Source organism: Panulirus ornatus, chromosome 56, assembly GCF_036320965.1.
Source record: "Panulirus ornatus isolate Po-2019 chromosome 56, ASM3632096v1, whole genome shotgun sequence".
Classification (NCBI taxonomy): domain Eukaryota; kingdom Metazoa; phylum Arthropoda; class Malacostraca; order Decapoda; family Palinuridae; genus Panulirus; species Panulirus ornatus.
This window is the reverse complement of record NC_092279.1, coordinates 16,368,840-16,657,197: the sequence shown is the minus strand read 5'-3', so window position 1 is coordinate 16,657,197 and position 288,358 is coordinate 16,368,840. Positions and strand designations below refer to the sequence as shown.

Here is a 288,358-nt window from a genome sequence, read left to right as displayed (position 1 = left end):
ACATTATAACACAAGAACGGGTTAATATTTTGAGTGACTTGGGGACAGCATGCAGGAGGGTGAAAAGCGTGCACGGGATAGAATGAATTGAGCGATGTGGTGTACGCTGGCGAAGTGCAGTCACTGAACTGAACCGAGGCATGTGAAGAGAAGTGGCCGGGGAAAACCACAGGGAGGTCTTTGGGGCCTGGTTGTGGCTGGGAAGCTGTGGTTTTCAGTGTATTGCACATAACTGCTTGAGAATGGGTGTGAGCGAATGAGTCCTCTCTTTGTCTGTTCTGACAAGTGTTGCAGGCTGCGGCAGCGCGATTAACAGAAGTAGGCGTTACTTCCTGTGCTGACCCGACCTCTAGATACACCTGCACTTCCTGTCACCCCCGCTCCTCTTTCGTTCTGTTTATATTATTACTCTCTCTCTCTCTCTCTCTCTCTCTCTCTCTCCTAAATCTCACTTCCAGTTGAGTTTGCTGGTCCGCGAGTCACCCAGCTGTGAGTGTGTTGTGTCGGCCCGGGCGCGAGCGAGCCACCGCCCAGCTGACGATCCGAGGGTAGTGAGGCTCCCTTGACGCCCCAGGGGTGGTGGGCAGGTATACCATCGGGGCACGCCCTCCGTGGCAAGCACTAGGTCCTGTGGGAGGCGTCAGCAGACTGGTGTAACCTGGTCTATCCTGGCGAGACTGGCCTAACCTGACGAGACTGGTCTTCTTAGCCTTACGAGACGAGTGTAGCCTCACACACGACGGATCACCTCAGCAACAGTAACACTAGGAGGAGGAGGGTGTCGGGTGGAGGAGGAGGGGAAGAGGAGGGGGTGAGTGAACCATGGTACCTCCCCCCCCCCCACCCCCCACCCCCTTTCCGTTGGGTCGTTCCCCCTCTCCGGCGCGGCGGGACCCGCCCTGGCCCGCGAGGTGTGAGGTGATGTACGCCTCGATAACACCGATAAGATAATTTCTTTGATATCGGATTAATCGGCACTTCCTCCCTCGTACTGATATAATGAGTGTTTACATGTATACCTTTGCTTTTCCCGCAGTGCAAAGTTACTAGTCGAATGAAACAAATATTTTTGGAATACAAAATAGAAAAAAGAAATGAGAGAATTAACTCCCGCTTTAACGAGTTAGCGTCAGGAACAGAGGAACAATGACTTCATTTGCGCACATCCACTCTCAAGCCGTCAAGTACAAATGCCACAATATCAGGGTTTTAGGGAAGCCAAGTCATGCAGAGAATTATTGACCGTGGGGCTTAACGGGTACACTCCCTTCGTGGTGTAGTAGTTAGCATGACTGATCTCAATTCAAGCACGGGTCCTCCCGGGTTATGGGGTTCCAACACTGGGTGCCGGTCGGCCCACACCCAACCCAGGTTCTCTTCATGTCCTCGGGGCTGGTCGATAGATAGGTTCGTTTCGGGTGGCTTATGTAAGTGTATTGACACAAAGGAGTAGTATATATATATATATATATATATATATATATATATATATATATATATATATATATATATATATATATTATTTTTATATATATATATATTTTTTTTTTTTATTATACTTTGTCGCTGTCTCCCGCTTTTGCGAGGTAGCGCAAGGAAACAGACGAAAGAAATGGCCCCAACCCCCCCCCCCCATACACATGTATATACATACGTCCACACACGCAAATATACATACCTACACAGCTTTCCATGGTTTACCCCAGACGCTTCACATGCCTTGCTTCAATCCACTGACAGCACGTCAACCCCGGTATACCACATCGCTCCAATTCACTCTATTCCTTGCCCTCCTTTCACCCTCCTGCATGTTCAGGCCCCGATCACACAAAATCTTTTTCACTCCATCTTTCCACCTCCAATTATTTATATATATATATATATATATATATATATATATATATATATATATATATATATATATATATATATATATATATATATATTTCTTTTTTCTTTCAAACTATTCGCCATTTCCCGCGTTAGCAAGGTAGCGTTAAGAACAGAGGACTGGGCCTCTGAGGGAATATCCTCACCTGGCCTCGTTCTCTGTTTCTTCTTTTGGAAAATTAAAAAAAAAAAAACGAGAGGGGAGGATTTCCAGCCCCCCGCTCCCTCCCCTTTTAGTCGCCTTCTACGACACGCAGGGAATACGTGGGAAGTATTCTTTCTCCCCTATCCCCAGGGATAATATATATATATATATATATATATATATATATATATATATATATATATATATATATATATATATATATATATATATATATATATTAAACAAAACTTCACCAGACTCGATGTTTTAAGTTTTATTAATTGAATATTTTCCGGACAATTTGGCTTCCCTGGAAATCGAGCAAGTGATTATTGTTCACTGGTCATAAAAGATCACCGACCTAACAAAATATTGGTAACTGCTGACAAAAGACTCCGTGTGTGTATTATTCTCCACACATCACAACATGGAACAAAACATCAACACCACACTCGATTTTTCGACAATTTAAATTATTCAGATTTTTTTTTTTCAGACGTGTGTTGGAACCCCGGAAAATTAAATCTTTTGTCCTATTTATTTATTTTTTTTAGATTGTCGTTTTATACGTATATTTATATATGTATGTTTTTATGTGTGAGTATGAATGAGGGCGTTGATATAGGGCGTCCTATTGTTGGTATTGTGAGAGAGGATGGGGAATGTGGTTATTAGTGCGGTACGAAAGCACTTATGCCACTGTGGCAGACCGGCAAATAAAGCTGTTGTCTGCCACGCCAAGTTCTCGACTCTCCTGTCGCTGTCATTGTCGTTGTAGCTGGCGTGGAGTTGGGGTTTGTCTGTCGTCGTGTAAAGTGGTGTGTCGCGCCTGTCTCTTTGTCTGTTTTGCCTCGTGGTCGTGGTTCCCGCAGCGCCTGACCACTGTCCCCAGGAGACCTTCCCTACACTGGCTGGCTTCCTGCACGACTGGTCTACTCCCCCACCCTAAACCCACCTCCGCCGGGGCAGAACCCCACATACCCCACCTCCACCCACGCCAGGAGGCGCCACTGTCCTCTTAAGATATTTCCCTAATTTGCTTTTTAAGTGTTTCATCTTTCCCGTGGGGGGGTCTTGTACACCACACGTTTTTATATATTCTTATGGTGATATGTGATAGTTTATTTACTGAAAGTATCTTGAATTATTCATCAAAAAATCAGGAAATAACATTCATTATCAAAAAAAGATTTTCATGGATTTAAGAAAATCATTCTTTTATGTATATCTGGATCTGCTTGTGGATAGGGAGCTCTGGTTTTCAATGCATTGCACATGACAGGGAGAGAATGGATGTGGGCGGATGTAGGCGTTTCATCGTCTATTCCTGGCTCTAACTCGCTAACGTGGGAAACGGCGATCAAGTATGGAGAAAGGGGAATATATATATATATATATATATATATATATATATATATATATATATATATATATATATATATATATATATATATATATATATTATACTATACTATACTCCGCTATTTATTTATTCATACAACTGGGATATATGAACCCAAGGGCCACCAGTAAAGATAATAATGAGGAGAGTATATATAAAAAAAGATAGCGGCAGAGTTAGGTCAAGATGAAATGATGAATTCAACTGAAGTGAAAACTCTTTCTGTCCTTGAGTCAGACAGATGCGTCACGATAAAGATTTCCAGTTGGGTTACATTGTTTACCCAGGCTGGTCCTGTCTCTCTTATCGCCACCCCAAATTTTCTTTTTCAGTTTCTATTTTTAAAGCTTTTTTCTTCTAATATTTACACCTGCGCTCCGGTTTTTTTTTTCTTTCTTTTTTTAGTCCTGGCTCGACCGACCAGGATAGATGGGACGAGGGGATGGTGTTGCCTGGATGATGACGTCACCAGGATAGGTGGGGCGAGGGGTTGTTGTTGCCGGGGTGATGATGTCACGAAAAATTAGGCGAGGGTTGAAGGGGTAATGGCGTCACCAGTATAGGTGGTGACCAGGTTGTTGGCGTGCGCTGGTGGGGTAGTGTTGGCGCTTGCTGGTGGGGTAGTGTTGGCGCTTGCTGGTAGGGTAGTGTTGGCGCTTGCTGGTAGGGTAGTTTTGGCGCGCGCTGGTAAGGTAGTGTTGGGGCGTGCATGTAGGGTAGTGTTGGCGCGCGCTGGTAGGGTAGTGTTGGCGCATGCTGGTGGGGTAGTGTTGGGGCGCTCTAGTAGGGTAGTGTTGGCGCGCGCTGGTGGGGTAGTGTTGGGGCGCTCTAGTAGGGTAGTGTTGGCGCGCGCTGGTGGGGTAGTGTTGGGGCGCTCTAGTAGGGTAGTGTTGGCGCGCGCTGGTGGGGTAGTGTTGGGGCGCTCTAGTAGGGTAGTGTTGGCGCGCGCTGGTAGGGTAGTGTTGGCGCGCGCTGGTAGGGTAGTGTTGGCGCGTGCTTGTAGGGTAGTGTTGGGGATTTTTTTTATATCATGGTTGGTGTCATGATGACGTGGTGGTGGTGGCGGGGTCAAGGTGACCTTCCCGGCCTTCCTCATGTCTGTTGTCTTTGTTCTCACACAGTCTTACTTGCCTCACTCACTTGGCTTGCCTCATTCACGGTCTGACTCGCCTCATTCACTTGGCTAGCTTCACTCACTGTCCTTGCCTCACTCACTGTCCCTGCTTCACTCAGTGTTCATAGGATGTTGAGGACAGACTCGACCCTTGCTGATCAAGTCTCGCGACTTGACACATTTACTTAAACCCTAGGCTGGTTCTGGCGACCACAGTATCACATTTAGTACAACTCTTGTACTTCCCATTCCGATGTAGCTTGAACCTAAAATGATCATAGTACATAATACTACAGCGACCTGGTCTTTCATTCCTGTAGGATGTGAGGACTGAGCTGAGCAGTGCTTTGTATGTGGTCTGTAGAGGTCTGATGTGTCTTGATAGTATTCGATCCCTTGATGGCCATGTCTTGATTTCTCCCTCGTTACTGATATTGGTCGGAAGGTCTGTTCCTTGTTATAGGGTTTGGTTCGGTGGTCTGAAGGCCTAGTGCTTATTAAGGTGGGGGGAGGGGTTGTTGTTTTCATGGCCAGAAGACAGTGCTGCTGGGTTATGATTTGAAGACTGTGGCTATAAAACATGACTGTATTTTGTATTGAGGATGTACAGGTTTACAGTGATTATCTTCCACGGTATACAGTTAACTGTGCCACGTCATACAGTTCATTGGTACAGGGAACAGTCATGCGAGGTGCGCGCGTACAGACTGTAGGCTTGTATTATCAGTGTTGAAATTTGTTTTCCATTGTATTCTTTCTTCATACAGCGAGGGAGGCCGGTCGTGTCAGTGGAGAATTTATCTGTAGTAGATGAAAAGTGTGTGTGTGTGTGTGTGTGTGTGTGTGTGTGTGTACCACTAATCAGGTGACCAACTGATTAGCAGATCACTAATCCTATTCGTTGTCAGAGCGGTCAGCCTACCAGTGTAATAACGACTGAGTGCAGCAGTTCAGGTCTGTCGCCCCAACAAACCAGTTTGGATCGCCGGTCATCAGACCACACGCTGGCCCAGTCATCCTCCCAGACTACCGACCAGATCCACCGACTTACCCCACCACCAGAGCGACTTTCCCTCTGCCAGAGCGACTTTCCCCACTACCAGAGCAACTTACCCACCACCAGAGCGACTTACCCCACTACCGGAGCGACTTACCCCACTACCAGAGCGACTTTCCCTCTGCCAGAGCGACTTACTCCACTACCAGAACGACTCACCCTTTACCAGAGCGACTTTCCCACCAGCCAGAGCGACTTACTACTAGAGCGACTTACCCACTACAAAAAAGACTTACCTACTACCAGAATGACTTACCTACTATCAGAGCGACTTACCAACCAACCGGCTGACCGCCTGCTCTTAGGTCGGGCGGGGAACAATGTATTTTTTGTGTCCTTGGCCCACATCCAGGCTGATATTGGGTTCACTGGGCCCTGAGGCCAGGCCACCCTTACCAATTTCCCCTCACACATCATTTTTCCCCTTTTTTTCCTCTATCATTGGTAAGGTACACACAGCTCGGGGCCGGGGTGTGTGTGTGTGTGTGTGTGTGTGTGTGTGTTATTAGGTTTTGCTGTTATGTTTGGTACTAGTGTTACTGATATTTTTGTGTTGATACTGATATCTTACTGTTGTGTTGAGGACGTGTGTTACTGTTGTGTTGAGGACGTGTTACTGTTGTGTTAACGTGGGTTACTGTTGTGTTGACGTGCATTACTTGTGTCGACGTGTGTTTCTGTTGTGTTGACGTGGATTTCTGTTGTGTTGCCGTGTGTTTCTGTTGTATTGCCGTGTGTTTCTGTTGTGTCGACGTGTGTTTCTGTTGTGTTGACGTGTGTTTCTGTTGTGTCGACGTGTGTTTCTGTTGTGTCGACGTGTGTTTCTGTTGTGTTGACGTGTGTTTCTGTTGTGTCGACGTGTGTTTCTGTTGTGTTGAGGACTTGGGTTACTGTTGTGTTGAGACGTGTGTTACTGTTGTGTTGACGTGGATTCCTGTTGTGTTGACGTGGGTTACTGTTGTGTTGAGGACGTGTGTTACTATTGTGTTGACGTGGGTTACTGTTGTGTTGAGGACGTGTGTTTCTCTTGTGTTGACGTGTGTTTCTGTTGTGTTGACGTGGGGTTCTGTTGTGCTGACGTGTGTTACTGTTCTGTCGACGTGTGTTTCTGTTATGTTGACGTGCATTACTGTTGTGTCGACGTGTGTTTCTGTTGTGTTGACGTGGATTACTGTTGTGTCGGCGTGTGTTTCTGTTGTGTTGAAGTGGATTTCTGTTGTGTCGACGTGGATTACTGTTGTGTTGACGTGGATTTCTGTTGTGTCGACGTGGATTTCTGTTGTGTTGACGTGGATTTCTGTTGTGTTGACGTGGATTTCTGTTGTGCTGCCGTTGTTATTGTTAAGTTCGAGGTGTTTTGTTCTGGTTCGGGACACGAGTGGCGGAGGTGAGTGCATTGTTCTGTGCTTTTGTTCTAGTGTTGTGTTTGTCATGATTCCCCGCACGTGATGAAAGCAGTTGTTTGATCCGCGGCAGGTGTTGAGCACCCCAGGGAGGAGGAGCGCCCCCACCTGGCCCGACGCCCCTCCTCACACACACACACACACACACACACACACACACACACACACACACACACACACAAACACACACACACACACACACACAAACACACGCACACACAAACACAGAGCCATTCTACCCGTGTCGTCATTACACATTAATTAGTTCATTATAAAGGTTGTCACGTTGACACAACTTGCTTGATTGTGTTATGTCTGGTAATGATTGTTCATCGAAACCTCTGACCCCATCCCCTCTCCCTCTCATATTTGTATAATATATATATATATATATATATATATATATATATATATATATATATATATATATATATATATATATATATATATATATGTGTGTGTGTGTGTGTGTGTGTGTGTATGATCGCGGACGGCAAGGATCAGGGAAGGCGGACGTCAGATGGTCTTGCCCACCAAGTAAAACATCAGATGTGGACGTTCCGTTGTTGGGGGCCGCCGTCAGGAGCACTTTTGGGAGGAGGGTGAGGATAGGCGTTGGGGGAGAGAGAGAGAGAGAGAGAGAGAGAGAGAGAGAGAGAGAGAGAGAGAGAGAGAGAGAGAGAGAGATGCGGACCGCCTCATCGGCCGGTGCCAGACACTCCTGTCGGCCACGCCTGCCTTATCTACCTTATCGCTCGGATGGATTATGTGTTAACACACTCCTCTCTCTCTCTCTCTCTCTCTCTCTCTCTCTCTCTCTCTCTCTCTCTCTCTCTCTCTCTTAGTGTATCTCAGCTGGGGGCCACAGACCATCAGTCACAAGACACGTCTCTCTCTCTCTCTCTCTCTCTCTCTCTCTCTCTCTCTCTCTTAGTGTATCTCAGCTGGGGGCCACAGACCATCAGTCACAAGACACGTCTCTCTCTCTCTCTCTCTCTCTCTCTCTCTCTCTCTCTCTCTCTCTCTCTCTCTCTCTCTCTCACCAGAAGCCTGACATGACCCATGTGTGTGTGTGTGTGAAGGGCCTGACCACCGCCCGCCCCGTCACCATGGTACAGCTTGGCCGTGAACCTTGTCACACTACGAGTTCTTTGACACCCCCAACTGAGTACGACGGATGAACCCACTGAGTATGACGGATGAATCCTCTAAGTATAAGGGTACAAACCCTTCAGTATAACAGCGGCAGAAGCCTGTGAGGAAAGCCGTGCTACTTCTGCAGGAGGACAGAGCAAAAGGCGTGAGCACTAAGTGTATACAGGAGGAGGAGGAGGAGGAGGTGTCGTGGTCAGGTAGAGCACGTCAGTATTAGCGTGGGTCGTCAGGGTCCGACACCATCACAACAAGTTAGCCCCAGCAACCAGGCCTAACTCGCCTGACGACTGCAATAATCAGACGTCAACTTTAGCGTCGTCGCCAACTGCTGACGATGGTCTTTCCTGACGATCAGGGACATACACGCTCTTGTGTCATTGCCTTACGTTAATACAAACGGGGAAACTTTTCTTTCGTTAAATTTGTATTTGTAATGAGGTAATGATGATGATTGGGTTTGTTTATTGTCATATTCTGTTGGCTTAATGATATAGAGCTTATGTATCGTCCTTCCTCACCAGAGGTCATTGCTTGGGGGTCACGAACCATAATCTTTACACAGATAAGGGAAAAGCTCCCATTGATTCAGGCTGTATCAGTAAACACAGAGGTGTACTTTAGCCGGCGTATTTGTGCTTATCTGTTGTGTAGTGGGAGGAGGGAGTTCCACACTCGTGGTGACCCAGTTCTCGAGATTTCCTAAGTATCTTACAACTTTTTTTTTATATTTGTGAAGGACTTCATGCTATCAGGATAAACAATTTAATCATTTAGGTTTTTTTTTTCAGTCATCCAGGACTTTATTATTACAAGTTGTATTTGTTTATATGAGTTTTCGCGTAACTATCTCTTATGACCGGAGACAAATTTGGTTTTAGAATAATAAAAAAAGGTCTTTGTTTTTTAAATCTTTTCTTACCAGAAAGAACTGTTCACTGTCCATATTGCTAACTTGGTTTAGAGACTTGAAGGTTTTGATCAAGTCTCCCCTTACTCTTCTTTTTACCCAAGGTGAGCAACTTTCTATCCATTAACCTCAACCTGTAGATCAGCTTTCTTATTACAGATACCGTCTCTGTTGCCCTCCTCTTGGACCGTCTCTGTTGCCCTCCTCTGGACCGTCTCTGTTGTCCTTTTCTGAACCGTCTCTGTTGCCCTTCTCTGGACCGTCTCTGTTGCCCTCCTCTTGTACCGTCTCTGTTGCCCTCCTCTGGACCGTCTCTGTTGCCCTTTTCTGGACCGTCTCTGTTGCCCTTCTCTGGACCGTCTCTGTTGCCCTCCTCTGGACCGTCTCTGTTGCCCTCCTCTGGACCGTCTCTGTTGCCCTCCTCTGGACCGTCTCTGTTGCCCTCCTCTGGACCGTCTCTGTTGCCCTCCTCTGGACCGTCTCTGTTGAGCCGTGTGTTTGTTTTAGTGAAGGCGACCGGAACATAGCAGCATGTTCTGGTCTGATATAAGCTGTGAAGACTTCATAAACACCCTTAAATCCACCAACTTTTGATACATGCCAACAGGCAGTTTGTTTCGATAACATTTCTCATGAGATCGTGTTATAGCGAGTGGTTGAGCACACTGTCGCTCCACGCACACACATGTCCCTCGCACATAAATATTGATGTAACTTTTTCCCAGCCATATTATTGTACTCATTATGAGGCCCCCCCCCCCCTTTTTTTTTTTTTTTTTTACACTGTGCCATCTACATTGCATGTACTCGGGTAGAACTTGACGAGCCAAGTATAAGGCCAACACCGGAGGTTGTCTAGGTCCCTTTGTAATCGGATGCAGTTCTTGACGTTCCTGGCTCCTCTCACCATCCACCGACATGTACAGGCTGTGTTGAGAGCCTCGGAATCAGTGAACTGTCGCCACTTCTGTACAAAATAATGAGGTCACGCTGGAGGTCAGTAACCAGGATATGTTATCTCTGCTTGTGGTGGGACTACCACGCTTGTGTGCGATTCCAACGATAAGATAAGCCAGTCGGGAGAGAGATAAACGGCTCCCATCGCGTGGCGGCAGTGCTGGGTTCCGTGGCAGCCTCCACCGAGGTGTCTCGCCCGTTACACTCATCACTTTTTGTCTCTCGTGTACGCCACCCATGGCTCTTCCACCTTCCCTTGAGCGAATGTTTTTTTTTAATACAGTGATTGAGTGACGTATGCCCTTACGAAGCAATGGTCTGTACAGCAGTGTTAGAGGAGGGGCGACGGTAGCGGTGTGAGGAGAGTGATGACTCCAGTAGTGCGAAGGAAGGGATGACTGCAGTAGTGTCAGGGAAGGGTGGCGGTAGCAATGTGAGGGGGTTGAGATGACAGTAGCGGTGTGAGGGGAGGGTAGCAGTGTGAGGGAAGGGATGACGGTAGTGTGAGGGGAGGGATGACAGTTGCAGTGTGAGGGAATGGGTGATGGTAGCAGTGTGAGGGGTTTCAAGTCTCACGGTACCTGTCCCAGGTAGGTGTGGGTGTACACCAGTGGCCAAGGCTGCTGCTGTCCTCGCACTGGTGTTCCCCTGACCCCTCACCACAGTAATCCTATTCAAGGAATTTTTCTCCGTTATCCCCTGGGTAAGCTCTTATGCGCGACAGGTGGAGACTCTGTAATATGAGTGATGGGGCTTCAGGTAGCCATGAAGTGATGGTGTTGATTTCGGTGTGATGTTATGTCAGGAATTCAATATGATGATACCTGTCGTCAGACCCATCCTAACCATGATGGTCTCGTAAATATGAAGGAAGATCAGATATGTGAGATATGGACTGAGGTGATGTTTTGTATGTGTATATTCTCGTCCAGTCTCGTGTCTTTAAGGGGATAGAAATGTGTGTAAAACTCTTGCCTCTGCCTCCATCCTGGGGGATTTAGGGGAAGGGAGGGAGTATCATGGGGAAAACAAGAGAAATATTCTGAAAACAAAATGTTGACTGATGTTCATGGTGGGTGAACCTTGTTGTGGACACTGGTCAGGTGTTGTGGGTATAACATATGTGTGTGGGTCACATGTGTTGCTGGTGTTGTGGCTATAACATTGTGGGTCACATGTGTTGCTGGTGTTATGGGTATAACATTGTGGGTCACATGTATCACATGTGTTGCTGGTGTTGTGGTTATAACATATGTGTGGGTCACATGTGTTGCTGGTGTTGTAAGCCACGACACTGGTCCTCTTGTGTTACTGACGAGTCCATTACCATTAATACTGATGTCTTGTGCCGTCGGAAACTCCGAGTTGGTCATTATGCCTCACGTAGGGGCAGGTACTCCTGCCTGCTGTATACACAGGACTGTGTGGTGTACCAGTACTACACCCACGTGTAGGACAACTCTGCCTCCTTCTCTTACTTACTCCACTGATTCGAATCTAAACCATTCCGACCTGCGTACTCTGGCGGGCTGACCAGCACGCAGTCTGCGATAATGATGGGTCAGTGTTCCCCACCAGAGAGTCTTAAGAACCAAAAAGGATGGCGATGGTTGGGTAAATTAGGACAGTGTTTATACAACGCCATGACGAGGTTGGTGTGGTCATGCCATGTACTACATCCTGTTCTATATATGTACTGGAGGGATCTCCTTTCGATGATACTGATGGTGGAGGTAATATGAGCGGAGGAAAAAGGTGGTGGTGGCCAGCGTCCGGCAGGGGGACATATCACGCTAGGTGGCGGCGACCACGGTCAGCGCACATGTCGCCTGACACCCAGAGTGTCCAGCTCCTCTCCTCCTGACGCCGTCATTATGGCAACGCAGTAAATATAGACATATTGACCGGTTTGTTATCTGTCTTATTGTCTAGCCCCGTGGGTGGGTGGCCGTCCTGGTGTATGGCTGACGCTGGAGAGGTTGGGGGGAACCGGTCTGGTGTGGTGGGGCTTTTGGCATCTCCCCATCCCCCCAACACACACACACACACACACACACACACGCGAACAGACCTGAGGATATTACTGTGGTTGGATTAATACTAGGGGTACAGAAGTGGTTGTGACTCTGTTGTGATGACCATAAACTGTGTACTAAGTGTTGTACGAAAGAGGAGGGCACACTTGACTAATAATGGCCTTGATGGTAACATACTGTTTTGCTTCAGAATGAGAGATGACGTGGCGAATAATGTTATTATATCAATAGAACGAATTAATGAGGTTGAGAGACTTTGGTAATGATGTCAACATACAGTTGTAATAATGTCAACATACAGTTGTCACCCTATACATACGTGAGTGTGGCCAGTTACAACTGGTGATGTTGTAAGGCAGGAGCCTCACACTGTTATGGACGAGGTCCTTCTCCCATGAGAATAATATTTGAGAAGTGAACGTAAGTGGTTGAGCCGGTCATATAAACTCCCTGGGGCCGGTTATACTCCCGGGACGGTCATATTTACCCCCTGGGGCCGGTTATACTCCCGGGGCTGGTCATGTAAACCTTTGGGACCGGTCAAGTAAATCCCCCGGGGCCGGTTATACTCCCGGGACGGTCATATTAACCCCCTGGGGCTGGTCAAGTAAACCTCCTGGGGCCGGTTATACTCCCGGGGCTGGTCATATTAACCCCCTGGGGCCGTTTATACACCCGGGGCTGGTCATATTAACCCCCAGGGGCCGGTTATACTCCCGGGGCTGGTCATATTAACCCCCTGGGGCCGTTTATACTCCCGGGGCTGGTCATATTAACCCCCAGGGGCCGGTTATACTCCCGGGGCTGGTCATATTAACCCCCAGGGGCCGGTTATACTCCCGGGGCTGGTCATATTAACCCCCAGGGGCCGGTTATACTCCCGGGGCTGGTCATATTAACCCCCTGGGGCCGTTTATACTCCCGAGGCTGGTCATAATAACCCCCTGGGGCCGGTTATACTCCCGGGGCTGGTCATATTAACCCCCAGGGGCCGGTTATACTCCCGGGGCTGGTCATATTAACCCCCTGGGGCCGTTTATACTCCCGGGGCTGGTCATATTAACCCCCTGGGCCGGTCATACTCCCGGGGCTGGTCATATTAACCCCCTGGGCCGGTTATACTCCCGGGGCTGGTCATATTAACCCTCTGGGGCCGGTTATACTCCCGGGGCTGGTCATATTAACCCCCAGGGGCCGGTTATACTCCCGGGGCTGGTCATATTAACCCCCTGGGGCCGTTTATACTCCCGGGGCTGGTCATATTAACCCCCTGGGGCCGTTTATACTCCCGGGGCTGGTCATATTAACCCCCTGGGGCCGTTTATACTCCCGGGGCTGGTCATATTAACCCCCTGGGGCCGTTTATACTCCCGGGGCTGGTCATATTAACCCTCTGGGGCCGGTTATACTCCCGGGGCTGGTCATATTAACCCCCAGGGGCCGGTTATACTCCCGGGGCTGGTCATATTAATCCCCTGGGGCCGTTTATACTCCCGGGGCTGGTCATATTAACCCCCTGGGGCCGTTTATACTCCCGGGGCTGGTCATATTAACCCCCTGGGGCCGTTTATACTCCCGGGGCTGGTCATATTAACCCCCTGGGGCCGTTTATACTCCCGGGGCTGGTCTCCTCATCTGGTGAATTCCCGGATGATAACATTTTAATAATCTGGGAGGACCCCACGGTAATCTGGCCACTACATAACATCCTCCCTTGTCTCGAGTTGGTCAACTGTATTATATATATATATATATATATATATATATATATATATATATATATATATATATATATATATATATATATATATATATATATATACCTGTTGCCTTAACACCCGTGGCTCAGGTTATGACAGATGTTTACTTTTCAAAGTAGAATAATGTTTCCTAAATAATGTCTTAAGTAAGCATTTACACCAACATTTTCAATATGATATCGACTGCGTCTGTATTTATCATTAGTAGTAGTAGTAATAGTATCATTATCTTAATTATTATTATTATTATTATTATTATTATTATTATTATTATTATTATTATTATTGTTATTATTATTATTATCAGTTTTGAAACCCCAGACGTAACGGAAGGGAAGATATATGAGGCCCAGTCCTCACACACACACACACACACACACACACATGAGCCTCCTGCTTTCCAGTGCGGCAGGTGTGCCCACACACACGCCTGCTGCCCAACACCACAGGTGTTCCTACCACCAGTTAACACATGTGTGTGATATTCTCCAGTAACAGATCGTAGTATCTTCCCTTTTTTTTCTCGACTGTTGGGTAGAGAGGTACAGGTGTGGAACAGGAGTTGGTTACACGTTGTCGGTGTACTGAGCTGTTTCCAGGGTTGGCTAGGAACGGATTTCTTGGTGCTTTGTTTGTGTACTACGTCCGGCAGACTCTGTGTGTGTGTGTGTGTGTGTGTTGGTGTCAAGGAGAACTACGCACCAGCACAACACCTACACCCACCTCTTGGCTACACACGCGTGGTGAGCGGTTTCTCTCCATACTTTAGCATCTTCCAGCTGTATGCGTGAGGCCGCTGGATCTGGAAAGCATCAGAGGTATCAACAGTACAGCGGCATATGGATTCCAACCCTGGTCATGGTAGCGCGTAACATCAGTACTTTACAATCCAACACTGCAGCCGTTGTTGATTGTTTGATTCGATCTAACAATACCGTTCAAAGTTATCGTATTAGAATGATATTTTTGGCTCTCGAAGTTTGTCATCACCTGCTAAAGATGTTGCCAGCCAGACAGGTTATTGATGTTTGGTAGAATCTGGTTGACTGGTCCAGTGACGTTGGTAGACATTCCTCTGATGTGAAAACAAAGTTAAACAGTAATTAAGAGATATGTTTATAAACCGTAGGAAAAATTATAATCAAAATCAGATTATTTTTTTTCTTGTGAGTCATGAAACTTCCCTGGCAACCCCCAGCCTGGCGCCCCCCAAGCCTGGCTCCCCCCAAGCCTGGCTCCCCAAGCCTGGCTCCCCCCAAGCCTGGCTCCCCAAGCCTGGCTCCCCCCAAGCCTGGCTCCCCCCAGGCCTGGCTCCCCCCAAGCCTGGCTCCCCCCAAGCCTGGCTGGCGAGCCTTGCCCCAGCGGACAGTGATCTTCAGTTCACGATACGTGACTTGTGTATGTAGTGATTCATTATACACGTTATGTTTAATGAAGAACCTGACGTTAGCGAGCCACCCTACACTAGCCACCCACCAGGCCACCCTACACTAGCCACCCACCAGGCCACCCTACCCTAGCCACCCACCAGGCCACCCTACCCTAGCCACCCACCAGGCCACCCTACCCTAGCCACCCACCAGGCCACCCTACCCTAGCCTCTCGTGTGCTACCCCTTGGGCCACTTATCCTTCACCAGGCAGCAAATTACCGTCTGCTGTATATATCTTGCACAAGCAGCGGCGCCGCTGGTATGTACGCTTGACCTGTGCCTACACCAGCTCGCACCACCCCAGGCCTCCCTCTCCTCACCGTGAGCTTTGGTGCAAACCCGTCAAACACGTTGGTCAAGGAGGGCATGAGTAAGGCTGTGTGTGAGAGCGCCACGACTGGTGGCATATATGGCAGGTCTCGAGTGGCACAGACACACCGCCAATGGTGGCATAGATGGCAGGCCTTGGGTGGCACAGACGCATCGCCAGTGGTGGCATAGATGGCAGGCCTCGGTTGGCACAGACACACCGCCAATGGTAGCATAGACGGCAGTCCCCGGGTGGCACAGACACACCGCCAATGGTGGCATAGATGGCAGGCCCTGGGTGGCACAGACACACCGCCAATGGTGGCATAGATGGCAGGCCTTGGGTGGCACAGACGCATCGCCAGTGGTGGCATAGATGGCATTCCTCGGGTGGAGCAGACGCATCGCCAATGGTGGCATAGATGGCAGGCCTCGGGTGGCACAGACACACCGCCAATGGTGGCATAGATGGCAGGCCTCGGTTGGCACAGACACACCGCCAATGGTGGCATAGACGGCAGGCCCCGGATGGCACAGACACACCGCCAATGGTGGCACAGATGGCAGGCCTCGGATGGCACAGACGCCGCCACCAGTGGTGGCATCGATGGAAGGCCTCGGGAGGCACAGACACACACCGACTGTGATGACATAGATGGCAGGCGTCATGGAGTGGGAGGAGGCGGAGCCACACCACACCCCACTCTGCCTCACGACCCACATGAGCAGCCTGACCCTGGCCGCCTCCTGCCGGAGAGACCGAGAGCCACCCGCAGTAACCGACCGTATCGCATCACGGATCATAAAACACAGTTTGCGTCACTGTGCGGCTCGCATCACCCTCTCACTCGTCGGAGACTTTGCGACAACGTGTATGACGGTTGGCGCTAGGGAACCCGCGGTATTTTCATGGTGAGGTCAGCCACAGTCTTGGGTTACAGAACAAACGCAACCACTCATAATGACGGGTCAGAGGAGACGAGAGCGGCGCGGGTGGGTCAGGGGGCCGCTACGCTACAGACGTAAACAGAAAACTAGATAAAAGGAAATGCCCCACTGGCTTGCGGTGCGGCACACAAACCTCTCCTGACGGATTCCCCCCGTCGGGGAACGTTACCCAGTGAACCACACCGTGACTACAGGCCGTAGTAACAGTGGCGATAGTGACGCTGGTAACATCGCCCACAGTGAAGTCAGTAAAGCGATAACGCTGACAACGCCAGCAGCAGTAATGCCAGAAGCAGCACTGATGTTACCAACAGTATCGACCCAAAAAGCATCAAAAACAGTAGCAAGAGCAACGGCAGTTGTGACAGCAACAGGAACAACAGTAAAGACCGCTCTAGATGGAAGATTTACGATAAAAACAGTAATGAGAGAGGAAGAATAGTATAAGGCCAGCAGCAACATCAGCATGGCTAGCAGGGTAGCGGGAGCCAGACACGATGATGCAGAAGAAACTGTAACGAGGACATTTAAAGGACAGAAAAAAAGTGATTTATTAGGTGGACGAGGAGACGGCTGGTGGCCAGACGGTACTGGGGAGACCACTGGTGGCCAGACGGTACTGGAGAAGACCACTGGTGGCCAGACGGTACTGGAGAAGACCACTGGTGGCCAGACGGTACTGGAGAAGACCACTGGTGGCCAGACGGTACTGGAGAAGACCACTGGTGGCCAGACGGTACTGGAGAAGACCACTGGTGGCCAGACGGTACTGGAGAAGACCACTGGTGGCCAGACGGTACTGGAGAAGACCACTGGTGGCCAGACGGTACTGGAGAAGACCACTGGTGGCCAGACGGTACTGGAGAAGACCACTGGTGGCCAGACGGTACTGGAGAAGACCACTGGTGGCCAGACGGTACTGGAGAAGACCACTGGTGGCCAGACGGTACTGGAGAAGACCACTGGTGGCCAGACGGTACTGGAGAAGACCACTGGTGGCCAGACGGTACTGGAGAAGACCACTGGTGGCCAGACGGTACTGGAGAAGACCACTGGTGGCCAGACGGTACTGGAGAAGACCACTGGTGGCCAGACGGTACTGGAGAAGACCACTAGTGGCCAGACGGTACTGGAGAAGGCCGCTGGTGGCCAGACGGTACTGGAGAAGACCACTGGTGGCCAGACGGTACTGGAGGAGACCACTGGTGGCCAGACGGTACTGGAGAAGACCACTGGTGGCCAGACGGTACTGGAGAAGACCACTAGTGGCCAGACGGTACTGGAGAAGGCCGCTGGTGGCCAGACGGTACTGGAGAAGACCACTGGTGGCCCGACGGTACTGGAGAAGACCTCTGGTGGCCAGACGGCACTGGAGAAGACCACTGGTGGCCAGACGGTACTGGAGAAGACCACTGGTGGCCAGACGGTACTGGAGAAGACCACTGGTGGCCAGACGGTACTGGAGAAGACCACTGGTGGCCAGACGGTACTGGAGAAGACCACTGGTGGCCAGACGGTACTGGAGAAGGCCGCTGGTGGCCAGACGGTACTGGAGAAGACCACTGGTGGCCAGACGGTACTGGAGAAGACCACTGGTGGCCAGACGGTACTGGAGAAGACCACTGATGGCCAAACGGTACTGGAGAAGACCGCTGGTGGCCAGACGGTACTGGAGAAGACCACTGGTGGCCAGACGGTACTGGAGAAGGCCGCTGGTGGCCAGACGGTACTGGAGAAGACCACTGGTGGCCAGACGGTACTGGAGAAGGCCGCTGGTGGCCAGACGGTACTGGAGAAGGCCGCTGGTGGCCAGACGGTACTGGAGAAGACCACTGGTGGCCAGACGGTACTGGAGAAGACCGCTGGTGGCCAGACGGTACTGGAGAAGACCACTGGTGGCCAGACGGTACTGGAGAAGACCGCTGGTGGCCAGACGGTACTGGAGAAGATCACTGGTGGCCAGACGGTACTGGAGAAGGCCGCTGGTGGCCAGACGGTACTGGAGAAGACCACTGGTGGCCAGACGGTACTGGAGAAGACCACTGGTGGCCAGACGGTACTGGAGAAGACCACTGATGGCCAAACGGTACTGGAGAAGACCGCTGGTGGCCAGACGGTACTGGAGAAGACCACTGGTGGCCAGACGGTACTGGAGAAGGCCGCTGGTGGCCAGACGGTACTGGAGAAGACCACTGGTGGCCAGACGGTACTGGAGAAGGCCGCTGGTGGCCAGACGGTACTGGAGAAGACCACTGGTGGCCAGACGGTACTGGAGAAGACCACTGGTGGCCAGACGGTACTGGAGAAGACCGCTGGTGGCCAGACGGTACTGGAGAAGACCACTGGTGGCCAGACGGTACTGGAGAAGACCGCTGGTGGCCAGACGGTACTGGAGAAGACCACTGGTGGCCAGACGGAGCCGTATCATGATAACAGTGATATAAGAATATACTCTGAGGGTGCTGTAGCTTCGTCTGTTTCCCCAGCTGCTTCAAGACATACTTAGCCAGACGCTTTCTCATCCCAACACAACTCATTCGAAAAAACGCACAACCAACTTCTTTGTCTTTTATGATCACACAGAGTCCACTGGGCTCCTCGTCTTGACTCATGAGTCCACTGGGCTCCTCGTCTTGACTCATGAGTCCACTGGGCTCCTCGTCTTGACTCATGAGTCCACTGGGCTCCTCGTCTTGACTCGTGAGTCCGCTGGGCTCCTCGTCTTGACTCATGAGTCCACTTGGCCCCTCGTTTTGACTCATGAGTCCACTGGGCTCCTCGTCTTGACTCGTGAGTCCACTGGGCTCCTCATCTTGACTCATGAGTCCACTGGCCTTCTCGGTTGGACGGGGATTCCATTGGCCTCCTGGTATGAACACGGAGTCATCATAACACCCAACTTCTCTGTCTTCCATCATCTCCTCCCTACCAGCCCTCTCAATTCCTCTGGTGGTGGAGACAGGTCTTGGGGATGGCTCGTGGCTTTGTGTAATAATGACTTGGAAACACTAGGCGGGGTCCTGGCTCACCATGAGTACCTCATTAGTTCCATGTAATGTGACACGTCTGGATATAAAGCCATGGATATAAATATTCAGGTTCGAGAGGGATCATTTACAAATTCCCCGTTTCTCATAAACATGTAAGTATTGTCGTAAATGTAAACACAGACGTTATGAGTACTGTGCCAGCCCGCCGGATGTTAGGGGCTGAGTCACAAGCGTCTGTCCCTTTGGCCTTAGTCAGGGCCACCTGACGTCTGTCCCTGACGTGGAGTATGGTGGTGAGTGGGACAATGGTTGTTGTGAAGGGTAATGCGTGGAACAATGGTCGTTGTGAAGGGTAATGCGTGGGACAGTGGTCGTTGTGAAGGGTAATGCGTGGGACAGTGGTCATTGTGAAGGTAATGAGTGGGACAGTGGTCGTTGTGAAGGGTAATGAGTGGGACAGTGGTCATTGTGAAGGGTAATGATCGGGACAGTGGTCGTTGTGAAGGGTAATGAGTGGGACAATGGTCGTTGTGAAGGTAATGAGTGGGACAATGGTCGTTGTGAAGGGTAATGAGTGGGACAGTGGTCGTTGTGAAGGGTAATGATTGGGACAGTGGTCGTTGTGAAGGGTAATGAGTGGGACAGTGGTCGTTGTGAAGGGTAATGATTGGGACAGTGGTCGTTGTGAAGGGTAATGAGTGGGACAATGGTCGTTGTGAAGGGTAATGATTGGGACAGTGATCGTTGTGAAGGTAATGAGTGGGACAATGGTCGTTGTGAAGGGTAATGATTGGGACAGTGGTCGTTGTGAAGGGTAATGAGTGGGACAATGGTCGTTGTGAAGGGTAATGAGTGGGACAGTGGTCGTTGTGAAGGTAATGAGTGGGACAATGGTCGTTGTGAAGGGTAATGATTGGGACAGTGGTCGTTGCGAAGGGTAATGATTGGGACAGTGGTCGTTGTGAAGGGTAATGATTGGGACAGTGGTCGTTGTGAAGGTAATGAGTGGGACAGTGGTCGTTGTGAAGGTAATGAGTGGGACAGTGGTCGTTGTGAAGGGTAATGATTGGGACAGTGGTCGTTGTGAAGGGTAATGAGTGGGACAGTGGTCGTTGTGAAGGTAATGATTGGGACAGTGGTCGTTGTGAAGGTAATGAGTGGGACAGTGGTCGTTGTGAAGGTAATGAGTGGGACAATGGTCGTTGTGAAGGTAATGAGTGGGACAATGGTCGTTGTGAAGGTAATGAGTGGGACAATGGTCGTTGTGAAGGTAATGAGTGGGACAGTGGTCGTTGTGAAGGTAATGAGTGGGACAGTGGTCGTTGTGAAGGGTAATGAGTGGGACAGTGGTCGTTGTGAAGGTAATGAGTGGGACAATGGTCGTTGTGAAGGGTAATGATTGGGACAGTGGTCGTTGTGAAGGGTAATGAGTGGGACAGTGGTCGTTGTGAAGGGTAATGATTGGGACAGTGGTCGTTGTGAAGGTAATGAGTGGGACAATGGTCGTTGTGAAGGGTAATGATTGGGACAGTGTCGTTGTGAAGGTAATGAGTGGGACAGCGTCGTTGTGAAGGTATGAGTGGGACTGTGGTCGTTGTGAAGGTTATGTGTGGGGACAATGGTCGTTGTGAAGGGTTAATGAGTGGGACAGTGATCGTTTGAAGGAATGAGTGGACAATGGTCGTTTGTGAAGGTAATGATGGGACAATGGTCGTTGTGAAGGGTAAATGATTGGGACAAGTTGATCGTGTGAAGGTAATGATGGACAATGGTCGTTTGAAGGTAATGAGTTTGGACGATTGTTCGTTGTTGAAGGGATTGAATGGGACAGTGATCGTTTGAAGGTAAGAAGTGGGACAGTGGTCGTTGTGAAGGTAATGAGTGGGACAAGGTCATTGTAAAGGGTAAAGAGTGGGATGAATGGTTATGGTGTAAGGTGGTGAATGAGACATTGACCACGGGATAGGTTGGTGTGTGGGATTATAGCAGGTAGAGAGACATTATGGTACTGTTGTGTGTAGCCACTGTTGCGGGTAGAGAGACATTATGGTACTGTTGTGTGTAGCCACTGTTGCAGGTAGAGAGACATTATGGTACTGTTGTGTGTAGCCAGTGTTGCAGGGAGAGAGGCATTATGGTACTGTTGACCTTCGGCCGTCACTGTGGTGTGTTGTGTATGTTTTATAGTCGTTCACTAACTGCTGGTGTTTATGTTTCAGGGGTTTGGTGTTCCTGTGTCATGGATTCGGAGAACACCTTCAGTGGTACGAGGACCTGGCGCTCTGTCTCACAGCCTCCGGACTCCTTGCCTTCGGGCATGACCATGGTAAGTCCTTTACATTAGGCTTATCAATTTCTGTTTTCCCCAAAGCTGCCTGCCGCTCGCCCGTCTACACCAGTGATGACTCCATTGCCGGCGACACCTTCCACTCTGTGGGTGAAAAAACAGACAGACTCTTTACCCATCTCCATTCTCATTGCCTTTTCTATTCATTGAAAAAAAAAAAAAGATATGTGGAAATGTGTAACAGATACACGTTCACCTACCCCCATGACCTTCCTCGTGTTATCATGTCATTGATTTTTTTTTTTTCATTTTTTGGCTGCAAGAGCGGCTATTTTACTGAGCGATCCCACCCATCCTGTGGGCAGTGTGGCAGAGGAGGGCACTTCGTCCACAGAAGGTCCATGAACTGAGCCTCAGTGATTGAGATTCATAGTTGACGTAGCGAGGCAAATGTTCACTAGAATCGGCCATCATGGAATAATTTATTCACCAGTTTACATGGTTAGTGGTTACAACACTGAGCAACCATGACTGGAATACGTATCAAGATATATATATATATATATATATATATATATATATATATATATATATATATATATATATATATATATATATATATGTGTGTGTGTGTGTGTGTGTGTGTGTGTGTGTGTGTGTGTGTGTGTGTGTGTATGTATATAATAAACGAACTGGTTACAGTAAGCAAAATTGTGTTATTTTTTGAAGTCTCCGAGGTTGGGCATTGTTATGGATGAAAAGCTTATATACATTTTGTAATGTTCGGTAAGAATCATCTCTGAACTCATTAATTTTACAAAAATCAAGTATATAATGTTGCACAAGTACACACACACACACACACACACACACACACACACACGGGCGCGCGCTCATATTCGCTCTAATGATATTGATAAGCATATTACCAACGTCTGTCACTGTTGTCTATATTTGTTCCACTCGAAGCTTCTAAAGTTGTGTGGTTGATGTGTAACCGTGAGGGAGGAGGAGATGAGTGGTGTGAGGGGAGGCGGGTGGGTACACGGTTTCGCTTGTGAGGTGACCAGGAGGCTCTCCAGCCGCTGTGTACTGCACATTGTGGTGTCTGGCATTATTAGGTCGATGTATGTGGCTGGATAGGTCTGGTGGGTTAGTGCGTGTGTCTGTCTGGCCCTCACGGACACAGCTTTAGAGGGAAGGGTGTTAGCAGCCATTAGACAACTCTCATACTCTTGGAAGTGCTTGTGTCAGCAGGTCAGGAGGTCATAGGTCAAGATCACGGGGGTCGCTCCTTAAGAATGTATATGCGTCTTTGAGCGCTTGGATCCTCTGTAATGTGATCCTGTTTGTCTGCTGAGACGGGAATCAGAGTACTTGTGTGATCGGGGTCTTCACCCGGGGGAGTCAGTATAAGGTTCTCCTCCCTGCCCACACCTGCCCGACGTGTGAACAACTAACCTTTACCTTCGTCACAAGATGGGTTTTGCGTCACTTCAAATGATCCTTGAGGGAGGAGCCGAGCGTGACGGTCCCCGCCACACCGCCTGAAACCATGCTGACGGTGGTCTTAGCTCAGTCCTGATGGTTTACTGTGAGGGAGGAGCCGAGCAGGACGGTCCCCGCCACGCCGCCTGAAACCATGCTGACGATGGTCTTAGCTCAGTCCTGATGGTTTACTGTGCCACCCACTGTGTGATTGCTGGGTCTGTTGCCTCACCCCACCTGCTGAGTCCTCACTGACGATCGTGTTTACGTGCTCTTGCCACTTTAGTTACTCATCACTACAGTCACATGTTTCTTTTTTTTATATAAGAATGATTATGGAGGGGTGTATGTATAACGTGTTAGCACACCTCTGGTGTTGAACAGGTCCGTCATTATTTAGTTACATGAATCATAGTTGTCAGTTATGGAGTATAAACACGTGTCCAGACACACACATGTTATCCTGACGTATGTGGAGTTGTGGATTATAGTCTATCCCGGAGATGGTGGTGAGGGGGCCAGACGTGCAGGGCGCTGGTGCTCACGGGCCAGGGTTTCTGAAGGCTCGGGGGGGGGGAATAAAATCCTGATAAGATGACGGAGTATACACAGGACAGATGAATGGTGTATGTCAGCAACAAGGTCATCAAGTCTAGCTGGGTAGCGTAGTTTTAGTGAGACGGTGGTGAGGTCTGCCATCCTAACAGGGAGGGTGTAGGGTCGTTCCGGGAGCTGCTGCTTCAGCGCTTAAGCTTAAGTGAGGAGAGGTCGTACTGTCCTGGGCAGCTGCTGTCTCCAGCTGACTGGCTCAAGAGTATAACCTCAGAACTCCGTATGTCAGGACTGTATCATCTACTGTTGAGGTTTCATTCACGGATATTTGCCAAGTTTGTCATACTTATTCACGACGCTCTGTGGATGTAGTTGCAAGGACTTACCAAATGAAATATACTTTCTTTAAGGAAGATCGCCTTACAAATCATTTTAATATGCATGAAATATGTATATTCTTTTTCAGTATTCTTCTGAAAAGTGTAAGATTTGGCAACACAGAAGCGACGAAGAATGAAGAGATTATTCGGTAAGGTTTTATATATTATATATATTTATAAGTCACTTAATTTCGCAGATCAGATATTTCGCTCGACACCGGACGTTGTTTTAACATACCGAGGTACGGCAGCACGCACTTCCCTCGGCTCTTACTGTCTATATCCCATGGTCGACACCGTCATGTGTTCCGGTGCTCTTCTTTTCCTTTCTATTTTTTCTTTTACTTTCATGCCTTTCTGTTGTGTACGTGACTGCCGATATAGATACGAAAATAGATGTATATATATTTCTAATAGTGAAATCCCTCGCGAAACATCAGGTGTTAAGGTCAAATGCTCAGTGAGCAGGTGGCGGCAGTGTGACACTCTGCACAGCTCGGGCGAGGTCTGTGTCCTGCCTGGTGAGGCACAGTGTCACTCGAGGATGCACTACAAGCCGGTGTAATGAGGGGGGAGGGGGGGAGCTCCACCCCAGCCACCACCGCCCCCCGGGGGGGGGGGGGGGGTAATACCCCTCTTACCCTTTATGTTCAACAAAGGAATTCGCGAGGTGAAGGAGGCACACTCGAGGCTCTTACCCTGTGCCTGACGCCGTCTGTCTGCTCCTCCACCCCACCTGTCTCTCACCCTGCCTGTCCTGACCCCACCTGTCTCTCTCCCTGTCTATCCTCACCCTGCCTGTCCTGACCCCACCTGTCTCTCACCCTGTATATCTTGACCCTGCCTGTCTCTTTTCCTGCCTTTCCTGACCCCCACCTGTCTCTCACCCTGCCTGTCCTGACCCCACCTGTCTCTCACCCTGCCTGTCCTGACCCCACCTGTCTCTCTCCCTGTCTATCCTGACCCCACCTGTCTCTCACCCTGCCTGTTCTGACCCCACCTTTCTCTCACCTGCCTGTCCGTCCTGACTCCACATGCCTCACCCTGTCCATCTGGTCCCCGTCTGTCCTGACCTATGTTGCCGCCTTGACATGTGGTGTTCAGAGCAGATGTCGTAATCTCCCTGTAAATGGATGAAGCATAGTTGGAGGAAACAGGTGATAACAGCCAGCCAGTCTCCACCACAGTCACACACACACACACACACACACACACACACACACACACACTGACGCTACGGCAGTCTCTGACCCCCTAACCTCTTGATCCGGGTGTGCGACACATCCTTCGGTAGTTATGTGTTTCGGAACGCAAACCTATGATGAGAGACAATATCTTCCAGACTTAGCCAATAATTCACAACAGCTTCCTCTGCACTTAGCCAATAATTCACAACAGCTCCCTCTGCACTTAGCCAATAATTCACAACAGCTTCCTCTGCCCTGACAACATGTTGATGCCACATCGACCACATCCTTCGCCCTAAACGATATAGATTATGTGACGTCTTGCCGTACACCCCAAACAGCCCACACCCGCCGCCCTGTCATCTAACTCATTCATCAGTCCATGATACCCACTCCAAACTCCTCTTCCTTGTTTGCTACGTTACCCCTCACTGATGCTACCGTTTGTTTTCTGGTTCTCCTCCCACTGCACACCTTCCAAAACATTTTATTACTTTCCCCTCAAGTTAGCCCATATTCTTTCTCATTCAGAAATACCTGAACGAGTCAATGGTTAGAGACTGGCAGAGTTTTAAGCAGGTGATGGTGGTTTGTGATACCCCAGTGCAGGTGCCTCCGGAAGGTGGGTGGAGTGTTAACGAGACCTGGGTTGGTATCCCCCTAGACTAGGTGCTCTGTCTGCCACAGCTGCGGCGCCCGCCCGTCCCCGGTTGTTGTGACAATGTTTTGATCAGATAAGTGGCGAGGGTGGGGCTGGAGGCGGGGGAGGGGTGGGGTGAGGTTGAGGAACGTGTGCACGCCAAGGGGAGGTGAGGGAACGTCGTGGCTAGGATCCATGGAGTGTGGAGATAAAGATTTAATTGAGGGTGTGTATAGTGAGGGAAGGGGAGGAATGATATGGTGTGATATGGGTCTTACGGCGGCGTGGGATGCAAGACGATATGGGCCGCAGGGCGGTGTGGGCCGTAAGGGGGCGTGGGCCGCAGGAAGGCGTGGGTTGCAGGCGGGGTGTGGGCCGCGGTGCGAGTCTGACCATCAGCGCGTCAGTTAACGATGTTGTCAGCAGAACTGTTAAATATTCTTAATTGAAATGACTTTTCGATGATTAGAATTGCGTTAGTTTCATGGCATCGTAGAAATGGAGAGCGAAGGGCAGAGTAAGCGTCAGGTGAGGTAGTGATGACAATGAACGAACGGAAAATGAAAAAAAAGAATGAGAGAATAAGAATTTCAGGAATGGAAAAACTGTTTTGGCTATTATATGATAAAATGTGGCGTGACCACCTGATATCATCATGGCATCAAGAGATATCTTTGGCGGTAGTCGCTACTGCCTTGGCTGAACTAGTCCGCTGCAGGTTTGAAGGAACATCGTATGTATCCGGTGGTAACGGGGAGGGAAGTGTGAGTGACCCGGAGAGAGATGGCAGTGTTACGTAACATTGTCGTTGTTATGATTAGGTGTTGGCTGATCGGCTACACCCTACAGACCCTCACCTCACGCTCAGGAAGGTCGTCAACTTGAAGACAGAACTGAGTGTGGCAAGAACATGAGCACCTCCAAATGTTTAAGTCGAGTACATATTTCATTACTGTATACACGGCCATTGGTAAAGTTCTCAAGATAAGAAGGGAAGGGAAGTGTAACACAGGTGACCCCCCTGCTGAGGGTGACCATGATTGTTACAAAAATAAAAACGGAAGGAAAGATCTTGGATGCCGAGCGACCCGAGCGAGAGGGAGGAGTACCAGACAGACAAGACTCCAGGAAGTAAACAGTGATGTTGCCGTGCAGGGCGCGCGGCGACCCCCCTCATCGGCTGGCTGCTGCTACTCACCCCCCCCTCCCTACCACTGTCCCTGCCTGAGCCCTCCCACCCTTTCCCGAGCAGGAAGTAAGACAGAAAGCTCTTGCAAGAGGCTGAACAAGGGAAGCTGTACCCTGGAGCTGTTTCTTTTATCGTCAAATTAGGGTCAGTGGTTGAATGCCAGGACCAAGAGAAGTACAGAAGTGGCCCGTGATACGAGTGGTTGGGGATGTAAGACCTGGATTATGTAAACTAGGTCAAGTGTCGTAATGATGACCTTGACCCGGTTGCACCATCCTGACCCTCAACATCCATCTATCACTCGCCACGTATCAATTGATACATGTTTTGTCCCTGTGAATCATCCCCTGACATGCTCAAACTGCACGGAAACCGCACGGGTGTTGTAATGCCTCACCGGGAAATGTTATGATGACCCATGAATATATATTATGTATGTTTACATATATTGCATGTGTCCCGGTCATTGTCCGGTACACAATGTGGAGGCTGTTACAGGAAATTGATGTTAGTGAAACAGGTTTCCTCACGACGTGCCTTAGATTACACAGCGAGAGAGAGTCGCCTTAGGCAATACTGTATCATCGTCAGTTGACGAAACAGAGAATTGTTTCCTCATACATCCTTTTTTTTTTTGCTTCAAACGAGTCCATTCTTTCCTTGCTGTTGAATGTAGCGCACTCATGGATAGGGGGTGATGTGGTTGCATGATACTGATATATTTTATATACATTTATTTATAATATATATATCATACATTTTAATGTATTATAATGCTATGTATATACGTTATACATAGTATTGTAATATTATTGTTTCCACTGGACTCACCGCCCAAAAAGTAAATTGATGGAAAATTTTTTTAATGACAGCACCAGTGGATTTCGTTTCTTGCGTCATTTTGATTCGTTATATTTGATTAACTATATAAGGCGTGGATGGGTGAGGGGTTGGGGGTAGGGGACTCAGACCACAGACCATTCTCCTCTCTCAAAGGGGGGTTCGGGTCCGCGTTTGACAACTCATAGCGCGGACCATTGAAAGGCAATATTGAATCTGAGCGTTAGTGGCGAGATGTGGGAAGTTGCCATGTATGGATATTCAGCAGTATGGTTTATGAATACAAAATACAGGATGTATTTTCGTTGGATGTACAAGATCATAGATCGAGCCATCAGCTCAAGATCCACTCAAACTGAAGGAAAATAATCAAAGTGACTAGATTGGTTATGTGAATATTTAGTAATGCCTCTGGGAGTTAGTTTCCTATTACGTAGATGTTTTAGTTTTGTTTTGGAAAATGGACACAAAAGTTTTCGAAGTTTCAACACACTATCGTCTATCACACGTGCCGTTTGATCCCGGCAGTCGGAACACCCCAGCTGTATTCTGGATTATTAGTGGAATGTTGTTTGGCGGACGAATTCAAATTTATGGTAATTCCATACACGTGTGGCGCCGCGGGTTGTCAAGGTGAGGCTGACGGTCCCTGAGTAAATGGTGTGTGGACATGGCGGCTTCATCTGCAGGTGGAGTGTTTACCTTTTGACTCCATCCTCGGGTTGTGCTAGTACTTTAGGTCGACTGACTCCCTTGCGTTCTTGGAGAACTGATGGGGATATGTATATTCAATAATAGTGGTGAAATGGGGAAAAGGCTAGTTACAGAGGTTGGAGTGGTACAAAAATAGTGTAATGCGGAAAAGCCTAGCAGTAGAATGGAGTGATACAGAAATGGTGCTGTAATGCGGAAAAGCCTAGTATTAGAATGCAGAAATGGTGTTGTAATGCGGAAAAGCCTAGTATTAGAATGGATGATGCAGAAATGGTGTTGTAATGCAGAAAAGCCTAGTATTAGAATGCAGAAATGGTGTTGTAATGCGGAAAAGCCTAGTATTAGAATGGATGATGCAGAAATGGTGTTGTAATGCAGAAAAGCCTAGTATTAGAATGCAGAAATGGTGCTGTAATGCGGAAAAGCCTAGTATTTAGAGTAGGACGGCGTGGTTTTGCGGTGTGTTTTGCGCAAGGCCTCTAACTGGAACTGACCAATGGCTGTGTAGTGTGCCCGTAGGACATCACTCTGAAACAAAGGCCTACTGGAGTAACCAGTTAATACTTATACATGCTGAGGACATTCTTACATTACACTGTGGCTGTTCCCGCACCTGCTCCAAATTTGCTTTTTCTTGTTTGTGTGGGTTGTACACTTACCACAAACGTTCTTGTTTTGCGTGTTCTCATAACACTTCTCACCCAGTATGTCACGTCGGCTATAATAATTACGTCTGGAATATGCATCATAATGTTCCTGGCTACGTTGGTCGACATCCATAGACACCCTTACAAACATTGCCTCTGGACATACTCGCCTACATTATCTTTCTGAGACTGACTTGATCACCCTGGATAGTCACAGGCATGATCACCCTGCATAGCCACAGACATCACCCAGGATGGAGTCTTGGATATCGACATTGATGTAATCTCCCTAGATCCCCCTTACAGACGTAATCACCCTGGACAGAGTCACCAAGCCAAACTCGCCAACATGGTCTTTTTGAATAGGCTCATCTTAAATTTTCAGGGCATAGTTGTGTGCATGATCTCCCTAGGGACAAATTGACAGGCTTAATACACCCTGGATACACTTGCCGTCATATTCTCCCTGGCTACGGGCCGACATGACCTCCGAAGAGGCACTGGCCGACATAATCTCCCTGGGATACACTGGCCGACATTATCTCCCGGCCATTGCCTGCTCTCCTCCCGTCGAGAGACTCTGACGTTTCCAGGACGGTTGAACCCAGGCAAAACATTGAATTTTTTCCCCCAGGACGGAAGGGGTCACGCTGCTCCGCCTCTAGGAAGCGCTTCGATAATGTGGAATAGTTTCTGACCGAATTTACCCTAACTTTACCGTGACAGTGTTATAGCGGCTCTAGTGTGGCCATGGTAGTTTTATGGTAGCTTTCGTGTGGTTATGGTAGCAGTAGTGTGGTTATGGTAGTGTTATGGTGGCCATGGTAGTTTTATGGTAGCTGTAATGTGGTCATGGTAGTGTTATGGTGGCCATGGTAGGTTTATGGTAGCTGTAGTGTGGTCATGGTAGTGTTATGGTAGCTGTAGTGTGGTCATGGTAGTGTTATGGTAGCTGTAGTATGGTCATGGTAGTGTTATGGTAGCTGTAGTGTGGTCATGGTAGTGTTATGGTAGCTGTAGTGTGGTCATGGTAGTGTTATGGTAGCTGTAGTGTGGTCATGGTAGTGTTATGGTGGTCATAGTAGTTTTATGGTAGCTGTAGTGTGGTCATGGTAGTGTTATGGTAGCTGTAGTGTGGTCATGGTAGTTATGGTAGCTGTTGTGTGGCCATGGTAGGTTTATGGTAGCTGTAGTGTGGTCATGGTAGTGTTATGGTAGCTGTAGTGTGGTCATGGTAGTGTTATGGTAGCTGTAGTATGGTCATGGTAGTGTTAGGGTGGCCATGGTAGTTTTATGGTAGCTGTAGTGTGGTCATGGTAGTGTTATGGTAGCTGTAGTGTGGTCATGGTAGTGTTATGGTAGCCGTAGTATGGTCATGGTAGCTGTAGTGTGGTCATGGTAGTGTTATGGTAGCTGTAGTGTGGTCATGGTAGTGTTATGGTAGCTGTAGTGTGGTCATGGTAGTGTTATGGTAGCTGTAGTGTGGTCATGGTAGTGTTATAGCTGTAGTGTGGTCATGGTAGTGTTATGGTAGCTGTAGTGTGGCCCTTGTAATATTATGGTGGTTGTAGAGTGGCCATGGTAGTGTTACAGTGACCGTAGCATTGCCTTGGTAATGTTATGGTGGTGGTAACGCTGCCAGTAACAGCATAAGTAACAGGCGAGTACCGCTGTCCATTGCCTTGAGGCTGTAGCCATCCCCAGCGCAGTTGTCGTCATAAAAAGAAATGAGGAGAATCGTTGGCCATGGTCGTGGACAGAAGTGGACGACCAGTGATGGTTGCCTTTCGAAATTTGAGTCGTGTTGTGTACTTAGGGGGCTAAAACACACTTAGAGACAAGGGGGGAATTCAGTGTAGGATCCTCATCAAACGTCAAAAAGGATATAAAAAGAGTGTGACCAGACTTGAGTTCTCCATCACTATGCCATACCAGGTCAGGAGGTGTGACACGTCTGACACGGTGTCGAACATTGCTCGGTGGCAGGGGGTCGAGTCGGGTCGGGAATATGTCAGGCTGCGTCAGGAGGACTTGGATGGTTGTGGGTGTACACACACCCAGTGGTCACCACCTCACACAACCTGACACCATCCTGACTACCACCTTGAGTTGTGGTTAGCCCGTCATGGTCATGGAAGAGTGGCTTGCATGGGTTGCATGCATAGTTACATTCATGTGATCTCTTGTGTATTACACCTTTCCAGTGTGGGACGAGGCAAGCAGTGCCGCACTGTGACACTGTAGCACTGTTGCGCCACGGCGTGGCAACAGTGCCACACCATGACAAGGTAGTAACACTACCACACTGTGACATTGTAGCAGTGCCCAACCGTGACAAAGGTAACAGTGCCACTCTCTTCATTACGCCGTTAAGATTGCGTCACTGACGTCAAAGCGTCGCTGTGCTGGCCATCCCGGCCACAGCCCTGGGCTCCTCCACGTTACCCCGCTGTAGCACCTCCGTCAGGAACAACACAGGGCTGGACTGTAGTAGGTAACGTGTGTGTGTGTGTGTCTGTGAGGATGGTTAGGGGGGGCTGCCTCATCCCACCTGTTGACCGCATACGTCAAGTGTCCCTACCCTCGACATCTCTGGCTCAAGCATCACTTTGCGTAGATACTCGTGAAATAGATATGGAGGTATTGTCTGGCGAGGTCAGAATTCTTCCCAGGCCAAGGTAAGGAATTTATTTAACTGGGTCTTTCACGGGGAAATTAAGGCCCGTCCACCGTCAGTCCTTCCCCAGTGTCCCTCCCATCATTATTTTCTTCGATTCACAACTGCTTTTTTTTTCCCCCTCTCTGTCTGAGACATCGGTGTCTTGTGGCGCAAAATGGGGAATTCACTTTAGAATTTATTTGGAAGAAGAAGTTATTATATGCTAAATATTTTGATATATATTATTTAAGGGATTTTCATGGTGGTTGTGTAGATTGGGTGGGTGAGTGGGTGTGTTCTTCTTCCCCTGACGTAACCAGTATCAGTTATTGAACGGTAAGTTGAGGTCAATTCGAGCGGTGGGAATAAGTCGCCTACCTGGAAATCTCGGTCCCTCTGATTTCGCAGAACCCGCTCGAGGGGCGCCATATAGATGAAGAGCCTTCGCCATTGTCTTGTGTGGCCTTATGTCCCCGCTCGGGGCAACGTCTGACCCAGGCGGTACTACTGCGTTGCCCTCAACACTCGACGTCGCTGTGCTTTAAAACGTTTCGAGGAAACGTTAGAACGTTTATGGTGAGCGTCGTCGTATGATTCTGCTCGAATTTGTGTAGATTGTCGTCATATTTTCCCTCAGTTTACCAGCTGATGTGATCCCCTGACCCCGTCTCCAGTCCACGATTTGATGAACAGATGATATTGAGGGAAACGTTCTTTTTTGTAAAATGATAATGATTGTGACGATACTTTATGGTTTTAAGATAAGACTTGGAAGACATTGGGTGGTTTTGATATACCAGAAGACCCGGACCTTAGATTGGAACTTGATGATAAGTATTCTGTAAATCACGATGCCGGATAGTTGGCCAAGGAAGTGCCTCTTGCTTCGCCTGTCCCTTGCAAGGGAAGGATGTACTATTTACACACTCCGCCCCCCCCCCCACCTCTCTCTCTCTCTCTCTCTCTCTCTGGGTCGTGCACCCGACCTCCCAACCACCACCACCACCCTGACGCAGCAAACAGGTCCTGCTGATGACGGCTGGGTGAGCGAATGGTAGCACACCGCCTACCACCACCACCACCACCTCCACCTCCTCCTCCTCCTCCTCCTCCTCCTCCTCCTCCTCCTTTATAACTGGAGCCTTTGGGGATCTCCCCCCCCCCCCTTTTTTTCTAACTATGATGAATAACAACATCCATACAGCAGCTGAAACTGGGACTTGAATGATAACTAAGGTGACGGTATTCTGATCAATTGAGATAGATCACTTGCATTGGTCAGGCGTTTGGTGTGTGGAGTGAGAGCAGAAAAAAAAATTACATTTCCTCGAGAGATTTGCTTTTAACATCTGCTGTCATAGATGGGTAGAGAAGTAAGATTATAACATACAGTTGGCCACTGGTGTGTGTGTGTGTGTGTGTGTGTGTGTGTGTGTGTGTGTTCCCAGGCTTAGTTCATGAACATAATTCCAAGTGGGAGAATCATCCATACATCTCTGGGACATAAACACACACACACACACACACATACGTATCATTAATCTTGGGTCGGATGTCTGTGGCCCATACAGGCCGACAGCGTGGGTACTGCCGCTCAGGGGACCCCATCTTTCTCTTTTGGGAATAAGATAACTCCTCAGCCATGACGGTACGACCCTTGGGCACGACGGTACGACCCTTGAGCACGACGGTACTACCTTTGATATAGCAGTCTAGCCTTTCACTTGAACCCTGAAGGATAAGATCAAAGCCCAGACCATCACAAGTGAAGGTCATCGTCCCGTTGTACTCGAGGGGGTCAATGATTATCTCTGGTTCGTCGTTTTCCATGGAGGAAGAGGAGGAGGAGGAGGAGGAGGTCGGTAAGGTGGAGTGACATTGCCTTAGTGAGTAGGTGTACCACCCTTAACAGCCTTCTGCCCACACGTCTCCTGTGCTTGTGGGATGAAGGAGTCATGCCTCAAGTGAGGCAAGTAGTGTGGAACCATGTGTCGAGGAAGATCTGATGCTGATCCCTCCCTTCAGGAGCCGATGGTGCTCCTGCCGTAGTGACCTGCCTGCTTCTTAGTAGGACTAAATAGCCTGCTTACTGCCTAGTGTGACGGAGTGGTATACCTACCGTCCAGTGTGACGGGGTGATGGGTATACTGCCTAGTTTGACGGAATGATATACTTACTGCCTAGTGTGACGGAGTGGTATGCTCACTGCCTAGTGTGACGGAGTGGTATGCTTACTGCCTAGTGTGACGGAGTGGTATGCTTACTGCCTTGTGTGACGGAGTGGTATACCTACCGTCCAGTGTGACGGAGTGATGGGTATACTGCCTAGTGTGACGGAGTGGTATGCGTAGCGTAGTACATGATACACATACGGAATCAGAATTAGAAGTAATATCCGTAGAAGAGAGAAGGAAGAAGCAACACTCTGGCCTAGAGAGAAAGTGCCCTCGGTTCCGGTTATCGCAACCACAGTACAGTAATAGGTTATCATCTTCATAAAAGATAAGTGGGTTTTTTTTTTTTAAGAACTTCTTCAAGAACGGCGTGTGCGATTACAGGCTTGAGCTGAGTGGGTAGTGTTGTAGCCTGTACGTGAGCAGATTGTGTAGGGCGATACCGTCCCAGCCTAGGGTGCTGGCAACTGGCTCACCGTTGCATAAGAAACATGGTTTCCTCTGGTGATTTCCAGCTGTTGTGAGGGCCAATCTCCGGGATGCTTTCCCGTCATCCTGCGGGTTGTGTGGGCCTCGGAAAGCGAATTTGTAGAGACTAGCGCCTGAGGATGTCACCGCTCAGCTGGACTTCCTAGTAGCCCCAGGATGGCTGCTGATGTCACCACCCAGCAGGAGTGCCTGGTAGCCCCAGGATGGCTGCTGATGTCACCACCCAGTTGGACTTCCTAGTAGCCCCAGGATGGCTGCTGATGTCACCACCCAGCTGGAGTGCCTGGTAGCCCCAGGATGGCTGGTGATGTCATCACCCAGCTGGAGTGCCTGGTATTCCTAGGATGACTGGTGATGTCACCACCCAGTTGGGAATGGGGTGGAGGTATTGGAAAGCAATGTAATATCTGGAGAACATATAGTAGGAATGCTGAAGATGACCCACATAAGACCCTTCGTCCTGGTGAAATGCCTCAGTGTTTGCTGAAGACGTGGGCAGATATATGTGACAGACCGCTTGAAATGTTGCTCAAGATGTTACTAGAAGAACAAGAAGTGCCCGAGGGAGTGGAAGAAGGGATACGTCATACCTTTTTTCTTTTTTTAAGAAAGGGAGACCGAGATAGCCGCTGAAACCACAGACCCATTTCCCTTTTGAGTGTAGTCCGTAAGTTACTGGAAAAGATGATCAGAAAGCAAAAGGATGACTTTCTCCCGAGGGGAAACTAACTACCAAGAGTGAGACACAACACGGGTCTCAGGGGGTGGAAGGAAGTCGCGCGGAACGAACTGCTTCGATTTCCACAAGAGAGTGAGCTCTGCCACAGAGGAGGCCAGCAAAGAAACCGGATTTTCCGGCAGCAATAGAGAGTGTGACTACATCGTTAGGTAGATTATCTTAGTGAAAGGGGAACAAAGGACACACGTGACGGGTGCCTTCTTGAAATGGGAGGTTACCGTTGACCTACTGCAGACGGTCTGCTTTGGGCCCACTGCTTTTCTTGATCTGTGGTATTGACTTGTCTGAAGGTATGGACTCCTACCTGAATATGTTTGCTGGTGATGACAAAGTCACGAGGGAAGTGAAAAGCAGAGAGCATGGCATCAACTTGAAAAGGGACCTTGACAAACTCCAAAGTTGTGCTGACACATGTATGACGAGCTTGATGGCTTGTAAATGTAAACGAAATGCTTATTAACTAAGAAGGGCAAGCCTTAGAGATCTTAAAGTCCAGCAGTGGGAAGTTATGACCTTTGGATATGATGAACTGGCCTTTAGCCAGCCCCTTTGGTCAAAGGTCACCCTTGTTTTTCTCAGTGGTGGCACCATCATGCCTGAGAGTCGTACCGTCGTCTTCAGTGAACGCACCGTCAGGACAGAGTCGGAGCGTCGTGTTCGAGAGCCTCACCATCGTACACAAAAAGGTTTGTAATCCTGGAATCGTAAAGGAAATAAGTCGGGCGTTGTGTAGGACATTGGTGGTGAGGGGGGAAGCTGGTGCAGGCCGGTGCAGGCTGGATGCAGCAGTAAGAGAGACAGCCTGCGGCAGCCAGGGTACAGGTCGGCCGCGTCATCTGCCCGGGAATTGGCTTGTCTTCTTCCGTAATTCCCGCACCAAATTGGAAGTGGTGGTGTGAGTGGCGGCTGTGTGTGCCGGGCCGGGGCTCCTGGCTCTGCTGGCTGACTGGCTGATGGCTGTGTGTGCCGGGCCGGCCTCCTGGTTCGTGGTTAGTGTGAGATATGCTCCACAATCCCTGGGTAGTGTCCTTGGTTAGTGTGAGAAATACTCCCAGCAAAGAGCTGTTTGACTTGTGTGGTAGGAATGCCAGGGTTCGAGCTGTGGTGCAGGAAGAGCTTGTTGCTTCGGTGGTTCGTGATGAAAAGCAGTAAGGAGGTGTGTGTGTGTGTGTGTGAGAGAGAGAGAGAGAGAGAGAGAGAGAGAGAGAGAGAGAGAGAGAGAGAGAGAGAGAGAGAGGAAGTGGTTAAGACCCATCCATTTGTCTATGTAGAGCCACTGGGGAGCACGGTACCTTCATCAACTGGTTGGATTAGTGGTGTGAATTGTACCTGTGTGGCAGAAGGCATGGTGTCCTCCTGAAGAATTTTATCTTCACATTATCAGCTGTTGTCTCGCGTCACTGTGATGGAGGCGTCTGGTAGCGTGCCGGGCTGACCCTGGTCAGCCAGCCTTAGAGTCATGTGTCAGTAATGTGTCATGATCATGTATCCTTGTCACGTCTCATTCCCTTGCTGTTCCCTACATTGCATGAACTGCTGCTATGACTCCAGTTGATGATGGGACGTTACATTGAGGCCAACGACTTGATAGTAGTGTAGCGCACCAGACTTCCTGTGTTGACAATGGAGATGCGACGACCATTGTGTTCTTGGAGATGACGATTGTCATGTTCAGGGAATGTTGTGTGTGGAGTAGACGGCCGTGTGGTGCAGTGCGGCCGGTTGTGGGGCCGTCTTGGCGTCAGGAAGAAGAGGAATCTGTCTTGTGTTAAATATCTTGAGGAGGACATTGTATAAGATGGGCCGGGGAGCTTAAAGTCGGGTGTGTGTCGTCGGGTTGGTTTGTCCTGCCACACTGCCAAGATGTTTCACTCCCGTAGGGATATATTGGACGCCCCTCTGGCCCATCCCTCACCAGGAGTCACGCGCCCTGTGTGCCTCCTACATCCTCACACACACCAACACCCCTGATCCCTCCCACCCAGCAGCACCTCCCTGGTGTGGTGGTGTCGGGGTCCACTGCCTCTTAACCCCTTAGCACGACGGCACGTCCCATCAGCACGACGATACGATCCCCCGAGCAAGCTGGTACGACCCATAACCCTGGGTCAGATCAGAGGGATGAGCCACCGTACCGAAAGGTCATATACCCTCGTGCTCAAGGGGTTAATTCCTTTCCTGATGAAGGCCACTTGGCGCCAGACAGTAATTGCCGTCAGGAGGAGTGTGTGGTGGCGTGCGGGTTGCGTCTGGCAACCGGCTGGGACAACACGGTGCTGAGAACTTCGGAGATGATGATGATGATGATGCCTTGTGAGTCATGTCAGCCGTGGCCACACACCCGCCTCATGTGAGGAACACAATACCCAGGCAACGAGAGGAGCTGCCGGCCAGGAACGGCGGTACCTCCTGATGGAACAGAGGGGTCTTGTTTCAGGGCAGCCCAGTTAGTAGCAGTGATCTGACGAGGGAAACAGTTTTATCCGTCATTGTTTGCACGTATGGTATACCAGCAGGTAGTTTACCACATTGTTCACTGAACCAGTTTCTAAAGAAATATGTCCCTGTATTGCTCCAGAACCTTTTACCATTCCACTATATTGTTTCCTGTTGCTGGATCCTTCTGGACATCATGTAGTACATCTGTCATGGTCAAATGTTCTCAGTACTCTAAGGCCTTTTGATATGTCACAACAGAGCCATCATTACAGGAAACAGAGCACAGGTAATTCCAGTTCCATCAGCCTCTCCTCCCATAACATTTTTTTTGTTGACATTGATTATGTTGTCCCCCACCGGACGCCTTGAATACTATCGTCAGTATTTTTATATGTATTCATGATTTGTGGAGTACAGTGGTATGGTATACCAAAGATATGATCCTCCTGACGTGTTAAGAAAGGATCATTGTGGTTGCTTATGTTGAGTAATAGAGTTTTATTGTCTAAAATCTTGAGACCATTTTGCATGACGTCTAAACTCTTCAGTAATTTTCAGGTCATTACTGCAAATATTCCCTCAAGATGTCTCTCGTCTTGAACCTCTACACCCCACTTTCCTTCACCACAGGTATTCTCATTGATTTACACTCCTGAGATAGATTCAGCAGTTTTTTTTTTAAGCTCATACTGAGGATTTCTGTCTTCCGTTTCGCATGTTATCCTGCATCGTGATTTCCTGCGTCACGAGAGTTGTGGAGACTTTGGTGGTAGTTACAGACTTGCTACCAAACGACGTGTCCACAGGACATGATGATGATATTAGGTCACCAACCGTTAGCAGAAGTTTGTGATTTTACGTAAGGTCTGAGTAGATGGGGTTTATGCATCCCAGGAGTCATATGTTGCATCAGAAACCTTCAGTAAACCAGTATGACGGGATCTCTCTTCTGGAGGCCATGTTGGGCAATGCCGTTTGATCAGGGAGACGAGTGAGACGCGGGCCGGGGAGGGAGCCGCTGTGCCTGGGACACTGACCCACCACTCGTCATGGCCGACCCTGAACGTCTGACAACAAGGAGACGAACGATTCACTCGTACCACAAGACACCCACACTAACTCTAGGTGGCCATATGTGTGTGTGTGTGTGTGTGTGTGTGTGTGATAGTGGTGAAGAGTGTGTGTGTGTGTGTGTGTGTGTGTGTGTGTGTGTGTGTGTGTGTGTGATAGTGGTGAAGAGTGTGTGTGTGTGTGTGATAGTGGTGAAGAGTGTGTGTGTGTGTGTGTGTGTGTGTGTGTGTGTGTGTCTGGCTGGTCCTCCTGGCCAAGTCATCATTCACGGGAAATTACCAGCCGGACGAGACTGACATTCATGTTACTTCCAGTTTCCGATCTCCTCCCACCGCCCCACTGTCAACCGTGATGTATCACTCCTGGAATAATCGTCTACGGCGGGAGATAACGAGAGTAATGGAGGGTGAAAGATACTGCCTCGAGACAGGCCAGTGATAGAGAAGACGGAGAGGCCGCGCGCGACTACACACTCTCCCGACGAAGCTCAAGTTATGTCCCTTTTATCTGGCAGGGAGGCACCGTCGGTGGGGGGGAGGACCACCACCGCCACACCCCAGGGCACCGCTGCTGCAGTCCTGGGGACGGGTTGCTGCTGCAGGAGGAGGATAGTGGAGGGTACAGCTGCTGGAAGGGGGACAGGAGGAGGCAGCTGCTGCTGAAGGAGGAAGTTCATGGGAAGGAGAGGTAACAGGAGACCTGATGGTCCATCATGACCAGGTTATATGCACCCTGGGCCTACGATCAGTTGTAGAACTATGCAGGGTAGTAAAGCAGGACGCACCTCCCGACCCATACCTCTCCCTGGGGCTTAACTGCCGCCAGGACAAAGATATGAAGAAAAGAAACCATGTAGTATGGTGTCATGGAGATTTATAGGGGAGTGTGCACGGGTAAAGCTCCCCGCCAGGTTAAACAACAGCTGTTCTGGGGGAAGGATTTTCTGGAGGGGGAAAGACAAGAGTTAAAGGATAAGAGATAAGCTGGAATATTTACTGATAACAGATAACGCCGAAGTACTTGTCTTGCTCTGCTTTTAAAAGTATTTGCATTACCTACATCAGGTGGGAATTCTTCTAGAGTGAGCGTTTTTCTTCTCCAGTTCAAGTTACCATCCCTAGAGATACTAAACACCACGATACCAGTTCGGGTTACCATCCTAAAAGATACCTGGTAACCACAATACCAGGTAAGGTCATCACCCGACCATTTACGACGATAACGTCAGTAGACCTGCGTCACCCAACACGGTTGACGCAATACCCATGACCGCGTCAACCGATCCTGGTCAAGCGATGGAAAAAACATGGCCATTGTAGCTGGTGTGAGCGGTGGGGCTTCAGGTGTGTCGGGTCACGTGTGCCGTAATTATTCCATTGTGCGCGGGGTGAGTGTTTTACCTGTGGCCCGTGTTTTCCGGCAGGGGCTGTCAGACCCACCGGCTGCATCATAGCTTCCTATTGACACCTCCCTCCCTCCCTCTCTCTCTTCCTTCTCCTGCACCTCCGCCTGAAGCTCTCCCCTCCTCCTTCTCCTCCTCCTCCTCTCCTCCTCCTCCTCTCCTCCTCCCACTAGGCCTCTGCCGTCACTTGACTCTCCTCGGTGTTCTGGTCCACCCGTCCCCACACTCTCGTCTCGTCAACTCGCCACCGTTCACTGTCCCTCCCGAGGTTATCCATCACCTCCGCCACTGCCGGGGATGTCCACTGTGTCGTCTCTGTTTGACCACAGTCGTATGTTCCTCTTGGCTCTCCCCCTCCACTTGCCCAGCCTGGTCCTCACGCATCACACGACGAACGAACCGTTCCTTCTCGTCTAACGTGGCAGACTTCACGGTGATGAAGACGTGAAGATGTATACATATCTCTTCTATTTGTGTCTCCTGTTACAAGGACGTTTAGTGATGTGTGCAGATGACATGGATGTCCGACTGTAATCGTGTCTTAAGACCTCGAGGCTTAAGTCAAAGACCAGGTCATCATAGCCAGGTGTTCGCTGATGGCATCGCTGCCCGGGAGAGCTCGTCCGATTAATGAGACTGCCTGAGGTAGATGCTGTGTGCCTCAGGTGTGTGTACACACCTGTCTCTCTCGTCGTCCGTGACTGGTCTGTACCGGGACATCTGTGTGCTCCCGTTTGGCGATTTTGTGTAGTGTCTGTAAACTAGTTTTTTTTTTTTTTTCAAAGAACTAAAGTAGCAGTGAGGTTTGTCAGGCTGTTGGTCAAGATCTTATGACCTGATGTGTTATACAGAACTTGTGGTCTGATGTGTTACACAGAACTTGTGGTCTGGCGTGTTACACAGAACTTGTGATCTAATGTGTTGCATAGACCCATGGAAGAAGCAGCGACAACTTCCGCCTTCCAGGCCGGATCCTGCCGGCGCCGGCGGCCGAGCCAATGGGGGGACGAACGGCTCGGCCAAGGTTGGAAGGCGTTTATCATTCGCCTGGCCAAGGTCGAGTCTCCGGCGGCGGCACCGTCGCCTCTAGCACCCACCCACCCCACGGCTCCTCCTCCTCCTCCTCCTCCTCCAACCCCCGACACGCACGCTTGGCCACCCAGCCCGGAACTGCCCCCTTCCCTAGCACACACACACACACACACACACACACACACACACGGACCTCGTAATTTGTGTCCACAACGATGTCATGCACCACAGTGTACCCTGGCGCTGGCCGCCTCGCGCCACTTCCTCCGTGTCCCACTGATGATAGTCTGCTCACTCACCGCTGGGCATCCGGGAACACATGATGGAGGGAAAGCATCCGGGAACACATGATGGAGGGAAAGCATCCGGGAACACATGATGGAGGGAAAGCATCCGGGAACAAATATAAACTTGCGTGGGAAAGTTTGCCTGGGCGGCTGTGATAGAATATTTCATCCGTGTTTATTAAAAGCCAAAATAGTTTTTCAAGAGACGCTGAGAAAATATTTTAAAAGTTTTGGAAATGAGGTCATGGGAAGGAGGCGCCTGCATACATGATGTGTGGTTGAAATCTGAGTTTGTCTGTCCTTGAGTAAGGATATATATATATATGTGTGTGTGTGTGTGTGTGTGTGTGTGTGTGTGCACCTTACCCTCCTCACCGCTTCAGAGGCTATGTCCACTGAGCGGGACCACAGGTCATGAAGTGTGGTGATTGTGTGTACCTGTTTGAGGAGCATCATATCAGCAGGTGTTCATTTATTAACACCTTATTGTTGCTAACAAGACGACACCTCATATTTGAAGCTTGGTTCCAGTTTGTGCATCTTGTCGGTAGACCTTACCCTGTGACACTACGTAATGTATGTAATGAAACGTTCACAATGACCTGTAACATCCTATGCAACATCAACCCACTGGGGTCTGACCAAGACTCTTTGTGACTTCTGTCATCCCTTTGCGCTACCGCTCACAGGATGAGCATAGGGTGCACAGTGAACTTGCCGGGGTTATACCGGCACAAACCAATCACTTCTTGGGGTCTGTACGGCTTGGGATGGGTTCGATGCGGTTGTGTTGTCAAACTGCAGCTTTGGGTCGAGCTATCTCTGGTGTCAGGAGTCGACGGTGGTTAGAATGGTGCTGTAGTTTCTTTCCAGATTTAAGGATTTAAGTCCTGGTGATGGTTGGAGTGAGTTAAGAGGACTAGTGTGTGGAGCACCTCTCAGTTAGTGGTGCGAGAGGGACCGAGGATTATCTTTGCATGCCCCTGTCTCTTATTGTACCAGCCTCTGATGTGTGTGGTGTGTGTACCCGTCATGGGCCTGTGTGTGTGTGTGTGTGTGTGTGTGTGTGTGTGTCATAATGGATGGTCTGGATGTCATTTCGTGATACATCTGTGGTGTGAGGCATTGAGAGGCAGGGGACCCGATACTCTCGTGTAAGGGGTCCTCGTCTCAGCGTCAATACCCTCACTCATTCCGCCTCTGCTCCACAATAGCAGCGTCGCCCACCTCACACACACACACACACACACACACACACACACACACACACACACACACACACACACACACACACACACGCTCGCCGGGGTGATACACACCCCTCATATTAGCCTTCGCCCGTCAGCTGGCTCCCCGGCACGTAAATATGAACGAGATCTAATGCGTTGAGGAGATCTGTCCACATACCTGCTGGTGTTGGTGTGGGGAGGGAGGACTGGTGTCCCCCTGTGGTCGTTTTGTGGCTAACCTCTCCACGTGGTGGTACCCAGCCAGCCACCCTATAGGCCTAGGAACGACCCGGAACCTCCAGGATGTGTGAACCTGATCCACGAGAGCCAGCCTAGGATTGTGTGTGTGTGTGTTTGTGCTGGTGACAAGGATCTCGGCTGTGGTCGGGCAGGTGAGAGGTTGTGGGCTGCAAGAGATGATAGCGACCTAAGGATGGGATCTCGTGTTTGGAATAGATTTCTTTTTCTATTTGTTTATACTTCTATATTTATGACAGTTACGTCCTTTTGCCAGTGACTGATCCGTTAGCTTTGTCATGCGCTGTGTTTTGGGCCCAGTGAGGATGTTGCATTCTTGCCAGAAGTGACTCTTCACCTGTGGTGTATCTGTGCAAATGCAGGCGGAGTCCGACAACACACGCACACACAATATGTATATATATATATATATATATATATATATATATATATATATATATATATATATATATATATATATATATATATATATATATATATATATGTGTGTGTGTGTGTGTGTGTGTGTGTGTGTGTGTGTGTGTGTGTGTGTGTATGTGTGTGTGTATTAAGGTTAAGAGACGGGGCGGGACGGCCTTCCTCCCTGTGATGCACTACGGAAGTTATCGTAACTAACGTTCACATATGCCATGCACCGTATGAGGACCGAGCTGGGGACAGACCACAGTAAGATCCTGTGGTGTACAGCATGTATATGTTTTGTCTGTTTGTACAGACACGGTCGGCTGCCCCCACTGCTCCGGTTGTGTCGGACAGAGAAACCAGGTCTGTGGCTCTGTGGCGTCCCCCTCTCATACACATCTGCGAGGTCTCCCTGGTGTCTGTGTGTGTCATGTCACACTTCAGACAAGATCAGAACCCCCGAGCTACACACACACCTCACTCGAAAGTCTCGCCTGAAGAACAGCTGGAGATGAAGAAGAACCACTTGACCCGGCGCGTGGAGTGGATCAGCTGGTACACACTGGTGCTTCCCCTGACCACCAGCTGCAGCAGGATTTGTTTATCGTTAGTCTAGAGTGGCCCACCGGGCCACGGGGGGGTTGCGGCTCGTGGGCCACCCTTCCCAAAAACCCACTGAGCTTTGCCTGACCCACAAAAACGTGGCAGGTCACCACTAGAGGGCCACTGAATTGGTTCTACTCAGGTATTATTGTCTGTCATAGCTGGTGCCGCCTGATCTGTATGGGTACGGCAGCTGGTGCGACCCACCACGGACACGGGTGCCCACCACCGCAGCTCCACGTTAGCAGGGGTGGGCCACCACCAGAACCTACCTGATAGGTACCCACCACCACCTGTTGCCCACCACCAGAACCCACCACAGCAGCTGGTACCCACCATCAGAACCCACCACGGCAGCTGGTACCCACCATCAGAACCCACCACGGCAGCTGGTACCCACCATCAGAACCCACCACGGCAGCTGGTACCCACCATCAGAACCCACCACGGCAGATTTATATGCATGATTTTATTTCAATCTGTACAGTTTTATTTCTGACTCGAGTGTGGACCATAACCTAAAAGTAAAAGGTATATATATATATATATATATATATATATATATATATATATATATATATATAGAGAGAGAGAGAGAGAGAGAGAGAGAGAGAGAGAGAGAGAGAGAGAGAGAATTATTTTTTGTAATGATGGTGTCACCGGTCTTCACACCTCGAGCAAGTCACCTTCAGTTTGGCTGTATCAACGGCAATGTAAGGGAAGGAGTACAGGTTCTTCGAGGACATCCTCGCTCCAACAGAAGTCCATATTTACCCTGCTCCTGCGTGGAGTGCAGGCAGCATCAGAGCCTCGTCAGCCCCATAAGAAGGGTCTTGTGGTTGCAAAATAACAAACATTATTATTATTATTATTATTATTATTATTATTATTATTATAAAACCTCCATACCCCAACTGTGGACAATACAGCCTCACCGACGGCGACCTCTGACTCGCATTGTAACCACTTGCAGGAAAGAGGCGCTGAACTGACACCAGTCTCCTTGGTAGGTGTGGTCAGTAAGGTAATGGAAAAGTTAACCAGAAAGCTTATGGATGGCTTTCTCTGAAGGAGAAATTACGGGAGAGGCAGCTGGGTTGTAGGGGAAGGAGGCCATGTGTAGCGAACTTCTTAGGTTTCTACGAGTGAGCTCTCTCTTAGACAAAGGGTAATGCTGGGTAGATTGTCTATATTCTGAGTACCTGAAAGCATTTGACACAGTCCCGCAAAGCTGGAATACCGGGCTGGTATAAGGGGGAGACACCTCCTTCGATGGGTTGAAGATTGTCTTATTCAAGGATTCGTGTCAGAGGAGGCTTCTCCAAATGGATGGAGGTCACTAGTGAAGTTCCCCTGGTGTTCTGTTTTGAGACCTTTATTCTTCTTAGTCTATGTGAATGATTTGTCTGAATATGTTTGCAGAAGTCATCAGGAAAGTGAAAGGCGACGAGTATTGCATCAGCTTACAAGGGGATCTAAACAAACTCTAAAGTTGGTCCGATGCATGGCTGATAAAATTCAGCCCATGCAAATGTAATGAGGATGGAACAAAGTGAAAGAAGGATTCAATATGATTATTAGCTGGCAGGAAGTAAGCTTCTTGATACTGTGTGTGAGATGGACATGCGAGTCAGCATCGTCCCTAATCTATCACCAGAGTCCCACATTAGGAGAACAGCATACGACACAACACCCTGTCTTCTGGCAAATATCAGCATAGCTTTCAAGTACATGGATAACGATATGTTTAGCAATCTGTTCATATCATGCATAAGGCCAACACTTGAATATGCGTCTCGGGTTTTGTCACCTCATCTAAAGGAATACAAAGAGCTAATAAAGGAGGTCCAGAGGAGGGCACCAAAGATGGTACTAGAATTAAAAGAGCTGAGTTACTGGGAAAAATTAAAGGCTTTAAATTTGTTGACCTTGGAAGAGAAGTGAAGGTAATCTGATGACAATCTTTAGGCTTTTTAGATATATATCGAAATATATGCCATTTATCTCTTATGTTCTTCATACGTTGAGCATGTCAACAACTGATATAGAAAACCGTATGGAAGTAGGTGAAAAAATAAGGGCAAAATAAATGGCAACGGTGGTGCGGCTGGATGGACACAAAATCCTCGCTGATGTTCCAGTAATCTTCCTGTGTTCTATTCCTGGACACGGGGACCGGCGCTGCAACATTACGGGGCTGGCATTTTCATCTGAGGGGTCTCGTAGTGTGAGCTAAAATTAAAACATTTGTAAACTTTTCCAGTGGGTTTGTAGGTTTGCCGCTGGTGGCGGAAGAATACTTGGTGGGTGTTTGGAAACGGATGATCCTAGTGTTACGTAAACATGGCCGTATATTATTATAACGTCGTAGATGCAACTCATTAACTGGCCCCCTCTTATTGAGGGCCCCCTAACTAAATGGGGATAAAATGATTTTCCTGTTTGTCTCACGTATAGCTCTCTTTCGGTACTGCAGTTGACACACATTGGTTATATGACGCAAAAGATGATGACGTACCTCTTTTCAAGAGTCCTTATCACTTTCTTTTTTTTAATCGGGAATGACAAATTTTACCGCTGATGGCAGGGTCGAAGATCACGCCAACAAACTACAGGGTCGTGCTTAAGAAGTATCTTCCCACATATCCTTTAATCTCATGCGGACTAGCATGGAGGTCCTCATATATAGCATCCTGACATTATTATGGAAGCAGCAACAAATGTGCAACATTACATGACACAGATATATCATTGGCTTGCTCAGAAGAGAATTTCTCCACAGAGGTCATCAGGAGAAATCAGAACAGATCGAAATTAATCCATCTGTGTCCTTTGAATGACCAATTGCTCCAGCTCAGCAGAACTCGCACTGCTCAACAAATAAACCAAACGCTCCGAGAACAAAAAAGTTACCATATTTGGACAAGGATGTAACTTTTAGTATCCTCTGCAAGCAATTCATCCGCTCCACCTTCTCTGCCTGTTACCCTGTTACTCCATTCTGTCATATACAAATGCAACAAAGCTACGAGCCACACAATTCAAAGCACCCGGAGCAACCCTTCGTTGCCTAGAAACCATAAACAATACCTACACAATGAAGCAAAGATTTCCCTCGATAAGATTCCACCTCGGCTTGTTCTGGCTTTTTTTTTTTCAACAATCACTCGACCTTTCTCATCCAAAACCACCCCATAACCAATCTCCAACCCCAAAGTAAAAGTTAAACAAAAATTGACCCCTGCCCCACATTTCAGAAATCTGTACAATGCTCACAGATTCCCCCCTACACCAGCAAACACAAAAATGATAGAACGTCACATACCGAAATGACCCAACAAGCACTAAACAATCGTGCTCCCAATCCAGTCGTGAACTCCACCCTGCCTGACATGCACCAATGGAAACTACTCTCTCCACACATGTACGAATGGTTCTTTCCCATATGCACCGTGGACACACTCCATCGCTAAAGTATTACAAACAGTTTTAACATATCAATAGACTTTACTCGCGTTGTAACCTCGAGTGGGCGGAGTTCTGTGACAAGTATATATACACACTTCGCGCCATAAAAGTCCCCTCAATCCCGATGATTCTACATATATAAGCATACATAAAAGGCAAATGTTCTCCAACCACTACACAGAAAATAGAGTAATCTGATTAGTCACTAACGGATGCATGAACACGATAATGACAAAACATGAGACTGAAACTAAAGCTTTTGTGTATATAAGCTGTCCATGTTAGCTGGCTCCTCCCTCCCGTCTTTACAAATTTGGTTGTATAGTGCAATATTTATGTCTGACTCTTTTAAATCTTTTGTGTAATTTAATCAAGTTTTTGTTATATATCACGTTTCTGAAATGCGAAATCCACATGTATATCTTGATATTTAGCTTACCTGACTTTGGCATGCTGGTTGGTACTTCTGCAGCCTTTTAACATGTACTAATTGTACTTTTTCCCGACAGTGGGTCATGGAAGGTCGGAAGGGGTGCGAGGTCATATCGACTCTGTGGAAGACTATGTCAGTGATGTGCTAAATCATTGTGATGACGTTAGGGCCGGCTACCCTGGCCTACCCTGCTTCCTCGTTGGACACTCAATGGTAGGTCATCGGGCCAAGGTATCTAGACAGCAAGGGCACTCATCTGTGGTTCTAATATCACTTATTATAAGAAGTACGTATAAGCATTAAGGTTATTGAATGTGTTCTGAGTGACTGGATTTGTTGGGTCATTATTAAGTGATGCTTTCTTAAGTGTTGCACATTTTGTGGATGATGATAAGGCATTGTATGGACATGATAGCATCTGGTCTATGTAGTTTAAGAAAAAATTCAGCGATATCTCCATAAGAATTCAGAGTAACGGTTTTGAAATATGGTGGACTATTATGTTTTGATAGATATGTCAGTGGTCATCATACCTATTTAGAGTAGAAGTCTTAAAGTATGCCTTGTGGTCATACTAATTACTTAGTGTGGTCATCGTAGAATAAGCTTTATGGTTATCGTAGGAACGTGATGGGATGAATTAGACAATGTCTTATAAGTACTGCTATGTTAACTGAGTGATCATGAATTCATCAGTGTTGTCAGTATATTTTCATAAGTTCATTGAATTCATTTTATTTCATGTGGTCATTACGAAGGACACATGGAATTTATTATAAGTATCTTGAGTAATTGTTACAAAATATAGGTGTAAGCACTGCAAGTATATTTCAGTGATGCTTTCTTGATGTGTACAGTGGTTCACGTGCTTGGTCATAAAAGATGTATAGAGCCCTCCTTGCTTTTGGTTGGGTTTACATACCTCGGTGAAAGAGGAAGAATACTATTTAGAGTTTAACTTCTTCCCTGAGTATCTTGTGAGATCATATTAAGTATGCAGTTTGATCATCTCAGTGTAGAGTATAGGGGGTTCATCATAAGGATATAATCTGGTCAGGAAAATATTTCATATACATTGAGTTCATTGTGAAAATATACTATGCTGTGGTCATTATAAGAGATTTATGATCTGTACGTGTACGATTAGCTCATTTTGCATCTAATTTGGTTATCATACAGTATGCATTATGATCATTGTTCGCATGCTTCCTTACAGGGTGGAATGATTGCTATCAAGTGCGGAATGTCTCGGCCACAGTACTTTGCTGGACTGGTGCTGGTTGGCCCACTTATCAAGGCTAACTCAGCTGAGGCCACACCATCCAAGATATTCTTTGCTAGGCTGGTGGCTCGTATTCTTCCCTACCTCGCGGTCAGTGGTATTCATGCGCTGTAATCGACCATATGTGAAACTGATTAGTTGCATGCTTCAGTATAAATAATTACATGTGTGCAGTCTCAGGCTCCTCTAGTCATGACAGCATATTCCTCAAGCTGCCATTAAATGTATCATCTCTCACACCAAGTTTGTGTTTTGAATTGTCAAATTTGAGCACAGTCCAACCTGGATGCTGCAGACCTATATCAGAGACAAAAAGGTGAGAATATTGTAATAAGGTTTGCAAGTTTTCTGTTTTCCTTTGTTAGATTGTGGTCAGACTATAATGTCAGTTTATTCTTTGAGATGAAAGACAGAAGTGCATCTGATTTTCATGTGTTTTATCTTCATTCATGTTTTACATTTATCATGTCATTTTGTTATGCTCTTTCGAAATACTTTAATCTCTCAACATCAGTACATCTCTTTTGTGGTCTACCTGTACTTTCAGTGTTACTGACATCTTTTCTCACCAATTTGTTATCAAGTGTCATTCATCTTACAGGCCTATATATTCTTGAAAGGGTATCATCCATAATGTCTTTCTTAGGTTTTTTTTTTAACAAAGTGTATCTCTATCACATCATTCTCTTTTCTATCTTTTTTCTTTTTTTTCCAGTTCCCTAGCAGAAGGGCTTAAGTCTGAATGTCCATAATACAAAAATGTTAAGATGTTCATCCACCAGAGTTGTGCATAAGTTTCAAAGTTTGACTTGAGACATTAGTGCTCCATGCTCTTCCGTTACATTGGTTATTTTTGTGTTTTTTTTCCCTTATTATGCTCAAATAATGGTGCCCCAAAAAAAAGTGTTCAAGCTCCATGCACTTATCTGTATACAGTTATTACCAAACTCTATCCTTACTCTTGTTAAAAGTAGAGACAAGGAAGAATTTTGGCCAAGTACTGTAGAAAAAAAAAAAGAGATATTTTTCTGGTGTTTTTAAGATATCCATTTAGATATATTCATACAGATAATATCTTGATACCAGAAAACCCCACCAGAAAGATCGTTAACAATAATAAAGAAGAATCCATAATGAGAACACTCTTTAGTCCTCAGATTTGAAATTTGGAGTGGGGGATCATCTGCTTGGACTATGCAGTTTATCCATCTTTACTGCTTTTAGATGGTACTATTTTATTATCATCATGGTTCTTATACCAAACAGTTACTACATGTGATATATATGTATTACTTGCTCACAACACAAGTGAATTCATATTTATAAATCTTCAAGAGTTCTTAGAGAAAATGGTTTTTATATCCTTACATCTTAAATATTTGCTATTGGTTTTAATCATCAAGCTTGTGACAAGATTGACAAGATAATCTAAAGTTTTTCCAAGTTGATAATGGTACCATCATACTTTGTAGACTTGTGTAGCCTCCTTATATGATTATGTCTATTTATTTGTCATAGTCTGTTTGCAGTAAATGTATTTATGATATGAGTTGACATTTGTATGCTTGCTATAATTCATGTTTATTCCAATCAATCAGAGCATGTTTTCTTATTTAGCTACTTTGTGCAATCGTATTTCATGTGTGAGTGATCATAAAAAAGATCATAATATGATAGGTTAGTTTAGCTTTATGCTGTATAGGCCTCACTTATTGTACAGAAAAAACTACTGTTGTGACTTTTAAAGACACACATGTGCAATTTATGGAATACTGTTTGACCGTATTCACAGCTGTTAATGTTTACAAATTAGCAGGCTTGAGTAATTGCGCATACTACTTACAGTGCATGCATAAATGTATAATGATCATAAACAATGTTGGTATGTTGTAGGTGGCCAAGCTCAAGTTGGACTACGTCACCCGGGATGAGGACATGAAGGCCAGAATAAGAAATGATCCCCTTAGGTGAGCTGCATTCCCTATATATATGGATATATTTACAGGTCTAGAGATGAGTGTTAAACATAAAGCATGTAGCAGATTCTCTCTTTGTAGCCATGCTCTGAAGGTAAAGAGTGTTTGATGTCACTTCTTTTATGTTACTATCTCTGTTTTTATTCTTTTCAATATTCTCACTTCTTTTCTTTCATGGAGTTTTACTTTTTTTCTCTGTAGATTTGTTTTGTGCTGATAATTTTCCCTCTTGATATTGTTCACTTCAACTGAGATAGTTTTTAACCAGTTATTCATGTTCACTGCTCATCGCATACAGTATCTGGGCATTCTTTCCATATATCCATTTTCTTCTAAGCCTTACCCACATACTGCACTTAATAATCCTTACTGCATAACATTTAGTTCCTTCTTTAATAATTTCACTATTCTCATCTGAAAATTTCTTTATCTCATATTGAGATAAAGCTAGTCATCGCATTTTATAGAGGTTGCCAGAAGTAATAGGCCTGATAAAAAAAATTGATAGAGAAGTAAAAACAGTTATAAAGAGGAAAAGTTGTGTCATTAAGGAAAAGATGTGTTCATGAGGAAATGCCTTTTTAAGAAGGTAAATTTACCAAAACATTTGATATTTGACTGAATTGGTTAAAACTGTAGGGAAATGCAGTTATCAAATGAAAGTTTACTGTGAACTAGTATTTTGTTCAAGAAAAGAATGTAGATATTTCCTGTGAATTAGATACTGAAAGAAAATTCATGTTGGATGCATGGACTTAAAATCTTTCCATCTGCCCAGCGGCTTCACTTTATTTAGAGTAATGCCCCTTTCCTACTTTTTCTCTGATCATCGAGCTTATTACTTGTCTTTCAGTTCTAATTGTGTTATTTTAGACATTTTGCCTTATTCATGGTAATCTTTAGGCTATGTTGGTCATTCATTTTCATCTCTTTTGTCAGGTGCCAGGAAACACTCTTGTCACATTTCAGTTTTAATTTTTTTGAATCTGAATAATCTTCTGCAAATATGTTTTTCTTATTCTTGTTATTTTTTCCAACTTTCAAGTGAATCATGGTTTATCTTTTTAGACAGTTGGTTTATATTTTTTTATATATGCTTGATTTGGCAGAACTATACCTATACAATGGTACAGGATTGCAGCATGGTTACTAATAGTCCAAGATCATATCTTTCAGCTCTTCTAAGATCACATATTTCAATCTCTCACATTGTTCAGATATTCTGTCATTTATAAGCATAAAATCACTTTTCTTAGTACTCCTTAGTTAACTACTCAGTCAGACATCCCATATGCTAATTTAAGATCATGTCCTCTGTTACTCATTAATCGTTCAAGATCACCAGCTCATCCAAGACCATGTCTCTGTCATGCAGCTGTGTATTACATTTATTACTCATATCTCTTAGTCACTCGTTGACTAAAAATTTTGGTCCATGGTCACATCATGTAAGCATTGAATAATACCAGATTAGTAGATTACTTCAGGCCTCTGTGTTCATTTATAACTACACTCTTGACTTTCCAGATATAAAGGTGGCATACGGGCTCGATGGGCCATGGCAGGGATTGAAACTCTGTTATATTTTGAACGTCACATGCATGAGGTGGAGTGGCCTTTCCTTATTCTTCATGGTGAGAAGGATATGTTGTGTTCACCTGAGGGATCTCATATGCTGCAAGCCCAAGCCAAGAGTTCTGATAAGACCTTGAAGGTTAGGAAAATGTTTGGCACAAGATTTAAATCATATATGATTGGAAAGACATTAAGATAATAGTATGGGCACTGTTTTGAACAAGAGAAATATATTATTATGTTGGCTCAAATGAAGAAATACTCTAGCTTGCTGAACTCTTAACATTTAAGCTTTCATTAGTTCCCTTTAAATCATCTTTTTCTTGTCACTGGCAGTCATTATGAAATATTTATCGGTAGGCAGATTAAGAGAAAGATGTTAATTTTAAGACTATTAACTTGGGGGAGCAAGCTAAAGAATTTTGTTTAGAGGACATGAAATATTAATTTGTTTCCACATAAGTTGAAGAGACTTGCCTTACCATCCAACTTTACAACAAAAGTGCCTTATCTTTTTTATGTAAGAATGAATTAGATAGATCATTAAATCAGTGAATTAATAATACTGAAGAATATGTTTATTCATTGTGTGTGAGCATGTAATTACATGTTGGTAATCACCTATCTGTGCTGTAAGGGGAGGGAGTTTTACTGTTTTGTGGCTCCATCTTTTAAACATTTTGTACTTTCATACAACTTTTTAAACTTCTGTGTACTGCTCATAGTTACTACAGTATATTCTCATTCACTTTACTCTGTTTTTCCTTCTTTCACTTTCTTGTATCCTCATTACTTTACATGTGATTAGTCTGAATTTCAGCAACCATATATCAAGCCAACTTTGGAGGCTGTTTAGGTCCCTTTAGAGGTATGCAATCCTGCTTGATTTTCATGGCTTTTCCAATATCAGCAAACAGATTCAGGTAGGAGTCCATACCTTTTGGCAATATATTCACATAGATCAAGAAGAGTTATGGTTCCAAAACAAAACTCCTGGGTTTTCCACTGGTGACATCCTTGCATTTAGAGGAGACTCCTCTGAAATGTTCTTTTTTCCTTCCCACTACTAAGATAATATTCTACCCCATATTTCTCCCATTCTGTATAGTGTCAGATGCTGTCAAGCAAGCAAGATATATACAATCTATTCAATCTTCCAGATTGTCAAAGACGGAACTCACTTTCTCATAGAAACCTAAAAGATTCATTACATTTGACCTCCTTTCCCTGGATCCTTATTGCCTCACATAAGTAATTTCTTCTCTGTAGAAAGTAAACCATTTGCTTTCTAAGTAACTTTTCCAGTACCTTACAGATCACATATTCCCTGTCTGTATTCTACATCTATTATTTCACTGTCCATGTGACCTGTCTTTTGGTGTCTCAGCCACTAAGACCTGTATCTGACATGCCACTGCATGCCGTTTGTTACATTTTCTTTATGGAGACCAGCCAGCCACATGAGGATTGAGCATTGTATATATTTCTTTCCTCAAACAGGAACCACCAGAGACTTACAAAATCCACTTCAGAAAATACCCATCACCCAAGATTCCCATTCTGGTCTTTAAGAGGCATATGATCAATGTGTGTTTCCCACACTTATTAGCAGTCATCAAGACCAATAAATCCTAAAATTTGTTAAATAAATGCAGACCTTGCCATTGTCTCAGTGTTGTTTGATGCGCTAAACTGACCACCAGTTACTACCCAAGTTAGAATAGCAGGCACAAACTAGCAAAACTGATTATTTCTCCAAATGCTATGTCATGTAGCATCACGCAGCTTTGCAATATTTTTTATTAGCAAACCTCTGATGCTGTAAATGAATTTCTGAAACTTGCTATGAAGGCTTTTGACAGTAGTTGAGAATATCTTGGCTGAGGTAGTAACTGTTTCTGGTCAAAGTGCCTTCTCCAACTGGAGCTGTGTGCCTCTCATGCACTTGGTAGGAGGCAGACTGTTTTTGTTTAAGTGGTATTCTCTTCCATATATTCACTGGAGAAAATTAGACCATCTTTAAGATTGCTAACAACCTTGACTTTCCCTTTTCCAAAAGGCAAGCTATCCATTTTCTTTTGCATTCTTATCTGTTTTCCTTTCTGCGCTGTTTCTTTGATGCATTTTAGATCTCAGACAAGGTGTGGCCTCTATGAGGAGCTCAGTCCTTGATTGAAGCCTTTGACATTAAAAAAAGAATAAAGAAGAGCTCATTGATATGAACACTGTTGTGCAAAAGTTATAATCATCATTTGTTAATGTGTGAACAATCTTGTCAATAGGATGTTAAGGACTGTTGAGCAAAGGAAAGCCAATACTCTCTTAGTTATGTAAAAGATATCTCTTATCCATATGCCCTTCGTATCTACTGTTTTTGGCCCAGTGAACCTGTTAGGTATAGATCACCATGTTGTTTGGATGATCTCCAAACAGCCAGATGGTAAAGATGATTCATGTATGCCACAGCACAAATGAACCCATGTAGCACATTTCACTGCACTAGAATAAACACATTTTGTCTTTAAACACACAGATTTTCCCGGAGGCATTTCACCACCTGTACTTGGAGTTACCTGAGATACGGCATGAAGCACTTCAGGATACAGTCGACTGGATTATTGCCCGGGTGTCCTCAAGCAAAAAGTGAGCTTGGGTATGGGTTAGGATGTCATTATGATATATCTTTATATATAGTGTGATGCAACTGTACATTATGTAGATAATAATTGCAGTGAATATTGCAGTATGCAAAATTTGTACATATTGAATATATTATCTTGTTAGTTTTATGATGATAAGACCAGTATTGCATTATTTTGATATCAAAACAATTATACAGCAATATATGTTAAGTGGGTGTATGAAAATAGTGAACTCTCTTGATAAGATAGTACTTTATATCCAAAGCTATGTAAAGAGTTTTTAATTGAGAATGTTTAAGCACACTGCCCAGAAGAGTTTGGAAATATAAATATGTAGACCTAGGATCTTCAGTATAATTAAATACTTATAGACAGGAAAATTTATGATAATGGCAAATAGACCTACTCTTAAAAATGTACTCAAAACAAGGTGTTACATGAAATCCTATAGAAAAAAGTTCTTCACAAATTGTGTGAAAAGTTAATAGAATGCATTAATTTTTCTCCTTGTAAGATCTGCTTTGCTGCTTTTGAAATATATCTATGTATTTACACTGTTTCATTTTTCTTTGTTTTGATATAAGAGAAAGAAGTGTTTTTATCCTTTCAGAATACTATTAGAATATTATTCTCATAAAGAATTGGTTGTTTTGAAGTTTTACATACTAGAATTTCTTACATCAAAGATACGTTTTTGCACTACCTCATCACATGCAACTTGAGCATAAATGTGACTAGTTACTTTCAGAAATATGGAAGTCTCTGTTTAAAGAATCATGGCATGCAAGAAGATCAAGGAAGATGATTGTTTGTTGATGCATATTAGTTATTAAACTGAAAACTATATGGATTTCAGTATTCTTTTTATAAGTCATAAAACATGGGGTATGGCAGTTTACTACCCATTGCTTTTTTACAGTAATCCAAGTGAGCACTGCAGGATAATGCTGATAGTGGCACTTATAAAACAAGTGAGTAGAATTGTAGAACAAAATCACTAGAACACATGATTTGCTAGTACTGTAACATTTAAAATGAGCAGTAATTCTTGACTTAAAAGTTAACTCTCCATCTCTTTTAAGTAGAATAAATTGAAGCATTTTTCCTGTTTGAAACATTTAATAGATGTGTACATATTGGAGCCACATATTGAGCACAAAGGTACGAATATGTGTTTGTGTAGCATTGTTTCATTTCTTGATGTATATTTCTTGTAAGCTTGAGAAATTCTAATTTAATATGTTTTCCTCATAATTGAGATGTGGAGAAATTAAATAACTAAATAGATTTAAAAAACTATGAAACTATGGATATCTCTGCTTAAGATAATGAAGAAAGCATCCATAGAAATGTGAGAGAGGAAGCATAAGTGGAATATGTAATAGCATTTCAGGACTTTCCCAAACTAGTGCACTATCTTTTAGAATATAATGTGAATCTTTTAGTTACAGTTACCAGAATATTTTGATATGTTTCTTATGATAATGATATGTATTACCTCTCATTGATTTGAGGAAGTAATTTAGGCTCAGATTGCAGTGGTACAGTACATGTATGCAGTGAAGAACACTGAAATTATTGTATAAAGATGCAACTACTCTTATGAACATAATGGGTGATTATGTTAGATAACTTGAGCCGAGCAGCACATACGTCAAAAGGATATCAGACGTAAGCACTAGATTTTGAAGGGCTACAGTAGGTTCAGTGATATCTAAAAATTTAATAGATCATTAATAAACATGATTTAGCATCATTTGATAGTCATGAATTTACATACAGTATGTATACAAATTATAGGCTAGAACAGATAGCTGAAATTTATAGGTTTTGATGCTTTCTATTGAAGAACAGGTGGACTGCAGTTCTTCAAGTCATGTATAGACACATAACTGAATAGTGTGTTTTTAGTGTGATGCAAGAAATGTAAATAAGTGGGTTTTTTTTCAGAATCAATATACATAAAAGATTATACCATAATATCAGTGATTATAGGAATATGGAGACATTTATGTCAAGGATATAGTTAGGTTAGAAATAGTTGGAAAGCAGTCTATATAAGACAGACAAATTCAGATGTTTTCAGTATTATATTAATTATAAGTATATGTGTTGCATATAAAGTACATGTTAGGTGTTGCAGCAAATGTTTCTACCTTTGAGAATACTTGTAAAGCACTGTACTTTTCTCTCTCTCACACTCATTATAATTCAAGTACAAAGCAAAACATTCTGAGAATAATTGATCCATATTATATATTTAGAAGTTGTCAGTGCTTTTACTTTCATTTGTTTCTATACTTTAGTTTGTTTGTGTTAAATAAGCAGGTGTAGTTTAAAAAATTTATATAATTAGAGCCTTAGTAGCTTGTCTTGGTGTGTGTTGTCTCATGACTGCATTATTTTAAATCCACCTACCCACTTCCTTACTCTTTTTATATCTGGCACACACAAACATAAATGAATTAGTGCTCAATCATCAGTTCCTTATGCTATGAAAATAGGAGTAAAAGACAAAGATATTTATGCTAAAGAGCACAGCAATGTTTATGTTTAAGGTACTTTTTTTGTGAATTTGAAAATGCATTTTTCTGTACTTAAAGAATATTAATTTTTAATAAGTAATTGCCTATGTATATTTTTTTCACTCGTTTTCTTTAATTTTGTCACCTTACGATGCATAATCTTCCTTTGTGATATAAAAAAATCCTTGAAGGAATGTTTCCAGTATAATCATATGACTGTAAAATTTATTAGTATCATTAGAACCTTTTATTTTCCAAACTTATAAAAGCTCTGTTGATTAGAGAGGCAATTATGTGTTTTCAGTGTACCACACCATTTACAACATTATCATCACCAGTTTTCGCTCACCCTTACTCTTTGCTCATGTTTCTCAACTTCTTTCATACTTTTGTTTTTTAAAACATCTTTGCAGAGGTAGGAAGTATGCACAAGCTGAAATAAACTAGACGTGAGGTTTGTAAGAGAGTAACGTGCTGTCAGCGGGCAATACCAGGCATATATTTTAATCAAGGTAAACTATGATTAGAGTTTGGGTACATCATCCATGAATGCTTGTATGTATGTGTTTAAATGAGGCCATTGTTCATATGTTCCTGACACTATCTCACTAAGGTGGGAGAGGCAATCATGTACAGAAAAGATGTGCCTTCATTTTTCAGCTCTCTCTCTCTCTCTCTCTCTCTCTCTCTCTCTCTCTCTCTCTCTCTCTCTCTCTCTCTCTCTCTCTCTCTCTTTTTAGCAGTATACTGAATTTATGACATATTTCATTTATGTAGATGGGAGAGATGAATGTATGTTCTTGCAACAGCAAAACCTAGCCGAAACAGAAATTGCGAATGATTAAAGGTGTAAGATAAAGGACAATATCAATTTAAACATCTAATAACAATGGAATATGAGGAAAATGTTTAAACAAGTTGCAACAGAGAACAGCAACATCACAGAAAGGGAAGAAAAAGACAATCGACACTGAAACAAAAATATGGGAAAGAAGATGGTGTGAATGAATATTGGCAGGAATAGAAAACAGGACAAATGAATAGAAGCAAACAAAATGGAATGAGACCTTGAAATATTATGGGTCAGATAATGACTACAGAAATTCACCACACCAGTGAAGTTTTTTTTATCAAAGAACTAAATGAGGGAAGTCCTAGTAGAAATGGGAATAAAAAGCAGTTAAAATACACTGACTGGGATGATTTTTTTTTTTTGGGGGGGGTGAATAAAACTTCAGGATTAATTCTTATTTTCTTTCTTGGTTAAGTTCCAGCGAAAAGTTTCATCCAAATATATCCCATGTGATCGGGTTATTGCTCTAGAAGCAATACTTAAGTCACCGTATGTTTATCGTAATCTGGGTAAAGTCTGTTCTCCACGACATCAGGATATGCAATTACAGTGTAATGAATATTTTTGTATTGCTAACAGAAAATTGTGGTAAATTGCAGACTATAAAATAAATAATCTTTTGAGTATACCGAACATTCTAACGCGAGAAACGGCGACCAAGTATGAAAAAAAAATTAGAAAACTGTCCATTATATGAAATAACTCGGTAAAAACCATTAACACAGGTATATATCAACTACAACATTGATCATTATAAATTTCAAGTGATTAGGGGAAGTTCGGTGGGTCTATTATGGGTACTATTCCCTTAAAGTGTTTCACTTACAATCAAATAACCTTTAAATTTCCATTGAATTATTAATGTCGTAAGTAATATTCATAGAAATAGTATTTTACACTTTGGAACCATTTACGGGGATCCCGCAGGTTCGACATAACACGTCCTGTGGGAGCAGGATAAGATGGGCTCCTTTGGGGCGAGAGTCCTCTTTTCATCCTACCGACAATGATACATCCTCGTTGTCGTGACTGTCCACCGGCTATATTATTACTTGCAGATAGATAAATACATGGATTGTATGATTTGAAAAAAAAATGAGATTGTAGTAAAATTACATATCATCTCTCTTTTGTATATTTTAAGTATCTCAAGAGTTTTGGTTACATGATACCAGTCGGTTAATGAGTAGCACGTCGCACCTGATGTTGGCCAGTATCCGCAATAACAAATACGTTGAGCAGCAAGACTAAAGAAATTTAGTAATAGTCCTGAAAAGAAGTCTACTATGATTCAAAGGAAAATACACAGGAATGAATTATTTATGTTGCATATGAAACTATAGTAGATTTTAGTGATAGAAACAAACTGTACAATATAGATTGTCTTGTGTTTGTAAACATGCAACAAACGTGAAGCAGGAAGTTGCTACAGTGATGTTTCTCCTACAAAGGACTGTTTTTAACTTTTTGTGTCCGCTGTTATAGTACTCTTAGCACCTAGAAGTATACGGCCGTTAGTTCTACTATTGTATTGCACAGGATATGGCATGACTCAAAAATACAGACATGCCTGTATCATGGGAGCTCCTGATGTGCCTAAGGCGGCTTTTCAAATTCCAGCAAGGTAAGGCTTAGAGATTATCACAGTTTACGTATAACTGACTTTATTACACTTCTTAAAAGAGTGAAACAGTTGTATCTTTTTTCAAACTTTTTCAAATGAACGTTACCCCAAGCTGCGTTTCTTCCTGATAGTATTAGGAAAATGGGAACTTCTTTCGAGATTTCTTTAAATAGCCTGTTTTCCTCGTGATACAGCCCCGCCAAAGGTGAATTTGCACTCGAGTTGTAACCTTGTATCATTGGTTGAAACATGGTAGGCTAGTAATGGCAGACCAAAGTCGAAAATGGTTGATTAACGAAAACTGGTTGATGAAATATCCTTAATGAATTTTAGTGCCAGTAGGATTATAGAGGTAACCCACATGTCAGATTTACCATTTATGGTATGGGGTTTGTGGAATGGTATTTCGAGAGTAGTTTCGTCTTGATTCATTGAGATGGAAGGAACGGCAGCCCAAATATAAGATTTTGGGCTTAATGACGAAAGATGCATACCAACCAAGTATTAAGTCAGTCGACCACCAAAATTTAGGTATGGCGCTAAACCTTGATTTTTGAAGAAAGAGAAAAAAAGACAAAACAGCAAAATCAATGTCTTCCTCAGAAAGATTTTTTTTTTAAGATTGATATATGTTCTTGCTCAGTTGTGGGAATGAGTGTTAGTATAATGGGTTATATAATCGCAAAGATAAGCAAACTGATTTTGTGACAAGATATTTATATAGTCTTAGGAAGATGGGATTTATTCCTGTGGATTGTGAAGTATAGTAGAGACTGGGGCCGGTATGTGTACTGCACGTGAGGTGGAACTGAGGCGATCGATCTAGGCACCTACCTGCTTAAGGTTTTGGCCAGACGACTTTAATACGCTTTCCTTTGGTACACTTCTGGAGTTTGGATTGTTTTTATTATATGAATAACATCACCCAGTGATTTAACGTGATTTCGTAAAATATTTAAACATGTAACCACAGAAACGTCATTAGCTGTGAGAATGGAAATCGTAAGTTGTAACGATAGTAACATATAACTATTTCTCTTGTAAATGAACGAATTGGAAAGTCCTGTCCTCCTGAAATGTAAATGATATTGTCACTTATGATATATAACTACAGTGAAGACATTAAACGTCTCATGTGTAAGACATGTCCTGAACACAGATGCGCGTCCGTGTCTGTCTACTTAAGTGCTAATTAGCCATTAGCTGAAGACGACTTACTACTGAATTCGTCTCACGATCATTTGGTTGGTAATAGTGAAACGAGGGTACTCACAAGTGTTGCTAGGTTGGTGGAGTATGTGACGCCAGCAGTGAGGGCGACACAGCATTGTGAATGACTCTGAGGAATGAGGAAAAAAAAAAGATAATCATGTACGATGGAGAGGAGGAGATGAAGGCGTGACGTGTCCCATGTGGACGGGTGAGGGGCTGGTGTTGGCCTGACCTGAGCTGTATCGTGACAGACGGGTCTCTCGCCATGATTGATGACCTGGCAGCACAACACACACAAATACAGACAAATGAGCCGACAGTCATGATCCACAAGAGTCACTCTCTCCTCATTACAATAGTAATGGTTCCTTCCCTGTGGGAAATACACGTTAAATACCTGAGATTTCTTTCTTGGTTAAGGATTAGCTAAGCTGGTGGTGATAGCCTAGGACAGCGCCAGCGATGGCCACCGATGTGGGCCCCTGGTTGAAGTTCAGCCTCACATATGAACTTATACTCTGAGATCTAACCACATCCCGCCCCCCCTCCTCATGAATTAATGTATTCAACTCCCCACCCTCCTCTTCCCAAGTAAAGGGTGAAGTTTTCAAGATTGTGACGTGTATCATTTGTTGCAAATTCGAAATTAATAAATGATTTTTTTTAGAGCTATAACGATTCCCGCTGGACCGTCTGATTTTCTAATATATATTAGAAATCTTTATTCTTGATTTTCTGGGGGGAGGGGGTCGTCAGGAGAGAAGTGTGTAGCATTTGGCGATGATTTGCCACGAATGTTCTGCTGCAGGGTAAGTCCGCCAGTCCACCGATACTGTGGCACAAGAAAGGGAAACGATTAAACATGTATTTGTCAGCAGCAGAGCCTCGGTGACATGGAAATAGACCTGTAGTCATCAAGCCCGACGGTTTCAGCTACATCGCTGACGAATGTTGGTCGTATAAGGATCGTACGTTTTAAGCTCAAGGGTCATACCGTTTTACTCGAGGATCGCACCGTCGTACTCCAAGGTCGTACTGTCTCTGCTCAAGGGTCGTACCGCCGTGCTCAACGGTCGTACCATCTTGCTCAAGGGTAAGTGGATGACGGGGGTTAGCTGGCTGTCGGAAGTGGGTTGGTAGGGAGATTATCCCCAATAATTCCCGAGTGTCGGAATGAGGGCTGGGCCCCGCCCCGTTCCTGTCCTGGGGTTTGCCCTATGTCCGCCCAGACCCCACTGAGGGCTAGCCCTGAGTCACCGTCCTTTACCCTCCCCAGCACACGGAAGGGAAAGCAGCAGCAGACTGTATAGTTATCTTGTGTCACAATATAGTGGATAACATAGCCTACTGGCCCTACGTTACTATGGTGTGTTTTTGTATGTGTGTAGAGGTATGGGCGGGGCGGGGTGGCTAGGGGGCGGGCACCCCCGGTCATGATCCAGGATTACTGAGGACCACTACGATACGATCGTCGGGGGAACAGCCACAATGTCACGGATTAATTGGAGGATGATTTATGATGTAGCCTGGGGAATGTTGGCCGGCAGGTCTGGCTAGGTGTCTCCCGTGGCCGTGTTTAAATTCTCATTAATGACGATAAGTTGATCATGGGTGACAAGATAAGGTATACAACTGAAAGTTTCTATTAATGCAGTGTTCCTCAAGTACCCTTCGTGTATACATGGAACAGAGTTTGACTAGATTTTAACCGATAGGTTCGTCAAGTGTTCAGCGGGTGATACGATGTTTTACGTTCACACAAACGCCTCAAGTTAGTTAGGGAAGAGCTTCCTGCTGGAGGCTGACACCCTTCGGGAAAAACATTGCAGTAATTCTCGATCGGCGGAAGTACTGGATTTTCCCCAGCATGGCGGCGTTTGGACGAAGTCATCGTAGTCCTCTCTCTCTCTCTCTCTCTCTCTCTCTCTCTCTCTCTCTCTCTCTCTCTCTCTCTCTCTCTCTCTCTCTCTCTCTCTCTCTCTCTCTCGTATACATCAGTCACATCTCAGTAGCTCAGGACCTGTGTGACTCCTTCATGGTTGGTGACTCCCACCTCTCCCTCATCAGCCCTACCTCCTCCCGCCTTGAACAATGACTGCAACCCTGACTCTTGGTTACAGAGTCATTCTACATCGGGAAAACTAATTCTTTAATATTTTGTGTTGGAAGGAAGAATGTCAACCTCGGTTCCTCGCGACCAGCGCCTTACACTCGCTTCCCACATGGGTCACCAGTCTGGAATTGATGAAATTTACCATAAAATCTTAGTTCCCGTCCCTGTCACAGCCTCCTCCCAGGTTGCTCTTCATCATTTGGAACAAAGGGTTTGTGTTCACGTATGATACTGTCCTTATAGTTAGGGAGGTGCGTGCATTCCGGTCCTCCTTCACCCAGGGGAAGGCTGTCCTCTGTATGGACGACGCTCCCATTACTTACGGTTTCGGATTCCTTATCATCTGCCGTCTTCTGTAGTGTGTGTAGTGTTGTGCAGGTGGCCGGGTTGATGTAAGGTCGATGCTCTGACGTGGTTGGTGTGGTATACAGCGTCTCAGTCCGGACCCCATCGTCCATCCCTCCAGTAGAAGCCACCTGTGCTTGGGGGCCTAGGTGTTGGGACCCCCCCTCTCCCCCAACGTAAGTGGTGATGATGAGCCTCATTGTGGTGGTGGGACGGGTCATGATCCATGGAACAACATGCCACGGTTGCCTCACACGGCCCGCCGACCTGAGCGAGATAGCGACGGTGTGTGAATTGGTGGCTGGTCACGTCAGGTCACACTGGCCAGGCCTGCCTTGGCTCCCTACGACATCATAATTATCAGAGTGCGACACATGTTGCACCACATTGTTTGTTCTTGCGTAGCGGAAATAACAGCAGTACAATTTTTTTTTGTATCCTTCTTAAGTATTGGACGAGACACGGCAGAGGTGACTTCGAAAGTGACAGATATTCCGCCTGGATCTTGCATTTCATTACATTAATCTTAGCCCAAGGCTGCTTAACACCAGGACTCTTTCATAGAATTTGGTCGATGGATGATGATAGATAAATGAATTACGATAAATAGAATTCCGCGGGCGTCTGACGAGTTAGCACTGGCAGTTCGATGTTGAGCCACATTGAACTAATCGGTGTTATCCAATCAGCGACTGTAGCGTTCACTAAAGCTCGAATGACATATAGAGGGATGCAGAGAAGAGCACTGATCCAAGATAGTGTAATGAAAACAAATTTCAGGTCCATGTTGTTCCGTTTATTGATACAATGTGTACCGTATATTTCATCGTTTATAGAATTGATGCATAGTTGTGTATTGTCATATCTCACGTACTTTTGTCTGGAAGGCAAATGGACGTATTAAACTGAATATTTGGATCATAGTCGTTCATCCGTCGTGTTCCATGCTGCTATCCCGCCGCCCGCCCCTGACACGTATGGGGTAATGTTTTAACAGCAGCTGTGGTTTGACCATTCTCATAGTTTCTTGACCTCAGTCTCTGGGGGACTCCCTCACTACAAAATTTGGTCCGTATCCCAGGCGGGGTCTTGCTGCCGGGGAGATCCACTGTGGTAAACCCACTACCCCTGCCCTACCCGGCTCAGGGATCTCCCTGACCTGTGGCCTCAAGATTAATCACATGCAGATGCCTGTCATTGAGATCAGCAATGATTACGAAGAATCGAAGTCCTGATGAAATGCTGAATGCTCCCATTCCCTTTACACTTCATCAGAACTTGTTTTTGGTAATTGTTGCTTCGAATTATTGCTTATTTCAATGACAGGCGCACTTGTTTTTGATAAGTATTGCAAATTATTGCTTATTTCAATGGCAGGCATCTGCATGAGGACAAACTCTTCAAGAACACTCGTGAACTAGCGCCAGATTCCTGGAGCAGTGTGGCCAGGTCTTGAAGATGATTATAGAAATGAGTCTGTTGCCTTAGTTAGGAGGTCACCCCCACACCCATGGTGACGTTACTGGCGAAGGGAAAAACGTTATGTGAGAGTTTTATATAGAGTACAGACTTCCCACAGTGTTGGTGAGTGTGATCCATACAGAGCGAGGAAAATAGGGAAACTGACATCGATAGAAATGTAGTTCGTACATTGTGGGGAAAGAAATGTACACATTTCGTTGACATTTTATTGTGTTAAGGGGATAATTTCAGGAAGGATATCTGCATCACATTATGTACATCAAACATCTATATACAGAATCACAGGTACATTTGATATTGTGTATTTTTTCATGCGTAAGAAAGTACTGATATGGGTGATGGAGCACAGTATTGATGACATGCGAATCATATACACGAGACGGCCATGGACAAGATATCATCCAGACGATGATTGGGGGCGTGGGCCGCGCCCTCCACCTCCCCGTCTGTGGTGCTGGAGTCTGGCAGGTCCGCCTCGGAGGTGGGCGAGTCCGGCAACATGGCCATGAGCAGGTTGCCGTCATAATTCGGCTGGTCGTTGTCGTGGAGCTGATCGTCTTCGTCGTCGTCGTCGTCGTCGTCACAGTGTTCGATGTCGAGATGGTCATGGTCGACGGAGGAGGAGGAGGAAGAGGCCGCTCGCGTACGGCGGTTCTCGTGGGTCTTGATGTGTTTGCTGAGGTGATCCGAGCGCATGAACCGCTTCCCACACTCTGCACACTGGAACCGCTTTTCGCCCGTGTGAGTGCGCAGGTGGCGCTGCAGCTCGTCGGAACGGGTGAAGGCCTTGTTGCAGAAGAGCCACTGGCATACGAAGGGCCGCTCACCGGCATGCCAGCGCAGGTGTGCCTTCAGGTGGGAGGTCTTGCCGTATACCTTAGCGCAGCCGGGCACGTGGCAGATGTGTTGTTTCTTCTTACTAGCTTGGCCGTCCTGTGAGGCGTCCTGGCAGTTGGGGCAGCGACACCGGCGGCACCGGCGGACATTCACGGCGCTCTGGGTCTTAAGGAGGGCAGCGGCGATCTGACTCTGGTGGTGTAGGATGGCCTCCTGCGTCATGCCGTATGGCATGGGCTGACGCAGGCCGTGGGGGAAGCCTGCTGCTGTCTGGCCCATCATGTGAGGGTAATGCTGCTGCTGGTGTTGGGGATATTGGTAGCTGTGAGCGACCGGTGGCGCTACACCCATGGCACTACCGTTCCTGCCCCACCAGGGGGCTGTCTCGCCCTCCTTAGGAGGCGTATGGCGTGTCTCGGAAGGAGGGGACATGGGAGGGGACACGCCACCCACTGGAGACTGCTGTTGGCTGTGCTGGTGCAGGCCGGCGTATGACCCGACGCCCATGTTTGGCTGTGCTGAGACGGTGCCGGTGAGCGAGATGGAGCGGTGGTAGGCATCGGGCGCGGCACCGAAGGGTAGATCATGCAAGCGGTATAGTGGAGGTACTGGGCTGGTGCTGGCCAAGCCGTACCCACTGCCCAGTCCCGCCCACTGCGTCATCTGGGGCCCACTCACTGCGCTGCCAGCAAACACGGCGCCGTGCTGGAAGTAAAAGAGAGATGAGACCATAGAACTATGAACTAACTTAATGGCGACTAATAATGAGACGAAAAGAACGAAGAGGATGAAACTCTGAACCGAACATCAGGCCTTACCTGAGGCAACCGGTTGGGCAGGTTGTGGAGAGAGACGACTCCTGTCATGGCGGCGCTGCTGGGACCTAGTATCCTCCGTGTGTGTGTGTGTGTGTTGGTGGTGCCTCGGGAGGAGGAGGAGGAGGAAGACTGTCACCAAACACGGCATGCCCACCGCTCATATACTGGCAGGTCAGCCAATAAGGAACCGTGACCTGTCTTAACCCCGCCCTTGACCATGAGGTCACCAATCACAGTCGTGGGTGCAGCTCCCACAGTCTTCCTGATGGTTGACAGTAAAGCTGATTTAGGTACTTTTTTTCTTGACCACTTCGAAGTAAATTATGCAATTACATTGTTCTCACCAGCAGCATAGAATTTACGTTCAGCTCTTGTGGATTTTCCCTAGGGTTGGGCTTTCAGCTCAACGCCTTCAGTGGCCACCCTATAACTTACCTGCTGAAGTAAACAGTCATTATTATATAAAAAAGAATATTCACATACGTTTTACATTCCCCAATCTGGGCTGCTACTGGGGACGCGTCGCTCCCAGTGAGATGACATCCTTTGAGCACCTTGGCTGGCTTGGGTTATCGTCCTTGAGCTGTCGGACTCAAGAAATTAAGTCATCGTAGTCAAGGAGATAACTTACTTGTGTGTGTTGTGTGTGTATGTATGTTTGGTCATGATTCAGAGGAGTAGAAGAGCGTGAGCCACATTGTTACTTGGTCCCTTTGGTTTGCATCCACATTATTCGTCTTTTGATCCGCGGTGGACCCATACCTTGATCCTGGTCGTCTCCTGTGTCCTGCCCACGACCTCTCTGGTCGTCTCCTGTGTCACTGCCCACGACCCCTATGGTCGTCCCCTGTGTCACTGCCCACGACCCTCTCTGGTCGTCTCCTGTGTCACTGCCTACGACCCTCTGGTGGTCTGTGTCACTGCCCACGACCCCTCTGGTCGTCCCCTGTGTCACTGCCCACGACCCTCTGGTCGTCTCCTGTGTCTGCCCACGACCCTCGTGGTCATTCCTCTACATGCTGAGGTGCGTATCTCCAGATAACATTATTTTCCTGCAAGTTACGGCAAAAGTTACGCATCTCAAAGCGTCACGTTCAAGTGTCCAAGGAGACTGTTCCTCCATGTAGCGTGATACAGTGAGCTAAGTCACCGCTCCCTCACTGTTCCTGGGGTCAGTGGTGGTAGGTGGTAATAGCTCGGGCGGGCGGGGTGAGTGATGGTGTGGACCCCTGGAGTGCCACAGTGGCCGCCAGGAGGGCCACTTGTGGCACTCAGTCAGCCACAGTTTCCTGCAACCTGACCCTGCTTGCCTCAGCCTCCTCCTTGTACCGCACACCCTCCTCACGCCCACGCACCCTCCTCACGCCCACACACCCTCCTCATGCCCACACCGCATCCCTCACACTCACATGAACGTAGGTCTACAAAATTGAAGACATATTGGCTTATTAAGAACTTTTGTTAGTGTATGTTGTGGGTTGTTGAGTGCGTTAGTGTATGTTGTGGGTTGTTGAGTGCGTTAGTGCATGTTGTGGGTTGTTGAGTGCGTTAGTGCATGTTGTGGGTTGTTGAGTGCGTTAGTGCATGTTGTGGGTTGTTGAGCGCGTTAGTGTATGTTGTGGGTTGTTGAGTGCGTTAGTGTATGTTGTGGGGAGTTGAGTGCGTTAGTGCATGTTGTAGGTTGTTGAGTGCGTTAGTGTATGTTGTGAGTTGTTGAGTGCGTTAGTGTATGTTGTGGGTTGTTGAGTGCGTTAGTGCATGTTGTGGGTTGTTGAGTGCGTTAGTGCATGTTGTGGGTTGTTGAGTGCGTTAGTGCATGTTGTGGGTTGTTGAGCGCGTTAGTGTATGTTGTGGGTTGTTGAGTGCGTTAGTGTATGTTGTGGGGAGTTGAGTGCGTTAGTGCATGTTGTAGGTTGTTGAGTGCGTTAGTGTATGTTGTGAGTTGTTGAGTGCGTTAGTGTATGTTGTAGGTTGTTGAGCGCGTTAGTGTATGTTGTGAGTTGTTGAGCGCGTTAGTGTATGTTGTAGGTTGTTGAGTGCGTTAGTGTATGTTGTGAGTTGTTGAGCGCGTTAGTGTATGTTGTGGGGAGTTGAGTGCGTTAGTGTATGTTGTGGGTTGTTGAGTGCGTTAGTGCATGTTGTGGGGAGTTGAGTGCGTTAGTGTATGTTGTGGGTTGTTGAGTGCGTTAGTGTATGTTGTGGGGAGTTGAGTGCGTTAGTGCATGTTGTTGAGTGCGTTAATGTATGTTGAGGGTTGTTGAGTGCGTTAGTGTATGTTGTGGGTTGTTGAGTGCGTTAGTGTATGTTATGGGGAGTTGAGTGCGTTAGTGCATGTTGTTGAGTGCGTTAATGTATGTTGAGGGTTGTTGAGTGCGTTAGTGTATGTTGTAGGTTGTTGAGTGCGTTAGTGTATGTTGTGAGTTGTTGAGCGCGTTAGTGTATGTTGTAGGTTGTTGAGTGCGTTAGTGCATGTTGTGGGTTGTTGAGTGCGTTAGTGTATGTTGTGAGTTGTTGAGTGCGTTAGTGTATGTTGTAGGTTGTTGAGTGCGTTAGTGCATGTTGAGGGTTGTTGAGTGCGTTAGTGCATGTTGAGGGTTGTTGAGTGCGTTAGTGCATGTTGTGGGTTGTTGAGTGCGTTAGTGCATGTTGAGGGTTGTTGAGTGCGTTAGTGCATGTTGAGGGTTGTTGAGTGCGTTAGTGCATGTTGAGGGTTGTTGAGTGCGTTAGTGCATGTTGAGGGTTGTTGAGTGCGTTAGTGCATGTTGTGGGTTGTTGAGTGCGTTAGTGTATGTTGTGGGTTGTTGAGTGCGTTAGTGCATGTTGTGGGTTGTTGAATTAATGTGAAATGGTTCCCCGTGATGGCGGAGCCCACCCCTCCTGGGTGCCACCCACCGCCGGGCAGGTCAGTATCAAGGGTTCCGGAATCATTTGGAAGAGGAAAACATGAATGTAAAAAACGCGTTGATAACGTCCTCCTACCGACCAATGACCCGTATGATGATAAGAACTATTTACGATAAGATAAAAAAAAAAATGTTTAAGGTATGTTGGAGTACGGTAGCCGCTGAAGCCGACTGAGGTAAAGAAATTCAGAGTGAATGCAGAAACACCAGTGCATAAGTGAAATCAGTGGCTAGAGTGTATGAACTGCCGCGAAAGATTGTAAGAACGTGGGTGAACTCGAGAATCTAGAAAGACGTAGAGAAAGATGTGTGATAATGTCAACACATAGAACGTGCAGAGAACTTCGCACATAACCTGGAAAGCAATTCAGCAGGGTAGACACGGCGTCATCAGTTAAATGTAACACCTGGACGTATATTAAAAAAAAAAGCGGCAGACGGAGGGATTTGAATGCACAACGAGGAAGCTTAAAAAAGAAAAAGGCAGCAGACTGAGGTATCTGAATATTGAACGAGAAAGCCTAAAAAAAAAAAAAAAGAGGCAGCAGACGGAGGTATTTGAATGTCCAACGAGGAAGTTCCTTAACTCCAATACTACATGAACTTCGAGTAGACGACCAGGCCAGAGGAGTCGACGCTTATAAACTGTTATTATACTACATGCTGACCATGTGGTGAGTGGAGGAATGTAGGCTGAGGGTCACAGCGTTATTCAGTAAGGGAGTAATGTGATGAGCGCTTCGTGCTAGGTACATCACCCTCGGACCCTTTCCTACACCATCTTCACTCCCAGCGCTCCTCCCTACACCCACTCCTTCTCTCCCTCCCTCACGACCCCGCCCACAACCCCACCCACGCCCCTCCCCACACCCGCTCCCTCCTCCCTCACTCCTCCGCCCACCTCCCCGCCCAGGCATGTACCTACTTACCCCAGGGTGGCCTACCCTGTCACGCCCATGCCACGAACGCCCCTTACGTTCACGACGTCTTCTTACACCTGATCGGCAAACCTCCATCCTGCCCAGTGTTCTGCGACTGTGAAGAAAACAGGCGTCTTCCATTCATACCGTTACCACCTGTCTCCAAGGAGACTGTCTCGCTCCTCCACCATCCTCCACTCCCAACTCCCCTCCTCAACGTCCACTCCCATCCCTGTCTCCACCATATCCGCGCCCACCCTCAGCCTCCACGTCCTCACCACGACTCCACCCACGTGGACACCCACACCTCCGCCCACGTATGCACCCGCACCTCCGTCCAAATTTCCCTCACGTGGCAATATCCCTTCGTGTCTCACGTGTTGCTGGCCCAGACAGACCTGTGATGGTGATGGCCCAGCCTCTCTAGAGGAGGAAAAAGAAACCAGACATATCTGTTGAAGTGTGTTTGGTGTGTGTGTGTGTGTGTGTGTGTGTGTGTGTGTGGAGTGGTGCGGGTAGCGCCCCCTGGTGGGCGGTGTATCGTGTCCAGGCGCCCTGCAGGGCTGGGAGGAGGTTGCGACACTGTCCGTTACTCGTGACGCCTCAGACGGGGGGTCACTCCGGCCCTCTGATTGCCTGGGGGTGGGAAGGAGACGCCTGGCCCTACTCGCCCCCCATCACACAACATGGGTGTTGGGTGCCAGACGTCCTGGGTCAACGTGTGTGCCACAGTGCTGATACTTTATCTGTATATGGTTTGATCAAGGGGCTGTGGTAATCCGAGATATGTTTTAAAGTCAAGAAAACTGCTTACTGGCTTCATTAAACCAGCACCATACAGCCTGACATTAGTAAACCACCATCATACACCTTTACCCCCAATAAACCATCCCCCTTAGAGTTACATTTGTAAGCCAACATCAAACACCTTTACATCAATAGATCTTTTCCTTTGCCAACCAACCATCTATAAGTCATATTGACGTGGTTATCTTTAATTATTTTTTTTTTTACTTTTATGTGGTGTATGTAATTAGATGTGTGTAATGATCTATTTATACCGTCCGTGGAAGGAGTTTTTACACGCGCGCGCGCCTGTGTGTGTGTGTGTGTTTGTGTGTGTGTGTGTGTGTGTGTGTATGTGTGGTGTGTGTGTGTGTGTGTGTGTTTTTCCCTCTCCCACTTACCTCCCAACAAATTGATACACTTAGGCTCACGAATATGTTATTGATGTATAACATAATCAGGAGTAGCAGTTATATTCTGCCTGACACTTGTGTTAATTAAGGACCTACGAAGCTAATATATATATACTTCGTGAATGAACTTGCCTTCCAGGATAATTGATACAAACAGATCATTTAATCTCGTCTGATATAGAAAATAACCCACAAAGGCTCGAACATGATATTGTTCTTCATTTTGAACATCAGTATTCACAGTTCTTTACTGTTGCGTGAGCAAGGCCCGTGTGCGGAGCGGCGCCGCTGCCGCAGCACCGTCAGGAGGGGTGGGTAGCGGGCGGGCGGTGGTGGTGGTGACCTTGTGTCAGCCCACCACCACCTGACCCCCGTCGCGCCACTTAGCACCTTCTTGCGAAAACGACCGGTGACTTAATCCTGGACCCGTGGCCACTGGCGTACTGCCCCTGCTTTCCACAATGGCATGTACTGTGGCGATAGCACCTGAAACAGTTAAATATATGTAGTTCTACGTATTCATCATTTTCCCTCGGTAGCGCCAGGAACAGACGAAGAACATGGGCCTCATTCGCTCACAGCCACTCTCCCTCCGCCTGTCATTGCGTGTGATGCACCAAGCCAGAGCCCCCTATCTACTGCCCACAGACCTTCTCCATCGTATAGTCTACATCATGATATTGTCGTTCCTCTGTATATTGCATACTAGGCACTGTTTACCCACCCATAACCCCCCTCCTGTTCCCAAGTTTTTTTTATTTATTTCATTCCATTAGCTGTTTTTTCTGGATCAGAGAATCTCTGTGGGGAGGCAGAATGATAATGATAATGAAAATAAGAGAGACGTAATGTTAATGGTACTGCTACTACTACTATTGTTACTACAGATGACGATAATAGTGATATTAATAATAAGAATGATATTGATGGTGAGGAAAGTCATATATCATCAGTCGATCTTTTAACATAGTCCAACTAGGCTCATGTATATTTTCTTTTACCTCTCATTTCATATAATGTTTGTCTTGGAGTCCGCCAGGTATGTATCACCTCACGTATACTGCCCTGGGACACTTTCTGTCCATATTCGAGATGGCCACGAGCGTGCCCATACCCAGAGCAGGATGACCGTGGGGTCGTCCCCCACAAACAGGTACATTCACAAGCCAGTGACCGTCTTCAGAAACACCAGGCAAAATACTGGGGTGGAAATGACGACTAACTGAAGACTTGGCGATCATCTAGAGGAGGAAGGGGGAAAACCGCAGGGTCCCGACAGCCACGGCAGTCGCCAAGACTTGTGAACAAATGGCAAATGCAAAGGAACACGGAGGGCAGTGTAGTATCATATTTTGAGACGAATCAAAAAGCTTGTACCGTCAGCCATCTTTCCTACAGCAGCCGGCATCGTCAACCATCTCGCCTGCAACAGCCGGCACCGTCAGCCGTCTTTCCCACCATCGACACAGCTGGTAACGTTACACACACACACACACACACACACACACACACACACACGTGATCGCATATATGACGTCATGACCCATGGAATCCACGTAACTCCGACGTCACGATGGGTAGAGTCGCGGTAAAACTCCGGCTACACTGGATGGCCACAGTGCTCACCCGTGTTCACTGGCTCCTGCCTGACGAATATGGACTGACCATTCGTCTTCCTCGCGTGCGAAGGGTTCAGCAGGTACTTTCCCGTGGCCAGGACCTCGTCCTGAAAACCTCACGATTTCCACCAGTTCTTGAAGACGGCCTCGAAGACCCGGGTCTTGCCGATGGCATCATACCGTTGCGACAGGGGAACGCGTGGCATCATCCGCCCAGCCTAATCCTTCCTGTTAGTGCCAAAAGAGCTGGCCCGAGTGGGTGGGGTCCTCTGGTGGGTGGAAAGGTCCAAGTTCATACCACCTGCCCCACACCCCCCCGCCCGCCCCGCTGGTGAGGGCGGGGTAAGCTGGTTGTTAGAAGTGGACCGCCCGGCTCATTATCCTCAATAATCCCCGAGTATTGGGAATGGCTGCCCGGCCCCGCCCCCGTTCCCTGCCTTGCCCTGCCCTGCACGATGCCAAAGACCTGGTCCCAGCACCTGGTCCGGGCCCGCCAAGACCTCTTTCATCCCCCCCACTGTTTAGGATAGTATCTCCCTCCGTGGTTATCCTTTATAACGCTTTCCAACGAACTACTTTGCCTGGGTTCTAATCCAAGGCGTGACTGTTGGCTTGCAGTCATCCCACCTGTTCAAACCTTCCGGTCATGTTTGTGTGTGTATTGGGCGGGCATGCCTGGCACCCTAAACGTGTACAAGGAGCACCTAACATGGAGAGGGCCCATCCGGCCTGGGGACCCGACCTCACGTGAACTAACACCACTTGACACCTTGTTGATAAGTCGGTAAGCGATGGTCCCCATCACTTAATTTGTAGGACACAACTAGTACAGGGGATTATGGCTACCCATCCCTCCACCAACCTACTCACTAATTACCCATCATACTGTTTATATTACCCGCCGCACCTCACACCCTGATTACTGGACATGGACACACACACGTCAGGTGAGCCTGATGCCAAGACCTGGACACATGAATCTGGACATTGGACCTTGAAACCCATGTCTGGTCAGCTACCATCCTCCCCATCCTTCACACATTTCAGTTTTGCCTCCAAGATTCTGGTCGTTACATCCATCCTGCATTGTGTTTGAATTGATTATTATTCTTTGCATATTGCGTCAGGCCTGCTTTAAGATTCTTAATATTCTACCATTCATTGATCACATTGCATCAGTCATTGTTTAAGTTCCAACACTCTGTTTTACATATGTGCTTCTTGTCGATATTTTGTGTCTATTTTCGAAGTGCATCAGACTTGCATGTCTTCTTCCTGTATCGCCAGTCTTTGTTTTCGTTGCATCAGTCTTTGTTTTCGTTGCATCAGCCTTTGTTCTCGTTCCATGTCTTTTATTCCTAATTCATCATTCTGTTTCTGTTTTATCCGTTTTCGTTCCTGTTTCATGCGAGTCGTTAACACAGAATAGCGTAGATATATTGGCAGTAGAATGCTTGAGGTCAGTACATAGTATGAAGAGGGTTGATCGTACTAGAAACAACCCTCTGAGAGAAAGGTATGTCTGTAAACTGAGTACGAGTCAAAGCTAAAATGGATGCATTGATGTGGTGTGGACATGTGCACAGAATTAGTGAAGAGAGACTGACTAAGAGGACGTTAAGTGTCAGAAGCGGGGAGAGTGAGAGAGGGGGGGGGGGGAATTAGGTAATCGAGACCTGATTATGTAGGGGAAAAGAGGCATGCATGGGATGAAGCACCTTGGAGCTGTATGGGATAGGCGGGGATATTGTAAGAGAGAGGTGTGGTAATAAGAAAAGTATAGTTGAGAGAGCTGAATATTGTGTGTTGAATAGATTTAGACATAAGGAGAGAATGAGTGCTGTCAGTGGACGTAACCAGGGCATATAAATAGGCCGGGGAAAACACTGAAAGGTCTAGGACTTGGCTGTGGATAGGGTGTTGTGGTCATAACTTCTAAAAGAATGAGGTTCTTCGTCTGTTACTTGTGCGATGTCACTAACGCGGGAAACGGCGAATAAGTATATGGGATTTGACCGGTGTATACCCTGTTGCTCTGAGATGAGCTGAAGGGTATTCGATTACTTGTAAATGAATGGTCAGTTGGTTATAAGGGGTGATTATAGCCTAATGGTTATCGTTCCCAAATACAACGCAGAAGATCTTGAGTTCGAAGCTTGAATGTTGAAGCGTAGTAGGTGTTCTATGGAAGTGCGCGTTCATATGCACGTTATTCATATATTTTTCTTCTTTCAAACTATTCGCCATTTCCCGCGTTAGCGAGGTAGCGTTAAGAATAGAGGACTGGTCCGTTGAGGGAATATCCTCACCTGGCCCCCTTCTCTGTTCCTTCTTTTGGAAAATAAAGAAAAAAAATGATGAGAGGGGAGGATTTCCAGCCCCCCGCTCCCTCCCCTTTTAGTCGCCTTGTACGACACGCAGGGAACACGTGGGAAGTATTCTTTCTCCCCTATCCCCAGGGATAATATAGTTTTTTTTTTTTTATTTGTCGGTCTCCCGCGTTTGCGATATATATATATATATATATATATATATATATATATATATATATATATATATATATATATATATATATATTTTTTTTTTTTTTTTTTTTTTTTTTTTTTTTTTTTGCCGCTGTCTCCCGCGTTTGCGAGGCAGCGCAAGGAAACAGACGAAAGAAATGGCCCAACCCACCCCCATACACATGTATATACACACGTCCACACACGCAAATATACATACCTACACAGCTTTCCATGGTTTACCCCAGACGCTTCACATGCCTTGATTCAATCCACTGACAGCACGTCAACCCCGGTATACCACATCGCTCCAATTCACTCTATTCCTTGCCCTCCTTTCACCCTCCTGCATGTTCAGGCCCCGATCACACAAAATCTTTTTCACTCCATCTTTCCACCTCCAATTTGGTCTCCCTCTTCTCCTCGTTCCCTCCACCTCCGACACATATATCCTCTTGGTCAATCTTTCCTCACTCATTCTCTCCATGTGCCCAAACCATTTCAAAACACCCTCTTCTGCTCTCTCAACCACGCTCTTTTTATTTCCACACATCTCTCTTACCCTTACGTTGCTTACTCGATCAAACCACCTCACACCACACATTGTCCTCAAACATCTCATTTCCAGCACATCCATCCTCCTGCGCACAACTCTATCCATATATATATATATATATATATATATATATATATATATATATATATATATATATATATATATATATATATATATTATGATTAACCCGGGATATTTTGCCAAGAAAGAGGATTGGTGTTACTCAGGACGTCTTTCCGTAGACTCATGCAGTCCTAGCTACGCTACTTCCAGTAGCAAGGAAATTTGAAGTAAGAAGTTCGACGTGACTGTGCTTGTAATGGTAGTCTTGCTCAGGGTAACTTCATTCATCGTGTAACATTGAACGCAGAGTCCGACAACAAACACACACACACATACGCATATATATATATATATATATATATATATATATATATATATATATATATATATATATATATATATATATATATATATATTTCTTTCTTTCAAACTATTCGCCATTTCCCGCATTAGCGAGGTAGCGTTAAGAACAGAGGCCTGGGCCTTTGAGGGAATACCCTCACCTGGCCCAATTCTCTGTTCCTTCTTTTGGAAAATTAAAAAAAAAATGAGAGGGGAGGATTTCCAGCCCCCCGCTCCCTCCCCTTTTAGTCGCCTTCTACGACACGCAGGGAATACGTGGGAAGTATTCTTTCTCCCCTATCCCCAGGGGGAATATATATATATATATATATATATATATATATATATATATATATATATATATATATATATATATATATATATATCCCCATTTGTCATAACAAAAATAACGATTTTTATGAGCATGTAATCCTCAGCAGAAGAGTGTGGGACGTGGGACATTTTAATGACATAGAATATATAGAATAGAAGGGTAACTAAACATTAAAAATTTAGTCGTACATTCGAAGCTAATTGCATTTCTCTTTTGAAAAAAGTGAGTGAAGTGGAGAAGAAATACTGTTGCCTTCGTTGTCCTCTGTGGCGGTCAGTCTGGTTTGTTTTGAATTCAAGACTAATTGAGACTTGAGCAAGGAGTATGTGTTGTGGGATACTAGGCACTTTATCTCTCATATAATGCCAAGAAAATACACAATGTGTCAAGGAGGAGGTGGTACTTTATCATTAGAAGTATGTTTGATCATTTCAGATGCCCTGGAAACGTGTGTTTTGTGGTGAAATTAAGGGAAAGGGCGAGACTTCTGGACCAGTGGAACGCCAGCAGATCTCTTGAACACCTCAAGTTATTTTCCTTACTTGTTCCGTGATAAAGGTATGGAACAGTTAGTATTATCATATTGAGGCAGAAACTTAAGAAATTACTCATGTTAGAATAAGCATAACCTGGTGTGAATGTCTGATATTAACACGAACGTAAGGAAAAGTTTGTTTCCTCTGCTGAGTAACACTATACAATGTGTAGTTGAGAGCTGGTAGGAGGCGTTGTCGACACCAGGACTACTACCTTCAGTGTCTGGGAGTTCAGATACTGTACGATCACAATAGCCTTATATTTGTAAAGGAAGTATTATTAATAAGAACATTATAGTTATAAAGGTTAAGTTCCAGTTTCTGGTCACCGCAGGAATGATTTACAGATTTGGAAGAAATTTGTGTCAATGGACTCCTTGTACTTAGTGGTATTTTATTAGGTTAGGCTGGGGAAAGCATGTTTTTGAGCATCATATTTTTATCCCACAGTATTAGATGTGATAGGAGGGCTATGATGGTCAGAGTTGGGTGAAGAGTTAGTGAAACTACTAGAAATTGACAGAACCTATAAAAACATCACCCAGTTTTTCCTACCAACTTGATTTTACCCTAATTTTATTGCTTATGATGTCATTTGCATTCAATTGCAAGATGTATTCTCTTACTTTTTGCAGCATTTGAGTGTTCGTTTTTTTTCATGGCATGCAACAATCTATGGAAGATGGAAGATTATGTGTTGTTCTTATATTTCAGCAGTTCTTTTGAAGGTTAAGGTCAATTTGATTCCCTTAGGTGAAATTTGGTGAGGTTTTTATTGGTTCTGGTTTTTAGTAATGTTTCACATTTTACCTAACATTTTTCTTGATCATCATAGCCCTCTCCCCACTCTTGTATATATTATTTGCATAAGATGAACATAATGTTGCAAATTACACTCCCTTCATCTTACTTTCATTAGGTACAAAGACTTCATTAATATGAATTCTTTTCAGATCCTGAAGTCATTTCTGTGGTGCTCGTAAACTGCAACTATATTGCTTAAAGAATGTCTTGTTCACACCATAACTGTCTTAAATTTTTTTCAAAAGGCTTCACTGATCTGGCCCCAATTACACTAGGGATAGTAAATTTCACATGATTGTTGCTGAATGCACATATTTTAGTATTTGGGCCTGGTCTTTTGTCGAACATTTTTTCATTTCTTATGAGATGGGTTTCATCAAAAATTTTGTCTTTCATAATTATACTTTGCTTTCAGAATCCTTTATATTTCAATATAGGATATCATTGATTTTGGCCCCATTGGAATTTTGATTGTCATCTAGTTATCACTCATTGACAATCATGTAAGTAAGATGGGTATACCCAGATCATTGGGTTAACATTTGTAAGTTGATCATTGCACATGTTTCTTGATTTTATGTGGGCATTTTGTTCTTTTGATGTACTGAAGTTTAATAAATTGTCAAACAAGTTGTCAGGCATTGTTTTTTCATTCATCGATAACTTGTACATTGGTAATGATGAATCTCTGTGGTCATAGTAATCCTCTGATGTCACCATAATGGTTAGGTCAAAGGTCATTGGTACTGAGAGTGTAATAATGATGTTCTTAGCAGTGGAGGTGAAGGTGTAGTAGAGTATATCCAGTCTGCCAGCCTTGAACGTAGCTTAGTAAGGACAAGTATGTTGCAAAGATGAGGTGTATTGAAGAAGAGTATAGTGAACAAAATGATTCAAGCTATAATCAAGTTAGGCCATAGGCCAGCCTTGAACCTACTTCAGTGAAAATGAGTTTGTAAAGAAAATGGTATTGTAAAGATAGGCTAGCCTCAAACTTATGTTAGTGAAGTAAAGGGCATTGTGAAGATAGCACAGTGACGAAAAGTATGGTGAACATAGCTAGTTGAAAGTAATGATATTGTGAAGATATGATGTAGTAAATATAAAGATTTTGAAAATTATTGTAGTAAGCCTCTGGTATGATTGGATACTCTGAAAGCTTTGAGTATTCATGTTTGAGATTAATATGACCAGATTGGTAAGTGTCTTCTTTACCTTTTCAATCATGCCAGTATTAACCAGAGCAGAATGAGAAGCATTCATATTTATTAATTCACTGGGCAATGCCTTTCATCATTCATCTCCTGCATACCACAATGTTGCTGTGAGAAATAATTAGAGAAACAGAGGTATAGGCATGTGACATTTGTGGATCTGGAGAAAGCATATGAATGAGTTGTTATAGATACCCTGTTTAAGGAGTTGCAAATATATGTTGTAGGAGAAAAGCTGCAAGAAACTTTTGAAGAGTTTTTATATACATATACTTCTCTCACCGCCCTGTCCATGAAAGAGTGAACAACCATGGTGACCACAAATTCTTTGTGCAGACCTACCATCATTGGAAACTGGTCACCATTCTCGTATTGTATTTATACACATGCTTCTCTCCCATAAAAAGTTCCTCACTGCATTTCGTAACTTTTCAGTCACACATACTCATGGCACATGCAAGGCTTCTCTGTAGCCCCAGTTATTTAGTTTCTCCAGATCAATAAGTGTACAGAAAATATTTTTAGAAATTCTTGATGAACTTATTTATTGAAATGGTAATTTGAAAAGAGTTTTAGTTGTATTTATAGCATGTGAGATTGTCGAATACTATATTCATTTAGATTATAGTTTTAATCGTTTGACTCAGAATTATTTATTGGATGATAATCTGTTTATAAAGTGCTAGGTTCTGTTGTGAAAGTACTTTTTGATTCACACTGTAAAGGATGTTTTTGCATTAACCTGATAAAATTTTCACTTTGATTATATCTTTTGGTGTTTTTAGAGCTTGAGCCACCATGTGTAGCAGAAGTACCATCAGTATAGGGGAAAGAGCACAGTCATTGAAACATCTTGAAGAGAAAGGTAAGTACTTTATATTTTTAGATGGATGCTTTACTTATTGCTGCTCATCATGATGTCTTGTTATCAAAAGAATTTAGATATACAGTTGCATGATACATCTTGTGGTTTCTTTCACGTGAAGGGATACCATACAGTATAGTGTGAATGTTTCAAAATGTCCTTCAAAATACTTGTTATTGCTCAGTCTTTTGGCCATGACGTCAGTTGGTAGAATATTATAATATAGCTGGTATTTATGTTGTAACAGGTAGGATGTGTATGGTGTGATATGTAGTATATTTCTTACTTAGAGTTAAACCAGGTGCCATGAATCATTTGCTGTCAGTACGACAGTAAAACTCTTCAACCCGTGTTTTCCTTTCCAGGCCTCTGTGCCTTAGCATTGGACTCATTATCTCTGCACTGAAATTAGTTGTAACCCATATACAGCATTATTTTCCCCATTCCTGTTGGTACTTAGCTGGAAGGGCATGAACCTTGCTTGTTTGATATTCTCATGCATACCTGTAGTAGGGAGGTGAATGCAAGAGTTTTGGAAAGAGGGGCAAGTATGAAGTCTGTTGGGGATGAGAGAGCTTGGGAAGTGAGTCAGTTGTTGTTCGCTGATGATGCAGCGCTGGTGGCTGATTCATGTGAGAAACTGCAGAAGCTGGTGACTGAGTTTGGTAAAGTGTGTGAAAGAAGAAAGTTAAGAGTAAATGTGAATAAGAGCAAGGTAATTAGGTCCAGTAGGGTTGAGGGTCAAGTCAATTTGGAGGTAAGTTTGAATGGAGAAAAACTGGAGGAAGTAAAGTGTTTTAGATATCTGGGAGTGGATCTGGCAGCAGATGGAACCATGGAAGCGGAAGTGGATCATAGGGTGGGGGAGGGGGCGAAAATCCTGGGAACCTTGAAGAATGTGTGGAAGTCGAGAGCATTATCTCGGAAAGCAAAAATGGGTATGTTTGAAGGAGTAGTGGTTCCAACAATGTTGTATGGTTGCGAGGCGTGGGCTATGGATAGAGTTGTGCGCAGGAGGATGGATGTGCTGGAAATGAGATGTTTGAGGACAATGTGTGGTGTGAGGTGGTTTGATCGAGTAAGTAACGTAAGGGTAAGAGAGATGTGTGGAAATAAAAAGAGCGTGGTTGAGAGAGCAGAAGAGGGTGTTTTGAAATGGTTTGGGCACATAGAGAGAATGAGTGAGGAAAGATTGACCAAGAGGATATATGTGTCGGAGGTGGAGGGAACGAGGAGAAGTGGGAGACCAAATTGGAGGTGGAAAGATGGAGTGAAAAAGATTTTGAGTGATCCGGGCATGAACATGCAGGAGGGTGAAAGGAGGGCAAGGAATAGAGTGAATTGGATCGATGTGGTATACCGGGGTTGACGTGCTGTCAGTGGATTGAATCAGGGCATGTGAAGCGTCTGGGGTAAACCATGGAAAGCTGTGTAGGTATGTATATTTGCATGTGTGGACATATGTATATACATGTGTATGGGGGTGGGTTGGGCCATTTCTTTCGTCTGTTTCCTTGCGCTACCTCGCAAACGCGGGAGACAGCGGCAAAAAAAAACAAAAAAAAAACTGTAGTTTCCACTGTATTGCAGAGAGCCATATCATTTCCACAGATCATGTCTTTTTGTGGAATTCTATAGTCAGGAGATGGGGTTCATTATCCTTGCCTGCAAAGCTTCCATCTTGAGCCATTGGTTTTTTAGTGCATGTTAAAAAAAAGTTTGTTCGACTCTTTGGCATAGTTGTTGAAGTTGGGTAGACACATAGATCATCGTCTGATATTGTCTTTAACTCTGTTAGGTGTCTCATTGAATGAATATGCAGTCCCAATGATACATTTGAAAGTTCCTTCTGTATGATCCAGGAGGACCTCATTTTCTGCAAGACTCATTTTTCATTTCATAAACTAGTACCATTTTAATTTTTTTTTTTTTTTCTTTTTCTCAGATGATCTTGATGAGGTGCTTGGGTCTCGCTTGGAGGTGGAACTAAATCGTAGTATTGAAAAAATGAGAGAGGAAGAAGTTGCATCACCGATGTCCCATCATATAGGTAAGTATATTATCATCAGTGTTTTTAGCATTGCAGTTGATAGTATATTAATTAGGAATATTTTGTATGCCTCCACATATTGAACTGTAGAAACACATAAATTAGACTTGTAAGTGGAACATGTGAGACAGTGTAGTATATGGTAAGAGAAGACATGTAAGGAATATACAAGCAAATGTTCTGGAATATGATTCTTTGTAAATTTGACAGGTTAATGGTAATTAATTCATCTGTCTTTTTGTCGCTTCTTACCACCCTATTCTCAGTACAGTGAAAAGGATCAGGAACAATACATACAACCTCTGCAAATCATTCATACACATCCTCAACCTATGCACAACTTTATAAGTAGAGCTTGCCAATTAACTTTGCGTGATAAATTGATTGGTGAGTTGAGACTATCTCCATTCATGCCACCTCCATACAGAAAATGCAATTAGTGTATTAGGTCCCCATCTTCATCTTCATCCTCATTTGAAATATCCTTACCCGTAGTTATTATTTATTCCAATTGTACTTAATTTTTTTTCTTTTTTACTCTAGTGCCAGAGGACTCCATAGAGAGTAGTAGTGAAGGTAGTACCACCAACAGTCCACAACCTCAAGACAAGTCTCCTACTGCCCCTATCAATTACACAATGGAACTTTTGGAGGATATAGAGATGCCAAATTTAAGTATTAGTCAGTGTGAAAGTGCTGATTTGATATCTGTCTCATCTGCTTCTCTCAACAGCCCTATTAAACTTCCTGATCACTTTAAGGTGAGCACTTTGTAATATCTATAGTTTAAGATGAAGAAAATTTTATTGTGAATTAGTTTCCTTTGGTGATGGGAAACTTGGCTTGGCCTACCTTGACTTTTAAGGGCATTTACTAACTTGTTCATTTGTTGCTAATCCAAACCCTTACCATCATTCCTAACCATCCATCGGTGGTCATTGTTAAAGATGGTACTGGTAGTGTTAATTGGTGAGGAAAGGCTTAGTTTAGCTACTGTGACATTCTGATTTGTTCCAAATGTCCACACTGTTTCAACACACCCTCTTCTGCTCTCTCAACCATACTCTTTTTACTGCCATACATCTCTCTAACCCTCTCATTATTACTTACTCGATCAAACCACCTCGCACACTTATTGTCCTCAGACGTTTCATTTCTAAAACATCTACCCTTCATACAGCCCTAACTATAGCACATGCCTCACAACCACATGATATTGTTGGAACTACTATTCCTTCAAATATACCCATTTTTGCTCTCCAAGATAATATTCACTCTTTCCATACATTCTTCATCATTCCCAAAACCTTTGTCCTCTCCCCCACCCTATGACTCACTTCAGCTTCCATGTTTCCTTTCACTACTAAGTCCACTCCCAGATATCTAGAACACTTCACTTCCTCCAATTTTTCTCCATTCAAACTTACATCCCAACTAACTTGACCCTCAACCCTGCTGAACCTGATAACCCTGATCTTATTCACATTTACTCTCAACTTTGTCCTTTCACACACTTTTGCAAACTGTCACCAACTTCTGCAGTCTCTCACTCGAATTATCCACTAGAGCTGTATCATTGGCAGACAACAACTGACTCAATTCCCAAGCCCTCTCATCCCCAATAGACTGCATATATATACAGGAGGGTGAAAGGTGTGCAAGGAATAGAGTGAATTGGAATGCTGTGGTATGCCAAGGTCAACGTGCTGTCAGTGGATTGAGTCAGGACATGTGAAGCGTCTGGGGTAAGCCATGGAAAGGTCTGTGGGGTCTGGATGTGGAAAGGGAGCTGTGGTTTTGGTGCATTACACATGACAGCTAGAGACTGAGTGTGAATGAATGTGGCCTTTTTTGTCTTTTCCTGGCGCTACCTCACTGGAGGCGGGGTACTGTTTAATGTATGGTAGGGTTACATTGGGAATGGATGAAGGCAGCAAGTATGAATATGTACATATGTATATATATATCTGTGTATGTATATGTTTGTGTTTGGGCATTTATGTATATACATGTGTATGTATGAGTTGGGCCATTCCTCGTCTGTTTCCTTATGCTACCTTGCTGATATATATATATATATATATATATATATATATATATATATATATATATATATATATATATTTTCTTTTCTTTCAAACTATTCGCCATTTCCCGCATTAGCGAGGTAGCGTTAAGAACAGAGGACTGGGCCTTTGAGGGAATACCCTCACCTGGCCCAATTCTCTGTTCCTTCTTTTGGAAAATTAAAAAAAAACCGAGAGGGGAGGATTTCCAGCCCCCCGCTCCCTCCCCTTTTAGTCGCCTTCTACGACACGCAGGGAATACGTGGGAAGTACTCTTAATCCCCTATCCCCAGGGATAAATATATATATATATATATATATATATATATATATATATATATATATATATATCCTTCTTTTCTTTCCCTTTTTAGAAATTGAAATAAAAGGAAGGGAGAGTTTCCAGCTCCCTGCTCCTGCCCCCTTTAGTCACCTTCTATGTGGTGCTCCTGCCTTATGTCCCTGCCTTCTACTTCTTTCTATTGCTCCATCCATTTTGCCATAGGAGGGGCTAGTGCATAGTGCTCACCACAAAAATCTAGCCTTATGAAGAATGCACTGCACGAGTTCAGTGTTGTCAAGTTTTATGTGTAATAAGGAGAGTTTGTATGTTTGTGTACAGAATGCCAGCAGTCCACTTATTGGTAAGGCAGGAAGAAAAGACTGCCATCTGGGTCATAGTAATGCAACTCAGCAACCATTGAGATGCTGGCTCACTACGCAGCTGTCACTAACCCTCCCGATACCTAGGCAGGTAGTACCATTAATATACCCCCACTGGTCAGTATGTTATAGCCTCCCATAATCTCTTAGGAAGCAGAAGCATTTTTCCTTGCTTTTTTCTTTACTTGAGCATGTAAATTCCTTTTATAAATCGAATGTATGATATGATTTTAGATTTTGAGAGTTCATAGTTGTTGGGGAAGTATTTACATTATCATGCTAATTTTATTAGGTTTTAACTGTATTTTTGCTTAGAGTTTTCTGTCTGAGTAGAAGGCACCATTTTGATAGTTACATAACACTTTCAGGTTGAAATTTCAAGTGGACCATCATTTGCAACAGCAGATACAAATGAAAGTGCACAGCTGAAAGCAGTTCCTATGTTACAGTTTACTGGAGAACCAGATACGAACGAAATGGGTAAGTTGCAGCACAGCCATGGTTGGTAAGGTACAGGGCCAATGGAAATTGGTAGGTTTCCTCTGTTCTTACACTCACCCTGCACTTTCACACTTTCTTCCATCAAGAAATGACCAGATATCAGGTGTTCCACACTGGGCATCTTCCATCAAGAAATTACCAAATATCAGGTGTTCCACATGGTGCCCCCCTCATTACATTCACAGCTGACACTTTCCTCAGTACACATTTATCGATCAGCACACAATTCAGTGATTTGTGTTGACTGACAACCCCAGTCACCTGTATTTACTTATGTTTATTTAAACATAGCATCCCAGTCACCATTCGTTTCTCAGCATACGAGTACAAGTTTCCCCATTCTTATCTAAACTAGGCACCCCATTGTCTCTTAATTATACCAACACTCACCACATCCCCTCTGCATATATTTGGATTCCCTGACAACAGGATTCAGTTCCTTAACTGCTTAATGACTAGTTTCTCCCAAAATTCATTCTTCTCATTTGATTTTTCTCACTTCCAAGAGCTTAAGTACAATCATTTATCTCCAATAATGTTTTCATTCTAACCCACCATGATTTTAAGCTTACTTCAGTACTCTTTTTCACACGATGCTCATTTTTTGTCAGAAATACCCTCTTTCCTTTTGCTCATCTTCTCACTGAACTGATCTCACCCTTTTATCTTCTCTATATATTCCTCCTCCATTCCCTTTATTTCATTCATGGACAGGACATCCTGTTTTTCTCATCAAACATTACACTTACCACTCCCTCTTTTCATCCTGGTTGCAACCCTCTATTTTGAGACACCCTAATCATCACCTAGCTCCATTTTTTCTTATCCTTGGAAATTTAGATGCAGGAGGGGAGGATTGATGACAATATATACCATTTTATATATGATTTCAAGGAAAAGTTATATATTTTATATATTTTACTTTATTTTCTAAGAACTAATTTTATTTTATTTTGACAGATGTTTATGAAAAGGTGGCCTTTCTTAGTGCTCCCTTGACTGCATGTGTTAAGACATTGGTGTCTGTGGATGAGGTAATTAACAGTTATTGTAATTTTTGTCTATAGATTTTGGTTTCCCCATATGTGGTAGAAGCTTACTGGCAATATTTTTTATGCAATAAGAGATATTGTTTTCTCCTGCCAAGTACAATAAAACTCCATTTTAATGTATTGTATAGGAGAGACATGAGGTTAATATCTAGGTGTTAAGGATGTATGTTTAACTAGCCAGTTCATTACTGTTCTCGCAAAATACCTACACTGGGTGCTATATATTCCTTTCTACTTAAGAGAGAGACTGATGCTAGTTTTTCTTATTTGCAGATTGATATAGCTTCGGATAAAAAAGAAGACAGAGAGTCCCATGCCATTGATGTTTTAGCCACTGATACTCAGGGTACTGAGTCAGAGATGGAGGACATAACTACCTGTGCCTCTTCGCCTGTAACCTCACTTGATCTACATTTGACACTTGGAACAGGCTTTGAGTTACTGGGTGTGTTTTAAATCATCCTACTCTGCATCAGCATTTCATTACCATACCTCAAACTAACCCTTGGCCTGCCACATCACTTCACCAAAAAGTCATTTAGATGGGTTTTTTTAATTCAGACTAGATTTTTCTGAAAATCAAGTAATTTCTGTATGTGAAATTTTTCAGATATCAAGAGATATCTGAGAAATGGTGGGAAATGGCGAATAGTATAAAAAAAAAAAAAAAATCAAGAGATAGAAATATGGGAAGTCCTTGTACATTACTGAAGTTATAAGCGCTGAAATATTCATATGATTTACTGTTTCATCTCGAGTAAGAAAGAAAGGATATTACCTACATTTTTCCCTTAATTACCTACTTCACTCCATCCTTCCATCTCCTTGGTATCCCCTTCCTTCATTCTCTCTTCTATTTAGACGCATAAATCCTTTTATTCAGTGTTTGTCCATTCTTCCTGTATGTCTCATCCATTACTGCTCTTCCTGATAAGGTATCTTAATCAGACTGCATATACAGCCATGCCTCTGTCTTTGTTATTAAAGTGTGCACTCCACAGTGTATGATATTTTCTATAGTTATATTATAAAACTAGCGGTGAATAACTTACAAATGTATTATTGATTTTATTCTATTTTTCTAGATATTGACAACGTGAATGACAGTCTTCTTACTACCTCAGTCATGGCAAATTTCTTAGTAAACGAAAAGAATAATGGAATGTACACTAACTCATTACCTCCCACAATATATGAAAAGGTATGTCATGTCTTCTTACTTCCTCAGTCTTGGCAAATTTCTTTGTAAAAGAAAAGAATAATGGAATGTACACTAACTCATTACCTCCCACAATATATGAAAATGTATGTCATGTAGATACTCTTTGCATTACTTCTAACTTTAAGATTTTACACTTTCTATTATTTGCCACTATAGCAGAAACAGGCAAATAACAGTCTCACTTACTCATGTTCACTCTTTGGCTGTTATGTATAATATACTGAAACCAGAGCCTCCATCCACATCCAGGCCTTACAGATCATTTGATCAATTCCCCTTATTGTTTCACTTACCCTGATTCAGCTCATTGTCAGCATGTCATCCCAGTATACCACAATGCTTCATTTCATTCTGTCCCATGGATACCTCTTATGTGCAGGAGGGTATATGAAACAGTCGGGGGAAACCATGGGAAGGTCAGTAGGGGCCCGATTGTGGATAGGGGGCTCTAAATTTGGTTTGACAGCTAGAGAGTAGATGTGAGCAGATGATGCCATTTCTTTGTCAGTTCCAGGAAATGACAAACATATGATGAAGAATGTGTGGAAAGAGAAAATGTTATCTCTGAGAGCAAAAATGGATATGTTTGAAGGAATAGTAGTTCCAACAATATTATATGATTGCAAGACATGGGCTATAGATAGAGTTGTACGGAGGAGGGTGGATGTGTTGGAAATTAAATGTTTGAGGACAATATATGGTGTGAGGTGGTTTGATCGAGTAAGTAATGAAAGGGTAAGAGGGATGTGTGGTAATAAAAAGTGTGGTTGAGAGAGCAGGAGAGGGTGTGTTGGAATGGCTTGTACACATGGAGAGAATGAGTGAGGAAAGATTCACAAAGAGGATATATGTGTCAGAGGTGGAGGAAACAAAGAGAAGTGGGAGACCATATTAGAAGTGGAAGGATGGAGTGAAAAAGACTTTGAGTGATTGGGGCCTGAACATACAGGAGGATGAAAAGCATGCAAGGAAAAGAGTGAATCGGAATGATATGGTATACCAGGGTTGACGTGCTGTTATTGGATTGATCTATGGAATGTGAAGCGTCTGGGGTAAACCATGGAAAGGTCTGTGGGGCCTAGATGTGGAAAGGGAGATGTGGTTTCGGTATTTTTTCCACTCCATGTAACATTATATTGATCTCTATAAAATCCTTTATAGAATGATCCAGTGGAGGAGAAGAAGGAAATATCAGAGGGTGAGACATCATACTCCAGTGGATTTTTAACTGAGGCTTGTGGCATTGTGGCTGAGTTAGAAAATATGGCTTCTCGCATGATGTCATCATCTCTGACCTCTCCTGATCATCATGTGACCGTTCATCCTTTAGGTATGTAATTCAGGTCCCATGATATATAGGTAAGGTAAGGGTTGAATGACTGGTATGAACTGATATGACTGGTTACGGGTGATTGACCTTTTTTTACCCACAAGAGGCTTGTTGATCCTTTGTAATATCATTGATTGTATATCACATACTCTGCCAATTTCTCTTTCTTTCATGCTTGATCACCATTTCCTGCATTAGTGAGGTAGTGCCAGAAACAGGTGAAGAAAGACAGCATCTGCTCACATCCATTCTCTATTGTACATAATGGACCAAAACCACAGCTCCCTATCCACAACCAGACGCCACAGACCTTTCCATAATACACCCCGGATGCTTCATATGCCCTAGTTCATTCCGTTGAGAGCATGTCATTCAGGTTCACTCTATCTTGTGCATGGTTGTCACCTCCTGCATGTTCAGGCCCCGATTGCTCAAAGTCTTCTTCACTCCATCCTTCCATCTCCAGTTAAATCTCCCTGTACTCCACTTTACCATCTATGCTAATTCTTGCAGTAAAAGCAGAACAGTCACTGCCCTCATCCCATCATCACTCATATACCTACTTTTCTAACATGCTATATACACTTTCCATATTTTTTTCCCTCCAGAGTTTCCATCATTTTTCACTTTCTTCTGCCATTTCTTTTACCTGTCATCTGTGTGTGTCTGTGTGATCTGTTTCATAGAAACAAAAATAGAGAGGATTAGATTTCTTGAATGAGCACAAAAAGAAATATACCAACTAGTCCTTTTAACTTAGAATTTAGAATAACCTGGATGATTGTTATGGGGGACATGTTTGAACATGTTATATGTGTGACAGATCAGCAAGTTCATGCATCATCAGTGGGTCCCAATCTGATACTTAATTTACAGTTGTCCAGTGTATGAAAGTATCCTTTTGTAATAGTTATCCATAAAAGGGAGTATATGGTGTTGATATAGTGTGTGGATGAGTGATATGCTATCTGGGGACTGAAGCAGGGCATATTAAGCAGGTTATCTGAACTATCAAATTGTTTGTGGGGTTTGGTATTAGATAGTAGGCTCTGGTTTCAGTGCAGTATAAATGATAGCTGGAGAGCGGATGTTCATTTGTTCTTGATGTAATTGTGGATGAAATTAGGTAAACTAAAAATTTCTTTTCCAGATATGGATGCCATGAATGACAGCCTCCTCAACTCTGTATCTCCCAGAAATTCTCCAGACAAGGAAACACATCTTCAAGATACATTCATCTCACCGTCTACTCCTCTATTGGCTGAAAAGGTTTTCCTAAACAATTCTGTTATCATTGATTAATCCTTCCCATATGCATTTGGTACAAATGCTCTGAGCTCTCATGCTTATTTATTAAAAATTATTAAAATTATTAAAAATCTAATAAATGATAATAAAAATTAACATGGCTAATGTTACAGATGTCTCAGAACATAGAGAATATGATATATAAAAGCTGTACTTACCATCACTTGGCAGGGGCAAGTAGGAAAAGTACATAGACTGTATTGGTGATGGTAGAGTGAGACATTGGGGAGATGCATTGTCTCTCAGTGACTGCCATGGATATGTGTTTCACTTGCATTAATGAGGCACATACCTTATTCATATTTCATTTTATTCATTTATTATACTTTGTGACTGTCTCCCGCGTTAGCAAGGTAGCACAAGGAAACAGACGAAAGAATGGCCCAACCCACCCACATCCCTCCAAATTGGAGGTGGAGGTGATGGAGTGAAAAAGATTTTGAGTGATCGGGGCCTGAACATGCAGGAGGGTGAAAGGCGTGTAAGGAATAGAGCGAATTGGAACGATGTGGTATACCGGGGTTGACGTGCTGTCAGTGGATTGAACCAGGGCATGTGAAGCATCTGGGGTAAACCATGGAAAGTTTTGTGGGGCCTGTATGTGGAAAGGGAGGAGCTATGGTTTCGGTGCATTATACATGACAGCTAGAGACTGAGTGTGAATGAATGTAGCCTTTGTTGTCTTTTCCTAGTGCTGCCTCATGCGCATGCAGGGGAGAGGGATGTCATTTCATGTGTGGTGGTGTGGCGACGGGAATGAATAAAGATAGTATGTATGAATTATGTATATGTGTATATATGTATATGTAGATATCTGGGAATGGATCTGGCAGCGGATGGAACCATTGAAGTGGAAGTGGATCATAGGGTGGGGGAGGGGGTGAAAATCCTGGGAGCCTTGAAGAATGTGTGGAAGTCGAGAACATTATCTCGGAAAGCAAAAATGGGTATGTTTGAAGGAATAGTGGTTCCAACAATGTTGTATGGTTGCGAGGCGTGGGCTATGGATAGAGTTGTGTGCAGGAGGATGGATGTGCTGGAAATGAGATGTTTGAGGACAATGTGTAGTGTGAGGTGGTTTGATCGAGTAAGTAACGTAAGGGTAAGAGAGATGTGTGGAAATAAAAAGAGCGTGGTTGAGAGAGCAGAAGAGGGTGTTTTGAAATGGTTTGGGCACATGGAGAGAATGAGTGAGGAAAGATTGACCAAGAGGATATATGTGTCGGAGGTGGAGGGAACGAGGAGAAGTGGGAGACCAAATTGGAGGTGGAAAGATGGAGTGAAAAAGATTTTGTGTGATCGGGGCATGAACATGCAGGAGGGTGAAAGGCGGGCAAGGAGTAGAGTGAATTGGATCGATGTGGTATACCGGGGTTGATGTGCTGTCAGTGGATTGAATCAGGGCATGTGAAGCGTCTGGGGTAAACCATGGAAAGTTGTGTAGGTATGTATATTTGCGTGTGTGGACGTATGTATATACATGTGCATGGGGGTGGGTTGGGCCATTTCTTTCGTCTGTTTCCTTGCACTACCTCGCAAACGCGGGAGACTGCGACAAAGCAAAAAAAAAAAAAAGTGTATATGTCTGTGGTGTATATACATGTATATGTTGAAATGTATAGGTATGTGTGTGTGTGAACGTGTATGTATATACATGTGTATGCGGGTGGGTTAGACCATTCTTTCGTCTTTTTCCTTGCACTACCTCACTAATGCGGGAGACAGGGACAGAGTGTGTGTATGTGTGTGTGGAAAGGGAGCTGTGGTTTTGGTGCATTACACATGACAACTAGAGACTGAGTGTGAATGAATGTGGCCTTTGTTGTCTTTTCTTAGCGCTACCTCACGCATGCGCGTGGGGGGAGGGGGTGCCATTTCTTCATGTGTGGCGGGGTGGTGACGGGAATGGATGGAGGCAGCAAGTATGGATATGTACATATGTCTATGTATTTGTATGTATATGTATGTATACATTGAATTGATAGGTATGTATATATGAGTGTGTGGGTGTTTATGTATATACATGTGTATGTGGGTGAGTTGGGTTATTATTTCGTCTGTTTCCATGCTATTCTTCGTCTGTGTCCTGTCTCTACCTTGTTGAAGCGAGAAACAGCGATCAAGCAAAATAAACATAAAACAAATAACAATTACAAAATGTTATCCTTGGGGATGGGGAAAAAGAGTACTTCCCACGTATTCCCTGCGTGTTGTAGAATGTGACTAAAAGAGGCTGGAACTCCTCCCCTCTTGTTTTTACTTTTCCAAAAGATGGAAGAGAGAGACAGGCCAAGTTAGGATTTTTTCCTCTAAGACTCGGTCATCTGTTCTTGATGCTACCTCACTAATGTGGGAAATGGTAAATATGTATGAAAATAAAAAGTTGCAAAAATATAATGCTTTCTCTTTTCCAGAAATTCCCTGAGAACAAATATGAAGTAACTGCAAGTAATGGAAATGTGAGGATGAATTATACATTTGATAGCAGTGCTAAACGTTTGAATGAAATTGTTGATGACACAAATGTAGAAAAAATTATTCAACTGCATGAAGATAAGAAGAATTTTGAAGGAACAGTTACTCCTAAATATGAAAAACCTAAACAGTGTTTAAACTCTACATTTGATCATCAGAAAACAAGGCAATGCATGAACACAACATATGACCAAAAGGGTATTCACCCTGCACTTAACTCAACTTTTGACAAACATTTGGAAAATACAGCCCCCATTCCACATGAGGGGAATATTGCCAATGCAACATTTATTCAGACAGGTCAGTGTGTCAACAGAACTTTTGATGGAAAGAATGCTGCAACAGCAAATCCATCTGCCCAGTTCATGAATACAACTTTTGAAAAGGAGCATCAGACAGCAAATGATACCTTTGTTTCCAAGCCATTAGCAAGTGAGGCCAAAGAAAATGACAAACTGAATGTAACTTTTGAGCGAGGAGAATACAAGATTTCATCTTTGAATGAGACTGTGAATTTAATGGATGCAGAAGGGGAGGTTCTGCAGTTAATCTTGGATTCAACTCCACAGAAGGCCTCAAAAAGATGCCCTGAGGCTGCCTCCACTCCCAAGTGTGGAGATAAGCCACCCCAGCTAGCTTCTAAAAGAATGGTAAGAAGGTAGAAAACTTATTCAGAATATTCTCAACAATACTGTAATGTTTGTATAAGCAAATGTCAGTGATTGTCTTAGTAAATTCAAGATTGTAAAGATATCTATTTTGTAAGAAATTAATGATATTTTTGCATAAAACCCCCACTTTGGATAGGCAGGGTTTTTCAGATTTCAGAACTTATATTTCTCTTGTTAGGGTACAGATGTAGTTTGTCTACAAAAGAAAATTATGTTTCTTGCCTTTGTTCTCTTCTTTGCCTTTTTTGATTTAATCTAGAGTAAACTGATTACATAAATATATATTCTTGGTAGTTTCACCCATACTTATTTGAGTTTAGATATGAGAAATTGTGCTGATGTAATATTCCGTTATAGTTAACGAAAGATACTGCTCAGTCTTTCCTTCACCGAATATCACTTGGTGTGGGGAGAGATAGTCAGAGTCAGGCTCATCAGGAAAACAAAAGCTCATCATCCCAAGATGCAAATACACGACCCGTCATTCCAGGTAAGCCATGACTCATGATCCTTTTGTGATGTTTAGAATGACGAGGTGACATACACTTATGAGTAGGTACATACCTTGAACTTGCGAGAATATTATGTAGATTGACGGTATTTTGTTTGTCATTGTTTTGAAAATATTGATAAACATTTTGTAATTTTTTTTATTTCTTATTTTGGTAAAGGACTAAGGCTAGGTTGTGTAGACCATCAAGCAGTTGCAAGCCAGTTGCGTCGCCTGCACAGTGGAGCATCCTCTGTGCGATCAGGACCAATGAGGGCTCTTCCACTCCAGTCTGTATCAGGGACTCATTCTCATGAAAAACCACATGACTCTGTTGGCACACCAGGTAAAGTAAATAAATAGATTTTTTTTTTTTTTTTTTTTTTTTTTTTTTTCCGCTGTCTCCCGCGTTTGCGAGGTAGCGCAAGGAAACAGACGAAAGAAATGGCCCAACCCACCCTCATACACATGTATATACATACGTCCACACACGCAAATATACATACCTACACAGCTTTCCATGGTTTACCCCAGACGCTTCACATGCCTTGATTCAATCCACTGACAGCACGTCAACCCCGGTATACCACATCGCTCCAATTCACTCTATTCCTTGCCCTCCTTTCACCCTCCTGCATGTTCATGCCCCGATCAAACAAAATCTTTTTCACTCCATCTTTCCACCTCCAATTTGGTCTCCCTCTTCTCCTCGTTCCCTCCACCTCCGACACATATATTCTCTTGGTCAATCTTTCCTCACTCATTCTCTCCATGTGCCCGAACCATTTCAAAACACCCTCTTCTGCTCTCTCAACCACGCTCTTTTTATTTCCACACATCTCTCTTACCCTTACATTACTTACTCGATCAAACCACCTCACACCACACATTGTCCTCAAACATCTCATTTCCAGCACATCCATCCTCCTGCGCACAACTCTATCCATATTCTTTCCTCTCCAGTACCAGGAACCCTTTCTATGGGACACCCACAGCACACAGGAGTCTGGCCACATCCACTCGGTCAGATCACAGTTCAAGAAGTGTTGTTATGTGGTTTGTGTGAAGAGAGTGCAGAACAACTGAGGAGTAAAGTGATCATTGTCTTCAGTTAAATCTTGGGCATGAGGGGTCTTATGATATGGTCAATTGGTGTTTGTAACTTTGTAGAGATGGGTGGTGCCAGAACATAAAGTGTAATTTGTATTTGGCTTCAATGTTGAATTGTCAAACTCTGTGTCTCTGACCTTTCATAAAATCTCATTTAGCTAACAAGCATTGCTTCTAAAATCTTTCTTTTGGCTGAAAGGCACTGGTCCTATATGCTGTGTGTTTATCAAAAACTTTCATAACCTAGGCCATAGACTTCCTTAATTGCTCCATATGTAACAGTGCATATTAATCTTTTTACAGCTTCTTGTAATTTCATGTGTAAATCAGTTTATATGACCTCGGAGGTTATTTATTTTCATTTTATTTGTTATACTTAATTGCCGTCTCCTGCATCAGTGAGGTAGCAGTGCAAGGAAACAGATGAGAAATGGCCCAATCCACCCACATACACATGTATATACATATACACCCATACACACATATACATACATATACATTTCAATGTATACATACACAGACATATACATATATACACATGTACATATTCATACTTGCTGCCTTCATCCACTCCCATCAACTTGTGTCTGTTGATCATTTGCCAAAATTGGTCCTTCACACTATTTTTAAGAGATTCTGTATGTGTTTTGGCCCTTCCTCTAATTAAGAATTTATTGGACATCTAGAAATAACCCATCAGACCTTATTGTTTTATTAAATTCACCCTCTCTTTTTTTTTTCAGATCATGTTCTGAGCCACCCTACACACACAAACACACACATGCACACTCACTAGGCTCTGACATCCTCCAGATATTCAGAGACTTTAAACTTCTTGATGTCATTGTAGACATCTGTTTCAGTGGGAAGAGTCATGTCAGCACTATCATCAAATCTTCCTTATAGTGTCTATACATTTTCTGTTTCTTGAAATCAGTAGGCATGCTGCCAGTTGAGCTCAGGGATGTCCGTACCATCTCCATTGTCTGAGCTCACCTATGCCTCCCCACCCTAGTCCTCTTCACAAACAGCTACACAAGGGACCAACTAAAAAGAGTGCTGAAAGGGGCATGCTGAATTATTTTGGGCCCATCCTACACCACTTACCAAGAGGTTCTCATCTTGCTGAGTCCATTCACCCTCGCCAACTAACACCATCATCTCACATGGCAATTTCTGTCAATAAACTTCTGACTTCCCTGGTTAAAGACTCCCATTTCTCCTACCCTCACTGCCCATCCACCATGGACCATTGTTCATCACCACAATCGACTTGTTTCGAGCTGAGCTTATACAGACAGATTTGAATACAGTTCTATACCTAGCATTATGAATGCCATAAACAATCCAAGAACAAGTGCATAGATAAGCAAATAAAACAACTTAGTTTTTTGATAGGCTATGTGGCATGCCATCTACTGTGGTACTGTACCTGTTCATAACTTAATGTTCAGCTAAGTGTATTATGTATAAACTACAGTATCTACTCAGTAAACATTCCTTATATCTGCCACTGTGAGTATCTAGATGTACCTCACTCACATGCTTATCCAAAGTTTAGAAATATCCAACCTACCTTGATTTTAAGATCTTTTATGATTAATTAACTAGGTACTATCATGACCTCCCATCCTGTAATATCTGTAAGACCTCAGCTTTGTAATTTTAGCTGAATGGCAGCCTAAATCCAATAGACCAGTATTTATTTATATACATACCCGAGACCGGGTTATAGTGATGGGTGATTTGAATGCAAAGGTGAGTAATGTGGCAGTTGAGGGAATAATTGGTATACATGGGGTGTTCAGTGTTGTAAATGGAAATGGTGAAGAGCTTGTAGATGTATGTGCTGAAAAAGGACTGGTGATTGGGAATACCTGGTTTAAAAAGCGAGATATACATAAATATACGTATGTAAGTAGGAGAGATGGCCAGAGAGAGTTATTGGATTACGTGTTAATTGACAGGCGCACGAAAGAGAGACTTTTGGATGTTAATGTGCTGAGAGGTGCAACTGGAGGGATGTCTGATCATTATCTTGTGGAGGCTAAGGTGAAGATTTGTATGGGTTTTCAGAAAAGAAGAGTGAATGTTGGGGTGAAGAGGGTGGTGAGAGTAAGTGAGCTTGGGAAGGAGACTTGTGTGAGGAAGTACCAGGAGAGACTGAGTACAGAATGGAAAAAGGTGAGAACAATGGAAGTAAGGGGAGTGGGGAGGAATGGGATGTATTTAGGGAATCAGTGATGGATTGTGCAAAAGATGCTTGTGGCATGAGAAGAGTGGGAGGTGGGTTGATTTGAAAGGGTAGTGAGTGGTGGGATGAAGAAGTAAGATTATTAGTGAAAGAGAAGAGAGAGGCATTTGGATGCTTTTTGCAGGGAAAAAATGCAATTGAGTGGGAGATGTATAAAAGAAAGAGACAGGAGGTCAAGAGAAAGGTGCAAGAGGTGAAAAAGAGGGCAAATGAGAGTTGGGGTGAGAGAGTATTATTAAATTTTAGGGAGAATAAAAAGATGTTCCGGAAGGAGGTAAATAAAGTGCGTAAGACAAGGGAGCAAATGGGAACTTCAGTGAAGGGCGCAAATGGGGAGGTGATAACAATTAGTGGGGATGTGAGGAGATGGAGTGAGTATTTTGAAGGTTTGTTGAATGTGTTTGATGATAGAGTGGCAGATATAGGGTGTCTTGGTCGAGGTGGTGTGCAAAGTGAGAGGGTTAGAGAAGATGATTTGGTAAACAGAGAAGTAAAAGTAAAAGCTTTGCGGAAGATGAAAGCCGGCAAGGCAGCAGGTTTGGATGGTATTGCAGTGGAATTTATTAAAAAAGGGGGTGACTGTATTATTGACTGGTTGGTAAGGTTATTTAATTTATGTATGACTCATGGTGAGGTGCCTGAGGATTGGCGGAATGCATGCATAGTGCCATTGTACAAAGGTAAAGGGGATAAGAGTGAGTGCTCAAATTACAGAGGTATAAGTTTGTTGAGTATTCCTGGTAAATTATATGGGAGGGTATTGATTGAGAGGGTGAAGGCATGTACAGAGCATCAGATTGGGGAAGAGCAGTGTGGTTTCAGAAGTGGTAGAGGATGTGTGGATCAGGTGTTTGCTTTGAAGAATGTATGTGAGAAATACTTAGAAAAGCAAATGGATTTGTATGTAGCATTTATGGATCTGGAGAAGGCATATGATAGAGTTGATAGAGATGCTCTGTGGAAGGTATTAAGAATATATGGTGTGGGAGGCAAGTTGTTAGAAGCAGTGAAAAGTTTTTATCAAGGATGTATGGCATGTGTACGTGTAGGAAGAGAGGAAAGTGATTGGTTCTCAGTGAATGTAGGTTTGCGGCTGGGATGTGTGATGTCTCCATGGTTGTTTAATTTGTTTATGGATGGGGTTGTTAGGGAGGTGAATGCAAGAGTTTTGGAAAGAGGGGCAAGTATGAAGTCTGCTGGGGATGAGAGAGCTTGGGAAGTGAGTCAGTTGTTGTTCGCTGATGATACAGCGCTGGTGGCTGATTCATGTGAGAAACTGCAGAAGCTGGTGACTGAGTTTGGTAAAGTGTGTGAAAGAAGAAAGTTAAGAGTAAATGTGAATAAGAGCAAGGTTATTAGGTACAGTAGGGTTGAGGGTCCAGTCAATTGGGAGGTAAGTTTGAATGGAGAAAAACTGGAGGAAGTAAAGTGTTTTAGATATCTGGGAGTGGATCTGGCAGCAGATGGAACCATGGAAGCGGAAGTGGATCATAGGGTGGGGGAGGGGGCGAAAATCCTGGGAGCCTTGAAGAATGTGTGGAAGTCGAGAACATTATCTCGGAAAGCAAAAATGGGTATGTTTGAAGGAATAGTGGTTCCAACAATGTTGTATGGTTGCGAGGCGTGGGTTGTGGATAGAGTTGTGCACAGGAGGATGGATGTGCTGGAAATGAGATGTTTGAGGACAATGTGTGGTGTGAGGTGTTTGATCGAGTAAGTAACGTAAGGGTAAGAGAGATGTGTGGAAATAAAAAGAGTGTGGTTGAGAGAGCAGAAGAGGGTGTTTTGAAATGATTTGGGTACATGGAGAGAATGAGTGAGGAAAGATTGACCAAGAGGATATATGTGTCGGAGGTGAAGGGAACGAGGAGAAGTGGGAGACCAAATTGGAGGTGGAAAGATGGAGTGAAAAAGATTTTGTGTGATCTGGGCGTGAACATGCAGGAGGGTGAAAGGAGGGCAAGGAATAGAGTGAATTGGATCGATGTGGTATACCGGGGTTGACGTGCTGTCAGTGGATTGAATCAGGGCATGTGAAGCATCTGGGGTAAACCATGGAAAGTTGTGTAGGTATGTATATTTGCGTGTGTGGACGTATGTATATACATGTGTATGGGGGTGGGTTGGGCCATTTCTTTCGTCTGTTTCCTTGCGCTACCTCGCAAACGCGGGAGACCGGCAAAAAAAAGAAAAAAAATTATTCTACACACACACACACACACACACACACACACACAAACTAAATTGAGCTTTTGCTCATACCCAGTAAGTGTATTTCTTAGATCTGTAAGTTCTTTCATCTCATGTCACCCTTCATAATCTTTGAATCGATTCCTCAGTTTTTTAGCTAATCCTCTGATTTTATTTACTTCTTGTCTAGCCTTTTAAAATTTCTCATAAAATCTCCCAACATTTATACTCTAGTGGTTCCTCTTTTGTCTCTACTTCTTGTTTCTTCCTTGTGGATTGTATTATGACTAACTGATCTTGGTACATATCCTTATTTAAGTTGTAACTAGGCAGTAGTTCAGTTTGAAACAAAAACATTCATACAATATGTGGCTTTGTAGGTGTTTATTGACAAGCTGTCATAGATTACCTGTCTAATTTCTCTGCCTATATCAAGGCCTCTATCATTTTTCTCATGGCTCAGGTGGTGCTTGAATGCCTTAAGTTGATCCCTCAAAGTAATTCTAAAAGGTATACCCCTATATCTTCTATTTCAGCCTCTCCCCACTCATTCTTTCCATATGCTCACACCATTTTAGCACATCCCTTCATCCCTCTGAACCATACTCTTATTACCACCTCTCTGTTACCCTGTCATTACTCCCTTGATCAACCCCACTCACACCACACACTGTCCCTGTTCATTTTATTTACAACACATTCACTCTCTCCCCTACATTGTTTTTGTCACATACATCAGTCTTACAGCACCATCAGGACTACCTTAAAACATACCCCTCATCACTCTCCCTGATAGTGACCTTTCTTTCCATATATTTCTAAATGCTCCCAGAACCTTCACCTTCTCACCCTGTATCTCACTCACCTCAGCTTCCATGGTTCCATTTGCTGCCATATCCAGTCCTAGGTGGATATGGTAGCAGGTTAGTGTTTTTGATATTTTTAACACTATTCTGACCTATCCTTATTTCACTCCTGGTAACTCACTTGCACCATAAGCAATGTGTGTTACATGAAACACGCTTCATGTTATTGATCAATGTATGCCATTCTTTTTACTTTTCTCTTAAGGAGTTTTTTGTACAATTTTTGTTATTCATCACAATTCTCTGGCATCATTGCACCAACTGTACCTCTCTTTTGAAAACCTATTCATGATATATCACATGTTTCCCAGACATTATGCCTCAAATGGAGATGAATCACACATGATTAGATTATGTGATGATGCATGAGATAACGCCCAAATTAGTGGATAAGCGCACGTCATAAGTGATCTGCATCATTTAGAATTTTTATCCATAAAACTGCATATCATAACTCATACTACAGGTATCCTCAGTAGTGAACTGTTGATTTGTCTTTCCAGATAGTTTAGAGGGAATGAAGGGTTTACCCCACAGCAACTTCAACTCTAATACAGGGAGCTGTATTCATCCTGGTGAAAGACATGCAGCTCCTTCATTTGGTTCAGTCAGCAGCAATGGTGAGTACAGAGTAGTTTAACATTTCATCAGTCATTGGATTAATTCACTGTAGATGATTTGGATTTGCTTATCTTTATGAGCACTGCTGTACAGTTTTGCATTCAGCATATTCATTATACCTCCCTTTCTACAATTCATATGATCTCATCTCTTCAGCTTGATGGCATATACAGAGCTGCACCAGAACAACCAATGACTTCGCACTTCTCTATACTACCATCCATGTACTAGTTGGCATTTTTTCTCCTTAACTGTTTTTGTATCACACCTGCACTCCATCAGCTATGTCTTTTATTGTATTAACGAACCCTAGAAGGCCAGTGACATTGTACCTGTAACAGAACATAGGTTAAATAATTGCATAAGAGTAAAGATATATTGTCATGGGTGTTTGTTAAATTGGGTTTATGTAACAAATGAAATTCCTTTTAAATAACCTGGGAGTGATATTCACAGTTGTCTGTCTACCAATATCTCTGATGCCTGTTCCCTCTGGGAACTCCCTCAAGGGGTGGCCACAGCAAAGTCTCCATAATTGATGAACTCCAGTGTCACTTCTTAGCCTTTAGTGCCTCATCCTTAACAGACCACTGGAAGAAGGCAGTTATAGCACACTGTTTCTTGAGGCTCCTACCAAATATTCCCACGTACTACCTACTACCTCAATTTAATGTTTCTATCTAATGTCCTGCCCAGTATTCCTACCTACTGCTTCCATTCATTGCTTCTACCATTTTGCTGAAAGGCAGGGCTAGCATAGCACCTTCCATGGGAAAATCTAGATTTATGAAGGAGTACCATCATTTTCCTAGTGAATCCAGAACCTAATCGGTATTTTTGCTTGTGCACAAGCAACTTTTATGTAACAAATATCCACCACTGGATAGTTTATCAGTATATTGTAGTGAAAGTGTAAGATAATGTAGATGAAAAAAATTTGACAGCTTCCAAAAACACAGCAACAGCAGATGGTCAGTCTGACAAGCAATCATTCACTAGCAAGTGGCAGCATCCACCAAGGAGGTAGTCCAACAATTGTGGCTCTACATTAGTGATGCAGTCCGTATAGGAAAGTATGATAATGATATTTTTCTAAATAAAGAGAGCTTGCTGCGAAGATTGGAAAAATTCTTTCCAAAGCTGTGAACGGTATTGGGTAGGAATTTATCTAATATCAGAAGCATCACATGAAAATAATGTCAACAGTAATTGGTTTTGCTGTGCAATTTTTGTGAGAAGGATGGACAGGAAGGGGAAAACTGTTGTTGGAGGTGAACCTGAAATGCAGAGAAATTAATTGAGTATATATCATAAAAGGAGTAAGATAAGGTGCAGATGAAAGGCATACATGTATATGCCACTATAGATGAAAATGTCAAGATGGCTTGAATTCGGCAATAATGTTGGCTTTGTATTTACCCATAGTGTTTATTGATAGGTATCATACTGATATTGTAATACTCTTTTGCAGAAAATGAACGTCCAGGAACCCCAGATATTGGCATTATCACAGGCATTGGTTTATCAACACCTGAAGTTTTTAGGTGAGATTTTCATGATTTGTATATATTTTCATTGGATGTTTAGTTAAGCACTGGATGGTTTAACCATCCATTACTAACGATGACTTCATACATCTAATCGTCTGCTCTCCCTCCAACTTGATTCTGCGCCCACCTATCCACACCGAGGCTCCACAGACTTTTTCCATGTTTTACCCCATTTGCATGTCGATCCCTGTAAACCACATTGTTCCAGTTCCTTCTGTCCTTACACACATTTCATCTTCCATCATGTTCAGGCCCTGATCACTCAGTCTTTTTCAATCCATCCTTCCATCTCCAATTTGGTCTACCCCTTCTTGTTTCCTATACTTCTGACACATAGATCCTGTTTGTTTAACTCCCCTGATTCATTCTCTCCATATACCCAGACCAGCGCAGCACACCCTCTTCACCTTTTTCAACCACATTCTTTTAATTATCAAAACTCTCTCTTACCCTTTTATTACTTACTTGATTAAACCTCCTCACACCACATGTCCTCAAACATTTCACTTCATTAGTAGTAGTCGTATTATCATTATTATTGTTAATATTTTTACTGTCATTATTTTTGTTAATATAGGCTTTTGTTGACTGTTTAGAACTTGTAACACTAAGAAAAAGAAGTCACTTTTGATATTGCTGTTATATTCAGCACAGATAACAGCACTTCTTTAAGGACTTTCTCACCCTAAAGAAGCCCACCTTACCATGCTCCTGCTTAGGGCACAGGCTCATAGCTATGTACTGGAGCATCTAAGGAAGGGTGTTGGGGTTACATGATAATCATATTGGTTTGCCACTTTTGTTGCCTTAATTGATTTTTATTTTATATCAGAAATGTTGCACTTGACATTTTCACTTTATGTAGTAATTATTATGTACAGCATTCACAAATCAGAATTCTTAATTCTCTTACTGGTATGTAATCATGGTAACAGATCTTGTGCTAAAACTAGCTTTTATTTTAGGTCTGAAGACCCCATTGCAGGTCCACGTATCACTAGCACACCAGCAATGAGGGGTGGTGTATTTTCCTGTGTAGTAGGAATTGAAGGGCAAGCCCCTACTCCTATAACTGCCCCTCCTTCAAGGTCTCGTGTTGTCAGTATTTCTAGTACAGCATCATTACCAGAGGGCCGATGTAATGGTAAGCATTACTGTATATTTAGTTTATTTGATAAATTCTGAGAATATGTATGTAATGCTCTGTAAGATAAAGAGCTGCAACAGGGTGAGGAATTTTCCAGTGTGAAAATTAGAGAGGCTCACATGATGTGCAGAATGACCATGGTCTTTCCTTTGAAGTCATTGAGATGCCAAGATTCAAGAAACCAGCTGTAAAAAAGATCAGCTGATTGTAAAGCTAAGCATCACTGTTAATAAAGGACTTGATATTAAACAAGAGAATGAAGAGTAATTTGTGTTCATAAGATATTTCTAATCCATAAATGCCCAATACAGATCCTCTGTTTCGTGTTCATAAGATATTTCTAATCCATAAATGCCCAATACAGATCCTCTGTTTCTTCAAGCATCTCTTGCACACATTTTTCAAAGGAAACACTTGATCCACGCATCCTGTACCATCCTGGAACCCCATTTTTCCTCTCAGCCCTAAAGCTCTGTGCAGGCCACCACCCTATCAGTCATCACTCTCCAATACAAGTTACCATGTACTCTGTTATCTATTTGTCTATGTATCTGTATCTTTGATGTCTATTTCCTCTGGGAATTCCTTCAAGGGATTGGCCATAGCAAAAGTGTCTCCGTGACTGATGACTTCTTAGTCTTAGTAGAGGCCTCACCCTTAATAGGTGACTGGTAGAGGGCAGTTCTTGTGCAGTGTTTCCAGGGGCTCGTACCTAATGTTCCTGCCGACCAGTTCTACATAATGTGTCCACCTGATGTTCTAACCTACCACTTCTACCAAATGCTTCTGCTTAATGTTCCTTTCTAAAGCTCCTTTCTACTACTTCTATTTATTGCTCCAGTCACTTTGCCAAAAGTCAGGGTTAGTGCTCACCACAGGAAAATCTAGTTACAAAGAATGACTTGTGTGAGTGTTGTGTTGTTAAGTGTTATGTATGACAAGGTGAGATTGTATGCTTGTGGACAGAATGCTAGTGATTCACGTATGGGTAAGGCAGAATGAAAAGACAGCTTCCTGCTCGAAGAAGTGAATCTTGGAAACCACGGAAGTGCTTGCATGGCTTAGTACAAAACCATCACTAGAAAAAAGAAAAAACTACCCAGGTGGGTAGCACCGATATTATACTATCCTGGTCTGTGGCTGCCTTCCATGGCCATGCACTTTCAACATACATATACCTCTGTATTTGGAACATTTCCCCCTTTTCCTCCTTCCCTTTATACAGTGTCATTTTACAGGCATTCTGCCATTCCTCAAACAGCATATCACCTGTAAACCTAATCATTCCAATTCACTCTCCCCTAAGTATTCCTCTCAGCCTGCTGCATGCACAAGGCCTGATTTTTTCTTTCTTCCGTCTATCAGTTAAGTTTCCCCCTCCTTGTTTCCTTCACTTCCGACATTTGTGTCATCTTATTCAGTCTCTTCATTTTCCATTTATCCAAAGCATTTCACACCATGTTGAGCTGTTATTGTAATACTTGGCTAATTTCCATTCCTGTGTCCTATAATGTCATTCCTAACAAAAACAACACTCCTTACAGCTCATATTGTTCTTGAGTATTTATTTTCCAACACATCCACCCTCCTCTTTTTTTTTTTTTTTTTTTTTTTTTTTTTTTTTTAAGGTCCTATGACTTGCACCCATACTCCAATGCTGGAACTACCATATCTTCAAATATACCTTCCTTTGCCCTTACAGGTAAGGACCTTTCCACAAGATCCTCAAAGCACCTAGGACATTTGCCCTTTACCTTTCTTATGGTTCACTTCATCTCAAATAGTTCCATCCACTGCCATATTCACTCTCTAGTATCTGAAACATTCCACTTCCTTCACATTCTCACCGTTCACACTCAGTCTAACCTGTCTTTCCTTCGAACTAAACTTCATAACCTTTTAATCATATTAACTCTCAGCTTCCCCTTCTCACACTCTTTCCCAGACTCAGACACCAGCATCTGTAGTTTTTCACTCAAGGCTGCTTCCACAGCCATGAGATGCACAAACAGCCACCCCTCCCCTCAGCATATTACAGTGTAGATTTTCCTCTCTCTCCAAGACCCTCACATTCGCCTCCCTCACCATCCTAGTCATAAACAGATTAAACAGCCATGTTAATGTCACACACCCTTGCCACAGACCCATTTTCGTTTAGAACCACTCACCCTCCTCTCCTGCTTGCATGCATGCCTTACCCTCTAAAGAGAAACTCCTCACTGCTTCTAGTAGCTTTTTTCCATCACCATATATTTGTAAAGACCCACAAAGCTTTGCTATCATCCTTGTCATATACTTTCCCCATATTCATATACTGAACTTTCTCAAAATCTATAAATGCTGCTTAAAGATCCATCTCTGAGTATTTCTTACATAGATTCTTAAGGCAAACATTTGATTCACACATCCTTTACCCCTCCTAAAGCCACATTTTTCGTCCCCATTCTGATGCTCCTTGCCACAACCATCTCAGTCACCACTCTCCCTTACTACTTGCTATGTGTATTCAGCAAAGTTATATCTCTGTATTTTGAACATTTATTATTGTTTGCCTTGCCTTTACATAGTGGCACTCTCCAGGCATTCTACTAATCCTCCTGCACCTCATTTTGAACCATACATACATTAAATGATCTAACTAATCATTCAGCAACACAGTCACCTCTTTTCTTGTTAAACTCCCATCCACTTGAGCCATTTTACCACACTTCATAATTCGCAATCCTTTCGCCTCCATGTCCCCTTTTCACCACTTGCTATGACTCACCTCATATACCTCTACATTCAAAACTCCGCTCATCTCCCATGTATCATCTAACACATTCAGCAGTCCTTAAAAGCAGTCGCTCCATTTCCTTTATCTCTTCTTTGTCTGTTACTGCTTCATCCATGTGCTAACTTCACTGATGCTTCCATTTGTTCTTATGAATACATACATATCTACATACACCTGCTTGATTTTCCTACTTTAGCGAGCTTCCATCAGAAACTGACAGCTAATCCTATAGGAATAAATCCTTGTGTAGCTCCTATATTTGTGACTACTAGAATATGTCTTCCATAATTGTTTTTACTTTATGTAGTAATCATATTCCAGTGGGAATAATCGTCCAATCTAATCTTTGATGTCACTTAATTCAGTAATATGTATTTTTATATTGACAGATAGCCTAGTGTGGCAAGGATTCTCCCAGGAGTCAGTTAGAGACAGTAAGAGAACTGCAAGCATCCCTGATAGCAGTTCTTCAGGGATTTCCAAGGAAATTTTTCCTGTTTCTAAGCTCACACCAGATTATCTTGACTGTGGCATTTCTGTTGGAAAGGGTGAAATGCCCAAAGTTAAAAGACAGATTGTAGGCACTGGAGGGCTTTGTGCTGAATCTGTAAATGTACAGAGTACTTATGAAAAGATCTGTAACCAAGAAATGGTTTCTGTTGAACCTGAAAAATCTAACAAAGATATTTTAAATCAAGAAGCTGTTGAGGTAGGCAGTGGAATTATGCCTAAGATAGAAATTGGGCAAACAGTATACTCAGATGATGCTTCTTGCCTTAAATCTTCGATCATCACTGAAGGAAAGCAAAATGTAGTTGGAACCATCATAGGTGAACATCATTCAAAGTCTGATGCTAATATTAATGCTCATAATTCTGGCATTGAGATGAATTGTCATTCTGAATTTATTGCTTGTGATAATCAAGAGGCATCAGTATATGACGTTGGCCGCTGTCACTTAAGTGGTGCTATTACTGAAGTAAAGGAACAGTTTATCACATATTCAGAATCAAGAATAGATGCAACTGAAGGTTTAACTACTAAAGGGAAGACTACTAACAGTGTGGAAAGTCCTTTTATTTCTGATTTGGATGAATACCAAACAAAAGCTGTTGTTCTTGAAGGACAACAATGCAGTTCTATTGTTGCAGTTGAACAGAAGTCAGAATTGACTGGTGATGAAAAGAAGCAGATACAGTCAAGTATTGATAAAAGGCAACAGGAGCAAAGTGGTTTTGAAAACCAACTGGCAGAAAACAGTTCTTTTGAGAAGGAACATATGAACATCAGCAATGATAAAGTCCAACGGATGGAAACCACTGTTGGTGAGCACCAGCAGGTTAAGACAACTGTTGGTGTGGCGGTGAACTCCAGTGTTGCTGAAAACCAACAGTTGGGAACTGTTGTTAATGAGAATGAATTGGTAGTGACAGCTGCTGGTAAGAAGCAACAAATTGATAAACAAAAAAAATCTTGTGTTAGTGAGAAACTAAAGGTCAAGACCAGTGCTTTTTGTAGCCAGACATTGCAAGATTATAGTAATATAAATAGGCAGTCAAAAGAATTTAAAAAGTCTCATTCAATGGATGCTGTTAAAACAAATCAAACTGGAGGTTCTACAAAAACAAAAAATAAATTGAAGATAGGCAAAGAAGTAAGTAAAGAAATTAATTTGATAAATAGGCAACACAGCAAAGCATCTGGCAGTTCAAAATCATCGTTAGTAGTTTTGAAAGTTTCTACCGTTTCAGCATCATTAGATAAAGATAAGCCTAGTGACCAATCTAGCAGAACAAGAAGTCATACAGGTGCAAAGCATGTTCAGTCAACTTCTGGTGCACAGAGTGACCCAGATAAGAACATCGCTGATTCTTTTGTTGCTGCCAAGATGAATTTAGGGAAGGATGTAACAAGAAAAAAGACTAATACCATATTAAGGAAGAGCATTTCCAATGATGGCAGGCCATTACAGTCTTCAGTCAGATCTTTAGATAAAGATGATAAAGAAAACAAGATAAAAAGTACTACAATAAGTTCCAGGCAAAATACAGCCCAGATTAAAAGTGGAGTTCTTGTAGTGCATGGAAAGAAAACTCCATTTACTCGTACTGTTTTAGGATCCTCAAACTATGGTGCAAGAAGGTCATTAGTTAATCACCCTTTGGCTTTAAGTAGTGAATTCTCAGCTGGGAAGGTCCCTTTAAAGACTAGCACAAGTAGTAGACACTCAAAAGCTAATTCTGTTGATTTGAAGATCTCAGATGAATTGAAAAAGGCAAAAGACTTCATACTTGAGCCCCAGAGTGCTTCACCAAAGTTCCTTTCTGCTGTAAAGCAGCACACAGATTCCAGTTTACTTAAGCATCACCAGTCATCCTCAGGAGCATCAGGCAAAACAATGTTAAAAGGGAAGAATACAGTGGGATTGAAATTACCGGTGGCAGTGCACCACAAGCCGAAACATACACATGAACAACAAAATTCAGATTCAAATCTCCAAGGTGACCCAGCAACAGAATCCCATATTAAAACTAAATTATCAAGAAGTGCAGGTACAGTCCCAGCTGCATCTCGGAAACCTTCTTTGCTCAGAGTTCCAAAACCTGTGGTTCAGTAATAGCTGCAGGCTATCCCACTGTGTTATGAAACATAATGCAACTTATTTTTATATTTTTGATTCTGTTGGTAGTATAGGAGTGGAAATTTCATTATGTGTGTAATATAATCACACACTAAGAGAGCAAAGGACTGTAAGGTAAAATTGTCATATGTTTGCCATATCTTAGGTTGTAAAAAGTTATGATACCCTTTGCTTTTTTGGTCACTGGGAGGAGGGCCTTTTGAATACTGTAACTTAAAAAGTAATGGCTCTAAAGGATAATAACAATTTGTGCTAGTCTTATAGATGGAATAACTTGGCTTTTATCATCTCAGAAGATTTGTAAACATACTCTAGACTTATTTGATTATGTACAGCTCAACATACTCAGCTATACTAACTTCTTTCATGTATACATTTTCTCCTCAATCCCCTCTACCTTTTTTATACCTATTCCTCCCGACCAAACCACTTACCTAGCCGTTTTAAAAAGAATTTTTTCTTTTAACATAATTCTCTTTTCCACTGATATCCATTCTATATAAGATTTTTTTATGGCCTTATTTTTTTCTATATTTGTGTGCCATTTCCTGCAACACTAACAGGTGAAGAATTGCCTCATTTGCTCTCGTCCCACACTAGCTGTCATGTATAATGCAATGAAACTAGAGCTTCTTATCCACAGCCAACCCCGCAGACCTCTCTGGTTTACCCAAACAGCTTGACATCCCCTGGTTAAGACCATTGACACTACGTCAGCCTCTGTACCCCAACGCTTCAATTTATTTTTTCCCATGCATGCCTCTCACCTTCCTTTATATTCAAGCCCTGATAACATGAAGGATTTTCCACTCCATACTTCCAACTTCTACCCGGTCAACCCAATCTCCATAACTTCTAATGTATATACCCTTTAAGTTAGTCTCTCCTCGCTTCACTTCTCTATATCCAAACCATTTGAACATTCCTTCTTAAGGTCTGTGAACCTCTCTCTCTCTCTCTCTCTCTCTCTCTCTCTCTCTCTCTCTCTCTCTCTCTCTCTCTCTCTCTCTCTCTGTCTCTCTCTCTCTGTCTCTCTCTCTCTGTCTCTCTCTCTCTGTCTCTCTCTCTCTGTCTCTCTCTCTCTGTCTCTCTCTCTCTGTCTCTCTCTCTCTGTCTCTCTCTCTCTGTCTCTCTCTCTCTGTCTCTCTCTCTCTCTCTCTCTCTCTCTCTCTCTCTCTCTCTCTCTCTGTCTCTCTCTCTCTCTGTCTCTCTCTCTCTCTGTCTCTCTCTCTCTCTGTCTCTCTCTCTCTCTGTCTCTCTCTCTCTCTCTCTCTCTCTCTCTCTCTCTCTCTCTCTCTCTCTCTCTCTCTCTCATATGAGAGAGTTCCTGAAAGGAACTGGCATCAGATATATAGACAGATAGACACATGTGTCATGCAGGAACTAATTATAAGCATGTGACTGGGTAGTTCATCGTAGAGCACATGATACTGTCAAGCACATTTTCATGTATTTTCCCTTCATAATGAATGAAAATCTTCAGCTGTATATTTAGCTACAAATTTTTACTTGAGTACTCATACTCTCGTACACATGTATATAGAATAATTTTACTAAATGTAAGTTAAGTTCAAGTGATTCATATAAAAGGCCATACTATACTTTAGCATAAAAGGGAGAAATTTAACTAAAGCATTTTTTGCAATGTGTGTAAGAAATTTATAATAGACATATTTATGGTAGGGATGGGAAGTGTCTTGATATTTTGTGTGGCAGTTTTATAGTAATAAAATATTTTGCTGTATAAAGGATGAATGATTATGTGTTATACTTTGAATTTTGGCTTTCTCATTTGTTAAGATAATGATAGTTCTTTCCTAGGTAATATTCCTGATGTACTTCAAAATAATGTATGAGCTTTGTGATACATGATTAGCGAATTAATGTGTAGTTATTTTTTTAATGGAAAAAAAAATTGAGCGTGTTACGGATTCTTTGCCTCAACACAGTAGGATGTTGAATGCAAATACCCTTTCATATATCATGAATCCATGCTACAAATATGCAGATTTATACATGGATTATCTCCCTTACATGGGTATTTTGTGTAAGTTCTTCAACCTTATTTATGGGCTCAATTCATATATATATATATATATATATATATATATATATATTATCCCTGGGGATAGGGGAGAAAGAATACTTCCCACGTATTCCCTGCGTGTTGTAGAAGGCGACTAAAAGGGGAGGGAGCGGGGGGGGCTGGAAATCCTCCCCTCTCACTTTTTTTTTAATTTTCCAAAAGAGAAGGGGAACAGAGAAGGGGCCCAGGTGAGGATATTCCCTCAAGGGCCCAGTCCTCTGTTCTCAACGCTACCTCGCTAATGCGGGAAATGGCGAATAGTATGAAAGAAAAAGAAAAAATATATATATATATATATATATATATATATATATATGCGCCCTTCACTGAAGTTCCCATTTGCTCCCTTGTCTTACGCACTTTATTTACCTCCTTCCAGAACATCTTTTTATTCTCCCTAAAATTTAATGATACTCTCTCACCCCAACTCTCATTTGCCCTCTTTTTCACCTCTTGCACCTTTCTCTTGACCTCCTGTCTCTTTCTTTTATACATCTCCCACTCAATTGCATTTTTTCCCTGCAAAAATCGTCCAAATGCCTCTCTCTTCTCTTTCACTAATACTCTTACTTCTTCATCCCACCACTCACTACCCTTTCTAATCTACCCACCTCCCACTCTTCTCATGCCACAAGCATCTTTTGCGCAATCCATCACTGATTCCCTAAATACATCCCATTCCTCCCCCACTCCCCTTACTTCCATTGTTCTCACCTTATTCCATTCTGTACTCAGTCTCTCCTGGTACTTCCTCACACAAGTCTCCTTCCCAAGCTCACTTACTCTCACCACCCTCTTCACCCCAACATTCACTCTTCTTTTCTGAAAACCCATACAAATCTTCACCTTAGCCTCCACAAGATAATGATCAGACATCCCTCCAGTTGCACCTCTCAGCACATTAACATCCAAAAGTCTCTCTTTCGCACGCCTGTCAAATAACACGTAATCCAATAACGCTCTCTGGCCATCTCTCCTACTTACATAAGTATACTTATGTATATCTTGCTTTTAAAACCAGGTATTCCCAATCATCAGTCCTTTTTCAGCACATAAATCTACAAGCTCTTCACCATTTCCATTTACAACACTGAACACCCCATGTATAACAAGTAGTGGTGATGTGAGAAGGAGATGGAGTGAGTATTTTGAAGGTTTGTTGAATGTGTTTGATGATAGAGTGGCAGATATAGGGTGTTTTGGTCGAGGTGGTGTGCAAAGTGAGAGGGTTAGGGAAAATGATTTGGTAAACAGAGAAGAGGTAGTAAAAGCTTTGCGGAAGATGAAAGCCGGCAAGGCAGCAGGTTTGGATGGTATTGCAGTGGAATTTATTAAAAAAGGGGGTGACTGTATTGTTGACTGGTTGGTAAGGTTATTTAATGTATGTATGACTCATGGTGAGGTGCCTGAGGATTGGCGGAATGCGTGCATAGTGCCATTGTACAAAGGCAAAGGGGATAAGAGTGAGTGCTCAAATTACAGAGGTATAAGTTTGTTGAGTATTCCTGGTAAATTATATGGGAGGGTATTGATTGAGAGGGTGAAGGCATGTACAGAGCATCAGATTGGGGAAGAGCAGTGTGGTTTCAGAAGTGGTAGAGGATGTGTGGATCAGGTGTTTGCTTTGAAGAATGTATGTGAGAAATACTTAGAAAAGCAAATGGATTTGTATGTAGCATTTATGGATCTGGAGAAGGCATATGATAGAGTTGATAGAGATGCTCTGTGGAAGGTATTAAGAATATATGGTGTGGTAGGCAAGTTGTTAGAAGCAGTGAAAAGTTTTTATCGAGGATGTAAGGCATGTGTATGTGTAGGAAGAGAGGAAAGTGATTGGTTCTCAGTGAATGTAGGTTTGCGGCAGGGGTGTGTGATGTCTCCATGGTTGTTTAATTTGTTTATGGATGGGGTTGTTAGGGAGGTGAATGCAAGAGTTTTGGAAAGAGGGGCAAGTATGAAGTCTGTTGGGGATGAGAGAGCTTGGGAAGTGAGTCAGTTGTTGTTCGCTGATGATACAGCGCTGGTGGCTGATTCATGTGAGAAACTGCAGAAGCTGGTGACTGAGTTTGGTAAAGTGTGTGAAAGAAGAAAGTTAAGAGTAAATGTGAATAAGAGTAAGGTTATTAGGTACAGTAGGGTTGAGGGTCAAGTCAATTGGGAGGTGAGTTTGAATGGAGAAAAACTGGAGGAAGTGAAGTGTTTTAGATATCTGGGAGTGGATCTGGCAGCGGATGGAACCATGAAAGCGGAAGTGGATCATAGGGTGGGGGAGGGGGCGAAAATTCTGGGAGCCTTGAAGAATGTGTTGAAGTCGAGAACATTATCTCGGAAAGCAAAAATGGGTATGTTTGAAGGAATAGTGGTTCCAACAATGTTGTATGGTTGCGAGGCGTGGGCTATGGATAGAGTTGTGCGCAGGAGGATGGATGTGCTGGAAATGAGATGTTTGAGGACAATGTGTGGTGTGAGGTGGTTTGATCGAGTAAGTAACGTAAGGGTAAGAGAGATGTGTGGAAATAAAAAGAGCGTGGTTGAGAGAGCAGAAGAGGGTGTTTTGAAATGGTTTGGGCACATGGAGAGAATGAGTGAGGAAAGATTGACCAAGAGGATATATGTGTCGGAGGTGGAGGGAACGAGGAGAAGAGGGAGACCAAATTGGAGGTGGAAAGATGGAGTGAAAAAGATTTTGTGTGATCGGGGCCTGAACATGCAGGAGGGTGAAAGGAGGGCAAGGAATAGAGTGAATTGGAGCGATGTGGTATATCGGGGTTGACGTGCTGTCAGCGGTTTGAATCAAGGCATGTGTTGAAATGTATAGGTATGTATATGTGTGTGTGTGGACGTGTATGTATATACATGTGTATGTGGGAGGGTTGGGCCATTCTCATCTGTTTCCTTGCGCTTCCTCACTAATGTGGGAGACAGCGACAGAGAATAATAGATAATAAATAGATATATTTTCCATACGTATTTGCTATTTCCCACGTTAGCAAGGTAGCGACTAGAACAGAGAACTGAGCCTTAGAGGGAATATCCTTACTTGGCCCCCTTCTCTGTTCCTTCTTTTGGAAAAGTACAAACAAGAGGGGAGGATTTCCAGCCCCCTGCTCCCTCCTCTTTTAGTCGCCTTCTACGACACATAGGGAATACGTGGGAAGTATTCTTTCTCCCCTAATCCCAGGGATATATATTTTTTTTTTTCTTTTGCGTGATTCAGCACAGATAACTGAATGACCTAATCAAGGCCATCTCATCAATGCTATTAAGAGTAAATGTGAATAAGAGCAAGGTTATTAGGTACAGTAGGGTTGAGGGTCAAGTCAATTGGGAGGTGAGTTTGAATGGAGAAAAACTGGAGGAAGTGAAGTGTTTTAGATATCTGGGAGTGGATCTGGCAGCGGATGGAAGCGGAAGTGGATCATAGGGTGGGGGAGGGGGCGAAAATTTTGGGAGCCTTGAAGAATGTGTTGAAGTCGAGAACATTATCTCGGAAAGCAAAAATGGGTATGTTTGAAGGAATAGTGGTTCCAACAATGTTGTATGGTTGCGAGGCGTGGACTATGGATAGAGTTGTGCGCAGGAGGATGGATGTGCTGGAAATGAGATGTTTGAGGACAATGTGTGGTGTGAGGTGGTTTGATCGAGTAAGTAACGTAAGGGTAAGAGAGATGTGTGGAAATAAAAAGAGCGTGGTTGAGAGAGCAGAAGAGGGTGTTTTGAAATGGTTTGGTCACATGGAGAGAATGAGCGAGGAAAGATTGACCAAGAGGATATATGTGTCGGAGGTGGAGGGAACGAGGAGAAGAGGGAGACCAAATTGGAGGTGGAAAGATGGAGTGAAAAAGATTTTGTGTGATCGGGGCCTGAACATGCAGGAGGGTGAAAGGAGGGCAAGGAATAGAGTGAATTGGAGCGATGTGGTATACCGGGGTTGACGTGCTGTCAGTGGATTGAATCAAGGCATGTGAAGCGCCTGGGGTAAACCATGGAAAGCTGTGTAGGTATGTATATTTGCGTGTGTGGACGTATGTATATACATGTGTATGGGGGTGGGTTGGGCCATTTTTTTCGTCTGTTTCCTTGCGCTACCTCGCAAACGCAGGAAGACAGCGACAAACAAAAAAAAAAAATATTATATATATATATATATATATATATATATATATATATATATATATATATATATATATATATATATTTCGTACTTGATCACTTTCCCGTGTTAACAAGGTAGCACCAAGCACAGATGAAGAAACACCGCATCCACTCATCCATTTTCTAACAGTCATGTGTAATGCACCAAAATCACAGCTCCCTGTCCACAACCACTTTCCACAAGCCTTTGTATTGTTTAACCCAGATGCTTCACATGCCTTTGTTCATTCCACTGGCAGCACATCAACCCCAGTATGCCATATCGTCCTAGTTCATTCTATCCCATTAATGTCTTTCACCCTCCTGCATGTTCAGGCCCCGATTGCTCAAAATGTATTTCACTCCATTCTTCCATCTCCAATTTGTTCTTCCCATTCTCCTTGTTCCCTCAACTGACACATATCCTGGTTGCCAACCTTTCCTCACTCATTTTATCTAGATGTCCAAATCGTTGCAGCACCCCCTCTTCAGCCTTCTCTGCCATACTCTTTTTTTTTTTTTTTATTACCACACACCTCTGTTATCCTTTCATTACTTACTCATTCAAACCACTTCACACCACATAGTCCTTAAAAGTTTCATTTTCAACACATCCATCCACTGAGAGATCTTTACCAGTCTGTCCAATATAAGATATATTAAGGCTTTTACAAGGTGCTCTGTAAACACAAGCAGCAGAACTTTCTGATGAGTTTTTTGTTAAGGATATTTTTAATAGTATTGTTATTGCTGAAGGCTAAATTCGCATTAAAGTATTGAAGTAAGTGGGGAACTAAGGTGAAATTATCACTAAATGGGAGAACTAAAAGATTTTTTTTGCCAGCTTAAAATATTTTTCAATGAAAGATTAAGGATACTTTATCTTGGATCCAATAGAATATATTTTCTCAAACTCTTCATAAATAAAGTCTTGACTGCATATACATAATGCTCTAAGGAACATCAACTGGAATGATGAGCATTTAATTCTATTGTGGTGAGCGAGTGAATGAATATGAGAACAAACATTGGTGGGTTTTCTGTAGATGCTGAACTTGCATATTTCCAACCTTATGGATCATGAAGAATGAAAATAGTAACACAATTATTTTCCAGTTCCACAGTAAATTTGACAGAAAATACTAAATTGTTTACAAACATTTCTGCTTTTCTTTCTTGTCTGGAGTTCCTTTTTTCTAGTTTCTTCAGTAATTCCAATTTTTTTTTTTACCAAAGAATAGCACTACCAGTACCATTGGGGATACCTGCTGGTCTTTTAAACATCATGATGCACCCACAGACAAAATAATGGGGAAAAAATCACAAAAGCTTGGAGGATTTGAATAAGGCTTGTGTAAACAGTGAAGTATTTGGTAGGCAGCCACAGATCAGGAAGTTATATTACTGGCACTGCCCTTCTGGGTATCGGGACTCATTGATGGCTGCATAAAGAGTCAGCATTTCAGTGGTTGTCAGGTTGCACTCCTCTGACCGAGGTAGCAACATACAATCTCTCCCTGTCACACGTAACACTTACATCACACAACTCAATTCTTCATAACTAGATTATCCTGCTGTGAGCATTATGTGATAGCCTTCCCCTTTGGCAAAATGATAGGAGCAATAGATAGAAGAACTAGGTAGGTATATTAGGTAGAAGTAGTAAGCTGGAACATTAGGTAGTAGTAGTCAGTAAAAACATTAGGCTGGAGTTTCTGAAAACTGTGCAAGAGTTGCCCTTTATGAGTAGAATGTTATGAGTGAGGCACTAAAAGCTGAGAAGCTGACGTACATTAGTTATGTACACTTTTGCTTTCGCTACCCCATTGATCGAGCTCCTAAAAGGAACAAATTAGAGATGTATAAAGATAGATAGATGAATGTTTCACTTTAGTTAGCCTTGCAAAAACTAATCATGAGCATGTGACTTTAGTACATCACTTGAAAACTTCTGGGTTTTGAGAACATATTTCCAGGTCTAGAAAAGTATTTCTGGAATATTTAGATAATTAATGGCTAGTTTTTTTTAGGATTCTGTATTTTTGGAAGATAAAACGTCACATAGTTGTATCCAGTTACTTATAATGAAAATTATTTTAATATTAAAGGATTAAAAAGTTCCTATCAAATCAGTCATTTATTTGCAATATTCTACAGTTATACAAATATTCCAGACAGTAACAAGAATACTTTGCAAATCTCTAAAATAGTTTAACAACCATCTACATACATGGACAGTATATGCTTGCCATAATCCTTAGTGGCAAGTTATTGCTTGAATTTTGTCTACATGGAGACATTTAATATGAATGAATACTCTTGTTTTCAGCATATCACTGACCCTTCTCATTAAATTTGCTGTGGATAACGATTTAGGATTTTTTTCATACGTGATTGCCGCTTCCTGCAATATCAAGGTAGCACCAGGAAATAGATGAAGAAATACACATCCACTCACATACACACATATACATACATGTACATAGACATATATATACATACATGCATATACATGTGCATATTAATACGTGCATCAGTGAGGCAGTCCCAGGAAAAAAATAGGCCACATCCACTCACATCCATATATGAGCATCATGTGTACATATAGTTCTTGATTTTGCAGAAAAGTATCAGACATGCTAATTACACTGATTAGAACCACAATGACCCTTATGTTGAGCTTGTACTAAGAAATTTCACAAGTCATGTCCAAAACATTCAGTAAATGAATTAGCATTTAGCGGTATGTTATTCTTTTAGTCTGCTTGTAGGTTACTTCTTAAAGTTGTGCCAAAATTGAGAGCAAAGGTGTACCTATTCTGAGACATTATCAAATAAGAACAACCTCAAATTTACAGGACTACTGTTTGAGGTAATAATTTCATTCACACTCTAATCTTTGAAACTGCAGGAATACATGTTTAGATGTTAAAAAGCTTATGATTTCATGGCAGTAATTTAAATATCTCAGAGTATATTATAAATACTGCCTTAAAAGGGATACTTCAAACAACACAGGAACATTTTAAGCCAAAAAAAACAGAAGCATGTTTTGGCTGCTTTCTCCCACTATATTTCTGTAAAGAGTACTAACGGATCAATTGTGACATTAGCCAAATTGTAGGTAAAAACAACTAAATTATCATTATGAACCTAAAACATCTGTCCTGACAGCTAAATGATTTGCAATACTCCAGCCTTTGAAAACAAATGGATGGTTTATCCATTTGCAGAAATGATCACACTAGACATCATTGTAAAGAGAAAGTATCTCTAATCACATCAGATTTCAGCTGAAAAATTTCCTGTCCTGAACTGATTGAAAAGAAATCCTACACAACTGAGAACTGAATAAACTTAAGGCATTATTTTCAAATAGATTTTGTAAAAACTCCTTGATGTGCTTCAATGATAAAGATCAAGTATTATGAGTCAATCCAGTATACTTCATAAACCAACCTTTAGATATAATTCATATATCTATAACATAAGTACTGGATATTTTGCTGCAGGACTGAAGAACTGTTCCCATTCCACTTATGTGACCTGTTAAAAAACATAATACAACAATGAACTACTACCAGAAAATATTTCTGGCAAAAACTTTGCTAAAAGATTTTATAAAATGTATATACATTCCTGTATTTCAGTGTACTGAAACCAGATATAGTACAGCTAATTATATCAAAACTATATATAATGCTCTTTGAGGCTAAACTGGTGACTCTTTTCTCATACTTTATTTCTCAGATGCCTCTGCAGTTGACAGGCTTATCATTCTGATATGTGTACTGGAGAATTTTTAAAGGAAATATACACTGATTTCAAATACATCATCTTTAGAATGAAAAATGTGCCAAAAACATTATAGTTTCAAGTAATTTTGGAACTTCATACATTATAGATGGAGGACCATTTAGTGAATTTTTTGTGATATACTAGAAAATGCTTTTACTTATTTTTACAAATGGGGTTTTGAGTTATGACATTATCCATTTACTGGAGATTTGTATTTTGCTTTTATCAACAAAGAATAGCAGACCCAACATAACATTTAGTACATATGATACTAAATTATTTTGGCTTCCTCCTTGCTTGAAAAATAAATATTCTTGGTTATGAAAATGTGCTATATGAAGACATAAAGCTCTAAATCATCATTCAAGAAGCAGAGAGATAAGGAAAAATGCATTTCACTTACATCCTTATTGTCAAAAATTATTCCTGTGATGCTGGTTTCCAGTCAGGATTGAAATTTTTCTTAAGACTTTGCCAGCACTTGTGGTAGTTTGGGTCAATCTTCATGCAAGTGTCTTCACCCCACTCAGTCAGCCCCAGTCCCAAGGAAGTCTCAAACATAAAAGCCTGAGGGAGATAGGAAAATTCAGCTATTTAAACAGGTATCAGAGCTGTACATTTGATTGGTTTTAAATTATTAGCAACTACCTGCAATGAATCATGATCACAGGATAGCTAGCAAGTTATGCTAAGTCAGGTCCCTTAAATGTGGCTGCATTCCAGTTCATGGGAAGGGTGAAGTGGTCTCCTTTGAGGCAAGAAAGTCCTCAAAGAGGTTGATGGACTTTCTGGAGCAAGAAAGACCATAACATCATTCCTTTCCATTTATTGAGAGTTGTATAGCTTCCCCATGGGTCATTTTTCATTTACTGTGTAACAACTTGCAAGTGAAGTTTCAGTGCATTACAGGTGACAGCCAAAGAATGGATGTGAGCAAGTAAGCCTTTTTCTCATCTGTTCCTGGCACTACCTTGCTAACACAAAAAACGGTCAGTAAGTATTAATTATTATTATGGAGCTAAAGAAAGGACACAATGAGGCTGGTGTTTTGTGGAAGGTACTATGAATATAAAATGTGATAGAAAAGCTGCTTGAAGCAGTCAGGAAATCTTATCAAGAAAGTAGAGCAGAAAATGGATAAGCATAGAAAATATTTATAAAATATATATGACCCCAGGACACCTTTATGGAGCTCTTGCAACTTTGAGGCGGTGCCATGCATGTTGAGGTGGGATTGTTTGTATTGGGAGGATCTGTGTTCATTGTGTAGGTGTTGAGTGTTTGAGGTGGCTAAGTAGCTCATGATTGTTCTGAGTACTCTATTATATAAGGTTTGCAGCTTTGTAATATTTGCTTTTGAAAGGTTGGATGACCAGGTAGGTGACATACATAGGTTAGGTTAGGGCTAATGAATTGTTTGTAAAGGATGCTACAGCATTCTTTTTCATGTCCAAATCTGATACCCATTACATTTCTGAGGGAATTTAATTTGTATGTTGCTCTTGTATTGATGTCCGAGATGTACAATGTGAACATCATGAGTGTGTAATATGTGAAGCCCAAAATAACTGATGTTTAGTGAGAGTGATTGCCCATTCAAGGTGACTGGAGGTGCAGGTTAGAGTCATGTCTGTCTAGGATTAAAAGGATGATGGAAGACTTTTATGGAGATGCAAGCATTTTATTATAGGTGAGCCATTGTTCCAGTTGTGTCAGGTAGTGCTGTGTGTTTGTTGTTGCTCCTGTGGTGTTATTGTGCTACAATGTGACAGTGAGGTCATCTGCTTATGAAAGGATCTTACTGTATTTGGTGGAGGTAAGCAGAGGTCATGTAAAGAAAAGATTGAAGAGAATTGGAGAAAGATCTGCTCGTTTGGGGATTTCCATTGTAGAGCTTAGGGTTTTAGAGGTGACTTTGGCAAGGTAATCGACTATGAAACTGGCCAACCATTTTATGTCATTGTTGTGGAGGGTGGTATCAAATGGCTTTTGTGTGAAGATGTGGGAGGAGAGCATCAAATGCTTTCTTGATGTCTAATGCCACTTATGTTGTGCAGGCTGGGGGTTGTGGTTAGCTGAAGCCATCTCAGATACCTTTGTAGTTTGAACACTTGCCTTTATACAATGTCATTATACAAGCATTCTTCCAGTCTTCAGGCACCTCACCATGATTCATACATACATTGAAAATCCTAACTAACCAATAAACAACACAGGAAGAAAGTAATATAGGTTATTTTACACAGAACAACTTGCTTTAAAGAACAGGTATGGCATTCTTGGAACACATCCATCCATACTGTTCTAAGCATGCTGGTACCTAATAACATTACTAGTTTAGTGTGTATCAAGCCTCACCTGTGTACCATCAGCAACCCTTACAGGAGTCAGTTTGGCAGTAGAGGCATTATTGAAACAATCAGCATCAGGTCCATGAGGAGTCATCATAGAGTGTAGGGAAGCTCCACCAGGCTTGAAGCCTTCTTCCTTAGCTTCGTAGTTACCAAAAATCAAACCCATAAACTCACTCATACAGTTACCTGAATGAACATGGAATCAGACATTAGTAGCATAGTTGTGATCAAGGAATTCTGAAGAATATATGTCAATAGAGGCAGACAAAATTTTATGAAAAACCTGATGACAAATCTAGCAGCCATTATTCACATTGACAAGTAACATTAATAAGTAATGTGAACTGATTTAAAAGTTTCAGAATGTAAGTCAATAATTGATAAAGAAAGAAAGAGGTCGTGGGGTAATTAGAAATAAGTATATATCTTTTTGCACTTGTTTGCCATTTCCCATGTTAGATAATATCAATGAGTCTGGAAGGCCTTTCAGTTTTTCATTGAAGAATCTGATGCCTGGGACATGACCTCAGCTTTATGTTAGGAGTTCTTGTCTTTTTCAAGACATGAATTAGGCTCTATTGTCTCCTATAAAAGTGCCCTTCAAGAACCCCTTTCCCTGGGTTTTATTTGGGATAAATGTCTTCTGAAAACTTTTCATATAACATTGAGCTCCAGGAGTAGAGTTAGTGAGTTATACATTATGTCCAGATGTAAGAAATCGTGTGTTTGATGACAATCTCATGTGTTAGGTAACCTAAAGTTTGACTCTAAAACTCTAGTGAGGAATGAAACTAGTGAATTTTGAAATAGCCCTATTGTCATCAACTTTGAAGACTTCTTCAAAAGAACATGCCTTGCACCTAGTTAGATCTTCTAGATACCTATTGAACTTCAGAAATTAGCAAAGGGACCAATTATTTGTGTATCCTGGAACCATGATATCCCATTTTGCCAGGGATATCTCTACATCAGTCGAGATACCTAAGTTTTTTTTTGGCTCACTCTGGGCTTCCATTAAAAGAAATCAAGAAAAGGAGTCTGGTGCTCATCTCCTGCTTTAACTGATAGTATTTGTGGATCTACCCTGTGTAGCTTTGCAGATTTCTGCAACAGAGATTCCAGGGAGTTTCAAATTTTCTCAGGTCTTATTTTCACTTAGCGTTTCATCCTCTTGTTTGAAAGTTTTCTCGATGCTCCTCCTCATTTGTATGCCCTCATGCCCAAGGGACAAACTGCAGATTTTTCTTGTTGAAGCAGTGTTCCACAATCATTTTGTTTATGATTTTCTTACCCTACCCTCCTTTCTCCCCACTTTCATATGAAAAACCTTTCTTGTCATTATATCTGACTGCTTTTGGATTGATACCCATGGTCTGTAAACTCTGTGCTATCAGGTGACTGGGAGGAGTAGGCTGATGACATAATCTCTAATAATGGTGTCTGGCTGATGGTTAGCCAGAACCTATCATTGCTGAATGGACAGAGAAGGATGAGAAAGTTGAGCACTTCCCAACCAGAAATGGTAAGGGACGGGACATCCTAAAACTGATTTTCTTACAGTATATCCTTGATAATCTTTTATACTTGCTGGACACTGCCTTTGAGAAAAAAAAAATTTTAATTTTCAAAACCTAGATATTTTCTTGTAACTTATTGAAACTTTTCATCATTCTTGTTCATTTGTTGACTATGCTACATCCTTAGATTATTTTTACTATCTTTACTAGTAACCCTTTTAATTTCCCTGAATACTGAATACTGACGGTGGTAGTATGGTGGGCGGAAGGTGTGATCCTGGACAGCCCAACGGGGTGGAAAAATTACAAAGTCAGCAATGGCAACTCCAGGCTTTGTACTAGGGCATGTCAGCACTGTGAAGATAGATGGGTCCTGCAGAGTAAACAGCCAAAGAAAATATTGATAAATACATGTCCATGACACTAAATCAAGGATTTGACACATATAAACATACATTATGTCTTATATATGTATTTTTTTTTATTATTTTGCTTTGTCGCTGTCTCCTGTGTTAGCGAGGTAGCGCAAGGAAACAGACAAAAGAAAGGCCCAACCCACCCACATACACATGTATATACGTACACGTCCACACACGCAAATATACAAACCTATACATCTCAACGTATACATATATATACACACACAGACATATACATATATACACAGTGGATGGAACCATGGAAGCGGAAGTGAATCATAGGGTGGGGGAGGGGGAGAAAATTCTGGGAGCCTTGAAGAATGTTTGGAAGTCGAGAACATTATCTCGGAAAGCAAAAATGGGTATGTTTGAAGGAATCGTGGTTCTAACAATGTTGTATGGTTGCGAGGCATGGGCTATGGATAGAGTTGTGCGGAGGAGGGTGGATGTGCTGGAAATGAGATGTTTGAGGACAATATGTGGTGTGAGGTGGTTTGATCGGGTAAGTAATGTAAGGGTAAGAGAGATGTGCGGAAATTAAAAGAGTGTGGTTGAGAGAGCAGAAGAGGGTGTTTTGAAATGGTTTGGTCACATGGAGAGAATGAGTGAGGAAAGATTGACTAAGAGGATATATGTGTCAGAGGTGGAGGGAACGAGGAGAAGTGGGAGACCAAATTGGAGGTGGAAAGATGGAGTGAAAAAGATTTTGAGTGATCGGGGCCTGAACATGCAGGAGGGTATACCAGGGTATGTGCTATACCGGGGTCGATGTGCTGTCAATGGATTGAACCAGGGCATGTGACACGTCTGGGGTAAACCATGGAAAGTTTTGCAGGGCCTGGATGTGGAATTGGGGCTGTGGTTTCGGTGCATTACACATGACAGCTAGAGACTGCGTGTGAACAAATGTGGCCTTTTGTCCTTTCCTAGTGCTACCTTAGTGGGGGGATGCTATGTCATGTGTGGCAGGGTGGCTACGGGAATGAATGAAAGGCAGCAAGTGTGAATTATGTGCATGTGTATATATGTATGTGTATGTATATATATGTATACATTAAAATGTATAGGTATGTATATGTGCGTGTGTGGACGTGTATGTATATACATGTGTATGTGGGTGGGTTGGGCCATTCTTTCGTCTGTTTCCTTGCGCTACCTCGCTAACGTGGGAGACAGCAACAAAGTATAATAAATAAATGATTCATACTTATTATACTTAACCGCCATCTCCTGCTTTAGCAAGGTAGCACAAGGAAACAGGCGAGAAATGGCCCAACCCACCCACATACACATGTATATACATAAACGCCCACACACCCACATATACATTTCAACATACACGTTCATATACATACACAGACATATACATATATACACACGTACATATCCATACTTGCTGCCTTCATCCATTCCCATCACCATCCCGCCACACACGAAATAGCACCCAGTCTCTGGCTGTCATGTGTAATGCACCAAAACCACAGCCCCCTTTCCACATCCAGGCCCCACAAAACTTTCCATGGTTTACCCTTGATGCTTCACATGCCCTGGTTCAGTCCATCAACAGCACATCGACCCCAGTATACCACATCATTCTAATTCACTCTATTCCTTACACACTTCTCACCCTCCTGTATGTTCAGGCCCCAATCGCTCAAAATCTTTTTCGCTCCATCCTTCCACCTCCAATTTGGTCTCCTGCTTTTCCTTCTTCCGTTCACCTCTGAGACATGAATCCTCTTTGTCAATCTTTCCTCACTCATCCTCTCACATGTGTCCAAACTATTTCAACACAAGGAAGCATCAGAAATAACCATCTGAGCCTAACAGGGAAAATTATCATTTGGCTTTTTCCTTTTTTTACCTTTTTTAAGATGTAATGATACTGAAGGAACGAATTTCCAGCCTTCTACTCCTGACCCTCTTAGTTGCTTTTAACAGCATTCAGGAGATATGTGGGTAGTACTTTTACTCACATATTCCTTAATCATGTATACTATACCAAAACTAGATACAGCCAAACCAAACTCCATGGTTTCCCCTAATCACTTCATATGCCTGGGTTCATCCAAATGACAGCATATTGCCTGCCATATACTTCAATACTCTAACTCATTTTAGGCAATGCATGCCTTTCACCCAAATGAACATTTGGGACCTAAAACCCAAAAGCCCTCATATCATCCCTCTGTCTCCTTGTTCTCTTTCTCTCTCTGTCTCCCTTGCTCCTTTCACTTTTGACAGATTCTCTTTGTCATTTTCACTTCACTCATCCTTTCTATATGTCCAAACAATTTCAACACACACTGGATGGCCTCCTCAGTTAGTACATGAATTGTTGAAGGTTTATAAATAATGGTAACCACTTCAGCGAACTAGTCAGTGAAAAGCTTGAAAATGTAGGTATTGTTACTGGGTTGACAGTATTTGTATGAATGGTAATGGGTAGAAAAGTTTGGGTAAAATTTTGTATGCAACATCTTGCTTTAACTTCAAAGACTAATATACACAATCCAGCTACAAAGATTTTAAGCCAGTCAAGGGAGCATAATCTTCTACAGTAAGATGACAATTGTACTTTTTATTTTTTCTATTTCCTTTTGTTAGACCACAAATATCTTTTTATATATCACTTGATGTTATGATAATAGTACATGATATTTCTTACAATGTAAAAATGTTGAGCAAATGGAAATGGTAATCTGCAGTCTCATATGACATTAAGAGAGAATTATGCACTCATTCTGGAACTGTGATATTTTACTTTGATTTTCTTTTTTTTTACTAATGCAGTTTACTGATGTTTCCTCACATGGCAAATGAAGGTGATAAAAGAATTTCTACATTTAAAAGCATCCTTTCATTTGGTGGTGGTAAAGCAGACCCTGGGAGTTGAGTGATACAGGTACCAAACCATTTATCCAGAAAGCTTGGGACCAGAGGCAACCCAATTTCAGGGTTTTTCTGTTTTCTGTAACATTGCATAATACATACGTAAAATATAGAATAAACAATTAAATTTGAAGAATGAAGTCATATTGAGATGCAAATTATTAACCTTCTAAAGCATGGTCTGTTTGATCGACAAAGCCTGCCACATTCAAAACTAGGCAGTTTAAAAAATATTCGGATCTCTGGAACTTCCGGTTTTCTGGAATCTGAATGAATGGTTTAGTGCCTGTGTCAGAAAGACAATTTGAGGTTGCTCTTATGGTTTTGGTAAATTGGAAGCATTTCAGTTAAGGCAGAACCCTTGTGACAGAAATCTATTCCAGTTCCATTACTGAGTCTTGTCCTTAGTTTTCATATATATATATATATATATATATAGAGAGAGAGAGATGAATGAGAGGAGTATGGTACATAATGAATTACAAGAGCAGGCACAGTAAACAATGAAGATTTGGGAAAGGTATCTGATATAAATTTGTTCAAAAAGTTAGATATATGAAAGTCTATTATTGGGGTATGACTATGGAGAAAATGGCAAATGAGGTTGTGAAAGAAGGAACAAGAAAAGGCAGACCAAGAATAAGGAGGACAGATTCAATGAGTGAACTCATAAGTTATAGTTTTTCAATTGATCCTTATAATACAGGTATGGACTTAAAAAATAAACATGGATAGTTTTTTTTCACTACAAAATCTACTTAAGTAAAATAATATTGTACTGTAATAGTTTCTCAATACCCACAGCATGGTCAAATGCAGTGGCGTTTATGACCATAAAATTCTTGAGGTTGTACTTGTATGGGACATAGTTGCCATGCCAGGCTACCACATCAAAGGGGGAGTGGCCTTGCAGTGCTTCAAACAGGTGCCCCTAAATGAAAAATATTAAAGTTTTAAAATTACATGAAATATAGAGTACTATTAACATCATAAAAAATGCCCAAATATTATTCAACCACCTTCAACAACACAAAAACTACACATAGCAATGGAATAAATAAAACATGAACGATATTCAGCTTCGTATCCTCTATCTCTTTGCTGGGGATTGGGACAAAAAATAAAAAAACTGCCATTCTCAGTACTGTCAAGTCATTGCAGTAAGGACAGTATTCAGTTAGTATAACAGCAAAGACAACTGATTTATTATCAGAAAAGAAAATGTCGAAATATTCAGCTAAGTATCATAAAAGGATCATAAGGAAATAAGTAAAAAAAATTAAAAACCATATTCTCTGTCACTGCATTAAGAACCATGACTATTTCAGAACAGTCCACGTAACACAAACGTACACATGCAAAACAGTATACAGTCTCTGGTAGTTAAAACCATTTCCAGTTATTCAGAATAACTATAAAGGTAAACTTCAGATACCTGGTACTTAGAGATGATACGGAAGTTTTCCACATCTCGATCCTCATACCAAGCTACCGGTGTGAGGAAGTCCCGAGGGTTGGCCAGACCATTGGCACCTATACATCAAAAACGAGATTACTAATTTCATGCTTTCATAGCCCAATACTTTAAACTTCAGTTGTTTCTATGGTAATTTTAAATAATTTTTCAGAAATCTTTTAAACTAGGGGTAAATATATCTACATTTTTATGTACAGTAATCATGATATATAAATATGAATCCATCAAAATATGCCAGAGGCATTATCTACATAATACTGTCAACAAAAGAAAGTTAAAAATTTACTTGAGAACAAACTGGTAAACATAATAACCGTCAACACTTGAGCTGCATCATAGCCAGGCTTGCACACTTGCACTAACCTACTGCTGTTCAACAGTCAAGCTATATATAACTTAATAGTATTAGATTTGCTTGAATATAATGTTATTAAACAATAAGATTGTTAGAATTAATTGTTCAAAAGTTACTGGTGCCTACCTCAAATTAGTTATACATTAAGTCATGTTAGTATAAAAGGCAATATTGTATACTTTACTCTCAAGTAATCACTACAGTTGAACATCTGAAATTCAGTAACCAAAGAGCCAAGCAGATGTCAGATTTCACAGGTTCTTAGATTTACCCTTGAGAACTCATTTTTTTTGCACAAAATGTATGAAAGCACATTTATAACACCTGCTTTCCTTCTCTGCATATCAGTTTAGTTACTTATCTGCTTGAGTGCCCATACCATACTTAGCTTTTTTTTAACTTTCACTTAGCTGGCATAGATAAACTAATTTTTTCCATCCCTGCAACATACTAATAATGCAAAGCATGTGAATTCATTGTAAAGTGATCCCAGATATTTATAATTGTATCTAAATATTTACAGTGTACTTTCACTATTTGTTGTAAGTGTAATACTCATTGTAGACAGACAGACAATAATAACAAACTGATATTTGGATAATATGCACCATGTATCATTCTCTAATTAACTTTTCCTGAATTCTGTACTCCTCTTTATCTATGTACAACTCTTACTTCTCATTTTCAGGTAACAGGTGCCATGATATTAATATATGCAACCATCCTGTGGGAAAATCACAAGGATCATGTTTCTCTAACTGTTGATAAATTTCTCTGGCCTTTTCCATGACAATGAGACCAAAAATGGATACATTTTTACTACACTTGTGCTTAAACCAGTTGCACACAAGCTTATTATGATCATTCAATCTTCCCCTTTGCATTGTTTAATGCTTAGCTGTGCCCTTATCTGTCTCACTTTCAACAAAGAACCTTGGGAACTTTTCATGTTGCATTTCTGCCATAAATTGATAAAGAACCAAGACCAGAGTTGTCACAGGTTATGCACTGACTTGCTCTGTAGACTTTCCACATTTTGCACACCTATAAGCATACTTTCTCCTACCAATAGTACCCCTACACTCATCACTGGATGTGGGATGCCATTACAAGTGCAAAATAAATAGAAATAAAGAAGAGCAATGGACACTCCCATAAAGAATTACAGAGTAAACAATGGACTTCAACAACATGCAAATTCTTTGACTATGGCAGTTCCCAGACAACACAGTGGCAAGTTACAAAAACAGTAATGGTATTTATATGAGTATCAATCCTCTAACCCATGCTAAAATGTGGAGTGCCAGATTACAGGCATGAACGTGTATACTCAGAGAATAAATTTGGTATTCTTTGACTAAAAGAGTTACGGTTAATACTTTCAATGGAAAAGATGGAACTTGGGTCTACTTTTAAATCCATTTTAAATCATGAAACTATATTTTCACTGCTCATACTTCCATAGGTGTGGAGTGTAACCATAGATAGTCCCCATTTTCCAACATTTCATAAGTTATTGGATGCTTGTTAAAGAGCTGAAAGAACACAGCACGTAAATCAAAGGTTAGTTATTGATACAGGCATGGATGGATCTCATAGCAAAGGATGACCTTGGCAAACAAACATAATGTACAAATTATCATTAAAAGCATTGGAGTAATCACTGTTAAAGCAAGGGCTAAACTTTGGAAATAAACATTTGTAAGCAAGTGGAACATGAGCTTCTGATTCCTCAGTTTTTCATGCAAGGTTAAAATTTTTGAGGATAAGACTAATATAGAACCAAATACAAATAATTCTTACTAGTAAATACAAATGAATTAGCATGATCTGAAAATGTGTGCATGTTGAAGTAGAGCCTGTGGGAACTCACCAATGGGTCCAAGGTTGGGTAAGATAAAGTGGGCATCATACACCTCTAAAATGTAGCCACGTGAGGGGCCCTGCACACCCACGTTGAACTTCATCCCTTGCTGCACAACAAAGATCTCATTTGGTGATACAGACAACTTCCCAAATTCTGTTGTGATATCCAAGGTGCCTTGCTGGGGTACTGATGAAATGATATAGATAAACTATGAAGGCTTGCAATAAATCATGACCCAATAACATGAATATTTAGCAAAGATAAAATCCTTGACTCATACAAGGTATAAATGCCTTAAATGCAATTATAAGAATATCATCTTACTCAAAGACAAGCACTAATGTTGTAAACTGATCCTGGAATTTCATATTAATAAAAGTGGCTCATAAGGTCATATCATGGCTTGTAATCAGTTGGTGGCAAATCTCCACTTATTTTCATCTTAATATTTGATTTAAAAAAATGATGTATTCATATTATTATTTTGATTACTATTAGCTCTAGTTTGTTAAGATATCTTTCCATGGTAGATATAATAAATCCAATAGCAGATGCTGTCAGAAACTTAAACATAATTTTGTAATACAGAAATGCAGAACTGCCAACTGATCAGTGCACCTAAAGAGCCCACAGTATATCACTACAATCATCTATCAAAGACTCTAACCCTTAAACAGCAGTCAATATCACTTGCTGTTCTCATAGTCAATAGCAGATGACATCAATTATTGTTTTAATTTTTCCCACTTCTGTTTAAACACCCAGCTGACTTATCATACCATTAGTAACCTACATAGGTTTTGTCCATTGCTAGGGAAGCATAGGAAAAATTCTGATACAATTGCTATAAGTGCCTGACAATCCACCTAAAAGTTGAGTGTTTATGGTAACCCAGTGGAAAATACTTAGTGTTGGATGACTTAAGTTATTAGAAGAAACATTTATGCTATGAATCAGCTGTAAGGGAAGGAAAGGCAAATAACACCAGACATGTGAAAAAATAACAGACTGATTTTAGTAGAGGTGATACGTAGGAAAGAAGGGGGAGGAATCCCCTGTAAACTTCCACTTATGGAAGGTATTACAAAATAAGTAGTACTTTATCTGTAATCCTATGGTAATGTAGGACTTTGTTAACAACTGATAGGCCATTATAATTATTATCATTTTACTTAACCGCCATCTCCCTTGTTAGTGAGGTAGCGCAAGGAAACAGATGAGGAACGGCCCAACCCACCCACATACACATGTATATACATAAATGCCCACACACACACACATATACATACTTATACATTTCAATGTATACATACATATACCTACACAGACATATACACATTTACATATCCATACTTGCTGCCTTCATCCATTCCCGTCGCCTTCCCGCCACACATGAAATAGCAACCCCCTCCCCTTCCAGCGAGGCAGCGCCAGGAACAGACAAAAATGACCACATTCATTCACACTCAGTCTCTAGTTGTCATCTGCAATGCACCGAAACCACAACTCCCTTTCCACATTCAGGCCCCAGAAACCTTTCCATGGTCTACCCCAGACGCTTCACATGCCTTGGTTCAATCCATTGACAGCACGTCGACCCCGGTATACCACATCGTTCCAATTCACTCTATTCCTTACATGCCTTTTGCCCTCCTATACATTCAGGCCCTGATTGCTCAAAATCTTCTCCACTCCATCCTTCCACCTCCAAATTGGTCTCCTGCTTCTCCTTCTTCCCTCTATCTCTGACACATATATCCTCTTTGTCAATTTCTCCTCACTCATTCTCTCCATGTGTCCAAACCACTTCAACACACTCTCTTCTGCTCTCTCAACCACACTCTTTTTATACTCCACATCTCTCTTACCCTTTCCTTACTTATTCGATCAAACCACCTCACACCACATATTGTCCTCAAACATTTCATTTCCAACACATTCACCCTCCTCCTCACAACCCTATCTATACCCCATACCTCGCAATCATATAACATTGTTGGAACCACTATTCCTTCAAACATACCCATTTTTGCTCTCCAAGATAACGTTCTTGCCTTCCACACATTCTTCAGCTCTCCAAGAACCTTCGCTTCCTCCCCCAACATTAAATATTTCCAAGGAAGAACAACACCAATACCATCCCCATACATGTCTGCAACTTGATCCCCTCACAATGAATGTAGCATGAAAGGTTAAGATTTTACACATAATCATGTTATTCACCAATTACAGTCCATGTGTATGAGATGAGAAAATATATTAACCTTGAGCTTTCAGTTTCAAGAACAATCCTAATCCTTCCATATCCTCCCTGCACTTGCCAGCAAATCTCCCTAAAACTGTGTTTTAGTGTGAAAGGTGTAATATTTCCAAATATTGTTATCTAATTACCATCAACATTGCCTGTATATGATAAAAGAATACAGTTGAGGCAGTCACATAGGCGCTGTTTATAGTGCTTATAGCAACTTGACCTCATTCTCCATAGAGCACCCTTTGATGGTCTACCCCATATTCTCATACTTCACACTCCTTAGTGATCTAACACATTCTTAGTCTCTACATTATTCATCAGTAGTTCCTGTTTTCCTGTTTCTCAAACATTTATTGTTTCCCAAGCTTTTTATTCTTTCTTATTTCTTTAAAAGCATTTTGTATTTTCCTAAGCAACCTTTATTCTCTTCATTTTTCTTAATTATTGCTGCAAAAACTGGTAATTGCCTCACTCATATGACAGGCAAAAATAGGGAGATCTCCCAGTCATGTATCAAGTGTATTATTTGTGGATCTTAGCCAACATAAGAACTTAAGATGTTCAGCAACCAAAGTATTCAGGGAATACGTTACTGTGCTACTCTTAAAGGATGTTGAAATACATCAAAATAATTTAAACTGCAATACAATATGAGATGAGATTTAAGATTTTATTTAGTTATTTTTGACTAGATATGATGTCAGAAGAATTACTTACAAAAATAAGATCCCACAAGACATACCAATGAGAAAATCTCCATCACTGTTGTAGAAGGCAGAGTTGGTCATGGATTCATTACAACCATAGATGTAGACAGCACAGCCATGACGGGAACGTGGTTCCCCTGCCCCACATACTGTTCGCAAGCCACTAACGAAATCTGTTGCTTCCTTTGGGATGTCGAAGGGATTCCAACGCAGCTATAGGATTATAATGAGAGAAAACTAATACAGCAATGCAAGGTAGCTATTTAGTTTTGTTATGGTAAGAACTCTTTAAAGGAAAAAACTTGTAAATATTGTTACCATAAGGTGCATTACACATGATGGCGAGAGAATGCATATGAGCAAATGAGGCATTTCTTCATCTGTTACTGGTGCTATCTCATGAACACAGGAAATTGTGAACATATACGAAAGAAAGAAAATACGACTATTAAGATAAGAACTAAGAGAAGAATTATATTTATTGGTAGAGGAATAGCATGAGGGTGTGAAAAAATACAGTGAATATAGAAGCAGATAAATGCAAGATGGTTGTTAGCTGGGAGGAAAAAGGTAAAATGCAGAAAATTTGTACATTATCATATGTAGCAGCTCTTTCAACTTCACATCCCTCTCTTAACCTATCATTTCCTACTTAATCAGTGCTCAAACAACATATTGTTCTCCAACATTTAATTTCTAAAACATTCACCCTCTTCTGTCACTTCTCATCAATAATCATGTCTTCCATCCACACAACACCACTGGGACTAGTACCTTCAAACATAACCATCTTTGCCTTCCTAGACTGTGACCACTCTTTCCACACATTCCTCAGTGAAATAATTGTGAGGTTGCACATGAAAGGAACTTTGTGTTGTGGTTCGCAGGAGGTCATTATAGGAAGAGGTCAAAGAGGTTAGAGAAGGTTGAAGAAAGAACAATTCCTTGAGGTACTCCTCTGTAGAGCTTAAGTGTTTACAGGAAGAATTACTTGCCGTAGATGCCAGCTATGAAAATGACCAACCATTTTTTGTCTGTTGTGGAGGGTGGTGTCAAATATCTTGTGTGAGGATGTGTTGGGGATAGTGCTAAGTGGTTTGCTGATGTCTGTTGCCACTAACACTGTGTGGAAGGGGAGCTGTGGTTGGTTGTAGCTTTCTAGGATGTTTGTGTGTAGTGCAGTGTTACAGTGCTTGAGTCTGACCCCATGCTGTGGGATGTTTGTGTTCTGATGAGGAGGGGAATTTCGGTGGTTTGGAGGTTTTACGAACAGTATTATGATGGCAAAAGTCCAGATATCAGAGATTTTATTGTGTAGCCAGGAGTGGTAGAAGGTATCTGTAAGTGTTTGGATCCCAACTAGGCCAGTATCTTATGTGAAAGACTGATTTGTTTCCAGATTCTTACTGAATGGCTTGTAGTAGTGAGTGTGAAGGGTAGATTTTGAGTAGATTTTTTGCAAGTCTTCTGTTTAGGCATAAGGTTAACTTATGGCTGATTTATGAGTAGTGTCTCACAAGAATGTGTTTTCCCTGAGAGAAGGGATGTCACTGAAATGGATTAGCAGTCCTTTATGAAATGGGGATAGATTGGTGCAGTAAGTATGGATCTTCTTTAATGTGCACCAGAGTTTATTGCTCTAGGTTGTGTGGTTCATTATGTCTCAAAAGGAGTGCTGTTTTCAGTTCTTCTTTCAGTGATTAGGTTAGTAATGGTGCTATTTAGAGTTTGGCTTTGTTCTGTGATTTCTCTTGATGGCATGTGGTTTTGTATGAGCTGATTACTTTGGTTTATGAGGTCTCCACATGTGTGGAGAGGTTTGGGTTACAATTTTTTATGTCCTTGTGGTATGTGCTTATTGCTGCCTTTGTTGCATGTGAGATGGCATGACATGGGGATTGGAAAATCACCTATAGTGAAGTTTTTGTGCCTTGATTCTATGGACTGTGTGAATGATGGCCAATCTGGTTTACTGTAGTTTGTGTAAGTTTTTCTGGTGGCTGTGTTGGTTGCACCAGGTGGACTGTTAACATGATATGTAAGTGGTTTCATCTGAGCTGGTTTCCTTTGTTTTATGAAGTGTTTAACTTAAGGGTAGAAGTTTGGGTTTTAGTTCTCTCCATGTCCATGTGTTAAGTGTTTCTTGCTGACTTGGTTGAAGAAGCTGAAGTGCACAAATGCATGATCCTAAGGATGGAAAATTACCTATACTGAAGTTTTGGAGCCTTTATTCCATATACTGCATGAAGGCTGACCAGTCTGCTTTCCTGCAGTTTGTGCAATTCTTTTGGTGGTTGTGTGGGTTGGGAGGCCAAGGTTGTGTTAATAGGATGGGCAGGCAGTCAGAGGGCAATTAATTTAGTATACTTCAAGAGAGCTTTGTGTGTAGTGTTGGTGAGCATGTGATGCCTATCTAGGTCAGATGTTGGATTTTTTCCCAATAAAAACTCAGTTTTGTTCCTTTGCAATCTTTCTTTTCTAAAGTCCATTATCTTGAGTGTTTACTCTAACTGAATTCTTGGATAGATATGCACCCAGAGAATATAAGAGATCTTTCAAATATTAATTAATTTACATAAAAGAAAAATGAGATCCTTGTCAAAGGTTGCATCCTTTGATTTCAATAAAATTTATAACATGCATGCTTATTAAAATATGCTTGAGCTATTAAACCTTTTTCACTCACCTGGTTAGGGTTAGGATGTCTTTTGCCAAAATCAGATTCAAGAAACTTTTGTTTTATGGGAGCAAAGGGTTTGTGGACAACTGAGGGCCGTATCCTGTATAACCAAGCCTTCTTGTTGCTCTCACGCGGTGCTGTAGAAACACTCATAGTTAGTTTTTTTTTTTTTTTATACTTTGTCGCTGTCTCCCGCGTTTGCGAGGTAGCGCAAGGAAACAGACGAAAGAAATGGCCCAACCCCCCCCCATACACATGTACATACACACGTCCACACATGCAAATATACATACCTACACAGCTTTCCATGGTTTACCCCAGACGCTTCACATGCCTTGATTCACTCCACTGACAGCACGTCAACCCCTGTATACCACATCGCTCCAATTCACTCTATTCCTTGCCCTCCTTTCACCCTCCTGCATGTTCAGGCCCCGATCACACAAAATCTTTTTCACTCCATCTTTCCACCTCCAATTTGGTCTCCCTCTTCTCCTCATTCCCTCCACCTCCGACACATATATCCTCTTGGTCAATCTTTCCTCACTCATTCTCTCCATGTGCCCAAACCATTTCAAAACACCCTCTTCTGCTTTCTCAACCACGCTCTTTTTATTTCCACACATCTCTCTTACCCTTACGTTACTTACTCGATCAAACCACCTCACACCACACATTGTCCTCAAACATCTCATTTCCAGCACATCCATCCTCCTGCACACAACTCTATCCATAGCCCACGCCTCGCAACCATACAACATTGTTGGAACCACTATTCCTTCAAACATACCCATTTTTGCTTTCCGAGATAATGTTCTCGACTTCCACACATTTTTCAAGGCTCCCAAAATTTTCGCCCCCTCCCCCACCCTATGATCCACTTCCGCTTCCATGGTTCCATCCGCTGACAGATCCACTCCCAGATATCTAAAACACTTCACTTCCTCCAGTTTTTCTCCATTCAAACTCACCTCCCAATTGACTTGACCCTCAACCCTACTGTACCTAATAACCTTGCTCTTATTCACATTTACTCTTAACTTTCTTCTTCCACACACTTTACCAAACTCAGTCACCAGCTTCTGCAGTTTCTCACATGAATCAGCCACCAGCGCTGTATCATCAGCGAACAACAACTGACTCACTTCCCAAGCTCTCTCATCCCCAACAGACTTCATACTTGCCCCTCTTTCCAGGACTCTTGCATTTACCTCCCTAACAACCCCATCCATAAACAAATTAAACAACCATGGAGACATCACACACCCCTGCCGCAAACCTACATTCACTGAAAACCAATCACTTTCCTCTCTTCCTACACGTACACATGCCTTACATCCTCGATAAAAACTTTTCACTGCTTCTAACAACTTGCCTCCCACACCATATATTCTTAATACCTTCCACAGAGCATCTCTATCAACTCTATCATATGCCTTCTCCAGATCCATAAATGCTACATACAAATCCATTTGCTTTTCTAAGTATTTCTCACATACATTCTTCAAAGCAAACACCTGATCCACACATCCTCCACCACTTCTGAAACCGCACTGCTCTTCCCCAATCTGATGCTCTGTACATGCCTTCACCCTCTCAATCAATACCCTCCCATATAATTTACCAGTTAGTATTTGTAAATAATCCTTTTTCCATCAGTTTCCCCTTCTCTCTTTATCACTTACACTCTCCATGATTCTGTCTCTTCTTTGTACACCAAACACAGACACTACTGGACTGTACTTTAATGATCTCTCTCTCTCTCTCTCTCTCTCTCTCTCTCTCTCTCTCTCTCTCTCTCTCTCTCTCTCTCTCTCTCTCTCTCTCTCTCTCTCATACTTGCCTTCATTCATTCCCATCGCCACCTTGCCACACATGAAATAGCAGACACACACATACACACACACATCCCGCATGCAAAGTAGCACTAGGAAAAGACAAGAAAGGCCACATTCGTTCACACTTAGTCTTTAGCTGTCATGTGTAACGCACCGAAACCATATTTGTGTATCTGGGTAGATCTCTCAAAAATATTTCAATGAATATAACTGCCAGCTCAGTATATATCAGTTTTTATTGATATTCTCAACTTGTCTAATGATTCTCTTATATTGCTCAGACAGTTTACTTATACACCAGTCAAACTTCACAGCAGACAGAAGTAGAACCAAATTCAGCAGAAATTAGTGTAATTTTGCTTAGGTGTACAGTAACACAAAGTTTCATGCCTTGTGTTGCATTCACAAGTGTAAAGAAAGTACAGGAGTACAGGATGGTCCAGTTTTATTTACAAAAGTCATAGATCAGGAGAAAAATTACTGACTAATGCAAGATGAATGCGGTATGCAGTTGTTCTCTTGTTTGATCAATGAAAGTTAGCTGCCCTAGGTCAGAGTGGTATTCTGCTACTTGACATCATTAGTTCTTCATCTGCTCTTGCTAGGATAAGTCAAATATTGAGCACTGGGGAATACCAGAAGATTGTCACTCTGCAGGTTTATACTCAGGGATATCTCCTTGACGTACAGGGACTTGAGTATCTGAAGATGCCTTCAGATACTGAAGGCCCTTTACGCACATGCACAAGGGGAGCCTGGCCTTAGACTAAAGAGATGAATGAGTATACTCTGTGTTTCTAAACTATCAGAATGCCTTTGACACTTCAATATGGGATGTTGATTAAGAAGCTAGAGCTGCAGGCAGGAATAAGTGCTAAACTCCTTCACTGGGTTAAGGATTACCACTGCAGCAGGGTTCAAAGAATGCAGGTAAACGGCACATTCTCAAAATGGGCTAAGGTTAAAAGTGGAGTGCCACAGGGATTGGTCTTAGGGCCCACTGCTATTCTTCAAGTACATGAATGACATGCCAGGACCTGTCTCATAATCAAACATGTTTGTAGATGATGCCAAGGTCATGAGACATATTAGGAATGAAAATGATAGCGTAGCTACAGAGAGACCTGAACAAACTTCAAGTTGGTCTGACAAATGAATGATGAAATTCACTCCAAATACATGAAAGATAATGAGGATGATACAGCAAAAGAAAGTCCCAGTAAAAATACTACTTTGTGGGAAATAAGCAACAGGAATTAACTGTGAGAAAAAGATCAAGGGGTCTACCTAATCTGTCTTCAGTTTCACATCAGGAGAAGTAAACTGTCTGCTGGCAAATATCATGATTTCATTCAAGTATCTGAATAAGGAACTTTCTGGTAAGCTACTCACGACATATTCTAGACCAAAGCTAGCTTATGTCTCTCAGGTCTAGTCACTGCACATGAAGATAAACAAATAAGATGATCCAAGTTTAATGAGAGCTAGCTACAATGAAAAGTTGAAGGCTGTACAGCAGTTCAATTTAGAAGAGAGAAGGGAGAGAGGTGCCTGAATCAACTGGATGATGTTGACAGTCAACAAATCTTTACAAGATGCAGCATCAAAGTCACTAGATGCCATGATCAGAAGCTGAAAAAGAAGGTGAATAAAAGGGATTTTAAAAAATGCTGGCTTTGTGAGGATAGCAGATATCTGAAATGGTCTAGGCAAGGAAGCTGTGAATACTGGCAACATACAAAGATTTAAAGTCTTCTTGATGGTATGAAAAATATAAAAGATGGGGCTTGAGTGTAAAGCTAGAGCTCTCCCCATAATGTACAAACAGGTAATTACACAAAGAGTAGAAGATTTGAATTTGTCTACCATGGAAAAGAGAGGTGTGAGATATTACCTGATGATGACCTTCAAGTTTTTAAACCAAACTGATGATACAAACAGTGGACAGTTCTTCGAAAGATGTAGGGAGAGAACAACCAGAGGATATAACATGAAATTAAACAAAAAACTTGTTAAAGGAGATGTAAAAAAGCACTTTTATAACAAAAAAGGTGGATAAATGGATAAACTGAAAGGAATGTGGTAAACATGAACAACAGAAAGAAGTTTAAAAAGTTGTACATTAGTACAGAACTTTCAAGAGATCAGCCACCATGAGTGCAAAACTCCTTACAGCAATAGTAGTTTATTATATACATACATCAGTGGTGATGAAAATATCTAAAGCTAGTACAGGAGAAAATTAGTTGAAAAAGAAACAGATCAAGCCATTCATTGTGCAAAAAGGAGTGTCATCTTACCTGTGAAGGCTGAACCTGACAACTGCTCAGCATACAAGCCATAGGGGCATATCTGAGGGTTGTTTTGGCCCTCTGGTAGAGCTCCAGGTAGTGCCTCGGTAGCAAACTCTGACCCAAAGCCACTTAGGTACTGTAATATAAGCATTAAGTAGTTATGGTGGAAGCATAAAAATCCTTGGTATCTTAACATGAAAGAAACGTTTGAATTAACTGAAGGTATTAGAATTCAGTTTCTGCAAAATACATTGTCCACCGTCATATATTTTTGTAGATGATACACAGGAAGTAGTGTGAATGACTGGGAGATGTATAAAAGAAAGAGGTAGGAGGTCAAGAGAAAGGTGCAAGAGGTGAAAAAGAGGGTAAATGAGAGTTGGGGTGAAAGAGTATCATTAAATTTTAGGGAGAATAAAAAGATATTTTCGAAGGACGTAAATAAAGTGCGTAAGACAACAAAAGGGGAACATTGGTGAAGGGGGCTAATGGGGAGGTAATAACAAGTAGTATGATGTGAGGAGATGGAGTGAGTATTTTGAAGGTTTGTTTAATGTGTTTGATGATAAGGGTGGCAGATATAGGGTGTTTTGGTCAAGGTGGTGTGCAAAGTGAAAGGGTCAGGGAGAATGGTTTGGTAAACAGAGAAGAGGTGGTGAAAGCTTTGCAGAAAATGAAAGCCAGCAAGGTGGCATGTTTGGATGGAATTGCAGTGGATTTATCAAAAAAGGGGGTGACTGTGTTGTTGACTGGTTGGTAAGAGTATTCAATGTATGTATGGTTCATGGTGAAGTGCCTGAGGATTGGCAGAATGCATGCATAGTGCCATTGTACAAAGGCAAAGGGGATAAAGGTGAGTGTTCAAATTACAGAGGTATAACTTTGTTGAGTATTTCTGGGAAATTATATGGAAGGGTATTGATTGAGAGGGTGAAGGCATGTATAGAGCATCAGATTGGGGAAGAACTTCAGTGTGGTTTCATAAGTGGTAGAGGATGTTTGGATCAGGTGTTTGCTTTGTAGAATGTATGTGAGAAATACTTAGAAAAACAGATGGGTTTGTATGTAGCATCTATGGATCTGGATAAGGCATATTATAGAGTTGATAGAGATACTCTGTGGAAGGTATTAAGAGTATATGGTGTGGGAGGTAAGTTGCTAGAAGCAGTGAAGTTTTTACCAAGGATGTAAGGCATGTGTATGGGTAGGAAGAGAGGAAAGTGATCGGTTCCCAGTGAATGTTGGTTCGCGGCAGGAGTGCATGATGTCCCTATGGTTGTTTAATATGTTTATGGATTGGGTTGTTAGGGGGGTTGAATGCAAGAGTTTTGGAGAGAGGGGCAAGTATGCAGTCTGTTGTGGATGAGAGGGCTTGGGAAGTGAGTCAGTTGTTTGCTGATGATACAGCGCTGGTGGTTGATTCAAGTGAGAAACTGCAGAAGCTGGTGACTGAGTTTAGTGAAGTGTGTGAGAGAAGAAAACTGAGAGTAAATGTGAATAAGAGCAAGGTTATTGGGTTCAGTAGGGTTGAGGGACAAGTCAACTAGGAGGTAAGTTTGAATGGAGAAAAACTGGAGGAAGTGAAGTGTTTTAGATATCTGGGAGTGGATTTAGCAGCGAATGGAACCATGGAAGCAGAAGTGAGTCACAGGGTCGGGGAAGGGGCGAAGGTTCTGGAAGTGTTGAAGAATGTGTGGAAGGGGAGAACATTAACTTGGAGAGCAAAAATGGGTATGTTTGAAGGAATAGTGGTTCCAACAATGTTAGATGGTTGAGAGGCATGGGCTATAGATACGGTTGTGCGGAGGAGGATGGATGTGTTGGAAGTGAAATGTTTGAGGACAATATGTGGTGTGAAGTGGTTTGACTGATTAAGTAATGAAAGGGTAAGAAAGATGTCTGGTAATAAAAAGAGTATGGTTGAGAAAGTAGATGAGGGTGCATTGAAATGGATTGGTCACATGGAGAGAATGAGTGAGGATAGATTGACAAAGAGGATAAATGTGTGAGAGGTAGAGGGAACGAGGAGAAGTGGGAGACCAAATTGGAGGTGGAAGGGTGGGGTGAAAAAGATTTTGAGCGATCGGGGCCTGAACATACAGGAGGGTGAAAGGCATGCAATGAATAGAGTAAAATGGACTGATGTGGTATACCGGGGGTCGACATGCTGTCAATAAAGTGAACCAGGGCATGTGAAGCGTCTGGGGTAAACCATGGAAAGTTTAGTGGGGCCTGGATGTGGAAAGGGAGCTGTGGTTTCGGTCCATTACATATGACACCTAGAGACGGAGTGTGAGCGAATGTGGCCCCCTTTTTTTTTTTCCCCCCCTAGCGCAACAACGCGCGCGCGCGTGGGTAGGGAGTGCCATTTCATGTGTGGCGGGGTGGTGACGAGAATGAATGAAGGCAGCAGATATGAATATGTCCATGTGTATATATGTATATGTATGTTGAAGTATAGGTATGTATATGTGCGTGTGTGGGCGTTTATGTATATACATGTGTATGTGGGTGGGTTGGGCCATTCTTTCGTGTTTCCTTGGGCTACCTCCCTAACGCGGGAAACAGCGACAAAGTATAAAAAATATAATGATAAAAATAATATATATATATATATATATATATATATATATATATATATATATATATATATGTGTGTGTGTGTGTGTGTTCCCTGGGGATAGGGGAGAAAGAATACTTCCCACGTATTCCCTGCATGTCGTAGAAGGCGACTAAAAGGGGAGGGAGCGGGGGGGCTGGAAATCCTCCCCTCTTGTTTTTTTTTTAATTTTCCAAAAGAAGGAACAGAGAATTGGGCCAGGTGAGGGTATTCCCTCAAAGGCCCACTCCTCTGTTCTTAACGCTACCTCGCTAATGCGGGAAATGGCGAATAGTTTGAAAGAAAGTATAAAGTATAAATATATATATATATATATATATATATATATATATATATATATATATATATATATATATATATATATGGAATTATGGGAGACGGTACTACGTTGTCATGTAGATACCAGTTGAGAAGATACTGAAAAGTTAATTTGAATCAAACAACTTTCTTATACTCTTTCCCTCGCGAGTTAGGTTGGTTGCTATTGGCGGCGTCGTGGGAAAAGTACCCTTTTTGCCAACCGAATAATACGGCCTTATCTCGATGTGGAATTAACCCGTGCCTCTGAGCCGTCGAAAAAAAAAAATAATAGGTGAATCTAATGACTGTCATTTTACTAATATGTCTGTGTGGTAACTGTGGTCAACATGGATTATTCCACAGTTGTCTTGGTATCTGCACCTCCGAATTCAAATGTTTTGCACTTTGCACCCAACAAGCGTTGACTGCCAAATTTTATGAAAGTTCATGATACATTCAGGTGATTTTAGTGTTCCGAGTCATGTTAGACAAGCAATAATGATCACCTGTGAACTTTGAGGTCTAAAGGTACAGCAATTTGCTAGCTGTAAAGCTGAGACTAAAAAAAAAAAAATCAGTCAAATGCACAAGAGTCAAGACCTGTTGAGCAAGGTGGACAAGTTTGTCCTCTCAATCTGTTGCCATGTTGGTAGACGAGAGTTGGTAGTGGTTGTCATGGCGTTCACGTCTGCAGCGCAGTTTGTATGACGTTTCATCATAGCACGACCCTGACGGTGTTGATCATTGTAATGGTGTTCCTGTTGTTGTTGGTCTCACTTTAGCCTAAAGGCGTTGATGTTGTTGGTGGTGACACTACATCTTGGTGTTCTTTACAGTAATTGTGGTCGTATTGGTGGCAAAGTGATAGTGTCTTTTTATTACACTGTAGAAGCACAGTAGAAACTGTAGAAATACAGTTGCAGCCCCTGTGACTAGAATCCGAATGCCGACCTAATCAATTCTCTGGATCAACAGGTTAAGAGTGGCTTACTGCTGGTATTTGGGCGGTGGGTTGATGTGATATGATCACCCCTGGTCATCCGTCCTCAGTTTTTTCTTTAACCAAGTTCCCCATCTTGTTTTTGGACACATACAGTAGGCCCAGCCTCTTTGTCTCTAATATCATTTGCCCGAGTTTTGTTGCGCATATTTAGTTTTTATTTTTTGTAGGGGTCATAATTTTTATCTAATACTATTAATAGCTTCTAGCTAGAGGCTGGCAACACAAAAAAAATGAAAATCATTTGTAGTATTACAAGGAAGGCACTGGTATTTTTTTTTCATCGTGCCCTTATATTACACTGAAAAAGCACAATGGAAACATTGCTGCAGCAACTGTGACTAGAGCCCGAATTCTCTGACTGAATAGGTTGTGTCCATTTCAGACGTCATCCCAATTTGTTTATTTTTGTAAAGCATGGTACACAATATTCTTGGCATTTAGATGCTTGATCATACATTATTATCATCCTATAAATCATTTTATAACTACAAAGAAATTGTGTCACTAGAACCCGGTCAAAATGCTTTTAGATCAAATACCTCAGCATAAAAAAGCTCTCCTGTTTATCTCATGTTCCTCTTAACTCATTTATCATTTAGAATGAACTGGTGAAGGAAAACATCTTGAGACCATCAACAACAAAATCTATATGCATTGAACGTCAAAGTTAGGGTTATTGTGGAGAGGTAATGCGCTCCTAGCTTGAGGAATATAGACTAGCCCGGGAACAGTATGTCCTCAGGGTATTGGGCGAACCTGTCTAGCCGGACTGTCCCTTGCCGCCGGCTGCCTCCACTGCCACCGCCACTGTTATTACCTACTTCTCCCTATACCACCATCTCCCCTATACTCTTAACCACCACCATACCGCGCTTTATCACCGCTGTCACATAAACACCACACCAGACACCATTATCGAGACCATAAATATCAGAATCATGACGGCAGGAACACTGTCATCAACGGTGTAGTGCTGCTATTACTGGGATGGCAGTAACACTTGTCATTAATAGTGTAGTGTTGCTATTACCTTCCTCCAGTGTTTTTGAGATAACCACCAATGTCAACACCCTCATCCCAACCATTACATCGCCACCCCTACCACAGCTTAATCACCACCCACTGCGTCGTCATACCTCCCTTCACACCATTCACCCTTACCACTATATCGTCACCTCTACCACTAGACAATCATCACCTTTACCACTACACCATTATCCCTACCACTACATCATCTCTTCCACCACAACAGTATCATCTCTTTCTACTATTCCGTCACCCCTACCACTGCACCATCACTTTTACCGATACACTAACACCCCTACCATCTCCCTTACCACCACCATCGATCCTGTCGCTAAACTATCACTCCCACCACAATACCTCCATCCCATCGTTATATTCACTTGTCTCCATCATATCTAGCTTCCTCTCTAGCCGATCCATCTCCGTGGTCGTTGATGGATCAGCCTTCCATCTACATGGACCTTAATGCGGTGGGGTTCATGTGGAGCAGTGATGGCTTGACCTACGGCAGCAAGGATTTTCCTATCCCTGGTAGATTTAACCAAGCTGCAAAGGTCAAGCTTGAGCTCTCAGACAAACACATGTAAGCTATTTTCTCTCCTGTACTTTTTGTTCTTCTCTTCTAGTTCTGTGAAAACTAAAATTTGTCACTTGTTTGAGTTAAAATAAATGAGATAGAATATTCTAAACTGTATTAAGAGCGCTGTATACCCTAAGATGCTCCAGTGCTTGGCTTATAAGCCTAAATTCTATAATCCAGTCTAATCCAATCCACTCCATCAACAGCAGTCCCTCAAGGCTCTGTCTTGTCCCCTACACTTTTTCTCCTTTTCATCAACGGTTTCCTCTCCCAAAAATAACCAGATTCACTTATACGTTGACGACTCAACACTCCATTCCTTCAAATTCTCCAATTCTGCTACTTCTTACTCTCGATTTGCATCGTTCTCGACACAATTTCCTATGTAAATTCATAATTGGACAGGACATCTCATTGGGGTAGAAGAAATCTAGTTAAGTTTAATGCATCCCTAACACCAGTTTGTACTCCTCTCTCTCTCTCTCTCTCTCTCTCTCTCTCTCTCTCTCTCTCTCTCTCTCTCTCTCTCTCTCTCTCTCTCTCTCTCTCGAAAACTCCTTGCAACCCTCGTCTTTCCTTTGACGGTTTTGTAATTTCACTTCTTGATTCGGTGAACATGCTTGGTATTACTGTAACTTCCACTTTCTTGGACACTCAACACTACGAAAAAAAAAAAGCTAATTCTGCCTCTAAGAAACCGGGAGTCTTATTTAGATGTCGAAATTTCTTTTTCTGTGAATGGTTACTCCGTTTATACAAAGGTGTGATCCGTCTTTGTATGGTGAATTGATCTCACATCTGAGGTGGCTCTAGCTCTGCACCCTTATTTGACAGAGGCGAGTCGAAAAGAGGTCGCTTATAAACTTTCCCATGCTTGCTTCAAAACTTGACCCCCTTGCCGGCACCGCAATGGTGGTTCACTTTCCCCTCTCCTATAGTTATTACTTTGCTTTTTGCCTCCGAAAACAGGCTGCTTGTGTGCCCCCAGCACCAAGTAGATCACGCAATATTCGGAAAGCTGCTGCGTCGCATGATTATTGCGTGGCCGCTGTCAACTCAAGAGTGGGCCGTTGTGATAACTGTTTCTTTCCCTACGGCTCTAAACCTTGGAACTCTCTACCCTATCATGTCATTCCCGATAACTATGACCTGGCACATTTTAAAAGACAGGTTTTTCACTTCCTCCAAAATTCGTAAATAATTTTCCCTTGTCTTTTCTTCTCCTCTTTCATAATCCGCTCTGTGTTTTAATTAAGGCCCGGCATTGGATGTGGACATTTGTCTGTAACTGGAGCCTCCAACGTTACAAGAAAAAATCCTACCACTACACAGAGTTACAACAGATGAGTTACAGTGAAAGGCTTTAAATCTGCCCACCTTGTAAGAAGAGTGTGGGATGACCAGATCACAACCTTTATGGTTTTAAAACAGATGGATGACGTGGGCAGTGAGCATTTCTCCGAGAAATATCGAGACAGAAGAACCCAGAGGATATGACAGGACATTAAGCAAAGAACTTGTTTAGAATCATGAAATAAAGTACTTTTAAAGTATAAGTGGTAGATGAATGGATCAAAATGACCGAGGGCATTATTCATACATGCACCATACATGAAAGTTGTATGACAGTGAAGGATGTGGAGCTGCTCCCCCCTTTATACCATCATTACCACTAACACTTCACCCTTACATACATCTCTACCAACAGGGGGAAAAATTAACTGACAACAGTGGCACATTCAGGCCAGCCAACACTGTCAACTAGTGATATGAACATTGCCATCACCAGCAGCGTCACAGACATGATCATCGTCATCGTCACCATCACCAGCAGCGTCACAGACATGATCATCGTCATCGTCACCATCACCGTCACAGACATGATCATCGTCACCATCACCAACAACGTCACAGGCATGATCATCGTCATCGTCACCATCACCAACAGTGTCACATACATGATCATCGTCATCATCACCACAGCCTCACAGACATGATCATCGTCATCATCACCACAGCCTCACAGACATGATCATCGTCATCATCATCATCACCACAGCCTCACAGACATGATCATCGTCATCGTCATCATCACCACAGCCTCACAGACATGATCATCGTCATCATCATCATCACCACAGCCTCACAGACATGATCATCGTCATCGTCACCAACGTCACAGACATGATCATCATCATCGTCACCATCACCAACAGCGTCACAGACAGGATCATCGTCACCATCACCAACAGCGTCACAGACATGATCATCGTCATAGTCACCATCACCACAGCCTCACAGACAGGATCATCGTCATCGTCACCAACAGCGTCACAGCCATGATCATCGTCATAGTCACCATCACCACAGCCTCGCAGACAGGATCATCGTCATCGTCACCAACAGCGTCACAGACATGATCATCGTCATCGTCACCATTACAGGAGATACCATTATCGTGGGCTGCCTCCTCCTCTCGACGCCCTTCCCTCCCAAAGGATGTTTATCACGTCCCATTCCCCGAATCAGATCAGCGCCCACGGTGTCCTACGACCTGACTAACCCCCCCACCCCCCCACAAACACCACCCCTGACCTGCTGTGACCTGACTTGGATGACGAATGGACCCCTTCAGTCGACCTCTCCGAAATCTCAATGAGTGACCGAACGAAGAAGCGGCCATGCCATGCGATGTCAAGGGCTGTGTAAGGTCTTAGAATTAACCTCCAACACCTGCAAGATGTTTTCTTCTTTATAAAATGCCGTCCACGCCCTGAATGACCTAACAGTCGATAGGCCCACAAAACCAACCAACCAACCAAGGTACTCAGGACAGTCCCCAGCTTCCAAGAAAAGCGAGGCAACCTCCCTCCCCCTTTTTACGTCATCTGCCATTACAACCTGACTCATTCCCTTTCCCCTACAGGAGGTGCGTCATGCTGCGTTATCTATCCTGCCTCTGCCCCTTAGGACATGTGTCTCATCACACACCTCCGGGACCAGCATCAAGTGTGCAATGTGTGTCTTCAGCTGGTGAGGACTGAGGGAGGAGGAGGAGGGGGTGTTCCTGCTAGGTGAGTACAGAATGAGTGATGCATGTGCTGCAACCTCAGCTGAGGCAGAGACGTGAGGTGAGATTATAAATTGGCAAGGTTCCGCTCACGTCTAGGACTGAGATTTGTAATGCGACATCTTGTGATGAGAGAGATGTGAGGTGTAGTGAGGCACAACTTGTGATGTGAGGTATTGAGAGGCACAACTTGTGATGAGGGAGATGTGAGGTATGGTGAGGCACAGCTTACGTGGGACAGTGATGTGGGTTATGGGTCTTAGGGGGAATATCTGACCATGTTATGACTTTAGGGTACGATGACCTGGCCCTATGGGGTCAGGTATAGATCAGGCCAGCCCCCTAGTACTTAAGATGTTAATTAATTAATAAACAATTTATAGACACGGTTGTATCGTCTCTAGTTATATACAGCTAGCCAGTTGAAAGTGATGTTTCTGTAACGGTGACGGCTCACTGTATGGTGGATGGAGTGTTTATATATATATATATATATATATATATATATATATATATATATATATATATATATATATATATATATATATATATATATATATGGAAAGTTCTGTGGGGCCTGGATGTGGAAAGGGAAAATCCTGGGAGCCTTGAAGAATGTGTGGAAGTCGAGAACATTATCTCCGAAAGCAAAAATGGCTATGTTTGAAGGCATAGTGGTTCCAACAATGTTGTATGGTTGCGAGGCGTGGGCTATGGATACAGTAGTGCGCAGGAGGGTGGATGTGCTGGAAATGAGATGTTTGAGGACAATATGTGGTGTGAGGTGGTTTGATCGAGTAAGTAATGTAAGGGTAAGAGAGATGTGTGGAAATAAGAAGAGCGTGGTTGAGAGAGCAGAAGAGGGTGTTTTGAAATGGTTTGGGCACATGGAGAGAATGAGTGAGGAAAGATTGACCAAGAGAATATATGTGTCGGAGGTGGAGGGAACGAGAAGTGGGAGACCAAATTGGAGGTGGAAAGATGGAGTGAAAAAGATTTTGAGTGATCGGGGCCTGAACATGCAGGAGGGTGAAAGGCGGGCAAGGAATAGAGTGAGTTGGATCGATGTGGTATACCGGGGTCGACGTGTTGTCAATGGATTGAATCAGGGCATGTGAAGCGTCTGGGGTAAACCATGGAAAGTTCTGTGGGGCCTGGATGTGGAAAGGGAGCTGTGGTTTCGGGCATTATTGCATAACAGCTAGAGACTGAGTGTGAACGAATGGGGCCTTTGTTGTCTTTTCCTAGCGCTACCTCGCACACATGAGGGGGAGGGGGATGTTATTCCATGTGTGGCGAGGTGGCGATGGGAATGAATAAAGGCAGACAGTGTGAATTGTATGCATGTGTATATATGTATATGTCTGTGTGTATATATATATATATATATATATATATATATATATATATATATATATATATATATATATATATATATATATATATGTGTACATTGAGAAGTATGGGTCATGCTGTGCCAAAGTGGTGGTCATGCTGTGTGGTACTCGATACATGCAGAAAAGATCATGCTGCCGTGCTATACATAAAGTCAAGGTCACAATTTTGCTACACATGCAGCCAAAATCATACTGTTGAGCTCTACGTAAAGCTGAGATTATGCTGCCGTGCTATACAGACAGCCCAGGTTATGCTGCCTTGCTACATATACGAAGAGCATCGGTTATGCTATAAATATACATTCACGGCCATGCCCAGGCGGTATATAGAACCAATGTCATGTGCTCAGCCATGAACACTGCCAGTCACCAGTGTCATGCTATGGCGTTACAAATACGACTAAGGTCATGCGGCTGTGCTTGAACATGTCATGGTCAAGCTGCTGTGTTACATACTCTTAAATAAAATGCTAATTCTTCACCGAAAACCATTCCATCCTGTTTCAGTAAATTCATCACATTCTGCTGTTAGTTATATATTGCAAACGAACTGTTTAAAGCAACTTAAAACCGTATAAGAGATTAAACCAACATTAATGCAAATTATTATAAGGTTAAATTATTCTGCCCGTTACTAAAAGGAAATTGTTCAAGTAAACACATTGATCTATAAGACTCATTTATTTTGATTAAATGTAACTTATCCATTTAAAGAATTGTAAAGAGCTAATTCGTACATTACTCATGGAATTCTGTAAGAGAATGTGGTAAGAAATATCATGAATTAAACGAACGCAGCGCGCCTTGGCAACACCAAGTCTACGTCTCCCAAGCCACCAATAATAAAGCAGGACTGACACACCCTCTTCTTCGCCCAATCACAGTACGAGGCAGCTTGAGCCAACCAATCAAGACGTGGATGGCCAGTCTGCTCACCGCTCCCGTGAACCCAAAAACATACTCGACTGATGTTTGAGTAATTAGCTCACCAAGATACAACACTAGCTTTTGAATAAGCATACGTCATACCTCTGGACAATTACATGTCATGTACATGCACTGCGCAGTAAGCTATTTTCCGTCCGTCGCTGAGGATTAACCTTGATAATGCTTATATGGACATGATGAAGTTACAGGCCACATATGTAAATACGCTTTTGCCACTCACATTTACATTAGAGTATTGCCCACTGGACGGTTGTTAAACAAGGTATTATTAGCCCCTCTTTTTTTCGCGCGCCCTTGATGTAAGTTTTGAGCAAATTTCACTTTTATTTAGCTCAATTTTTCTTAACAACTTAATTGACGTAAATTACTTTCACTGGCTGCACACAGTAATTCGCTGCCCGTTAGATCAACCAACATCCAAAATCAGGAATCTAGTCGCCACGTGCGCACTACGACAATACTTGCCACCAGTTGATATCACCACACATAATACCTTCAACTTTATCAATAAAAATGCAACTGTTACAACCATCGCTGTCTCCAATATTGCCAATATTTTTACAAACATCTCACCATTTACATCACCACTTCACCATCATCCACTGACTACAACTACCACCATAAGTCTCATTACGTGTTTATTCCACCACACACAATCACTTTCACCACCACTATATCCATTTCGCCCAATGTGATGCCTGGGTCATGCAAAGGTCCTGCGGTACCCACAAAGCATAACATTCTAACGTTCTGTTTCTCCCGTCATTTTGCCGAGGGTTTTTTCCAGGTTCTAGTGATTGCTGCCACTATGTAAAAGGTAATAGACCATGTATTAATTTCATACGATTACAGGTGTAAATTCCCCCCGCTTCTTGCATATCGTTTTTCTGTGCATTCCTCTTGTACTTATGCTGCATTTCTGTTATTTGTTGGACCCCCCAGCAGTATATCCAACTTTACCACTGCGACTACTGATACCGTCCTTGTACCAGTGATCTCGCCCCCTATGCGCTCTTATTCAACCCTTCTAAGCAATAATCTTAAGCCTCGCTGCAAATGTTCCTTGTATCACAGCTAACATCAGAGTGACCAGTCACATCAGACGTTAGTCAGATAATCCCAAACCATGTCACTAGAAGTGTCAAGTGTGGTGTAGGTACAGATTCCCTTGTGCTAATCACAAGACTTTGAAATTTTCAAAGGCATCACAACAGTGAGAGTAAGAGCATCACAACAGTGAGAGTAAGAGCATCACAACAGTGAGAGTAAGAGCATCACAGTGAGAGTAAGAGCATCACAACAGTGAGAGTAAGAGCATCACAACAGTGAGAGTAAGAGCATCACAGTGAGAGTAAGAGCATCACAACAGTGAGAGTAAGAGCATCACAACAGTGAGAGTAAGAGCATCACAACAGTGAGAGTAAGAGCATCACAACAGTGAGAGTAAGAGCATCACAACAGTGAGAGTAAGAGCATCACAACAGTGAGAGTAAGAGCATCACAACAGTGAGAGTAAGAGCATCACAGTGAGAGTAAGAGCATCACAACAGTGAGAGTAAGAGCATCACAACAGTGAGCGTAAGAGCATCACAACAGTGAGAGTAAGAGCATCACAACAATGAGAGTAAGAGCATCACAACAGTGCGAGTAAGAGCATCAAACAGTGAGAGTAAGAGCATCACAAGTGAGAGTAAGAGCATCACAACAGTGAGAGTAAGAGCATCACAACAGTGAGAGTAAGAGCATCACAACAGTGAGAGTAAGAGCATCACAACAGTGAGAGTAAGAGCATCACAACAGTGAGAGTAAGAGCATCACAACAGTGAGAGTAAGAGCATCACAACAGTGAGAGTAAGAGCATCACAACAGTGAGAGTAAGAGCATCACAACAGTGAGAGTAAGAGCATCACAACAGTGAGAGTAAGAGCATCACAACAGTGAGAGTAAGAGCATCACAACAGTGAGAGTAAGAGCATCACAACAGTGAGAGTAAGAGCATCACAAGTGCGAGCAAGAGCATCACAACAGTGAGAGTAAGAGCATCACAACAGTGAGAGTAAGAGCATCACAACAGTGAGAGTAAGAGCATCACAACAGTGAGAGTAAGAGCATCACAACGGTGAGAGTAAGAGCATTACAACAGTGAGAGTAAGAGCATCACAACGGTGAGAGTAAGAGCATTACAACAGTGAGAGTAAGAGCATCACAACAGAGAGTAGAGCATCACAACAGTGAGAGTAAGAGCATCACAACGGTGAGAGTAAGAGCATCACAACGGTGAGAGTAAGAGCATTAACATTAATGATAAATAGAATTAGTTGTAGGATACCCTTTAACCTACTATAGGTAACACTGTTACTTGAGAGTGCTGTAATTTTGACTAATATTTCGTTTGTCTCTATGGTCTCCTATCGAAATTCGTAGGCTTCCGACGGTATGAATGGTCGCCAATTCGCTAGTGCTAACACTAACTGATGTACTGGGCCCAACTTTCATGTTAAACTACCCCAATGGTGCATATTTGCTTGCCGTAAAACTGGTGATGCCTGTTGAGTAAAAGTTGTCGCTTAAGTCCCAAATGGACTACTACCATTGACCTGCTGTACACCTGAAGAAATATACAGTTAGTGTTGTCTTCTGTTTGTAAATATCAAGAGTTAAAACCATCAGACTTACCCAGTTCAGAGCAATGGCTCAGTGCAATTACAGAATGCCAATATAAGCATGCGTGTATTGAATGGTAAAGGTTATTGTGCCGACATCAAGCACAGAATGCCGGTATAAGAATGCATTGTGCCGACATCAAGCTCCTACGGACGGAAGTGGTGTCAATACATCCTTAAAGGAGTTTTGCAGTATGAAGAGCAGCAGCACCCGGTCACGTACACTTCTACATATTACCTGGCGTGATGTATGGAAGCAAATTCTACTCGGAAATACTTTTCACGTTTAAACATACTTCGTAAAATCACATAGCGTCTAGCTGTCAGATATCATAAAACGAAGATTGCATTCACTTAACTTATTCCTGTCGTGGGGCGGAGTTTCAATAGACATATAAAGTTTTGCATCGTATAATGAATTTCAGATAAAAGATCGTAAGTAAATCCCTATAAGATTGGAACTCTATACTGTTAATACACGACATTAATAGGCTAAGTGTAAACTTCATTAAATGCGCAGTTAAAAGCAGAATGTGGTAAGTATAGATAAGTGTTAAATTAGTGAAAACGAGCAGGGTTGTTTATTCTGTGTCTACATGGTAGAAAGCCTACAATATTTGCAATTTTAAGATCACTATCGATCAATTGGGAGAAAAAGAAAAAAATAAAGTGCGCAAAGCAACTTCCATATTCCAACGAGTTTTAGTGGGATCACCCGAGAATCCTGACAGTTCTTGGGAAATGATACATGAAAAAGTCAAATGCTTATAAAACCGAAAGCTACTTTGCCTTTACCCTATGTAAGTTATATAAATTTCTGTCTTTAAAATGTCCTGGGTGTAATGCTGACCCACATCGTCACCAAGTAGTACTTTCTGTTCTTGAGATTATTCTATATTCCACTTTGATTCGATGTACTGTCACTTAATTATTTCTCTTTTTTCTTGATCATTCTGCATAGAATTGTTTATTCTATACTTCATGACTAGTGCTACCTTAGAGCTTCCTTTTTTTTTTTTTTTATCCAATTCTGTTTTCAAAACGAACAGCATTTCATGAGATATGAGAGATGACACCAGCTCATTTGTCTCAAATAAATTTCCATAAGCATAACTACAGCGGGAAGGTAATTACACCAATATATTCAACAAATCAATGGATGGGCAAGCGCCTCAGTGAGCTCTACAATTACATTGTACTGAAAAACATTGGCTAAAATTAAAGTCAATAACATTTGACGACTTCCAGTATTTATTTAATAATCGTTGTTACAACTGCAACTCTTTAAAAGTTAACTAATGAGTTTTGCAGAAATAGGAAGGGACATTATCTTAACCATGATTGCTTGATTAACAATCAGCATCCATAGCTGGCAGGGCAGCATACGCATTTTTATTTAAAGTCGCTTCTAAACCGTCTGTTTTATCTAGATTAATCCCCTCGCAATGCAAGGTTTACTGATATGAGACCTACGGTAGTAATGATCTAACTTATATATCTTACCTTGAGCTTGTCTTTGGACATGATGAATTACAGGTGAGAGGGTTGCGTCCTGTCTCTAACGGGGGTTGGCCGGCTATAGTGAACCTGATACCTCCGATGCTCCTCAGCCGTCGTCTGCACCACCACAGGCTCTCACTTCCCGCGAGTTTTACATTCAAAGAAAATGGGAAGTGAGCGAGACAGGCTCGGGGAGCGGCCATTTTAGCGGGAGAGGGTGGAGCACCAAAAACGAACTCTTGCTGACGCGTTCAAGGAGATAATATGCAGAAACGCGGAATTTGAATCGCTGGCTTTATAAGGTAACGCCAGTTTTCACTAGTACATTTCTAACCAATCCTATGAGGCTGTCCTTCAAAATTGGAAATGACCCCGTAAAACCTATCCCTTACCAGCTTCCCATAAATGTAACTTAAATCGGAATCTTCTAAATCCATTTATCCACAAGAGTTAATAAGGCAACACAGTCAAATGAATGGTGAGTAGGAATACCTGGTGGTGAGTAGGTACGTGGTAAGCAGGCATTTTGTTGGATATGTATCAGTTGACAGCCGTGCAAAAAAAAAAAAAAAAAAAAAGACCCTTGGACGTGAATGTGGAGCTTGTGAGATGTCTGATCACTGCTTGGTGGAGGCAAAGGTAAAGGTTTGTAGAGGCTAAAGGAAAAGAGGAAATCATATGAAATGGAAGATGTTAGTGACAGTAAGTAAGCAAGCCTGGAGAACAAACGAGGAGAGAGAGAGAGAGAGAGAGAGAGAGAGAGAGAGAGAGAGAGAGAGAGAGAGAGAGAGAGAGAGAGAGAGAGAGAGAGAGAGAGAGACTAGGAGGGACTGAATGAAGGATGGCAAAAGGCGAGAGCATACGAAACTAGGGGAGTGGGTGAGGAATGGTAGACGCGCTGGGAGGCAGTGCTTACATGTGCGAGAGAAGTGTGTGGTAAACCAAAGGTGGGAGAAGAGTATAAGAGAAAGTAAGTGGTGGGATGGGGAAGTTAAGAGATCAATGCAAGAGAAATGAAACGTATATGCGAGTCACTAGTAGGGTAGGAGTGTGACAGACTGGGAGATGTACAAGAGAAAGTGGTAGAAATTCAGGAGGAAGACGCAGGGGCCGAAACAGAGGGCAAACGAGAGTTAGGGTGAGCGAGGGTCAGCAAACTTTAGGGAGGATAAAAAAAATGTTATGAAAAGAGGCTGATAGTGTTAGGAGAAAAGAACAAATGGAGCATCAAGGAAGGAAGCAGATGGGGAAATGGTAGTATGGAGAGAGTATTGTGAATGAGGTAGATGGTAGGATGGCAGATGTAGGGTGTTTTGGAAGTGGAGGTATGCGAGACGAGAGGTCATGGCGATTGCGTTGGTGAAAAGATAAGAGGTGATCAAAGCTTTGGGTAAGACTGAGTGTAACAAAACAGCAGGAGTGGATGGGATTGCAGACGATATCTTAAGCATGGGGTGGGGGTTGCTCTGTTGTTGATTGGTTAGGTGCCTGGGGATTGGTAGAATGCCTGTATAATTCCACTGTTTAAAGGTGAGAGGGTCAAAAGTTAACTGTTCAATTTACAAAAATAGGAATGTGTCAAGTGCACTTGGTAGGTCGTGTGAGAGCGTGATGACAAAGGAGGTGATAGCATGCACAGAGCATCAGATTGGGGAGGAACGATGTGGTTTCAGGAATGGTACGAGATGTGTGGATAAGGTGTTTGCTATGAAGAATTTTGCGTGAGGAGTACTAAGAGAAACTGAGGGATTTGTATGTGGCATGAACGGATCTAGACAGTGTGATAGAGATGATGAAGATGCTGTGCGAAAAATATCACGAATATATGGTGTGGTAGGAGAGCTACTATGTGTTGAAGAGTTTCCATCGAGAGAGGAGGATGGTTTTGCAGGGGGTGTGATGTCACCATGGCTGTTTGATCTGTTTATAGATGGGGTGTGAGGGAAGTAAATGCGAGGGTCTTGGAGAGAAGGGCGGGTGGGTATATTTGGGAAGTTAGTCATTTACTGTTTGCTGATGACTCAGCGTTTGTAGCAAAACGAAAATGAGAAACTGCAGAAGCTGGTGTCTGAGTTTGGGAGATAGTCTGTGAAGGAAAACCGGTGCGAGTGAATGTAAATAAAAGCAAGGTTATACGTTTCACCAGTGCTCAGTAATGAGACAAGGTTAGTTTGGTTATGAGTTTGAACAGAGGAAGTGAAGTGATTCAGATACCTGGGAACAGGGCTGTATACAAAGGGGGATGGGTGATCCACTTTGGTCTTCCCCTTCTCCTTAATCCATCCACTTCCGACACATAGCCCCATTGTCAACTTTTCCTCAATCATTCTCTCCACATGTCCAAACCACTTCAACGCACCCTCTTCAGCTCTCTCAACCATGCTCTTATTATCACATCTCTCTCTCACCTTATAATTCCTCACCCAATCAACTCTCCCACACCACAGATTCTCCTCAAACATTTCATTTCCAACACATCCATCTTCCTCCAAACATTCTTGTCTATTGCACATTCCTTGCATCCATGCAACATCGTTAGGCCTACTATACCTTTAAACACTCATTTTTCGCCCTCCCAGATAGCGAGTTCTCTTTCCACACATTCTTCAGTGCTCCCAGAACCTTCGCTCCCTGACCTACCTTGTGACTCGTGGTTCCATTTTCTGGCACGTCCTCTCCCAAGTGTGTAAAACAATTTACTTCAGGTTTTCTCCATTCAAGCTTACACCCCCAACTCACCTGGCCAGCCCAATTCACCTGCGTCCTTGCAATGTGAAACCGTATAACTTTTCTTTTATTAGCATTTACTCTCAACTTTGACGACAGTTTCTGTAGTTTCTTACAGGAGAAACTGCAGACAATAACTGATTCACTTCCCAGGCCTCCCCTCACTCTTTACAGACTGCATACCCACCCCTGTCTCCAAGACCATTGAAATTACCTCCCTCACTAACCCATCTATAAACGAATTAAACAGACATGGAGACATCACACACCTCAGCCACAGATCCAACTTCATCTGGAGCTACTCATCCTCATCTTTACCCACTCACTCACTCGCCTTACTCTCTTGATCAAAACTCCTCAGTCCTCACTGCTTCCAATAGATTTCCTCCCACACCATACATCCGTAAAACCTTCCATAAGACATTTCAGTCAACCCTCCTCAATATGTTTCTTCCAGATCCATATAGGCTACATACAAATCCTTGTTTCGGTTATTATTTTTAGAACATATTCTTTAAAGCAAACACGTGATTCACACATCCTCTACTACTGAAACCACAGTGTTCTTCCTCACATGCATTTGTTCCCCTGGTTCCTCATTAGACAAAGTACACTATATATGAAAACATATGGAGACGATTCACGGTTCATGTCTGAGGTTAGATACCAGATGTTAGACTCTGTTAAGAAGGTTTAAAGGCATATAGTAACTGTATTTACTGAACACCTGATTAGAGTGACTAAGAATGAATCTCCGATCTGAGAATACAGTCTGTAACCAGAGTAATAAACAGTTTAGAAGAATAGACTCGTATTTCCAAAGTAACAGAAAAGTGTCACTGAAAAAGCTAGATACCCAAGCAATACATCACATACTTAAATTCAAAAACTTGCATGAGTAGGAAATATAATATGATTGCGAGATAGGATATCATATGTAAACTTAGTTATCACATGCATTTGCATGTGATAACCCCAACCCCTCAAACATAGGTATTAAATTTGCGTAGTAGCAGATACATACACAAGAAATTATAGAATGGCCACAAATGTAAAAGAACATGTGTGTGCTTTGTGTATATCACTATGTATTCATCCACTTGAATTTGAGTGTTATGACTATATACATCTTCAGTTTTTGTCACGTGGATGTAGCTATCGTGTGTGTGTGTAAATAAAGATATATATACAAGGGTCAGAAATAGAAAAGCACGAATGCAAAACTCTCACCCCTTAACATACAAATAGTAATGATAAACAGTAATCACATACATATCTTTCTAAATTTGTGAAGATACCTGAGAGTGCACCAGTTCATGTAAATGATGGTCAGTCGGGGTTTGATCACATGAATACACTGTTTATTCATAACCGTTTTCTATCTCCTGCTAGTCATGTGTATATAGCTTTCATCAACGTTGCTTTAATGGGTCATGTGATATTTTTTTTTTTTTGATCTTTGATCATCCCTGTCCGAAATCAAGCGAGGCTGCAGCTGTTAATTAGCAAACTTAAGGTGAGGCTGCGGCTGCAGTTGGGTGGATGAGAGGGGAGGGAGGACTCGGCCAAATAATAGCCGCTCCCCATTGTTTTCCTCCTGAGTGTGAGCGAAGTACTCCAGCCTTGATCTCAGCATCTGACTTAAACATTCTATTTCCCTAGTGGAAATGAGAAGGTACGTGATCCATTAAGGACTTAGAGGCGATCTAGGGGTTATAACTGCAGTACAGTGACGCGCTAAGCTTATTTTGGAGCTGGTTTGGTGGGATGGATGCAAGCAGGTGGATTCGGAAAAGGGGAGAAAAGTAGGTAGTTTCGAGTAAACTTGTAGACCATTGTATATTTATTGGTGTAGTATTCATGGGAACATATTAAGTCTGTAGTTCGCTTACTTTGAATTTTATAAGGCTCATATTCACTGACTACAGCTGAGATGACACCTAAACATTTAGGAATGACAGTATATCATTATTTTTCAAACTCTCCAAGTAGTGTAATTTGCGTAAGAAATAAATTACTATCAAAAGATTTGTATTACATATTGAAATTCTCATGAATGTTTCAATATTTTATTTCATTGGGAATGGTTTTCTTACTTTTACCTTATTAAATCAAACTTAACCTAATACGTACACTTTGGTCTGAATGGGTTAGAATAGGATTAAACATTTACTCATATTTAACAATTGCTTATTCAGTGACTCTAATTCCATATGTAGTTTTTGGCATAAGTTTCATATTATAGTAGACCTTTCGGTTCAGGTACAATATTCATGGATCTCTATATATGTTATTGAAGTTCCTCAACTTTTTTTTATAGCATTACTTATATCCTTTTTATATTGTGGATGAGAGATTTTTCAAATAGTTTAATCGAATATCTCCATAGTTTTTTGTTGATTAACTTGACCATGATTTTATAGATGAAATGATAAACAACTAGGTGGTTTTTTTTTACGTTTGCTACTTGCCTTTTAATTTCTATGTAAACAACTAGGTGTTTTTTTTTTTACGTTTGCTACTTGCCTTTTAATTTCTATGTCTTCACTGCTATGTGTATATATCAGAAGTACCACCAACCTTAAGTAGTGAGATGTGTGGTACTTTTGGAAGTGCTTTTGTCACAAGATTTTCATAGCTTTGTGAATATTACATACATGGCACAGATCTCATATGGTCTTCCTTGATATGTTTGCATAGATTTACCAATGCATGGAAGAAATTTAGGATGTAGCATCTGGTGGTAATGCATGGGATGCCATCACAAGCTTTATGTTTCAACTCAAGGCTGTGTTGGGCAAATTCATCATTGTAATTGTATGTCTGAGCCACAGTGAACGGAAAATTAAATATCATCTATGGATGGATCATGCTAGGGTGTCTGAATGTATGTAGATGTATTGACATAAAAGAATGCATATAAAGTGTGTTGGACTCTTGTCTTCCTTTGTGGTCCATATGTCTTGAGTATTTCAGCTAAGTATTGTAATCTGTATTATTCTGGAGATAATACATTCATTTTTAAGGCAAATTATAGGTGAATGTTAGCTTATTTACCATGAATGGATTTCCTCATAAAAGTATCTTTTATGATGCATTTGAGATGTAATGAAAACAAATTTCTCTTTTCTTTTATCTGCTTTTCAGGTTTGCACGATGACAGACAGCTTAGGCAGCAAGAGTGACCATTCAGGTCAGTCAGTTGTACTTGCAGGCATCCGAGCACAAATGGATGTTGTGTGTGTGGTAGACCTAAGCCACACTGAGCACCAACATCATCGCAGGAGAGCTTGGGATGAGGTCAAGGCCAGCTGTCTTGCTGTAAATGCCAACTGTTACCACATCCAGGTATCTAATACTCATCAGATGTTCCACCTCTTGTCAAGAAAGGATGTATCATAGAAGATTCTTCATAAATGCACAGTTGCTAGATATATTCACTTGCACATCCTTAACTAGATAATCCTCGGACTTGCACATCCTTAACTAGATAATCCTCGGACACTCTTCCTCTGTTTCATATGATGTATGATCCTTCTCATTATGGCTACCTTTCAGGCAGGTAGAGACATTTTTTTTAGTGCTATTCTTTTTCTTCTGATTTTCTTCTAGTTCCTGCAGTAACTCCTTTTATGTGGCATTTCACTTACCATATTTAGGTTACTGTGACCTTTGTACTGTACATTGTGTACGTTCTGAGACATCCTCAGTCTTAGTCTTCTCTCTGATCACAGTATGGCTTCCAACAGGCAATATCCACTGGTGATATTGTTTCCCGTCTTACTAATGTCTGGTTATGATCCATGAAATATTTTGTGGAATCCTTTGCAGTTGCCCTTGATATATCCAAAGCTTTTGATTGTGTGGCATAGGTGTTTCATCTCTAATGTCCCCTCTTTTGGCTTCCTCACTTTGCTTCCACAGATCTAGCTTCCTCTCTCCCTGATCTACTTCCATGGTTTTTGATAGATCAGCTTCCTCCCTTTTCTCCATCAGTAGCAGTGTCCCTTAAGGTTCTTCCCTTCTCTTACACTTCTCCTTTTTATCAATGATTTCTTCTACAAATAACTAGATGCACTTATTTGCTGATGACTTAACACTACATTCCCCCACATCCTTCAATTCTGCTCCTTCTCTCTAAATCTACTTCTCTTCTTGACACAGCTTCCTCATTAAACTCAGGTCTGGATTGGAGACATCAATGGGTAGATGAAATCTGGTTAAGTTTAATGGCTCCAAGACTCAGATTCTGCCATCTCTCTCTTGAAAATTCCTCACAACTATCCTCTCTCCTTCAATGGGTCCATAATTCCACCTTGAGTCAGTGAACATCCTTATTATTACTGTAACATCCACACTATCTTGGAAACTGCAAATTATGGAAATAGCTAAGTCTGCCTCTAAGAAACTGGGAGTCCTTTTTAGATGCCAAAATTTCTTTTCTTGCAAATAGTTCCTCTTTATATAAAGGATTAATCCATCTTTTTATGGAGTACTGCTCCAACATCTGGGGTGGTTCTGGCTGCATCCTTACTTGATAAAGTTGAGTTGTAAGTGGTCTGACTTATCAACTATCCCTGACTAACTTCAAAATTTGACCCACTTGTCTTACTCCATGATGTTGGTTCATTTTCCCTCTTCTGAAGGCATTGCCTTTGTGTTCCCAAGACCTGGCTGCTGTGTGCCCCCACCACTAACTAGACCACACAATACTTGACAAATTACTGTATCACATGATTAATGTAAGGCCATTGGCAGTTCAAGGATTGGTCATATTGATAGTTGTTTCTTTCCCTACACCTTAAAGTTTTGGAACAATCTACCATTTCATTGTCTTTCCCAATAACTATAACCTGGCACTTTTTAAGAAAGGTTTTTCACTTCCTCCAAAATTCATATATACATTTCCTTGTCTCTCCCTTTTCTTTCTTCATTTACCTCTTTATAATTCAATTCAGCCCTGGACTTTATGTGGACTTTTGTCTGTGACTGGATCCTCCAATGTAAAATGAAAATCCAAATACTATATCACTTTCATTAGTGCTCCAAAGATTATTAGTAAAATGTAGAACTGAGTGCCCTTGTCTGCATGAAAAGGTTGAAAGTAGTGAGTGCACTTGCTTGAGAGGGACTGGCTGTACCTTTCCCTTTTGTGGTAAATTTTCCTGATGCTTATTATAGTTACTAGTGATGTAAGGCATCTCTGAATACTGAGAAAGTTCACCTTCAAATTTACATGAGAGCAGGAAGAGGCAATGATAAACAGTATGGTAGCAATGTTTGTGCTTAGAACGTAAAACTATGTTTGCAGTAGTTAACGAATTGAGTGAAGAAGCAAGCTTTAGGTAAGCAACCACAGTCCTCATATCTCAGAATGTTAATGCCTGTTTTGTACATGCCAGTGTTAAAAACACTTCTCTTCTGGATTTGACATCCTGCCCCATGAACACAGTTGTAATTTTCATTATAATTGTGCATCTTAATTTGCACATTTTATGCTTGCTCTATTTTATGTTCTGTGTTCTTTTTATTTTGCAGTTTGAAAAGCTTGACTTTGGTGAAACAAATGTACTGGACCAGTTCTACAATGCTGATGTTGCTATTGTGGATCTTTCAATGTCTTTGCAGCAGCACTCCCTCTTCTATCATCTTGGTGTTCGTGAGAGTTTTGATATGAAAGAAAACATCTTGCTTTACAATGACAATGATTCAGAGGTCACTTTGCCATTAAAGGTAACTTGATTTGTTACTTTTTTCTGTTTGTGTGAATCATGACACTAGTAATTGTTCTATGGTTCATGTGAGTCAGAGTATTTGATATTAAAGTGCATGCAAATTGTTGCTGTTTATTCTTTGTATATTTGATCAGCCAGATGCTTTCATACATACTGGGTAAACTGTGCATACCTTCTTGAAACATTGCAAGTACTACACATTACGGTATTTGTGCTTTTCAGGCTTTCCCTATATTTTATTTTCTCTGTTGGTTCCCATCTCATCTTACACCCACTCACCTCTATTTGCCCATTCTTCTTATTGTTCATTGTTCCATACCTCTTCAACACCTGTGTCTTTTTGATGTGTTTTACTTATTCTTGTCATCATACCAATGGGCTTAGTGATGTGAGGCATTATACTAGTCATACACAGTGCAACTGTTTCTTAATTAACACTCATTCTGTTTACATTGTTTCAACTAAACAAATTTGAGAAAGTCTAGATTTTTTAGGGTGTACTTTTTATTATGGTAAAAATGTTAAACTTCAAAAACCAAGGAAATTCTTTTGTCAAGCAAATAACCTAACAAGCCATGCATGAAACTGGCCAGATATCAGATGAATAGGCAGACAGTCTTGCGTCAGTGTCCCTATAACTTCTCCAATCCTTTCCCACACCTCTCAGGCCATGACAGGCAATACATGCCTCTATTATTTGTGAGTATTCAGTATGCTTTACATACAAGAATTGATTTATGTAAACATTTATCTGTGTTTTGTCTTGATTGATTTATTTACTGTACATATTTATCTGTGTTTTGTATTGATTGATATTGTACTGTAATGTATTTTTAAGTTGTTTATGTGTATATTATCTGTATTCTATGTGGATTTCTTTAGTCGTAATGTCTTTTGTATTTACTTTAGCTAGGTTAGGATGACCAAAAATTACCATCCAGGAATGCACTCTTAAGTTTATACCATTATGCTTATGGGGAAAATGCTTCTGTGTTTATCCTCCCAGCCAGTGGATGGGCCACCTTCCTGAGTGCTGTAGGTGCCTCAAAAGGAAAAGAGGGAGTCTTGGGGTAGGAAGTGAGAATTTTTTCTTGTGAGGCTCAGTTATCTATTCTTGATGCTACTTTGTTAATGCAGGAAATGGCAAATTTTTATTAAATGGTGAATTTGCATTACACATGACAGCTAGAGACTGAGTGTGAACGAATGTGGCCTTCTTAGTCTGTTTTCCGTGTGGTACCTTGCTGAAGCAGGGGGTAGCGATGCTGTTTCCTGTGGAGCAGGGTAATGCTGGGAATGGATGAATGTAAGCAAGCATGAATATGTACTTGTGTATATATGTATATGTCTGTGTATGTGTATGTATATGTATATGTGCGTGTATGGGCATATATGTATATATATGTGTATATGAGTAGACAGGCCATTCTTCGTGTTTCCTGGTACTACCTTGCTGATACAGGAAAATTATGTAGCCAGAAATATGCTGTAGAAATCTGTGTGTGATAAGGACTTGGGAGTTGACATCATTCCTCTTCCTTTTTCGGAGTCCTACATTGGGAGAATTACAAAGGAAACAAACTGTCTACTGACAAATACCAGATTAGCTTTTAAGTGCGTATATGGATAAGGAAATATTCAACAAGCTTTTCACATATTACATTAGGCCAAAACTAGAATATTTTCTCAAGTTGGTGGCTGCTTTTACTTAAACACAGAGGGTTAATAGAGAAGGTGTAGAGGAGGGGAACAAAGATGATAGAGTTTAGAGATAAGTTACAGGGAAAGGCATGAAGCCTCAAATTTTTCCACTGTGGAAGAGAGGAATGAGGGTTGACTAGGTCACAACCTTTGATTCTTTAAACAAGTTTCATGATGGAGACAGTGGATAGTTCTTCAGATGTAGGGATTGAACAAACAGAACTTAACATGAAACTGAGATGGAAACTTGTTGAACAAGATGAAATAATACTATTATAGTATGAGAATGGTGGTTGAGGAAATAGTGGATGGCATACAGAATTCAAAGTTATTTGATAGTTCAGAATGTTCAAGTGATAGGGACCCATTAGTGTAAAATCTTCCTTGTATAGTAAAAGTATATAATTAAACACACAAACACAAGCTGTTAATATGCTACATGTGGCCATGATTTGTCTGTAATGCAACCTGAGAGAGATTCTCCAAGATCCTTGGGGGTTAGAAACCTTTAGCCCCCATCCTTTGATGAGGTTTACACCTCTCACCCTTCACTAACCACTTGTCAGCAGTTGTGTCCTTCAGGTTAGTCCAAGTACCCCTTTGCTGGTCAGTAATCTCCATTCATTGGTGACATAACCAACCTGCCAGCTGACATAATGGTCACACAGGTTGCCTAAGTTTTCTGGATCTTTAAATGTGTTGGGTTGCCTTCCAGCGTTCCTTTTTGTTCACCTCTTTCATGTTACCAGGTGAATTGTTGAGTGTAGTGTATATATGTATAGTGAATTTTTTTTTTTTTTTTTATACTATTCGCCATTTCCCGCGATAGCGAGGTAGCGTTAAGAACAGAGGACTGGACCTTTGAGGGAATATCCTCACCTGGCCCCCTTCTCTGTTCCTTCTTTTGGAAAATTAAAAAAAAAAGAAAAAGAAAAAAAATTATTATTTGATAATATTTCTTTCGTCTGTTTCCTTGCGCTACCTCGCAAACGTGGGAGACAGCGACAAAGTATAATAAAAAAAAATATTGTTATGAAATTATTATGAATGTTTTTACCATTTTCTTTTATGTTGATTGTTTTTTCCTCCACCTTCCAAACTTTGATTGGAGCCTGGACATACGAAGCTATTCTTCATCTTTCTATATTGCATATATTAGATGGCCATGATTAAGGTGTTCAGTTGCCTATACCTTCTTCAGAAAAAAAAAATTGTACCAGAAAATGATTTCCAATTGGAAATATCCTTCAAGACTCAAGTTTTCTGAACAGTCATTTAGTGTCACATAACTCCCAATTGAAGTTTACTTGGCTCAGAATGAATTAGTACACTAGGACAGGATCCTTATAACTTCTGAGGGTAAAGGATTTAGACTACACAAGTTTTTTTTTTTTTTCCAAAAGAAGGAACAGAGAAGGGGGCCAGGTGAGGATATTCCCTCAGAGGCCCAGTCCTCTGTTCTTAACGCTACCTTGCTAACGCGGGAAATGGCGAATGGTTTGAAAGAAAGAAAGAAAAAGTTGTTTTAACAGTTTGGGCCCAGGCTACAATGTTTTTTTTATTGGAGGAGCTGTTGGGAAGTAATGTTTTGCAGCTCAGTACATGACATGACAACGTTGCAGGCTAAAAAGGTGATCTGGGTAACTGATCTCCAGTTACCTGGACAACAGAAATGTACATAGGAAGAGATGCATTTCATCAGCTCCTTTCTTTAGCAGTTGTTTCTGTGATGGAACTCTTTATCACCTTAGCAAATGCCCTGTCACCTACCAGTGTATCTTTGACATTCAATAAACTTACAAAGAAGAGAAAGTTGAGTCTAGAAGAATGAAATAATTTCTCTCCAGGGTGGTGTCCTGTGAGTGTTTACTGATTTGCATTATCCCACCTTATTTTCCTATCACTTTTGAGAAATTTCTCTTCACCAGTTTAACCATCATTAGGATGTCCATGTTCCGAGAATTATGAGGCAATGGGCTGATGACTTTATTACTGATTGGATGTTGCTGATTAGCAAAGAGGGACCTGGACTGAACTGAAGGCTGCAACTGCAGAAAGGTGGTTATTGAGGGATGAGAGATAAACCTCACCAGAAGATGGGGTTTAGAGGTTTTTAACCCCCTGGGATCTTAGATTTCTCTCACAGATCACAGAGCACCATAACAATGAGAAACTGTTTTTTGTTCCATATGTATTATGAAACTTCAGTTACTATTTGAAAATCTGGTTTGAAAATATTGATTATCTTTTCAGTTTTCATGCAGCAACTATGTTTTTATTTCCTACCGCCTACTGGATACTGGGCAATGTGTATTGACAGACCCTAGCTCAAGAATAGGGGGAGAGGATAATGTTCCCATTGAAACAAGAAACCTTCTTTCCACTAAACTTCGGAGACAGTTACAAGAAGTTGAGATTCAGTCAAAGTGAGTAATTTATATATTATAAATATCAGTAGTGTAGTTTTTGGTAAGTGTTGAAAATATTATTATTCTAATTTTTGTGACATATATGTATATTCTGCATGTCATAGAAGACAACTGAGGAGGGTTGTAGCAAGAGACTGGAAATTCTCACCTCGTGTCTCTTTACTTTCCTTAAGAATGATCTGAGAAAGGAGCCAAAAAGGGTGTTTCCTCTAATGTTGTGTTGTTTGTTCCTGGTGTCACCTCGATGAAGTGGAAAATTGTGAACAGGTATGAAGGAAAGATAGAAATTTTATTGAAAAGGGTAAAATTTTCTGTACAAACGTATCCCCAGTTACATGATGGTAGTCTTGGGGAAAATAGGTTTTCTTATTGGAATTGAATTCATTAAGTTAGGAATGAATATTTTTATATCTCTCTTTTTTTTTTTTTTTTTTGCCGCAGTCTCCCACGTTTGCGAGGTAGCGCAAGGAAACAGACGAAAGAAATGGCCCAACCCACCCCCATACACATGTATATACATACGTCCACACACGCAAATATACATACCTACACAGCTTTCCATGGTTTACCCCAGACGCTTCACATGCCCTGATTCAATCCACTGACAGCACGTCAACCCCGGTATACCACATCGATCCAATTCACTCTATTCCTTGCCCTCCTTTCACCCTCCTGCATGTTCAGGCCCTGATCACACAAAATCTTTTTCACTCCATCTTTCCACCTCCAATTTGGTCTCCCACTTCTCCTCGTTCCCTCCACCTCTGACACATATATCCTCTTGGTCAATCTTTCCTCACTCATTCTCTCCATGTGCCCAAACCATTTCAAAACACCCTCTTCTGCTCTCTCAACCACGCTCTTTTTATTTCCACACATCTCTCTTACCCTTACGTTACTTACTCGATCAAACCACCTCACACCACACATTGTCCTCAAACATCTCATTTCCAGCACATCCATCCTCCTGCGCACAACTCTATCCATAGCCCACGCCTCGCAACCATACAACATTGTTGGAACCACTATTCCTTCAAACATACCCATTTTTGCTTTCAGAGATAATGTTCTCGACTTCCACACATTCTTCAAGGCTCCCAGGATTTTCGCCCCTTCCCCCACCCTATGATCCACTTCCGCTTCCATGGTTCCATCCGCTGCCAGATCCACTCCCAGATATCTAAAACACTTCACTTCCTCCAATTTTTCTCCATTCAAACTTACCTCCCAATTGACTTGACCCTCAACCCTACTGTACCTAATAACCTTGCTCTTATTCACATTTACTCTTAACTTTCTTCTTTCACACACTTTACCAAACTCAGTCACCAGCTTCTGCAGTTTCTCACATGAATCAGCCACCAGCGCTGTATCATGAGCGAACAACAACTGACTCACTTCCCAAGCTCTCTCATCCCCAACAGACTTCATACTTGCCCCTCTTTCCAAAACTCTTGCATTCACCTTCCTAACAACCCCATCCATAAACAAATTAAACAACCATGGAGACATCACACACCCCTGCCGCAAACCAACATTCACTGAGAACCAATCACTTTCCTCTCTTCCTACACGTACACATGCCTTACATCCTCGATAAAACTTTTCACTGCTTCTAACAACTTGTCTCCCACACCATATATTCTTAATACCTTCCACAGAGCATCTCTATCAACTCTATCATATGCCTTCTCCAGATCCATAAATGCTACATACAAATCCATTTGCTTTTCTAAGTATTTCACACATACATTCTTCAAAGCAAACACCTGATCCACACATCCTGTACCACTTCTGAAACCACACTGCTCTTCCCCAATCTGATGCTCTGTACATGCCTTCACCCTCTCAATCAATACCCTCCCATATAATTTACCAGAAATACTCAACAAACTTATACCTCTGTAATTTGAGCACTCACTGTTATCCCCTTTGCCTTTGTACAATGGCACTATGCACGCATTCCGCCAATCCTCAGGCACCTCACCATGAGTCATACATACATTAAATAACCTTACCAACCAGTCAATAATACAGTCACCCCCTTTTTTAATAAATTCCACTGCAATACCATCCAAACCTGCTGCCTTGCCGGCTTTCATCTTCTGCAAAGCTTTTACTACCTCTTCTCTGTATATATATATATATACACTGTATATGTATATAAAGTGTGTGAAAGAAGAAAGTTAAGAGTAAATGTGAATAAAAGCAAGGTTATTAGGTACAGTAGGGTTGAGGGTCAAGTCAATTGGGAGGTGAGTTTGAATGGAGAAAAACTGGAGGAAGTGAAGTGTTTTAGATATCTGGGAGTGGATCTGGCAGCGGATGGAACCATGGAAGCGGAAGTGGATCATAGGGTAGGGGAGGGGGCGAAAATTCTGGGAGCCTTGAAGAATGTGTGGAAGTCGAGAACATTATCTCGGAAAGCAAAAATGGGTATGTTTGAAGGAGTAGTGGTTCCAACAATGTTGTATGGTTGCGAGGCGTGGGCTATGGATAGAGTTGTGCGCAGGAGGATGGATGTGCTGGAAATGAGATGTTTGAGGACAATGTGTGGTGTGAGGTGGTTTGATCGAGTAAGTAACGTAAGGGTAAGAGAGATGTGTGGAAATAAAAAGAGCGTGGTTGAGAGAGCAGAAGAGGGTGTTTTGAAATGGTTTGGGCACATGGAGAGAATGAGCGAGGAAAGATTGACCAAGAGGATATATGTGTCGGAGGTGGAGGGAACGAGGAGAAGAGGGAGACCAAATTGGAGGTGGAACGATGGAGTGAAAAAGATTTTGTGTGATCGGGGTCTGAACATGCAGGAGGGTGAAAGGAGGGCAAGGAATAGAGTGAATTGGAGCGATGTGGTATACCGGGGTTGACGTGCTGTTAGTGGATTGAATCAAGGCATGTGAAGCGTCTGGGGTAAACCATGGAAAGCTGTGTAGGTATGTATATTTGCGTGTGTGGACGTATGTATATACATGTGTATGGGGGTGGGTTGGGCCATTTCTTTTGTCTGTTTCCTTGCGCTACCTCGCAAACGCGGGAGACAGCAGCAAAAAAAAAAATATATATATATATATATTTATATATATATATATATATATATATATATATATATATATATATATATATATATATATATAAACTGCAGAAGCTGGTGACTGAGTTTGGTAAAGTGTGTGAAAGAAGGAAGTTAAGAGTAAATGTGAATAAGAGCAAGGTTATTAGGTACAGTAGGGTTGAGGGCCAAGTCAATTGGGAGGTGAGTTTGAATGGAGAAAAACTGGAGGAAGTGAAGTGTTTTAGATATCTGGGAGTGGATCTGGCAGCGGATGGAACCATGGAAGCGGAAGTGGATCATTGGGTGGGGGAGGGGGCGAAAATTCTGGGAGCCTTGAAGAATGTGTGGAAGTCGAGAACATTATCTCGGAAAGCAAAAATGGGTATGTTTGAAGGAATAGTGGTTCCAACAATGTTGTATGGTTGCGAGGCGTGGGCTATGGATAGAGTTGTGCGCAGGAGGATGGATGTGCTGGAAATGAGATGTTTGAGGACAATGTGTGGTGTGAGGTGGTTTGATCGAGTAAGTAACGTAAGGGTAAGAGAGATGTGTGGAAATAAAAAGAGCGTGGTTGAGAGAGCAGAAGAGGGTGTTTTGAAATGGTTTGGGCACATGGAGAGAATGAGTGAGGAAAGATTGACCAAGAGGATATATGTGTCGGAGGTGGAGGGAACGAGGAGAAGAGGGAGACCAAATTGGAGGTGGAAAGATGGAGTGAAAAAGATTTTGTGTGATCGGGGCCTGAACATGCAGGAGGGTGAAATGAGGGCAAGGAATAGAGTGAATTGGAGCGATGTGGTATACCGGGGTTGACGTGCTGTCAGTGGATTGAATCAGGGCATGTGAAGCGTCTGGGGTAAACCATGGAAAGCTGTGTAGGTATGTATATTTGTGTGTGTGGACGTATGTATATACATGTGTATGGGGTTGGGTTGGGCCATTTCTTTCGTCTGTTTCCTTGCGCTACCTCGCAAACGCGGGAGACAGCGACAAAGCAAAAGAAAAAAAAATATATATATATACACACTTTATGTATACATAGAGTGTGAACCTTGTCATCATATTAGACATATTTTCAGAGTATGCAAGCGTGAAATGAGGAAAGTTATGCCTGATCTGTCCCATGGATTTGGGGAAAGATTTAAAGATGATAGATGATTTGACTATTAAATGAAGTAATAGTGTTTAGTGAGCAGTGATACATGAAAAAGAACAGTAATTTGTGGTATGACTTTGATGTTTGTGTGATGCCAAGATTAGTATAAAATGTTACAAAATCTTGTCATTTTGTGGAATGGTTACTTTTTGTTTCTCACTCTGGAATTTTTTTGTCAGCTAACAAGTATTGTTATTATGATGTGAAAGAGGATGATTTTGAATTTCAGAGCACATATGAAAGAAAAGTTTCTTGCTGATCTGCGCAAAGCCCGGGAGATATATTCAGGTGACACACTCAAGAAACAATTGCATAACCTCCGAAGACGACTTGATGACCCAAATATTTTGTCCATTGATGTGGTTCTCAACATGTTGATATCATTACGAGAGATCCAGGTAATGTATGAAAAGAAATGTTAAGGTATTCATATTGCACATTTTAAAGCAAGTTGTAAAGAAAAGCTTGAAAATGATTTATGGTTACGAGAATTACATTTTATATCTACCAGTTTCTGAAGAAATTCTAATAGTATGATATAAGCCATTTGAATATTGATAAGGTATATTACTTTAACAGGATTATGATGCAATGGTACATCTAGTAGATGATCTTAAAACTATACCTAATCGGAAACTGTACACCAACACCCCAGCTATCCGGTTTCTTTATGGATTTGCACTTAATAGGTATGTCTGCTAAATATTTTTTTCTTTAATGCATAATTGTCATTGGAAATCAATGGGTTAGTGTTCCTGACCATGAGACATTCATGGGCCACCTAGGGTCGAGCGCATAGGTTTGAATCCTGGTTGTGGCAGTCGGTTCACAGTCATCCCAGTTATTCATCCACCCATAGGGGTTGATTGATAATATGGGTGCCTGGCTCAAGCTAGGGTGTAGCAAGGTAGTGCCAGGAAACTGACAAAGAACAGCCAATCCACTCATAAACACATTTATGTAAATAAATGCCTATACACACACATATACATACAAATACACAAACATATACATATGTACACTTGTACATATTCATGCTTGCTTGCCCTCATCCATTCCTGGTGCCACCCCACCCCACAGGAAACAGTACTGCTACCCCCGCTTCAGTGAGGCAGCACCAAGAAAACAGACCACATTTGTTCACACTCAGTCTCTAGCTGTCATGTGTGATACCTCAGTTGCCCATGATGTCTCAGCTAACATGAAATAAATTGACAAACATGCAAAGGAGGAGGTGTTGGATGTAAACATACTGAGATGGGTAGCAGGTGGAAGGTCTGTTTATTTCCTGATGAAGGTAAGTATTAAAGTGTGTGGTGGCTTCAGGAAAAGAGGAAATGGTGTGCAGAAGTATTGGTGAAAAGGTGTGAGCATGATACAGAGGCCTTTGTGCAGAAATTCTTTGAGAAATTGAGTGAAGTATGACATAAGTTGAGAGTTAATGAAGTAGAAGGGAGTGGAAGGTACTGAGGGCAGTTGTGCAAACATTTACAGATTCAGAAGTTGAGGAAACATGAAAAAGGGGGAACCAAAGAGGAGGTGGAAGGCCGAAGTGAAATTTTTTTTTGTATATTTGGACCTGAACCTGCTGGAGGGTGTGAGGTATGCATGGATTGGAGCAAATTGGATTGATGTAGTATACAGGGGGTAACTTGCTGTCAGTAGGCTGAACCAGAGTATATAAGGCAGTCAAGGGAAACTAAGGAAAAGCCTGTGGGATCTGGTTTTCGATAGGCGGCTCTGGTTTCAGTGCAGTATACCTGAAAGCTTTAGAATGGATGTAAACAAAGAAGGCCATTCTTTGTCTGTTCCTGGCACTACCCTCAAATGTGGGAAATGATGAACAAGTATGAAAAAAAAAATTACCATATGATGTATTTCAATCATAACACACAAAAAATGGCAAAACTGTTTGTAAATTTCAGATTTGAACATTTATTAATACATGCGGATGCATGGATAGATATAGATTTTAAAATTCTTGTTGATGTAGTGTTGTTGGGTAACTTTGCCATATACTAAGATTGAAATAAAGAAGTATGGGTTTCCTTCCATTTATTTTGTTTTTCCTTTTTGCAGACGTAATATGGAAGGTGATCGGGAAAAGGCTTTAGCTGTGATCACTAAATCGTTAGAAAAGAAAGAGAATGAAGTTCCAGACATGGTTTGTCTCTGTGGTCGCATATATAAGGTAATGTGCAATTTAAGCAGTTGTTCCTCAATTTGCCAATTTTTTTTTGTTGCATTATATTTGTTTTTTAGGAATCTGCAATGTAGATTCTATTAAGTGGAAACTTGAAACATGTGTAGTGAGTTTTCTGTAGGTTATATATATAGTTAGTGATGCTGTCCTTACAGTTTACAAACAGAAGTGTTCATTTCACTGTCTAATATATATATATGCATGCTTGGAAAGCTAACATCTATATATAAAAGTACTTACTGCTTGCTTGTTTGTTGTCTGTCTCTTTCTCTTGCATATTTTACCTGTGGGGCCAGCCTTGAACCCAGGTTGGATAATTTTGTGGGTTAGGTTAAAGACCATCATTACTTTGATCTTATTTTCAATGCCATCATTTGACATTTATAAGACTTTGACCTGACTCAAAATGGGAGCGGGGGCTGGCAGTTCTCCCCTCAGGTATTACTTTTTAAGAGAGGGATTAGAGGAAGAGACCAAATGAGCTTTACCTCTAAGGCTCATTTATCTGCCCCTGATGTTACCTGGCTCCTGCTGGAAATAATGAACTTATGAAAGAAAGAACATTTTGCTTCTCATTATATGCAGGGTGATGCATTCTGATTACTCATGAAGCATGTAGGTGTCTGTTCTTTGCACTATCTTTAGCTTTGAATACTGAACAGAATGGGCCTAAGCTTTTGCAGATAGATAAAACTTGAAAAACAAGGAATAAGCATGTAAGAATATTTATCCTTTGGAGATATTTTATGAGAAATTGAATGTTGTTAACATCAGTCTTACTATTTGTCTGTTACCTTGAGTTCAGTTTATCCTCTTTGCCCATCCTCTCTGTACGTCCAAACCATTTTGGCAAACCCTGGTCATCTGTCTCAGCCAGACTTTACTTACTTCCACACTTTGCTTTTTCACTCATTCTTTACACAGTAAGTCTGGCTCATACTATGTATTTTTTCTTCCATTCTGTTTCATATAGGGCCCAAGACTCACATCCATATGACACCTTTAGGACTATGTTACCTTCGAACATACCCATCTTTTCCTTAACAGACTGAGAACTTTTCTTCCACACACTCCTCAGTGCACCCTGGGCCTTCACCCCTTCTCCCACCTTATCACTCATGTCACTTCCTATGCTCATTCCCAAAAGAACCAGAGATAGTTTTTGCTTAAGCAGTACATATAGGATTTTTAGTACTAAGAGAGATATCCTCATCACCAATTTTTCTTTTTTTGGTAATTTTTTGTGTCACATATGACCTTTGATCCCACCCAGTGGACCTTGCCAAATTCTTGTGTCTCATATTAGGGGATCATGGAATGGCAGGAAAATTAGGTAATTATTCTTGATCTGTACTTTTTAATATATGGATGTTACTAAATCATGTTAGATTTGTTGGGTTTGATCAGACTAATTAATCTGTTTGTCCTCAGCTTAGTTTTGAAAATGTAGGTAATTCAGACATGTATGTTTACTTGCATATGTTGCAGGTTATGCTCACTTATCAGTAGCTTTATCAGATCAAATTAGAATTTAATGGAGCCTTGTAGAACATATATACAAATGTCCATACTTAAGTCCTTGATACTGTGTGAAATTGGCAAGGATTTTGCTCTTAGTTTTTTCATTTTGAAGCTTTCAAATTTTCTTTAGTCAAAATGTACAGGGCTCCATTTATGAAGGCATAAACTCAAGAGGAAAGCTTTCCAAAGGCCCCAAGGAAGGTATTTTGTAAACACTTTGATTATTATTTGAATATTAATATTTTTCCTTCTTTCCAGGATAAATTTGTTGAATCTCAGCACACTGATATGGAAAGTTTACATAATGCCATATATTGGTACAGAAAAGGTTTTGAAGTGCAGCCAAATGAATATGCTGGAATCAATTTAGCCACACTTCTTGTTATAGCTGGCAATGACTTCTCAAAATCAGCTGAACTGCAACATATAGGTGAGATGTGATTTTTCACAAATTATCTACATTACCATAAGTAGTTTAGTGGTGCATATTTAAACTTTATTTTTTGTATTTGTATATGTTTATTTGTGTGTATCCTTCCAGCTTTTCATTACACAGCAGGATGGCTAAGATAAGGTGATACCTTCCCCTTGTAAATGCAGTGTTTCTTTGTGTAATGACTTTTCTTTTAATGTTAAATATCTACATTTTGAGCAGAAATTGTACTGTATTCCCCTATCTTGTTTTTATTTGACATTATCTTACCTTGAAATTTGCACCATATAACATTAGAATGTCAAAATTTTATCCACCTTTTTCTTTTTCATTGGTCAATACATAAGTGAGAATTGAAATGAAAGAAGTGAAAATGGAGGAGAAATGGAAAGTAATAGACATAGAAAGGTAGAATTACAGGGAAGGGAGGGGAAGAACATATAAAATGAGGAAGCACAGGGTGAAGGTGAAAGATGAGAAAAAGGTGACAGAGGTTAGAGCAGGCAGGAGACTGAATGGTTCCAGTTGAAGGTCTGTTGCAGAGGTGTGTGATATTACTATGGATGAGATGGTGAGGCAGATAGAAGCAAGAGATTTGGAGAATGCTTCCTACTTTACTTCTACTTTTAAAAAAGGATACAGTAAGAGAGGATAGCTTCCAGCTCCTCTCTCCCACTCTTATTAGTTGCCTTGTATAGTATGCAGGAGGTACTTGGGTTGTAGTCTATCTCTCTTATCACTAGTAAGAATAATTATACTTTCAAGAAAACTTTTACCTACTCCTAGTGTTTAGATAGTCAGTAGGGTGAGGGATATAACATGCAACTTTAAGGTTATTTGATGCAGGAGTTCATTAGTAATGGCCCTTTACCTTTTCTTTTGTCCATTCAGAGGTTCATGTGATTAGTTGAGATTTTGACCCTTTGACAGATTGTAATTTAAATGGTATGTAACCTCTCCACATGATGTCAGTATGCTTTGGAGTTGGATATTTAAAAAGGGTTATGTAGCTTAATTTTCAGCATTTTCATAAGATTTTTTTATGTTTTAATCCTGAGACTTTTTACAATTTGAATGTTGAATTAATTTATATTTTTTTTCATCTTGACACCATTTACACTTTCTTGATGGTGTTAACCTGTAATTTTTCAGGTATGGTTCTTAATAATCTTATTGGCAAAAAAGGTTCCCTCTCATCATTACAAGATTATTGGGATGTAGCAACATTCTTTGAGATAAGTGTTTTAGCAGAAGATTATGGAAAGGCTGTTCAAGCTGCTGATTGTATGTTCAAGTTGAAACCTCCTAATTGGTATGTATAAGTGAAAGTTAACATCTCATGAAAAAAAATCCATTTCAAACACCAAAAAAGCATGGATATATTGATTGATATTAGAGCACAAAAGATTTTCATATATAATCCCTGGTTGTCCTAATAATTCCCATCTGAGTATTGTATTCTTGATATGTGTAAAGTGAATTGAGTTTTAGTTGTAGCTATTGTTATACTCAAAAGAAATCATAAGAATGATGTTTTGAATAAATACTGATCAATAAGATAATTTCATACTGTTATATGAATATTTTAACCTAATTGCATAGTTGATTTTGCTCATTTAGGTATCTGAAATCTACAATTGGTAACATCATGCTGATCAATCGGTTTAGAAAGCGTCCTGAAGACTCTGAGCCAGGACCTGAAGAGAGGATCTTCAACTTCTGGATAGATTATTTTGTGGAAGCTACCAATACTGAACTCGGAGATGTTATTAGATTCCCTGTAAGACCCATTGATTTTTATGCATACCAAAATTTGGCAGAACATAATGATTTATGATACTCTTCTGACCATATGTAAGCATTTGGTTGTATGTGGTAACCTGAATGGTCCATTACCTAACAACTAAGCTTTCTATTCACCATTTACCTGAAGCAAAGAAGAACCATATTAGTTCTAAGCTAGAAAAGTCATTTTTTTTATTGTTATACTTAATTGCCATCTTCCATGTCAACGAGATAGTGCAAGGAAACACGCAAGGAATGGCCCAACCCACCCACCTACCCATGCATATACATAAATGCCCATACATGCACATATACATACGTTTACATTTCAACGTATACCTACATATACATATACAGGCATATACATATGTACGCATGCACATATTCATACTTGTTACCTTCTTCCTGAATTGTTTGTCTGACAATTTCCAGGTTTACAAATTTGATCCTTGTGAAACTTCACTTGTGGCCTTATCAAGAGGTACAGAAGAAAACCATAAAGCGAAGAGGTTAGACATTCACAGGTCAAGATTATTGTGATAAAGATATTAAGGATGGTATTTGTGCAGACCAAGATAAGGGAAGAATTCAGTTATAGAAGTTTTAGGGTATTGGGGCTTGGAACATTCAGAAGAGCGAGAGGCATGAATGGGATAGAATGAGTTAGATCTAAGTGGTATTTCTAGATGGGAGGGAAGGATGCACTGACAGTGGGCTGAACCAGTGGATGTTGAGTAGTTAAGATTAACCATGAAATAATCTGTAGGGATTGTGTATGGATGGTAGGTGCTGATCTTTATTTTAATTAGAGTGTGTGTTTGCAAATGTTTAGTTGTTCGTGATGCTACCTTAAGGTGGGAGAGGCATGATATAAAAAAATGAATGTTCCATAACAAGAATTATATGAGTGACCTCAAACAGATTTAATGTTAATGCATTGCTTTCCATAGGGGGAAGAATGAAATTTATTGAGTTTTGAGTTAGAAAAGAAAATATGTAGAGTAAAACCACTGTTAAGTAAAAAGGAAAACAGTTTGGTATCTCATAATGACTTGGGACTTGCATCATCAATTTTTATCAGGTTTCATACTTGTGTATATGGTTTTGCCTGGGACAAGGAAGGTTTTATTTGCTTTGCATTTAAGGTACCTCATCCTTCGTTTCCTCTGCTACTTTTTGCCTCCTTTTGCTTTTCCTCCTTTGTCACCACCACCTCATCAGTAGTCACTAAGAACAATAGGTAGGAACCTCCAGAAACACTTAGCTTGAGTTGCCCTCTGCCAGTGGCCTGTTAAGGGTTGGGTGCTAAAGGCAAAGAAACGGCACTGGAATTTCACCAGTGATGGAGATTCTTTTGCTATGGCTACCCCTTGAGGGAGTTCCCAGTGGGAATGAGAGAATATTGGAGAGAATAGATTTTCCTCCTCCAGTGCTGGATGTTGATTGAATAGCATTAACCTGTATTCAGCTCAAAATGTAAGAAAAAAGTTGAAGATTAGCTGATTAACCAATATGATGAAAATGCACCCATAGATATTGAAATCTTGGAAGATGATATGATTAAAGTGATTGATCAGTTCTGAGAAAATTCATCTCCAGGACCAGGTGGGATCCTAGCCATATTCCTTAAAACGACAAAAACAGCAGTAGTGAACCGGATGATGTTATTACTGAGGCTGTCTATTTATATCTCCGACACCTGTTTCCAACTGGAACTCCCTCAAGAGAGTGTCCGCTGCACTAGAGTCTCCATAAGTTGTGAACGCCAGTACCACTTATCCTTTGGTGCCTCACCCTTAACAGGCCAGTGGCAGAAGGTGGCTCTAGTGCAGTGTTTGCAGAGGCTTCTACCTAATGTTCTCACTGACTGCTTCTACTTAATGCCCCTGCCTAATGTTCCTACCTACTGCTTCTATCTAATGTTTCTGCCTAGTACTCCTGCTTTAATGTTCCTTCCAACTACTGTCTATTGCTCCTACAATTTTGCCAAAAGGGAGGGCTAGAGCATGGTGTTCACCACTGGAAGATCTGGAGTTATGAGGAATGAGTTATGTGAGTTAAGTGTAGTCAAGTGTTATGTATGAAAAGGAGAAACTATATGGTTGTGGACAGAGCACCAGTAGTCCATGCATGGGTGAGGCAGAAAGAACAGACAGCTACCTGGATAAAAGAAGTACAACTTGACAACCATTGAAGTGATGGCTCACTAAGCAGCATTATGTCTGTGCATGTGTATTTATATGTTGATATGCATATGTGTGTATATGGGCATATATGTATATATATGTGTACATGAGTAGATGGGCCATTCTTCGTCTGTTTCCTGGCACTACCTTGCTGATACGGGAAACAGCGATTATGTATAATAGATATGAATGATATTATTGTTATAAAGTTTGATGACTTGAATTATAAAAATGTAAGATACTTTTGATAATCTCTTTCAGATTGTAATTTTGGAGCCAACAATAGTGTATCAACCAAGTTATTACTTGCCAAGCTACGTTACTGTAAATCTTGGTGCAGAAGAGAAGAGTATTCAGCTCTCGAATCTCTGTATTGATCAGATGAAGGGAAATTGCAGACAAGTTCATGACTGGCTCTTCAATGCCTCCAGCATTAAAAGTATCACGTAAGGATATATTCTCTGGATCTTAACATCATTCTCGTACATAGTCAGGTAGAAGTTCATATCATCCAGCAAATCAGTCCCATAGATCAAGGACAGTAATGGTCTCAGAACAGAACCATGGGGCACTCCAATGGTGACCTCCCATGTGGAGAAGTCTCATCTAACATATGTTCTTTGGTCTCTTCCACGTAGATGATCTTCTGTCCATCATAGGAGTCTACCTACCAGCGTCTAAATCAGCCTCCTATATGGTAGAATGTCAAATGCTTTCTGGCAGTCCAGATACAGAAAATCCACCCAACCTTCATTTTTGTCAAAAACATTACTCACTTTGCCAAATGTCTAAGTTTTTTTTTTTTATAATATGCCCTATATCTAGAATGATGTTCCCTATCGCTTTGGTAATTTCTATATAGAAAGTCATCTATTTACTTTCTGATTATCTCTTCCTGTACCCTATACATCACATTCATTAGGGAGACTGGTCTATAGTTCACCCTCTCCTTCTGGTCTCCTTTCTTATTGATGAGTATGATGTTTGACCTTTTCTACTCCCTTGGCACTTTGTCTTTCTCCAGCAACATTTTAAACTATTTCAAGAGGTCTGTAATGTACCTCCACACATCATCAACATGTATGGTGAAATTTCATCAGAACCATAAGCTTTGCATGAACCAAGACAACTCATTATTCTGTTAGCATTTTACCTAGATATCTCAGTGTTTTGTAAAACATCCTCTGTTTCCTCTCTAACTAGTGGTGGGGCTATATGTCTTGTTATTCAGTTCGTCACATATTCTTACATCATCCTGTACAGTTCTTCCCTCTGAATGTCTTAATCAGCACTACTTTTTAACTGACAATTTACTCCTAACAAATTTATGAAAAAGATTTTCTCCTGCTTTTTCCACAATATTCTTTTCAAAGTCCCTTATCCTGGTGTAGTTATTCCATGCTCTCTTATACCTGTATGTTGTATATGCTGGATTAATAGAGTATTGCCTCTATCTTTACCAGTGTACATGTCCAAGTTCCCTTGCTGCTTTCTGACATTTTGATTTAACCATACTCATGAAACTTAAAACATCAGCCACACACCAACCATGTCCCTAAACAGGAAAGTTATGAAAAACCTGAATAAAATCCATCCTGAAACAGCTGTCCGCTCATCATTCACTCACACTGACACAAGCATTGCAATTAAAGCCTTAAAAATATTATGCTACTGGCCCAAACAGTGTATCGAACTTTCACGTAAAACAGTAGCCCACTTGCATTTGAAGCACATAGAGTTATTTTCAAATACTCTTGACTACTCAGTGAAATCTGTAACACCTGGAAACTTTCCAACATAATACCAATCCTATAGCCAACTAAAATGCCCAACTCTCACTTCTTTTACTGCTACATATCACTTCTATCCTCATTATCCAGACTTTGTGAAAAATTGATCTACAACAGAATAAGATAAATTATGCCATTCTTACCCATACAGCATGGCCTCAGACCTAAACACTCTACCACCATACTACACACTGAGCTCACACAACATATTCTAGGTTAATTCAATGAACCACAACTCTCCTCCCATATAGCGCTTGTTGCATTAGACATTTCTATCCCATGAGACATTCTCACATAAAAATACTTTACACCATGACCAAAAGTGGTTGGCCAACTTTATAGCCAGCCACCATATCAGCCACTCACAATTAGTTCACTTCTAAATACTCCAACTCTACAATGGAGTTCCCAAGGAGCGGTTCTTTTTCCAACTCTCTTCAGCCTCTTCCTGCACAACCTCACAATCACATCACAACAATAAGCATGCAGCCCTTTATTACACTGTTGGAATAATGTCTCACCCAGAACAAAAGATCTTTGTTTCCACAGAAGTCTTCCATTACTCGTTTAACCCCAGACAAACATGAATCCAGCTTACACCCTCCAGTCACCTTGAATGGACCATATCTCCCACTGTAAAACACCAACCATTTTCGGCATCACATATGACATACACAACATTCATTTCTCACACCAGTAAAATCAACACAATAGCAACACACAAACTAGATGGCCTCGGAACACAACCAGATTTGGACCAAAAAGAAAATCCCTTAACATCTTTTACAAGCAATTCATCTGCTCCACTCTGTACTACACCTCACCTGCCTGATCTTCCGTCCTTTCTAAAGCAGATTTAACAAAGCTGCAAACACACAAAATAGTGCCCTGAAAACACTGATCTGCACACATCTGCAGCACTGCATGTGTTAAGACATTTGTAGTATTTTACTGATGTATTTTCCAGATAATTGTGTTTTCTAAAACCCCTTTCCCACACTATCTCACTAGTTTTAGGCTGTTGGTCTTTCACCATGAAAACACTTTTGAACTTATTATTCAGTTCCTCATGTATCCTTATATCATCATGAATAATTTTTCCATCTATTTCACCTATTTGTACTCATTGGGGAATTAGTTTTATGTTCACATTGCCCCTTCTGAACTTTCTCAAATATCATTCTACGTTTTGAATGTTGTCTTTTATCCCTCTTCTGATATAATCAAGCTTGTGGCTATAGTGTTGTCCCTTTAGCTTAACTTACTTCTAATGCACATTTGTATCTTGCTACTAGAACTTCTTTAACATGTATATGTTTCTAACAAGATTATCGTACCGGTGATGCATTTAGTTAACCATATATTGGAAATATTTTTCTTAGCATCTTATCTGAGTATTTGTGACTAGAATGAAATTTATAAAGGATTGTGAAATAATTCTGAGATATTTGGAGTTTAATAAAGAAATACAGAATTTTTAGATGATTATTCTCCTAACAGATCACTGATTCTTTTAGGTTGTATAAACGAGATGAACGTGCAATTTTCCTGTACGTTCAGGAGAACTCTGACGACTTCCAGATGTTTTTCCCTTCAGAACAATGCCGGCTTATCTTTTTCCGGCTGGTGCAGGAGCTCACTGTCAACCAGAAAGGAACAGTTATGGACTTGGAAGCAGAGATATCTTCAGGACCCATCCAGGTAATTAAGACTTTTTCTACTGCATTGTCTACAAAAATTGATGAAGCATGAAGCATGCAATTGATTTTAATTATTTTCTTTTGCAGCTGAAAAGCAAAAGCCATTTTTAGGTGAAAATGAAGCAGATTGGCTCTTGATTTATTATTGTTGTTATTCTTGTATGTCAGAACCTAAAAGATGGAACAGAAAAAGGAGCAAAGTGAGGAGTGCTTATCCTTCTAGAAGGCTCAGGCTGTGGTTTCTGAATATGTTTTGATTTGTAACTAAGATGAGAAAAAAGGAGAGACAGAATGCAAGATATAAACAAAGTAAGAAACAATAACAATCTGTTTAGCACTATCAAAGACACCAAGGTCACTAGAACAAGTTTCGTGGATCATAACATAATAGAAATGTAGAGACATTAGGAAGGAGCCTCTGCAAACTCTGTGCTAGAGTTGCTCTTTGCCTGTTGCCTTTTAAGACTGAGGCACTAAAGGCTAACTGGCAGCAGTGAAGCTCACAGGTTATGGAGACTGTATGTCGTGGTCACCCCTTTGAAGGAGTTCCTGAAGGGAACTGGCATCAGAGACAATGGTAGACAGATACCGTACATCAAGTAGGACAAGTGGTGAGAAGAGGAGAGGTTGTAAGAGAAACAGCATTGTTCAACGCACAAGACAAGTATTTATGTACATATTTCTATGTGCCTATTTGTACTGTATAGGGAGGAGGGTTTTCATTTGTGGGACCCAGTCTCTTTAACATTCTCTGCTACCATACAACTTCTTAAATTTGTGTTTGATTACCTATTTGTACTCTATGGTGTGGGAGTTTTACACTCATGGGGCCCCCATCTTTTAAGCATTCCTTACTATCGTACAGCTTTGCAGACTTATGTATGGTGTCTGTATTAACTATAAAAGAACGTCTTTTCAACTATGTTAACTAGTTTCTTGCTTAATTTCATGCTGTATCTTCTGGTTGGCCTATCCATAAATCTTTTAAAAAACTGTTCATTGTTTTGGTCATCTTTTTGCCAGCGTAGCAAAATCTCACTGTCCGTTCTTGTAGATAGGTCCTCTTTGTTGATGTAGTCTGATGCCTTAAGGGACAGAGTGGTGCTGGAAAGGAAAGGGAGTGATTTTTTTAGATTTTTTGTGTTACTGTTCCTTCTCCTTCCTCTCAAAGTCCTTTACTTTTAACCAATGGTGACTAGGGTGACATCTGTGTTTTGAGATTTGTGAGACACCTAGAGTTACTGGCAGGCCAGCTTGCAGGGCAGCAATGTCATCGCTAGTTGGCAGGTGAAACCCAAATTGAGCTGAAGGCTATAACTCATGAAAGGTTGTTAGCTTGGGATGAAAGGCACAGCCCTTACCCTTAGGCAGGGGATTAGAATCTCTCACAGGTCATGGGAGGCTGTTGTGGAGAGGAAGAGTTTTTCATTTAAGGTCTCTGTTGTTTGCTCTTAGTGCCATTTCACAAAAATAGAAAACAGCAGGCAAGCATAAAAAGGAAATGTAGGTAAGCAGTTATTGAAAAAAAAATGTAGTTTTGATATAATTAACTCTTGAGCTGATACCATTGCATTTAGATATTATATGTAATTGTTTAAAATTCAGGTTATCAGCTTCCATAAAAGATTTTAATTTTATTTATATATGATTGCTTTCCTATCCCTGGGGATAGGGGAGAAAGAATACTTCCCGCATATTCCCTGTGTGTCGTAGAAGGCGACTAAAAGGGGAGGGAGTGAAGGATGGAAATCCTCCCCTCTCATTTTTAATTTTCCAAAAGAAGGAACAGAGAAGGGGGCCAAGTGAGGAAATTCCCCCAAAGGCTCAGTTCTCTGTTTGTAATGCTGCCTCGCTTACGCAGGAAATGGCGAATAGTATGAAAAAAAATGATTGCTTTCTGCTAAAGCTTTTACAAAATTCCTATTGCAGTACGAATATGAATTAGATGACAGTGGAAAGCGTATGGTGCTTGGCAAGGGTACCTATGGTGTTGTTTATGCTGCCAGAGATCTCAGTACTCAAGTTAGAATTGCTGTAAAAGAAGTACCAGAAAAAAATATTGGGTGAGTAGTTATTTGTGTGTTCATAACTCTTAGTGTATTTGTTTATAGATATGAAGATTGAACTTGCATGAATTAATGAACCAGTGGTTTTTCAATGTGCATTTGTATTCATGAATTAATATTTTTAGGGAGGTTCAGCCACTGCATGAAGAGATCAGGCTTCATTCAGAATTACGCCATAGAAACATTGTGCAGTACTTGGGAACAGCCTCAGAAGATGGCTTTTTTAAGATCTTCATGGAACAGGTTCCAGGAGGATCCTTATCTGCTCTCCTCAAGTCTAAATGGGGGCCTCTGAAGGAGAGTGAAGCAACTGTTGCATATTATACCAAACAGATACTTGAGGGACTGAAATATTTACATGACCAGAAGATTGTTCATAGAGATATAAAAGGTTTGTAATGTCTGTCTGTTTTCAACTTTGATTTTGATACATAGAAATGATTTTTCTCTCCAGGCTTGGTCTGTCCCTCAAGCTAGTAAGAATATCCTGATCCCTAGGGGTTAGAATCCTCTAACCTCTTACCTTCTGGTGAAGTTATAACCTCTTACCTTCTGGTGAAGTTATAACCTCTTACCCTCCACTAGCCCCCAATTCATTGGTTGCTGCTTAGTCTGCTATTGGACCTGTTACCTGATGATTATTAGTGTTCACTCTGCAGTGACATCTTGCTGTCGTGCTGGCTGACCATTGAATAGCCACCTCACCTCTGTTCATAGTTTCCTGGAAAGTGAATGATATATATTCTTTAGCCTTGTTTATTTAATGTCCACCTTCTCCACCCTTCCATGGATAAGGTACTGTGATTGGGCAAGCCCATTTGTGATGAACTGATAATGATCTGCAGCCAACCATCCACCAAGGGACTGCACCTACCACAAGATTTCATGTCCCAAAGTAGACAAAGATCCCTGCTCCCATGCAAAGCACAGCCTTCAGCTGTCCCTGACTGCTGTGCCTTATCATTTTACACGACACTTTTTATGACTGCACTGGGAAGTGAGTCCTTCCTCACCATCTCCCAACTACTAATACAAGCCAGTGACATTGACTCTAACTCTAGACCCCTAGTTTACCTCTGCCCACAGTACCAAATGCTCATCACTAAAAGGCACTTCTCCAGCAGATACTCAGACTACACTCAATGGTACCACCTTCATTGCACTTCACTGTCATTCTGAAAAGACTACTCAGAGCACTGGACATGCAGCAGCCACTCAGACAGTTACTCCCAAGTCCCCCTCACCCCCAACACAAACAGTCAACAAACAACAGCACAAAATGCTCTGTCTCACTTTTCTTAAAACAAACCCCATTACACCAAAGAACCCCAGCAACAAAGTGAACATTGTAATCCTCAGCATCTTTGGCAGTAGAAACAGATACCCTGAAATACTCTCCACTTATGACACATATATCCTTTTTATCAACCTCTCTTCACTCATTCTCTCATGTCTAAACCAGTTCAGCACACCCTTCTCAGCTCTCTCAATCACTTTTTTTATTACCACACTTGTCTCTTACCTCTCTTTTACCCTCTTACTTCTCACATGATCAAACTATTTCATGCTGTGTATTGCCCTCAAACATTTCATTTTCAATACATCCACCCTCCTTCACACATCCTCATCTGTAGCCCATGCCTTGCATCCATGTGACATTGTTAGGATTACTATGCTTTCAAACATACCCATTTCTGACCTCCCAGATAATGACCCCTCTTTCCATGCATTTCTCAATGCTCCCAGAACCTTTACCCCCTCACCTACCCTATGACACTCCTGCCTCCATTGTTCCATTTGCTGCTAGTCACTCCCAGGTATCCTAAACACTTCCTCAAAAATTTCCATAGTCATACATACTCCCATCTAAGTGTTTCCTGTGGTACACCCAAGAGAACTTCTTTTTCAATGGCTATGTTTCCATTTGCAAGCAGGGAGCTGGAAATCCTTACCTCCTCTGTTATGTGTATCAGAAAGAAATGAGGAAGGAAAAAGACTCGGATTTTGCCTTAAAGGCTCATTTCCTCATTCTACCTCACTAAGTCAGGAAAGATGAGTAAGTGCAATGAAAAAATATATTTATCAGTGTAAACCATAGTTTAAATTCTGTGGTGCTTATCTGTGAAAGATAGTCTTTGGTTTCATTGCATTATAGATGACAGCTAGAGGCTGAATATGCAAATTCGACCATCAATCATATTTACCTGATGCTATCTTAGTGAAGCAGTAAAGGTTGTTAGTATGTAGAAAGGATAATGTTCATATTATTCTCTTTTGACTTCATTATGTTATTAGTGAAAGAATTTTTTGTTGCCTAAATGTCAATAGGCACCGATTTTCTTTGTATGGTACCAGAATGAATCTTCATTCTGATTCTGAAAAAAGTTTCAGTTCTTTGTGGCCAGACTGTTCTGTCATTTGTCATAAGAAGCTGTTGTACTTGAATTATTTATATATTTTTTCTTTCAGGTGATAATGTTCTAGTCAATACATATACAGGAGTGGTGAAGATCTCAGATTTTGGCACCTCAAAACGCTTGGCAGGAGTGTGCCTTAGTACAGAGACCTTCACAGGCACATTGCAGTACATGGCACCTGAAGTCATTGACAAAGGAGCCAGGGGATATGGAGCTCCTGTTAGTAGTATTACCTTTATTTTTGTGTCTGCATGTTTGTTTATGTGTTTTTATATATGACTGTGAGAAATATTTAGAAAAACAGGTGGATTTGTATATGGCATTTATAGATCTGTAGAAGGTATATGATAAGGTTGATAGCAATGCTTTGCGGAAGACCTTCAGAATATATGGTGTGGGAGGTAAGCTGCTAGAAACAGTGAAAAATTTTATCGAGGATGTAAGGCATGGGAGGTAAGTTTGAATGGAGAAAAACTGGAGGAAGTGAAGTGTTTTAGATATCTGGGAGTGGATTTGGCAGCGGATGGAACCATGGAAGTGGAAGTGAATCATAGGGTGGGGAGGGGGCGAAAGTTCTGGGAGCATTGAAAAGTGTGTGGAGGTCGAGAACGTTATCTTGGAAAGCAAAAATGGGTATGTTTGAAGGAATAGTGGTTCCAGCAATGTTATATGGTTGCAAGGCGTGGGCTATGGATAGAGTTGTGCGCAGAAGGGTGGATGTGCTGGAAATGAGATGTTCGAGGACAGTATGTGGTGTGAGGTGGTTTGATTGAGTAAGTTATGAAAGGGTAAGAGAGATGTGTGGTAATAAAAAGAGTGCAGCTGAGAGAGCAGATGGGGGTGTTTTGAAATGGTTTGATCACATGGAGAGAATGAGTGAGGAAAGATTGACCAAGAGGATATGTGTATCAGAGGTGGAGGGAACGAGAAGTGGGAGACCAAATTAGAGGTGGAAAGATGGAGTGAAAAAGATTTTGAGTGATCGGGGCCTGAAATACAAGTAGGAGGGTGAAAGGCATGCAAGGAATAGAGTGAATTGGAATGATGTTGTATACTGGGGCCATTCTTCGTCTGTTTCCTGGTGCTACCTCGCTGACACAGGAAATGGCAATTAAGTATGATAAGTAATAAATAGATATATAAAGTAGACGGGAAATCACAGAAAGGGCTGTAAAGCTTAGGTGTGGATAGGGGCATTGGTTTCGGTGCAGTATACTTACCAGCTAGAGAGTGGATGTGATCAAATGAGGTTATTCTTCATATATTCCTAGCACAAATTGCTTTTTAGAAAATGGCTGATGTGTGAAAAACAATTATCACTGTTAGGGTAAGTCTTGCCGGTATCCCTCTAATATTTTTTTCTCTTCTATTACTCAGCATGTTAGGTACAGTAGAATTTTTTCCATGCATACCTGTCCTTGTGCTCCTTCAGAGACTTGTTTACACTCCTGTCAAACACAAAAACTCAGTTTTTCACCCCTTTTTTGTATATTATCTCATTTGTTTTTCTGCTTTTTATTTATTCGCAGCTCCTAGAGGAAGATATTCTGTGCATGCTACAAATGTTCCCTACTACAAATAGATAAATCTGATGCATAGTGTATGCCTTTTAGTATTCCAAAAGTTGTGAGGAATTAATAAGGATTTTCAGAATTCTTTTTATTAGGACTTGTTAAGTAAATTCACATTCTGCAGCACAGTGGATGCTTATACACAATATGAAGTCTGCACTTGGCTTACTCTTCATTCTTAGTATGGTATCAGATGTTTGTCATATATATTTGTACCCCAAGTGTATTCTTGCTGGTACTACAGTATGGTGTCTAGTTCTAGTATGATAGTTTTCATATGCAAATTTCCTTTCCTTAAGCATGTAACACTCTTTTGTCTGTCAGATAGGTATTGAAATGACTTAAAGCACCAGAGTTTTGTCTGTTTTACCTTGCAAATATACTCCCATGCATTTGTCTGGTACTCATTCATTTCATTTACCTAAGCCATCTCCTAACTTCAGTTTTCATTTCTAGTAAGTTGATATGCCTGGAATGAGTAGTGAAACTAATTCTGAAAATCTGGAAGCACAGCCTGTTCCCATTTGTTCAAACCACATTTGTATAATTTTGAGAGATACATGGGTATTGTTACCTTTGTAGTAATTTTTCTGAGACACTGTTTTACATGTACTTGTTCCCACCTGGAACTCACTCAAGGGAGTGGCCACAGCAGTAGAGTCTCCATAACTATTGAACTCCATGTGCTTTTGTTTATAATTAATAGTTACTGAGTTTGGGTATTATCATAAGAGTTGTACCTGTTTATTTTTCAAATAACTCTCCTTTTGAATGCTTCAAACCAGATGTTGTCCTTTTCAGGCAGACATCTGGTCATTAGGTTGCACAGTAGTGGAAATGGCAACAGGAAACCCACCTTTTATTGAACTTGGCTCTCCTGAGGCTGCTATGTTTAAGGTAAGTGGTCTTCATGATTCAGCAGGGAGGAGGAGCTTATACTGTAACATAAATTAAGATGTAAATTTCTGAGAAGTGGAGGAAAGTTAATGTTAAAGAGAGACAAAATTTAGTAAAGGTGGCAGTAGTATAATGGGAATATGCCCAGTCCCCAGCTTGTGAATGGGTTACTTTTCAAAATATCTTTATTCAGAATTCAGAATTCAATTTTTCATGGCTGCTGTGTCATAAGTTGTGTATTTTCTTTCTTTTACGAATTTGTTGCTGCAATAAGATGTGAAGTAACTGGAAGCTTGTTATGGTTCCACGTGAAATGTTTATATTAGACTCTCTTCCCAGGTTGGTCTTTACAAGATGCATCCAGACATACCTGGAGAATTAAGTGAAAAGGCAAGAAATTTTATCCTTCGCTGTTTTGAGCCAGATCCTACCAAGAGAGCTACAGCAGCACAACTTCTAGAAGACCCATTTTTGACTGAGTAAGTGAGAGGGGACCATAACTTCACGCCTTGCTCCCACTGGTTTTGTATCCTGATTTGATTGATGTGAAATTTACATTTTATGATTGAAGTACTGTAGTATATTTATACAGCAATAAGTTTCAGTCCATGTCTAACATATTTGTAGCATATTTTCTTCCTACTATATTATAAGTAATAATGGAATCATCACATTGCAGATAAATTCTTGTCTGTTGCTCAAATAATGTATGAATTATCTTTTTGGACTTTATGCTGGGACATATAATGTGACAAAGTTGGCCTTTACCTTAGCCTTCCTTAGAAACCAGTCTCCCTAAACAAGCCTTGTTTAAGTGCTCTTTCACTTGACTATCTTCTTCCCACTCATATCATATCCTCATTTCCTAAAGTATCAACAAAATTTCATCCTTTCCTCCACCAAGGATCGATCTGACCTCCCACAAGCAACCCCTTTCTGCACAGTGACATCCAAAAGTCTTTCTTTAGCACACCTATCATTTAGTACATGATCCAATAATGCCCACATACCATCTAACCCATTAACCCACATGCACATGTGTACTTTTTTTTTTGATCAGGATCTAATCATCAAAACTTTTCCAGTGTACAGCTCCACAGACTGTTCACCATTTTCATTGACAACAATAGGAACCTCATGCCCCTAGATGTACCTTCATCTGCCATACCTGCTCTTGCATTCAAATCGCCTATCAATTATATTTGGTACCTCACATCAGGTACAGTGGGGTTGTGGGTCAAGTCAATTGGGAGGTGAGTTTGAATGGAGAAAAACTGGAGGAAGTGAAGTGTTTTAGATATCTAGGAGTGGATCTGGCAGCGGATGGAAACATGGAAGCGGAAGTGGATCATAGGGTGGGGGAGGGGGCGAAAATTCTGGGAGCCTTGAAGAATGTGTGGAAGTCGAGAACATTATCTCGGAAAGCAAAAATGGGTATGTTTGAAGGAATAGTGGTTCCAACAATGTTGTATGGTTGCGAGGCGTGGACTATGGATAGAGTTGTGCGCAGGAGGATGGATGTGCTGGATATGAGATGTTTGAGGACAATGTGTGGTGTGAGGTGGTTTGATCGAGTAAGTAACGTAAGGGTAAGAGAGATGTGTGGAAATAAAAAGAGCGTGGTTGAGAGAGCAGAAGAGGGTGTTTTGAAATGGTTTGGTCACATGGAGAGAATGAGTGAGGAAAGATTGACCAAGAGGATATATGTGTCGGAGGTGGAGGGAACGAGGAGAAGAGGGAGACCAAATTGGAGGTGGAAAGATGGAGTGAAAAAGATTTTGTGTGATCGGGGCCTGAACATGCAGGAGGGTGAAAGGAGGGCAAGGAATAGAGTGAATTGGAGCGATGTGGTATACCGGGGTTGACGTGCTGTCAGTGGATTGAATCAAGGCATGTGAAACGTCTGGGGTAAACCATGGAAAGCTGTGTAGGTATGTATATTTGCGTGTGTGGACGTATGTATATACATGTGTATGGGGGTGGGTTGGGCCATTTCTTTCGTCTGTTTCCTTGCGCTACCTCGCAAACGCGGGAGACAGCGACAAAAAAAAAAAAAAAAAAAACATCAGAATTGCACCCACTTGGCACCTTCCAAAACACTTGCCTCCTTTCCTTACTCCTCTTGATACCAGGTGCATGAGAACTAACAGTCATCCACTTCTCAAAATCAGTTTTCATTTTTACCTACTTCAATCGGGTTCACTTGCACTTATAAAATTCCACGTCTCCTCCTTCAGCAGAAGTGATGGCCCCTTCATTGCTCTTGCCCTCACATTAAGTGCCAATCTACCCTTGAAACATTTCTTAAGCACTCTTCCCCCTTCCTCTTGGATTTACTTTCACTCAGAGCTAGAGTGTTCATCCAGGTTTCTCTCCTCAAACAAAGTACTTACCTCTCCCTTCTTCACATCATGGTTACATATAGCACTCAAAATATTAATTGACTGTCATTTAAGTATGTATTTATTTGTTATAGTAATCGTTGCAGAAAGAAGAAGGGAGTACGACCAACAAACCAGCAGGAATTCTCTAGGAGTATATCAGTTCCTGCAGACCGCAGCATAAGACAGCATGGAGAAAAATGTCGATTTGCAAGCTCTCCAGATGACAGGTCAGTCTTGTAGAACACCACTAAGTGTTATGGTCTTAGGAATTTCTTTGCTACAGATACATTAGATATTCTGCTGAATACTGTTTTAATGCTTCAAGTTAGTTTATTCGCATCCATATAAGAATTCCATTTCCCATAGTAATATGAGAATGTTCTCATGTTCTTTCATTGTGCACTGGGGAGGTAGGCAGGAAGGTAACAGTGAGACACGAGCTGCTAATCAGGATTTAATTCTCACCTTTTCAGTAATTTTTGTCTGGAGAGTATGTCAATGTAGTGTCTCAGAGGGTGTTGTGTGAAATGATTTTGGTTCAGGTTCCTGGTCTCTTTGACATGATGTTCCCTGATTGGTCAGTTCCTCTTGCATGCCAGCTTGTGTTCATCCAAGGTCTGCCCACCAGTCTGGTGGCCACTGTAACTCACCTGTAACTCATTACTACTTTGTTGGTGTTATCCTGTAGTGAAATGTAGGCTGTCTCTACCTGCCTCTTCTGTCTTACCAAGCCTTTGTGGATGTCTTGTTCCCCCACATATCTGGGGAGATATTCTACTTGTTCTACAAGAACAGATGTGTCAGGATATAGCAGGAAATAGGTACTAAGAAAGTTCATGCTGAATCAGATTCTGCTACACATTGACATTTTTTCTCTGTAAATAAGAGGTTAGGGACCATAATGAAAAATACTCAAAATGTAATGTAAGTAATGGATGTAATGTTCTAAATAATACTCAGAATGTTATTTAAGGTATCAAAATGATATAAAATGCATACAGAAAATAATAGACAAGTAACTGCGTATGTCACACTCACATTTCTTTGGCACTCTGGTACAAGTTTGGTGAGTTTTTTCGTATGTGCTTTCTTAATGTGTTAATGATTATTAGCGCATACATTGGTAAGCACCTATTCGAAGGTGTGTATGGAAAATGTATTTATAAAACACAATTTACTGTAACATTCATTGAAAAATTGATATCTTGAACTGAATTATGATGAATCACTCTCCTTGCTTACCTGAATTGCAAATGTTCTGCTGTACCACCCATATTTCTATCAATTTTCTAAATATGTGACTTAATTTTTGCACGTGAATTAAGCATGAACTGACAATTTTGTAAAAATTGATGAAAGACAACTTATTGTATCATTCACGAATTGAAAGACAAATTTTTTAACATAAGTGATTGTGACTAGGTTTTTTCCTGTATGTTTTCCATCTATGTAGTTAACCATTAGTTTGTGCATTAGGGAAGAATGTACTGTTGAAAAAGTATAAGAGATATTCAGTGTGCTTTATCATTTACAGAGTAGAATATGTATGTTCAAGATGATCACAAACTTGCCAAAATTGAAATGCTCTTAACTGTACATTGCTATACTGCCCTTATTTCTGATGTAGTCCCCATGTGTCAGAGAGGGGCAGGAGCAGAGGTCTGAAACCCTTGCCCCTATCTTGTGTTTCAGTTTTTGATAGATGGATCAGAAGAAGGAGCCAAACAAGGAATGCTCATCCTTCTCAAAGGTTCAGGCTAGGGTGTATGAATGTAAGTGAATGTAACCAAGATGAGAAGGGAGAGAGAAATAGTATATTTAAGGCAAGGAACCTGTTTGTTTTGACTCAGAGTGAAACAAAACGGAAGTGTAAAGGGGTTGAATGGTTAGATGTCTTAAGGGTAAATTCAGGGGTTGGTGTGAAGGCGAGAGCTAAGGAAGGGTTAGCATTGCCACTGAAGGATGATTTATAGGAATGTGTGAAAGAGTGTAAGGAAGTGAGCTCCAGACTGATGTGGATAAAAATGAAAGTGGATTATTAGAGATGGGTAATTTTAGTACTTATGCACCTAACCATGGGAAGGACAGTGAGAGCTGAGTGTTCCAGGAACAGCTGTCAGCAGTTTTTATATAAGAGATTGCAGATTTTTTATGGGTGATTTAAATGTGAAAGTGAGTGATATGGCAGTTTATGGTGTAATTGGGGGAGGCATATGGGTACCTATCATTGTGAATAAAGATGGTGAAAAGCTTGTGAAGTTGTGTACTGAAAAATGACTGGTGATTAGTAACACCTGCTTTAAAAAGGGTTCATACATGTGGGTGAGTAGAAAAGATGATATGCAGGCATTATTGAATTTCATAGTGATTGATAGGCATGCAAAAGAGATGCTAAGATATGAATGTCCTGTGAGGGGCAGCTGGTGGGACATCTGATCATTACCTGAAGGAAACAAAGGCAAAGATTCATTCATTGATTCATAATTTCACAGGATCATGAAAGAAGCCTGGTGATATTCATGATGTTTCTAAAGGGCCCTGCAGCCCAAGGCTGTATTTCCAATGATACAGCAGCATTAAAGGTGATTTTTCACTTGTGGTGTAATCTTGTGCAGATGGACTCCTGTAACATTAGGGTGAAGAATTGAAGAGCTTTATGCAAAAGAGGAGATGATATGAGTGAGAAGAGGGTGGTGAAAACAGACCTGTGTGAAGGACTAGTAGGAGAGATTGAGTGTTGAATGGCAAAAGGTGAGAAAGACTGAAGGTAGGGGAGATGATGAAGAGTGGGAGGTATTTAGGGAAGCATTGCTGGCATGTGCAAGAGTAGTGTGTGGCAAGCGGAAAGTGCAGTGGGCAGGTGAGAAAGGGCAATGAATTAGAGTTGTTGGTGAAAGAGAAAAAAGAGGTGTATGGGTAGTACTTACAGGGTAGGAATGCAAATGATTAGATGTACTAGAGAAGCCAGCAGGTCAAGAGGAAGGCACAGGGATGGAAATAGAGGGCAAATGAGAGCTGGATTTAGCAAGAGTCAGCAAACTTCAGGGAGAATAAGATGTGTTAGAAGGAAGTTTAGATGTGTGAAAAACAAGAGATCTAGTAGGAACATTGTTGAAGGGGCAAATGTGAGATAAGGAGGTTGTTGAATGCTTTTGATGATAGAGTGGCAGATGACTGATTTTTTCTCTCCCTTTTTTTTCTTCGTCTTTTATTAGTCCTTGTTCTGCTGGTTTATTTGAACAAAATGTAGCGAACTTAGATGGCATACACTGTTCTTCTGATATATTTTGGCAAATTTCAATGTATTTCTAGGTATTGTTGTATTGGTAATGAGATGCATAATTGCCTTTTAGCTACTTTTGGCAAATTTTGACATATTTCTGGGTATTTTTGTATTGTTAGCTGGAGATGCATGATTGCAGTTTAAATAATTGGCCTAGAGAACTCTCCTGAATTATTTACTTTTCAGCTTGAAGAAGCAGATTCTGTTATGATTAATTTCAGTATGTTAAGCAACTCAAGTTCATCCAATATTCTGCTTTTCCTCCCATTCAAGATCTTCCTTATCCACTTATCAGGTTCACTTGTAGTAGGGATTCTTGCTAGATGCTTAGGCATAATGATGACCAGTACATGTGGGCACAAGTGTAGAATTATATTAGTGCAAATGATATCCCCTTAGTGAATGGTAGCAGAGAACTGAGGTGGTGGTCAGCATGGCATGGGCCGAATCAGCACTCTGCTGGTAGCTGAGTTGGTTTTATATCACAATGGCTTGTGTTATAGCAAAAAGATGGGGGTGATTTAAGTGCCCTTGCCATATCAAATCCATTTTGTCCAGTTGTGCTCTGTCCTGACACACTTGAACCATTATTGCATTGGTCATTTTGTGGTTCCTCATGTCATGTATTCTTAAACTTGTTTTCATTCTTGTACTTGTTTCTCCCTCATATGTCCTGTTGCATCCTCCATGTGGTACATTATTTTATACACCACGCTTCTTTCATGTTTATGCTTCAGTCTTTTTTTTTCTTTTTTCTCTTTTCCCAGATACTTTTGCTATGTCTGTGGAGGCACTGCTGAGGAGTCTCTTGACAGGATTTGCTCCTCTGATGCTCAGAACTTCTATTTCCTATTCCTTTCCATGATTCTCCCTGCCCTCTCCTTCATCTTCATTGACAGTTGACTAGAATATTGAAATTTTGTGGAGGCATCCATTATTTGATTTGAACTTCTCTCTTGAAAAATTCCAGACTGCATATTCTCAGTGCTTTTAGGGAGGAACTTAACACCATCCCTGATTTTATCATGCTGCCTTGAGCTAAGAAGAAGCAGCTAACCTTTTGCTAGAGGATAACATCAATACAGTAGCAGGGAGTTACAGGTAGCCTACAGCAACTACCAGACTTGGTTGAATAGGAGTAAACATATGAGAGAAATCAACCAGTCAGGGATTACCACACCACAGCAGCTGGGAACCTTATCCCACTGTGCCATATTGACCTGAAAAAGATAATTGTTGAAGTGCTGAGAATTAGATCCTGATTAGTAGTTTATGTCTCGTTGCTACCTTATTACCTATCAGTCAGAATGAGTAATACTCATGAAAATATATTTTTTCACAAACTTAGATATTTCAGTTTTCTTAAAGAAGCCATTTATTCTATGTTAAGATGTTTTTCATACTTATTTGCTGTTTCTTGTGTTAGCAAGGTAGTGCTAGGGCAGATTAAGAAAAGGCCTCATTCCCTTATATTCATTCCCTAGCTATCATGTTTAATGCACTGAAACTACTGCCCAGAACCAGGCCACATAGACCTTTCCTTCGATTCCTTAAAAGCAAACACCTGGTCAACACATCCTGTACCACTTCATGAAACCACACTTCTCTTCTCTAAAATGATGCTCTGTTCCTGCTTTCACCCACACAATCAATACCCTCCCGTACAATTTAGCAGGTATACTCAACAAACTTATACCTCTGTAGTTTGAATACTCACCTTTATCCCCTTTGCCTTTATATAATGGCACTATGAATGCATTTCACCAGTCCTCATGTGTCTCACCATGATCCATGCAAACATTGAAAATCCTCACCATCCAATCAACAGCACAGTCACCCCATTTCTTGATAAATTTAACTGCAATACTCCAGCTATTTAAGGCTTTCACAAACTCTTCTCTCTACCAAACCACTCTCCATGACTCTCTAACTTCACATACCACCCTGACCCAAACATCCTACATCTGCCACTCTATCATCAAACAGAATCAGTAGGCCTTCAAAATACTCACTCCATCTCACCCTCACTTCATCATGGCCTGTTCTCATTTTCCCTTTTTGCCCCCTTCACCAGTGTTCCTGTTTGTCCTCTTGTTGTTTGCACATTATTTACCTCCATCCAAAACATCTTTGTATTCTCCCTGAAGTTTACTGATATTCTCTCAACCCAACCCCACAAATCTTTCCATGGTTACCCCTGACATCTTCACATTCTCAGGTTCGCCCTGTTAACAGCATGTCGTCCTGTGTATAACACGTTGCTCTAACTCGCTCTTTCCTTTGCTCGCCTTATTCCCTTTTGTATGTTCAGGCTCTGAACCTTTAAAGCATCTGTCACTCTACTTGATTTTCCCCTTCTCCTTGTTCCCTCCAATTCTGACATGTATATACTCTTAGACATCCTTTCCCCACTCATCCTTATATGTTCAAATCATTTCAGCACATCCTCTTCAGCTCTCTCATACATACTCTTCTTACTACAACACCTCTTTCTTACCCTTTTGTGTCTTCTTTGATCAGCCCTCCTTGCATCACATGTTGTCCTCAAACATTTCATTTCCAACAAATCCACACTCTTCTGCATATTCTTGTCTAAGGCCCATGACTTGCATTTATACAGACATAATAGGATTGATAGAGATGTTGCCCTCTTTTTTCACAAGATCTTCAATGTGGGCATGATGTTTCATCATCTATTAAAGTGGCACTCTCAGGCAGTCTTTTAAGATCAGTGGGAGCATGGGACTAATTGTCATCTTGTATGATTTATTGTTCAGTATGTATATTGAAATTATCATCCTTCAGTCTTTGTACAAGTAAGTAAAGTCATATTTAGAGTGTTTTTATATTATTTGATGATTTTTGGCGTACATCAATTGAAATCCAAGAATTTTTCTCACAGGAGGATGGTATTATGTGTTACTGCAATTATTTTGTAAAACTTTTCCTCAAAATATTGTTCTAAGAATGTAGTGTCTTATACATAAGTATAGGTAATGCCATTGTAATATTCTAAGTTTTAGTTTGTGTTTGTGCTTCAGTGTCTAAATCTCCCAGCTTTAATCGGCCTTTTGCTATTAACTCTCCAATCATGAAGTCTTCTTACCTTGAGACTTCCTTCTCCAGTTTGTTTCAGCAATATTTTATTTACTTTAATATCTTTTTCATATATTCTGTGCTATATAGATTATTTTCACCAGAAGGTAATGCTTCCTATTCTCACATTCTGCTTGTACGTATTGGTCAGATGGAAAATGACAGCTTCAAATTGTATGCATTGTTAATCAAGGACTGGTTATGATTGCTCAACAGAATAACTTTGAAACATTATTCAAATCAACCTTTTTAAAGGACTACATGTAGATGAAAGTTGTTTAGGATGGTATATCTATGTGCAATGTATGGTAGATCCCATGTGATCAAGAAGATAAAATAGTATTGCAGCAAGAATAAGGAGGAAAGGTAGACCATGGAAGAGATGGATAGATGCCTTGGAAAAATTGATCATGGCTTGAAATATTTCAGATGACATCAGAGTGATAATTAGGACTGGATTCACTGGAAGCATTTTGTTTATGGAGGTTCCTTAGCTAGAGATGTTTGTCATACTTGATGAATCAACTTAGTTTTTAGAGTGAAAGTGTAAGAAGTGTTTATGTAAGTGTGGAAGTCCATGTTTCACTCAGACTTGCTGTGGGTTGAGAATGTGTTTGATGTTTGGAAGTTGTATGTGCTTAATCCACTCCATGAAAATTAGGAGTGTGGGCTGTATCATATTTCAAGTGAGCATACTAGAGTCTCAGCCAGGCCCAATCATGTCTCATTTACATTTAGATACTAACTTAGGCACTGACATATACTGCTTGAGGCATTTTGATGTTTTGTTTGAGATATACTCGTGTCCCACCCAGTAAACTTACATGTCCCACTTGAAGGAGTATTATGGCTCAGCTGTGGCATTAGAATACCATTTCAGTTGTTTTTTGTACCTTCATAATATGCCAGAGGCACTGTCGTATCCCACCTGAGGTATTAACTGGTGCTCTTTTGTGGCTTTGCTACATATTACCCAGGGGACAGTATATTTGATCTAAGGTATCTTCATGCCTCACCTAATTTACTGGCACATATCAACTGACATATCATCACTGTACCTCAGTCACTGTCATATCTTAATTTATGCATTGTAATATCCCACTTGAAGCATTTTCATGTCAAACCTTTCACATCATGTGTGATTCATTGTCCAGTCCCATGAGAGACATTGTCATGTCCTACCTTTGGTGCTGTTATATCTCACAGGTTACAGGTCATCTACCAGTGATGCCATGTCCTAAGTGAGATGCTGGTATTCTTTAGAAGACAGGGGTTTCTTACCTTTGTCATTGACTTTTTCCTCTCAAGATGGCTTTGTTACTTTGATCATCAGTATATCCTTCCTAAGATGGCTAGGTTCTCTCTATGGCACTGTCATGAGTCTTTTAAGGGACTGCCATCCTACTACCTGTTTTCTTAGGCAAAGCAATGCTTTTCCTAAAGAATAAATCTACCCTTCAAGAGGAACAACTCTGTCATTTCTTCATATCATATCCTTTCCAAAGAAACTTTGTCCCCTCCGTAAGACACTTATCATGATTCACCTACGGTTGTGCTATACCCTTTCTTATGCCTTGAAATCCTTGTCATTACCATTATTGACTATATGTATGTTAGTCCATAGTCTTGTTTTAGTCTTAAGCATTTACTTTGTTTCAGTATATGTATCTTTGGTTGAGAAAGTACTGTCTTTGATTTACATTTCCATCTTACTCAAAGCATGCATAAAGCTAAGTAATTGATCCTGGCTTGTTATATTCTTTGCTTCATATGCTTGCCTAAACCTCATAGATTCATATCTGTCTTGAATTATATTTCTGTCCATCTTCCACTTGACTCAGTACCATGCCATAGCTGTAACTCTCCTCCTTCAGTGTCTTATATTTTTTAAGTCATCAGATTTTGCTAAATTCTTCCCTGGTTTTCTGTATGCATTTCTTGATACTGTAGGTATGAATCTGCATCAAGATCAAACCACTCTGTTCTCATGCTCTCAGTTATACTTTCCTTGACTCATCTGTTGAGTGGCAGCATGTTTGTGATAGGTGCCTCTCTGTGTTGTAGCCTTGAGTTGGGATATGGTTATGGGTCGCGATGCAACACGGCTGGAAGCCCCAGCGTCTCCCCAGTCTCCCCCTCCTCATACCTCTCGTCTCTCTCATATTCCAGGTAAATACCTCTCCAGTACCACACAATTAAAAATCCTAAAAGTCCTTAGATACTATTGCTTTATAATCAAGTGAATTCATTATGCTATGTTAGTATTATCTAATAATGATGTCAGCTTGCTTTTCTAGTTCTTCACTTCTCAAATTATGATTACAAGATATTTATTTATATAGTATGGTTTGTTATTAATTATCAATAAATATTACTCTCAAGGATTCACAGGATATGTGTTAATGATATTTTCAGTCATTTGTTATCTTTCCATGAATATTTCTCTCACGGGTACATTTGTCCTGTAAGCCATGAGAGATTCTCAGAGATCTTTAGGGGTTCAAAACCACTTAAACTACTGCTCTTGGGGAGGAAAATACCTATTCCCAGCTAACCACCTAATTGGCAGTAGCAGCTTCATTTTGTCATGAGTTTGCTCTCCTACCAATCAGCAACCTCTACTCAGTGATGTCATCATCCTCTGTCCATCAGTATCACATCTGTAGATGGATGTGTTATGTCAGCACAAACCAGTCAGTAACTTCCACTTGGTAATGACATTATGGAACCCTGCTTCATATTTCTTGGAATAGTGACTGGAGATGGTTTACATGCTTCTCCAGCATTTTTTTTTTTTTTTTTTTGTTTCATCCACCTTGCCATGGATGAATTACTTTGAATGATATAGCTAACATGTGATGTATTACGAAAATGACATGTATACAGAGGGCTTTTGATTGATTGTCTGGTGTACATGAATGTTACTGAGCCACATATCTTTACTTGATAATATCATTGCAGTTAATGTATGTAATCTAAGAAAATTGAAAGAAATGTAAATGCTTTGGGTGTCATCATGATTGAGAGACTAGAGTTCAGAGAACATATTAAAAGATATTACTATCAAGCCAAGTATTGAGTGGTGTAATGTTGAGAACTTTCTCAACATGAGACAGAAAACTATTAATGAAAATGTTAATATATGCATTGGTAGAAAATTGGAATACTACTGTCATATATTACCGACAACACTATTGGAAATAAATAAATAATTTAGAATGCAGAAGCAATTCACTAGCAATTCGAGGGATTGGAACACATTAACTACCAGTAGCTTAGAAAGAAAATATGTGATAGTCTGTGCATGCTAACAAAATGAAGATGTAAAAGAGTTCATAATGAACCTGAAGGTCTCTCCACTTAGAAAATATAAAGTTTTTGAGTCCACAAGATTACCACACAACATTCCAAAACTTTATTAGACAAAAATATATGTATCCCCTGGAGGGAAGCTTGAACAAGTATTCAGTACACTGCTAGGAGAAATATACATGAACAGCTACAGGAACATTGAAAAGAATACTTCACAACTGCTTTGAATCTGTCCCAGATGAATGCAAAATAGATTATCATATAATCCAGGTGCCAGTAGAGGGGAACAGTATTACTGTATTCATCAAGCAAGATGTGCTCTAGCTTTGCCATTTGGCAAAATCTCATCATAGGTACTCTTAGGAAGTATAAAAGGTAAGCAAAGAGAACTGGGGGACCAAATTGGAGATGGAAGGATGGAGTGAAAAAGATTTTGAGCAATCGGGGCCTGGACATGTAGGAGGATGAAAAGCATGCTCAGACTAGAGTGAATTAGAACTATGTGGTATACTGGGGTCACTGTGCTGTCAGTGGACTGAACCAGGGCATATGAAATATCTGGGGTAAACCATGGAAAGGTCTGTGGGACCTGAATGTGGATATGGAGCTGTGGTTTTTAGGCATTACACATGCCAGCTAGAGTATGAGTGGGAGCAGATGTGGCCTTTCTTTGTCTGTTCTTAGTGCTACCTCACTAATGCGGAAAATGATGATCAAGTATGAAAGAAAGGACACCAGTGCAATGATTCACTGTACTATATATTTTGAAAAATTTCAGAATATCATTTTTATTAGACTTAGTATTTGACATAACAAAATACTTTGAAATACTTTAAAACAGAAAATATTTGTGTGGAGATAATACCAAGAAAGAGTACATAAGAGAAAATACCTGTTATAACCTGGAAGAATACAAATTATTAGAAAAATTAATCATACCTAGGGATAGGGGAGAAAGAATACTTCCCAAGTATTCCCTGCGTGTTGTAGAAGGCACCTAAAAGGGGAGGGAGTGGGGTGCTGGAAATCCTCCCCTCTCGGTTTTTTGCTTTTCCAAAAAAGGGAACGGAAAAGGGGACCAAGTGAGGATATTCCCTCTAAGGCTCAGTCCTCTGTTCTTTATGCTACCTGATAAATGCAGGAAATGGCATATTTGTATGAAAAAAAATAACAAAAATAAAGATGGCCATCAGCAGATTTCAACTTATTGAGCTCTTGAAATACAGTCTTATGATATTGTGATAATTCTTTAATACTGCTTTTGATAACATTCTTTAGAACTTTTTGGACATGAGGCATTATTCAAACAGTTAAAAACAGTGTCTGTGTATATAAGAGTTCATATAAACAGACCCTGAAACAACCTACAAATGTTTTTCATACTTGAAAGATCACAGGGGAAATTAATTGTAGAATTAAACCCTGAGTGTTAACTTGAAACTTAAACTGGTAGAGGAGATTGATAAATACAAAGTAAACACCTTGAAATATAATAGGTAAAGGGTTTTTGGATTAGAAAAGTATTAAAGCAAAAATGTCAGTTAACATTAAAGAGGAAATTTCAGTTAGTGTTAAGACTGTTAGATAAATCAGATAGAGTTATGTATTCTTGAAAAGAGATGACCCAAGATGAACTTACAAGTATTAGTAATACAGTCATTGATGAATGAGCAGTATTATGTAGAGATAATGAAATTACTAAATTGATGAAACATGAATGTGGTAACATATAAAGAATTGAGAGATGATAAACAGAATGGTTATTTCAAACAGTTTTAAGAAAATGATATGGATTCCAAAAAGCAATTAGACATATAGAACAGAAATATACATATCAGCCAAAATATCATAAAGCTAAGACAACCTTTGTGCACTGCTCATACAAAGTGAATTTAGACTGTCTTAGCATATGCAGGAAATGTTAGATGTGTTACATATTAAAGAGAGAGATTTTTTCTGAAACAGAATGTGTAGACTGTGGATAAAGAAAACTAGACTGCCAGTTGGAAGAAATATACAATGACTTGATATTTATGGCTCTGTAATATTTGCAAACAAACGAAATGAGACCAGGTTTACATGTTAGGCAGGGAAGGAGTGAAATTAGTATAAGACAAGGTGTTCATGAAAACATAGAAAGTAATATTGAATAAATGCCGGAGAATTATGGAGAAAACGATAATGAGTCAAATGAAAGAGAGAATGGTGATATAGAGCAAAGTAGTAAATGCATGAGAAATTGAAATGTAGTCAAAGGATGACAGGAAACAAAGTGAAGAAACCAGAGAGATACCTATGAATAGTTAGAAAGGCAATAAAACACACAGACATTATTCAAGTTGCACTTACAGACTGACAGATATGGATATGATCACCCCCAAATGTGTATGAAAGCATTCCTTTTCAGTTCTTCTGGCACCAGAGGATGTCATGATAAAGAAATATGTGAATATGCACTCTTAGAAATCTGGACATGACAGTTTTCATATATGCTTTATCAAATCAGCATGCTTCTAAATCACTTCTACCAAGTGTAGGGAGTCTGTTGATATGCATTTCTTCCAAATCCATAAGTTATATATGTGCATCCCCTAAGCTGTGTATGTAATTTTTACTCTCCCCTTCTAAACCCAGTTCATAATATTCATTCAGAAGATAAAGACTTGGTAGTCTGTTGACTTTCCCTTTGAATTTCATAGTTATTACAGAATAATATGATGGGACTAATCTTATACATTTTATACTGTAGCTTTCTTTCATTTGTTTTCCATACAGCTCTGTCATGACGGGTTCTGATCTTGATGACTCTTTAATGACAAGACGGTCATCAAATGGTGGCCTTCTGTCTCCAGAAGTAGAGTCTCCTCGGACAGATGGGGTAATAGATATTAGATATTCAGAATCAGTTATGTAAGAGTCAAAAGTTTATTAAAGTAAAGGATAAAAGTACACTCCCACATAAAATGGGGTGTCCAAAAATTAGCAGTAACAAATTATGAATTGTTTTTGTTTGCCTAAGTATTTTATTGCTTTAATCCTTACTTCACTCTGTTCAGTTTTATTTTTTCTATGTCAATGCTATAACTCACGTTTCCCTGAAATAGACTTTTAGATATAGTCCCTAGTTATATGAAGAGAGACAAGGTATCCTAGGACATATGGATATGATTGTAATATAGAGAGTGAAGTTAAGAGTGAAAACTTAAAGAAAGTTGGAAAGGAAGTGTTTGAGGACAATTATGTGGTGTGAGTTGGTTAGATCGCGTAAGTAATGAAAGGGTAAGAGATGTGTGGGAATAAAAAGAGTGTGGTTGAGAGAGCAGATGAGGGTGTGTTGAAATGGTTTGTACATATGGAGAGAATGAATGAAGAAAGATTGACAAAGAGGATATATGTGTCAGAGATGGAGGGAAGAAGGAGAAGCGGGAGACCAAATTGGAGGTAAAAGGATGGAGTGAAAAAGATTTTGAGTGATCGGGGCCTGAACATACAGGAGGGTGAGAGGTGTGCAAGGAATAGAGTGAATTGGAACATTGTGGTGTACTGGAGTCGATGTGCTGTCAGTGGACAGAACCAGGGCATGTGGGGTGAACCATGGAAAGATCTGTGGGGCCTGGATGTGGAAAGGGAGCTGTGGTTTCGGTGCATTACACATGACAGCTTGAGATTGAGTGTGTGTGAATGTGGCCTTGTTTGTCTTTTCCTGGCACTACCTTGCTGTGGTGATAGTGAAGGGGGAGCTATTTCCTGTGTGCTGGGGTAGCGATGGAAATGGTTGAAGGCAGCAAGTATAAATATGTACATGGAGATGGAGTGAGTATTTTGAAGGTTTGTTGAATGTGTTTGATGATAGAGTGGCAGATATAGGGTGTTTTGGTCGAGGTGGTGTGCAAAGTGAAAGGGTTAGGGAAAATGATTTGGTAAACAGAGAAGAGGTAGTAAAAGCTTTGCGGAAGATGAAAGCCGGCAAGGCAGCAGGTTTGGATGGTATTGCAGTGGAATTTATTAAAAAAGGGGGTGACTGTATTGTTGACTGGTTGGTAAGGTTATTTAATGTATGTATGACTCATGGTGAGGTGCCTGAGGATTGGCGGAATGCGTGCATAGTGCCATTGTACAAAGGCAAAGGGGATAAGAGTGAGTGCTCAAATTACAGAGGTATAAGTTTGTTGAGTATTCCTGGTAAATTATATGGGAGGATATTGATTGAGAGGGTGAAGGCATGTACAGAGCATCAGATTGGGGAAGAGCAGTGTGGTTTCAGAAGTGGTAGAGGATGTGTGGATCAGGTGTTTGCTTTGAAGAATGTATGTGAGAAATACTTAGAAAAGCAAATGGATTTGTATGTAGCATTTATGGATCTGGAGAAGGCATATGATAGAGTTGATAGAGATGCTCTGTGGAAGGTATTAAGAATATATGGTGTGGGAGGAAAGTTGTTAGAAGCAGTGAAAAGTTTTTATCGAGGATGTAAGGCATGTGTACGTGTAGGAAGAGAGGAAAGTGATTGGTTCTCAGTGAATGTAGGTTTGCGGCAGGGGTGTGTGATGTCTCCATGGTTGTTTAATTTGTTTATGGATGGGGTTGTTAGGGAGGTAAATGCAAGAGTTTTGGAAAGAGGGGCAAGTATGAAGTCTGTTGGGGATGAGAGAGCTTGGGAAGTGAGTCAGTTGTTGTTCGCTGATGATACAGCGCTGGTGGCTGATTCATGTGAGAAACTGCAGAAGCTGGTGACTGAGTTTGGTAAAGTGTGTGAAAGAAGAAAGTTAAGAGTAAATGTGAATAAGAGCAAGGTTATTAGGTACAGTAGGGTTGAGGGTCAAGTCAATTGGGAGGTGAGTTTGAATGGAGAAAAACTGGAGGAAGTGAAGTGTTTTAGATATCTGGGAGTGGATCTGGCAGCAGATGGAACCATGGAAGCGGAAGTGGATCATAGGGTGGGGAGGGGGCGAAAATTCTGGGAGCCTTGAAGAATGTGTGGAAGTCGAGAACATTATCTCGGAAAGCAAAAATGGGTATGTTTGAAGGAATAGTGGTTCCAACAATGTTGTATGGTTGCGAGGCGTGGGCTATGGATAGAGTTGTGCGCAGGAGGATGGATGTGCTGGAAATGAGATGTTTGAGGACAATATGTGGTGTGAGGTGGTTTGATCGAGTAAGTAACGTAAGGGTAAGAGAGATGTGTGGAAATAAAAAGAGCGTGGTTGAGAGAGCAGAAGAGGGTGTTTTGAAATGGTTCGGGCACATGGAGAGAATGAGTGAGGAAAGATTGACCAAGAGGATATATGTGTCGGAGGTGGAGGGAACGAGGAGAAGAGGGAGACCAAATTGGAGGTGGAAAGATGGAGTGAAAAAGATTTTGTGTGATCGGGGCCTGAACATGCAGGAGGGTGAAAGGAGGGCAAGGAATAGAGTGATTTGGAGCGATGTGGTATACCGGTGTTGACGTGTTGGCAGTGGATTGAATCAAGGCATGTGAAGCGTCTGGGGTAAACCATGGAAAGCTGTGTAGGTATGTATATTTGCGTGTGTGGACATATGTATATACATGTGTATGGGGGTGGGTTGGGCCATTTCATTCGTCTGTTTCCTTGCGCTACCTTGCAAACGCGGGAGACAGCGACAAAGCAAAAAAAAAAAAAAAAAAAAAAAAATGTGTATATATGTATGTGTCTGTATGTATGTATATGTATAGATTGATATGTATATGTGTGTGTATGGGCATTATTTATATATATGTGTATGTGAGTGGTTGGACCATTCTTCATCTGTTTCCTTGCGCTACCTTGCTGACATGGGAAACAGCGGTTAAGTATAATGAAATAAATATTAGATGATATGTATTTACATTAAAAACTGGGAATGCTCATATGGCACCAAGTTACAATCAAGAGCCATGATGATTAGTTAGGGTTATATAGAAAGAGATTGGCTAGAATGAATAGTAGAAGGTGAAAGGAAAAAACAAAGTAGGAAATTGCAATTTTTAATGTCATTTCTTTTACCTTAATCTGTACTGGTTGAATGGTCTTATTATTGCTCATTTTTTCAGTATGTATTGTTTGATCATGCCATTCATTTCTTAAGAGATTATATTGCTCAAGAATCTGCTTATTCTTTACAGGAACAAGATGGATTTTATCTGCTAAAAAAGGATTCACAACGGCGGATGACTCTCACCCGCGTCCTTGCAAATGACCAACACAAGATTACCCAAATATGGTATCACAGACTTCAGCAGGAATTAACCAGTGATAAACTTATACTTACTCAGGTATTTGGTCAAAAGATTTAACATGCTGTAGTTGTAATTCCTTTTTAAGTAAGAGCAGAATAAAAGGTTTTCTTTAAAACCTCTTCACTGTTTTTTGCTGTAATGAGATAGCATTAGGAACAAACAAATGAGCTTTAAAGGAAAAATCCTTGCTTGACTGTTATGTTTCTTCTTTTAGAATGTATTGATTCAGGATGGGAGGATTTCTATCCTCATGCTCTTGCCCCTTGTGGCATACACGAGATCCAGTGGCAGTGTTCTCCCCAGTTCCAAGTGGAAAGAATTACTTTAAAAATCAACTAATAAAAAAGATGTTTTTGAAGCCAACCCTTCGCTTACCATCTATCATGTAGTTCTCCAACCAAAGACATTTGATACAGTCACTTAGGTGGGCAAAGACTTGTCTATTGATGCTACAGCCACGTTAAATGTATATAATAAAGCAACTTTAATGTGGTCTAAAGAAATGCATGAAAATTTGTACTAAAAACAATGCTACAATCTCTTGTTGTTACTCAACCGTTCCACTTATGACATCACACCTCCCAAGCTCCACCGCATGGTTGCTCTTCCAATCAGTATCTTAATGTTGTTAGTTTGTAGAGGTAGGCAATGTTGAGACCAAGAGAAAGGTTACGTATGAATAAGTTTGCCCTTTCCTCAAGTTGATGCATTGTCTTCTTGATTACCAGTTTCCTTTTAGGTATTTTTATCCAGGATTCTCACATGTATGACATTTTTGCCTTTGGGATATTGTGAGTTTTAGATTAACCTCCCTGATTTTAAGAATGAGGGTGATGCTTTTTTTTTTCTCATTGTCAGCAATGACCTACAAAGAATCATGGTTTGCTGATCGTGCAATGTTTTAATGTAAGTTGTGAGGATGCGGTACAAATTGAGAGATACCATATTGATGTTGACATTAGACCTACCTTGTTTAGATCAAAGCAATTTGTACCTGTGCTTCAATTATGCTGGCTTATAAGGAAACATGATATACCAGTTATTCATTCATAGTTTAATTGCAGTAAGATAAAAAGCAAAAAGTGTTAAACTTGTATCTATTTAGTGAGAGGCATAAGGGTACAAAGAGCCATGTAACATATAGAGGAGCACAGTGCATGCTGATGTGTCTTGGCTTGTACCATGCCTTCTCTGGCCATCTCTCCTACTTACATACATATACTTATCTATATCTCTCTTTTTAAACCCAGGTATTCCCAAGCACCAGTCCTTTTTCAGCACACAAATCTACAAGCTCTTCACCATTTCCATTTACAACATTGAACACCCCATATACACCAGTTATACCCTCAACTGCCACATTACTCACCTTTGCATTCAAATCACCCATCATTATAATCTGGTCTCATGCATCAAAGCTGCTAACACACTCACACAGCTGCTCCCAATACACTTGCCTCTCATGATCTTTCTTCTCATGACCAGGTGCATAGGCACCAATATTCACCCATCTCTCTCCCTTCTCTCTCAGTTTTACCCATATCAATCTAGAGTTTGCTTTCCTACTCTCTATCACATACTCTCACAACTCCTGTTTCAGGAGTAGTGCTACTCCTTCCTTTGCTCTTATCCTCTCACCAACCCCTGACTTTACTCCAAAGACATTCCCAAACCACTCTTCCCCTTTACATTTGAGCTTTGTTTCACTCAGAGCCAAAACATCCAGGTTTCTTTCCTCAAACATACTATCTATCTCTTCTTTTTTCTCATCTTGGTTACATCCACAAACATTTAGACACCCCACCCCAGTCTGAGACTTCAAGGAGGATGAGCACTCCTGGCATGACTCCTTCCTCTGTTTCCCCTCTTAGAAAGTTGAAATACAAGGAGGGGAGGGATTCTAGTCCCCCGCTTCTGTCCTCTTTAGTCGCCTTCTACGACACATGGGGAATGCGTGGGAAGTATTCTTTCTCCCCTATCCCCATATACATATACATATATACTTATACTCATGTACATATTCATACTTGCTTGCCTTCATCCATTCCTGATGCTACCCTGCCCCACAGGAAACAGCATCGCTACCCCCTGCTTCAGCAAGGTAGCGCCAGGAAAACAGACAAAAAAGGCCACATTCGTTTGCACTCAGTCTCTAGCTGCCATGTAATGCACCAAAACCACAGCTCCCTATCCACATCCAGGCCCTACAGACCTTTCCATGGTTTACCCCAGACATTTTACATGTCCTCATCCAGTCTATATATATATATATATATATATATATTTTTTTTTTTTTTTTTTTTTTTTTATACTTTGTCGCTGTCTCCCGCGTTTGCGAGGTAGCGCAAGGAAACAGACGAAAGAAATGGCCCAACCCCCCCCATACACATGTACATACACACGTCCACACACGCAAATATACATACCTACACAGCTTTCCTTGGTTTACCCCGGACGCTTCACATGCCTTGATTCAATCCACTGACAGCATGTCAACCCCTGTATACCACATCGCTCCAATTCACTCTATTCCTTGCCCTCCTTTCACCCTCCTGCATGTTCAGGCCCCGATCACACAAAATCCTTTTCACTCCATCCTTCCACCTCCAATTTGGTCTCCCTCTTCTCCTCGTTCCCACCACCTCCGACACATATATCCTCTTGGTCAATCTTTCCTCACTCATTCTCTCCACGTGCCCAAACCATTTCAAAACACCCTCTTCTGCTCTCTCAACCACGCTCTTTTTATTTCCACACATCTCTCTTACCCTTACGTTACTTACTCGATCAAACCACCTCACACCACACATTGTCCTCAAACATCTCATTTCCAGCACATCCATCCTCCTGCGCACAACTCTATCCATAGCCCACGCCTCGCAACCATACAACATTGTTGGAACTACTATTCCTTCAAACATACCCATTTTTGCTTTCCGGGATAATGTTCTCGACTTCCACACATTTTTCAAGGCTCCCAAAATTTTCGCCCCCTCCCCCACCCTATGATCCACTTCCGCTTCCATGGTTCCATCCGCTGACAGATCCACTCCCAGATATCTAAAACACTTCACTTCCTCCAGTTTTTCTCCATTCAAACTCACCTCCCAATTGACTTGACCCTCAACCCTACTGTACCTAATAACCTTGCTCTTATTCACATTTACTCTTAACTTTCTTCTTCCACACACTTTACCAAACTCCGTCACCAGCTTCTGCATATATATATATATATATATGGTGTGGGAGGAAAGTTGTTAGAAGCAGTGAAAAGTTTTTATCGAGGATGTAAGGCATGTGTACGTGTAGGAAGAGAGGAAAGTGATTGGTTCTCAGTGAATGTAGGTTTGCGGCAGGGGTGTGTGATGTCTCCATGGTTGTTTAATTTGTTTATGGATGGGGTTGTTAGGGAGGTAAATGCAAGAGTTTTGGAAAGAGGGGCAAGTATGAAGTCTGTTGGGGATGAGAGAGCTTGGGAAGTGAGTCAGTTGTTGTTCGCTGATGATACAGCGCTGGTGGCTGATTCATGTGAGAAACTGCAGAAGCTGGTGACTGAGTTTGGTAAAGTGTGTGGAAGAAGAAAGTTAAGAGTAAATGTGAATAAGAGCAAGGTTATTAGGTACAGTAGGGTTGAGGGTCAAGTCAATTGGGAGGTGAGTTTGAATGGAGAAAAACTGGAGGAAGTGAAGTGTTTTAGATATCTGGGAGTGGATCTGGCATCGGATGGAACCATGGAAGCGGAAGTGGATCATAGGGTGGGAGAGGGGGCGAAAATTCTGGGGGCCTTGAAGAATGTGTGGAAGTCGAGAACATTATCTCGGAAAGCAAAAATGGGTATGTTTGAAGGAATAGTGGTTCCAACAATGTTGTATGGTTGTGAGGCGTGGGCTATGGATAGAGTTGTGCGCAGGAGGATGGATGTGCTGGAAATGAGATGTTTGAGGACAATGTGTGGTGTGAGGTGGTTTGATCGAGTGAGTAACGTAAGGGTAAGAGAGATGTGTGGAAATAAAAAGAGCGTGGTTGAGAGAGCAGAAGAGGGTGTTTTGAAGTGGTTTGGGCACATGGAGAGGATGAGTGAGGAAAGATTGACCAAGAGGATATATGTGTCGGAGGTGGAGGGAACAAGGAGAAGAGGGAGACCAAATTGGAGGTGGAAAGATGGAGTGAAAAAGATTTTGTGTGATCGGGGCCTGAACATGCAGGAGGGTGAAAGGAGGGCAAGGAATAGGGTGAATTGGAGCGATGTGGTATACCGGGGCTGACATGCTGTCAGTGGATTGAATCAAGGCATGTGAAGCGTCTGGGGTAAACCATGGAAAGCTGTGTAGGTATGTATATTTGCGTGTGTGGACGTAAGTATATACATGTGTATGGGGGGGGGTTGGGCCATTTCTTTCGTCTGTTTCCTTGCGCTACCTCGCAAACGCGGGAGACAGCGACAAAGTATTAAAAAAAAAAAAAAAAAAAAAAAAAAAAAATATATATATATATATATATATATATATATATATATATATATGAGTGAATTGGAGCGATGTGGTATACAGGGTTTGACGTGCTGTCAGTGGATTGAATCAAGGCATGTGAAGCGTCTGGGGTAAACCATGGAAAGCTGTGTAGGTATGTATATTTGCGTGTGTGGACGTGTGTATGTACATGTGTATGGGGGGGGGGGTTGGGCCATTTCTTTCGTCTGTTTCCTTGCGCTACCTCGCAAACGCGGGAGACAGCGACAAAGTATAAAAAAAAAAAAAAAAAAAAAAAATATATATATATATATTTTTTTTTTTTTTTTTTTTTTTTATACTTTGTCGCTGTCTCCCGCGTTTGCGAGGTAGCGCAAGGAAACAGACGAAAGAAATGGCCCAACCCCCCCCCCCCATACACATGTACATACACACGTCCACACACGCAAATATACATACCTACACAGCTTTCCATGGTTTACCCCAGACGCTTCACATGCCTTGATTCAATCCACTGACAGCACGTCAACCCCTGTATACCACATGGCTCCAATTCACTCTATTCCTTGCCCTCCTTTCACCCTCCTGCATGTTCAGGCCCCGATCACACAAAATCTTTTTCACTCCATCTTTCCACCTCCAATTTGGTCTCCCTCTTCTCCTCGTTCCCTCCACCTCCGACACATATATCCTCTTGGTCAATCTTTCCTCACTCATTCTCTCCATGTGCCCAAACCATTTCAAAACACCCTCTTCTGCTCTCTCAACCACGCTCTTTTTATTTCCACACATCTCTCTTACCCTTACGTTACTTACTCGATCAAACCACCTCACACCACACATTGTCCTCAAACATCTCATTTCCAGCACATCCATCCTCCTGCGCACATCTCTATCCATAGCCCACGCCTCGCAACCATACAACATTGTTGGAACCACTATTCCTTCAAACATACCCATATATATATATATATATATATATATATATATATATATATATATTCTACGACACGCGAGGAATACGTGAGAAGTATTCTTTCACCCCTATTGAATGCAAAGGTGAGTAATGTGGCAGTTGAGGGAATAATTGGTATGCATGGGGTGTTCAGTGTTGTAAATGGAAATGGTGAAGAGCTTGTAGATTTATGTGCTGAAAAAGGACTGATGATTGGGAATACCTGGTTTAAAAAGCGAGATATACATAAGTATACTTATGTAAGTAGGAGAGATGGCCAGAGAGCGTTATTGGATTACGTGTTAATTGACAGGTGTGCGAAAGAGAGACTTTTGGATGTCAATGTGCTGAGAGGTGCAACTGGAGGGATGTCTGATCATTATCTTGTGGAGGCTAAGGTGAAGATTAGTATGGGTTTTCAGAAAAGAAGAGTGAATGTTGGGGTGAAGAAGGTGGTGAGAGTAAGTGAGCTTGGGAAGGAGACCTGTGTGAAGAAGTATCAGGAGAGACTGTGTACAGAATGGAAAAAGGTGAGAACAATGGAAGTAAGGGGAGTGGGGGAGGAATGGGATGTATTTAGGGAATCAGTGATGGATTGCGCAAAAGATGCTTGTGGCATGAAAAGAGTGGGAGGTGGGCTGTTTAGAAAGGGTAGTGAGTGGTGGGATGAAGAAGTAAGAGTATTAGTGAAAGAGAAGAGAGAGGCATTTGGACGATTTTTGCAGGGAAAAAATGCAATTGAGTGGGAGAAGTATAAAAGAAAGAGACTGGAGGTCAAGAGAAAGGTGCAAGAGGTGAAAAAAAGGGCAAATGAGAGTTGGGGTGAGAGACTATCAGTAAATTTTAGGGAGAATAAAAAGATGTTCTGGAAGGAGGTAAATAGGGTGCGTAAGACAAGGGAGCAAATGGTAACTTCAGTGAAGGGCGTAAATGGGGAGGTGATAACAAGTAGTGGTGATGTGAGAAGGAGATGGAATGAGTATTTTGAAGGTTTGTTGAATGTGTCTGATGACAGAGTGGCAGATATAGGGTGTTTGGGTCGAGGTGGTGTGCAAAGTGAGAGGGTTAGGGAAAATGATTTGGTAAACAGAGAAGAGGTAGTAAAAGCTTTGCGGAAGATGAAAGCCGGCAAGGCAGCAGGTTTGGATGGTATTGCAGTGGAATTTATTAAAAAAGGGGGTGACTGTATTGTTGACTGGTTGGTAAGGTTATTTAATGTATGTATGACTCATGGTGAGGTGCCTGAGGATTGGCGGAATGCGTGCATAGTGCCATTGTACAAAGGCAAAGGGGATAAGAGTGAGTGCTCAAATTACAGAGGTATAAGTTTGTTGAGTATTCCTGGTAAATTATATGGGAGGGTATTGATTGAGAGGGTGAAGGCATGTACAGAGCATCAGATTGGGGAAGAGCAGTGTGGTTTCAGAAGTGGTAGAGGATGTGTGGATCAGGTGTTTGCTTTGAAGAATGTATGTGAGAAATACTTAGAAAAGCAAATGGATTTGTATGTAGCATTTATGGATCTGGAGAAGGCATATGATAGAGTTGATAGAGATGCTCTGTGGAAGGTATTAAGAATATATGGTGTGGGAGGCAAGTTGTTAGAAGCAGTGAAAAGTTTTTATCGAGGATGTAAGGCATGTGTACGTGTAGGAAGAGAGGAAAGTGATTGGTTCTCAGTGAATGTAGGTTTGCGGCAGGGGTGTGTGATGTCTCCATGGTTGTTTAATTTGTTTATGGATGGGGTTGTTAGGGAGGTAAATGCAAGAGTCTTGGAAAGAGGGGCAAGTATGAAGTCTGTTGGGGATGAGAGAGCTTGGGAAGTGAGTCAGTTGTTGTTCGCTGGTGATACAGTGCTGGTGGCGGATTCATGTGAGAAACTGCAGAAGCTGGTGACGGAGTTTGGTAAAGTGTGTGGAAGAAGAAAGTTAAGAGTAAATGTGAATAAGAGCAAGGTTATTAGGTACAGTAGGGTTGAGGGTCAAGTCAATTGGGAGGTGAGTTTGAATGGTGAAAAACTGGAGGAAGTGAAGTGTTTTAGATATCTGGGAGTGGATCTGTCAGCGCATGGAACCATGGAAGCGGAAGTGGATCATAGGGTGGGGGAGGGGGCGAAAATTTTGGGAGCCTTGAAAAATGTGTGGAAGTCGAGAACTTTATCCCGGAAAGCAAAAATGGGTATGTTTGAAGGAATAGTAGTTCCAACAATGTTGTATGGTTGCGAGGCGTGGGCTATGGATAGAGTTGTGCGCAGGAGGATGGATGTGCTGGAAATGAGATGTTTGAGGACAATGTGTGGTGTGAGGTGGTTTGATCGAGTAAGTAACGTAAGGGTAAGAGAGATGTGTGGAAATAAAAAGAGCGTGGTTGAGAGAGCAGAAGAGGGTGTTTTGAAATGGTTTGGGCACATGGAGAGAATGAGTGAGGAAAGATTGACCAAGAGGATATATGTGTCGGAGGTGGAGGGAACGAGGAGAAGAGGGAGACCAAATTGGAGGTGGAAAGATGGAGTGAAAAGATTTTGTGTGATCGGGGCCTGAACATGCAGGAGGGTGAAAGGAGGGCAAGGAATAGAGTGAATTGGAGCGATGTGGTATACAGGGGTTGACGTGCTGTCAGTGGATTGAATCAAGGCATGTGAAGCGTCCGGGGTAAACCATGGAAAGCTGTGTAGGTATGTATATTTCCGTGTGTGGACGTGTGTATGTACATGTGTATGGGGGGGGTTGGGCCATTTCTTTCGTCTGTTTCCTTGCGCTACCTCGCAAACGCGGGAGACAGCGACAAAGTATAAAAAAAAAAAAAAAAAAAATATATATATATATATATATATATATATATATATATATATATATATATATATATATATATATATATATACATGCTGTGATTCTTTCCAATGAATTTATATTACTTAGGCCTATACATGAAAGATGAAAAACTTTCTTAATCACAGATGATATGCTAGGAAAACACACTGATCAAGAGGCCCTTTTGGTTGATGGTATACAAGCTATAGGCTTGCTGAAAGTTGTTTTTCCTGGTGGCATGTTATAAAGATTGACTGCCCAATTCACGCTGAGTAGTAGATGACACTTTTTTTCCAAAAGGTTGGAAAGTTTTGCAGTTATGTGGTTCAAAAAGTCTTGTGTAATGAATAGAGATGTCTGATTTGCGTTTGCTGTAATTCTTAGATTTTGGGATCTGAACATAATGATGCTTCAGTACAATAAGACAATAAGTGCATTTCTGGGTATGTGCATAGAGAATTTAAGGATAAGGCATTAATCAGGACAGTATTGTGGCAGGCTTGCTGTACAGTACATGCATTGTTAGGGATGTATGTTAAGAATCTGCAGTTAAGGTATTACTCAAGACATCATTTGGGTCAGGCTTATTTGTGAGGCTATTCTCTGAGTTTAAGTTAGTCTTCTATTTCATCCCCAGAGAGGAGTTCATCAGATAGTATATCCTCCTCCTGTAAAAGATATTAACCTTATTACATTATTTCCTTCTTGGCTAAGAAAGGTAATCTTGTGGATTTTAGTGGTGAGGAATTGTTGTTGAATGTTGAAGCTTTTTACCAGACACTGGGACATACATCTAGATTTCACCCACCTGTTGAGAGGCATGAGGGTATGGTAGAAGGGGGAGCTGTTTCATAACATTATGAAGTAATGTAAGGATACTAGTACAGTTCCTGATGGCATCACAGTGAGCCAGCACTTTGCTGTCCATCATGTTCTCCACCTGGCTAAGTAGCTGTCTTTTCCTCTTATCACACTTACATTTGCCACCCTTTTCTTCTCAAACACAACACATGACAACATGTAACTTTTCTTATTTTTTCTTAAAAATCTTGGCAGCTTATTTTCATTCAGATTCTTCAGCATCAAATTGTAATGGTATTGCTGTTTAAGGAGGTTTAGATTGTTTTTGACTATCAGTCACCTGTAACCTCCCCTACTCATTCACACACAGCTCCTAGTCCTGGCTCTTTCTTTGTTCACTTCTGCAACACTTAAATCTCAAATCTAACCTTTCCTTTTTAGAATACCATCTATACACTTCCTCCTCAGATGATTATCTCTCTGAAAGCCAACCGTCTAAGGCTGCTTCACATCTCCACTCCCCGATCTCTAACTTTGATCTATTGTTTCCACTCAAAGGAGCTAGTTGTGCCTAATTCAACACAAAACTCAAATTGCTGAACTCCTGGATCTTGAGTCTCCTAACCTTTAAAACTTTGCTTTGATGTCTTGTATGGAAGCAGAAGTGGATCATAGGGTGGGGGAGGGGGTGAAAATCCTGGGAGCCTTGAAGAATGTGTGGAAGTCGAGAACATTATCTCGGAAAGCAAAAATGGGTATGTTTGAAGGAATAGTGGTTCCAACAATGTTGTATGGTTGCAAGGCGTGGGCTATGGATAGAGTTGTGTGCAGGAGGATGGATGTGCTGGAAATGAGATGTTTGAGGACAATGTGTGGTGTGAGGTGGTTTGATCGAGTAAGTAACGTAAGGGTAAGAGAGATGTGTGGAAATAAAAAGAGCGTGGTTGAGAGAGCAGAAGAGGGTGTTTTGAAATGGTTTGGGCTCATGGAGAGAATGAGTGAGGAAAGATTGACCAAGAGGATATATGTGTCGGAGGTGGAGGGAACGAGGAGAAGTGGGAGACCAAATTGGAGGTGGAAAGATTGAGTGAAAAAGATTTTGTGTGATCGGGGCCTGAACATGCAGGAGGGTGAAAGGAGGGCAAGGAATAGAGTGAATTGGATCGATGTGGTATACCGTGGTTGACGTGCTGTCAGTGGGTTGAATCAGCATGTGAAGTGTCTGGGGTAAACCATGGAAAGCTGTGTAGGTATGTATATTTGCGTGTGTGGACGTATGTATATACATGTGTATGGGGGTGGGTTGGGCCATTTCTTTCGTCTGTTTCCATGCGTTACCTCGCAAACGCGGGAGACAGCTGATTCATGTGAGAAACTGCAGAAGCTGGTGACTGAGTTTGGTAAAGTGTGTGAAAGAAGAAAGTTAAGAGTAAATGTGAATAAGAGCAAGGTTATTAGGTACAGTAGGGTTGAGGGTCAGGTTAATTGGGAGGTAAGTTTGAATGGAGAAAAACTGGAGGAAGTAAAGTGTTTTAGATATCTGGGAGTGGATCTGGCAGCGGATGGAACCATGGAAGCGGAAGTGAATCATAGGGTGGGGGAGGGGGCAAAAATCCTGGGAGCCTTGAAGAATGTGTGGAAGTTGAGAACATTATCTCGGAAAGCAAAAATGGGTATGTTTGAAGGAATAGTGGTTCCAACAATGTTGTATGGTTGCGAGGCGTGGGCTATGGATAGAGTTGTGCGCAGGAGGATGGATGTGCTGGAAATGAGATGTTTGAGGACAATATGTGGTGTGAGGTGGTTTGATCTAGTAAGTAATGTAAGGGTAAGAGAGATGTGTGGAAATAAAAAGAGCGTGGTTGAGAGAGCAGAAGAGGGTGTTTTGAAATGGTTTGGGCACATGGAGAGAATGAGTGAGAAAAGATTGACTAAGAGGATATATGTGTCAGAGGTGGAGGGAACGAGGAGAAGTGGGAGACCAAATTGGAGGTGGAAAGATGGAGTGAAAAGGATTTTGAGTGATCGGGGCCTGAACATGCAGGAGGGTGAAAGGAGGGCAAGGAATAGAGTGAATTGGATCGATGTGGTATACCGGGGTCGACGTGCTGTCAATGGATTGAATCAGGGCATGTGAAGCGTCTGGGGTAAACCATGGAAAGTTGTGTGGGGCCTGGATGCGGAAAGGGAGCTGTGGTTTCAGGCGTTATTGCATGACAGCTAGAGACTGAGTGTGAACGAATGGGGCGTTTGTTGTCTTCCTAGCGCTACCTCACACACATGAGGGGGGAGGGGGATGTTATTCCAGGTGTGGCGAGGTGGCGATGGGAATGAATAAAGGCAGACAGTGTGAATTGTGTGCATGTGTATATATGTATATGTCTGTGTGTATATATATGTGTACATTGAGATGTATGGGTATGTATATTTGCATGTGTGGACGTGTATGAATATACATGTGTATGGGGGTGGGTTGGGCCATTTCTTTCGTCTGTTTCCTTGCGTTACCTCGCAAACGCGGGAGACAGTGACAAAGCAAAATAGATAGATAGATGTTCCCCCAGATTCAGTCAACTTTGTACAGCTCTTCAGATATTTGACTTCCTGTGATGAATTCTTGCTATCACCATACTGTAGTTTGCACATGTAAATAAGTGTTTGTAATGCTATCTATTGAGAGAAATGTCATGTACCATTTGGAATTATAGAAGATGCATCTGGAACCAACTATGAGTTACCTTGGGAGAATTTTCAAAACAAAAGTGGTCCGAGTTAACTCAGGATAATAGTTATTTGCGCTAAGGCTCAACCCAGGTATGTTAGGGATGGTAAGAAAAGGGGGTTAATGTCCTTGTTTACCATATAGTCAGGCTTGCCGGGGAACATTGATGTCATTGCTGAGTGGAGCTTGTTGATCAATCAAAGAACATTCCCAGGCCTTCTGATGGTGTTACTAACTAATAGATGGTTAAAGAAGGGTGAGTGACAATCACTTCATAAGTTTGGTTAGGGGTAAGAGGTTTCTAGCCCCTTTAGGCCCAAAAGCTTTTCTTGACTCGCAGGACACTGCTCCAGAGAGAAAGCATTTTTTATCATTTAAGATATATTTTTAATCAGTTTGTTTTCCTTTCAGTCATCAATATAACATACTTGAGACCCTGTTCTAGTATCATTTGTTGTCTGATATTAGAAAACAATTGATACACAGATTGAAATAGGATAATAAATCCTAATTCTTGTCTTGTACAATAATTTGATGCCAGCCTATATGATTTTTTATATTTCAGGAACATCTCCTTCTTATCATGGTCAGCCTGCGGGAATTCATCCCTGAGCATAAAAAGTTACCTATTGAACAAGCTTTTGCAAAACTCAGAGAAGAAATAAATTTTGAGGAAGCACTCAACCAAATAAATTTAGCTTTATGTATCTTTCAAGAAGCTGTAAGTATGATGTAGTCTTTGTTTCTGTGAGTGTGTAAGGGGATTCATGAGTGTGTCAAAGGAATGATGATAGAGAGGTTAAATGTAATATGATGTATCTTGTCAGCTTAGCCCAGCACAAGAAAAGTAAAGCACTATTAGGTAAACTGCATAAGCATTATTACACTCCAGCTCCAATGTAGTGGGATATACACTGGATTCATTGTTTTTTATATCTTCATATGTCCAGCCATTCACTTAACCAAAACACTTATTGAGTATTTCTGGGTAACACATATGGGTACATGGCAAAATTAACCAAATGTGCTCCACATGTTTTCTTATTTGCTCTTGTTTTCCTCAAAGGTTGTTTCATGAGGTTCCATAGACCTTCATCCCTCTCCCACCTTGGTAATGCTGGTGCATTGTTATCCTCCACACTGAAAATAGTTTAACCCTTAACATCCACACAAAATAAAATTCCCTTTTGTAAAAATCCCAGAATTTGAAGATTTATTTATTTTGCTTTGTCGCTGTCTCCCGCGTTTGCGAGGTAGCGCAAGGAAACAGATGAAAGAATGGCCCAACCCACCCACATACACATGTATTACATACACGTCCACACACGCAAATATACATACCTATACATCTCAACGTATACATATATATACACACACAGACATATACATATATACACATGTACATAATTCATACTGCCTGCCTTTATTCACCTCGCCACAATTTGAAGATATATGTAAAATATTTTTCTTAGAATAAAAAAGATTTTAATAGAAGGCAGAATGCAAATATATAGGTGAGAATGACTCATGCTTAAATATTCATTTACAAGGATAAGTTGTACATAATCACCCAGCACAATCTGATACACAGCAATGCTTGATATAATTAGGTATGTGCTTGCCACAAAGTAGACATTACTTTTTAGTTGTTTTATATGACTCTACATGAAAATTTTATTTTCACTTACATATTGCACACCAATTTTTTGTCTTATGATTTATGCAAAACTACTATGTTTGTAGAATTGAATAGAATACTTTTAAGAAATTTTATGTGATGTGTGGCTTGCATCATCTGATGAGGACCACAAGGGTGCATATGCAGGCCTACCAGCTAGCTTGGCAGGTGATTCCTTTTTAGTCATCCCTTCTTAGCTTGATTTATTATGCTTCCCAGTTTCATCCACATTTGAGATGATAAGGATTAAAATCAATATCATAATTGATTATTTTATATAACTTCAGCAATGATGAATGGCAAGTGAATAAAATTCTGATACATCTGTGATGAAACGACAAAGACATTGTTTTTATCTTATAACCAATGCTTCTCTATCTTATTACATCCTCTCTTTTATTGAGTCTCTCCTGACCTGCTAGTGAGATGCAAATAACTGGCTACAGTTTCAGCCAAAACCTCTTGTCTTGCCTCTAGTTTGAATATATATTTTACATATTGTGTAGACTCATTATTTCTTCCCTTTGTTTTATGGATGGTGTGATGTTTATGGGTGTTTGATTGTATTATCTGATGTTTAAATTGATGTTATTCCAGTTGAAATTCTCATATTTATTTGAGGTCAGTAAACTGAGCTTTCCATTTGCGTTAGACTTGCCATCCAATGTACATCAGTGATATGCTTGTATACGTGGAAATATTGGTTGTCACCCTGGAAAAACTTCAAATATTGACAGACATATTCCATTTGAAATTCTCACATGTATTTGAAGTCTGTAAATTGAGCCTTCCGTTTGCATTAGACTTGCCATCCAATGTACACCAGTGATATGCTTGTATACATAGAAAAATTGGTTATCACTCTGGAAAAACCAAATATTTACAAACATCATGAAGTTGGTAATCAGAGTGGACTGCTCCCACCTATCATTCCTTAGACTCTATTTCACTTTCTAGATAATGAAATTGTTGTGTATGATGCAACATCAAGAGAAAGAACAGGAAGAGATTTATATTAGAAATGCATATCCCTTTGATATTAGTAGTGGATACTACTAGTTTGATCCTGACTTGTTTCCCATGATACCTTCCATTAATCATGTAACTTTTTCTGATGCTGGAAAACATCATAGTTTTATTTTGAATGTAAAAGAGATACTTTGATTTATTTCAAATCCATGTACAAATGCCCAGATGATATCTTTTTCTCAAGTGCTTTACTTTAGGTGATAAAGATTCTCACTTCATTGTGAGATCTGATGTATGTCAGAAACAAAGGTTGTGCATGGCAGTGATAGGATGTTTCTTTTCAACTTAGGAATCACATCACCCTTTTCAGTGGCTCCTGTTCCAGCCTTGTTAGCTTTTACTATTCAGGTGAACAAGACATGCTTATGATGAACGTGGTATGCTGATAAAGAACATGGTACTCATTTTTTTTTTTTCTTTTTTTTTTTTATACTTTGTCGCTGTCTCCCGCGTTTGCGAGGTAGCGCAAGGAAACAGACGAAAGAAATGGCCCAACCCCCCCCCCATACACATGTATATACATACGTCCACACACGCAAATATACATACCTACACAGCTTTCCATGGTTTACCCCAGACGCTTCACATGCCTTGATTCAATCCACTGACAGCACGTCAACCCCGGTATACCACATCGCTCCAATTCACTCTATTCCTTGCCCTCCTTTCACCCTCCTGCATGTTCAGGCCCCGATCACACAAAATCTTTTTCACTCCATCTTTCCACCTCCAGTTTGGTCTCCCTCTTCTCCTTGCTCCCTCCACCTCCGACACATATATCCTCTTGGTCAATCTTTCCTCACTCATCCTCTCCATGTGCCCAAACCACTTCAAAACACCCTCTTCTGCTCTCTCAACCACGCTCTTTTTATTTCCACACATCTCTCTTACCCTTACGTTACTCACTCGATCAAACCACCTCACACCACACATTGTCCTCAAACATCTCATTTCCAGCACATCCATCCTCCTGCACACAACTCTATCCATAGCCCACGCCTCGCAACCATACAACATTGCTGGAACCACTATTCCTTCAAACATACCCATTTTTGCTTTCCGGGATAATGTTCTCGACTTCCACACATTCTTCAAGGCCCCCAGAATTTTCGCCCCCTCCCCCACCCTATGATCCACTTCCGCTTCCATGGTTCCATCCGCTGCCAGGTCCACTCCCAGATATCTAAAACACTTCACTTCCTCCAGTTTTTCTCCATTCAAACTCACCTCCCAATTGACTTGGCCCTCAACCCTACTGTACCTAATAACCTTGCTCTTATTCACATTTACTCTTAACTTTCTTCTTCCACACACTTTACCAAACTCAGTCACCAGCTTCTGCAGTTTCTCACATGAATCAGCCACCAGCGCTGTATCATCAGCGAACAACAACTGACTCACTTCCCAAGCTCTCTCATCCCCAACAGACTTCATACTTGCCCCTCTTTCCAAAACTCTTGCATTTACCTCCCTAACAACCCCATCCATAAACAAATTAAACAACCATGGAGACATCACACACCCCTGCCGCAAACCTACATTCACTGAGAACCAATCACTTTCCTCTCTTCCTACACGTACACATGCCTTACATCCTCGATAAAAACTTTTCACTGCTTCTAACAACTTTCCTCCCACACCATATATTCTTAATACCTTCCACAGAGCATCTCTATCAACTCTATCATATGCCTTCTCCAGATCCATAAATGCTACATACAAATCCATTTGCTTTTCTAAGTATTTCTCACATACATTCTTCGAAGCAAACACCTGATCCACACATCCTCTACCACTTCTGAAACCACACTGCTCTTCCCCAATCTGATGCTCTGTACATGCCTTCACCCTCTCAATCAATACCCTCCCATATAATTTACCAGGAATACTCAACAAACTTATACCTCTGTAATTTGAGCACTCACTCTTATCCCCTTTGCCTTTGTACAATGGCACTATGCACGCATTCCGCCAATCCTCAGGCACCTCACCATGAGTCATACATACATTAAATAACCTTACCAACCAGTCAACAATACAGTCACCCCCTTTTTTAATAAATTCCACTGCAATACCATCCAAACCTGCTGCCTTGCCGGCTTTCATCTTCTGCAAAGCTTTCACTACCTCTTCTCTGTTTACCAAATCATTTTCCCTAACCCTCTCACTTTGCACACCACCTCGACCAAAACACCCTATATCTGCCACTCTATCATCAAACACATTCAACAAACCTTCAAAATACTCACTCCATCTCCTATGGTACTCATATAGTTAGTAAATACTGTGAGCTTGGTTACTGTAGCAAACATAGACAGTTAAGAAATAATGTATTGTGAACATTGTATGTTCAGGATGTACAGGGAATGCTGAGAGTGAACTCAGCTCATGGTTTAGTGAATTTGATATGTATACTGTAGAATGAAGATGGCATGCTCAGAACAAGTAAAGTGAATGGGTTTAGTAAAAATGTGAATGGGTTTAGTAAAAGTTCAGTGTAGATTCACCTCTACAGAATGGGAGAACCCTTCTGCTTCTCTCATTAACCACATCCATGTCCGAATATGCATGCTTATCCCCACCTTGATTATGTCTTACATCTGAGTTTCGTTCTTAGTCACTGTTTGTTTTATAGTTAAGTAATTTCATATGCTGATGCATGTTTATGAGCACTTTAGCATCTTACAAAAAGTAGGTCACTGTGACCTACATTGCACACCATAGAGGTGAACTTCATAATTGTTGATCACATCTTTACCATGGGTACATATAACTTTTATTAGTTGTATTTATGTTATGAAGGCCTCATATTGAATTTTTTAACCAGAGCATCAAAGGCTGCTGTAAATGATTTTTTTTTTTTTTTTTTTTTTTTTTTTGCTGTCTCCCGCGTTTGCGAGGTAGCGCAAGGAAACAGACGAAAGAAATGGCCCAACCCACCCCCATACACATGTATATACTGTATATGCTGTAAATGATATTTTACCTTTTATATTCTGTTGTCTTTTTACAGCACATGTATTATGTTGTATTGAATCTAAATGATTTTAACCCCAGTAACCCAGCATTTTCTCCCCAGGTGAATGAAGTCTTGAAGAGTCATAGTATTAAACCACATTGGATGTTTGCCCTCGATGACTTGATACGAAGCGCCGTCCATTGTGCGATAACAGTTTTGTCACCAGGTAAGAACAATAAGAAAATATGTCTGCATGATCTGTTTTTCCCCCATTTATAAATTAACCTGAATGTTATTAATACTGCTGCATTTTATAAGGTGAAAATTTGCTGCTAATTTTCACACTTTTGGACAATATCTTTTTTATTGATTTCCAAATACTGAAACTTTCATATATCAGCAACTCTCATAGCAACATTTCATGCTCATAGCAGTTGAGGATTAGAAAGCATATTTGTCTCATGATACATAACCCTTCATAGTTGCAACACATTTGCAAAACAAAATTGTTCTGTATTTAATATAAATATTTTACCTCAAACCCTGTAATGATGATTATCATGGCATCTGCACTATGGCAGTGAGAAGCATTTACTGTGGGGTTTGTGTTTTTGTCCATGCACCAAAAATTTGAATTGGAAGGTGTGCTTGCTTTACTGGTATGTAAAGATACTTTATGTCGCAGGTGGTGCAAGATGTGTTGATATAGGAAAGTTTTTCATGAACATTTTAGGAACTTGCATCCTCTTGATCCTCTGCATCCATGATGGTCAGAGTTGCATCTCTTTGATCCTTTGCATCCATGAGGGTCTAAGTTTATCCAGTCTATTTTCTCATAATTAAAACTTTGGAAAGTTGTGCACCTTGACAATACCACTACACTCCTTTCCTACTTTTTGTGTATTTTTTTTTTTTTTTTTTTTTTTTGGTGAGTGAGTGAGTGGAGATTCAGTGCACTTTTACAGTTTTTCATTTATGATTTTACCTCTCTTTATGTATTTCATATATTTTCAATCTCTTCATTTCATTTTTTCATTGTTAATCCCTCTTATGATATGATTGCTGGGATATTTGTATATATTTGGGTATTGATGTGTATTTTTTGAAATTTTTTTCCTAAACCCCTTTTTTTTTCCTTTAGGTATCAGCTTTAATTTTTTATGCTTTTTGTCATTTGAGAAACTCATCAGTCCGTAATCCCATGGATGATCATTGGCTGACTCTCAATCTCTGTTATTTGCCTAATCAAGGTTTTTCATTACCTCCGCAGAACATGACATATTACTTGACCGAAGTGAGGGAGTTGCAGGTGTGCGTGTTCCTGGTCCTGATCGACCTCAGGATCTTGTTGAGGAAGGTAGCACCTCAGGAGTTTCTACAATAAATTCTACAAAATCTGCAAAGTTGCTACATGATTTTCATCACTCTAAACATTGTCATCAATTACAAGAAAGTCTGCAGGCTACCAGAGCAGAGAATCTTCGGTAAGTGTTCCTCAACATGTTCTGTTTGAAAACTCTCAGTTCAGGTAGGGGAGAAAGAATTCCACGTGCGGATTTCTTGCATATCGTAGAAGATGACTAAAGGAGGCTGGAGTGGGTGGCTGGAAACCCTCCCCATCTTATATTTTAATTTCTAAAAGAGGAAACAGAAGGAGCCAGGCAGGGAGTGCCCATTCTCCTCGAAGGCTCAAACTGGGGCATCTGAATGTGTATGGATGTAACCAAGATGAGAAGAGAGGAGAGATAGGTGGTATGTTTGAGGAAAGAACCTGGATGTTTTGGCTCTTGAGTGAACAAAAGTTCAAAGGTAAAGGGGAAGAATGGTTTGGAAATATTGGAAGAGTAAAGTCTAGGGTTGGTTACAGGACAAGAACTAAGGAGAGAGTAGCACTACTCCTGAAGCAAGAGTTGTAGGAGTGTGTGATAGAGTTTAAGGAAGTAAATTGTAGATTGATGTGGGTAAAACTTAAGATGAATGGTGAGAGATGGGTGATTATTGGTGCTTATGCACCTTGACATGATAAGAAAGATCATAGTGAGTGTGTCAGCAGTTTTGGTATACAAGGCTGGGTATTAGTGCTGGGTGATTTAAATGCAAAGGTAAGTAATATGGTAGTTTAGGGTGTAATTGGTGTGCTTGGGGTATTCAATGTTATGAATGGAAATGGTGAAGAGCTTGTGGAGTTTTGTGCTAAAAAAGACTAGTGAAGCTAGGACGCGTCCTAGCTTCGTCTCTTCAATGTATATCAACTGACTGTTATGTTTCTCTCGTGTCTCCCCTGATGATGTGATTGTTGCATGAGGGTGCACTTGGGAACTTTTCGTGTTTCATTTTCCCCGTGGACTCATACGAATATATAATGTTCTTAATGCTACCTTGCTAACGTGGGAAATGGCGAATAGTTTGAAAGAAAAAGAAAGAAAAATATATATATATATATATATATATATATATATATATATATATATATATATATATATATATATATATATATATATATGGGGAATTTGAACTCATGAGGTACCGTACAACAAAAGACATCTCCTTGCCATTCAGGGTTATCCCTTTGGTACGTGAGGTTGGACGCACAAAAATGGAAGTGAAGGTTGTCATTAAGAGCAACTTCGAGCCCTCACTGTTGGCACAGAAAATAGAGGTGCGGATTCCAACTCCTCTCAACACATCAGGCGTCCAACTAATATGTATGAAAGGGAAAGCCAAGTATAAAGCATCAGAAAATGCTATTGTGTGGAAGATAAAGCGAATGGGTGGAATGAAGGAATCTCAAATTTCTGCTGAAATAGAGTTGCTGCAAACAGATACCAAGAAAAAGTGGACCAGACCTCCTATCTCAATGAATTTTGAGGTAAGAGCTTTTATTTAGCTGGATATCTGCATGGCAAGCATATATTACCTTTGAAACTTATGTTTCCCCAGAACTTTTTTAAAGGGGAAGTAAGTGTTTATAGTTGTGTTACTGGAGTGGTAGTTTTCATACATGGTGCTTTGACAAGAAAATAGTGAAATTGGAAAAAATGTAGCTTGGACATTGAAGCTTATTGATACAGTGGTCAAATTGATGAGAACTACTATTGACGTTTGTGTAAATAAATTATACATTTCCTTTTTCCATAGCCAGAGGTTGAACCATTATGTGACATCCATTTTTTTTCATTTCATTTCAAGCTAGAAGTTTCAGTTTTCTAAATTGTTTCTTACATTTTTCATATGTATATATATGTATGTGTGTGTGTGTGTATATGTGCCTGTGTATGTGTGTGTGTGTGTGTGTGTATATATATATATATATATATATATATATATTATCCCTGGGGATAGGGGTGAAAGAATACTTCCCACGCATTCCTCGCGTGTCGTAGAAAGCGACTAGAGGGGACGGGAGCGGGGGGCCAGAAATCCTCCCCTCCTTGTATTTTTTTAACATTCTAAAATGGGAAACAGAAGAAGGAGTCATGCAGGGAGTGCTCATTTTCCTCGAAGGCTCAGATTGGGGTGCCTAAATGTGTGTGGATGAACCAAGATGTAAAAAAAGGAGAGATAGGTAGTATGTTTGAGGAAAGGAACCTGGATGTTTTGGCTCTGAGTGAAACGAAGCTCAAGGGTAAAGGGGAAGAGTGGTTTGGGAATGTCTGGGGAGTAAAGTCAGGGGTTAGTGAGAAGACAAGAGCAAGGGAAGGAGTAGCAATACTCCTGAAACAGGAGTTGTGGGAGTATGTGATAGAATGTAAGAAAGTAAATTCTCGATTAATATGGGTAAAACTGAAAGTTGATGGAGAGAGATGGGTGATTATTGGTGCATATGCACCTGGGCATGAGAAGAAAGATCATGAGAGGCAAGTGTTTTGGGAGCAGCTGAATGAGTGTGTTAGTGGTTTTGATGCACGAGACCGGGTTATAGTGATGGGTGATTTGAATGCAAAGGTGAGTAATGTGGCAGTTGAGGGAATAATTGGTATACATGGGGTGTTCAGTGTTGTAAATGGAAATGGTGAAGAGCTTGTAGATTTATGTGCTGAAAAAGGACTGATGATTGGGAATACCTGGTTTAAAAAGCGAGATATACATAAGTATACTTATGTAAGTAGGAGAGATGGCCAGAGAGCGTTATTGGATTACGTGTTAATTGACAGGCGCGCGAAAGAGAGACTTTTGGATGTTAATGTGCTGAGAGGTGCAACTGGAGGGATGTCTGATCATTATCTTGTGGAGGCTAAGGTGAAGATTTGCATGGGTTTTCAGAAAAGAAGAGTGAATGTTGGGGTGAAGAGGGTGGTGAGAGTAAGTGAGCTTGGGAAGGAGACTTGTGTGAGGAAGTACCAGGAGAGACTGAGTACAGAATGGAAAAAGGTGAGAACAATGGAAGTAAGGGGAGTGGGGGAGGAATGGGATGTATTTAGGGAATCAGTGATGGATTGCGCAAAAGATGCTTGTGGCATGAGAAGAGTGGGAGGTGGGTTGATTAGAAAGGGTAGTGAGTGGTGGGATGAAGAAGTAAGAGTATTAGTGAAAGAGAAGAGAGAGGCATTTGGACGATTTTTGCAGGGAAAAAATGCAATTGAGTGGGAAATGTAAAAAAGAAAGAGACAGGAGGTCAAGAGAAAGGTGCAAGAGGTGAAAAAGAGGGCAAATGAGAGTTGGGGTGAGAGAGTATCATTAAATTTTAGGGAGAATAAAAAGATGTTCTGGAAGGAGGTAAATAAAGTGCGTAAGACAAGGGAGCAAATGGGAACTTCAGTGAAGGGCGCAAATGGGGAGGTGATAACAAGTAGTGGTGATGTGAGAAGGAGATGGAGTGAGTATTTTGAAGGTTTGTGGAATGTGTTTGATGATAGAGCGGCAGATATAGGGTGTTTTGGTCGAGGTGGTGTGCAAAGTGAGAGGGTTAGGGAAGATGATTTGGTAAACAGAAAAGAGGTAGTAAAAGCTTTGCGGAAGATGAAAGCCGGCAAGGCAGCAGGTTTGGATGGTATTGCAGTGGAATTTATTAAAAAAGGGGGTGACTGTATTGTTGACTGGTTGGTAAGGTTATTTAATGTATGTATGACTCATGGTGAGGTGCCTGAGGATTGGTGGAATGCGTGCATAGTGCCATTGTACAAAGGCAAAGGGGATAAGAGTGAGTGCTCAAATTACAGAGGTATAAGTTTGTTGATTATTCCTGGTAGATTATATGGGAGGATATTGATTGAGAGGGTGAAGGCATGTACAGAGCATCAGATTGGGGAGGAGCAGTGTGGTTTCAGAAGTGGTAGAGGATGTGTGGATCAGGTGTTTGCTTTGAAGAATGTATGTGAGAAATACTTAGAAAAGAAAATGGATTTGTATGTATCATTTATGGATCTGGAGAAGGCATATGATAGAGTTGATAGAGATGCTCTGTGGAAGGTATTAAGAATATATGGTGTGGGAGGCAAGTTGTTAGAAGCAGTGAAAAGTTTTTATCGAGGATGTAAGGCATGTGTACGTGTAGGAAGAGAGGAAAGTGATTGGTTCTCAGTGAATGTAGGTTTGCGGCAGGGGTGTGTGATGTCTCCATGGTTGTTTAATTTGTTTATGGATGGGGTTGTTAGGGAGGTGAATGCAAGAGTTTTGGAAAGAGGGGCAAGTATGAAGTCTGTTGGGGATGAGAGAGCTTGGGAAGTGAGTCAGTTGTTGTTCGCTGATGATACAGCGCTGGTGGCTGATTCATGCGAGAAACTGCAGAAGCTGGTGACTGAGTTTGGTAAAGTGTGTGAAAGAAGAAAGTTAAGAGTAAATGTGAATAAGAGCAAGGTTATTAGGTACAGTAGGGTTTAGGGTCAAGTCAATTGGGAGGTAAGTTTGAATGGAGAAAAACTGGAGGAAGTAAAGTGTTTTAGATATCTGGGAGTGGATCTGGCAGCGGATGGAACCATGGAAGCGGAAGTGGATCATAGGGTGGGGGAGGGGGCGAAAATTCTGGGAGCCTTGAAGAATGTGTGGAAGTCGAGAACATTATCTCGGAAAGCAAAAATGGGTATGTTTGAAGGAATAGTGGTTCCAACAATGTTGTATGGTTGCGAGGCGTTGGCTACGGATAGAGTTGTGCGCAAGAGGATGGATGTGCTGGAAATGAGATGTTTGAGGACAATATGTGGTGTGAGGTGGTTTGATCGAGTAAGTAACGTAAGGGTAAGAGAGATGTGTGGAAATAAAAAGAGCGTGGTTGAGAGAGCAGAAGAGGGTGTTTTGAAATGGTTTGGGCACATGGAGAGAATGAGTGGGGAAAGATTGACCAAGAGGATATATGTGTCAGAGGTGGAGGGAACGAGGAGAAGTGGGAGACCAAATTGGAGGTGGAAAGATGGAGTGAAAAAGATTTTGTGTGATCGGGGCCTGAACATGCAGGAGGGTGAAAGGAGGGCAAGGAGTAGAGTGAATTGGATCGGTGTGGTATACCGGGGTTGACATGCTGTCAGTGGATTGAATCAGGGCATGTGAAGTGTCTGGGGTAAACCATGGAAAGCTGTGTAGGTTTGTATATTTGCGTGTGTGGACGTATGTATATACATGTGTATGGGGGGGGGTTGGGCCATTTCTTTCGTCTGTTTCCTTGCGCTACCTCACAAACGCGGGAGACAGCGACAAAGCAAAAAAAAAAAAAAGAAATATATATATATATATTTTTTTTTTTTTTTTTTTTCAAACTATTCGCCATTTCCCGCATTAGCGAGGTAGTGTTAAGAACAGAAGACTGGGCCTTTTTCGGAATATCCTCACCTGGCCCCCTCTGTTCCTTCTTTTGGAAAATTAAAAAAAAAAAAAACGAGAGGGGAGGATTCCCAGCCCCCCGCTCCCATATATATATATAGGGGAGGGGAGAAAGAATACTTCCCACGTATTCCCTGCGTGTCGTAGAAGGCGACTAAAAGGGAAGGGAGCGGGGGGCTGGAAATCCTCCCCTCTCGTTTTTTTTTTTTTTTTTTTTTTTTTTAATTTTCCAAAAGAAGGAACAGAGAAGAGGTCCAGGTGAGGATATTCCTTCAAAGGCCCAGTCCTCTGTTCTTAACGCTACCTCGCTATCGCGGGAAATAGCGAATAGTATGAAAAAAAAAATATATATATATATATATATATATATATATATATATATATATATATATATATATATATATATATATATATATATATATAAATATGTTTTTCTTTCTTTTTTTTCATACTATTCGCTATTTATTGTGTTAGCGAGGTAGCATTGAGAACAGAGGACTGAGCCTTTGAGGGAACATCCTCACTTGGCTTCCTTCTCTGTTCTTTCTTTTGGAAAATGAAAAACGAGAGGGGAGGATTTCCAGCCCCCTGCTCCCTTCTCTTTTAGTCGCCTTCTACGACACGCAGGGAATATGTGGGAAGTATTCTTTCTCCCCTATCCCCCTGGATCATTTACATTAGACTTCATGTCCTTTAAGTGCTTTATGTTTGGCATTAACCTTGTATGCTCTTGTATGCTGATGAATTAGACACCTTGCATATTTTTACTCGGGAGGTATTATCCTTTTCTTCACTGAGACTGATTTTCTTATAACACACTACTATTTCTGTCTTTAACTTTGTTCATTTCTTTGAATCATGTTTCTAGGTTACTGGAAGAGTTGTACTTGTCAGAGAAACGATATGGTGAGCTGTTGAAAATGTTCCTCTCTGAACGTCATGATCAAAGTCAATACCTAGCAGACCAGCTGGCTGTTCCTTTGCCACCTTTGCTCCCACCTAGTGATGGGAAGACCTCAGTAATCAGAAGCAGTGACTGCTCAGTAAACAAGAGGCTTTGTCAAGGATCATCTGAAGAAACTGCTGTTGGAGGGCCTGACATCATGGACTCACCTGCTGGTACCATAGGCTCAAGGTCTAGTGCAGATACTGTGACTCCAGAGGTGAGTAACTTGTAAAAGGATTTATGGCATAATTGAATCACCTACAGTGTTGTATGTTGCTCTGCATAAGATGATGTATGAAAAAGCTTCAGATATTTTAATCAAAATACATTTTACACTTCTTAACTTAATACTTCTTTCAACATATACTTTGACTTGACTGCCATCAGATGTAATGAATAGAAATCTTTCTTTCAGTATCATAGAATGTTTCCTTAGAATTATTTTTTATGAAATATTCAAAGGAAGCTTTTATTGTGTGATACCTATTTTAGTTCCAGAATTGCCAGTGAGTTTATCAGAACTGGTTGCTGTGGTATTTTTAAGAAAATCCTAACTTAACACCCTTCACTCCCATAGCTTATATTGGGAGGGTTTACATGCATTCTGACCACATTATCTTCACCAGCGAGCTGTGACAGATTAGCTTATTAGCTTAAGTATCAAGTGCTATGGACCTTATGTGTATGGAAGCCTTGTACTCATAAGGAAATAATAATATACAGTAAACCCCCATTCTAATGGATTTCAGCATATTGAAATTTGGCTTCTAACAAACTCCTTGGACCCCATTGGACTAACTTTGGGATCTAACAGACATATCTGTGAAAGTACATTACATTGCAGTTGAAGTCCAGTAAGATAAGGACCCATCAGACTGAGTTTGGAGTGTAACAGAATATTCCATGAGTTTCTGGCCTTAGTCTGGAATGCTGGGTGTCAGAACATTTGTGTATCTCCTTAGAACAGATTTTTATTTATTTTACAAACACGCATCTTTCTCTTTAAACATACACAAAAAGATAATGTAGCCAGAAATTTCTAGATGAAACAAGACAGTATGGTTACTGCATGCCAGTCTGAGTTAAGCACCCATTTGGTCAACACATAAACAGTATGGTTACTGCATGCCAGTCTGAGTTAAGCACCCATTTGGTCAACACATAAACAAACCCATTGCTCATGCTTTCATGCAACTCAAGGGATTTTATGTTACAAAGGAAGATAAAGATGGTATCAGTGTCATTATGTGTTATGAGATCTAGAAAATGCCACAGCATTGTTGAAAAGCTGAAAATGAGCATCACAAGAATGAGGAAGTAACTTGCACTACACGCAAGCCCCATTTTTGACCATGAGGTGATTCAGGCGACCTTGGAGCTGTCTTTCTTTGATTCAGAGTAGTGTTTACTACTCCTTGAACATCACCATCCTTAAAGGAATCAGGTAGGTTTCCATTACAATTGCTGATATGTCATTAATGTTCCTTGTACCTTGGAGATATTTGGTATGCAACAGAATTTGGCTTCTAACCGACCACCCTTCCCCCATGTAGTCTGTTAGAATGGGTTACTGCATTTCAGTACAATTGTTAAGAAATAGGATAAAGTCAGTATAATTTTGCAAGATTTGTAGAGGTAGAGGCCTTTGGAAAAGAGGAAATGATGTGAGTTAGAAGAAGGTGGTGAAAGTGAGCGAGCTTGAAGAAGAGGCTTATGTGAAGAGATACCAGGAGAGACTGAGTATGGAATGGCAAAAGGTGAGAGTACATGGAGCTAGGGGAGTGTTTAAATAATGGGAGACTTTTAGGTAAACAGTGTTGGAATATGAGTAAAGTGTATGGTGTGCAGAAGGTCAGAAGTGGGCAGGAGTGATTGGGTAGTGAATGGTGAGACAGCAAAGTATAGATGATAATGAAGAAGGGGAGAGAGGTTTATGAGTATTATTTAAGGGAAGGAATGCGATTAAGTGGGAGATGCAAAAGAGAAAGCAGCAGGATGTCAATAGAAAGGTGCAGGAGCTGAAAATGGGCAAATGAGAGTTAGTTTGAGCAAATATCAACAAACTTCAGAAGGAATGAGCAAATATCAACAAACTTCAGAGGGAATAAGAAACTGCTTTGGAAGGAGGTAATAGTATGCCAATAACAAGAGAACAAGTGGGAACACTAGTGAAGGATACAAATGGGAAAGGAAGAGGTAACAGGTAAAAATAAGTTGAAGAGGAGATGGATTGAGTAATCTGAAAGATTGTGGAATGTATTTGATGGTAGTGTTGAAGATGTAGACTGTTTGGTCAGGGAGGTATACTTAGTGAAAGTGTTTTGGTAAGTGCTTTGGTGAAAAGAGGACTGGTGGTGAAAGCCTTGTGTAAGATGAAACTATTATGGTACCATAATCCTTATTCTAAATGATTTTCTTTCCAGAGTAATCTAGAGGGAGCTACCTCATCAACATCAGTTCCTCAGGAACTTCCCATGATCCATGTGTCCTCACGTAACATTGACATGGAACTAGTCCTGTGGTTGCAGTCTCTATCAATAGACCGTGATGTAATTGATAAGGTAAGCATGAGAGTGAAAATTGGCACTCACATAAAAGGTATATGCTGTATATCTGCCTACTCTGTCCTTATCATAATGCTTGTGGATTTGATAATATTAAAACATTCTTTGTAGATGTTTATTTTATTGTTCTCTTTTTTTCTTATTTCTGTGTCTGCATTATTATACTTCAGTTGCTTTTAGTGATATCAAGGGTGATAGGAATTCTGATGTGAAGGTAAGAGACTATGGGGTTTTTATTAATTGATTTATTCTGTTGTTCTCAGAATAATAATTTTTCATTCATTAGTGGGAGAATGCAGTAATATTACATTGTTCTTTTTTCTTTTTTATAGAACTAAGTTAAGCTTCAGTTTTTGTTATCACGTCTCACATTTACAAGACAGTACGAGAAGGAAATGAACAGTGGCTTTGTTTGCTCACGTACAGTCTCTTGCTGTCATTTATAGTGTACTGAAATAAGAATTATAATTACACATTCTTTGTGGACATCATCTTCCAGTTAAATATTCACTTAAGGCAAGATTTTTATGAACAAGACATGATTTTTGAGCATTTTATAGCATATACAGTGAACTGTCTTTTGCTTTGAATGGTTGAGATTAATAAGTTGCTGGACTAATGATTTTTCTGGAGTTTATATTGTAAAAATTTTAAAGGATTCCCAAGGTTTAGCAAACAGTTAAGTCCAGAAGTAGAAGCTATTTTTATTATTATTATATAGTCATTTCATTCTCTTTCATATTTTAGTATGATAATCCAAATTGAAGAGAAAATACTAAAAAACAAATTGACATCTAATTCCTTCCTTTATTTTCTTATCCCTCAGATCACCTGGTATTGCATTAAATGATCATTCAGACTTCCTTGCAGGGTATTCATGTATCATTGGCTTATGCATTTTTTGATATGTTTCTAGCAATTTCTCCAGACTTAACGATTCTCTATCATCCTGATCTAGTTGCTTGCAGATTCAGGGAACAGTTTAGTTGTGATGCAAGTCTAAATGGAGAAAATTTGGATGAAATGAAGTGTTTTAGGTACCTGGGAGTGGAAATAGCATTGAATAGATCCGTGGAAGTGGTATTAAGTCATAATAGGGTGGATGATGGGGCAAAGGTTCTGGGAGCATTGAGGAATCTTTAGAAAAAGAGATCATTATCTGGAAGGGCAGAAATGGGTGTGTTTGAAGGTATGGTAATGTCACTGATGTTGTATCGCTGCAAGGCTTGGGCTGTAAATGAGAATTTGCTGAAGTGGGTGAATGTGTTTGAAATGAAATATATGAGGGCAATATGTGGTGTGAGGTGATGTGATCAAGTAAGTATTAAAATGGTAAGAGAGAGGTGTGGTAATAAGAAGAATTTGGAAGAGAGAGCTGAAGAGGTTGTACCGAAATGGTGTAGGCATATGGAGACAGTAAGTGTGAATAGGATGCCAAAGGGGATGTATGCATCAGTAGTGGAGGGGACAAGGAGAAAGGGGAGACCAAATTCAAAATGGAAGGATGGAGTGAAAAATATTTTTGTCAGGGCCTGAACATGCAGTGGGGTGAAGGGTGTGCATGGGATAGGGTGCATTGCAGCAATGTGGTATACATTGGGCAATGTGCTGTCATTGGACTGAATCAGAGCGTATGAAGCAGCCGGAACAAACTACAGAAGAGTCTGTGGATTTGCTAAATTGCTCATAACAGCTAGAGAATGGATGTAAGCAAAGGCAGCCTTTTTTTCATCTCTTCCAGGCACTATCACACTAACATGGGAAACAGCAATCAAGTATGAAAAAATATATGTGAGTGTGTGCATTACACACGACAGTTAGAGAATGGGTGTGAGTGGATGCAGCCTTTTATCATCTGTTCCTAGTACTAATGTGGGAGATGATGATTAGTTATGAAAAAATATATATACATATTAGTATACTTTAAATTACAAAGAGAAAAGGTAGATTGCAAGAGATGTGGATAAATGTAGTAAGACAGTTCTTGAGGGTTAAAGATAGATGAGGATACTAGAGAAATGATTTATGATGGCGTGCATTGAAACTGTTGTACATCAAAGTTCATTTGATTGGATGCTTTGCCTTCACTTGAATTAGCATTTTGTGCAGAGTGAAAACCTGATGCTAAACATTGAACTTTTTTATTCACTGTAGTATGCAGGACATAGGTAAAATAATAAAAAAATTGAAATTGAATGCATGAACTGAATCAGTGCATCGTGAATGGAAGTGAAATAAAATTTTCTTTGTATGGAATTGCTTATTTGTTTTGTGTTTTTAGTTTCTTGCAGAAGACTACACCAAAGATGATGTTCTTACTTGGATGACACATGATGACCTGCGAAGGATGAGAATGAGGTAAGAATTATGTCCACTTGTTATTTAAAGACTTATTTCTTTTGTTTCTGTCTATCTTTTTACTCAGAACAGTGAATTCTCTCATCCTCATATTTTCAGATTTTGATTATTAATCCTCTGTCACCAAAATAAGTATAGATATGAAATGTGGTTGAGAGAGCAGAAGAGGGTATGTTGAAATAGTTTGGACTTATGGAGCAAATGAGTGATGAAAGTTTGACAAAGAGGATATATGTGTCAGAAGTGGAAAGAACCAGGAGAACTGGGAGACCAGATTGGAGATCGAGGATGAAGCGAAAATGATTCTGAACAATTGGGGCCTGAACATGCAGGAGGGTGAAAGACGTGCATGGAACAGAGTAAATTGGAATGATATAATACACTTTGTACTTATTGTACTTATATAACACTGGCTTATGTATTAGATTGTTTGTAACCATTGAAATGTAAAAAATCTGTCAGACTAAGTGGGTTTCTTAATGAGTCAATAAAGTACTTTTGTACATGGCATCTAATTGCTGACATGCCTGTGCTATTACTCCACAACCCCCCTGATATGGGATTACACTATCCAATAGAATAGTTACCTCTTTAATGACTAGCTTTCAATTGCTCAGCAAGTACACTCCACATTCACTCAAATTCAAAATCAAACCAAGCATTTGCTTAACTACCATTAAGTTTATTCCACTAAGGTGGAAGCACATCCTGATGCAGGTTCAATTCATCGTGGTTTTCCTTTTGCACAAGTTTTTTACATCATAGATTTCAGAAAGTTGAGCTGGATATCTTTGTTAGATAAATCAGCAGATAAGATTTGTTATTCATGAGCATAAAATGGTAGAAAGAGATGCAGGAAAGAGGTATATCAGTTCACAAAGTGAGAGATGGAAGTGATCAGATAATACTGGCATGAAGAGAAATATTTACGTGTATACAGGTGAGTTGATTGGAAGCTGGTATGACAAAGCATACATTAGATAGATCAGAGAGGGAATATTGTATGAATAGCTATTTAGACGTGAATGGTGATTGTCTAGCCCAGAGGAGAGTCTATATCAGCCACCTAACTCTGTAACACAAAAAGAGCTAATGAGTGTGTTAAGAATTACTTTTTCTATGTGTGTATCTGCGTAATTTCAGTTTCTTAAAATAGTTACTCCGTTCCATATGTTAATAAAAAAAACTCCATCAGAGGAGGGATCGAACTTCGTATCTGGCGTAATGTGGTGCAGCATCGTCAGGCCTTGGGTTTGCCCATCAACCCCGAAGATCCTACTACTGCACAGCCTACCTCAAAGAGCAGTTCCCAGGACCCACAAGCACGCTCTACAAAATTATAAACATTTTGCTCAGAGTCTAATTTATTTCGAATAAAATAGAAACCTAAAAATGTATAATGTATATAATGCTGCTCATGATGAATCACTACATGCAGGTCAGTGTGTGTCTTGGATATTAGTGTCATATATTTAGCAATAAACTCCATTGAAATTGAGTGAGATTATTAATTGATAAATGACTCTCATCTTCTTAGAATAACTGCCCATGTTATAATGGCTTACTGTATGTCATTTTCTTCAGTCATATTGATTTGGAGTCAGTGTAACGTGAGTTATTTTGTGTCCCAAGTTGCTTCCTTTGGTGCTAGACATGCTGATACTGTAGTTTTAATTCACATTTATTGTATATTCCATGTGCTTTCTGAGAATGGGAATGCATTTTACAAGGATAGTTTTATGACTGTTTATAAAGAAAGGATTGCCTGTAATTAGTGGTGCTGTAGATGCCTTATGAACATTAATCTGAAGAGTAGATATGTACATTTGTTTATGTATGTTTGTATATAATTGTCTCCTGAATCCACTTACCTTAATAGATACTATATTTGCCTAGACAGGTTGTGAATGCAGTGTGTGTTAGCTTTTGGACAATACGTTGTCTGTGATTTTTCTCAAAGCAGATGCTTATTCTGTTCTTTGAATATTTTGAATTGTTATTTTGTACAAAGTTTAGGTTATTAAGGAAACTGTTTTACTGCAAATGCTGTGAGCTAGTGCCTGAGCTTTATCCTCTGGACATTTGATTCATGAAATACCTCTATTCTGTTCCTTCCAACCCCAATGACTCCAATGATGGATAAAAATCCTCATGGATGCAAAGCCTTGAATGAAAAAAAGGGGGCCCAAAAGAAGAACAGTCTGAAGAGAGTTTGAAAAACACAAAGATTAAAAGGAAAAATGAAGGTTGATATATGTATTGTAAGAAAAAAATACTAAATATGGTCACATTAGGGTGTACACTGGCCTGGCATAGGGTTTTCTTTGACTTGAGCTTTCCAGCTATTCTTTTCAATTTCAAATAATGTGTAATGGACAAATTTAGATTGGTTATCCAATAAGCAGTGTAGTTATACCAAAGAAGTTAGAGAGGCCAAGTCATTAATTGTGCCTTGGTCTTACTTTTTGAAAGCTTATTAAATATGAATATGGTCAATATATTGGATTAGAATTCTTCGTTACTTTAAGATGGGTGTGACTTCTTGTACAGTAAAGTAAATTGATGTGGTTTCACCTCTCTTTGCCAGTTTAAGATTATTCCCTCACACTTTAGATTTATTTTGAATCTGCTGTATTGGCAAAGTCCTGAGAGAAGCTGGTAAAGTATTTGATTTTTTCCTTTTATGTTGAAGACTCCTGTCATGGACAAAATTTCACATTGAGGCTGGCCCTTATTTGAAATGTAGAAAGGATTATGAGTGGGAAAAGGAGACAAGGGAAAGTATTTACAAATTTTAGAGGAAGTGAAAAAGCTGTCTTAAAATGTGGCAGGTCATAGTTGTTTGGAAAGATATGAGAGGGTAGAGAGGTTGAGATGGAGTATTTTGAAGGATTGTTTAATAAGTTTGATGAATGGGAGGCAGATATAGGGTGCTTGGGTTGGGTAGGTATGTGACGTGAGAAAGTCATGGTAAGTGATTTGGTGAAGAGAGAAGAGGTGGTGAAACCCTTGCATAAGATGAAATGTGGCAAATCAGCTGTCAAGTCAACTCCTTTCCAAAGAAAGCAGGTGACTGAATTGTTGATTGGCTAGGATTTCCATTTTATATATGGATCATGGTGAGGTGCCTGAGGAGCAGCAGAATGCATATGGTGCCATTGTAAAGGCAAGGGGGATAAAGGTGAATGGTTGAATCACAGAAGTATTAGTTTGTTGAGGGTACCTAGTAAGTTTATGGGAGAGTAGTGATTGCAGGGATGAAGGTATGTACAGAGTATCAGATTGGGGAGGAACAATGCAGTTTCAAGAGTGGTAGAGGATGTGTGTGGATCAGGTTTTTGCTTTAAAGAATAAGTGTGAGAAATACTTTGAGGAGCAGAATGATTTATGTGTGGCATTTATGGATTTGGAGGAAAGGAAGCATATTATAGGGTGGATAGAGATGCCTTGTGGAATTTCTTTTGATTATATGGTGTTGGAGCTTTCGATGTAAGTAGCAGGTTGGAACATTAGGCAAGAACCTTTGGTATACACATTAGATAGAAGTAGTAAGTCGGAACATTAGGGAGAAGCCTCTTTAAACACTGTGCTAGAATCCCTCTGTGTCACTAAAGGCTAAGAAGCGGCACTGGAGTTCACCAGCTATAAAGACTATTGCCATGGCCACCCCCCTTGAGGGAGTTCCCGGAGGGAAAGGCATCAGAGATAGATATGGTGTTGGATAAAAGCCTGTAGAAGGAGTGAAAGTTTTTATTTAGTGATAAGCATGTTTATGATAGGTTGAGAGGAAGGTGAATGATAGGTAGAGAGGAAGATGAGTGATTCTAGGTGAAGGTGGCCCTGCAGCAAAGGTGTGTACTGTCACCATGGTTGTTTGATTTGTATATGGATGAGTGGTGAGAGAGGTAAATGTAAGGGTCTTGGAGAGAGGGGCAAGTCCATAGGAAGTGAGGGGGGCCTGAGAAGTGAGTCAGTTGTTGTTTGCTAATGACACAACACTGGTGGCAGACTTGAGTGAGGAAAAAAACGAAATTAGGGTCTGAGTTTGTGAGTGTGTGAAAGGAGAATGTTGAGAATAATTGTGAATAAAGGCAAGGATATTAGGATTAGCAAAACAGAGAGACAGGTTAGTTGGGGTTTGAGAATGAACATAGAAAAATTGGAGGTTGAATGTTTTAGATACATCGTAGAGAATGGAACCATGGAAACAGGTGAGTTATAGGGTTGGTGAGGGGGCAGAGGTTTGGTAGCACACTGGAATATGTGAAAAAAAGAGTTCACCATATGGGAGGGCAAAAATGGGTGTGTTTGAAGTTATAGTAGACCCAGTGACATTGCATGGTTATGAGGCACAGGCTATAGATAATATGCAGAGGGGTGGTTGAGTTAGAAGTGAAATGTTTCAGGACAGTTTGTTGTGTGAGGAGGTTGACTGAGTTTACTTAAGAATTGACAGGGTATAGAGAGGCATGGTAATAAAAAAAGAGTAGGACTGAAAGAGCTGAAGAGGATGTGCTGAAATGGTTTTGACACGTGGAGAGTATAAGTGAGGATAGTTTGACAAAACTATAGGATAGGGGAGAAAGAATACTTCCCACGTGTTCCCTGCGTGTCGTAGAAGGCAACTAAAAGGGGAGGGAGTGGGGGGCTGGAAATCCTCCCCTCTTGTATTTTTTTTAATTTTCCAAAAGAAGGAACAGAGAACGAGGCCAGGTGAGGATATTCCCTCAGAGGCCCAGTCCTCTGTTCTTAACACTACCTTGCTAACGCGGGAAATGGCGAATAGTATGAAAGAAAGAAGTTTGACAAAAAGGATATGTGTGTCAGAAGTGGAGGGGAGGAGACGGTGGAAATCAAATTAGATGGAAGGATGAAGTAATAAGATTTTTGGAGCATGGGGCCTGAACATGTAAGAGGATGAAAGGCGTGCATGGAACAGAGAGAACTGGAGCATTCTGTTATGCAAGAGGTGAGTGCTGTCACTGGACTGGAGCAGAGATTGTGAAGTAGCCTGGGGAAAGCCTTGGAAAGGTCTCTGGGGCCTGATTGTGGATAGGGACTGGTTTCACTATTGCACATGATGGCTAGAGGATGGATGTGAGCAAATGAGGCCTTTCTTCATCTTTTCCTGGCATTACTTCACGAATGCAGGAAACAGGAAATAGTAAACAAGTATAAAAGAATATATAATCTTTCTACCTATTACCTCTACCAAGTGTTTATACAGGTACACCACTGATTTTTCGGCAATTGATGGTTTGGTACCTCCTTTAGTCTGGACAAATTTGCGTGAGGGAACTTGAAATTACCGTAGCCACCAGACTAGTTTACTGGGCAGCCACAGATGGCATTGTGTGTAGGACGTGCTTATTTACATTCTTTACACTGCACTTGATGGCGATACTGCAATTCTGTGTGATTCTTAGCTTATTTTTCTTAAATTTAACCCTAGCTATGGCTTCTAAGACATATGAGAGTCTCAGTCGTGGTGTCAAGCGTAACCACCAGTCCATATTGATCCAAGATAAAGTAGAACTGTTGATAAAAATGGACCGTGGTGTTTCGGTGCGTAAGATGTATGACATCTACAGTATTGGTTCATCAACTGTTTATGATATAAAGAAGCTGAGGGAGAAAATATTGAAATTCTACGCAGACAGCAATTCCAAGAAGCAAATAACATTTAGAAAAACTATGAAAGATGGTAATAGTACTGAGCACAATCGAGGGATGATGCAATGATTTCAACAGCGTCAGAGTGATGGAATGGACTTATCAGGTAGCATGGTAATGGACCAGGCTAAGTTGTTCCATAAAGAACTTAAAATTACAATGTGAGCATCATGGAATTTCCATGAATAAAGCGTGCGGAGAAAAGCAGTCTACCAACCACGAAGGAGCTGCCGAGTATGTAGACGAATTTGCGAAACTCGTAGCTGACAAGCACCTCAGTCCTGAGCAGGTGTATAATGTATTTCATTTATTTATTCAGTTTACATTTTAGATTTGTTTAATTCAGATTTCTAGCAGTCCATGGTATACTTTAGACACATGGGAGATGTATAATTAGTGGGTTAGAGGTTGATGAATTATTATTACGTGACCACAGTTGGTCCAGCAAAATGGTTGATGTGTCAAAGCTTTGGAACCAAGAGTGCCAGTAAATCAGTGGTGTACCTGTACTTAATGCTCCAGATTAAATGTTCCTACCTACTGCTTATATCCTTTGCTCCTACCATTTTGCCAAAAAGCAGGACTGGTGCATAGTGGTTACCACGGGAAAATCTAGAGTTATGAAGAATGAGCTGTGTGAGTTAAGTATTGTCAAGTGTTATGTATGACAAGGAGAGATTCTGTGTTTCTGAGCAGAATGCCGGTAGTCTACATGTGGGTGAGGCAGTTCTTTTATTCTGATTATATTAAGGTGATGTTGGACTTAAAAAGTTTTCCTGTTCAGATATTTATTGATGCAAAAGTGCAGAAACTGTTGCATCTGTGCATAAGGAAAAATATGTTGTTTTTCTGAGTTATCTCTCTCACACCGTAACCAGTCTTGTGATAGAAAACACCATGTGATGGTAGTATATGGTGTCTAATGATTACAGTGTTGAGGAACAGTTTGTAGTATTGTGCATAATTTAAGCACAGAACAGGACTTTAGATTATGTAAGTATCCCCCACCCCACACACACACATACCAAAAAAGAGGCAGTTTATCTTCATGAGGATTATTTAAGATTTTACTAATGATAGTGATGATAACAAACAGTAATGATGAAACAGCATCAAATTCATCAGTCATTTTAACTGCTATGGTTTCAACAGCCTTATGTAAATGAAGAGAAAAAAATATAAAGAAGACAATGAAGATGATACAGAAAATGAATGCTTTACTGACCCTTCTGAAGATGTAGTTAGTGAGCAAAGCAGTAGAAGTTTAGATCTTGCCAATGACGATTGTTCATCTAACAGTGATGAGGATGGTACAGACCCACAAAGTGAGTTGTCCCTACTCAAGGCTTAGAGAGTGAAAGAAATAGTCAGGGATTAGATCTCAGTGATGATGTGGTCATTCTGCTGACACTGATGACGATGGTGAAGACACAAAGTGAGTGGTTTGTTGGCCTCACTGTTTTGTGTTTTGCTTGCAGTTCCTTGGTTTTCATTTTATTTCCTTATTATTTTTCTGTAGATGTTGGAATAGCATTCAACAGATTTTACATTTTGTTGTCACTGTTTATCATTTTCCCATGTTATGGTACATAGCACTTGTGCTGGTGCATTTTGTATTTTTTTGACACCTTGAAGTTTACCACATCTTTGAATGGAGCGAGTTGACACTGTTAAATTCAGTCTTTTTTCTGCTTTTTGGAGGTTTAGGGAATCTAACTGTGCCCCAAGTGCAAGTTGAGTGGAAACGAATATGCTTGTTATGCTTTTGTTATTGGAAAAACTAAAACACTTCGTAAAACATTTGTTTTGAAAACTAGTCTAGATGTTCCAACAGTTTGATGCAAGCAAAAAGCTGAATGATGTACCTTAGAGATATCCATCGTCTTCCATTCTTTTGGATTTAGGGCCTTAAACTTTCACCCAACATTGCTGTTAGGACCTCTATACCATTATACTTACTCATTTTGCTCTGACAGACAATAACTTTTCCTTATACAAATTCTTCAGTGTGCCAAGGACCTTTATCCCCTGTGATTCACTTCAGCTCACATTATTCCACCCACTGTCAAGTCTACTCCCAACTACCTTCCTTCAGGTTCTCCCATTTGAATATCCTTTCAAACTATCTGGGCTTATTCCACTGTTGCACTTAATTACCTTACTGTAGTTTACTTTTACTCTCAACTTTCCTGTCACACACCATCCCAAATTCTGTCACCATCTTCAAGAGTTCCCTCTGGAGTCAACCATCAGCGCCTTATCACCTGTGAACAGCAACTGATTCAACTCCCATGCTTCCATCCCAACCCCAGTTATACTATAGACTTGCTCCTCACTCTAAGACCCTTGCATTCACAATCCCATCCATAGAGTGACAACCACATGACATCTTTGATGTAGACCCACCTTCACCAAGAACCACTTACCTTCCTCCCTTTGTACTTACAAACAAACCTTATTCTCAATAAAAACTCCTTTACATTCAGTAACTTTCTGTTTACCCCATATTTTCTTAGATCATTCCACAAGGCAGCTTTGTCATCTGTATCATACAATTTTTTTTTTTTTTCAAATCCATGAGTGCTTCATACAATTCAGTCCCTTTTCCCAAGTGTTCCTCACAAAAATTCTTCAAAGCAAACAGCTAGTGCATCCCCACTTCCTCTCCTGACTCTATTTTGCTTCTCTCCACCCAGATAATCTCTACATGCCACCACCCTCTCAGTCACCACTTTGCCTAAAATTTTATTAGATGTATATAACAAACTTTTCTCTGTAATTAGAGCATATATTTTTTCATCTCCTGCCTCTTTTTAATGAAACTATACTTATATACCCCCAGTTCTCAGGAGCCTCACCTTGTGGCTTACAAATGTCATTGTACTGACTAGCCAGTCAGTAACACACCCACCCTCTTTCTTAAGAAACTGAACTGTCATCCCATCCACTCTTACAACTTTGCCACTCTTCATCTCATGCAAAATTTTCACATCCTCCATGAATCTCTTGCTTTGCATACCACCAGATCCAAAACACTCATCCACCAACCTATTATGTAACACATTCAACAGTCCTTCAAAATACTCGTTTGATGTTTATCACTTTTTTTTCAATGTTTCCTGTTTCCCAGCTGCAGTAAGGCACTCATGTACTTTTAGATTTGGCTACTTTCCCTTTCATGTAGTTTAGTTTCGGGATTAAGAAAATGAAAAGTGTCTTATGCCAGTTATATTTAGTAGAATGTCAATATGCTGTGGGAGGTATTACTACAATAACCAGCTCTAAGTTTAATGCAGTTACATGGCTTAGCTTTGGGATTGAACTTAGTACCTTGGTTTAAGAAATAGTCTCACCAGGCGTAATAGTTAGCTGATGTACATAAATCTGTGTCATCCATATTTATGTTGAAAAATTTGTTTGTATGAAACAGATATAACTCTGAAGGTAGTCTTTCTCATAATTTTCTGGCTTGTGTATAATGCTTTGTAAATTGATTGAAGATTGTAGATATTTCCATCCCAGTAATGAAAGCTAAATATGGTGAATCAATATTCATTTACCTTAAAGGATGTCCTTGCACTTGTTACTGTAAAGTCTTTTACTGTGTAGCTAGTATTTCATTTGCTTGGTGTAAGATGATTTAGATAAATCTTTATTTCCTTAAGTTTCTACTCCTGTAACTGCAACAGAATTTTATACATGAATTCTACTGTCTGAAGTACCCCACACATCATCAAAAGAGTGTATATTTTTTTTAGTTGAGATGGGATGGGCAACTGAATTCCTGATCTAGGCCATCTCATTATTGCTATATATATATATATATTGTATTATTGTACTTCATCGCCGTCTCCTGCATTAGCGAGGTAGCACAAGGAAACATATGAGGAATAGCCCAACCCACCCACATACACATGTATATACATAAATGCCCACACACGCACATATACATACATATATATATATCACCGTATACATACACAGACATATATACACGTGAAATAGCACACACACAGACATGTATACACATGAAATAGCACACACACAGACATGTATACACATGAAATAGCACACACACACACACACACACACACACACACACACACACACCCAGCGAGGTAGCACCAGGGAAAGACAAGAAAGGCCACATTCGTTCACACTCAGTCTCTAGCTGTCATGTGTAATGCAGTGAAACCTCAGCTCCCTTTTCACATCCAGGCCCTACAAAATTTCCCATGGTTTACCCTAAACACTTCACATGCCCTGGTTCAGTCCGTTGACAGCACATCAACCCCAGTATACCACATCGTTCCAATTCACTCTATTCTTTGCACGCCTTTCACCTCCTGTATGTTCAGGCCCCAGTCGCTTAAAATCTGTTTCACTCCATCCTTCCACCTCCAATTTGGTCTCCCACTTCTCCTTCTTCCCTCCACCTCTGACACATATATCCTCTTTGTCAATCTTACCTCACTCATTCTCTCTGTGTGTCCAGACCATTTTCAACACACCCTCTTCTGCTCTCTCAACCACACTCTTTTTATTACCACACATCTCTCTTACCCTTTCATTACTTACTTGATTAAACCACCTCACACTACATATTGTCCTCAAACATTACATTTCCAACACATCCACCCTCCTCCGCACAACCCTTCCTATAGCCCATCCCTCGCAACCATATAACATTGTTGGAACCACTATTCCTTCAAAAATACCCATCTTTGCTCTCCGAGATAATGTTGTCGCCTTCCACACATTCTTCAGCACTCTCAGAACCTTTGCCATCTCCCCACCCTGTGACTCACTTCCACTTCCATGGTTCCATCCGCTGCTAAGTTCCACTCCCAGATATCTAAAACACTTCACTTCCTCCAGTTTTTCTCCAATCAAACCCACCTCCCAATTAACTTGTCCCTCAACCCTACTGAACCCAATAACCTTGCTCTTATCCACATTTACTCTCAACTTTTTTTCATACACTTTACCAAACTGCCTGAGCCAGGTACCCATTTTATCAACCAACCTCTTGGGTGGATGAACAGCTGAGTTGACTATGGACTGACTGCCACAACCTGGATTCAAAGCTGTGCACTCTACCCTGGGTGGCCCATGAATGCATCTGAGTCAAGAATGTTAGACAAACTACTTCATGGAGGTCCATTAGGAATAAAACATGAAAGTCTTTATTAGTTAGATATTGTGAGATGTGCTGTTTTACAAATGAATAGAGGCAAACGATGTTGATCTTTGGCAATGGATAGGGATAATAAGCAATGTAAATATATTAATGTTAGTTTTAACTTATTATGATAAAGATTGATGTAGTCTCATTTAGTTTGTTACTCTTGTCCTTTAACTCTTGCTCAAATCTTTTGGTGTGCACAAAATTTCATTGTATCAGTATGTTAGAAAAAAGTGGACTTTCTGTTAATGAATTAGAAGCCATTTTTTTTTTTTTTTTATAGGAAAAGTCTTTAATGTACAATTTGCTGGGGGGTAAAGCTTTTCTTGTAAGTGATAACATATTCGAATAGGAAAAGAGAATCCGTCTCCTATATTGCGTTATTTTGAGTAAGTGGTTGGACTCGATATATACATTGTAAATGATCTCTTCATAATTTTGTGTGTATCTTCTCACCTTGTTGTGTTTTCCATTTTCAGTTATCTGAGATTTCAGTGTGCCATACATATAGAAAATTGATTATAAAGATTTTATTAAAGCTATCATTATCCAGTATTAGATTTAGTTAGTAGTGCTCATTGTATTCTTGCCAGGAGACCCTGCTCACCTCGATTTTGGTTTTATTTTTTAGCCTTTGTGTCTTTCGTCTTTCATTTTATGTGAGACCAAGTAAGTCTTCCATTATATAGGCTAATGCTAGACTGTGACATTTTTTGGATTTTTTTCAGGAGTTTTAAAAATTGAGAGTGATATATGTAGAGTGTATGTTGAGCACACATACACTAAAACAGTGTTACCTCAGTATATTCATCTTTCATGTAATAGAAATATTAATGGTAAAATCTAACTACCTGGTACATTTATTAGGTAAAATGGGTCTTGTTCTAGCTTTATCCTCTTGAAAAAGTGCTCTAAAGTGAGTGTGCTCTTGCTGTAATTGATAGTACAGATTTCATTGGTTTATAATTTGGTAGGTATCTCTGAAAGTCATATGAATAAATAAAATGTATGATAGTTTTCATAAATGACACAATAGAAATTTTGATCCAGTGGTATGATGCGTCAACCATATACCAGCAGAATTTTAATGTTGATATATTATGCAGTGTATTCTTTGCAGAGTTTTATTTCTCTTAATGCAGCATGTAGATTATACTAGATTTAGTTATTAAGACTGATGACACAGATATGTTCTGGAAGTGCTTTGATATCTGAATATAGTTTTTTATGTTAATATATGTAGTTGTAGCAACACTTCCATGAAGTGCTGATTAATACAGTTTAAGTGTGACATTTGGTATTGAATCTTCCACAGTAATGGCTGAGCAAGTTCATAGAGGCTTTATAGAGTAGAATTCAATTCACTGGGTTCGTTACCTAACAATTAGTAATCTTCTATGAAGAATATCAGTTTAGTTGTGCTGTAAACTTATGTACAAAAAAATGATATTTGAAGTGTTGAATACAGTTTGTAGTCATTCATGACATTAATTCAACAATACAAAAGACAACTAACTAAGCAGGCTGTAGACATGATGTTTTCTGTTCCTAGACACATCAGGTTCTCATTAAGGATTGGTTTAACCAGTCTTTTGCCTGTTTTCCATATCAGATGTTTTATTTCCAGTGAAAATCATTAGTTGTGTAGAATTAGAACATATGTTTACAATTTACCTTACAAAGAATATTTTTAAAAGTTAATAGATATGAATGTGTTCTAAAGAGTATTTGCTGAGGATAAAATGAAGTTGCAATCAAGTCCATGCCAATAATAGTCATGGAAACATTGTTAATCCATTCTCTTGTGCATTTTTTAGCCTTCTAAAGGTATAGTTCACATTCACCCATTTTATTATGGTCACAGGTTTATTCATTTTTTTAATCATAAAATAGACTTTATATATTACAGAGTAAATGAAATAATTTGATAACATAGAACAAGATGATTATATATTTCATGTTCCCACTCTGAAATTAATTGTTTTTAGTTTAACAAATTTATTAAAACTTATTTTAGGACAACTTCAAAAGATTGGGTTTGTGTTTCACATCATTATGTAATGAAATTAAATTTTCACTAATTTATGAAAAAAAAAGTATTCCATACAATCTTCTGGAAATATTCCTACAAAATAGCAGTATATTATATATTTGTTCTTCATTAAGAGATGTTTTTCTTTGTGTGTGCAAGGGAACAGACTCTCATGTCTTGAGGCTGCAATAAAACTAACTTGTTAACTTAACTTAGTTCATTATCCTAAACCTTAACTTCAGTTTCTGATCATTTTAAGGGGTCACCATTGCTGTTAATATCTTTTGCAGGCAATTGATATTTTCATATACATAAGAAATGCCTAACAGTAAAGAAAATTAGTGTATAGTAAGAGCAACTTACATACTGAACACAAATTAGGCCTGCCAGTTTTTTTGCGAGAGTATAGTGTTGGTACCATGGTATCCTTTTCTTTATATTTAATCATATTGCATATCACTATTTTTTATATGTGAATCTCATCCATGGACCACAGTTTAACCAGTCCATGACTGTTTGTCAGTCGTGTTATTACACATTATTGTCCTTACTTAGGATGGGATTTTCCTTAATAAAATTCTGGTGATCTTTAGGACTAGCAGGTCTGTCTACAATGGAAATATTATTAAAGCCATGCATCGGGTTGTCCTCCAAGAACATAACATATTTTACAAGCATTCTCTTGTATGAAGACCCCTTTAAAAAAAGTCATATAATCTTAATATATGCTTTTTGCTGCAACCAGTAACCCACCCTACTATGGGCTTCATTCAGAACAGTTGGGAAAATCTAACAGTGCTGGTAGAGATACATTATTTACATAAATAATCCTCAGGAAACATAACAACATAGCCACTCTGAATTTATGCGAGTGCCAACTCAGAGTTGTGCACAGCAAACATGCCATTAAGATGTGGGTTTCCAATGACTCTTCATTAATTAAGTGAATAGACTGGGACTTTCTGAGACACTGTCCAACAAGAACATTACAAAAGAATATGAATTCCTGATAGTAGGATATATCCATTCATCCAAAATTCCTTCCCTAACAGACTGTGAACTTCAGTGAACTGTAACCAATCTTATCACTTGCAGGGATAGATTATGTAATGGTGAACTGCCACATATGGCTTAATTTCCCTTTCTCCTCCCTCTTAAGTCTTGGCTCATAACCTTAATAGTAAGGAAATCTCATTTTAAAATGTTACACAGTGGTTACTCCGTATTCAGTACAGACTAACCAAGACTGACACCTGATGTTCCTGTCCAAAATTTATCATAACAGTCAACAGCACCAATTTCAAAGCTACTTTTGAATGAATTGAAGTTTTTGATTATGATCTTTAAGTGAAAACATATTTCACCATACTTGAAATTTAACAGACATTAATCCCATCAAAGGCACTTTGAATGGGTGCTTTGTAGTAAATGTTACTGAGAGATGTCAAGAATTGCATTCACAAAGCTCTGTCTAGAGAAAAGTTTCCGATGAGCTTACAACTGTGTTGCTTTAAATAAAAATGAATGTAATCAGCCCACTTCTCAGGAGTGTCAGGACCCCATCCTTTCCTGGTGAGGAGATAATACAGGAGTGCTCTTTTTTTCTTAAAGAATGATTGAGTTCCTAGGAAGCAGTTTGCATTTTAATGTTTTTTTATTATACAATGATAATGATTTTATGTGTGGTCATACTTGTGTTATTGAAGCTGCATTGTTGTACAGTATATTGTGATTGAGTATGTACAGCTACCCTGACTATACCCAAAGTGAACGTGTCAGCACTTCACTTTGGCAATGCGACCCCCAAACTCTTCACCCAAGATAGTGCAGTGCAGGTCATCCACACCCATGGTTCAATCATAGTCTTTCCTTCAAAAAGAAGATGCTTTACTACTGAGATGGACAACCCACTGCATGAAATGGAAGATTCTGCAATTAAGTGGGGGTTACTTATACTATGGAAGGAGAAGAAGGAGGTCTGGGCAGCTTATGGATAGTAATACTTTTACCAACATCCCTTAGGGTTTTAACACCACCATTCTCATTGCTACAAGTTACTGTCTCCTAAGAACATGCAGCCAGGAGATTGGGTTGCTTGGATTGTGGACTCTTTTACTGAGAATGTGACAGATATAAAACTTAAAGGCCTCATAAGACGGAACACCATCAGGCAAAAGGCCGTGTTGGACCAAGTAGCGATCCGAGTCGTTCGACCATCTAACAATAAAACGAAGCCTAACCAGGGCCAGTTTTCACGGTAAGTTGGTTGCTTACTTAGGCTATCAATCACCAAGGCTGTTTAAGCTGTCAGTGTCAAGTTTTAGCTGTCATTCGAAAATCCTGAACGCCATAATCAGGTGTTCAAAAAAATCTAAGACTACACGTGCTCTTTTTCGCATACACAGACATCCAGTCACGTCATGGGGGCAATAATTACCTACCCCTTGTCATACAAGTGTTACAGACAAAAATTATAGAATATCTAAAATCGCCTCCGAGCGATTTCACTTAAATGCACCATATATACAATTAGACTGTATGTATTCACATCTTACTAAAAGAGTTCATAGCTTATGTAAGTAGAACTAATGAACATCTTGTCTCAACTCGAACATTGATAGAAACCAAGGATGATCATTATGGGTAATTTCAACATGCTGTATGTTCTGTTCAAAGCATTGTCATTTGATGAGCTGTCTGAGATTCCCGCCAGCAAATTGTACATGAATGTACCTCAAATGGAAAAAATGTTCATGATTTCATGTCTCTGCTGCACTGATTTCAGACATAGAACACTGTTCTAATTATGATCACAATCCAGTGAAGTTTCTGTCATAAAGGAACTGTCAATAACCTGGTGCAAAAGACAGACTTGCAAGATTAATGTATTCCATTAGTAGATTGCTGTGTTATATATTTCCATTATGCATTCTTGGAGTTTCTATATATATATATATATGAATGATGTGTTAATGACAATTACAGTTAAAAGAAAATGAATCGTTTTAATTCAGATGGTGAATTATTTGGTGTTTATTTGTCCAGTAAAAACTAGTAGACGGACATTAATACAAATTTTTGGTCTTGAGATACTTTATAGTACTCTGTATCAACTTTTAACCTAATCTTATTTTGTTCTTGTCAATAATGATCTCACCAACTTTTTTCTGTGTTAAGGATCGTTTATAGGGAGAGTCTAAGATGAATATCAGACAAATAAAGCAGGCAAATAAAGAGATTTTAAATGTTTCATTGGTGAACTAAATCCATTTTACTAAAGATGAACCAAATCTATTTTGCTGAAGATGAACCAAATCCGTTTTTACTTAAGATGAACCAAATCCGTTTTTACTTAAGATGAACCAAATTTATTTTATTGAAGATAAATAGAAATAGGCTCCTTACTCCCAAGAAATGTACAATACGTCCGTCGGTAGAATTCAAGTTAGTGTTTAAAGATGGCGGTCATAACAAACATCACTAAACGTGTCCAGGCATTGCATTTGTCCCTGTGTTTTCTTATTTTGATTTGTTTGAAGTCAGTTATAACCGAGAATGAAATGCCTAACATAGGTAAGTTGATGGATCCTACCGATTTCTTTCTACATAAAGACAAAGTCATATTCATAACGTAAGGCTTGCCACTTTGAAACCGAAGCTATATCTAGGGTTGGAGGTTTCTATAAGAATTTGCTTATTTTTACCAGTATAAGGTCATGGAATGATTTTTCACTATTCGTCAAACAACTTCAAGCTTGCAATATATTTTAAGAAATAAGCAAAATTGTTTCTGGAATAATGCGTTAATAATCTGAGATGTGAATGTAACTATTATTTTTACGTTAGTGCTATTAACTTTGATCAACTCCTTAATGATTTTAGTCATTTAGTTTTTAAGAGTTTTTAGTCATTTTGAAATAATTCTTTTTTATTTCTAGTTCAGGTGTAATTTGGTTCTCATTGTTAATCTGTACCTTAATGTACTAAGAGGTCCACATTGGAAATAAACGTATATGATCATATTTTATTTGCTGTTTTTGGTGAATTTAGAAACTATGTATTATCATTATGCATATGCATTCAGCAAAGGTGTATTTGAACCATATATTTTTCTGTTTCATGTTTCTACCTGTCACTTTGGTAGGTAGTAGTTGGTAGGCAGCCAACGACCAGTGAGGTATATTACCAGTACTACCAGCCTGGGTATCGGGAGGGTTAGTCACTGCAGTGTAGTGGGCCAGCACTTTAGTGGTTGTCACATTGCACTCCTCTGACCCAGGTAGCTGTCTTTTCTTTCTGCCTCACCCACAGGTGGACCACTGGTGTTCTGTCCACAGACATACATAATATCCTTGTCATACATAACACTTGACAGCAATCAACTTGTACAACACATTCTTCATGATTAGATTTCCCTGTGGTGAGCACTGCACTAGCCCTGCCTTTTGGCTAAATGTTAGGAGCAGTAGATATAAGTAGTAGGTAAGAACATTTAGGCAAGAGCATTAGGTAGTAGTCGTTGGTAGGAACTTTAAAACGAGTTTTTCCATAGAAGTCAGTAGGAACATTAGGTAGGAGCTCCTGCAAACACTGCACTAGAGTTGCTCTCTGCCAGTGGCCTGTTAAGAGTGAGGCATTAAAGGCTAAGAAACAGCATTGGAGTTCACTTGTTATGGAAACTCTGTTACCGTGGCCAACCTCATGAAGGATTTTTGTTGGGAACAGGTAGCAGATATGTAGGTAGATAGATAAGCCTGTTACCATATTATTTTGTCTTTGATTCATAGACATTTCTTTTCCTAGGATTACTTAGCAAGGATTTAGGGTTGGTATGGGGGCTGAGTTTGGAGAATAAGGGTCCTTCAGATTTACTAAGCTCTTGAACATAGCATGACTCCAATGGTTATCAATTATTAGGTATAAGTATTTTAGATCTGCATCAAAGTTAGCTTTGGGAAGTGACACCTTTTGTTTTAGGGGCTGTTTGTAGTTGTTTGTGATTACAGGACTACTTATAGAGCATAATTTGTAGCATTCTTTTTGTCAAATGACATTGAATAAGGTGACAGTATATATCTGGGAAAATGCAGGGTTAATTGAAATAAAAGAAAATAATCCCTTTGTAGAAAATCAGCAGAATTAATGAAACCTCATCTAACCTTGCAAATCATTCAAATTTACCTTAATTTCCAGTATTCCAGTAAAAATATACCATTCACACATGAAAATCCACCACTAACAAACAGATGACACTGGGTGATTCCCAACAGAATATAATTTTGGTAAATATCTACTATCATATAGGCAACCAGGTGAGGTACTTACGAGGCTCTCGCTCATAGCACTATTTGCAAATAATTTGCTTTTGCTAAATAGTATTGTATACTTCACTTATGTTGTCTGTCTAATTTGGAAGTCTTCAGTCATAGAGTGCAGAGCCCTGGAAAGTTAGGGAGGTTTTTAGTATGTAGGTTTATTGAATAATTTGAAAAATCTGGTAAATTAACCATGTTTATTGCTGTACACACAGATCTGGTGTCTACATCAAGGTCATATGTTCCCCAACTTGTTAGTGTACTCATTAGGATTCTGTCAAAGTTATAACTTTAGTTGTTTGTGAAGGATGTCATCTCCACATACTGATGGAGTATGCCTTCCAATTGAAATGATTGTGGGGAAAATGTGACCCCCAAAAGTATGGCTAGAGTTCTTCATGGTCAGATGCATGAGATTCCGTCCAAGTTGATGAGGATGGGACAAAATGAAATAATGTCTCAGTTTGATTGTTACCTTGCAGGACGTGAATTGAAGGCATCTGCATTTGAAAGAGATCTCTGAGTTGGTTTTGTGCTTAATTTATCACTAGATAATTGTGGAAGAGGCAAAATCTCTGGTGGGAGATGTAAGAATTGCATTCAAATATACGGACAAGGACATGTTCATAAAATGATTCCCAATGTGTCAGGCCAATACTGGATTATGCCGTTTCTCACTTGAATCTTCTACCAGTTCTGGGTTATTAGCAAACAACTGATTGACTTCCCAGGCCCCCTTCACCTCATGCAGACTGCATACTTGCCCATCTCTCCATTACCCTTGCATTTCCTTTCCTCACCACCCCATCCATACACAAATTAGACAGCCAAGGTGACATTACACAACCTTGCGACAAATCAGTCTTCACCTGAAACCATTCACTCCTCTGTTCCTGCTTGTACTCATACCTTACACTCTTGCTAAAAACTTCTTATTGCTTCTAGTAAATTTTCTTCTGCATCATATATTTGTAAGATGTTCCACAAGGCATTTCTATTAACCATATTGTATACTCTCTCCAGATCTTTAGATGCCACATACAAATCCTTCTTTTCCTCCATGGTGTAGGTGTTACTGTTCATGACCATGATGCACTCACAGGCCACCCAGTTTCAAGTACATAGGTTCAAATCCTAGTTGTAGCAGTCGGTCCATAGTCAACCCAGCTGTTCATCCACCCCTTGGGGTTGATTGATGAAATGGGTACCTAGCTTAGGCTTAGGCTTAGGCTAGGGATGGAACCATGGAAGCGGAAGTGAATCATAGGGTGGGGGAGGGGGCGAAAATTTTGGGAGCATTGAAGACTGTATGGAAGTCGAGAACATTATCTCGGAAAGCAAAAATGGCTATGTTTGAAGGAATAGTGGTTCCAACAATGTTGTATGGTTGCGAGGTGTGGGCTATGGATAGAGTTGTGCGCAGGAGGGTGGATGTGCTAGAAATGAGATGTTTGAGGACAGTATGTGGTGTGAAGTGGTTTGATCGAGTAAGTAATGTAAGGGTAAGAGAGATGTGTGGTAATAAAAAGAGTGTGGTTGAGAGAGCAGAAGAGGGTGTTTTGAAATGGTTTGGTCACATGGAGAGAATGAGTGAGGAAAGATTGACCAAGAGGATATATGTGTCAGAAGTGGAGGGAACGAGGAGAAGTGGGAGACCAAATTGGAGGTGGAAAGATGGAGTGAAAAAGATTTTGAGTGAGCGGGGCCTGAACATGCAGGAGGGTGAAAGATGTGCAAGGAATAGAGTGAATTGGAACGATGTGGTATACTGGGGTCAATGTGCTGTCAATGGATTGAACCAGGGCATGTGAAGCGTCTGGGGTAAACCATGGAAAGTTGTGTGGGGCCTGGATGTGGAAAGGGAGCTGTGGTTTCAGTGCATTATTACATGACAGCTAGAGACTGAGTGTGAACGAATGGGGCCTTTGTTGTCTTCCTAGTGCTACCTCACGCACATGAGGGGGGAGGGGTTTGTTATTTCATGTGTGACAGGGTGGCGATGGGAATGAATAAAGGCAGACAGTATGAATTGTGTACATGTGTATATATGTGTATGGCTGTGTGTGTATATATATGTATACGTTGAGATGTATAGGTATGTATATTTGCGTGTGTGGACGTGTATGTATATACATGTGTACATGGGTGGGTTGGGCCATTCTTTCGTCTGTTTCCTTGCACTACCTCGCTAACGCGGGAGACAGCGACAAAGCAAAATATATAAATAAATAAAATATATATATATATATATATATATATATATATATATATATATAGAAGCAGTGAAAAGTTTTTATCGACGATGTAAGGCATGTGTACGTGTAGGAAGAGAGGAAAGTGATTGGTTCTCAGTGAATGTAGGTTTGCGGCAGGGGTGTGTGATGTCTCCATGGTTGTTTAATTTGTTTATGGATGGGGTTGTTAGGGAGGTGAATGCAAGAGTTTTGGAAAGAGGGGCAAGTATGAAGTCTGTTGGGGATGAGAGAGCTTGGGAAGTGAGTCAGTTGTTGTTCGCTGATGATACAGCGCTGGTGGCTGATTCATGTGAGAAACTGCAGAAGCTGGTGACTGAGTTTGGTAAAGTGTGTGAAAGAAGAAAGTTAAGAGTAAATGTGAATAAGAGCAAGGTAATTAGGTACAGTAGGGTTGAGGGTCAAGTCAATTGGGAGGTATGTTTGAATGGAGAAAAACTGGAGGAAGGAAAGTGTTTTAGATATCTGGGAGTGGATCTGGCAGCGGATGGAACCATGGAAGCGGAAGTGGATCATAGGGTGGGGGAGGGGGCGAAAATCCTGGGAGCCTTGAAGAATGTGTGGAAGTCGAGAACATTATCTCGGAAAGCAAAAATGGGTATGTTTGAAGGAATAGTGGTTCCAACAATGTTGTATGGTTGCGAGGCGTTGGCTATGGATAGAGTTGTGCGCAGGAGGATGGATGTGCTGGAAATGAGATGTTTGAGGACAATGTGTGGTGTGAGGTGGTTTGATCGAATAAGTAACGTAAGGGTAAGAGAGATGTGTGGAAATAAAAAGAGCGTGGTTGAGAGAGCAGAAGAGGGTGTTTTGAAAGTGTTTGGGCACATGGAGAGAATGAGTGAGGAAAGATTGACCAAGAGGATATATGTGTCGGAGGTGGAGGGAACGAGGAGAAGTGGGAGACCAAATTGGAGGTGGAAAGATGGAGTGAAAAAGATTTTGTGTGATCGGGGCCTGAACATGCAGGAGGGTGAAAGGAGGGCAAGGAATAGAGTGAATAGGATCGATGTGGTATACCGGGGTTGACGTGCTGTCAGTGGATTGGAATCAGGGCATGTGAAGCATCTGGGGTAAACCATGGAGAGCTGTGTAGGTATGTATATTTGCATGTGTGGACGCATGTATATACATGTGTATGGGGTGGGTTCCCTCCACCTCCGACACATATATCCTCTTGGTCAATCTTTCCTCACTCATTCTCTCCATGTGACCAAACCATTTCAAAACACCCTCTTCTGCTCTCTCAACCACGCTCTTTTTATTTCCACACATCTCTCTTACCCTTACATTACTTACTCGATCAAACCACCTCACACCACACATTGTCCTCAAACATCTCATTTCCAGCACATCCATCCTCCTGCGCACAACTCTATCCATAGTCCACGCCTCGCAACCATACAACATTGTTGGAACCACTATTCCTTCAAACATACCCATTTTTGCTTTCCGAGATAATGTTCTCGACTTCCACACATTCTTCAAGGCTCCCAGAATTTTCGCCCCCTCCCCCACCCTATGATCCACTTCCGCTTCCATGGTTCCATCCGCTGCCAGATCCACTCCCAGATATCTAAAACACTTCACTTCCTCCAGTTTTTCTCCATTCAAACTCACCTCCCAATTGAATTGACCCTCAACCCTACTGTACCTAATAACCTTGCTCTTATTCACATTTACTCTTAACTTTCTTCTTTCACACACTTTACCAAACTCAGTCACCAGCTTCTGCAGTTTCTCACATGAATCAGCCACCAGCGCTGTATCATCAGCGAACAACAACTGACTCACTTCCCAAGCTCTCTCATCCCCAACAGACTTCATACTTGCCCCTCTTTCCAAAACTCTTGCATTCACCTCCCTAACAACCCCATCCATAAACAAATTAAACAACCATGGAGACATCACACACCCCTGCCGCAAACCTACATTCACTGAGAACCAATCACTTTCCTCTCTTCCTACACGTACACATGCCTTACATCCTCGATAAAAACTTTTCACTGCTTCTAACAACTTGCCTCCCACACCATATATTCTTAATACCTTCCACAGAGCATCTCTATCATATGCCTTCTCCAGATCCATAAATTTTTTTTTTTTTTTTTTTCATACTATTCGCTATTTCCCGCGATAGCGAGGTAGCGTTAAGAACAGAGGACTGGGCCTTTGAGGGACTATCCTCACCTGGACCTCTTCTGTTCCTTCTTTTGGAAAAAAAAAAAAAAAAAATGCTACTTACATATGCTACATACAAATCCATTTGCTTTTCTAAGTATTTCTCACATACATTCTTCAGAGCAAACACCTGATCCACACATCCTCTACCACTTCTGAAACCACACTGCTCTTCCCCAATCTGATGCTCTGTACATGCCTTCACCCTCTCAATCAATACCCTCCCATATAATTTGCCAGGAATACTCAACAAACTTATACCTCTGTAATTTGAGCACTCACTCTTATCCCCTTTGCCTTTGTACAATGGCAGTATGCACGCATTCCGCCAATCCTCAGGCACCTCACCATGAGTCATACATACATTAAATAACCTTACCAACCAGTCAACAATACAGTCACCCCCTTTTTTAATAAATTCCACTGCAATACCATCCAAACCTGCTGCCTTGCCGGCTTTCATATATATATATATATATATATATATATATATATATATATATATATTTTTTTTTTGCTTTGTCGCTGTCTCCCGCGTTTGCGAGGTAGCGCAAGGAAACAGACGAAAGAAATGGCCCAACCCACCCCCATACACATGTATATACATACGTCCACACACGCAAATATACATACCTACACAGCTTTCCATGGTTTACCCCAGACGCTTCACATGCCCCGATTCAATCCACTGACAGCACGTCAACCCTGGTTTACCACATCGCTCCAATTCACTCTATTCCTTGCCCTCCTTTCACCCTCCTGCATGTTCAGGCCCCGATCACACAAAATCTTTTTCACTCCATCTTTCCACCTCCAATTTGGTCTCCCTCTTCTCCTCGTTCCCTCCACCTCCGACACATATATCCTCTTGGTCAATCTTTCCTCACTCATTCTCTCCATGTGCCCAAACCATTTCAAAACACCCTCTTCTGCTCTCTCAACCACGCTCTTTTTATTTCCACACATCTCTCTTACCCTTACGTTACTTACTCGATCAAACCACCTCACACCACACATTGTCCTCAAACATCTCATTTCCAGCATATCCATCCTCCTGCGCACAACTCTATCCATAGCCCACGCCTCGCAACCATACAACATTGTTGGAACCACTATTCCTTCAAACATACCCATTTTTGCTTTCCGAGATAATGTTCTCGACTTCCACACATTCTTCAAGGCTCCCAGAATTTTCGCCCCCTCCCCCACCCTATGATCCACTTCCGCTTCCATGGTTCCATCCGCTGCCAGATCCACTCCCAGATATCTAAAACACTTCACTTCCTCCAGTTTTTCTCCATTCAAACTCACCTCCCAATTGACTTGACCCTCAACCCTACTGTACCTAATAACCTTGCTCTTATTCACATTTACTCTCAACTTTCTTCTTTCACACACTTTACCAAACTCAGTCACCAGCTTCTGCAGTTTCTCACATGAATCAGCCACCAGCGCTGTATCATCAGCGAACAACAACTGACTCACTTCCCAAGCTCTCTCATCCCCATATATATATATATATATATATATATATATATATATATATTTTTTTTTTTTTTATACCTCGTCGCTGTCTCCCGCGTTTGCGAGGTAGCGCAAGGAAACAGACGAAAGAAATGGCCCAACCCCCCCCCATACACATGTACATACACACATCCACACACGCAAATATACATACCTACACAGCTTTCCATGGTTTACCCCGGACGCTTCACATGCCTTGATTCAATCCACTGACAGCACGTCAACCCCTGTATACCACATCGCTCCAATTCACTCTATTCCTTGCCCTCCTTTCACCCTCCTGCATGTTCAGGCCCCGATCACACAAAATCCTTTTCACTCCATCTTTCCACCTCCAATTTGGTCTCCCTCTTCTCCTCGTTCCCTCCACCTCCGACACATATATCCTCTTGGTCAATCTTTCCTCACTCATTCTCTCCCTGTGCCCAAACCATTTCAAAACACCCTCTTCTGCTCTCTCAACCACGCTCTTTTTATTTCCACACATCTCTCTTACCCTTACGTTACTTACTCGATCAAACCACCTCACACCACACATTGTCCTCAAACATCTCATTTCCAGCACATCCATCCTCCTGCGAACAACTCTATCCATAGCCCACGCCTCGCAACCATACAACATTGTTGGAACCACTATTCCTTCAAACATACCCATTTTTGCTTTCCGGGATAATGTTCTCGACTTCCACACATTTTTCAAGGCTCCCAAAATTTTCGCCCCCTCCCCCACCCTATGATCCACTTCCGCTTCCATGGTTCCATCCGCTGACAGATCCACTCCCAGATATCTAAAACACTTCACTTCCTCCAGTTTTTCTCCATTCAAACTCACCTCCCAATTGACTTGACCCTCAACCCTACTGTACCTAATAACCTTGCTCTTATTCACATTTACCCTTAACTTTCTTCTTCCACACACTTTACCAAACTCCGTCACCAGCTTCTGCAGTTTCTCACATGAATCCGCCACCAGCGCTGTATCATCAGCGAACAACAACTGACTCACTTCCCAAGCTCTCTCATCCCCAACAGACTTCATACTTGCCCCTCTTTCCAAGACTCTTGCATTTACCTCCCTAACAACCCCATCCATAAACAAATTAAACAACCATGGAGACATCACACACCCCTGCCACAAACCTACATTCACTGAGAACCAATCACTTTCCTCTCTTCCTACACGTACGCATGCCTTACATCCTCGATAAAAACCTTTCACTTCTTCTAACAACTTGCCTCCCACACCATATATTCTTAATACCTTCCACAGAGCATCTCTATCAACTCTATCATATGCCTTCTCCAGATCCATAAATGCTACATACAAATCCATTTGCTTTTCTAAGTATTTCTCACATACATTCTTCAAAGCAAACACCTGATCCACACATCCTCTACCACTTCTGAAACCACACTGCTCTTCCCCAATCTGATGCTCTGTACATGCCTTCACCCTCTCAATCAATACCCTCCCATATAATTTACCAGGAATACTCAACAAACTTATACCTCTGTAATTTGAGCACTCACTCTTATCCCCTTTGCCTTTGTACAATGGCACTATGCACGCATTCCGCCAATCCTCAGGCACCTCACCATGAGTCATACACACATTAAATAACCTTACCAACCAGTCAACAACACAGTCACCCCCTTTTTTAATAAATTCCACTGCAATACCATCCAAACCTGCCGCCTTGCCGGCTTTCATCTTCCGCAAAGCTTTTACTACCTCCTCTCTGTTTACCAAATCATTTTCCCTAACCCTCTCACTTTGCACACCACCTCGACCCAAACACCCTATATCTGCCACTCTGTCATCAGACACATTCAACAAACCTTCAAAATACTCATTCCATCTCCTTCTCACATCACCACTACTTGTTATCACCTCCCCATTTACGCCCTTCACTGAAGTTCCCATTTGCTCCCTTGTCTTACGCACCCTATTTACCTCCCTCCAGAACATCTTTTTATTCTCCCTAAAATTTACTGATAGTCTCTCACCCCAACTCTCATTTGCCCTTTTTTTCACCTCTCGCACCTTTCTCTTGACCTCCTGTCTCTTTCTTTTATACTTCTCCCACTCAATTGCATTTTTTCCCTGCAAAAATCGTCCAAATGCCTCTCTCTTCTCTTTCACTAATACTCTTACTTCTTCATCCCACCACTCACTACCCTTTCTAAGCAGCCCACCTCCCACTCTTCTCATGCCACAAGCATCTTTTGCGCAATCCATCACTGATTCCCTAAATACATCCCATTCCTCCCCCACTCCCCTTACTTCCATTGTTCTCACCTTTTTCCATTCTGTACACAGTCTCTCCTGATACTTCCTCACACAGGTCTCCTTCCCAAGCTCACTTACTCTCACCACCTTCTTCACCCCAACATTCACTCTTCTTTTCTGAAAACCCATACTAATCTTCACCTTAGCCTCCACAAGATAATGATCAGACATCCCTCCAGTTGCACCTCTCAGCACATTGACATCCAAAAGTCTCTCTTTCGCACGCCTGTCAATTAACACGTAATCCAATAACGCTCTCTGGCCATCTCTCCTACTTACATAAGTATACTTATGTATATCTCGCTTTTTAAACCAGGTATTCCCAATCATCAGTCCTTTTTCAGCACATAAATCTACAAGCTCTTCCCCATTTCCATTTACAACACTGAACACCCCATGCATACCAATTATTCCCTCAACTGCCACATTACTCACCTTTGCATTCAAATCACCCATCACTATAACCCGGTCTCGTGCATCAAAACCGCTAACACACTCATTTAGCTGCTCCCAAAACACATATATATATATATATATATATGATGCTTTCTCTTGTACATCTCCCAACCATTTGCATTGTTTCCCTGTAAGTTTTGTCCATGTACCTCTCTTTTCTCTTTTACTAACGGCTTTTCTTTGTCATCCACCTGCTCAGTACCCTTCCTCACCTGCCCACCTTCCATCTTCTACATGCAGCACACTTAAAAGTATGTAATTAGAACAGTATAATATATTCTTAACCCTTTCGCTGCATAAGTTTTCTGATGGTGGTGCCTTGAAAAGTGTCAATTATTCACCAAAAGATGAAATTATTAATTTGATATTTTCTATTACTTTATCAATATTAAGAGGTGTAATGACTCTAGAATTTCTTGGAATCCATAATGGTTAAGAGAAAAAAAGATGATTTACATAAAAAAAATGCAAAAATATATGAAAATTTGTCTCCCATAAATGGCACATAAATTCATTCAATAAAGTGAATAAAGAGCTGAAATTATTATTAGTGTGAATCACATCATGCATCAATAACAATAACAATGATCACTGTAAGAAGTGAAGGATCTTTTTAATGAAAAATAAAAGTTTTTCTCTTTGCTAAGTTTTCATTTTTTAACTTCTGCCTCATAGTAAATTTTGGTGTTATACAAAATGCTGTATTATATACATTATGGAATATTTACATCTAACTTTAATGAAACATTTGGCTAATATCCTAAGTCTTAAAAGTGATACCTGTAGCTAAACATCAAATCTTTTATATCAGTTAAATGCTATCTGAATGTGGGAGACTTTGGGCTTGAACAGTCTCAGTCTTATACCATTTGTGTACTGGAACTGTTGTAACTCAGCTGGCTGATGGAAGTAGGTCTGGTGTTTCCATCTCCCTTTTATATCTCTTAAGGCATTATAATCAGCATTCATTAACATCCTCAAACCCAATCCTGCTCTCAGACTCTGCCAAAATGGTTTCGATTTCTGCATCACTTGCAACCATCTTATGCTTGCTACTCAAGATTGCTATGAGAAAATTGAAACATTTCAGAAACTATAACCACGAACTTAAAACACTATTTGGCAGTTTTTTGTAACCAAGCTGTATCAGCATAAAAGTAAGATTAAAACATAAAAGTTACATAGTAGTTACTAGTTAATTAATGAATAACATTACAATCAAAATGCAATTCAAGCTTAATTTAATCCTGTGCCATTTATTTTGTGATTATATATGGGCCTCCATGGTAAAGTATTTAGCGTTACTGACCATGGGCCAACCTGGGGTTGGACCCACATAGGCTCAAATCCTGGGTGTGGCAATCAGCCTATGCCCAACTCAAGTGTTCATCCTCCCATCAGGGCTGGTCAGTAAATGGGAACGTAGCTTAGGCTAGGATGTGTGTGTGTGTGTGTGTGTGCATACATACATAGGAGTAAAGACATGGTTCATATATACCATGTTATGAGACTGGGCAGCACGAGGCTAAAACTTTCCCTGTAACATAAAAATATCAATCATAAGAGGTAAATGGCTACTCACTCATTGTATAATCACATGTTAGTAAGAATTACATGCTTCGCTGCTTACACTCTCTATAACCTGTGGGTCATTTATACTTAGGATATAAAACATTGTTCTGTATATCATAGGGTAATATAATGTCTATAGCTTGCTTATAAGTAAAAGTCCAAGCTCAGGCATTGTACACGTGGACTCTGAATGATGAAAATATTGACATATGCTGGCATTTTAGTGGCTTATTACAAAGTATCAGAAATATAGTGGTATTTCAAAAGACAGATACTTGAATACTGTATAATTGAATAATATATAACATACAACAGTTACAAAAAAGATCATTAAGATTTACCTCAAAACACAGAAAGCTATAGATCATCTAATCATGTGATCAATCTGTATACAAACTTTGAGTGGATTGTTACTCACAAATAGCAGTATGCCAGATATATGGTGGGCTTTTCAAGGATGTAGGAGGTATTTTTTCTTGTAGTAGAGGGGGAAAGTTTTTCAGAATCCATAGGGTAAATTGGATTGTCATTCATAAGAATACATATGTGAGCAGATATGTCTGCTTGATGCAGTAAAAGGGTTAAAGAAATATAGAAAATTATCTATACTGTTATTCTTTATTTTAAGACTGAAGGAAACATTGGTGGTGCCATGAGATGATATATGTTTCATAAACTACATTGTGCCAGTGAAATACCTTACAGGGAATATTGCAGTTTCTGTATAATAATTGGACTTTTTAATGATTACAGCTGGTATTCAGAAAGGGAGGTTAAACCAGTCACCTCCTAAGCCAAAAGCTGCAGAAGAACAAGGTAGGAAGTGTTTAGTATTGTCTGACCATTTATTGACTTTGACTCATTTCCAGTGGGTGAATCATGTGTATACAGCCTCTTACCTCCCTCATACACATTCTCAAACCTTGTCCAGTGAGTTAAAGTGAAACATGAATTTCCATATTAATAAAAAAGCTTCTTACTTTTTCACTACGCATGCCAAGTTGAGTTGTCATATGAGGTCAGAATCACCATCCATACTTTCACCTTCATAAACAGAATGGTTCTGTTGCACCCAATAAGATTTTCTTTTCAGCAACTACATCTGAAACATCCCTGGTCTTAGTAGATTGTTTTACTCCATCTACTCATCTCACAAAGGTCTACCTATTTTCCTTGTACTTTCAACTGCATTTTACCATTTTATGTTTTTTAGACCAGTCTTTCATATACCATATGTTCTAAAAGACCCTATCAACTTCAAAAACTGTCATCCATGTGCATTTCTTATTCTTTCTTCACAGTACATACCTTTCTTGCATTATTTTGTAGTTTGTTTTTATCCCATTTCCAGCCATGGTACTGCAGTTGGAAGAAGGAAAGAAGGGAGAAGGGTGACATGATCACAGCCATTAAATTTTTAAAATGGATTGTTGATCCAGACAGCGACCAGTTCTTAGGGAGATACAAGGATAGAACATCCAGTGGACGTGATATAAAAATGAGCAAGAAACTTGTCATAAAGATGTAAAAAAGTACTCTAATTTTGTAAGAGTGGTGGATAAATAGAATAAACAGAAAAGGATATGTTAATTGTGAACAGTATTCAGAAGTATAAAGAGATGTATGACGGTAGAGAATGTTCAAGAACTTAGGTCCCATGAGTGTGAAACTCCATTTTTGCACAGCACAATTAGGCAGTTACATACACACTTTAAATTTTACAACCATGGAAGAGAGAAGAGTGAGGGAAGATTTGATCACAACCTTTGGGTTTTTAAAACATCAGTGATGTGGACATTGAACAACACTTCAAGAGATACAGGGATAGAACAACCAGAGGACATAACGTGAGAAAGTTACTTGTTAGAAAAGACTTAAATAATTTTTTTTATAGTATGAGAGTGGTGGATGAATGTAATAGAATGACTGAGGACATGGTTAATGTAAATAGCATAGTAAATTTATAAGACTGTATGTTAGTAGAGAACATTGGACCCCTTGAGTGTAAAACTCCCTCCTCTTACATTACAAACTCACATTAAATATGTTAATGATTTGCATTCCTCTTTCCAGATTATTTTTTAATGTCTGCTGGAAGAGAATTGATTATCAGAGGAGATGGCACAAATAAGCTACATGTGTTTTGTCACAAAGGGGAACACAAGACTCTTGCAACTCTCTTCAAAACTATAGAGGTGAATTACATTTTTAAATGTATAATTCCTCAGAAACCCATGGACTTTATGTTTTACTCTATCATACAGTGGATACATCAAAAATATTAATTTGGTATAAATACAATTGGCTATACTTAAAAAAATAATTCATGTAGAATCTACCTTCAAGATTTTGTGGTATTAACAGCTCCACAAGATCAGAAAGACCTACTCATAGTATGTATACTTTTTAAACTAATTTTTGATAATCATATGTAACATAGATAACACCTAAAGAATGTTTACAGTTTTCTCATTTGAAGGCAGCTGGCATGTAAATAGCCTCTTGCCAGATTGAGCCATCTACTTTTTCAAAATTTTCAGTAATTTCAACATGAGTAGAAGCCTGTTCAGTGAGTTAGAATACATAACCTTCATAACAAATTGTAATTACACAAAAATTGTTGAGAGGAGAAGTGGTTTTTGGAACTCTTAAATGCTAAATATCATTTTCACCAAGTCTTTCTCTTTCTCTCTCAAAGGATCACAGAAACCCACTGTCAATATTTATACTCTTTAAACTAATTTTTGATTATTAAATGCAATATAGTCATCACTTAAAAACTATGTACAGTTTTCTCATTTGAAGGCAGCTGGCACCTTGCTTGCTAGATTGAGCTACCTACTTTTCCAAATTATAGATATTTTAACATAAGCAAAAGGTTGTTCAGTCAATTAAAATAGAAAACTTTTCATAACATTACTTTGAAGTTATACAAAAATTGTTGAGAGGAGAAGTGCTTTTTAGAACTCTTGTATGCTAAATATCATTTTTACCTGTGGCTTCTCTCTCTCATTCCCTCCTCCGACTTGTTGATGAAAAGACTTTGTCCCTGTGGCTCCATGTGGCTCCATTTGGAAGACTGTTAGAATCTCTTCCTTCTCCCCTCAGAATTTATCCAGTTTAAAAGAACTTTGTTTAGAAGGTTGTATATGTATTCTATTTTCTACATTGAATTAATGAAATATTGTTAGACAGGACCATTACATTTGTGTGATAAAGATTATTGTTTTTATTGAAAGCTTCGTCTTGAAATTGAAGGAGACAGTTTTCACCACTATGAGGGACCGAATTCGACATTTGTCAGACAAGAACACCAAGAATCATCATGGTTGTCCTTTTACCCATGGCGATTACGGACTTTCAAATTAGACCTTTTTAAGCAGTCATGTGTTGGAATTGAAGCAAGTACTCGGTTTACAGTTGGTCTAAGGATACGATGTAAGTACTATCATTGTGCCTGCATGTTTGCTTTTACTTCTGAATAATCTTGTCAGCTTTTGTACTATTCTCATACAGCACACTTGTATACACATTTAACACAAGGTTCTTGGAGTGAGAGTATGCAGTCTATAGGGGTGGTGGACTTGGAATATTGTGCAAATGGAGGAAGTTAAGAGAAATTTGAATAAGAGCAAGGTTATTAGTTTAAGCAGAGGATATGGTTATTGCACACAACATACATAAATATATGATGTATATTCATGTGAGAAACTGCAGAAGCTGGTGACTGAGTTTGGTAAAGTGTGTGGAAGAAGAAAGTTAAGAGTAAATGTGAATAAGAGCAAGGTTATTAGGTACAGTAGGGTTGAGGGTCAAGTCAATTGGGAGGTGAGTTTGAATGGAGAAAAACTGGAGGAAGTGAAGTGTTTTAGATATCTGGAAGTGGATCTGGCAGCGGATGGAACCATGGAAGCGGAAGTGGATCATAGGGTGGGGGAGGGGGCGAAAATTCTGGGAGCCTTGAAGAATGTGTGGAAGTCGAGAACATTATCTCGGAAAGCAAAAATGGGTATGTTTGAAGGAATAGTGGTTCCAACAGTGTTGTATGGTTGCGAGGCATGGGCTATGGATAGAGTTGTGCGCAGGAGGATGGATGTGCTGGAAATGAGATGTTTGAGGACAGTGTGTGGTGTGAGGTGGTTTGATCGAGTAAGTAACGTAAGGGTAAGAGAGATGTGTGGAAATAAAAAGAGCATGGTTGAGAGAGCAGAAGAGGGTGTTTTGAAATGGTTTGGGCACATGGAGAGAATGAGTGAGGAAAGATTGACCAAGAGGATATATGTGTCGGAGGTGGAGGGAACGAGGAGAAGAGGGAGACCAAATTGGAAGTGGAAAGATGGAGTGAAAAAGTTTTTGTGTGATCGGGGCCTGAACATGCAGGAGGGTGAAAGGAGGGCAAGGAATAGAGTGAATTGGAGCGATGTGGTATACCGGGGTTGACGTGCTGTCAGTGGATTGAAGCAAGGCATGTGAAGCGTCTGGGGTAAACCATGGAAAGCTGTGTAGGTATGTATATTTGCGTATGTATATACATGTGTATGGGGGTGGGTTGGGCCATTTCTTTCGTCTGTTTCCTTGTGCTACCTCGCAAACGCGGGAGACAGCGGCAAAAGAAAAAAAAAAAAAAATTATAGACACTGTTCAAGAGACAGGGCCACATTAAAGGAAAACTCCCTCCCTGTACAGTACAAATAGGTAATTACAAATACATACACAAGTGAGATGTGATCTGAGCACCACTTTTAAATTTATAAAAATATTGACAGTTTGTATAGTGAAGTTTTTCGATAGATGTAAGAATAGCGCAGCAAGATGACAATAAATGAAATTAAGTAAGAAACTATGCAGTAGCAAGGGAATATAAGGTATCCAAAAAAATGTTAAGAGACTGGAGAAAGCTCTCTGCATAACTTAAGCATGTGCTGAAAAACAAATGTGCTAACAGAGGAAAGTGCAGCTAGTGGCCACAGTTGGAAGTTGAAGTGGCAAAGTATGTTAGTGAAAACCGACAGAATGTATATGGTATTTCCCGAGGATCAATTTGAATCTTTGCCTTGAAACTAGCAAAAAAATTAGGCATCACAGATTTTAAGGCAAGCCATGCGTGGTGCACAAGATTTATGATTAAAAAATGATTTTGTACTGAGATGGAGAACAAAAATATCAGCATCTTCCACAAGAATTTGATGACAAGGTTTTTGAATTTCATAGGTTCATAATCCATCTCCTAGCCCTTCCCATCATGCACGGATTTCAACCTAATGAAACTGTTATCCATGTGTAGGTTGACCTTTTAATTTTTTGCCTAAAAAGTTGGTCTTAAAAACTCACACTATACTCAAGCATGTATGGTGTGTGTCTGTATATGTATATCCTGGGGATAGTGAAGAAAGAATACTTCCCACAAATTCCCTGTGTGTCGTAGAAGGCGACTAAAAGGGATGGGAGTAGGGGTTTGGAAATCCTCCCCACCAGTTTTTACTTTTCCAAAAGAAGGAACAGAGAAGGGGGCCAAATGAGGATTTTCCCTCTAAGGCTCAGTCCTCTGTTCTTGATGTCATGTTGCTAATGTGGGAAATGGCAAATATATATGAAAAAAAATATATATTCTTTTTTTCTTTCATACTATTCGCCATTTCCCGCATTAGCGAGGTAGCGTTAAGAACAAAGGACTGGGCCTTTGAGGGAATATCCTCACCTGGCCCCCCTTCTCTGTTCCTTCTTTTGGAAAATTGAAAAAAAAAAAAAAAAAAAAAACGAGAGGGGAGGATTTCCAGCCACCCGCTCCATCCCCTTTTAGTCGCCTTCTACGACACGCAGGGAATACGTGGGAAGTATTCTTTCTCCCCTATCCCCAGGGATATATATATATATATATATATATTTTTTTTTCATACTATTCGCCATTTCCCGCGATAGCGAGGTAGCGTTAAGAACAGAGGACTGGGCCTTTTTTGGAATATCCTCACCTGGCCCCCTCTGTTCCTTCTTTTGGAAAATTAAAAAAAAAAAAAAAAAAAGAGAGAGGGGAGGATTTCCTCCCCTCTCGTTTTTTTTTATTCTTTTTTTAATTTTCCAAAAGAAGGAACAGAGAAGAGGGCCAGGTGAGGATATTCCCTCAAAGGCCCAGTCCTCTGTTCTTAACGCTACCTCGCTATCGCGGGAAATAGCGAATAGTATGAAAAAAAAAAAAAAAATATATATATATATATATATATATATATATATATATATATATATATATATATATATATATATATCTTTTTTTTTTTTCTTTCAAACTATTCGCCATTTCCCGCATTAGCGAGGTAGCGTTAAGAACAGAGGACTGGGCCTTTGAGGGAATACCCTCACCTGGCCCAATTCTCTGTTCCTTCTTTTGAAAAAAAAAAAAAAAAAAAAACCGAGAGGGGAGGATTTCCAGCCCCCCGCTCCCTCCCCTTTTAGTCGCCTTCTACGACACGCAGGGAATACGTGGGAAGTATTCTTAATCCCCTATCCCCAAGGATATGAAATATATATATATATATATATATATATATATATATATATATATATATATATATAAGGCAGCTGAAGTTGATGGTACTACAGTTGAATTTATTAAGCAGGGTGACTGTGTTGTTGACTTGTTAGTTAGGATTTTTTATGTATATACAGTTCATGGTTAGGTGCCAGAGAACTGGTGGAATGCATGTATAATGCCATTGTATAAAGGCAAGGGGATGAATTTGAGTGTTCAAATTATAGAAGTATAAGTTTGTTAAGTGTACCTGGTAAGTTGTATGGGAGGGCAGTAACTGAGTGGGTAAAGGCATGTTCAGAGCATCAGACTGGGGAAGAGCAGTATGGTTTCAGAGGTGATAGAGGATATTTGGATCAGTGATTGCTTTAAATAATTTGTTTGAAAAATACTTAAGAGAAGTAGATGGATTTGTATGTGGCATTTATGGATCTGGAGAAAGTATATGATGAGGTTGATAGAGATGCTTTGTAGAAGGTCTTAGGAATATATGGTGTGAGAAGAAAGCTCCTAGTAGCATTGAGAAATTTTTATCAAGTGTGTATGGCATGTTTACGAGTAGGAAGAGATGAGGTTGAATGGTTCCCAGTGAAGGTTGGTCTGCACCAGGGGTGTATGATGTCACCTTAGCCATTTAATATGTTCATGGATGGGGTGTTGAAGGAGGTAAATGTTAGAGTCATGGAGAATGTGTGAGTATGCAGTCTACAGGGAAGGAGAGGGCCTGGGAAATGAGTCAGTTGTTGTTTACTGATGATACACTCACAGCACTAGATATGCTTCACCAAAACCACTCCATAACTAACCATCATCACCTAAGTAGAAATAATAAAAACTCAGCCTTGACTTACACCTTAGTAACCTTTATTCACAGATCCCCCACCCCCATCAAATATAATATATGATAGTGACAGAACATATCCACACAAAGTAAACTGACAAGTACCAACCATCCAACATCCTAACTCATTTGTAAACTCCACCCACTGGACATACACCCATAAGAATACTACAATCTCCAGGCAAACACAGGTCACACTCCTGCTAAGTCTCTGGATATCATCATCACTACAAACACCATTTCATCATATTCTGAGACCTTTCATACCCATGATGCATCTTGCATAAAGTAGACACTGAGTACTTACTATTCATATTCAGTTGCCCTGCACTCTCCACACACACATGCTTAAGTCACAAAACTTTATGGCCTGTAGTCCTGATTGATAGATATTGCTAGTTTCCTAAGTGCTGCTGGAGCCTCATAAAGGTAGAAGGGATTCCAGGGACAATAAGTAAGTAGTATACAAGCACACACACTCATGCTTATGATATACAGACAGGCTTGAGTTATGAAAGTACTTCTTTTAAAATGATTTTTGTTAGACATTGGTTGATTAATAAGGCTTCTTGAGGTGTCTGTGGATTCGACGAGAGTGGTGTGCACGAGCTTCTTGCAATGCTTCCTCCAGAACAGTTGTTAAATGAACTAAATTGTTTGGGTCAGTCTGCAGAAGGAGTTTGTCACACACTGATTGCAACTGTTCCTTGCCAGCATCATTTTCAGTTCCATGGGAGCCTGATAGGGGTATAAGAAGATTTATATTTAATATAGATAAAAGAAGGATAATACAACCTGGAAAAGTGAATAAGCATTGTTAGCAACTTTATGGCTTTCCCCTAAGTACCATGCATATAATGAAAAAGTTGTATATAAGTATTGTCTGTTAATCGGTTCTGTTCTAAACTCACCAAAAGTGCAAAGGAAATGAATGTCTCCAGTTTGATAAGTTTATGCACTGAGCACATACATCCGAATCAGTAACACGAAATGTTACAACTCTCGCTGCTAATTCAAGTATGGATATCATTAATTAAGTAAAATATCAATTTTCTCCTAAAATCTACTGTTCTCAGACACTTATGTAACACACAGTGAAGTATTATGCATACCAAATAATTACAACCTCTGATGGTCTTCTTCCTATCTTTCTGTATGATTGAGAGGATTCCTAAATGCATTTTGAAAAACTGCAATTCATAAAGTCCAAATCATATTATTTCTCTCTGATTACTTACTTTTGTTTGTGTCCAGTGAGAGCTGCAATGTAATGAGTGGTTCAGCAATGTGACTGAGAGTTCGTGAACCAACAAGGATGTCAAACCTCCATTCTAAATCATGATATTGTGGTATCTGAAGAAAAAGAAGATGTTGAACCAAATAAGATATATATTTATATACAATTGGGGGTCTCATCTGTAAGCTCCCTTCTTTTGGCTTCCTTCCCTCACTTTGCTTCCTATCTGGTCAATCTGTCTCCATGTTTGTTGATGCATTAGCCTCCCCCTTCTCCCTAAACATTGGTATCTCTCAAGGTATTGTCTTGTCTCCTATGCTTTTTCTAACTTAGTATCAATGATTTCCTTTCTTCCACAAATAACCAAATGCATTCATACACCGACAACTCAACATTGCATTCCCCCACATCCTTCAATTTTGCTACTTCTTTTCTCACTCAGTTTGCATCTCATCTCAACACAACTTCCTCAGCAAACTTAGACTTGGACAGGATATCTCAGTGGAGTAGATGAAATCAGGTTAAGCTTAATGCCTCCAAGACCCAGTTTCTACTCATCTCACTGAATATTCCTCACAACATTTCTCTCTCATGTGACATTTCAGTAATTCCACCTCTTGACTCATTGAACGTACTTGGTATTACTGTAACATCCACTATTTCATGAAAACTCCACATTACAGAAATAGCTAAGTCTACCTCTGAGAAACTAGGAGTCCTATTTGGATGTCAAAATTTCTTTTTTTCTGAACAGTTGTTCCATTTATCCAAAGAATTGATCCATTCTTGTATAGAGTACTGCTCTCACATCTGGGGTTGCTCTAGCTCTGCATCTTTACCTGACAAAGTTGAATGAAAGCGATTCAATTTATACACTTTCTCTGGCTATTGTGGACACTGAAACCCCCTAAGTAGAGGATCTCGGCTTGCAGGTGAGATGCCACAGTCTTATGGCAGGAGTTTAGATAATCAAAGAAAGATAAAGAAATGTAGAATTAGAAGAGCAGTAGGCAAAACAAAGGAAAAGTGTGGTAACTGGGAGACAGACTTTCATCCAGATAACATCAAAGTTTGGGGACTTAAGGTCCTTGAGTCATGCAGCAGGTACATTGATGTTAGAATAAGCAAAGACCCGAATAATGAATGGATATAATAATTTCATGTGAAAAGGGGTTTGTGAGAACATTAGACAGCTGGGTCTCAGAGAGAAGTTGGATATAAAGAAAGGTATGAGCAAATGATGTTCAACATAAGAGAGGTTACTAGAAAGATCACAAATGTTGGTATGGTGAATGTAAACAAGTAGGTCTGTCAGAGAGGGAAAGGCTGTGGGAGGGGCTGGTATTAATACTGTCTGAACATTCCTTCTCATTCGCAGTAGAGTCAGACAAGAACCTAAAAATTTTTAGCACCCCATGATGCCAGGGACTAGTAGCCATAGCCTTATTGGACTATATATATATCATGATTATGTTTAAAAACAATTGTTCAGACAGGAGATAGCAAGAGAGCTTATTTGAAGAAAATAAGAGGTTTGAGTAGGTGTACAGTGCAAGTAAGATGGAAGGACAAGCATGGTAGTCCCATTTTGATGAGAGAAAGTAAGGCCAGCAATCCTAACACTGTTCCAAGGGTAGGGGATGGGATATTCCTTAGTTAGCTGGGGGTACTAGGAGGGGCCACTACACTACCACTGGAGCCCTCCCCCACACTGGAAGCAAAGTCACACAAGAAAATGTAATCGTAGGGGTATACCTTAAATTTTGGGGGGTTGTGAGAGAGGCCATTATTTATCTGAGCCCTTCCTCTCAATAGGCACTGGAGTCACTGTATGTGTTACTCTAACTCTACCTGCTAGGGGTATATTCAGCTTACTAATACTTAACATAACCCACTATCAATAAAACCCTGTCAGCATTAAGAAAGTCTGAAAAAATATTGTGGTCTCAACTACTGCATCTAAGAATGTAAGGTTGGGTGACTGTATTAGATGAGGTTACAAGGAATACAAGGCAGGGTAGTTGATTGTGTAAGGTTGGGTTACAAGTGGTGGGTACATGAGTGAAGCCATTGCGAGTGACTCATGGTTGTGGAAGGTTGTTTCAAGTATGTGCTGTGAAAGATACTTAGGGTACAATTTTAAATGCTCTGTTGATGTCTATTGCCACTAGTATTGGTGGGGAAGGGATTTTTTTAGGCGAGTCCTTCAAGGATATGCTGCGAGAGGTCATTATATACTGTGTTGGTGAAGTATTTGGGTTTGAAGTCATATTGAGGATGTGAGAGAGGGATAATTTGTTTGATTCTGGTGTGGATCAGTTTTTCTTAGAATTTGGACACTGAAGACAGGTGTTATAGGGTGGTAGAAAGAGGTGAAGCTAGGTGGTTTTAAGGGTTTTAAGGTTGATATTATGTTGACATATATGAATTAATTAATTTTGTTATATTACCTGAACTCCCATCGATTTTAAGAACTTCTTTAATTCCAGCATATTATCAGTGTATGCATCTGTCAGTACTTTAACTGCATCTTCAGCAAAGCCTATTGAAACGGTGAGATCTTGAAACTCCACTTTAGAGGCAGCTACTTGTGTACAGTATGACAGGAGGAAAACAAGTGCTTGGATTGCATCCTCTACCTGAAAGTTATAAAATTTGTAATGAAATCACCATGTGGGAGCTAATAGTGTAGATACTGAAAATATTTAAGTGGTTGAATCAAGTTACCACATAAATCAATAAAACTTCTTCAAATAATGTATAACAGATGGGACATTTTTTCTTTCTGCACATAATATATACCTTCTTACAAAAACAGTTGATGTTAGCTTTTATCATCATATATCTCTACCACTCAGTGCAGCTCTACTATATAGTTTGTTAATACTTTTCTTTGAAACACTGTCATTGCCACTGATTTCTGTATTCCTAACCTCATCTATTCCATTGCTTCATCTTTTTCTCAAAATCCATATCAGCTGCTTGTATCGTGTAAGATATTCTTTTGTTACACTCCATGGTTCATGGTTTTATAGGTTACACTATTCCTAATGACTTTTGCCACACCAGATGGTCTGCACTTGTTTTCATTTCTTTTCTTTATATTCTGGGAGTTTTCTTGCCTTTAACTTCCACTCTGAGATGTTTGTTCTCATTGTACTATCCCCTTTGAAAGTTTCATCTATATATTTAGTCACTTAGTGCTACAGTATTTTGTGCTGCAGTGTACTGTATAATGCACATGTTTTGCCCCTTGCATCATGCCACCAAAGTGCCTCTTAAGTTCTCCTGGTACCACAGGTGCTAAGGCCATCATCATTTGAGTTAAAATGGATATGCTTGAGCATTATGAGAGAGGTGAATGACAGCTGATATTAAACATGCCCTTGGACTTAGTGAAACTGTTCTGTGAACTTTTGGTGATAGTGCAGTGATAAAGGAGAGTCCTTTGGTGATAGTGCAGAGATAAAGGAGAGTCCTTTGGTGATAGTGCAGAGATAAAGGAGAGTCCTTTGGTGATAGTGCAGAGATAAAGGAGAGTCCCAAGAGTGGAACATTAATCAGTGCATCTAAGACTGCATTCCTGAATTTTGATTATGGAGAGAATGGAACAAATGTTCAGCACATGGATCAACCACCAGACTCATGAAATTTTTTTCCATCAGCCTGCTTGTGATACAAGCAAAGGCCTGGAGTATATATGATGACTTTGCAGTGAAAGAATGGGCAGCAAAGACATTTCAAGCAAGGCTTGGTTGGTTTGTGCATTCTAGGAAACACCACTCTCACCACAACATCTAGCAAGAGGTTAGTTGGAGTATTGCACCACATTGACCTTGTTCTTGCTATATTTGATGAGGAAAACCCAAACACAGAATGAAGTTTAAAGATGACTCGAAATATCCTTGCTGACATCAGGAGCCATCAATATCTAGTGAGTAATAGCTGAACTTGCTTGACAAAAATCACCACCGCCTTCCACAACTGTGTCATCTGACCCAGATGACCCCCTTTCCCAGTGCCTCCTTCACTCACCTCCTCCCTTTCCATCAGCACTAGCAAGCAATTCAAGAACAATACTAAATGTTAGTGTTAGAATTAAATTTGTTATTTTCTGTTTTATGAACAGAATTCATCTTTCAGTATGTATATTATAGTTCAGATTTAATATTTCCTGACACATGTATACTGTTAGTTTTTCAATGGTATAATATTCAGTACTGTCTTAATAATGAAAACCCTTAATTTCCATTACTTACATTATTTGATATTAGCATTCTTGATTTTTGTGACAATTTTCAAGAAATAATTCGCTTAAATTGAGAAGTCCTTGAACATACTCAATTTTTCTCTCCCAGTCAGCACCTGATCTCTCTTCCCACAATTTCCTCAATTCTCCCAGAACCTTGACCCCCTCACCGACCCTGTGACTCGCTTCCTCTTCCATGGTTCCATACTCTTTCATGTCCAATACAAATTATCTAAAACACCTCACTTCCATATTTTCTCTTCATACTCATACCTCAACTAGTCTGTTCCTCTGCCCTGTTAAACCTAATAACTGTTTTTATTCACATTTACTCAACCTTCACCTACTTCACCCAGTAACAAACCTTTGCAGTTTCTCACTTGAATCTGCCACTAGTGCTGTGTCATGAGCAAACAACAGTTGATTCATTTACCAGGCACCCTCGACTCTACAGATTGAATACTACAGATTGCATACTAGTCCCTCACTCCAAGACCCTTGCATTTACCTCCCTCACCACCCCATCCATAAATTTATGGACTTCCGTGGTGTTGGTTTCCAGTTAGCATTCCTAACTGTGAAGCATTTTGGGCTACCCACGGCAAGCTTATAGGTTCAAATCCTGGTTGCAGCAGTTGGTCCACAGTCATCCCAGCTGTTCATTCATCCCTAGGGGTTGGTCGATGAAATGGGTACCTGGCTCAGGCTAGGGTATAACCGTGAGGAAAATGAAACACAATGTTCCCAAGTGCACTTTTGTGTAATGATCACATCGTCAGGGAAGATACACGAATGAGATAGAAGACATAGAATAGTCATTTGATATACAGGGGAGAGACGAAGCTAAGATGCCATTGGTTTACCAATGGCATCTAAGCTATGTCACATGATTAAACAAAGCATTTGATTCTTGTCCTGTTCTTATATTATAATTACGTTGCTCAAGTCTAACATAAAGATAACATAAAGACCACTTTCACTTGGGACCACTCACTCCCATCGTCCTGCTTGTACATATGCCTTACACTCTAAGAGGATGAATGATTCTCTGCTTCCAGTAGAATTCCTCCTACACCATACATACATTATTTTTTCTTTAAACATACACAATATTTCCTGTAAAGCTGTAGGAAACTTATTTGACTCGTGAGTCCTCTTCCATTTTGGTGGATTTAATTGAGGTTAAGAGACTATCTACAAATTTTGATGGGAAGTCTGACATAGCCCTAAGAGGTTTGCAGTGGAATCAGTGAAATACACCTCTACATTATGAAATCCACTTAAAGTTAAGAGGATTTCAGCAGATTCAGTGAAATACATCTTTAATACTAAAGGAGACCCTCTTGGATTTCAGTGAGGCTGAGACTATCCTATCTGTGGATTTCAGTGGGAATTATAGCATCATCCTAAATAACAAAATTCAAGAAGATTGCCATAGAATCAGTGCAATACACCTGTAATACTTTAGGAAATCCAGTCAAGTAATGAATACTCTTGGATTTTGTTGAGGTTAAGAAATAATCTGCAAGTTTTGCTGGAAAGTATGGCATTACCCCAAACAATGAAGACCACCAAATCCAAGATGATGGCAGTAAGATTAAGTTTTGCAATGCACCTGTAAATCTGTAGGATACCCAGGTTATTAGTCAACCTGCTAGGATTTTGTTTCATAGAAGCTAGTATTTTGGTGGATTTTGTTGAGTATAAAAGACTATCTGTGTAGTACTTACCACTACACAGTGGCAAGTATGTCATTGCATTATTGAGATGGAAACTGTGAAACAAAATCATGAAAATATATATAAAAGTAATGACTTGGCAAAATGATCATAAAAATCATTAAGCGATTGGGTTTCCTACTGTAATGAAAGTAAAATTTACTAGTATTCTCATAATGCACTTTGTTGTCTAAGGAATACTGTTAAATTTTCTTGTTATACTATTATGGCTTTATTTAAACGAGTTGAGTTAAATGCATATGTATTCCAGTTATTGTTTTCTTTAAGTGATACACTATTCCAGAAGAAAATAATATTCAAAGTTCATAGCGATGCATAGTGAAAGTTAGATTAAACCCTTCCCCTAAATATGAGTAGGAAGGTTTCATGTTAAAATATTAATTGGGTAGTAATCATAAACTTTCTTCATTTGGATTTATCCATGATATTTACCTGGGATGGTTGGACACCCAACTTATTTGCTGCAGAATTGAAGACCCTAGGGTTGACTCCCTGCCTCAGAAATTGACTTGCCAGTCTACAAAATTCCTTCACCACAGGTGGGTCTTGTGTCACTAATAGCGAGAGCTGGGTCCTATGGTCCTCAGAAATTGAGATTGGCATATTGCAATTCTTGGGATGATTGACTCTTAATCTGTGATAAGCTTTTATAAAGCTCAGTTTCCTTCTCTGCTTGAGCGTTTACACTTTTGTTGCTGTTTATCGTCCGCCCTCTGCGATCAGCTGATTTTTGTTTACGGCAACGCCGGGCGTAATACTTGCGATGCCAAATTCTTCCATAAAAGAGTTTCGTAATGTATGGGAAAATGTGAATAACTAAATATATCTTTATAACGTTATTTGTATAGTGTGATTGTGAAAGATATCTTAGTAGTAAAATGCATATTTGATCATATTAATTACTGTAAATAGCGATTAACTTTTTAAAAAAATGAACATGTGGCATTTTTTTTTAAATTGCACCCAGCAAGCTCATATGTTTTGAAGCATGTTAGGGTTGTACGGTGGCTTGTTGGGTGAAGCGGGTGATTGTGTTGGAAATGAAATGCTTAAGGATACTGTGTGGTGTGAGGTGGTTTGATCGAGTAAGTAATGAAAGGGTAAGAGAAATGAGTAGAAATAAAAAGTGTGGTTGATAGAGCAGAAGAGGGCGCGTGTTGAAATGATTTGGTCCTATAGAGAGAATTTGAGTGAAAGAATTGACAGGATATATTTGTCAGAGATGGAGGGAAGGAGAAGAGGGAGACCAAGTTGGAGGTGGAAGGATGGAGTGAAAAAGATTTTGAGCGACTGGGGCCTGAACATACAGGAGGGTGAGAGGTGTGCAAGGAATAGAGTGAATTGGAACGATTAGAAGCATTTCATTGTATAATATTTCAGCTTTAAAACAAAAAGTTTTTGGGCAAAAAATTACCAGCAGTTTTTTTGAGGGGAAATGAATTTGCCTGACAACCTCAGTATTAGGAATATTTTTCATTTTGAATACAAGTTTGGGGTTGAAATGGTGTCTGGGGGGTCATTAAGAGCTGCAGTGAAGTTTTTAAAGATTATGATTATGTGCTTCATATTTAATGGGTATCTGGTTTCTTGGGGAAGCATTATGAGATATTTTCCATGATTATTTGAAGTTTAGAAGCATTTCATTATATTTCAGGTAAAGAGAATTGGGAGGTCTAAAGAATACCCTGCACTATTATTACCTGTAATTTTTTGAAGGGTAATAGTCTTGCTAGATGACATCAGTATTATGATTATTTTTCTCACTGAATTCGAATCTGGGATGAAAATGGTGTTTAGGGGTAATGAAAGGTTGTAATGAAATATTTAGTGATTCATGTTATGTGCTTTGAATTTAATGGATATGTGTTTGCTTGGGGAAAGTGTTATGAGATATTTTCCTTGATTGTTTTTGGTATAGAATCATTTTATTATATTTCAGTTTTAAAATTTTCTTTTTTGCTATTTACCTGCAGTTTTCAATAATTTTTGAAGGGAAATAGATTTGCTTGATGATCTCAGTATGAGACTAATTTTCTTGCTGAATACAAATTTGGGTTGAAATTGTGTTGCATTGGTTGAAACTTGGCAGTAGGTAGCAGGAAATAAATGTTCAGGGGAGTAACTGTTGATGATAATATTTGTGAGTGTATTTCAGGCATTTTTGATGAAGAATATCTTCTTTAACATTTATGCACTTCTTCCTACTCTTTCTTCACTAAATCCTATACTTCTTCCAATGCCCAGGTTTCATTTGCAACTAAAGTGTGCATAAAAAGCATCATCTACCCCCATATATTTTCATATGCAATACACAGTTAAAGTTTTTGTGGATGCAAGCATATGATGGTCTTAGGGTGAAATCATTGTATGTCATCACTGAGATTAATGTTTCTAATGGTGTGAGCATCAGCAATCTGCTTCATTGTACCTCATGGAATCTTGAGGGAAGAATGTACTTTTTTTACTCTTCTTGGTTACCACTTCATTTTGGGAATTTTGTTTTTGGGTACTATATTTCTTCCACTTGTTCTTCAGGGCTCTTACCCTTTTGAGGAGGAGAAAGCCTGAATTCTTGCTTGGAAGGAAGAAAATATGGGTACATGTGAGATTTCTAGGTACACTGGTTACTCAGAACACACATTGGTTGGCTGCTTCCTGCGGCACCTATCAATACCTTTCAGGTGATCAAAACCCTGTGGACCCAAAACATAGATTTAAACATCTGCAGATGGTAGTCAAGGCAAAAGTAGAGATGAAAAAGTACTAAAATGTCATTGTGATATCACCATTGAAAATTTATGGGAAGGCAGGCAGTTTTTTTCCAGATACTATAGGTTCAGCTAGTCCCATGAGTAGTGACGCCATTTGATATACTTGTTATTGCTTGTGGTTATGATTTCAGCAGGTTACAGTAACAAGTGACTTTGCTCTGTTCCAGGGGTAGACTTCTGGCGTGTTGTGACCCTTGTCAGTGCCATGATACTCTTCTTTGCTGCTAGATGTCTTGCAAAGAATGCATTCTTCCATTACACAACAGGAATTACAATTGGAATATTGGGATCCCTTCTTATACTTGTTTACATTTTAGCAAGACTTGTTCCTAAGGTTAGTTAATTGCATTGTTGTATGCTTTGAAATGTTCGTATGGTGTATCTGAAGTCAAATCTAGCGATGTAATTAAGATTTTATAAGAAATTTGATTTATATTTTCATTATCTTAGATGTATGTCAAAAGAGTAACTGTGGAATTTAATACTTTACAGAAAGCTTGATTTCAGAGAATAATGCTTGAGAGATTTCATCCATTTAGTAGAGTTATTTCAAATTAGTGGAAATATAATTCTTATAATATAATTCTTAGGTGGTGTGCAAAGTGAGAGGGTTAGGGAAAATGATTTGGTAAACAGAGAAGAGGTAGTGAAAGCTTTGCGGAAGATGAAAGCCGGCAAGGCAGCAGGTTTGGATGGTATTGCAGTGGAATTTATTAAAAAAGGGGGTGACTGTATTGTTGACTGGTTGGTAAGGTTATTTAATGTATGTATGACTCATGGTGAGGTGCCTGAGGATTGGCGGAATGCGTGCATAGTGCCATTGTACAAAGGCAAAGGGGATAAGAGTGAGTGCTCAAATTACAGAGGTATAAGTTTGTTGAGTATTCCTGGTAAATTATATGGGAGGGTATTGATTGAGAGGGTGAAGGCATGTACAGAGCATCAGATTGGGGAAGAGCAGTGTGGTTTCAGAAGTGGTAGAGGATGTGTGGATCAGGTGTTTGCTTTGAAGAATGTATGTGAGAAATACTTAGAAAAGCAAATGGATTTGTATGTAGCATTTATGGATCTGGAGAAGGCATATGATAGAGTTGATAGAGATGCTCTGTGGAAGGTATTAAGAATATATGGTGTGGGAGGAAAGTTGTTAGAAGCAGTGAAAAGTTTTTATCGAGGATGTAAGGCATGTGTACGTGTAGGAAGAGAGGAAAGTGATTGGTTCTCAGTGAATGTAGGTTTGCGGCAGGGGTGTGTGATGTCTCCATGGTTGTTTAATTTGTTTATGGATGGGGTTGTTAGGGAGGTAAATGCAAGAGTTTTGGAAAGAGGGGCAAGTATGAAGTCTGTTGGGGATGAGAGAGCTTGGGAAGTGAGTCAGTTGTTGTTCGCTGATGATACAGCGCTGGTGGCTGATTCATGTGAGAAACTGCAGAAGCTGGTAACTGAGTTTGGTAAAGTGTGTGGAAGAAGAAAGTTAAGAGTAAATGTGAATAAGAGCAAGGTTATTAGGTACAGTAGGGTTGAGGGTCAAGTCAATTGGGAGGTGAGTTTGAATGGAGAAAAACTGGAGGAAGTGAAGTGTTTTAGATATCTGGGAGTGGATCTGGCAGCGGATGGAACCATGGAAGCGGAAGTGGATCATAGGGTGGGGGAGGGGGCGAAAATTCTGGGGGCCTTGAAGAATGTGTGGAAGTCGAGAACATTATCTCGGAAAGCAAAAATGGGTATGTTTGAAGGAATAGTGGTTCCAACAATGTTGTATGGTTGCGAGGCGTGGGCTATGGATAGAGTTGTGCGCAGGAGCATGGATGTGCTGGAAATGAGATGTTTGAGGACAATGTGTGGTGTGAGGTGGTTTGATCGAGTGAGTAACGTAAGGGTAAGAGAGATGTGTGGAAATAAAAAGAGCGTGGTTGAGAGAGCAGAAGAGGGTGTTTTGAAGTGGTTTGGGCACATGGAGAGGATGAGTGAGGAAAGATTGACCAAGAGGATATATGTGTCGGAGGTGGAGGGAACGAGGAGAAGAGGGAGACCAAATTGGAGGTGGAAAGATGGAGTGAAAAAGATTTTGTGTGATCGGGGCCTGAACATGCAGGAGGGTGAAAGGAGGGCAAGGAATAGAGTGAATTGGAGCGATGTGGTATACCGGGGTTGACGTGCTGTCGGTGGATTGAATCAAGGCATGTGAAGCGTCTGGGTAAACCATGGAAAGCTGTGTAGGTATGTATATTTGCGTGTGTGGACGTATGTATATACATGTGTATGGGGGGGGGGGTTGGGCCATTTCTTTCGTCTGTTTCCTTGCGCTACCTCGCAAACGCGGGAGACAGCGACAAAGTATAAAAAAAAAAAAAAAAATAATTCTTATGTGCTTATTTTGATAGCCCAGACTATTATGATAACCTAGATATTTATCCTCCTTCATGGTAGGTTGTTTCTCTGCTTGGATGTTAAGAAGTTAAAAGATAACCTGTTCAGTGATGTTTAGAATACTGTCTTCTCCATTTGAGTATAAGTTGATGATGAATAATAAGCCTATTTTTGTTATTTGGTTAACTTCCTCCTTTAGGAACAGTTTTAATATATCCACTTGTTTAACAGAAATCTGGTGCAGTGACGTTAATGATTGGTGGCTGGGGTTTGATTGTATACCTGATCCAGTACCTTTGGCAGAACTTTTTGTCTGTCTTGAAGGAGAATCATGCTATTGCTGTTGGTAGGTGCCATGTTTTTTACTGTTCTTGAGTTACTCTGTATGAACAGAGTGATGCAG

The 288,358-nt window shown here is 41.0% G+C and overlaps 7 protein-coding genes across 14 annotated transcripts in view; 4 read left to right on the top strand and 3 right to left on the bottom strand.

The window, feature by feature from the left end:
- The window catches only part of LOC139765954 (monoglyceride lipase-like), a 72,264-nt gene extending 13,913 nt beyond the window's left edge, over window positions 1-58,351 (top strand). For both annotated transcript variants that reach the window (XM_071693962.1, XM_071693963.1), the window contains exons 2-7: window positions 21,725-21,831; window positions 48,191-48,327; window positions 49,331-49,486; window positions 51,290-51,363; window positions 52,900-53,086; window positions 55,481-58,351. In XM_071693962.1, coding sequence (XP_071550063.1) covers window positions 21,725-21,831; window positions 48,191-48,327; window positions 49,331-49,486; window positions 51,290-51,363; window positions 52,900-53,086; window positions 55,481-55,594 — 775 coding nt within the window. In that variant the 3' untranslated portion in view covers window positions 55,595-58,351. The remainder of the gene's footprint in view (window positions 1-21,724; window positions 21,832-48,190; window positions 48,328-49,330; window positions 49,487-51,289; window positions 51,364-52,899; window positions 53,087-55,480) is intronic.
- Window positions 58,352-60,454: 2,103 nt separating this feature from the next.
- LOC139765953 (uncharacterized) lies at window positions 60,455-110,358 on the top strand. Of its 3 annotated transcripts, none has more exons than XM_071693960.1 (18): window positions 60,455-60,591; window positions 78,274-78,396; window positions 81,178-81,257; window positions 83,203-83,307; window positions 83,851-84,068; window positions 86,405-86,516; window positions 87,498-87,571; window positions 87,863-88,034; window positions 88,675-88,790; window positions 89,973-90,141; window positions 91,292-91,410; window positions 93,864-94,574; window positions 94,953-95,085; window positions 95,267-95,431; window positions 102,009-102,125; window positions 103,598-103,670; window positions 104,642-104,820; window positions 107,989-110,358. In XM_071693960.1, exons 3-18 carry the CDS (start codon window positions 81,191-81,193, stop codon window positions 110,214-110,216), a joined length of 4,758 nt encoding a protein of 1,585 aa, XP_071550061.1. In that variant the 5' UTR covers window positions 60,455-60,591; window positions 78,274-78,396; window positions 81,178-81,190; the 3' UTR covers window positions 110,217-110,358. The 3 variants fall into 3 exon arrangements, with proteins under 3 accessions (XP_071550061.1, XP_071550060.1, XP_071550062.1); XM_071693959.1 differs by lacking the exon at window positions 60,455-60,591 and adding an exon at window positions 78,121-78,160; XM_071693961.1 differs by lacking the exons at window positions 60,455-60,591; window positions 78,274-78,396; window positions 81,178-81,257; ... (4 more) ...; window positions 87,863-88,034; window positions 88,675-88,790 and adding an exon at window positions 88,804-88,894.
- On the bottom strand, window positions 65,936-67,556 carry LOC139765779 (uncharacterized). Its single transcript, XM_071693567.1, has 2 exons — window positions 67,399-67,556; window positions 65,936-67,285 (listed from the first exon to the last, which is right to left on the bottom strand). The coding sequence occupies exons 1-2, from the start codon at window positions 67,444-67,446 to the stop codon at window positions 66,110-66,112; spliced, it is 1,224 nt and encodes a 407-aa protein (XP_071549668.1). The 5' UTR covers window positions 67,447-67,556; the 3' UTR covers window positions 65,936-66,109.
- An 8,226-nt stretch (window positions 110,359-118,584) lies between the features above and the next one.
- On the bottom strand, window positions 118,585-156,174 carry hgo (homogentisate 1,2-dioxygenase). Its single transcript, XM_071693957.1, has 11 exons — window positions 156,023-156,174; window positions 140,919-141,048; window positions 136,787-136,917; window positions 134,136-134,313; window positions 131,146-131,325; window positions 128,876-128,973; window positions 128,243-128,371; window positions 124,376-124,502; window positions 122,617-122,798; window positions 120,662-120,825; window positions 118,585-120,006 (listed from the first exon to the last, which is right to left on the bottom strand). Exons 1-10 carry the CDS (start codon window positions 156,041-156,043, stop codon window positions 120,679-120,681), a joined length of 1,323 nt encoding a protein of 440 aa, XP_071550058.1. The 5' UTR covers window positions 156,044-156,174; the 3' UTR covers window positions 118,585-120,006; window positions 120,662-120,678.
- A 4,121-nt stretch (window positions 156,175-160,295) lies between these two features.
- Window positions 160,296-243,772, top strand: Ask1 (apoptotic signal-regulating kinase 1). 4 transcript variants are annotated; one of them, XM_071693954.1, is made up of 28 exons: window positions 160,296-160,421; window positions 161,894-162,094; window positions 164,285-164,479; window positions 168,436-168,608; window positions 173,049-173,217; window positions 173,399-173,508; window positions 174,899-175,010; window positions 176,802-176,973; window positions 178,129-178,288; window positions 178,597-178,756; window positions 181,209-181,393; window positions 184,255-184,438; window positions 186,367-186,500; window positions 186,629-186,894; window positions 188,973-189,139; window positions 191,293-191,388; window positions 191,728-191,867; window positions 193,877-193,999; window positions 202,216-202,320; window positions 206,239-206,341; window positions 209,588-209,737; window positions 222,024-222,179; window positions 227,245-227,350; window positions 228,395-228,608; window positions 234,746-235,040; window positions 237,247-237,384; window positions 239,669-239,745; window positions 240,941-243,772. In XM_071693954.1, exons 2-28 carry the CDS (start codon window positions 161,903-161,905, stop codon window positions 241,086-241,088), a joined length of 4,230 nt encoding a protein of 1,409 aa, XP_071550055.1. In that variant the 5' UTR covers window positions 160,296-160,421; window positions 161,894-161,902; the 3' UTR covers window positions 241,089-243,772. The 4 variants fall into 4 exon arrangements, with proteins under 4 accessions (XP_071550055.1, XP_071550054.1, XP_071550057.1 ...); XM_071693953.1 differs by having other exon boundaries at window positions 193,865-193,999; window positions 240,941-241,971; XM_071693956.1 differs by lacking the exon at window positions 202,216-202,320 and having other exon boundaries at window positions 240,941-241,971.
- Window positions 243,773-256,050: 12,278 nt separating this feature from the next.
- Window positions 256,051-288,358, top strand: part of Nemp (Nuclear envelope integral membrane protein) — an 88,287-nt gene continuing 55,979 nt past the window's right edge. For both annotated transcript variants that reach the window (XM_071693951.1, XM_071693950.1), the window contains exons 1-6: window positions 256,051-256,208; window positions 268,979-269,041; window positions 270,299-270,420; window positions 271,465-271,663; window positions 285,753-285,919; window positions 288,187-288,301. In XM_071693951.1, the coding sequence (XP_071550052.1) occupies window positions 256,094-256,208; window positions 268,979-269,041; window positions 270,299-270,420; window positions 271,465-271,663; window positions 285,753-285,919; window positions 288,187-288,301 (781 nt within the window). In that variant the 5' untranslated portion in view covers window positions 256,051-256,093. The remainder of the gene's footprint in view (window positions 256,209-268,978; window positions 269,042-270,298; window positions 270,421-271,464; window positions 271,664-285,752; window positions 285,920-288,186; window positions 288,302-288,358) is intronic.
- LOC139765949 (COMM domain-containing protein 2) lies at window positions 274,792-283,557 on the bottom strand. Its single transcript, XM_071693952.1, has 4 exons — window positions 283,247-283,557; window positions 279,277-279,465; window positions 276,828-276,942; window positions 274,792-276,327 (listed from the first exon to the last, which is right to left on the bottom strand). Exons 1-4 carry the CDS (start codon window positions 283,415-283,417, stop codon window positions 276,146-276,148), a joined length of 657 nt encoding a protein of 218 aa, XP_071550053.1. The 5' UTR covers window positions 283,418-283,557; the 3' UTR covers window positions 274,792-276,145.

Coding starts and splice junctions, on each gene's coding strand:
- LOC139765949 (XM_071693952.1), bottom strand. CDS start 283,417: ATGCCAATCTCAATTTCTGAGGACCATAGGACCCAGCTCTCGCTATTA. Junction 279,466..283,246: donor TGGGTGTCCAACCATCCCAG/GTAAATATCATG, acceptor TATAACTTTCAG/GTAGAGGATGCAATCCAAGC. Junction 276,943..279,276: donor TAAAATCGATGGGAGTTCAG/GTAATATAACAA, acceptor CTTTTTCTTCAG/ATACCACAATATCATGATTT.
- Ask1 (XM_071693953.1), top strand. CDS start 161,903: ATGACAGACAGCTTAGGCAGCAAGAGTGACCATTCAGGTCAGTCAGTT. Junction 175,011..176,801: donor TCTGTGGTCGCATATATAAG/GTAATGTGCAAT, acceptor CCTTCTTTCCAG/GATAAATTTGTTGAATCTCA. Junction 178,757..181,208: donor GAGATGTTATTAGATTCCCT/GTAAGACCCATT, acceptor AATCTCTTTCAG/ATTGTAATTTTGGAGCCAAC.
- LOC139765779 (XM_071693567.1), bottom strand. CDS start 67,446: ATGACAGGAGTCGTCTCTCTCCACAACCTGCCCAACCGGTTGCCTCAG. Junction 67,286..67,398: donor TGCCCAACCGGTTGCCTCAG/GTAAGGCCTGAT, acceptor TTTTACTTCCAG/CACGGCGCCGTGTTTGCTGG.
- LOC139765953 (XM_071693960.1), top strand. CDS start 81,191: ATGTGTAGCAGAAGTACCATCAGTATAGGGGAAAGAGCACAGTCATTG. Junction 88,035..88,674: donor AACAGGCTTTGAGTTACTGG/GTGTGTTTTAAA, acceptor CTATTTTTCTAG/ATATTGACAACGTGAATGAC. Junction 104,821..107,988: donor ACCAGAGGGCCGATGTAATG/GTAAGCATTACT, acceptor TTATATTGACAG/ATAGCCTAGTGTGGCAAGGA.
- hgo (XM_071693957.1), bottom strand. CDS start 156,043: ATGTCCAAAGACAAGCTCAAG. Junction 136,918..140,918: donor GTCAGGTTCAGCCTTCACAG/GTAAGATGACAC, acceptor GTGTTTCTACAG/CACCGCGTGAGAGCAACAAG. Junction 131,326..134,135: donor TGATGGAGATTTTCTCATTG/GTATGTCTTGTG, acceptor TCATTTCATCAG/TACCCCAGCAAGGCACCTTG.